Raw genomic sequence first — 233,151 nt, forward strand, 5'->3', positions numbered from 1 at the left:
TTGCACTTGACCACTTGTCTTTCCTGTATTTGGCCAGTGTTTAAGTAGGCATGAAGACTGCAAGTGTGAGTAGAACTTTTGTTTGCCCAATGGGACACACTTATAGTGTTGCAAATATGCAAATGTTTACAGTGCTTTATTTTGATTTTCAATACTTTGCATTTTAAAATAAACTTCTTAATGTCTGTTTAGTCCCCCCTATGCAACATCTTACGATTTCACGGCACGCGTTATCCCAAACCTAATGCACGATAGGACATGCTTAGTCAAGTCAAGTCAAATTTATTTATATAGCGCTTTTTACAATACAGATTGTATCAAAGCAGCTTCACAGTGATAACACGAAAATAACACAACACAAATCAATAATATATTGTTGAATATTAAATGTCCCCAACTAAGCAAGCCAAAAGCCAAGGCAACAGTGGCAAGGAACCAAAACTCCATCAGGTGATTGAATGGAGAAAAAAACCTTGGGAGAACCCAGGCTCAGTCGGGGCCCAGTTCTCCTCTGGCCAACGAACCGTGATTACAAAACAAATTGGATCGAAACATTAAGAGAATTTGTCCATTTCCATCTGTTTGTAAGTCGAATTAATCGCGCCGGTTTGGAGACGAGATGTTGAGGATCAGTGCCGATGGCTGTGTCGATGAGGCCGGCACTTGAGGATGAGTCGGGATGGGTCCAGGGCAGGCGCAGGTCCACCATAGAGGGTCCCTTAGGATAAACAGAAACTAATATTAGCGTAGACGCCATCCTTCTTTTGATTAACAAGTACATCAGGATTTACGGGACGTGCTGATCTAAACTATGCAGCCTAATTTTGAATTTAAGTCTATAGTGTGTTATTAGCCTCGAATACTGATTCTGAGTAGTGTTTTGTTTCGTGTGCTTTGAGGGCACTGCGCTTTTTGATGGGACAGTCTTATACACTTGCTTCCTGTTGCATGCACGTGTTCTCAAGTGGCGAAGACCCCAAGTGTGGGTTTTCGGACAGGCCCAAAGGGTCCATCGTATGATTGGATTGTCGGTAGGTACGAATTGGGCCCAAAATCGTCCTGTTTATCTTGTGTGTGGGTGCCTTAAGTCACCGTACAACTTGTTTTTGTCATTTTTTGAATTCCATTTCACTGTCCTTAACTTGATTGCGTTTTTGAGATGACGCTAATAGCTGCTGACGTATCGAAAATCCACCAGGGAGGATGCCATCTGCGGCTTTCTGTCTCTCAAGAAATAATTTGTGCAGCTTGTGTTTACTTGGATGAGTAATATACATGTGCCAGAACTGTAATCCGCGAAACACCGGTATGCAAGTTGCTCATTTATTTCCAAGTATAGCGCCATCTGACATGTTCTTAATGACACTGAGGATGTCCTGCGGGAGCAGCCTGAGATTAAGATGATTATGTTATTGCTCATTAGTTTCATTTGAGACACACAAGAAAAGTATGAAAATGATCCATTGTAAATGGTGGATGAGTATGAGAAGATCATCTTTGTTGACTCATCTCTAATTATTGAGAATATTTCAGAGACTTTGTTAAGCTGCGAAACAAAATGTCCAGGATGTCGATGCAATTCTGGCCATCTGGGTAAAGGCAGGCCATGGAAACCATGAGCAATGGAGGAAATTTTAACAGGCCCGAGACGACTGGTTTGGAATAAACACAGACTTCAATCCTCAAAGTCTCCTAGGACAGAAGGATTCATTCAGGGACATTCTTTCCTATAATATAATATAATGTAGTTTATATAATGTGATTGAAGTAATAGGGATTTTAAAGGGGTATTTTTAGTTTGGGTGAAGATTACTAGGGGAGCTGCAGAAAGGAGAAGAGGAGAAAGGAACAGAAGATGAAAGGAGAAGAGTATGATGGAGGAGAGGATGGGCAGGGTAAAACTGGATTACACCCTTGCACAGAGAAAGAGAGGGATTATCCAGCCTCTGAAAGAGGAGAAGAGTCAGCGGATTACGCAGATAACGAAGAGGAGTGGTGAAGGGATTACGCCGATGAGAGCTGGATTCTACAATAATCCCTTCAGAAAAAACAACATTTTATCGACTGCCAAACACACTAGCGCTGATTGTTGTTAATATATTCCTCCATAACCTCATCCACTCATTGCCTGAAATTCATTTGCCATTAGATCATAATGCAGTTCTAATCTCACTTTACAGTAAAATTCTTGTCTTGTTTTCCAGTCGACATTTAATATAAACGGTGCTTCATTCACTATCTCTCCGTGCGCCTCTATCTAGTGTCAGCCCCCCCCTCCTTTCTTGTTAAGAGTGAGCCAGATCTAATTTAAGAGATCGTGGTTATATAAGGCAGATGGTCAGGAGGTCAGCTGTGTGTGTGTGTCTGTCAGAGACAAAAAGAAAGAAAAGAGGCTGCATGCTTTTGAATGAAAAAATACAATTCAAGACTGCAGGAAGGTAAGGAAGAGACAGGAAGATACATCTAAACAGAAGAATAATGAAAAGGGAGCGGAAACGTCCGTATATTTACCCCGAGGGAGGTGTGTTTTGACAACGCTGCACAAACACTGCTGGAAAGATTGATTTTTCTCATGCTGTAAAAGTAAAACACAATGCATAAAGGAGGCAAAGTCTGAGGAATAAACATGGTTCATGATAGGGACATCATGCAATATAAAGGGCCATAAATGTATATATAAAAAAAACGCAGAAGAGAGATTATAGACTGAAAGAAAGCAGAGGATAGAAGGAGTGGCCGCGCAGGAGGGGGTGACAAAGCTTTCTTTCAGCTTCCGTGTTTCCGCTGTTCCACTAACCTACTTACCATAATCTCTTCTCTCCTCATTTCATAATGGAGACTCCCTGGTTACATCATATTCCTTCTATCTTCCGCACACTTTCGCACGTCCTGTTATTACATCCCCCACATTATTGCCATTATTAGATTTGGCTTCCTGAAGTAAAGTCAGTCTCCCTTCCTTCAACATGTTGCTCTCGGTCAACCTCAACTCGTCTACAAGATGTTCACAATTTTTTTTTTTTTTTTTGATAGCATTCTTTGAGATGTAAGAAGGGTTTTATGCCATTCAAAAATATTTGCCCAGCACCCACCAGTGATCATGTAGCCTATAAGAGCTCCCAAATGTGCATTATGGGTTACATCATGCATTTACCCATCAGATGAGTTTTTATTTCAGTATACAGTCTGTATTTAAAAGCTTGTGTATACATGTGTCATAATTAGGACTGTCAAACAATTAATCGCGATTAATCGCATCCAAAATAAAATTTTGTATATATGTATATATTGTATATATAAATAAAATATATGTGGGTGCACTGTGTATAATTATTTCATATATAAATACACATACATGCTTGTATAGATTTATATATAATTTATATTATATTTAGATATTTTATATATGAATAATATTTTTTTCTTAAAGTCCCCATGAACCGGAAGTTGCAAACGATTTTTCTCCAGTGCTGTGACGTATTTCCAAGTGAAACGGAATGGGCTATATGCACGCATAAGTTCCGCATTTGACGTAAGGATGCTCGTCCATTTCCGGTTGTGTAGATTAAAGCGGAGGAAAACCGGAGAAAACGGGATTATGGCAGAGTCTTCAATATTTACTGTCCTCCCGTCTTTGAAACGAAACGTACATACGTTTAGATGTAATTTTATATATAGTTATGTTTATTTAATATAATTTTAAAAAGAAGCATAAACACAACGAGGGTTGTCTGTTTTATCTGTTTTTGTGACTAACGTTTCATTAGTATAACCATGGAGTATAAAATTCAATATAAATTCTCGGTATTGCATTGGACTCTATGATCGGCGGAAGTTATCGAGCATCCCTAATGCTTCACCGGAAATAACGCCGTGCATAGAGCCCATTGAACAGAGGGCAGGGTTTTACTCTAGGGCTCCTCATCTCCATCTCTCGCTCATAGCAAACTAACGGTTTGAGGGGAGTGGTTAAGCGTTTCCCCACCCAAACTGTGAAACCTACGTCATCAGAAAAAGAAACCGTTCCAGACCGGAAGTAACTTTTCAGATTTTGATTAAAGATTACTAAGGTAAAACATTTTTTTAATATATATTCACTTGCACGGATTAATTGTTCACCACAAGACTAGTAATATGCGCTAGCAAAGTAAATAGGTTCAATTTTGATTTCACTGGGACTTTAAATATACATGCATATGTGTGTATTTATATATACAAAATAATTATACACAGTGCACCCACATATTATGTAAACACAAACTTTTATTTTGGATGCGATTAATCGTTTGACAGCCCTAGTCATAATGTCCATGGTTCTTTCCCTTTTGTCAGCATTAAACGCTGCATATGATTAAATGAAGAGAAAAAGAGCCATTTTAATTATTAACATCAAAAATTGACCTATAAAACTTTAAAACTTAAACATCTCTGCTCAACGTTTATACTTCTATACCATTTAATGAAAATATGATTTGGCAAAACTTATGACACTGAGTTCTTCCTTGGATTATTTTCTTTGGTTTGTTGTATTCTTATACATATATGCTTAAAGAATAATTGATTTTGAGGTGTTGTGGCTTGGATTTCAGTTGGCTGTAATTTAGGCAACCATTTAACTAACCTGGAGTTAAAATTCATACACAACTGCAAAATATCCAACTAACCATGGAAATTTGTGAAAAATATAGCCTAGTAAAATCTCACTAGATAACCCCCCAGGAACCATAATTGTAGCATACAGATCTCTCCCTTTTTTAAGAAAAACACTCACTAAAATAACTATGTTGGACTGGTCTGTTTTAAACCAATAAAAAGCTATCTTTCTCTGACCTAATTTTGAATTATTTGACTATTTATTACAATTGTGTTGAAAGCCGGAGTATAGCAGTCAAGTAAAGCACGTTTGCTTCTGTGAGGAAGGAAAAGAATGCTGTGATTTTTTTTTTTCTTCAGTAGGCGCTATGCTGAAATTGCTAAATATTGCAGCCGCAGGAACCGCGAGCCCGCGAGAGATTCCCACGATACTGTTGTGACACACTGCCACACTTTCCCACGCGCGCTCGAGCTCTGGCACACGGATCCTCCTTAAAGCGCGTGCCCGAGTGCGGGAGCGCGCTTCGCTGCCTGGGGGCACTAGGCGGGCCAGTGGAGCGAGATCATGTGAGAGTCCACGCGCCGAAAGTAGCACAGACGCAGAGAGAGGGAAAGAGTAGAGGGCATCATTTTATCACATAGCCGACAGTGCGCGCATTTACGCAGGGGGAAAAAGCATGAAGCGGAATTTACTTTGAACTACCAGATGAGAAGAACAAGTAGGCTGTGCAATAACTTATTAGGTTAAGTTGTTTTTGTTTTTTTACAACTGCTCTGTTTTGGAGTTTTCAATTTTTCACCTGAGTTTTACTTTCGGCGCTGTTCAAATGTGCTGGAGTTATATTATCATTCGCAGATAATATATCATCAAAATGAGAGGTAAGTTAAAGCAAATGCATTTATAGAAACAATATAAAATTGTTTAATGATAGGAAAAAACTGTCACTTTGACAGATGTGATTGTGTTGCTTAGGTGTTGCACGAACTGCGCAAAGTCCTAACGAAAGTAAGGCACGCGCAAGCGCGCAAAAATATCGCTCAGATAATTTGAAAGTTGCAATTGGTGGTTGTTTGTAACATGTTTCTTCACTACTTTGATTGTTTCTCGCCACTCAAACCGAATATAACCAGTACACGGAAATCATAAACTTTGCATAGCTCTGTTTGGTTTCTTCGCTTGCAAGCGTGAGAGTGAAGCGATGAACGTCATGTTGGAAACGTCTCTCTGTGTTGCCATGTCCGCTTTTTAAAAACCTCTGTGGGATTGTTTTACTTCTTTTCGTTTCATAATTATGGTCAGTTAATATTTTGTCATTTTTGACAGAATAGTCGCGCATAGGCTAAATTTGTAACCGCCTAGGCTACTTTTGCTGAAGGGATGTGCATGAAAGAGATATCATATTTAATAAGTTAGATGGTATGTGAAATATTTTGATTATTATTAAAGGGTTATATTTATTGAAATTACGTAATTTGTAGTAACAAACATAGACTTGAGTAGCTAATTAATGCCTTTTGGTTTCAGCTATTGTAAATAAGTAATTCTCTTTTCTACATTATTTGCATATTTTGAGTTTAAAAAGCAAGCTGCTTTTTATTATGTTTTATTATACCTGGTTGCTTGTTTTTCCTGCTAGATTTGGCAACAATCGTCTCAATGTAGTTACTGTTACCTGCCGCTAAGCGCACCTCATTATGTAAGAATTAAACAACGTGTTTGAAAATGCTTAAAAATATAATAATCATTAGGTGCTTACTGCTGTTATTTGAACTGCATGCTTACTTATTGGAAAGTTGAAATACTGAATTATAGTTGTGCGTAAAGTTGATAGCCTATATGTCTTTGGTCACGTAGGCTATAAGCTCTTAACCGCCATGTTGAACTTGGAGCTCCGCTGAATGTTTGTGTCTTTATCGTGAAAAGGCTTATCAGTAAGTTCAGGGGAGATCTCTGCATGTCAGTGTGTGATTGTGAGCTGTTGGGGCACAGGGAATGGGGGTGTATCTGCTGTGTGTTGTTGTTTTTCAGTCTCAGCATGGCCGCCGGTCTGATTGTCTTTCTGCTCCAATGACCTACTTCTGTCATTGATGATTACACATCATATTACATCACTGATAGATCAGGGCGCGAATTGGTCAGTTTTAATATCTGTTAACTTTTTTCCATATTGGCATCTTAACCTTTACCCAGTGCTGCATCTCGGGATGCCAAACAGTATGATGGCAAACTGTTTACTAAACCTGAAATGCTGAATGAAGGAAACAGCGCCTGCGCTGGTGCGAATGCGTAACAATAAGGGCTCAGTCAAGTTTAGTTGCGTGTGCTTTGATATATTAGCTAACTTTAATAGATTGTAATAGTGTATTTTTTATATCCTAGTAATATTCTGTAATTAGTTATGTTTATGTATTGACACTGGGATGTACAGACTTTTGTTAGTTGAAATTCCCAAAATGTGCTGAATGGAAAATAAGTAGAATTGACAAAATGTGCAGAGATGTAGCAAAATGAAATTAAATGGCTATTATTTATTCAGTATGTTTCTTTTGACTTTATCCATGATCCAGAGGAAAGACACTCTTCTATATGCAGAGTGCTGTAACTTTTAAGCCACCATGGCTTTGAAGACTTAGGCAATGAGCCTTCTATAAATGAATTCTGAGCAGCTTAATGCAGTGGCACTTTGACACCTACCCATGGACTTTCCATTTATTTAAACCACAACTTAAGCCCAGGCAATAGGAGAATGTGACCAGCCACTTGATCTACAGTATAAGGGATTAAAATCTCCTTTTGCTAGAAAAAGTCAAGATTTTTATTTTTAGAATGGAGAGAAACAATAAGTGCATTATAATTGTTACACACCTTATGGTTTTTTAGTTTACATGTATTTAAAATAAAAATGTATTTTTTTGTCATGACTCATGGCTCATTAGTGATAATGACCAACCAATTTTCATCTTAATATTTTCATACACATTTTTCTAAAAAATCCTATTTTATTTTTGAATGAGGCTTGTATTGTTTCCTAATCCCATCAGGCATCAAGATAATTAATGCCCATCAAGAGTCACCTTACACTCCCTATCAGCTCCTGTTTTTCAACTTGGTATTGTTACTTATACCAACGAATTACTCAATCCCTCTGTGCATATTTAAAGAGTCTTGTGGTGTCATTCCACAATCTCAATTTACTTTGTATAGGTAGGTCACTTTTAAGTGATGTGTGGGAGAGGAAAAATCATGACTGCTGACCACAAAACTGCTGTGAAATCTCACATGTGTATAAGTGAATGCAAATGGGACCCTGTTTGCATGTGATCAGAGCAAACTTGCTGGTGGGGACGCAGAGCAGGCTCCAAAATGCACTAGTCTGCACACAAATCTCACACAGGTTAGGTTAGTTAAGCACTCTTATGCAAATGCAAAGTGCAAGGTAAACGGGACCTTTAGACGTTGCCGAACAAAGTTGTTTGATTATTTGAGATAAAAGGGCAAAGTCTCTGCATTTGTCTTGGGTTTTTCCCAGCATCACGCAGTAATACTGCTGACTGGTGTTCGATGGACTGACATACTGACTAAGTGACATAGAGTGGCCAAAAGAGAGGAGATAAGAAGAGCTAGATTACTAACCCCATCTTGCCCTGATAAACATAGCACTCTAATAAATCTCCTCTTAATTAGTTTTTCGTCAATCTGACCGCATTTCTCCTCCAGCTTGTATAGCAGTCCTAAACAAACAAGAGCTGTTTGATTATACTTTTCATTTAACTAAGTGTTTATGGGTGATTGGCTTGATACTGTATGTTATGAATAATTGTGACAACCTTTCGTTTGTCTTTTATACATATAGGCTATGACTAAGGTTCCTGACTGTATTATGAAAACAACAGGCAGGCATCTTTTTTGTGATTGTGAAATATTTAGTTACTGATAAATTTATTTTGATTTTCATTAATAAATTGGCCAGAATTATTGATATTATGGCAAAAAGCCACTTCATATTTCAGCCATACTTCCTTTGTAGTCAGTTCAGTGCGCTTTTACCTGTCATTTTACTATGCGACTCACAATATGAGAGGTTTTGTTTTGCAGTGTGTGTGTAAAAACACACCTGACGCATAGCATGGGAAAACTCAATAGGCTAGGTAAAACTTAAAAGGCTTGATAAGTTCAACCTCCAGTAACCATGCACAGAAGCCATAGCTTAAAAATAGTTTTATGTGAGTGCTCCGAGACAGCTGGGACTGTGCTCAAATTCTTGACGGCCTGCCACATGTTGAGGGCAAGTGTAAGTTACAGGGCCCTTAATGAGTGTACTGTAGATATTTCAAGTGTGCAAAAGTCATAAATCAAGCCCATGCCATTACATAAAATGCGCCTCTTGATCTTACGTCTCCGATTAAAAAGTTTAATCAGAGTTGTTTTTAGTGGCTGTTTTTGAAAATGACTGTTTTTCCTGATAATATGATGGTCTTTGATTTTGTGGTTCCACCTTAAACATGCCAAGAGGGGTAAAAAAAAAGGAAAAACAAAAAATGTAATCAGATTACAGCGCTTGCGAGGCTACCGCACAAGCGCCTCCCTCGGCTCAGTAGGAAAGTGTGTCAGTAGAACAGCTAAGCCACATAGCCTGACCATGCTACGCAGGTGAGTGGCATGTGAGCGGGCGAGTCAGAATCAAAGCTACTCTGTCACGAGCCAATGGGAACGTGGGAGGGGCGGGAGGGAGGAATGCTCGTCACTGCGTTGCTAGGGTGATCTCCTCTGAATGGGTGTGTTCGTGGAATGTTGCCAGACAGCAGTTATATAACAAAGGGAGGGTGGGGGCCAGGGGCTCAGAATGGGGTAGAAGGAAAGAGAGCGAACGAAAAAGAATGAATATGTTCCATTTAATAATTTCACTGGCATATTACATTATGGAATAAACTTTATTTTTCTCCTCAATGTTTGAAAATGACTTGAAGAGATTGTGTTTATCAACTTAGCTTCTGGAAATGTCAGGCAGACGTGTCTCTCCTTCTCTCTCTCTTTTTTCCCCACACTCGACCTCCATTGCTCCCACATGTGACGCACGCATCAGCTAGCATTCGGCCCGAAGTGTGAGTCCTCATGTCATTATCCCTGGATGGCCGGTTCTCTCTTTGTCACAACACATTAGCCGTTACCTAAGATATTGCGTCATTGCGTAAAACGTATTACTGACATTTCCTACATCAAGTTCACCTGAGAGGACAGTGTTCCCTGGAAATAACCTTTATTGGATGGGATCCATCCTGAATCATTTGACTCGTCTGCAATACGTGCTTGTTGTTAACCATAGGTCCCTGCAGATAAATGCTATCGACCTGCTATTCTGGGATGGCGCTTCTACTTAGATAAACAGTATAATGAAAAGACCAGCTTGTTTTAATGGGATGTAGAGGACTTACTTGTGCACATTTTGTTGTGTATATACTCAGTTTTGTTTGGTTCTAAAGCACTCTTTGCACTCAAAGGCGCTATTCATGAACCTGCACCTGTTTATAATTCCCACACAGAGCATCACAATCCGCTTAATTCCTGCACAACTATGCCAAGCAGAGAGCAAGCTTTGTTAATAAATCTGTTTTTGATTCCGTGGTGCAAGGACTTGTGTTATTATTTCATCCTGAGTGGGTTAAAACCTTGAGTCTTTGAATATGTGCTGTAGCGCTTGACCCCGCTCATTGTGCGTTAGCTGTTCATTATTATTATTGAAAGAATATGACACTAGCAAAGTTTCCACGTCACTGTGAGAGTCAAACCAGACCTCCGGGCTTTGTGTCGGCCTATATTTCTTTTTTAATGCTATTGAACGATTGCTCAAAGATCAATGTGTCAAACAAAGAACGCTGCTGTAGCTCTCTGTAGATCTGTTATGTAGATAGTGGCTGGGTTTCAATGCTTTGAGCCAGGACTCTTCTATAGGCTGTGTGCAGGATAACTCTAGCTAATGTTTCAACCACTTCTCCCTCTCTTAGCTCAAATCGAAGTAATCCCCTGCAAGATTTGCGGGGACAAGTCATCGGGCATCCACTATGGGGTGATCACTTGTGAAGGCTGCAAGGTAAGTGAGCATCCTTTGAGACATCTTTCCTTTTGCTCAATAAGGCTTAAAGGATTAGTTCACCCAAAAACAACGATTCTATCATATTTACTCAGCCTCATGTCATTCAAAATGTGTCTTTCTTCTGCGCGACACAAATGATGATATTTTAAAGATTTTTGTCCATACAGTGATTGTCATAAGGACCTAAAGTAACTTTCATATGGACATAAAACAGACATTTTTAGAAATATCGTGTTCAACGGAAGAAAAAACTTTTGGATGAGACCTACATATCTTTCGTGTTTGTTTAAAAGTTTCTGTTGATCGGTTTTCCATGAAATATTCCCATTGCTTGAGGGAAAAATAACAATAAACAGTGTGTATACAAGACTTATTAAAATCTTGTAGAGGACCTTGTAGTTACACCCTGATGACGTCTTCATACTGTTCCCTGAAACGGTAAACAATACAACCTCTTTATCTGATTGGCTTTTTGACCAGTCAGAAATCTCAATCAGCTTGTATCCTTGATCAAAGGACACGTAGTGTGTGCCAGAGCTGATCTACTGTTTCAGACTCTCTGCACAAAAGTCTTTGCCAAATCTGAATTGAATCCCATTATTCAACCATGTTTTTTAACCACCAGGGCACATGGCATTAATAAATGATCATACAACTGCACTGGTAGCCGAGTCCATACAGAAAGTCCTTGAGATTTTACTATGCTTTGAAAAGAACGAGGTTTTAGAGTTAATTTGTAACCCTGATTTTATCCTTGAAATTTAATCCTTAATTGATTTACAAACATGGAGAAAATGGAAATGCAGCCTCTTGACTTCAGTTTTCTTCTTTTTTTCCCTCACTTTTTCATTCATAAAGGGCTTCTTCCGCCGAAGTCAGCAGAACAATGCGATATACTCCTGCTCGAGGCAGAGGAACTGTCTTATTGACCGAACCAATCGCAACCGTTGCCAGCACTGCCGCCTGCAGAAGTGTCTGGCACTGGGCATGAGCCGCGATGGTGAGTCTAATCTAAATTAAGGGAGTTTTCACTGGACTCAGAGTCTCCTTGAGTCCTATAAAACACAGATGTGGTCTCAGTGTGAATGTCATGACTTCGTATAGCCAATGGCAACTGGCTATATTTGGTATAATGTTTGGCCCGTTTTGTCAGTTCTTATCAACAATCAAATCTAACGCTGTCTTTGTTTCAACACCCTCTTTTTTTTCCTCTGCAGCGGTGAAGTTTGGCCGCATGTCAAAAAAGCAGCGTGACAGCCTCTACGCCGAGGTTCAGAAGCACCAGCAGTCCCAGGAGCGGGCAGGGGTTCTGAGCAATGGTGGACCCGGCCACGCTGGTGATGAGGCTGGGGAGAACGGGATCAGCCATGGCCGGGCTTACAGCCGGGGCTCCAGCACCACTCTTAGCGACCTGGATGACATAACCACGCTACCAGACGGTCTCCTGTTGGATCTGCCGCTCACACCGGAGGAAGCCGCCGACTACTGCAGCCTAGAGCTGCTGGGGGGAAGCGGTGGGAGCAGTTCGTCCTCCCAGAGTTCTCCTGAGCCCAGCAGACATGAGTTTAGTGACGTGACACACATCAAACACGAGTACCAGACCCTGCACGAGTCGGGACTCTTCACTCGCTCATTACTTAACCCACCTGAAGGCTGTTCATTGATGGAAATTGGTTAGTACACAGTGATATTAGGACTTTTATTTTAATTTGAACTACGGTTCAAAATTTTAGGATCATTAAGATTTTTTTATATAACTTGAAAGAAGGCTACCTTTGTTATCATAAATGCGGTTAAATCAGTAACACTGAGAACTATTTTTACAATTTATTACAAAGCTGAATTTTCAGCAGCCATTACTCCTTGATCCTTCATTAATCTTTCTAATATGCTGATTTGGTGCTGAATAAACATTTCTTATTATCAATGATGAAATAAGTAGTCGCTAGTATTTTTCTGGTAACATTATAAAAAGAAATTGAAATTATATCTAATACTATTTCTTTTGTAAAAAAAAAAAAAAAAAAAAAAAGAAGAATAAACTACTATAAAAACAAAATTAGTTGAAAATCAATCCATTTTAAATACTGAAAATGTAACATTTTTAAATATTTACTGTATATTATATAAATCTATCCCCTGACTGATGTTACTTACATAGTGACATAGTGGAGTAAAAGTACGATATTTGATTTTTCGTTATCCAGAAAAATAAAATAAAGTTGTTACTGTCCACCTCTGTATATAACTTGTAAATGGGGAAGTTACAATAGAGTGTACATTTTATTTTGAATTAAATAAATGTGATGAAATATATATATATATATATATATATATATATGATTATGATAAAATAAGATAAGTATGGGAAGTTTTGAGATTTTAATTTAAAAACCTAAAAAAATTTTTTTATTTTGGACATAAAATTATGCAGGATCATTCCTTTAGGAGTTTTTAAAGCCACAAAACACTCAGTATAAAAGCTTAGTATGCTGAGTGAATACAAAGCAAAATGTATAATAGTTTTTAATATTAACTTGTTAATGAGTATGTACATTTAAATATCCAATGTTGACTGATACTGATAAATTCAGTAAATATCACTAATATCTGCCAATATATCATATATCCCTATATGCTTTCCATAGTTAACAAACATTTTAAAGATGTTGTGCATGGTTAAATTGTATAAATGTATGTTTCCTTTAGAACGGATTACACAGAATGTGGTTAAATCCCACATCGAGACAAGTCAGTACAGCTCAGAAGAACTGAAGAGATTGGCTTGGACCCTCTATACACATGAGGAGATACGCGTCTACCAAAACAAGGTATGTCAACTGCCAATGAGATGCATCACATCTCTAATACCATGGGGTGTAACAGAAAGTTTTAAGATGTGTACATTGTGATCCTAGCAATTACCCAACCTCAAATTCCACGTAAATGAATTCCACAGAATACAATAATTTTTTTTAGCAGCCTAATTAAAAGTGGATTAAAAACCATGTCAAATGCTCATCATTATTGCGATCAGAATGTGGGTGGAAGTGTCTAACATGTATTTCTTTATCCAAGTCCACAGAGATGTTGTGGCAGCAGTGTGCTGTGCACATCACGAACGCCATCCAGTATGTGGTGGAGTTTGCCAAGCGTATCTCTGGATTCATGGACTTGTGTCAAAATGACCAGATTATCCTTCTAAAAGCAGGTCAGCATCAACTCTGTGCAAGACCGCAACCAAATCCACATTAGTGAAAACCTGCACTAAATACTCTTTAAGTGCCAAGTTTATATCTCTAGTTAAATCTTTTAATTCAGCATATTTATAGTATAATAGTTTGAGTTTAGACCATATGTATTCATAGTTTCTCATCTGTGTTCTGACAATGGCTCTTTGTTGTTTTCTCTCACCCTTTCTTCCCGTTTGTGTCCTCCCTTTGTGCATTGTGTGGTGTGCGTTTTACCCCATTTGTTATTTAAATGAAAACAAAAAACACTTTTTTTCTCTCTCTCTCTCTTTAAAACAACCATCATGCCATTCGATTGAATGTTGACATCACTATTTATCTGTGAAAATGATGACTGTTTTAATGAATCCTCAATTTGAAACCATTTTGTAATTTGTGCAATTAAAATCCCAATTGTTTTTTGTTTTCCTTTGTGTACGTGTGGAGCATTCTTTTGCCTCTCTCTTGCCTCTGCCTCCCTCTTTCCTGCCTTTCCTTTGTCCATCTTTTATGTGGCGCTGACCATCCAGGCTGCTTGGACGTGCTGTTGATCCGAATGTGTCGGGCCTACAACCCAATCAACAACACGCTGTTGTTCGATGGAAAATTCACGAGCCCGCAGCTATTTAAAGCGCTCGGTGAGTCTCCTCCCTAAACCTTTCACATAATTTAGCACCCTGTAGCATTGTAAAGGGCATTTTGGGTACTTGTGTGCAATTAACCTGAGCAATGGTACACCAAGTGCTGTTTAATCATATAATCAAGTCACGATTACTCTTTATTTTGACCTAAAGAAACATGGAATATACATTAAGTCAATTTCCATGTCAAGTTAGTTGGTTTACCTTTTCCTTTCTTTGTTGGGCCAATTACAATGTAATGATTTTTCTCTACGATTCTCTGTTGTTACTTTTGCTCTATTATTTATATATCGTATGTATTTTTCCTGTCTGTAGGCTGTGATGATCTGGTGAGTGCTGTGTTTGAGATGGCTAAAACCCTGAGCCGGCTACAGCTGTCTGAAGAGGAGATGGCTCTGTTTACCGCCACTGTGCTTCTGTCTCCAGGTAGTTTTGCTATAACATTCGTTTAAAGTAATCTTTAAGTTTTATTAGTCTTTACAGACATTTGAGTTTACTCCTCCACTAATTTATTTCATAGACCGACCTTGGTTGACAGATGCCCAGAAGGTGAAGAAACTTCAGGAGAAGGTCTATGTTGCGTTGCAACACTGGCTTCATAAAAGTGGTGCCAATGAGGACAAACTGTCTAAGGTACTGGGAAGAAATCCAAAGATTGAATGGAAAAGCAAGTTCATACTCTCACAGCTATTAAATGTGAGAAAATCAGGATATTCAAAATAAACATACAGTATGCCGTTAATAAATATAGCCATGCTTGTTAAATTTGACATTCTAACTGTTTTATATTATGTGTGAATTCTGAAAACTGATCAAAACCTTCTGAATTGACTGCAGAAGATTTGAACTACAAGAATTCACCTTCGCAAACGTCTTGTTTGGAATACTTTATAAATCAAATCAAGATGGGACATTTAACTAAAGTCAGTTGCATTCTTTTATGGTGAAATTTAATTCAGATTTAAATTATATTTTATACAAATGAGACTGACAGCCAAGCAAATTACCCAATAACTTGTCACACACATACCGTTCAAAGGTTTGAGGTCCGTAAGAATTTTTTTTTTTTTGAAAATGAAATTGATAAAAAAAAAAAAATTAAATGCATTTGAAATGATACTATTTTAAGTGTTCTATTTCAAATAAATGCTGTTCAAATAAATATAACAAAACATTTTTTACATTGACAATAAGATATGTTTTCTGAAGGATCATGTGATACTGAAGCCTGGAGTAATGGCACTGGAATTTCAAGTATTTATTACATTTTATAATATATTAAAACAGAAAACAGTTACTTTAAACTGTTTACTATTTTTTCAATAAAGTAAATGCAACCTTGGTGAGCATTAAAGAGCGTAATAGAAAAAAAATCATACCAACCCTAAACTTTTTGAACGGTACTATATAAAATTCATTAAAGTCCCTAATTCACCAAAAAAACACCAAAAAAAACCATTTACATTACAATATTACATATTTAATCTTTCAAATTAAATAAAAATATACAAAAAATATTTATTTGAGTCATCTGAAAGCCCTTTATTTTATTTTTACTTTTGTACCAACGAAGTTATGTAGGAAAATGTTATAACTGTCTTCTTTTTCAATTGATTCAACAGATGGTGTCCAAGTTACCCATGATGAAGTCCATTAGCAACCTCCATATTGATAAGCTGGAGTTTTTCCGCCTCCTTCACCCAGAAACGGCCTACAACTTCCCTGCTCTCTACAGAGAGGTTTTCTGCAGCGAGATCACTTTCCCAGACTCCACTGAGGGCTAACGTTCATTAAAGTGTCAAATTGGCTCTGATGAGAGAGAGAGAGAGAGAGAGAGAGAGAGACAGAGAGGGAGAGAAACATCAAGAAAGACAGGGAATGGAAATAGAAGGTAGATGTGTTTGAGAAAAACCAGCAACATACTGACAATCTTGCACATTACACTTTAGGTCTCCATCTGTATCCTCCCTCCTGATGGAGTGCTTCACTCCACTATTTGAACAGGACCCAGATTTCTTATGAGACACTTTTAAACGACAGCAGTCATTTAAGGTGCTAGTTTCCATTACTCATGTTACCGACATATAATGACTCAAACAGAGTACATGATACATGAAAGTGTACTCGATTAAACCTGGAGCCTAGATCTCCCTTAAAAATGAAGTGCTTGAAAAGTGGATATTTCCCTGGACCATTTTCCAAGTACTCTTAGGATAAGAACTATGAATGTAACCCAACTGACAAGTGGCAAAGCCTCAGGATTAAGACAGAATGTATTATGTATTCCTGCCCCATATGTAAAACAAGCTCTTGAGACTTGGTTACTGTAGAGAAACAGTTTTGAATCCGTGAGAAACTGTTTGATGGGACCAATGCATACACACCTGAGGTCGTAAACGCCACATGAGCACCTTCACGTTCACAGACTCAACACTAATGTGCAGCGCACACGTGCATGTGGTGTGTTGTCTTTTGAGCTCTTTATTTTTGCATATAAATTTAAAAGATGCAACTAAACTAACAAAAACCTCATCCTTAATACCCTTTCCCACACAAATGCCACTTGGATAAAGATATTAGATGATATTTTGATATCCTCATTTGATCAGAAACCACCTGTATGTAGAACGATAGATGTATTTGAGAATATATTTATAAACAGAGCCTGTAGATAGCGTATGTAGGCAGAGGACTAACTAAATCGAAAGTTGCACCTTGGAGTGAATGTTCTCAAGCCCCTTCAAAGACTTTCCAACCATACCTGTGGAATTCTGGGGCTGGAGTTGGAATTGGCATGAAAGGCGGACAGCACTTAAATACTCCACAAAAAAAGGACTTTGCAGGAGCGGGACTTTGCTGTCGCCCCACATTAGATGGCAGAAAGACAATGGCACTATGAGGGAGACTTTCTGAAGTCAGATTCTCCATGTGAGCGTGTGGCAAACCACTCAAACGGAGAACGCAAAGAACATTGAAGTAAGCTGCTGGAAGGAACCATATATTTTCAGAGACAACGGACAACCTGAGCTTGCCGTCAATCGCCAGGACACCGCGGAAATGACGAAATTCAGACTTTTTCTGTTTCAGCTGTGAGGAAAAGTGGATTTACAGGCCATACCTCATGCTTTGCATTGTGTCTGATGTGCGGATCAGTGTTCTGTTGTTGTGTGATTTGTTTTGTTTTTCCCCTTTATCCTTTGTGTTCACATATAGTACAACTATTGGTTGACAGAGTCATCAGCTACCCCCCTGAGTTAGGGAATACTATGGTTAGTTTGTGTTCCAAAACTTTGCAGTTCAATTCAAAGGACAAAAAAAAGTATGCTATCTGTCGGCGCAGTTTAATAGCAGCCTCCATTCTTCTGAGTCAAGAAGACAAGATTGGTCTCTCAGGGGAGATTTAGGAGTGGTCCAGAAAGCAGAATACCAACTGAAGCTCCAAGAAGGGCTTTTCAAAACCCCTCAGTGTCCAGTTCTAGCTTTCGTGAGATTACAGGGTATGAAATATCTTTCGATGGATTGATAAGTTTCCTGACAATTAAACTTAACAAGCTTGCCTAATGTTTCATGTTTGCACTGCTGGAACAGTGCCTAGCTGTAGATTTTATATAGTTGGTATAAAACACATTTTCTGGGTGCTTAATACAGTATCGTAATGTCTGCCCGTGCAATAATCAGTCTTTCCATTTTTAGTATTGACGGCCCTCACAAGCCAAGGATCTCCTTGGATTTCATAAGCACTCCAGATCATTTAACACCTCCTCGCTAAGTTCTGTCAAAGTTTTCTTTATTTTTTTACTCTTTTCTAGTATTAACTGACTTTAATTGACGTGTGAAGGCGGGGAAAGATTGTAACAAGGTGCAATTACTTTGTAAAAACCATTTCGATTTTTGTGGAGTGTAACTCGCAGCCCTGCAAACTGCCACAAGCGTCCGCCCCGTCCTTGAGGGTAGTTCTGGAAGTGTGCGTTTACATCTACACTCAGTCACTCAGGGAGATAGCTGGGTTCTCTGTCCTAAAATGTCTTCTTCAGTTAGCCTAGCAAGACACCTTGCACCAAATAGAAGACCTTAAACCTTGATCACTGTGTACGGTAACTTTTCTTGTGAATGTTAATTGCAGAAGTATCAAAGACTTTTACCCCTGTCTTATATCAGTGCTATTGGAGATCTTTCTCAGTTTGAATTGGTTAAAAAAAAAGAATAGGATCAAAGCTATATTAAGGATGAATACAATCTTTGAATCTAGTGTTGTTGTGTTTTATATTTGTTTATTTTTGTGATATTTTCTTTCTTCATTTCGGTAATTTTCTGTAACGTTTTCTCACCCGTCTAGTGTCATCCTTTGTCTTGAAGAATTAAAATCCTATTTTTTTTAAAAGAGCATTTTTAAGCAGGAAGTCCTCCAAAAGAGTCTTTATTCTTTGCCATGATCCTTCTGTGGTTGTTTCAGTTTTAACTTCATTTTTAAGTAAATAAATCATATTATAGATTTTAAGGAATATAATTTTATATGTTATGGGTACAGAGGATAAAACAAACATTAAAGAGTAATTATTGTACAATGAGGATGGATCACATGGATTACAGAATGTAATAAAGGTCTTTTTACTTTATACCGAGTGTTTTGTGGCTTTAAAAACTCCTAAAGGAATGATCCTGCATAATTTTATGTCCGAATTTAAAAAATAAATTAGTTTTTTTAATCATATATATATATATATATATATATATATATATATGATTAAATTAGTTTTTTATATATACATATATTTCATCAAATGTATTTAATTCAAAATAAAATGTACTCTATATTGTAACTTCCCCATTTAGACAGTGGTGGACAGTAACAAAGTACATTTGCTGCATTTACAGTATACTGATCTTCAGTACACTTTTTGAGTATCTGTTCTTTACTTATTATTTTTCTCTGGATTTTTCTCTGGAAAAATCAAATGTCATACTTTTTACTCCTCTATGTTTCTGTCAAGGTCCTTGAGTAAGTAACATCAGTCAGGGGATGATTTTGGTTGCAGGGGTTGCATTTTGGTTGGAAATGAAAGTCAGGTTGACGTCAGGACCCGACTGATGTTAGTTTCTGATTCTGACATCAACCTGATTTTCACTTTCAATCACAATACAACCTCTTTCCAACATTGGAGATTAACATCAATCTGGCGTCTGACATCAACCTGATTTTCATTTTCAACGTTGGGTTTGGTCTTGTTAGTGTGAATTTTCTGTCATTGTTTTGGAGCACACTTTTATAGATAACAGTAAGGCTAAAATATTATACTAAAAGCCAAAAAACTTTAAATAGGGCACTATTTAAAAGAACAGTGGGTGTCCGAAACGAAACCATTGTGGACATTATTAAGTAAATTTATTTAATCTCACATTCAATCCCACTACTCCAACTGTGTTCTAACTTCTAGAAATACATTTTATATTGATTTGAAGGTAGGTATGGCAGGCATAGATTCAGAGGCATAAGGTACTGTAATTATTACATACAACAATGCAACAATAATAAAACAATGCATTGACATTTACTTTTTACTTTTGATACTTACGTACTTTTAAAAATGAGTAGGCCTACTTCTGTACTTTTACTTGAGTATATAAAAGTATTTAAAAAGTTTTGAGAAAAGTCATGATCCTTTAGAAATAATTCTAATATACTATATTTGATACTCAAAAATTATTATCAATGTTGAAAACAGTTGTGTGCAATTTGTTTCAGGATTCTTTGATGAATAGAAAGTTATATGTCATCTGTTTGAAATAGACTCTTTTGTGTGTAATTATGTTAATTATGTCTTAACTGAACCTTTTGATCAAATCGTTGCATCCTTGCTGAATAAAAGTCTTGATTTATTTCAATAATGATGAAAATTCAGCTTTGCCTCACAGGAATAAATAACATTTTTAAATATATTCAAATAGAAAACAGTTATTTTAAATCGTGATATTACTGTTTTTTTTGTATTTTTAATCAAATAAAAGCAATCTTGGTGAGCATAAGAGATCTTTTAAAAACATTAAAAATCATTTCAGCATAGTATTTAATAATAAACTATCAGCCTTTTTGTAGAACTTCACTAAAATAGACATCTGGCTCCATCATCTGGTCAATCAAGAAGCACTGTGGTATTGAGTTGTGGGTGCAGTACATGTCGTGAGCGGTAGAAGGCGCTGCGGTTCCTTTTCCAGTCTCTTCTCCGCTTGCGCTAGGAATGTGCTTGCGTTGCGCAGGAAACCGCTAGTTTCTCAAGAAATGCGGTGGATGGACTATTACCCGTATTAAAGTCACATTTTAGTAGAAAGCCACCAGAAGAACGTTTAATATCACAACTTGATAAAAAAAAAACTTTCCCAACACCAGCCTTCTGGAATATTTGTTTTGTGTGGAGTGGGTGTCGTTTATCTGAGGAGTTTTATATTTCACTCATCGACCGTTGACTTTTATCACACTGTTGTGTCAGTATTAAACCTACTTTACAAGTATTTTCTTCGTCGAGAAAAGGGGATTACGCCTTGAAGATGTCCGTGGCGGGCTTAAAGAAGCAGTTTTACAAAGCCAGCCAGGTTTGCGAGTTACTTTTTTCTGTTGTTTTCTTCCATTGAACCGCAGTGTTGTGCCTGATAGCTTAGCATGCTAACGCTGCGCTAAACTTCTGCCCGCTATTCTGCATTTTAAAAGTGTTTAGTGTGTTTTTCTCCTTGTTGTATTTGTCTGTTTCTTAATATTTACAAAGATAAATCGTGCTATTGTTAAATGTCATGCCTTTTGTAGAGTTAGAAACTGCTTGCTTTATGTTTTATGGTCGGTTTTGTCCTAACTTACAGTCATTGCCATATTTAATATTTTGCCAGCTTTCATAAATAGTCATTGTCACTTTGGACGCTTTCAGATCTAATCAGAGGTTGCAATGTGTTAAAATATGCAGAAGAGTGTCTGTTTTCTTAGCTTGGTATTGCAATACAACGCCCCCGTCCTTAATATATCAGTCCGTTTGCCACGTTTACTGTTGTTAAATGAACGAGTTTGCACTGGGCTTATGCTTATGATATACTGATGAAACAGGGTAATTTAAAATATGTACATGTATATGCTAATTCTGCGTAGAAGTACGCCAAAAATATACTGCAGCATCAGGCTTACCAAAGATTACCACTGTCCCCTTTATTAGCATCTGTTGGACAATCACGTCTTCTATGGGTGTTGTGTTTGTAGCCCTCTTGTTTTTATGGTTCAAACTTTATGCTGGCAATATGTAATTGGAAAGTTTGACACTGTCACACTGCCCTTGATTTTACAAATGGGAAAATAGTCGACCATGTAACTTGTCCGCTGCATGTGATTGAACTAGCACCATTTGGGTCATTCCTAACGTATGTTAAGCTATTTTAAAAATGTAATATGCATATACAAAATATTGAATATTTGAATATACAATGAAATTATTTATATAAAACAAAAGTGTTTTGTAAGGTTTCAGAACTGTTTTGGTCAAGCTTGGGTACTTCAGGTAATTTACTCAATGACAAGACAATTAGCAGACTGAAAATTTAGACATTTTGAGAATTCCTGACAGAATGAAAATAACAAGCAACATTAACCAGTCTTTGTAATTTTGTCAAACAGGATTGAGTGTTTTATACGTTGAAACAAAGCTTTTCTACAAAACATCTTAGTCAATCACACATGGCATATTTTTTGCTCTTGTTTGTGCTGATATTTGTTCCTTTTTTATTTTTATTAATTGGATATCATTCTAACTGGATGAAAAGTGAAAATGAGAACAGAAAACTAGGCTATAAAAGAATTATAAAATAAAACACTACTAACAAGAACATGTGTTTTGTTTGATACAATTTGATTATAGGAAGGAAAAAATGAAGAAACACTTCTGAAATATTTTTTATTCATTTTTCGCATGTTAGACGTTCACAGTATCAGCTTGATCAAAGTAGAGAAATGACTTAAAATTCTCCTCTATTTTTGTATAAATATTATGTGATATGATATGGTAAAAGAAAACTGAGTAACTAACTAATATGGTGTCCATCCAATATATAAATACTTATAATGGGAGCATGAAAGTGAGCGGCATAACAGCAAAAACTCAAAATATAACTGGCCAGAAAAGCTTTACTAAAGCTTGTCCATCTAGTTCGGCTAGATATTGTCTTGTTATAATGTTGGGACTGGCAAAATGAAACAGAACTTGAGCGCGGGCTCACAGCAGGCAGTGTGTTGGCTTTTTAATGTGCCAAAAGTCTCACTTTGACCCTGTGAAGACAATCAAATGTGTTGTTAGGAAAACCTCTCACTGATTTTGGCTGCTCTTCTGGCGGTGTTGTGAGGAGGTTCTTTGTCTGTGGTTTATGGTGTAATTAACTCAAGACTTTTTTTTCTTAATTAATTTGTTAGTTTCTCTTTGCCAGTGGTTGTGTTTTCCTTAGGGCACATGGTCACAGATGTAGGGGAAGCAGCGTATGTATGTCTTGTCACTGTTCGCTGATCTCAGCAGGAAAGGACAATCGGTTGGCCAATTTCCTGTCAGGAACATGCTCAGATCCCCAGTGAGGGGTCTACATGAGTGGAGGAGTGCAGCAGGGCAGAGGAAAACAGCCAGTGTTTGGGCCGGAGAACAGTATGAATCATTCAACACTAAGGGGGGGTTGGAGTGCTCTCGCCTGCTCTTCTTGGCTTTTTTTATTGGACTGCAGTCAGTGCTGCAGAGAACTCATGCCAGCATTCCACAGTAATCAATACTTGACATAGGCCGGACACCCTGCCAAAAGACAAACTCTTAACCAGTCACACCCTCCGACCAGCCTTCCTCTAGGTGTGCTGTCCATAGAACTGTTTGAGCTACTTTGACATTGTCTTTTTAATGTGCACTAGGGCTGCATGATATTGGAAAAAAAACTGACATTGCAATATTCTCTTTTTCTGCTATAGATTGCGATTTGAAAACAATTTCACCAGATGATTTGAATAGCTTTATTTGTAAATAATTAATAATTCTAGGATGATTGGGGGGATTTTGTAGGGTAGTGCATTTGCATAGGAAACATTAAACAAATTACAAGCATAGTTAATAGAACAAAGATACAAATGAAATAAACAGTGCTTTGTTTTTCGGGTATATCTAACTGTATTCAGGTACAAACATTGATTATTTAAGTGTAAAATAACACTGCATAGTCTTCACTGTATAAATTAAATATAATTAATTAGTACAATTTATTTTTGTTAAAGCTACAAAAGGGGTTTTCTGTTTTGTTTTTTGATTAACATTGATGACATAAAAAGCTGCGGGTATATTCGGGTTAACATAAATGCGCGGGTTAAAATATAATAATATGGTTAAACTTTGCAATTAATCTGCGAATCACATGCATTACGAACAAGGGTCAGCTGGCCCGAATCACAGATCAACTACCATTCCCTATACTTGACATTTCACATCCTGTGATGTGAGTGATTATCGCGGATGGTTCACTTCAAAGCTAAAGCGTTATGTTGTGCAGCCTTAATGTAACACACCAGGGAATGTTTTGCATTCTGCAGTAAAATTGTACACTATACAATTGTAAGAATAATAATGGCTGATGATGTGATAGATAGGGCTCGTTACTGGTTCTTGAATAATATTTTTCTGACATCTATTTATTGAATTTCGTTTTAACAAGATTAAATATCACTGAATAATAAAAAAAAAAAAAAACATTTGGTTTTATTTTTTTCAGTTTGTTTACTTTTTTTTACAGACTCAATGACTCATATAGGCCACTGGGGCCAGAATATATGCGTAAAGAGGCAAAAAAAAGGCAAAAGTAGCCTAATAATCATGAATGTGACACATTTTAATTGTTTATTAATAAACTAGTGTTTCTGAGTTAGTGTTAACTACAAAGATGAAGTTGACGTTGCTGACTAGTATAGTGAACGCGCTCACGCCTAAAGAAATGCACCTTTCATTTGGATTACATAATCATAGGGCTACAACGATTCAAATTACTCACGGTTCGATTTGTATCATGGTTTCGGTACAATTCTGTTTGTGCTATGTTCAGGGAAAAAATGACTTCCGGTCAAATAAAAATAAAGAAAAACTACACAAATTAATACAATAGAGCAAAATAAACAGTGCTTTTCAGATGATTTAGGTACGCAGAGGTTCACGCTCGGCTCTATGATTGGGTGTCATCAGTTATGACGTGTCCTTCCCTGATTCGTCAGCCACCCATCACATGACCTGTCCCTGGAAGAAAACATACTAAAACATCCTGGACTACGTAATGTTAGTGAGTGCATCGTTTTTAATCTTTGCAGAGGTAGCTAACATTACTTTCTTCTTCTTCAAATCTGAGGAATAGTCAATCCGTTTCCTGTTTACACCGGCACACGCAATCACGCATGCCCAGTGTTGGTGAATGCTCACGTGATCCGCATTTTCAGTCGTTTTAATGTGGACGGAGATCAATTCTAATACGCAGATAAAATACTGGTGTGGACGGGGCCTAAGAAAATCCCCGCTCCTCCGTGAGCGATACGAGACCGGTGCGTCTTGTCCTGCTTGCCACAGTAAACATAATGAATGGCGACTGTAGAATGCAAAAGCCGAATCCCGGACATTTTGGGGGATCTCGAAAAACATCTTCGGGCTGACTCATCGCAGAGACTCACTAGTAGCCTAGACTTGTTGTTTAACGACTGCGCTCTGTTACGGGTAGGCGTGGCCTCCTAGGGCAGCGAAGCAAGTGCATTCTGGGAGTTGTTGTCATTCATCCACATAAGCCAAAAATAGATTTTCTGAGTCTAGAAAGCTCAAAATTCACATTATTATTTATTTCACATTTCTTCTACATAAATGACCCATTTTAGAGACACATTCATCTTTCCTGAGGTGAAGTATCCCTTTAATATTTGTTTTGTTGTGTGAGGATTGTGCAATGAGGGACTGTTCTGAAATTCCTGCATGGTTTCTGTAGAAGTTGACTCACAGTCATGCGTTCTCCTATTGATTAGACTCGCATGCACCACATTATCTATGGAGTGTGGACCTGGTTTCAGTCTGTGCCTGCTGGGTCTGCTTCGGCTATGTGGACAGCTGTTTGTGTGTGCATATTTGTGTCAAAGTTAGCAGTTGTTTGCATTCTTTATCAACAGTGTGTGAGAGAGCTGAGCCTCTGTATTATCTTTTTACCTGGTGATAAAGCCTCTTTCAGTCGTATATAACGGTAGACCGATATTGTTATTTTTTTATGGCCAATGTCGATATCTTCGAGAGCAGGGTGGCCGATACAAAGCCGATATTTTTATATATACTTTATATTTTTTTAATCAATATTTAATAAATTAGTAATAAATTAGAAAACGTCCTTAAAATAATCATGCTTATACTGCAATAATAAGAAAAAGTAAGAATAAGTGAAAAAAATAAGAAAAAGTGCACACTGGTAATCATATTTTTTTCAAATAAAGACAAGGGAACGCTTATTTTACATACAGCACACAGTGAAAATGTTAAGAATATGACACAGTGGGACACTGGATATGGCACAGCATATTTTAGAATGAAAGATTTAAAGTTTTTTGATCGCGTCTTTTGTGAAGCTGATCTTTTGTTCGTTCGCATTCACTCATTTCGTACAGACCGACCTTCACTCGCAGTAACACGTTTATAGGTATGCAGGCTACAAATGCACAAGATATCACAGCTGGATTTGATTAAATCTCCAAGGTTTATGAAATGAAATGTTTCTTATGTTCAGAGATTTGTTTAAATGATGTAGATGTGCATTTGCTGAATGTTGACGGTAAATTGTTTTAGCCTGATTATTTGCTTCTCTTCTGTTATAAATAATATAAAAGCAATGCTTTACTTTTTCACATACCATTGAAAAATGCCATATATCAGCCTTGGCGTTGGCGATATATCGGTCAACCACTAGACATAATCCTGTCGCCAGCGGACTGAGGTGTACAGTTTCATTGCGGGAGTGTCCGATTTAGATCATTAAAGAACATCTTCTGTTTTTAAATAGAAAGGTGGAACTGATAATATTGCCTTCATTTAGCTTAAATGTTATATTGATGGGAACTTGAACACGTCAGTCTTTATCTGTTGCCTTAATCTAAACCGTATCATGTTTTCCACCTAGTTTATGGCGTTAGCTCTACCCTGTGTCTCTCAACATATTGGAGACATTTGGACGCACCCATTGACATGTCACAAAACACTGGTTAATTATTTATTATGTTCCTGTTCTGCCAAACAAACTGAATTGCACAAATATGCAAACATCCTTGGAGATAGTGAAAGGTCACTGCAAGCAGACGCCTCCATGTCAAACCCAGCTGTACAGTGTAATGGACTGTTCTTGTGCTGATGTCTTTGGCTTAAAATAACTCTGCTATTCATCTTGATGGTGTTGGTGGTGTTAGTACTGGGAGTTTTTTTTAATAAGACATCAATCTGCATATGTACATTATACAAACAATTTACAAATATTACAGGCTTTATAGGGCTTACATTAAATGATGTGAAAGCAACAATTTATTAACTTCTAAAGGCCCTGTGTGTTATATCTATTTAATGCTTTTGTCTGCAACAATAATGCCATGCCTTTGAACTATCTTAATTTGGTGGCTTTAGTCAACTAATATTTTGCATTGTGATTATTAGTCATTGTTAATTCAATAGACTGTCCTATCCGACCTGTCATGCTTGCACCAGTTTTTGCACAGAAAGACGGCATGCTAGATACCGTACAGATCGGCGCTTGCGCTGTAAAAGGCCTTGATTGATGTCCTAGTTTAAAATGTTTTAATTCCATTGCAAATTTTATTGGGTTTTTAACCTCTACTGCTAGCAAGGGTTGTCTTAAAGAGATGTCTGCTGTAATCTATACTGCAGATGTTGCAAGAAACTGACAAACTTGGTTAGGCTGTAGAAAATGCTTGGAGTATAGTACAGCCATAGAAATAGCAAAAAACAAACTTCTCAGCATGGCATGTTACATCCATAAAATGACATGTGTTTGTGATTAATGTTCATATGACGTAATATTACAAACATCCATTGCTTTCCATGTTGAAATTCCTCCAGTTATGGTCAAGAAAAGCTATTTAACAAACAACATTTTAGTGTGGACTGAAATGTAACATGTGGTCTTGTTTCAACAGTTGCACTGTCTCTGGTACTTTGTTGCATGTTCAGGACATAAAGAGTGAGTGGATCAGCATGTGTTACCAAGTCCTGAGAATAACAACTGTTGTGGCAGACACAGGTTCACACAGAGCTGTTTTGTTTTGATGTAGGCAAGTAATGCATGATATGCTACATAACATTCGCAATGATTTTCTGAGAATAAACAGGATAATAAATATGGAGCTATTTAAAGTGTTAAGAATGAAAGCTATGGAAGTACAGAGGGAAAAATGATCCCTCCCAAGTGAGCACAAGAGAAATTAGTTGCAGGGAGGGCTAATTGGATTTACATGTGTGTACTGACACATTTTCCTTCAGTTTCTCAGAGACCTGTTTTATTGGTTGGGCAAAATTTGAATACATTTAAGGGATCGTTCACCCAAAAATGAAAATTAGCCCATGATTTACTCACCCTGAAGCCATTCTAGGTGTATATGTCATTCTTTAAGACGAATACAATCAGAGTTATATTAAAAAATGTCCTGGCTCTTCCAAGCTGTATAATGGGTATATTTTTTTGGAAGTCCATCAAAGCACATCCATCCATGATAAAAGTGCTCCACGTGGTTCTGGCATAGTTCTGACTGAAATAACTAGCTTCTGGCAGACGGGCACATGCCAGTCGACAAGAGTAAGACTTGATGACGTAGGATGTAGGAGTAGCGTAAGTTTTGACGCCTAAAAAGTTATTAATTCCAATTGATTAAATATTTAAAATAGACTGCAGCAATTAACATTTTACCAGAACCTCTTTAGTAAATTCCACGTTTTTGTTTTTTAGTTGTCTGTTCATCGTGATCTATATTTAAAGAAAAATTGTGTATTCTCAATTTACCCAAAATCAATCGAGTTCTAATCTTACTATAGTCGTACTGGTTTAAAAGGGACTCTCTCTGTTTTTGTTAGATGGTGAGTGAGAAGGTTGGTGGTGCTGAGGGAACTAAACTGGACGAGGAGTTCAAGGACCTGGAGAGAGTAAGTAGAGAGAATTTTCAAACACCGCTGCCAATAGTCTTTCGAAAAACATTGATTTCAACATTTAAAATGATTCAAAGGCTTGACCTCTGTCCCACACATCCATCAATGAGATTTTCTACACCTCCTGTGTTTTTGTGGAAAGTCTCTTTTATTTTCAAAGTGAAAGTGGTGTGGCTGTAGTGGTCCATGATTGTATGTTTTTATAATTGTTTGACATATTTATTCACTGCAGTGTCTTTGGCTAAAATCTTATTTTAATAATCCAATCCTTTAAACTTGAGTGATGTCATCAGAGGTCTCCTTAAAATATTGCTCAATGGTATACATTTAACTTTGTTCTAACACTAAACTCTGATTTCAGATATTCTGCGTTGGTTGTTGTGTTTTGCTTGTAGTGTTGTGTGTGTGTATAGGTGTTCTCTGTGCAGTGATCTCCCCTCTGTGTTTCTGTAGAAAGTAGATGTGACAAATAAAGCTGTGGTAGAAGTCATCTCTAAAACATCAGAGTACCTGCAGCCCAATCCAGGTAAGACCAAAGACATCCCTGGAGCTTTTATTTAGCACACTGCTTTTTTTTTTCTGACAAAACCCGCACACAATTGATCATGATTGTAAAACGTTTCTCTGTCTTTTCCATTATATTTCTCTTTCTCTGTTGTTGCCACTGTTCTTGTCTTTCTGTCTCGCACAGCATCTCGTGCAAAGCTGTCTATGTTAAACACTATGTCTAAGATCAGAGGGCAGGTGAAGAGCCCTGGTTATCCACAGGCCGAGGGGCTGCTGGGAGAATGCATGGCAAAGTTTGGCAGGGAACTCGGAGAGGAAACAAACTTTGGTGGGTTTACAAAAGGAGTGCAGCTTTTAAAAAGTTCCCAGATATCATTTGCTGTTCTCCAGCTAACCACATGCACAAAACAACCATATTTGTGTCTGTAGGAGGTGCTTTATTTGATGTTGGTGAAAGTATGAAGAGGCTAGCAGAGGTGAAGGATTCTTTGGACATTGATGTTAAACAGAATTTTATCGACCCTTTACAAACCCTGTGTGACAAGGACCTAAGAGAGATACAGGTTTGCTTTCACTCTCTGTCTCACATATGAATAGATATACCTACAATATATAACTGAAAATGTTTTCATGTGATACTCACACTCTCAGAATGAAATTTGCAATAATTTTAACTTTAGGGGGGAACAACAGCTTGTCAATGGAGCAGTAACCCTGAAAGGATCATAGTTGTACCTTGAGGGTACATATTGTCTAATGGCGCTTTTACACTACACAGTACCAGCTCGACTCGGCTCGGCTCTCCTTTGTTTGGTTTTCCACTGTGTAAAAGTTTTTTTTGTATCACCTCCGGCGAGGTTCTGAGCGAGCTAAGATGAGCAGAGCCGGTACTAAAATGTGCCGTGAAAACAAACCCGACTGCTGATTGGTCAGAGAGAATTGTCACCATTCACTGTGTCATCATTGCACGTGCCAGATGGAGTATCCAGAATATACCCGGCCAGAGATGGTTATTAAACCTACTACTATTATTATGGTAACTCGCAAGAAAATGCCATGGTCATACGAGGAGGTGCAGACTTTCCTTTATTTGGTTGCCAAAGACAGGATCCAGCGAGAGCTTGATAGGGCAACGAGGAACGAAAGGCATAGCTATGACGACCGGATACTATTGGTGGCGGTACGGTCTGCAATGGAAAACGGAGCGAAAATCAAGGCGACTCGAGTCGAGCTGGTACTGGTGAAGCGCCTTAAGGTAATAATATGCACCTTTTACTGGTAGATAAGGTACAACGTTGTCCCTGCCCCAGTGACAAGCTGTTGTACCCCTAAAGGTTCAATTTTGGCAAATTTTCTGACTTGTGCTAGACTACTTACAAGAAATAAAGATCTGCACATTAATTACATTTATGAGGAACTGTAGAGTAAATATAAAGTCTTCTTCAAGAAGCGAAAGGAGGGTTTTAGAGTTTTCTTTTCTATGTTTTAATATGGCCTGGTTCCACACTAGTTATATTGAAAGTGTTTCCATCTTTCTCAGCACCATTTGAAAAAACTTGAAGGACGCAGGCTGGATTTTGACTATAAGAAGAAACGTCAGGGGAAAATTCCAGATGAAGAGGTCAGGCAGGCGCTGGAGAAGTTTCATGAATCTAAGGAGGTGGCTGAGATCAGCATGTACAACCTTCTGGAAACTGATGTAAGGATTTACCATCTGACAGCTTGTTGCTTCATTTAGTGTGTTTTTGGGCTTTTGGGTGTCCTGGGGATTGTTCTAATCCTATTAGCAGCACTGAATAATTCAGTGTTTTTTTCTGGAACACCTCGCCATACTGATTTTATACTAACTCAACTGTCTCTCTTAAGCAATTTTTTTCTTTGAATTAAGACTGACACTTTAGAATTAGCGGTATCGAATAAAATGTCCTGTCCTTTTTTGACTCCAGCCCATCAGTGGGGTGGGGTCATGACAGGTAATCCTGTAAAGCTGCCAAAACGATAAAAATCCTCCTGCATCTTGTATCTAATGTTTAAGAGGGATGTCAGAGCGCCATCTGTTGGTTCAATATTACAATAACTTTAGAAGGGAAATAAACATTTGCCAGTGGAGTCTATGGAAAGACTATATTAAACTCATCAGATGTAAAGTAATACACTGAAGATACTGTATGGTACAGTTTTAAATGATAGTAAACGTTTAGTGTGAACTGCTAGCAGAGCTCCCAGTCTAAATTCAGCTGTCCCGTGTGAACTCAAGGCCTCTGGAATTACTCATTAACTATTTGTGACTAATTTGTTAATGAAGTTTGTTGTGGTTGCCCAGTGTGACCATAAGCATGGATGTGCATAAGTAACAAATAAATAGATATATGAAGAGTTCAGATGCAAAAACCTCTAAATGCCATTTGAAATTTTCTTCTTAAATGATGATTTTTATCAAACTTGTATATTTAAGTTCAGTAATTTCACTTAAATAACAATTAATAGGTAATTATTATTGCCATTTAAGTGAAATCACTGAACTTAAATATACAAACTTGATAAAAATGATCATTAAAGAAGAAAATTTCAAATGGCACTTAAAGGTTTTTGCATCTGAACTCTTCATATATTTTATGCATGTGTGCTCCTGTGCAGATTGAGCAGGTGAGCCAGCTGTCGTCACTGGTGGAGTCTCAGCTGCAGTACCACAGACAGGCTGTTCAAATCCTGGATGAACTTTCTGACAAACTCAGAGACAGGTGTGTATGTGAGCACATGTGTCCTCCTTTCAGAGCATGTGTGGTTGTTCTTGATTCTGTTCAAAGAGGCAATATATGACTCCTGTTTAACCGCCCAGGATGAAAGATGCTCAGTCACGTCCTCGTAAAGAGTATATGCCCAAGCCCAAGCCTGTAATTGATTTTGGAGACCCCAGCGAACAGTCGAACGGTGGCTTCACCCCATCATCTGCCCCACCCATGCGCAATACAGGTAAGACCAGACATTTTACCTGCATTACGTAGCCAGAATCACTTGAGGTATTGAGCTATTCTTAAATGAGGGTAGATGATCTTCATTACATTGAGGAAATGCTTTGGGCTAGTGAGAGAAAGGCACATTGTGCTTTGTGCGCTCGGTGCCCCGTGGCAGGGTGTGATGAGACCGCCTGTGCGTATATCGGGATAGACAGGCCAAATGGACAGCTGTCAGCTGCTCTCTTCGTCAGCCAGTGACCCTGTTCTGTGTTCTCTTCCCATTGCGTCATCAGAGCCATACCACCAGTCTGGCAGAATATCCACATGGAAACCCAGATTGCGTGAGTCAGATAGTGTGTGATTCTGTATGTTTGCATGGGAAAGTGTATGTGTTCATGTGTGTTTGTGGTGGAAATGTGCAAAACTGCACATTTTCTAGCGAGTCTTCTCTAATTAATAAATAATACGATTTTTTTTCAGTTAGATTTCCTTATCTAATTGTAAGAAGCACAACAGAATAGGAATGTTTGGAGGAAGTTAACATTTTTAATAGTTAAGACGTGGCACAACTACAAAAAGGTAAAAAAAAACAGCAAGTGGCAAGCAAATATACTATAACAAAATTTCCTTGTGTAATACCACTATCGGCGATGATAAGTCCCCTCTAATTTACTTACATCGATTATTTACATTGTCTGAAACATGCAAAGTTCAGATCTCCCATTAGTTGATAGTTTTATTACCCTGACATGTGTAATAATGTGTGCTTGACAGGAAAGAGGTGTGTATGTGTGTAAGAGAAGACTGTACAAGTGTCTGTGTGCGCATTGTATGTTGGCCTCAAGCACAGAGTGCTGCTCCACCTAACAGAGTGAGCCCCTGCTACAGACTGAAACTGGAGGTCTCCTGTCACATGACCACAGACCCAGGCTTTGCCAACCCGACCCCTCACTAACACAAAGCATCTTGTTGTCCTAACCCAGGCGGTTGTAGTGGGATTTAAACTGTGTGTTAAACTAACACGTATATCGGCACTGCTCACTGAGGGCTTGACTTTGGTTTGACAGACTGGACTGGGAAATGAGAACTTTCTTAATTTACTGAAGCAGTGTTAATTTAGTAGTATTTATGAATATTTTTAATTAACTGCTGTTTTCTGGTCAATGTTTATTTTAATTTTAGTTTGTTTTAATAATGTTGTTATGTGCTTTTATCATTTTTATTAGTATTTGCTTTAATTTTAGCTTCAGTTTTATTGCGGTTTTAGTTATTATTTATCACATTTGTTACTTCAACTTGCCAAGGCTAACTGTTGGTATAAAAACTGTTTCAAGTTTTCATCAATCTAATATTTATATTTTATTTTTATTTCATCTTTAATTCAATTACCGAAACAAATCCTGCTATAAAGTATGAAAGTGTTTAAAATGTTTATTTTTTAAACATTTTATTTGTTCTTTAATGCTTTGTTTACTTTTTTAAAAAACAATTAAAATATACATTAAAATATATCACTTTTTAAGCAATTATTATGAGAAGATTTCTCATTTTTATGAAATACTAAGTCATAATTACGAGAAACTTTCTCACTATAGTGAGATACTAAGTCATAATTACGAGAAAGTTTCTCATTATTATGACTTCCAGAATTATATTTTCGGAAGCGGGCTTCCATATTATCACTCTATACTTTGTCTTCTGTTTTTGTCTAGAATGTCAGATTACTGCTGTAAACTAATATCCCTCATTCCCCAAATCCCTCCTTAATATCCCATTGTCATTAAATCTCTCCATCTGTCCTCTCAGCAGCGGAGCAGCCGTGCTGTAAAGCGCTCTATGACTTTGATCCGGAGAACGAAGGCGAGCTGGGCTTCCATGAGGGTGACATCATCAATCTGACCAATCAGATCGATGAAAACTGGTATGAAGGCATGCTGCGTGGCCAATCCGGATTCTTCCCTCTCAACTACGTGGAGGTGATCGTTCCTCTGCCACACTAAGTGACCTATGTCACGGGAAAGAGGGGAGGAGAGAGAGAAAGAGCAATAAAAAAGTGAAAGGGAGAAAGCTGGAGGGAAGTGAGGTAGGGAGAAAGGAGCCAGTTGAAATCATCTTGGTCTTCATCCTCACCACATTGTTGCCGTTGATCCAAATGTACCTGTACTCTGGCACTTTTACACATTGATTTATTTTTGAAGGAGGGAACTTTGGGAAACCTTTCACATTCCAGGACTGACTGACTGGCCGGTTGACTGACGTACGGATGGTATGACTTGGTCCTTAAGCTAACAATTCAGACACTCTAACTCGCTTCGTCGTCTAAGTCTTTTAATAATGTTTCATACTGTTTGTGCTGCATTAACGTAAAAGAAATGAATGCAGATCACTTACAAATTCTCAACTGTTGGATTGTGAAAAGTTGCATTTTGACTCGACTGGTCCCATTACCGCCCCCTGCTGGTCAGGCTGCGACATTGACCTGCCTCAGATAAAGGAGAAACCGCCTTGTATCTGTGACGGACACATTAGCACTGGGGCTGTGTGTGAAATGTCCCAATGTGCAGTAATCCTGAGCCACAGACCTGTTGAGAATTAGTCCTTTTCTATGCTCCATAAACATAGCTTTTCGTCATCTAATATTTTTCATGTATATTTTTTAACAAGATAAAAGAAATTAACCGCTCAATTGCACCTTGGATCTCGTCATAAATGTGAGCTAAAACACTTAATAGATGCGTTTAGTCAGGTGGAGAGGGTTTTACTGCACTACAACCGTTTATAAAGTATGAAACACTACGCTTCCCATTTTACAATTTTTAACCCAGAGGGCGGCGAATAAATAATTTGCGCACTGTTTTCTGAAGGAAACACAGCCAAATAGTTATTTAGATGGTAATGTCTTCTTCTGGCAGCCTGAATTATAGAGTCTTCCTCTCTCTTTCTCCTCTTTTGAAGTCAGTTTACGGTATTCTGTACATCTGATGCTGCTGGCAGTGTCCCATTATTTCAGGTGTGTATATCTGGGTGTTTAGGGTGGATGTTGGCTCATAAACCCCGTATTAAATTTAATTTACACAGAATTTCTTTATTAACAAATACTTCTTTCCATCTTCAGAAATGAAGGGATGGTGCTACATCTCTTTCTCTTCCCATCACTTTTAAAGTATTATTATAGCTTTAAAAGTGGTTGAAGGTCTAGTTTATCTATTTTACTCTTAGGATGTTTTTTTTTTTTTTCTTTTCAAATACTGCACTCCATAAAAGCATGGACCTACACACCATCTTGGTGGTTCTGAACATCACCAACATCTGTCCCTCCACCCTGACTCCATGTCCTGTCTGCACAGAGCACCTCTGTGACCTTTTCCTCCCAGTGTCTGTTTACATGTTTGTTTTGCTCACCGTAACAGACTGTTGTAGATGTGCTGAATCAGACAGGCTACGGCGACCGTTTCAATGTGAAAAAAAAAGGGCTTTAGTGCCTTTTCGATGGCATGAATCAATCTAGAACACCAAACAAAATATTAATTATTATGATTTTAGATCTAATATGTAGTTTTTATGTCTGTCCTCTTTCATTATTTACGAAGGGCTTGTTGGTTTCAGTATTTGGCATGAGCTGTGACCAGATGTACAAGCATGAGTACAAATGTGCCTTTGCAACACTACAAGTTTAAGAAAACAGCAAGTGGGTTATTTCTGTCTAATGGAATGAGGGTACCAGAATGATTTCATGAAAAAAAAAAATAATTCTGGTCCTACTCTTTTTAGTATTATATTGTTTTTTTTATATACATACAAAACCATCAACCTTTTTTATTAATAATTTTTGCATGTTAGCTTAATAGCAGGCTGATGTATGTTTTAGTTTTAAAGTCTCCTCTTGTACGTCTCAGATTTAACTCCATTATATTGTTATTTTTAAGTATTCCGAACTCTAAATATTTGTATCTTATTGTGTCCACTCGTCTTTAAGTAAATAAATTCAATTGAAAGTACTTAATCTGTTTCACTTGTATATGAACCGTTTCTTTAATTATACGGTAAGAAAAACATGACGTATGTCAGAAGGAAATGGAATCGGCACATTTCATTTGTTCCAGTGTATATTTTAAGGTATTCAGCAGGTAAAAGGCATTGTTCCCATATTGTGTAGTCAACATGGCACAAATACTAACCACACAAACAGATAAATACTAGTCAAAAGAAAGGGAGAGAAAGAACTCAATTAACCATTTGCTCTTTCCTAACTACCCACCAGACATTCCTAGCACACAGGAAGACAAGTTTCACAGCACAGATATGGCAGAAACGCATAAACCACGGCCAGTGATACAGACCTAATAGTCCTAAAGGCAACAGTTTGGACGGAAGCATATATGATATATCCTCCATGAAGGCATTTCATATACAGTACAGACGGTAATGCACAGGGCAAGAGGTCCCAGGTCAACAGTTCTACAGCTTAACACAAATGCACGGACATAAACCGCTCTGGTCACTGAGTGTTGCGCAGTTGGTTGTACACGTGCTCCAGGATCTGTGCATACGCCTGGTCTTTGGGTGCGTGGCCACACAGAGACGCCTGAGAATGAGAAAACAAGCGTTTCTTTAAAAATCGCTAGTCAGACATATAATCATGCTTTGCTGTGAGATTATTGTTAATGGCACTAAATTATGCAAATTATAATGTTTTAAAGGTACTATTTTGGATGTTAAAATTGCCTTCCGTTCTAGCATAAAATGCAAAGACAACTTGAAACATTCATAGTTTGATTTCTCTTAAAAGTGTACACTGTTATGTCTGTGTGCATGCACTTTAAAAGTTTTATTTCAGTCAGATTAAAGCAATAATTTATGTTTAAAGTGTCATGAAAAAAACGTTTAGTCTGACTGAAATCATACCAGTCTAATTTCTGTGCTTTTAAAGCTTAACTGTTTTGAGTATCCCGACCAGTCCGACACTGGCTCATCCAATTATGTGAAATTGCATTATATTGAATTATGTGAAATTGAATTATATTTGCAATCCTGACACTAGTAGCACCTAATAATCTTAATGGTGTAATTGTAAATCATGAAATTGATAATTGATTGTATTTTGTTTGGTGTATGTAGAAGGGAGAGAAATTATGACTGACCTTGATTTTGTCAAGTATAGAGGTATTAGGACTCCACATCTGACTGAACTGCACCAGGTCAGGAGCAGACCGATAAAACTCAACCAACAGCATCTACACAGAAAGATATAAAAATAAGAGACGAATAGATCTTAGCTTATCAAAAGACTTTCTACAGGATGGAGTTTAGACATTGGTTTAATCTAATCTAGAACTGCAGGAAAAGACAAGCAGTGAGTGATTCGCTTCAAAAAGATTACTTCTGAAGCATACTGAACTGTAGAAGGGAATAAAATTCCTGTTTTCCCAAGATGGATGTTGATGCTTAAATATAACATGCTAGTTGTAATCATACCATCTCATTGAGCACGTCTGTAGTGAGGAAGTTGTCTTGCACGTATGTGACCTCTACTGCCACTGGGATGCCGTAATCATTGGGTCGTTGCTAAATGGAAGGGGGAAATTAGATTGAGCAATAACACTTTACAGTGTCCTTGTTACGCTACATGTAGTTCCTATAGTAATTACTATAAATTGTGTATAATTACATGCAACTAACCCTTAACCTCACTCTAATCTTAACCCTTTAGTAAGTACATGTAGTTCATTTTATTACTCAGTACTTAAATATATAATTACACTGTAACAATAAGTGTAACACTTTATTTTAAGGTGTCTGTGTTACAGTGCAATTATACATTAAAGTACTGAGTAATAATAATCAACGATATTTAATTACTATAGGGTTAAGATAGGATTAGGTTTTGGTTGAGGGTTAATTGCATGTACAGTAATCATGCATAATGTACTGTTATTACTATGGTGAATACATATCTAACAAAGACACTAAAATAAAGTGTTCCCAAATAAAGTGTGATCGAGTAAACTACTAGTTTAGCAAACAATTATTAGCAAATGTTTAAGAACAGTTACCTCAGGAGGGGGAACTACCCAGAATGGTGTGATGGTGGAGGCCACGCCTTGGTTGCCGTGATAATAGGGTCCTGTGAGTGATGAGACCAAGGAAAGAAAAGACTTATCACAGATCATTTAACAAGACGGTTTGTGTTGCATAGTGATCGTCTGTTAAAGCCATCACGCACCACAGATAACCCCCAGACAGGGCTGGAAACCGTTACTGCTGCCTTGTAGGCGGAGCTGGTGATCCATCTGCGAATCGATGTCCTGTAGAGAGGGAAGGGCGGGGCCTCGGGGGTGACTGTGATACCATCCCACCAATGACAGCCCGCGCATGAAGAGATTTTGACAAATCTGCAAAGTTCAAACAAAACGAAAAGGTAAATTGCAGGAGACTATGGTACATTTCTGTTTTTACAGCCATCACAGTAGTTTTGCAGACTAACCTCTTCTTCGACTGCTGGAGCAGCGTCTTTATCAGCCAAACGTGTACGGCATGGGAACGCCCGCAAGACCGTAAGCACTGATGATGATGATGATGATGAAATGTCAATTTTGAGTGTTTCTAATCTCCAATTTACTATTACAGTAGTTATAAAAATGTTTACACTTACATTGTGTGTTAGTATCCCATCGGCCTCCTAAATATCCCACCACCTCACTTGTGGTCAGGTGACAGTGGAAATCCTAAGAATAAAGGTGGGTAAGTGTTAAATATTGCCTTCAACTGTTAAAAATAATTTTCATGCCATCAGTATTGATTTGATTTCAGAAATCAAAAATCCATGAGCACTTTATACCATCAGTAGCAGAACATTGCTGGAAACGGCTACATTAAAAGGCTGGAAGCGGTTGATCGCAGAAAAGGCGGAGAGCTCTACAAGAGTGTGTGGATCCCTTTGAAGACAAACACAGGAACATTCAGGTACACTGCCAGTCAAAAGTTTGGGGTCAGTAGGTATTTTTAATGTTTTTGAAGAAAGTGTCTTATGCTCCATTTATTTGATCAAAAATAGTAAAAAATTTAATATTGTGGAATATTATTACGATTTAATATAAATATTTTCTTTTGAAATATAATTTATTCCTGTGATTGCAAAAGCTGAATTTTCAGCATCATTCATCAGTCTTCAGTGTCACATGATCCTTCAGAAATCATTCTAATTTGCGGATTTGCTGCTCATGAAACATTTCTTATTATTATCAATGTTGATAATGGTTGTGCTGCTTAATATTTTTGTGGAAACTAACTCTCATAAATATAAAGTTCCATATTAAAACATTCATTTAATTGTTTTATTTAAAATATAAAAGTCTGTCATTTCCGACATTTAATGCTGAATTAATTTCTTTCAACAACAAAAATTCGTATTGACCCTACAATTTTTAACGGTAGTGTTTCTTAGAGAGCATAATTTCCATAATGCACTACAGTTTGATCTTTCATCAGTGTTTTTCCGCCTCAAAACTTAGAACTAAACACACCGGAAGCGTGGGGACCTCGGGCAGGTAAATTGAGATGCAGTAAATGTCATCATTAAATTGTCATATTACATTCTTTTACAGCAATAAATGAATATAACAGTTATACTTCAGGACATAATATGTGGTTCAAATATATTTCATCATATAATAATTACCTTGTAGCATCTCTGGTGCCAAGAGTGCAATACCTAATTGGAACTCTCTCTCTTTCCCTCCTCTGCATCAGGCTAATGTCTGGGGGGAACATGAAATAACTTCTGCTTACTAAGCTGTAACTTTAAACAGATCAAGTCATCACCTCTCAGGTGCCATGTTTTTATGAGGAATCAGGGCAGTTGGGTTTTTTCTATGTAATGTTTAGGTAGATAACATCATACCGTGCAGCTCAGGTTTGGACTTTTTATTCTTGTCCTCTACTGGCATGGCCGTTTTCCCTTCCTCTTCGTCATCATCTCCCATCTCATCATCCTCTCCTTCACTTATCAAGCTCTGAGGTAAACAAATCAAATCACACATGAACCGCTGGTTGCACAGTAATTGTTCATCATTTATCCCTTTTTAAATTCTTGTTTACTATTGTTTACATGGTACAAGCTCTTAATAAATGTCCCTCCATTGCTCACCATGTCGGCACTGGGTTGGTATTTGTGCAGCCAGGTGGTTTTGTATTGGACCAGTTTCTGTCCACGATACCGCACCGAAGCCCAGCCGCAGCCAGACTTCTTGGCCGGGTTCACCAGGCGTTTGCAGTGTGTTGCCCAGGCGCTTGGAGAGTTAAAGATCTGCCCGGTCTCCACCCAACGGATCTTCCCATCATTCAACAGATCCCCAACAAACTTTTTACCCTAAGGAGACATAGACAGAGTAATTGCACCTGACCAGAGAAGTATTAAAGGGATAGTTCACTCAAAAATGAAAAATTCTGAAAAAAAAACCTAAAAAACCCAAAAATCCTGTCATTATTTTCACCATTCAGTTTCATAATATGGAATAAAAGAAAGGAGCTTACTAGGACATTCTGCTAGATTATTTTTAATCTTGTAGATGCCACAGACTTTTTTTATACACTTTTCCATGTTTTGACAGGTCTGGAAGGGTGAATAAATGCAACCGTTTTCATTTATTGGTGAACTATATCTTTAACGATAAAAGGTTTAAGTGGTATTAGCCCTTATGATGAAGTTTCTGGACAGTACCAGGTAGTGTATGGACAGAACGCCATCTCCAGGCTCCACAAGACCATCCTTTAAGAGGACTCTTAGTGTGATGCCTCTCCTGGTCAGGAGGGAACCCCTCCCTGAGGAAGCCCTCAGGTCAGCATCTTCAGCCCCACTCAACTCCTCATCCTCTTCATCTGCTCCTTCTTCTACAACCTGAGGAGAGGAGGGTGGCTCTGAGCCTGAGGATAAACAACAGACAGAAATAAGGAATTAATACAGGCAGAAATACGCCGAGCATCATTATTAATTGGTTGGAATTATATAAACCCTGGCAAAGGGAATTGATATCTGATATTAAAAGAAAATTCACAAGCAAATTTATATTTTATTTACAAAATTACATTAGAATGTCCTCAGATCAAGTTAAAACAGTTTTCAAACATAATCTCACGAACTTGTACATTGTAAAATCAGACTGTCCTTCAAACAAAGTATTTGCTTGGGACTCTGAACTCTCATGTGGAGGGGGAAAAAATGCTTTTTATTGTGGGACAAAAAAAAAATGTCAGGACAGCGAATCTCACATCAGGGAATCAGCGACTGTCCGCTGCCATCTCCATCTGATAAGCTTTTTTCCCCCAGAAATTAAAACAAAACCGCTCTGATAATTTGTCGAGAAACGGTTCGTCCTTCGCGTGTTTTGTTCTCGCTCCTTTCCGCAACCCCGCGGCCTAGTAATTATTAATTTCACCCGCTTATTAAAAATCACTATTTTTTTTAATTCTCACCCATTTCGTGATAATCGTCGGAAAACGCTTTGAAACTGCTCCACAGACTGATGTGACGTCTTTCTTTCCGCCACTTCAGTTTGGCGGTGTTAATATAACACTTCTGTACGGACACTCGCCACCAGGCTGTTATTCAAAAACATAAAATGAAGGCTTGTGTGTGTGCCTGTGTCTGCAGTGTGTGGTTTCCTTGTGTAGTGTTGCTTTAATGTCAATTCCCCTCCCCTTTCTCCTTCCTAGCCGTCCTTGTCATTTACTCTCCTTTATAAATTAGCGGTGTTTGTGGTCGTAGACTCTCCAGCACGGGCGAACGGATGTGGTTTGCATAGCTGCTACAACGGAAGACATATTCGCGGAAATCTTACAAGTAAATTGGCGATTGTTTGCCATTTTGTGGTAATATTAGTTTAGATACAGTTTCTAATGGCCCTGGACCACGGTCAAATGAGCAGTCGACTGGGACCCAGCCGTGGACAGCTGGTTTGTTTGGGCAATATGCGTGTATAATATAGGGTTTACGGTAATGAATGAAACGTAATGTCGCTGATAAATATTCTTTACCGCTAGATGTCACCAAAGAACGCCGTATTATTCCAGTGCATATGAAAAATAGAAAACGTTTTCAACCGAATCCTGAAGTGTTTAAGACAACGATATTTTTTTTAATCTGACCTCAAACTGCATCTGATACAAGCACACATTCCCCACAGGTATAATTAATTTTAAAAACTCTAATCATAATCTCTTAGAAACGAAGAGTTTTTCTCTTTGAAACGTACGGTAATGGCACTCTAGTCTACGTACATTACACATGTACCTATTGACACTGTGGGCATGGCAAAGATTTTTTAAATCGTAATATGAAACCTTTTTTGCATAGTATTTATATTTCGGTTATTTCCTCGTAAGGTTTCGTTTACTTGTCTGGGGTGATGGTTTTGTCTGCAGGTGACCTTACGTTGTTCTCAATGGGCGGGACTTTCGTGCCCGAGCGAACTTGACTCACCTGGTTCCAAGGGGGTGGGAGATATGACAGCATGTAGAACTCTTCAGATAGTCATATTTTACTTCCAGTCCACAGGGTTTCTGTTCGTCTCTAACTTTTTATGAAGCTTTAGCAACTGAACTCTATGATGTAGGCTATTTTACCGTATAATAAGGCATTAAACGTTCAGGTGGACTGTGAAGCGCCTTCTATCAAACACCTGAATTGTTTTATAAGAAGTTTGTTGTTGGCGGGAGAGTAACTTGTGAAGTTATGGCATCAGCAAATCGCCATAGACGAGTAAGATCTCAGCTGCCAACATGTTATTACGAAGGCTTTCTGGAAAAGAAAACCATCAAAGACAAGGTGAGTGTAAAAGGCTTACATGCGCATGTGGTTATATATTATATATACATATACCCCCGTCAAACCAAAAAATTATGAAAAACAACCAGATATATTTATACTAGTGGGTGCAGGACACTATAGTTCATTTATGTAAGTGAGGATAGCAAAATAAAGTAATCTGTGACATACTATTCCCCCAAAATTCCTCATACAGTGAAATTCTTCATACCAGTAAAAATGGTTAAAAAATATGGGACCAAAAATTATTCAGACACTTTGACTTGACCATGTTTTGCCTAAGTGTTTTTGTTTTAATTGCTAATGATTTTACACCACAGAGTGAACAAAATTAAGAATTTCTTAAAAATTGCTTGACCTAAATTGGTATTATCTAATTGTGTGCATATTTTCATAGCTGAGAGCTATTCAACCTAATTCATTTGTGAGGCAGTCTAACATTTAGTCTAACAACCTTGTGGACCATCTTCTTATCATGACCATTGGTTACTGTCTTTTATTGTCAAACATTTGTAGTTTTAGTGTAAATCTTTAATCAGCTTGTCACTCAGTTTTTCATCCTTTCATCCAAAGGTTCATCCTGCTCTAAATGGCACAGTTATTTAAATTTGTTCATGACTAAACTAGAACATATGTTTGATGTCTTTAACTGCTTATTTTGAAATTCATTACAATGTATTTACATTGCAAGTTAATAGCAAAGACATCTAATATAAAGTGACCAGTAATCATCAAGAGAGGAGAAGTTGTTTTATCTGGTCCTCGAAATAGCGTCACACAAGTGTCTGTTGCAGCATGGGAACTGTTTTCCTACAAATGTGGAAATGTCAACAAAAACTGGTCTGGTGGCATGCTTGCATGCAGATCAAACACTACTGATAAAGGATTTGCATCGTAAAGATGGTTTTAGTAAAGGCTTTTTTGTTTGTTTTTGTGAGATTTTTTTATTTTTTTTTACAAATTGGATCTTAGCTTATATCCTGCTGATAGAGCTCATCACATTTGTAAAGATGTGTCTTCTTTTAGTTAATGATTTATTAAAGGTCAGCACAGACCTAAATGTTTTGCATTATGAAGTTCACTTTGATGACAGACATTCTTGATAGTTTGGGATTATAAAAGAAGATATATAAAGACTGGAACCGGTTCAAATAAAATATAAGCTCGCCTTGGGTCAAGTCTTGTTTCTGTAGTGTTCTTTCTGAACTAAATAAAGTTCTGTTGTTTTCTACATTCCTTTCATTTGTACAAACCAATTCAGTCTTTCCACAAGTATGTATTTAATGAATAAACTCTTGATAATTTGTCAACTTTAACTAAAATAATAATCAACATAAACCATTGTCAATAATTCCAAATATATTCAGTTTATTAAAACGCTATGTAAACACAATTTGAGACCACATAGAAAATCTGGGATTCACAATCTAATTTAAACCTATAAATACATAAAAACGTTATGGTGTCAAATTAATAAGAAATATTTATGATTGTTCAGTAGTTATTTCAGTAAAAAAATTGTTTTATTATTTAGAAACTATTTATTTTCAGTAAATATTTCCTTTTATTTTCAGATGGGTCGCAAACTCTGGACCAGCTTGTGTGGAAATGCACTCTTTTTCTACAATAATACCAAAGACAGTGTGGTAAGTGTTTTTACAATCTGCCTTTTAAGTTTGCTTTTTGACTACTAGAAAATCATTTTGAGATGTGTGTACATTTTGTAACATATGTATATTTGCATAAATGTATTCAAATGCAAGTTTGCAGTCCTGAAGGCTGTTTTTTTGCATAGAGAATAGATTATTTGTGCATAAACGTTTTGCTTGTGCTTGTGAATGCAGTATATAGAGAAGCTGGAGCTCTCTGATCTCAACTCCGTGTCAGATGACTCCTGTCATGACCGAAACCTGAACGCCGCTGGATTCACTCTGCACATGAAAAAGGAAGACATCAAGATGATTGTAGGTGATTGATAATTGTCAAGATGACACCATTTTCCTTTTTCATCATGTCATTTAAGTGATGGCACACTGCACATATCGACAAAACTTATCTTCCTTTGATTTTACTGCATTACACTTACAGCTGGTTAACCTTGAGTTATTTAGAACTATTTATACATGCCCAATGTCATGCAGTTTCCTCCTTTTTCTTTGTTTTCTCAGGCACCCAGCCTTGAGGCGCGAGAACTGTGGAAAGGCTACATGCTCTCAGTTTCTAGGGTCAGTTGTGCTTTTGAAAAATAAAAGAATCTTTAGTATACAATGGTGTCTAAAAAACTCAGACCACATCATATAATAGAAAGTTTTAGAAGAGAGTTTTAATATATTTTTTACTTTCATGGAGGTCTGTTTGCCAGATAAACCCACTTTGCAAAAGGGAACTTATGTAATAGCTTTGTTTTATTCACCTACAAAGCCAATAATTGGGTGGTGATTTCTTCTCAACTTATCCCTTTTTTCTTGATCTCCAAGATTAAGGTTTGCCAAACCAGAGAGTTTATCACTTGCATTCTTCTATGTGATGAACTGTCAGTATCTCTCAGTATGACTTTGTTTGTCAGGGCACTGATCAGAGACCAAGGATCACGGACATTTTAAGGGCTGTCTCAATCGTAAAATCATTCAGGTGCCCTGAAATGTTCACACCCTAAAAAGTTCCACAAAGCAAACCCAGGGAAGCATCGATGCTCACAGAAATTCTGACCCAACTCGCGTCATGGCATGCGAAAGATATTTTAAAAGACAAAATGTTATTATGTTTTAGCATGAACACACATTGCTATACAGGTAATGAACATAATCTAGTGTAGGAAACCCAGGAGACTTGGATTTATCTTCAACTGGATTCTTTATTGAGAATGTGCTGCTTTGTTTCTAAAGTCATCAAGTCCAACTAAGGCAGTGCACATTGTAGTTTACATAAATTTTAGAGGCAGTTCTTAGAAATGGAGCTGAACCAAAGTGTGCAAATTAAGTATACAGTTATAGCAACCCACCTCAGACTCTAGAGTTTCACCAGTCCTAATCCAATCAGCATAATATTCAAAGAATGGGATCGGGGTTTCAAGAGCCATTAAAGACAAAAGGTGAGAGTTTCCGCTATCTGGCTCATTTGATTTAAAATAAGAGAACAGGACTGGCAGAAACCTCCTGCTATGAACTTTGCTTAACAGAATCATTCATCTGATATCATCATCTTAACCTTAAATGCTAAATGTACCTCACCTTAGTCTTTCAGCAGATCTTAAACATATTTTTAAATTTGGAATCCCATTCTAGCTAAAATTCACAATTCATTTACGGCTTACATGTTGCAGGGATATGTAACAAAGTATTTATCGTAATGTAGGCTACTTTTAAATTACAGAAGCATGTCAGAAAGAAATATCTGCTGCTGTTGTTCATAAATGCCAGTAGACTTAGGAATATAGAGCGATCAGTGTACCAATGTGTAGTGAGTCAGGGTCCTTACCCTTACTGGATTCATGTACGCGATAAACTGATTCACAATAGGGAGCTGAATGAAATGTACCCATAAACAGTCAGATAAATACCGAACAACAATTCTCGCTGTTTCTGTCCTTCAGCTGTCTGTGCCAGCTCTGAACCTTCTGCCTGGTCAGATTCACATGATGAAGGAAATAATTGACAAAGAGACAAAGAGGCAGCGGCTTCTTTCAGCGCCACCACCATCCCAGGACTCTGACCCATATGTTCACGTAGTGCCAGACATGCCTTCGTAAGTTAAAACCACTTGCTTTATTAGCGTTAATGTAATGTTAAAGATTAAAGGTGATGTGTGTAATATCTTTTGTTTAGTATACTTTCTCCTGTCCCAGCTTAATAAGCAGAGGCATCAAACCCAAACTCACACCATTGGTTGACCAACCCAACACAGTGTTAGCACAACCAGTTAACTGCTAACTGTTAAGATGGGGAGAGTGTTTGGGGAAACACAAGTAGGAAAAACGCTCACAGGAAATTACACACTTCACTTTTAATAATGTATTGTTCTGTAAGTGACCACATTTACATTCATTTGAAAATGTAACATTTTCCATTTCCTTTTGCCATTCAAAGGGTTGGCACACTCTACTTTTTGTTCCATTGACTTCCATTCATACACATTTGCGTGGTATGACGTTATATTTGTACTTCGTGGGTTTATTTTTATGAATGTGTTGAATTTATTTTTTAAAAAGACATTCCAGTTTGAAGTCATATTACCTCTGTTGCAGTGTTCAACGAAATTGTGCATGTTCAAAGTCTAGTGTGACCTTGGCTTTAGAGAAAGCGGTTAAAAATGCACCTGGGTTGCAAAACGTGGCTTATATTATGGTCATTTTAAACGCATTTTTACGCAGACTGTGCTACTAAAGTAACAGAAAACAGCTTACTGGTGGCACGCCATGTAGGAGGGCTTGCGTGTACATGTGAAAAATTGCGTGTACACGCTTTTGTGTCTTAAAATAACCATGAAATGAAATTTTTTAATGAAATACGTCAGTATTTGTTATAAATGATTTATCTGTGCACATCTTTCGTTTAAATTCACATGCCCTCATAATCTTTAATTCAATAGGGAAAAAAGATGATCGCAACTTCTGTTTTATGCCATTTTTAAAGAGAACTTTTCTTGCAATTTCTGGTGTGCTTGTGAACATAGTGACTGAATGAATTAACATAGTCATGCATGTTATTTAATATTACAATGATGCTTTGTGCAGCTGTTATCATAATGTCACTCGTGTCGAAGCTGAAATCTTATTGGAAAGGAACTCTGCACAGGGAAACCTACTGCTGCGGCCGGGTCAAGATGGGATGTCTTTTGCTCTCACCACTCGCCAAGATATTAACAAGTAAAACACACACTCTCATCTGTACTCAGTACAGAACCATGTTGAGTCTATTTCCTGGACAGACAGCTTGTAAATGCATTATCAGAGATTGCTTTATTTCCTTCATTTATTGTTATCTTTATCTTCCTCAGTCTGATTCAAAAGTGTTGTACCTTGCACTTTGATCTGATGAATAAAATGTGTTACACAATAGTCGGAATGTTCTGGGAAGATCTGCTTGAATAAAAATGAATATAGCTGTATAGTTAAAGTAGTAGTTCACTTTAAAAAAAACTTGTGCTGATAATTTACTCACCCCCATGTCATCCAAGATGAGGTTTTTGATAAAAACATTCCAGCATTTTTCTCCATATAATGCACTTCACTGGGCACCAATCGGTTCAAGGTCCAAAAGACAGTTTCAGTGCAAAAATGAACAAATCTTTTTCCGAGTCATTTCGTTTGTTGAATGAACTAAATGACACGAAAAAAGATTTGTTCATTTTGATAAACAAGTTCGAACTGGAGAGTCACGAACGTGTGTCACAGAACAGACCAAGGCGACCATTTGAGCTTATAAAACTTAAACTTTGTTGTTTATTTTTTTAAATGAGCGATCGTTTCGCTTGATAAGACCCTTATTCATCAATTGGAATCGTTTAAAGCCCTGTAGTTTGCACTGAAACTGTCTTTTGGACCTTGAACCGTTTGGTTCCCATTAAAGTCCATTATATGGAGAAAAGTCCTGGAATGTTTTCATCAAAAACCTTAATTTCTTTTCGACTGAAGAAAGAATGACACTGATATCTTGGATGATATCGGGGTGAGTAAATTATCAGCAAAAGTTTTTTTAAAGTGAACTACTCATTTAAGAATGAATATTCTAAAGAGTCGACTCTTGCGCCCAACAGACCAGTATTTAAACATTACCGCGTGTCTCGGAGGCCTGAAGGAGGATTCATCATTGCCCTTGAGACTCCTGTAAGTAATACTTTGTTCTTTCATTTTCAAATCGCTTTAGATTAAAAGCCTGTGATCAATAAAAGATTGTGTTCACAAAATGCACAATAAAAGCTTGAGTCTAATAGGAACACTCTCCAGAATATCTAAGGATTCGTTTAACCATCTGCAAACTTGTAATTTTGTGTGAACTACGAGCTCTTGCGAGAGGCTTAAGGTGTGATTGCTTTGAAAAGAAAGAGGAAGTTCTGATAAGAAAATGTTTTATTGGTCAGTGTTGGGAGATCAGTACAGCTGAGGTGTTATACATTAAACACTTCTTGGCATTTACCACAGAGCTTTAGATATGTTAGATAATTTGTGTTGTGAGCAGCCCTAGTCTCAAAAATATATCTTTTTTTTTTCTTCCTGGAAAACACCCTAGAATATTTCCTTCTTGTTCATTTTAAGTTTTTGATCTGAAGAAAGAAAATGTGCACTGATGTGTCAGACAATGTGATTTTGTTCACAAACACACAGATCACCTGTGCCACCCTGCATGATGTCGTCACCTACGTGGTGGATAAGGCCGATGGAGTTTTGGTGCCTCTTGTGATAGAGGAACACTATGAGAAAAATTTCGGTAAGATACTATTTGTGTTTTTTGGAAAATATTTCAGAAAAATCTTGTTTGTCCGCCAGACTGAAATACTTGTTGGTATGAATCATCAATCTAGAAAATGTTTACAACACAATGAAAGATGAATGACATGTTCAGTAGTTGACAAAACAGACTTAATACATCACCATGTCATAGAAATTTGTGGAAGGCGCTTAAAGAATGATTGACTGAGATGCTCTTTTTGAAAAAGTTTTACTTTTAGTATAAAAATATTAGACATGGGTTTCCGGTCTGGCATGATTTTGCCAAGACATTGGCAAAACATTCCTGTCCATAAACAGTCCCAACCCTATCCCTACCCATAACATATCCCTAAAATCAGATGTAAAATGAGAGGTGAATTATTATAAGAATGGTGTGTAGACGATGGGTTTCCAGTTGGCTAACAAAAAAATCGACTATATTATTTGAACTACACATTCAGGTCAGATTGCTGTTTGAAAATCCAAAAATGGATTGGACAATATATATATTGTGCACTAGAATTACAGATTTATTTGTTCTTTTGCAGTTTCTAAATGTTTGCTTTTTTGCTCGTTCTTTTCGGTTTTGTTTTATTTGTCTAGCCATGTTTAGACTAAACGTATATCTTCCTTACATAAAGCAAAAGTGTTTTAAGACTTCTTTTTTTTCATGAAAAAACACAAGGCTAAACCTAGTACCATTGATGCATGGCAATGTTTTGGTCCATAACACAGTGAATCACACTGATGCCGGAGCCGAAACTCTGAAAATCGTCTGGTTGAGAACTAGTTTGTTCTGTAATGTGAACTAATCATTCCATTCATACCATTCTGTTCTAGTTAAAACTGGTGGTCCTCCTCTCTGTTTCTGACTTAATGACAGCTAGCATTGTTTGTATTGATTGACAATTGAGAAACATTCTCCACAGAGCAGGGCAGGCAACTGAGTTTTACAGCAAATAGTAATATATTACTTTACCACAAAGAAAGCAGTCTGTACTATTTTTTTTCTCCCTCAGTAATTGTTAAGCCCAATGAAGAAAATGGTGAGATAAGTGAACATTGTCTCAGGAATGCCCCTTTGCCTACTCCTCCGCTCCCTCCCCCGAAACCAGGTGATACATCTTTGGCATCATCTTAAAGCACACATACCAATTGTAAAACATATTGTATTGGGTTTAATGAATGTCTAACTTCAAGTGACAGCTCTGTTATTAGAAAACATGAAATGTAATAGAAAAAGAAATGCATCTTGATATGTATGTTTAGGCACAAGGAATCTCAGGCCCAATTCAGAATCATACATGCATGAAAACGAATACCTCAATTGTTCAGGTGAGTCATTCTACAAGTGTTTTGCTGTTTTTTAGCTTGCTTCAGTGTTTTTCAGTTGATTTACTTAGACTCACTGTTTCAAATTGTGTGTCTAAAGCATGTTGTTGATCCTGTTGAGTGTTTTTTCAGAAATTGGAGAGTATGAGGAGGCTCAGGACAGATGTATGAGAAGTCTTCCCCTACCACATCCTCCAGGTGAGACGAATAACCATTCCAATTTTCTATTCCAGCATTTCCTCTTTCTTCTTAATAGTTGCCTTTTTGTTATGCAATATATAATGTCACTTTAAATGTCTAGGGTCAGTAAGATATAAAAGTCAGTGCTTTTATTCAGCAAGGATGCATTCAATTGAGCAAAAGTGATAGTAAAGGGTTTTTTTGTTATAAAAAATATATATATATTACATAAATGCTGTGTTTTTTATAACTTTTTGTTCATCAAAGAATAAAAAAAAATCTCCACAAAAATAATGGGAAACAAATTCTCATTATCGATACGTTTCTTGAGCACCAAATCACAAGAATAAATTACATTTTAAAATATAAAATAGAAATGTTAAATTGTAATAATATTTCACTATATTACTTATAAAATGCTACATTGGCGGGCATAATAGAGACTTCCAGATATCATTCTGATGATTGTTTTAGCAGGGCGGTGTTTGCTGCATCAGATTTCGATGCTCGTAGACCTAAATGCTAATTCAGATGTGTTCAATATCAATTATTTTTGAGAGATGGGTTGTCCAGCCTGATATAGTGATATTTTTTCATCAGAGACCATGAAGGGATAGATTTTGCCTATTACATTTTGTCCGAGCAAGTTTGACGCGTCTTTGTGCAAATACGAGGCATTTGGTCCAAATTAACATCCCAGCGCTGTCATCACAGTCCAAGTGTTATGCTGGATCTTTGGATTTTGTTACCAATTATCTCAAGGAAAACCATTATAATGTGTTCTGCTTTGATGTAGATGGTCAAAGAAAAGCTTTGGTACCTCCTGGCTACGGTAAAACACCTTCCCGAAGCAACAGTATGTCAGGCTTGCCTGAGAAACTCTCCAGGCGTGAGCTTAGTGTTGACTTAAGTAAGAACACATCTTTTTAGCCCTTGTTTCACTCTAAATATTTTACTTTTAAATCAAAGCATCTAATATTTGTGTTGTTTTTTTTTTACTATGGTTTTGTTTTTAACAGATGAGCTCCAGGATGCTTTTAGGAGACGAGGTCTCCAGGAATAATTTTAATCTCAATAAGAGAGATAATGATGAAGATAATAGTAATGGTTTCATTGTTGAACGAGGATGAATTCCTTAGTATTAAGCCAGCAGATGTATGGATATAGAACTTTACTCACCAGAACGCTGTGTCTGTGAGATTTGTCCAGTTGGCTGGATCAACAAAAAGGCCCATGAATCAAGTTTTCTTTATTGATTCTTTCAGCATTAAGATCTATTAGTTCTTTTACAATAATTTATTTTACCAACATATCGATCATTGTGTGCCACATTGTGACTTTGTAGCTGCTGATTGTAAATCACTACTGTTGTTTGTGTGGTCAAACTCAATTTGCAAGTTTATCTCTCTGACATACTGTTGATTTATCACAATTTCAGAGATTAGTCAGTAATGCTTTCTTTTACAGTCCTGTTACCCATGTACATACTATGTATCTATTATATTAGTAATTACTGGGTAATAACTTGGTACTAACCCTGAACCTACCCCTAACCCATGTACTTGCCTACTTTCTAGGTAAGTACACTGTAAGTACGCGCAAGTACTGTACTGTAAAAGGAAGCGTTACTGATTATTCATGTGAAAAGTCACAAATAAATGTTTTGTCTTGAATGCCTATGTATTAGCTGGTCTATGTCTCGTTTCTCTGCTTCTGATATAAAAAAAATATCAGGCTTGCTAAAATAAGGGTTGTTGGTGATATGATGAATTATACTCTGACTTTACTATGTGAGGAAGTTGCGGGTCTTCTTTCTCCAGATAGAGAAACGGATCAAACGAATGTTGTCTTTCTGTTCCTGTTAAAACATGACATGTTTTATTCTATGTATTTTTAGAACAATACAATGATCACGGAAAAAAAAAAGTACACTGTGTCATACTTTTTTCCTTGTGCGGATGTGCAAGACAAGAATGTTTGGCATTTGTTTTATTGACGTAACGGGTATAGTGTTATAGTGTGACTTGACAATTTGACTTTCTTTAGACAGAAATGTTTCAAATGTTCAGATGTTTGATTAAAAGCATTGCAGATTATATCACATTAGCTTACTCACCCTCGTGTTGCGTCAAAACTGAATGACTGGCTTTCTTTTGAGGTTGCTCTTTTCAATGCAATTACAACATGGAGCTTTCTGGCTTTACAAATCATTTGAAACCAGCATGAGTGGGATATTCATTTGATAGCTTTGTGTGATTAACAGGCTGAAATTTAATTTGTCTTTAAATTAAAAAAAAATCCAAGATCTCTTTGGAGAATTAATTAAAGTAGCAGCGATGTCCAATTCATGAATGAATCATAATTTTGAATCGGCTCTTGTCAATGAATTGGAAAATCATGATTTAGACTAATTTTGTTCCGGAGTTTAAATGTACCAATGATCCATTTCCAGTGGTTTGAATTAACCGTTCACTTAAAGGTGCAGTAAGTGCCACAAAACACAGTAGCCAATCGGCAGTAGGGGGCGTGTCCACTCACGATGGGGGAGGAGAAAGAGGGAGAGTAACATTGGGTTTGCTGTGTTTCACAAAACCAAGATATACTGTTGTTGTAATGTTAGATATAATAACCACGTTAAAAAATAAATACAACTTCACAATGTGTGAATTGCATTTACACACTGCCTCCAAAACTTATCCGTAATAATAAAAATTCTGATCGGATTACATTTTCTGCATTTTTCGCATCAGTAGCAAGCATTTTGACGGGCGTTTTGACAATTCAGACTCACAGCCACCGTACAGGATCAACTGGTTCACTGAAATTGATTGTCTTCTTTTTGTAGCTTTTCTTTTTGTCTTTATGTAGCTCCAGTATCGCTAGCAAAGCATTAAACTGAGCCACTGACATCCTGAAGTAAACTCTGAATCGCTCGGGACAATCCCGCAGCTCCTTGTCCTTGATAAGTAGGTGGAACTCTCCTTCCTCTTTGGGCATGGACCCAAAAATTTCGTTTTCTCATTTTAAAGAAGAGAGAGGACAACAAAATCATCCTCACTGCTTGAATCAATTTAGTATTTTTTTGTGAAAATCTTTTGTTGTTGGTTTTTTTCGCAACGGTTTAATACGCATCATTCTCAGTGTGCAAGGTTTCTGTGCGTGACCAATTTTTAGGATGATAAATATGAAAAAACATGAAAATTTCGGGTTCATTATGCAAGGACCTTAACAACGATCTCTTGCTTGTATATACTCTTGTGTGCGGAGCAATGAAGGGAAGGGTGTGTTTGTTTAGGTTGAAATTGCTTACTGCACCTTTAAGGGGAATATTGACTTGACTTTACTATCAAAACAAAGTCATATAGGTTTGGAACAACTTAAGGATGAGTAAATGATGGAATTTTTATTTTTGGGTGAACTATCCCTTTTAAGAGGACCGCAATATGGCACAAAAAAAAAATCAGTCTCTGTAATATGTAATTGCAGCAGGCATACGGAAAAGTAAATTCTGGTAAATATTTGGATCAAGAACACTGAAAATGTACCTTTTTCGGGTGACAGATCATTAACATAGACACAAATGGTTAGTTAAACCTGCCTCCTTCCTCAGATGCTGGAACTGCTGAATTAATACATTCTATAAAAGGCATTTGACGATTTAGCTTAAGATTATTGTGCTACTCTGATACTAAGTGTAAGTTTAAAAAGGTTTGTTTACGGAAGCAGCTACTGTAGCAGAATTCGAGGCATATCATTTAAGACATTCAGTGTGTGAATATAATACAGTTTCATCTGAGATTTCAGACATGCTGCTGTTGCATTGAAATAACTGTTCAAATGTGGTTCAAATACTGTGGTTGGGATGCTAAAATCAATACAACGTTTGGCCCTAGTGATATACACATGAAAGCTCATTGAGTGTTGAACAAGAGTAATACCCCATCATGTCTTAATTCAGGACACTGAAAGGCACAGAATCCAGACCAGTGAGCTAAAAGGAATGAGGAAGGCAAACTAGAGCAGCTCTCCCCCTGGGCTGGCATGACATAGTGATGATAGGAAGAGCCTCCAGGCTTGTTGCGCCAGTGTTGTGTCAGGGTTAGCCAGGTGTTCTCCAACCCTGTGCACACATGTAGCAGTTCTAGATGTTTATCAATGAAGTATGATCTAGGTAAGGCTGGCATTAGAGCTGCTAGTATTGCTGTTTCTCTTCTGACCGCTCAACACGATACTGGGTACCTGAAGGCCCGTCTGCACTGAGAAACTCCCATTCCACACCTGTAGGGGGTGAAAGAGAGCATGAGGCTGATGTGTTTTTGTAGTCGCAAAAAATCGTATCACTGTGTATACAAGTGCTGAGGAGTCTTCCTGAGCTTAAATTCAGATAATGGTGACGGGTGTTTCATTTACGACATGTGCTGCAAGCAGTAGACCAATCACGACAGACTCGGCCATCTTGACATCCTTGCAGAATCCTTTATTTTTTTTACAGTCTATGTTTCAGACACTGTGAGAAAAGAGGTGATGCTGCAATGTATATTTTGAGAAAATGTAAGTGTCTTTTGACTTTGGATGCATGTAAACCTATGGCAGACGTAACCTTTAAAATAGCATAATTGTGGCACTATAAAATCACTGCATAAAGCAATGCTCTTGCAACCATACATATGCAGTCAAACGTGTTATGACTTGTATTTTTTTCTGCGCATCTTGTATCATGACCTGGCATTTTTATGATGAAGTGTCAAGTTAAAAATAGACCTCTTCTTTCTGTTCCGTTCCGCTCAATCAAGATGTGTTGAATGCAAGAATGCATCTTACGTAAAGGACTCTGAAACACATCTGATTGGCTTAATTATACAAGGCTCATACAGTCTGAGTAGCTGACAAGACTGTGTTCAAAATATCCCTAATTTATGAGTGATTTGTTTGTAAAATACAAAATGAGCCACAGTATATTGTATCTTACCATAAAGGCTGGTATTACAGGCTGCTGGAACTTGGTTCTGAAGGTATGAAGGAGAGTTTTGGTTCTGGAGTTGTAAAAAGACAATGTGCCTGAAATAGATGAGGTAAAACAAGAACAAACTAGTTAGTAGTTACTAATTAGTGGTCGACTGAATGGTTAATTCCAATAACTCAAAGAGCGATGACCAATGGAAGATATAAATTACGTAATGTGATAATTGATAAATATATATTAGCTGTAATTTAAAGATAGAAAATAACAAAAAAAACAAATGTTTTGATATATTATTAAATACATTAGGAAGAACCAATTTAAAAATGAAATAATATAAAAAATAAACAGATTTATACTTTATATGAAAACTTATTGATTCTGTAATCACATTTGTGTATTTTTCACAAATAAAGAAATTTAGACAAAAAAAAAAAAAAAAAAGAAGTAAACACTGTAGCCAAGAGTGCACTCAGTAATCTATTAAGTCTGTCTGGGAGTCATATTTTCTCAAATGAAGACCAGGTAATGCTAATTTACATACACTATAGATTAGAACATTAATATTGGCATAGTGACCAAATGATATAGTGCCAACATAGTTTGAAATCAGGGATTTAAAGTTTGTCACTCATAAACGTCCAGTGATAGCACTCCTGTCTACACAAATTTGTATAAAAGTCCTGGCGCTGTCAAAATAAAAGTCCCGCTTCCAACACTTATCAGCCAAAACATGTATTTAAAAAATTCAAAATATCAACCAAAGCTGATATATCGCTTGACCACTATATAAAATAAACAATAAGTGACTGCTAAAAGTAGCTGTTTATCACATTGCAAACATGGTCAATTTGTTTTCACCATAGCTACCAAGTTAGCTTCAGAGCTAACAACATGCAAACTGTGACACTATCCCTCAATGTCATATTTGTAGCTTAACTCACCCTCTTCGTAGTTGCAGTAAATGCCGATACGGTCCGGAATGGGGCAGTCCAGTGTTCTGGCTTTATTGTTGTGCTTGGCTGTGAAGCTCTGCTGAAGCCAGTTGTTCAGGTGGATGCACCAGGAGGCATTACTCTTCCCCAGCTGATCAAATCGACCTAGAGACCGCAAAGCGATCCCCACTGCAAACGCCTTACTCTCCTTATCAAACCGTACCTCCCAGTAATGCTGCCCGGCATCGATCATGGTGTCTCCTGAACATTGGAGAAGAAATTGGGGAGTTTTTGAATATACACTCCGAGTCGAGAGTTCTTCAATGTCTTGTAGTTCTTCTGTGTAATATGTTTGTGCTGACTCACCCAGAACAGTGTAAGACTCTGCTGTGAAGCGGTCTCGGCCCACTCTAGCAGATGGAGCTCTTTTGGGGGACATCATGGCTGTCCTGAGGGAGAAGACGAATTATGAGATGGGACAGGCATGACAGTTTAACTGGCTTATGGCTGGGCAAAGGGTGGCATACAAACATTTCAGCAAATGACAGCTTGTTTTCTGACTATACAAGTCATGAGAAGCAATAACCAAACAAATGCATTTAATGGCAACAGCTGTTCAGTGGAACTGCCCTCAATGTACAGCACATTTTAACTGTGAGAAGATATGTAGGTGTGAATCTGACCTTGCAGGAGAATGCATGGGAGAGTTGGTCCGGTTCTTTTCTTTACGGATGTCCTGGACCTTCCCACCACTGCTGTCCCATTCCACGCTGAGGTCCTCCACCTTCAGGTTCTGATGGGATGAACCTGCGTCAAGTTTAAAGACGAATGCTGGAAGCAAACAAGAAGAAGCAATAAAGGTAAGAGGTTAGGGGCAACAGTGCAAAAATTATATAATTAAAATTCTAATTACATTATATACCAATTAATTAACATTCTCATACATACAATTTCAGAAAATACATTATAGACCATTTTGCAAGATGTAAACAACACTGGTCCAGAAACACTTCCTGTTTCAGTTTGTAACTGTTTTCTTTATTTCACAGGTAAAGAAAACATCTTAAAGATTTTTAACTTTTTGATTCAGTTTTATATGTTCTGTTGGTTGTATTTTATCCCAGCTTTTATGTAGTGTTAAAAAACTGAAACAGGAAGTGCTTCTGGACCAGCGTTGTTTACATCTTGCAAAATGGTCTATAATGCACTGAACAGGCATTCGTGTATAGGGGGCATAATTACTTCCATATATCATTATTGTTATTGTAAACTTAATTACACTAAAGTAACGTTAAATTGACAGCCCTAAATTTTATTTCACAAAGAGGCAGACGTTCTACATTTGTGGTCTTTAAATCAGTCTTTGACAAACTGTTTTAGTAGGGGTAGTGCTTTGTAACCACTGTAAGACTCTTTTCTGTGAGGAGAAGAAACTTCATGCCTCATTACCTCATTAGTGTGTATGTGTGTAAGTGCAGCTTACCATGTGTTTCCAGAGAAACTGGCTCTGAGAATTCACCCGCCACAGCCTTATTGCACGCCTTCACTCTAAAGGTCATGTAACGCGTGTCAAAACGAAGGCCTGAAAAACAAATGACATCACTGTCTTCATCAAAATCTGCTCAAGAAAAGATCACATCCAAAACAAACATCAGCACTTACCTGTGAGTGTGTACTCAGTTTCTTTTATCCCTTCCATCACCATCCAGGGATAGTCTTCTCGAGCCCGAGGGGGACCTTCATGATTGGTTCTCCGATACTCCAGGATGTAGTGGTCGATTTTGGAGTCAGCTTCAGGTAAGGTCCACACCACTGTGACTGTGTTATCAAACACCTGGCATTCTGCCACGAGAATTTCTGGTGTGGCAGGCACTAAATTGAGAGGAACAGAGATATCTGACCCTGGAGTCTTTTGTTCAGAGGTACTAGCCAAAGCCTAACATTTTCTATATATATCTTATTCTTGTCATATTCTTGACATTACACCAGATATATTGACACAGGGTTGCCAAGTTCATGGTTTTCCTGCCAAAGTTCTGCAGGTTAATTTTTTCCCCACAAGTTTAAGGTTTGACATAATGCATAAATTGTATTTGGCTGAAATGCTTGTTTTTAAATATTTTACATTCTACCAATGATAAAACTGTACTAGATGATGATATTTTTGAGGGTGGGGCCTTTGAGTTTCTTAAAGTCAGTTTTACTACTAAACTGTACTTGGCTATATAGTGATTTTCAAGTTGAAATTGTGTATTACACATGTTAAACATGTATTAAGGGTATGAGAGCACCATACACTGAGTTTTCATCTTTGGATAGGGTCATAGGGCTAGTTTTTGGCTATTTTTGATTGGCCTTTGGGCTGGTTTTGTCCTGCAATCCTGCTAATAAAACTGTTTACAAGCGAAAGTAGGCTGAAATCTAGGTGTGTCGACTAGCCTTTTCTTAAATTGTTTATGACATTTTCTCATTTATACTACACTGACCTGGAAGAAATGTGATGGCCTTTAGCATGTTTCTTTCCTGAGTGAAGTCCACCATCATGTGATTCATACTGTCGCTGGCCTTTGCTTTCAGGGACAGCCGAAACGCTGGAGCCATAGTCACACTGCAGACACACAAACCCACAATAAACACTTAGAGTCAGTCTACAAGGACAATAAAACAAACTCCTGACAGACTGAGAACAGGAACAAGGGAATTTCATGAAGGAAATGTCAATGAGGGCACAATAAAACACTCCATGGCATGCATATACACAGGCACACACCCTGGGAGACAGACGAAATGAGAACTAATAAAAATGACTATAATTTGCTAAATCTATTTATATGAAAATGAGTTAATAATAAAATGAGTGAACATGAAGATATTTGTTTGAAGATGTGCTAGACTGTGGGCATTGAACTCAATAAAAGATCCAAGTATGGACATTTGTACAGTACCTATCCTTTATGTCTTTGGCCGCCTGCAGCAGAGAGGAAAGAGAAAAAAGAAAGGGACAGAGAGAGATAGGGAGCAAGAGAACTGAGTCTCATTGAGTCTCAACAACACACAATGCATCAGTCATACGAGCACGTGTTAGCAAGAAAAGCCAGCAGCATCTGATACAATTTGCCACTTTGTTAGAAAAAGCAACACAAGTGTCAAACGGTTGTAAACACACAATCAAATAATCGTTCTAAATGCTCTGACAATGTAAATATTTGAGGACATACTGTAAGTCCTAAGAGCAGTTGTGTAAATATAACTATATTAAAATATATATCAAAAAAAGACAATGGATTGAAACACCATAAAATAGATGAGTTGTAAAGGTGTAAACATTCCAAGTGGGCGTTACCCGAGTGAAGCTGTCATTCCCGGATGAGCAGAGCGTCTGATTGGCTAATTCCAGCAGCTCCTCTGAGCTCTCTAGGGCTTTGGTGCATGCGCTCAGCTGGCTCTGAAAAAACAATCAGAGAAATCAGAATATCACTGGACAAATACATAATCCAGAATGATTTACACAACTCCACGCAACTTTAGAGACCAGATAAGCTTTTGGTCTTATCAAACTGATTTATCTCTAGCAGTATGCTAAATTGCTGTAGCGTTCTTGTATTTTGCATACTGCTGTTATTCTTGGAAGTGGAGGCTTAACCTTATTTGCACTTGATTTGAATGCTTTTCTACATTGCTACTTTGCTCCAGTTTGTTTGCTACCTGTTCAAGCATTTGTCATTTAGGCAAAAATGGCATTTTGAAATATATTAAAAATTTAAACAGTTATTTTAAATTGTAATAATATTTTACAATATTATTATTTTACTTTATTTTTGATCAAATAAATGCCTTCGTGAGTGTAAGTGAAAAAATCGTACAGACCCCAAACTTTTGAACAGTGGTATTCAAAAAACAACAACAACAACAAAAAAAAAAACGTTATTGTCTTGATCATAGGGATTCATATATGACAAAATACTGATTAGAATTCTTCAGTAGGTAAAATGTACTTTGACCTCTGTCATTGCACTCTTTATTTATTTGCTACGTTTAATGGTGAAGAATGTGTGTCGTAAAATGCTTTGTTTCAGATGTACACGTACACAAGGATGGATTATACGCACACACACAGAGTCACAGACACTGTAATCCTCAAGGATTTCTTATTATCCTTCTCTTAACATGACACTTCTAAGTCATGCACAAGTTACAGAGCCATCTCACTCTGCCTTTTACTGATTATATCTGATCACTCAGACTAGAAAATATAAAACATTTGAATAAACTTAGGTTGAATTTGTTAATCTGTATTTTGTCTAGGGATCATTTCAGGGAGCTGAGCTCAGCCAGCGCTCTCACCTGTAGCTCATATGTGCGGCTGGCTCTTTCCTGCTTGATGCGTGTCACCATGCCCTCTTTCAATTCTTCCAGGACAGCATGCAGAGAACTAAACTCTGACTCCAGATCCTCCTGCGCTCGGTTTGAGTTTGCCTGAAAATGCAGAGTTAAAGTTGCATTGATTTGTCTTTATTGCTTGAAACTGTATTGCTGATTTTTTGAAATGTGTCTTGGTAAACACTGTTTTTGGGCCATCTTAAAGCTGACAAAGACATTTCCTGATTCATCAAACAGTTCACTAACTAAATGTGAGTAAAAAGAGAAGGCTTACTATGGTGATTACCTCTAGGTTCTCTAGATTCTGCTTTAGACAACAGATGAAGTTCTGAATTTCTTCATTCTTCTGGGCCAACGTAGTGATAATCTTTCTCAGTGACTCCTGAAACATGCATAAAATACCAAAACATAATCAAACCAATAATAGACTGACAATGACTACTGCATGTGTACAGTCTCACAAAGAAGATAACGCAAAAGGTTTTTACATATGTTCATTGTTATAGTCCTATTAGATTGTATCATTGCTTTGAATTGTAGCAGAATTCACTTATGTTTGGACAATTTTACACCTTTAATTAAATAGTATATACTAATATATAACCACTTTTATTAGTATGCATGCCTGTTTTGTTTTTTTTAGTTGGTGGAACTGATGGTTGGTCATGTGACAGTAAAATGGTAGCACTCATTAGGGAGGACCTCAGAACTCCTTTATTTAGACTGATGGCTGGAGTCATTTTAATATTTCTCAAAAGTGCTATTTATTTATTTTGTACAACAACAAAAAAATCTATTTAGTTAGCAAAAAATTACTGACTGCACCTTTAACACAATTTGTTTAATGTAATTCAGCTAATACTTTCCTATCGATGACATAATTTCATTGTCTATTTTTGTGTTGCTTTGGGACACGAGTAGAGACTTGTAAGACTCGTTAGACAGAGGAAGGAGAATGAGCTGATATTACTGTAAATTACTATATTACTCATGCAGGGTTGATCAGAAATGTCATTTTTCATTCTCGTCTCCTCCAGGCTACTTGCATTGGATTAAGTCGCTGATGATGAGCCACGCAGAAGCGGCTTTATATCCGGGGCGCCTCCCTGAAGCCTGAAGCTTCTAACAATACAGGCCGGTTTGGTGTTTCCCTGCACCAAAATTTGTTTTGGCTTGTGTTTTTTTTATGTATCACTGCAAAGAAATGCTATTTCCTCCCTTAAGAACATTTCCTCTAATAAATATTTAAAAACAATCTCGTTTCTCGTTACAGAGCTGGGAGAACCAGGGCGGTTTCTGGGGATTCAGACTGACAATGTTGTTGATCAACATTTTGGAGAAATCGTCATCCCTGCATCATGGATTTAAAACAATGTAGAAATCCTAACGATGTGAAGGTGTTACTTCCAAAAGGCTGTCTTTACAAGGACACATTTCCACGTACACAATGGGCGGAGGACATTTGGAAGTGAAGCTACGAGCTAACGGTATTTCGTCTTTAGTATCTCTTTTATAACGCAGCATCTTATTGTTTTTCATCTGACGCGTATCAGTGATCATTTCTCCATAACAACGGTTTCTGCTTACCTTCTGGTCGTCCATGCTGTCAGCATGCAGCACCTGTTTCAGATATTCTCAGGATATTTATCCCAGGGCGTCCGCTATAGCGCTCCTCCGCTGGTACTGATGTTGCTATGGAGCATTGCATCCCTCAACGACTCATTAGCGGTATAGAGAGTTCTGCGCAAGACGCACAACATGGATTCTGGGTAATGTAGTTTTCCTAATACAACACAGCCCATGACATGTGACATTTTGAAAAATATAATATTTTTATATATTAAAAATATTATAAACTGATTTCTCATGTTGAATATACACTAGCCTATATCTGTCAAAAGTTAACAAGTACAAAAAAAAAAAGCCTACGATTTTATAAATGTTTTTGAAGGCTGCATTTATTTGATCAAAGTACAGTAAAAACAGTACTATTGTGAATTATCATTACAGTTTAAAATAACTGTTTTCAATTTTGATATATGTTAAAATATAATTAATTATTCTCCAGTCTTCAATGTCCATGATCCTTCAGAAATCATTCTAATATGCACTTCAAGTATTTTTGGCGCTAAATAATAATTAATAATAGTTCTTATTATTATCATGTTGAAAACATACATTATTTTAAGGATTTTATGATGAATAAATAGTACAAACAGCATTTGTTTGAGCTAGAAATGTTATATATTTGATGCATAATATGCCTATGGACTTTTTTTTTAATCAACTTTAAGATTAGAATTTTTAACATGCAATTTTGTATATATGTGTATATAACTTATCAGTGACTGAGTCACTTTTTTTTAAAGTACAAATCCATAGTCTTTCAGTTAATATAAGATCATCAAATGTGCATGCATAATAATTATAAAAGCAATGCAGTTTAGAATGGAGAACAGCATTTTACTTTGCAGTAAATATCATGCCAACCACCCCTAGATCATTGAAGCTTTGGGACTGTGCTGCTGCATTTCTATTGTTCCTGCTGTTCTGCAGCCAAACAAAAATGACCGTATCTGATGATTCCGTATTTATGCAATACTCCATTAAATCATCTTGGTGTAGCAATTATTTTAAGTGCCTAAAGCTGTTGGATCGGCGGGACATCCAGTCGAGCACCTGTTTGATCTCTGTACACTGAAAATGGATGAATAGAAAATTAATAAAAGAGAGCTCCTGTTTGTGTTGCTAACCACATGATCTTTTATCCACTGTATCAGGGAGATGAGACATCTTTGAGATGTTCAATAGAAAGGTAACCATAGATACAGTTGAATGGGTGCCTCTGCAGTAACCACATGGATTGCTGAATTGGAGCTACAGGTTATAACAATGGTCAGATGTGTACGAGGTGATCAGTAGTGGTATCCACAGGGTTCACTGAATCGAAAGGGTTTTATCTCATTGACGGTGCAGACGAGGTCATGCATGCGTTTTGCTCTTCGTTCCTCCAGCACGAGCCTGCGTGAGCGCTCTCGAGCTGCCTGCTGTTCTGCACTTTTCTCTGTACGCTTTCGTCTCAACCATCTATTGTCCAAAAGAACAAGAGGGAAATGCTTGCACGTTAGTTTCAAATACGATTCTCCCTCTCTTTTCTGATTTTTAGAAGAGCAATATGGTTCTGAACTCACTGCCTGAAGGCCTTCTCACTCTCTTCTCGACTGTGCAGGCAAAAGCCGCTCTCCTTTTCCAGTCTCTTCATCTCTTCAACCTGTTTTTCTTTGAACTGCTGTTCCTGTTTCTTCTGGAGCCACTGTTTAAAGGCCTCCTCTGGGTCACCAGAATCCCTCTACCAGAACAACAAAAACAGTAAAAGTGACAATCTTTGGTTAGCATAACATTATTTTTTGTAATATTATATTATAATATTTTATTATTTTTATATATTTATATATAAACATTATCTTACATTTATATATATTAGGGCTGTCAAACGATTAATCGCGATCAATCGCATCCGAAATAAAAGTTTGTGTTTACATAATATATGTGGGTGCACAGTGTATAATTATTTTGTATATATATAAATATACACACAATGCATGTATATTTAAAAGAAATATATTATTTATATATAAAATATTTATATTTATATATAATATAAATTATATATTAATCTATATACAGTATATACATGAAAATATTTCTTAAATATATACAAGCATGTGTGTGTATTTATATATATAAAATAATTATACACTGTGCACCCACATATATTATGTAAACACAAACTTTAATTTTGGAAGCGATTAATCGCGATTAATCATTTGACAGCCCTAATATATATATATATATATATATATATATATATATGCAAAATAATGTTTATATATAAATATATAAAATAATTAAATATTATAATATATTTTTTATAAATAATGTTATATATACTGTATATATATATATATATATATATATATATATATATATATATATATATATAATAAACATTTTATGTGTCTGTGTCTGTCAATATTTTTTTTTAATTTTTTTGGAAAAAATAATCAATACAGTATATGCCTACTGTGTGTATGTATATATATATATATATATATATATATATATATATATCCAAAAAAAGGTTTTAAGCCAGTTATTTATATCTTTCACTGTGTGTGTCTGTCAGTAGGAAATATCAGTCCAAACATTCTTTTTGCCATTAATTGTAATAATCCAGTGATATTTTTGTAAGCACAAGGAGTCTGACAACAGCTGGTATGATCCACATGGAGATCTGGGGCCCGTTTCAGAAAGGAGGTTAAGTGAAAACTCTGAGTATGTTAACCCTGAAATGAGGGAAACTCTGGGTTTTCCGTTTCAGAAAGGTGGGTACATCAAACCCGAGAAAGCAGAGTAAGTCAAGCCCGTTTCTGAAAGAGAGGTAACTTATACTCAGAGTCAGTTACCATGGTAACTTACTCTGTGAACCTAACCTGGTCGGGAGCAGGTTTTCTTCAGTAAACTCAGAGTTTCTTGCGGTCTCCTCCCCTTTTTTAAAGAGGAAGTGCTGTTTAAACACTAACAATAAAATGTATTTACACATTCTTTAAGGAATATATATTGTTTGTCCATGTTTTAATTGACTAAATCTGTTTTGCAGCAATTTGCCAAAAAGTAAAAGGATTAAAACGTTTGCTAAACTTTTATTTGATTACCACCATTTTTTATAATATATTTCTATTAAATCATTAAAAAAATGGAATAAAAAACATTTAATAGAACTCAATTGTTTTTCAAACATAATTTAATAAGTTATTAATGATAAAAATAAGACGTTAATCTTATTCATAATCAATTATTGAAGTTAGTTGATTACATATGTTTTATTGAACAAATGTTTAATTTATTTAACTCATTTTCATTTTAACTGATGATAATAATAAGAACCGTAATTTAATAATGCTGTTTATATATTTAATAATTGTTTAATACCATAAACCGTGATATTTTCTGAGACGGTTCTTATACTGTGAAACTCTCATACCCCACATGGGGGAGTCCCGCACCCCACCCCCACTGTTAAACAAGTTACTCAGCAACTTTTACTGTTTTAAATTAACTACTTTTTACTTTTTAGATTTTTAGACTGGTATTTTTACTTAAGTAAAAATGTATCAAAGTAATTGTAGACTACTTTAGGTTGAATAACATTCTTCCAGTTTCACCTCTGATATTATAACAGTTACTCTAAAATAGTTATGAATTATTAACAACAAATGACATCTTCAGCGGTGTAGTTAGATTAATGTAATAATTACTATCTCTAGAAAGTATTGGTCTACATATTACTAAATCCTATATCAACCTCAACCACTTGATTAACACAAGGAGGAGAGACAAGAAACTGCACTTTTAATGCTCTCAAATTAACAATATACAATTGCATGAATTATTCTTGAATTGATCAAAGTGTGTAGAGGGAGAAGGTTACATAAAACATATAACTTTTAAAAATGTATGTTAAATGCACTATTGTTTTATACTGAATTAGTATATAGTTTATGCAGTAGCTTCTTTAATGTAATTGCATCATATTTTATTTTAAATTACAGAAGAATTAAGAGTAACCCCCTTAATTAAATTACAATATTTAGATCACTTGTTAATTAATTACACCTAACACCTCTTTTTGTCTGGCGCTGTTGCCATGGTGACTCATAATATCTGCGCTCCATTGATAATGGCTTTTTATAGTTGTGGTGCACGCGCTTAACTCAGAGTCGGTCAACTCAGAGTTGATTGAACTAACTCATTTCAGCTGTTCTGTAACCGAAAACTCAGAGTTTCCCATCTCAGGGTAAGTCAACTCAGAGTTCAAGCTTTAACTCAGAGTTGGTTGAGCCTCCTTATTGAAACGGGCCCCTGATCTCACCATCAGAGTCCATCTGTGATTACATGAAGATGCTTTAGGAAATCTACCTGAAAAAACTATGTGCAAGTGTAACTAGGACAAAAAGTTAAATCTATATATGATATTATTTTTGAAAGCATGCTGACTTTACAGCATTTTTACACAAATGTCTAAACTTTTCACAGTATTGTAGCTTTGCAGGTAGGTTTCCTCAAGCATAATAGACATTGCCACAGTTCTCCTGTTTTTTTTTTCTGCTTAAATGTCCTCCTAGTGGACATACCATGCAGCTCATCCTTTCCATTTCCTGGGCTTTCTGAATTCTCCTTTCGTCCAGCAGCTGCTCTCGTTTCCTCATAAGCCACGATTGGAAGGCTATCTCGTTCTCCTGACGTTTCTGTTCCTCTTCCTCTTTTTTCTTCAACTCATCCTGAAGAAGCAAAGAGGAGGGAGAAGTCTAAAAAAAACATTAAACCTGCTTGAACGAAGCTGTCAAATAGAAACTGAAATCAGATTTTATAACACATTCAGACAGAAACTGTTTTTAATTCCACCTCTTTGGATTGCCTCTCCCTCCGCTGCTGAAGTTTGGCCAGTAATTCTTTCTGCTGTGGTGACAGGGTGAAGGTGGCATGTGAAGAAGCTCCATTTGCAGACTGGACCCTGCGCTTGGTGCCCTCGACCCATGCTCCCCTTTGGGACATTCTGGCTGAACTGGGTCTATTTCTGTGCTTTGGTGGAGGTTTGGGGATGTACAAAGACTCAGTTCCAGGGGGAAAAGATGAGGTAGAATTCTGTCTCAGAGAGGACACAGGACTCTTACTGAGATGGAGATCAAGCTCATTTTGCCGTGAAGACGCTCGCTGACTGTCGCTGTGAGAAACCGGCAATGGAGGAAGCAATCCTTGACTTTCCATCTCCTTTATACTCACCAGATCAAACTTTCCATCTTTTTCAACCAAAACCCGTCCTTCTTTCGCTCCCTCGTTGTGCTCATCCTCAGGGTCTCCTATGTCTCTTCCCTCTCCCTGAGAGATCGTCAGCCTCTGCATTTGTCCGGACACCTCTCCAACTTCCTCTAAGTGCTCATAGGAGGCGCTGTTGTTCTCTTGAGTGTCAAAATCCAGCGCAGGCACCACCAGGTCAACCAGAGTGTCTTTAAACTGCAGCCGTCTGCGGCGGCTCTGGTCTGGAGGATCCTGGTCCTGGAGTTGTTTGTTAGCCTCTTGAATCTTTTCCAAAATGTATTTCTTCTCCTCATCGAGGTCTTCGTCGCTTTGTAAATGTGGAGAGGTTATAAGGTCATCCCTGTCGGGATCTAACGCACCTTCTAATGGCTCCATAGGTGTTGGCCACCTTTCATCTGCTTCGTCATCATCCATTTCCCTGTGTTTGTGCACATCCTTTCTTTCTTTAGGTTCATCTTCTTCAAGCTCTTTGTCGATCTGAGCTTCAACGTCATCATCATCAGGATCCTTTGTTGTGGAAAATAATGCGTTCAGTTTGAGCAAAACAAAATAAGAAAAACGGCATTGTGCAAGTTAAGGAGAGCATGATCTCTGAAGAATCAGATACATAGAGCGTATGTGTTGAATAATGGAACACCATGAGACATAGTTCTCTGGGTGAGTGAAAGTGTGTATGGATCTGTGTCAGTGGGGTGGATTTCACACACACAGGTACAGCGTCTGTGTAATGGAATACCACACACTATTCCAGAGAACTGTCTCCAAGTTATGAACCTGTTTCTGACATCATTTTGCAGTGACTCACTTACCTGTTCCTCACCCTTGCTCTCCTCGCTGATAAGCCAGTCCAGGTCTTTCTCAAAGTCATCCTCATACTCATCCAGACTGTTTTTGACCGCCGAAACACTCATGCTCTCTTTGCTTTCTCACTAAGACACAGCAAATGAAACATGGATCACAATAGAGATTAAAAAAAAAATCTTTTAGAGTAAATAAATACTTATATTATTTGAAATTTGTCATGAATGTTAGTAAATAGTTTATTGATCATTCTTAATTCTAAGTTTATTTTAGTTACATTAAAGTATACAGATTAATATCTAAACATAAAATTACATAGATGACATACAGAAACACATGTTTCACTTAAACGTACAACACACTTGGTGTGTTTTTTGACATGGACATAAAATCCACAAGCAATAAGGCTTTAAATTAAAGTGTTTCAGAAAGAGCAACGCATTGAATCTGACCCATTATTCTCACTGAAATAAAATATTAAAATACTTAAACTTTTATTTCACCAGGTAAAAGTTAAAAGATACATCATGCAGATGCACTGGGACACATTATCAGTGATGAATCCTGGGTTCATTGGGTGTTTCGGGTCTTTCAATGTCAGACACCCTCGCCCAGGCGACCCGGCCGGAGATGATCAGACCCCGGCCTGTGTCCCAGCAGCATTTGTCCATGGTTCTGCCCTCTTAAGGAGCACATAATTCTCACTGAAATAAAATGAAATATTTAAAAAACTTCTTTTATTTCAGCTAGTTACCAAAGCAACATTTCTCATTTGTATTCAGTCTTCCTTTTTTTCATATTTTATTCATTTTTATTTGTATTCCTTGATGTACTAAAGTAACTAAAACTAAAATTGAAAAAATAGGCCTATAAATATAATTATTTTTTAACTAGTAAAAATGACTAAAACGCAACAAAATTTCTAAAACTTTAACTACACTGGTCCACATACAGTTACAATTCTAAATTGTTGTTATTCAAGCTTTATTTTTATTTTTTTTAATTACGACTTTACAGATCAGATGCTATTTTATGTTTAAAGGGGGATTTATATTTGTAAATGCCAGAGAAATGTTACTAAATGCACCACAATGCCAAAATGATTCATGTTAAACCTGCGTGATAAAAACTATTTTATATGTGCATTAAGGCTAATAATAACACCAAACCTGGTGGTCGTCTCGTCTCAGTGCATGATAGGTTTGATCAATCCGGCTGCTTTTAAAATGTGTTTATTATTTTCCCGCGCCTAAAAATGAATACAGCCTACCTTCAAAACTTCTGTATTGTGTTGCCTCGCGTTGAGTGCAAAAATAATGAATGGTAATTCATTAGCCGCCCTATATATTCCAGAGAGCTGGTCTCTACGCGCACCTGTACATTGGAGAGCAGCTCTAATCCTCTGCTGGCCTCAGCCTCAAAGTAGCATGTAACAGGTGTTGCCATAGAGACACACAACACGGCCTGTCGTGGGTGCCCACGCATGCGCAGACTCTTTGTAAATGTAGATGGTAGAGCCAGCCAGATTTTATCTGTGATACAGTTGGTGGAAAAATAAGTAAAACAAAGGATAGTTTGGTTTGTTTGGCTAAATCTTCATGAATAAACAAATTTATGTACATAAACTCTCTACTTATTTTACCTTTTTTAAATTTATTGTCTATTTGTATACTTTATATGCTTTGGCAATATTCTACTTTTTAACAACCATGCCAATTCAAACATCACTGTCTTGCAAAAATCTTGTCAACAACATTGGCACAAAGGCAACAATTATTGCACGTTATTTTTTTATTATTATTAGTAGTAGTATTTATAAAAGGACAGAGCAGGGGGGTTCAAATGTCTGTGGGAAAGTCTAGAGGAAAACGGAAAATAAATAATAATAAACAAATAAGTTCATACAAAACGTGATTAAAAAGTTATTAGATAGATTGAAATAGATTAAAACGATTCATATGAATAAAAAAATTGATTAAAATTACATAAACAAAACAATTAAAATACATATAACAATACATTACTACAGTGAGTAGAACACAATATATAATAATGTAACTAATTTTGGATTTATAATATTATTTTTAAAGTGTACTATATATTATGAGAGATGCGCACAACACAGGGCTGATCTATTTGGGTGTCCGTGGCATCCAAAAGATTGGAAACCCCTGGGATAGAGTGTGGATTATAACCATAGACTGTAAAAAAATTATAACTTGGAGGGTTTGGCTCTTGCGTTTTTTACATTTTTAAAAGACCACCTTTTTATAGTCTCGGAAGTACGTATCATGTTTTAGCTTTTGTGTCACATCTATGGTATATGTAGTCCGTATTGAATCGAATGAAGTACTATTTATATGTGGAAAAACTCAATTTCCCATAATACACTTCGGTTCGTAATTCGTATCCAAAAATCAAGACACGCCTCCGTTAGTACTAGTAGAACTGTTGAAGAAGCTACGTGCAAAATCGCATATAGTTACTTTACACCTATTTATGATCCTGTTATCAACTAACAGCTCGTGGACAGATACAGTTGGTCTCGCTCAGTAGACAAAATGACTTCTGTAGCTTTGTACACAATAAACAACTCAGCGAGATCAATAGCAAGACTGTGTCGAGCGTCCCGTTCTGCGCATGGTACTGCTGATTTCTTCGGAGCGCGTTACTCTACCCTCCGTAAATGTGCCTTTCTTCCGGGAGGGAAATGGACATTCATAAGAGCAGGAATGAGACCGATGTCTCAAGCATCGGCGGGGAGAGTCTCACTCGGGCGGTACGGTAAAGGTGTATTTCTGGCTGCTGGGGCAGCAGCTGTTACTGGGGTTCTGGCGGCAGGTGTAAGTCACTTTCAGCGGGCAGAAATGGCAACGAAGATATCCAAGGTTGAAGAAGTGGAGGGAGACATGCGGGAAAGATGCAAGTCGTTCATGTCTCCACCAGTCACTGACATCAAGGTCTTAGAGCAGAGGAAAGACGCGATGTCTACGAGAATGGAGATGCTCATCATGGAGACGCAGGCTGCGTTCTGTAAAGCCCTTGAGGAGGTGGATGGAGGAACGTTCAAGGTGGACAGCTGGACCAGAAAAGAAGGTTGGCTCGTTTTTGCTGCCCTACTTCACTAATATTATACCTTTAAATAATATTAAAATATAATGAATTTCTATGTGTGTTACATTTTAAAAAGTAAATGTAAGTGTAAATGTGTGAATGAAACTTTAAAATATGTATCATAACATAAGCAAGCCTTCGATAAAGTAGAGCAAACATTATGGTCCAAAGTACTGATTTATGTTTAGGTCAAAAGGTAAAGTATATGGAGGCCCCTTTTTGCGAGATAAGAACTTAAGAAAAAAGCATGGTTTGGTAAATCGTATTTATGACATAATTATGATCTAAAAATACATTTTATCTCATAATTATTATTTTATCTCATTTCGACTTGAAATCACAATTTCGACTTTTTTTGTCAGAATTATAGCCTTTTATCTTGTAACCCCCCCCCCCCTCCTCCCCCCAATTTCAATGTTTTATCTAATAAATTTTACTTTGTATCTTATGACTTTGTATCTTTTTATCATATGACTTGTATTTTGTCCCAGGTGACGCACTATACACTTATACAAGATGTAGGCCTACTCTTCTGTCTAGAGTATGAATGTTATAGTTATTTTGTTATCCAATAAAGTCAGAAATGGACTTAATAGTTCATGATATGCCTTTACAAATGATCCTTTTATAAAGGCATATCAAGGCATACGGATTGGTTCCATATCAGGTTTGCCAATAAATGGCCATATATCTTGTGGCAAATTTAGTTTTAACTGATTCTAATTATTTAGTTTCATTGTGCCAAAAATGTGTGCTTTATTATTATATAATAATAGATAGATAGATAATAATCTGCTATAAAAATAATTGTTCCATAGATCAGTGATTCTCAACCAAGGGTTGAAAAGATTTAGATTTAGCTTTATTAAACCTATAACATTGAAACATTAATAAATTAATTATTAGCTAGAAGCTTCATGCTTGTATTTCACTGTAACACATCATGTTTGTCTTGTGTCTGATAAAGGTGGAGGGGGCATTAGCTGTGTGTTGCAAGATGGGAAGGTTTTTGAGAAAGCGGGTGTGAACGTGTCCGTGGTGTTTGGGAATCTCACCGAGGAGGCCGCCAAACAAATGCGCAGCCGTGGAAAAGTTCTGAAAGGGAAAGATGGTGAGAGACTGACTTCCCATTTCGAGGTGAATGCAGAGTGTGACTGAAGGAACCAGTTCCTTAAATCTTCAGTTCCTCTTCTAGTTTTTCTTTTTGAACTCAGTTTGAACTGCCAAGGCTTTTACTGTGATGATTTGTCATTCTTCATGGGATTGAGAAGATGTGACATGATCCGTTTTTACCGTTTAGCATTATCTCTGTGTTCCAGGGAAGTTGCCGTTCTGTGCAATGGGTGTGAGTTCTGTCATACACCCCAAAAACCCCCACATTCCCACAGTGCACTTCAACTACAGATACTTTGAGATTGAGGAAGCAGATGGTGAGTGTTTAGCGAAGTCATTTGAGGCTGCGTGAGGAGAGATGTTGTTATCTGTGTCCACCACCCATCTCGCTCTCCCTCCTTCTCTCAGGCACAAAGCAGTGGTGGTTTGGTGGAGGAACGGATCTCACTCCTATTTACATTGATTTGGAAGATGCCGCCCATTTCCACAAGACTTTGAAGCAAGCATGTGACAAGCACAATCCTAAATTTTACCCAGACTTCAAAAAGTGGTAGGAATCTCATTACTATTCTGTCTGTGTGAATTGGGTGTGTTCCAGCTGTTATGGGTGTGTGTGTGTGTGTGTGTTAGTATGCACGTGGTGTATGAGTGTTCTATCTTCTGGGTGGATTTGAACTGTTCAGCAAAGATAAGATTTCCCGTTATTTGAAGCAGCCACTGTATTGTGTGAGTCAACACTTTAGTGTTGTAACATCCTCTTTCTTTCTTTCTTTCTTTCTTTCTTTCTTCCTTTTTTTCTTTCTTTCTTCATGACAGAGTAGTTCTTAATTTCTGTTCTTTTTTTTATTTAATTTCATTTGTAATTAAATAGATTTTCTTCCTAAACACTTGGCTAGCATCATTAAAATAATTAAAATTTGTTTTTGTTTTCTACTGAAGGTGCGACAACTATTTCTACATCCGTCACCGAGGAGAGACGAGAGGCATTGGCGGGATCTTTTTTGATGATTTGGATTCGCCCAATCAGGAGGAGGCTTTTAATTTTGTGAAGAGCTGTGCTAAAACCGTGGTGCCCTGTTACTTGCCCATAGTATACAAACATCTAAATGACTCCTTTACTCCGGAGGAGAAGGGCTGGCAGCAAGTCAGGAGAGGCAGGTTAGTTCAAGGGAAAAGTCTGTACTGTTTATGGAATTTCTTTTTTATATACACTACTGTTTATGTATCAATCTTTTCAACACTGAGGAATATGAACATGTTTCTTGAGCATCAAATCAGCATAATAGAATGATTTCTGTAAGATCGTGTGACACTGAAGACTGGAGTAATGATGCTGAAAATTTAGCTTTGCCATCACAGGAATCAATTACATTTTAAAATATATTAACAACAAAAATGTATTAATTATAATCTTTTGTATTTTTGATCAAATGAACGTAGCCTTGATAAGAGACTTCTTTCAAAAACATTTTGCTGACCCGAAACGTTGTATATGAATATATATTTTGATTAAAAGTATAATATTGAAGAACCATTTTATAACCCATAACATACAGAACTATATTAAAAATTATATTTACAATTGAATTTTTATTATACAATATAATATATACACAACACAACATATTTATTAAAATAGAAGTTATTTTGGCTTTTTATTCAATTCAGCAAATTCTTGCTCTTATTGTCAATATTATAAATATTTATTTAATAATATTTTTAATTAATAATAAAGATATTAATAATATTTGATAATTATTAATATAAATATTTTTTTATAGTAGTATGGTAATATAAGATAGTTATGAGACTTAATTGAAGTGTCTAAGAGTATGTCATATTGATATAAATGTTCAGCAGGTAACCAAACTCTCTTTGTGTTTCTTAGATATGTGGAATTTAATTTAGTGTATGACAGAGGGGTGAAATTTGGCCTGGCCACACCTGGGTCACGCATCGAGAGCATCCTGATGTCCCTACCGCTTACTGCAAGGTATGAGCAAACTGTGTCTATCAAACCAGCTACTGCCTTTTCCATAGAAGATCCTCTCAAGCTTTTTTTAAAGTTATTTTTGTGAACTTTGTTTACTTGCATATTTTAAAGGGATAGTTCACCCAGAATGAAAATTCTGTCATCATTTAGTCACCCTCAGGTTGTTCCAAACCTGTATGAGTTTCTCATAAAAGAGGATATCTTGAAGAATGTTGGTAACCAGTTTAGGGTAGCCATTAAATTCCATATTTTCATTATATTTCATATTTATTTTCCTACTATGGAAATCAATGTCAAAACCAAACTCATACAGGTTTTGAACTACCTGAGGGCGATGACAGAATTTACATTTCTGGGTGAATTATCCCTTTAAATGTTTTTTTTAAAAAAAAGCTTTTTTCCCTGAGGTCAACTTATACCAGGATCTCCACACCAAAACAGATGTCATTTTTGATTTTTAATAATTTTTGTAATTTTCTGATGGTCTATTGTAATTATTATCTATTGTTTGACATTAAAAACTCAAATGTTTCATTTCAGGTGGGAGTACATGCATGAGCCCACAAAAGGCACTAAGGAAGCAGAGATACTGGAGGTGTTACGAAACCCCAAAGAATGGATATGATTGAGAGGAAGATTCATTCGTCCACTCACCAATATTGGTTGGGAATTGTGAAAATGGAGGGTGGGTTTGTCTCTAGATACCAAACATCAGCAACCTCTAGATATTAAGATAGAACAACAACATTCAGTCAAATAGACTATGGCAGGACACATTTGACTTATTGGCTCTTTGCTGACTGACTGCTACACTGCACGATTCCTGGCTTGGCTGTAATGAACTCTCTATCAATGCCATTGGCTGTATGGATTCACTGGAGAGGCAGTGTTTACTCCTGTGACAGTGTTACTTAGTTACAGCTTTGTTTCTGCTTGCACTGCTTTAATTATCACTACTGGTGTATTCAAAACTGTTAATGACCTTGGTATGCTGTTTTTGAATGGACGTGTCAGCCCTCGAATGTCTAAATGGTCATGTTTAACCTGTGCTGATGCAACCGCCATGCCATAATTGCTTTTCTGCAAGTCCAAGTCCATTTTTGTGTCCTGTCATGCACTAACAGATCTCTATTCCACCACTGGCCTTTTTGTTTTTACACAAATTAAACTTATAATAAGAAATATTCTCAGGACATTGTAATGTTGCTATTCTGTGTATTAAAAAAAGTTTTTAAAATTGTTTTTAAATGTGGTTTAATTTGATATACATTTAAATAAAGTATAAGTTATTTAGTAAAGGTGTTCATCTATCTATCTATCTAAAAATTACAGGAACGTCTGTTTAAGAGCCAATTAGCGCTCTTACCATAAATCGGAATCAGTCTTTGGTTCCTAGATGTGATCCGGAAGCAGACAGTTTTTGACCACACACAAACACATATTCACGCGCACACGCCGATGCCGGTACAAAGTTAAATAGGTTACAGGTGCAATGAAGTTTGTCTGGATATGGCGATATGATGGAAATAAACCGAACTCATGGTTTAACTACAAAGATGACTTGGACTTTCTTTCGTTTAACTTTAAAGGTGAAAGTGCGTCAACTACTCGATTCCTGGGAAAGCATCTCAGGGGCTTAAAGTTTGAGCTTGGCCTCTACATCTAAAGTCAAAAACTTTTGCTTGGTGGAGTTTAAAGACGCGTTTGGAGAATCAGAGGAAGCGCTTTTCCATATCGTTGGTGGTGGCGGCGGCGACGAGGAAAGGGACGGTGAATGCGAGGAATGTTTCACCGGCTGCGGCTCGTCTGGTAATCAGCTGATCAGGACGGCGAGGAGGGGACCGCTTTGCTACAGTCAACGCTCATCGGCTGCATAGCGCGCCAGAGAGGATCGATACTTCCAGCGAAGTTGTGGAGCTGTATTCGACTGAAATAGGCCTAACGTTACATCAGCTGTTCATCTGACGAGGTAAGGACGGTAGCGCTACCACCGTGTTTAAATGGCCATCTAACAGACTATTAGCCTAGTTGTGTGCACACATGCGTAATCCCAATGCATTGGTCGCTGAAATGGACGAACAATAAGTTTTGCTTCGGTTTATTGTAATCTATTAAATGTCAGACTATTAAACATGTCGGTTGTGGACACGGACAGAGCGCCAGTTGAGCGTGCGTTATCTGCTGGAAAGCGGACAGTATGGCCAGCAGAAGGCAGCAAGAGTGTTGTCTTTTCAGTTAATTACAATTGTAAATTACAAGCTGGTAGAAAATCAAAGCTAAATATGGCTTGTGATTTAAGAAAAATGTTGCAAGGTTTAATAGAAACTGGTAAACATTCAGATGTGCAAAATGCTTTTGAAGGTTGCAATGCATTGTATGATGAAATAAGATGCATGCATGAGTCGCATGCGGTTACTATGGAGCGAAGTATGTGCCTAAACCTCACACACAAACAAAACGTGTTTTACTCACACCCAATGATTCACAAACAAACTCAGTGTGGTTTGTAAATACAAAACATCACTCACAAACTAATGCATATTGTTCTGCAAATAAAAAACGAAATACGTTTCTATGTATATGTAAAACATACTGTATTTGTTTGATAGGTACGTTTTTTATTTGCAGAACAATATGCATTAGTTTGTGAGTGATGTTTTGTATTTACAAACCACACTGAGTTTGTTTGTGAATCATTGGGTGTGAGTAAAACACGTTTTGTTTGTGTGTGAGGTTTAGGCACATACTTCGCTCCATAGTTTCCCTCACTCTCTCAGCCCTTCTGCGGGCTTACTGCCATAGGTATCATAGGAAGTACTGCCTCATCCAAAGGCAGGTCGGGGATATGCAGCTCAAGGTGGTATACACCAAAACAGCTCATTTTTAAACAGGCCCCAAAAATGACATTTTTGTGGGGTATTTTGAGCTGAAACTTCACAAATACATTCTGGGGACACCTGAGACCAATATTACATCTTGTAAAAAGGGGCATAATAGGTGCCCTTTAAGCTATTTTCAGGATTCTTTGATAAATTGTCAATTCAAAAGAACAACATTAATTTTAAGTAAAAAAAAATCTTTTGTAACAATGTAAAATATTTTACTATCCCTACTGTGACTAGAAGTAAACATTTTAAACAATAGTTCACAGAGCAGTTGATGAACAAAGTCAGAGGACTGAGGGCCACATTTCTTTTTATTACAAATAAAAAGTCAAGCTCAATCATTACAAAAAATTAAACACATTTATATATACATTTTTTTTTCTATTTTTATCTATCTCTGAGTAAGGCTTAAGCAATAAACACCACCACAGTCACTCCTAACTACCACAGAAATATCAGCCTGCAAATATACAGCAACTCCAGCCAAACTTGCAACATCATCAGACTGTATTTCAAGTGACAGTAGTCTTATTTCATAACATTTTTAAAAACAAACAATTTTAGGCAAAGTGAGACTGTTTTAATTTTCACGAAGATTTCTTGAGTTAATGCTGGTGATGTATTTTATTGCATATTTATGTAAGCCGAGCATGTCGTTGATGAACAGAAAATATAAACCGTAGAAATCCAACAGCCTTGCCACATTTTTCCATTAATATTCCTTTACACATTAAATAATATTCCTTTACTAAGAGCAATCGGTGCCCTGAAAAAAGTGCATTCACTCATAGCTACTGAACAGATACAAAAGCATTAACTGTTTTCCATTATATTTCCCCTTCCCCAACACCCACAGTTTCCTGATATTTAATACTGAACGTTTCCTTGTCAAGTTTTTCCTTTTAATTTTAGGGGACGGTTTGTTCCCTAATTTGATCCTAATCTTAAATTCTCTTGGTTTTTCTTTAGTGTAGCTGGGGCCTGAGTAGAAAACAAGAGTATGAAACCAAGAAAGAACTGAAAAGTGTCTGCTTGCTGTTAAACACAGACAAGCCCAACCTGAAAGCTAGCGTCAAATTTCCATATTTGTTTAACAGTCTGAAACTTTTCACCAGGCAGGCAAAATCAGTAACACATTACTTGAATCCTTTATATGTAATGCATTATTTATAAAAGCATATTTAATGCATATTAATTATGCCTTTTTAAGCATAATGGTCTCATGACTGAGTGCAACCACAACCATAATACATGATCTATTCATTGTTACAAATGTAAAAAATAATGTATTAAAACATGGCAAACCCCATTTTAGATGTAACAAAGAACCTGCAAATATAATGCATTTTAACTTTAACAATTATTTATGAAAATATACAATGCATTAAAATGTACATCATGAAACCCTTTATAATGTATTATACATAAAGGTTTCAGGTGAAGTGTTACCAAAAAAAATCATTCGTCATGGAGAAAAGTTTTTCTTTGTAGTGGACCCTATTTATAGTGGGAAACATCTGCTGCTAGTCCTCACGTTGTTAATTATAAACCAAAACTATAGTGTGAAAGGCTTGAAATCGTTTCAAATAATCTAGTCAAGTGCGTAATCAGCCTTCGTCCAGTAAAAAGCTTGGTCAATAACTGTTAGAGGTTAGAGAAACAAAACAAAGTTATGTACTCTAAAACAAATCTAAGAAAGTCTGCACACAGCTCACAACAAACAAAAAGCATGGTTCTTGTTCCTTAATAATCACTTCCACTGTGGAACATTTTTCTTGCTTGTTCAGTTCTAGTATTCCCAGCTTGGGATGCTAAATATGCCTGCTTAATCCTTGGCCACAATAAATTTCACAAGGCTGTGACCATGTAAACTGCTCCAAAAATATGGAGAAAAAGAGAGCACTGTTGCATAGACCATTTAGTTAACATGTCTTTCCATGGAACTTAATGTGGCTTAACTGCAATGACAAAACTCAAACCACACTTGTACAATACAATAGCTCAGTATTGTATTTTCCTACAGCAAATGTGTGTCAAAACTTCACACACGCTGACAACTCTGGCTCATTCAGAATGCTGATGCTACACAAATTCAGGATTTGTGGAAATTATGCTTGAAACAGCATTGCTGATAACATTGACCAAACATTGTTAATTGGTTATCCATTCAGCTGAACAGTTACCAACATGATGTTAACTAAATCTAACACAGTGTTTAAAACCTCAACTAGAAATGTTTCATTGATATGTAATGAATGTTTTCAGAGATAGCCCAAGCTAAAATTGTTATCTCTGAAGGTTACAATGAACCTTAAATTATAGCATGTCAGTAAACATTAAAGTGTACAACTTCCTGAAAATATTGTGCTTTTTTTTTTTTTCACTGAATCTTACAATTTAGTATTATAGTTCTAAATGGTCCAATAAGAGGCCACAACTGAAGAAAAAACATGTTGAGCTCATTTCTTAGTAAATCATACTAGGAAGAATGTGTGTGAGTATTTCATTGTCATTAGATTTGGGCTTGGGTCAAGATTCCAGCCGTCATGAGTTCTGAAATCATTTCTGAAATGAAAGAAATCTGCAGCAGTGTGTGTTCACGACTCACTGCTCCTAATGTGTGTGCACTAACTTGGATGGGTTAAATGCAGAGGAAAAATTCAGACTATGGGTTACCATACTTGGCCTTCACATCACATTTTTTTAAAGCAGTTTAGCTTTAGTTTTGTTAGTGCTGGAATTGAAAATAAAGCCTGTCATGGAATAGTGAAGTTGTAAAAAAATATACAGTATTGGTGCCTGGAAGATGCATTACTTTCCCTGGGAGATGACAACGGTGCTACTGTGGTTACTGATGATGTCTTCATATTGTGGTGGAGGCTCTGTTTCAATCTGTATATCTGTATGGCCCACAGCTTCCTCATATGAAGGGGGTGGGTCACCCCGACTGCCCCGCCCAGGTGTGAGGTCAGCGCCTGGGTAGGCGGGGCTACTGTGGGCGCTGATCTCGGAGTGAGGACTGATGTCAGGATGGTAGTCCCGACCCCACTGGTCCATTGACACCACAGATAGGGTTGTGTCTCTTTGTGGACGCCCAATGGCAGGGCTTTGCTGGGATCTTTTGCGTGAGTGACATCTCCAAACTGTGATAGAAACTGCAGCAATGAGCAGCAAAACCAGCAGCAGTGGTAAGATCAAGTACAGGGAATGAACGCCACCAGCGATGGACTCAAGGCCTCCAGGCCTAGGGCTGCTCTCACGCTGGTACTCCTCCCAGAATCGCCTCTGCAAGGGTCACAAGGTAAAAGAAACACAAAACAAAAAGTCTGCAATTAATCGAAACAAAACTGATGATTGAAATAAAATTGTGATTTAATTAAATACAGATAAGTGCACTTTTACATGCTCCTGGATCACGGTCCAGTTTTTTCAGTGTCTTAGTTCACAGTAAATGCTGCTTCATGCAAACTCATCTCTGCCTGTGCTGTGAGATTGGGTCACTTGATTTTAAAGTTGTACTTTAAAATAATTAATATAATATTTTATTTTTTTGTTATTTAATTTTTTAATGTAATTTAGATCTAAATAAAAATATCAATAATCGAAATAATTATAATAATACATCTAAATAATGATATTACGCATTACATTATTATCATCATATAGTGATTTTTATATTTAAAAAAAAAACAAAAAAAAAAACACCACCACATTTTTGGGCCAAACTGTGCATGCCGCAAACATGTAGGTGTTTTTTTTTTTGTTTTTTTTGCATTTAAATTGTTAGAAAAATTGCAATAAAACCTTTTTCAGACTGTAATGATGCCTTTTAAAGGTAATTTTCTTAATTCTGTTTTTTATATTTTCAATTTAAAAATAATTATTATGTACATTTATAACACTATACTGCATTGCCTTTGCATCAAATAAAAAAAAAAACTACTTAAAGCTGCTGTGAGGGTGTTTCTAATACAGCAGCTTTGAGTGACGGTAAAGTTGAAGTCTTTCTCTTTTCTGACTGCTGTTATCAATCGATCTCAATTTTTTACTCTTTTTGAAAGTTTTGAAAAACTATTGTGGGGTTTTCCTTTTGTTATTTGAGCAAATGGGAACACAGAAAAAAAAATTAATGTAATCTCTCATTTACCACTTTAGAAGTTCCCCCAACTACTACGACTATAGCTTCAAAGAAACCCATGAGTGTGAAAATTAGATTAGAAAATAGATTATGCCATCACATATTCAGCTTATCATTGTTCTGTCATTTTGAATATACAGTGTAAACTCCTGCAACAACACACACCCCAAACATCCTTAATCTGACTAACACATCATTAGTCATCCCAAGAAAATGTGAACCCAGCGAGGCTTTCCTGTCGATAATGCTCACTTCCTGATTAGAGGAAATGACACAGAGCGGAATGATTTAAGAAGTAGTGTTCAAGTTCATGCAACAACAACAAAAATAAAAGGAGCACAAATCTACCCCAAACTCACAGTTTTCTCATCATTCTCAAATGCCTCCCTGGCTTCTTCATAATTGCAGATTTCCTCCCTGCATTCCCGCTGGATGTTCCCTTGTTTCATCTCCTCCAAGAAGAAGTTAGCTCTCGGGAGCCTCCGCAACACCGAGTGTGCGGCATCTGCTGGCAGGAACACTGGTGGAAATACAAACAATAAGCGTACAGCACAGAAACAAGGAGGGGGGCTAACAAAGTCATTTCTTTGAAATGCCAGTTCCTCCCTGGCACAGGAAGTTTGAAAAAGAGTAGCCCACTGTTTCTCACCATTGAGAGTGGGAGAAATAAACAGATGCTATATTGTGAGCCATACATATCAGATTAGTCATGGATTAAATATTAGAGGCGCTATGTAGGCTGAGACCCCAATTGATAATCTGTAATTAATACTAATTGGACATATGTCCTTTACTTGACATCCATTATCACTAGCAGGCTCAGCATACAGACCCATTACATATCTTAGCAACGTTAAGAAAAACAAAAGAGCATCCTTGAGAATATCACATAGTCTCGGGCCAAAAAAGACTAAAAGGACTCACCAGCTCCCATGATTCCTGCAGCTTGTTAGAGAGGGAAACTGTGGACCTTGAGAATGACAGAACAGACACCCAGATTTAGTCAACGACCACGCATTTATATCACTTGTGCTTATGCATGTTTAGTATCTCAAAATAAAAACAACAGGAACATTCAAGATTAATTTTGACATAAAACACTAAACACTACGTCAAGTTACAATAAACAGCAACAAAACAAACAAATATGTAAAAAAAAAAAACATAAATCATTCTGTAACATTATGTCTCAATAAGGACTGTTAGCTTACTAGCATGCATAGGACACACTTAACCAATGGCACATGAATAAAAACGGGTACGTTTTGACAAGCAAGACTGTTCTTTCACTATATCGAAACGTAAATTTGCCGCCTCGAGGCATTAAAAACATGACAAGTAACGTAACGTTATACAGGATTGTGTCGCTAATTCAGCCTGATATCGACTGAAGCTTGTCGACACGGTTTTCAACATAAAAAACACACATATTAATCTAACCATCGACGCGTCCGAACCTATGTCTTTTGTATGTAATATACAGAACAAGCTGCGACTTTAAATTAGATTAATAAAATATGTACAAACTGTGTTTACCCGTTCCACCCAAACGTGTAAGGCTTAGTCCCAATGTCCTGATTTTGCGCATGCGCAGACCGAATGAACTGAACAGAGCCATGGCTCTGAGAATGATGAACATAAAAAGCAGCTGACGCGGGTTTCGGGGCGTGAGGAGTAATTACAGAACAAGATTATTTCTTTTGACTGATATACGAGACATGAAGAAATTAGTAATGATTATATCAGCTTTCACAGAGGCTTGTTAGAAAAGAAAAGTGAATTTGAATGCATGAATTGAGTAGCCTAGCTTCATTTTAATTGGTTGTGGTGAAACATTTTATTGCTGTTGCTTTTTGACTCATTGCTTGTTACTTCTCCATATTATTCTCTTAAAAATATTTAATATGAATATTTTATAATTTTTTTGTGTGGTTTATTGGCAAGACAAAATCTTACTAGGAAAGTGTTGGCAGCTTTGTAGAATGGAAAATTGTGTCATGTAAAAAATATTAAATAACAACTGTACAAATAAACAATAGTAATGAATAAAATGGAATATGTAATATTCAAACAAAATAAATGTAAGAATGAATGTTAATTTAAGAAGTTAAGATACATAAGATAAATATAATTAGGCCAAATGTGTTAATGTACATAAGTTCAGTGATGGAGACACAAGCTGTGTGCCAATTCAAAGGCAGCATCCTTTTTAAATGGGACGATTTTAGCCTACACGAGAGGACTGCTCTTGTCGCCTAGCAACTATGACGGCTGTCATAGATGACTGACAGTAACGTTTAAATTGGACTTTTTTGAAAGTTATTCAGAAACTGTCTGAATATGTTCACAATGCAATGTTATGTGTAGTCTACAATAAGTGACTAGGCTCACAGTGCGGCTGGTAAAATGGGCTCAGTCTTCCAGCCATACAAACCTTCATGAAGTTCTAGAAGATGAAAAATATTGTAACGTTATATTTTTTTACTATGGAAGTCAGCGGGTGCCCTCTGTTGTCTGGTTGCCAACATTCTTCTAAATATTTTATTTTGTGTTCAACAGAAGAAAAAAACTCGTACATGCTTGGAACAACTTGAGTGTGAGTAGGCTATATTAATTCATGACTCATTTTTTTATATTTTGGTGAACTATCCCTTTAACCAGTTCTGAATGGACTGTTCGAAAGAATCGATTCGCTGAAAAATGTCAGACTTCCGGTCACTGCCTTCTCTCAGACACACCTTATTTATTTTTCGTGCTCTCTCAAACACGCACATTAAGCAATGTGTCTTTTTTAAAGCTATTGAAACAACAAAAAAAGATAGTTTATCAACAACTAATTTAGAGCATAAATTAAATTAAACTCTGACGGCTGTAGGGTAACTTACTTGCCACATAGACCTACTTGAGCGTTGGATTGCATGTAATGGATGTAATATTTGCATGTAATCTATATGCTATCCAAACGTTTTGTTGGAAAGGGAAAACATTTAGCCTACATTTAATCAAAATATGTATAAAGAAACCACATAATAAAAAAAATGTTTTTAGAATTACTAAATAAAACAAAGATTATTGACACATTATGAAACACATTTTACAAGAAAAGTGTCCATTCAAAGTGCCAGTGAATTGTTGACGCAAAAACTGCACGGGCCGTTTAATTTCGGGTTGTAAACGAATCGTTCAGACGAGGCACGTGTCAGTCCTAGGCACTAGGACCCTGCTGCAGGTGCAGCCGAGATTTTTCAATAATGTGCAGTGCAGTCGCGTTCACAGGAGCGCGAGGGCAGCTGCTCCACAATCTTCAAAACACTGATCGCGAATACTGATCCAAAGACATCATCATCTTGGCTTCTCCGCGACGCAGCGCAACATCACTCCTCATCGCCGCGCACAGCCGACATGGCCTCATCCGTGAGCGGAGCGGAGGAAGTGCCCGTGTCGGCGTTGACGCCCCTGAAGTTGGTGGGTCTGGTGTGTATTTTCCTCGCGCTGTGCCTGGATGTCGGGGCCGTGCTGAGTCCGGCGTGGGTCACCGCGGATGACCAGTACCACCTGTCCTTGTGGGAATCTTGCTGGAAGCTCGCTGCCTCCGCGACCTGGCGGTGCAGCAGCACGCTGGGGACCGGTGAGTGAGACGCGCTACTTTTGCAACTTTGCAATAGACATTGTTCAGAGAGGATGAGCTGCATATACATAATTTAAGATGCAGAAAAAAGAAAAAAAAACCGTGTTCAGTCTTTTTAACTTTAGTGAGCTCTGCATCATGACCCCGGAGGCTCATCTTTGATTTATGAGACAACAAAAGGGACTCGTCGCTCCCTCGCGCATCATTATCACTCATTGTTCAGCCCAAGCTAAACCAGCTTTTATAAAATACAGAGAAAATAGAAAAAGTTTAGAAAAGATTTTTTAAATCTCTTCTTAGCCAGTTTAAAACAGATACGACTAGTCGTTTTAATGTTTACTCCTTTAAAAGCATTAAATAAATACTTGCATCTATTTCAGCTTAGCCTATTCGTATTTAACACAAGCATCTATTCCAGTTGTTCCTCGTTACATTTTTGTCTCAATTGCTGTTTTCTTACATTACAGTTCAATTAAAACTCTTTTAAGTACCAGGACAAATTGTAATAAATAGTCAGAGATTAATAGTTGTTTTCTAATAGTTGCTACTATGTAATGAATAAGAAGGAAGTTTAAATAGATAGTCACTGTTTAATTATTTAGTAATTAAAAATAGGTCTTCTTTTAAAACAGCTTGAGTATTGAACTAATGTTTTTTTAGGGGGAAACAACCTTGAATTCGTCCTGTTTTATCAAAAAAGACTCCAGCCTGCAAGCCAGGATTAATTAAGACAATGTTTGTGAAGAATGCTTCATTAATTAATTGATATTGATCCTTAACATTTAATAGCACACTGCATTTTATTCACAGCTTGTTTGGTGGAAAGGCTTTTGGACGATGTGGGAATGTGTGATGGAATCGGTTGTCCAGCTGGGGTTTCATTCTGCTTTTGTTGTATACAAAATGAGCCTTTGTTAACGTCTCCTCACCGGCCAAGGAGTGAGGTTAAGTTTGAGAGGAGAGCTCCCTAGAGGCCCTAATGTGGACAGATTAGTTACCAAGGAAACAAGTGCCGCATTCTAGAAATGTCATTTTGCACTGAAAAAGAAACTTCCCTTCTGGCATGCGTGAAGGTTTGTTCGTGAATAAACTGCAGTTTGGGGGCAGTTCCTCCATATCAATTTCATATGTTAGTGTAGAGTTACTCAGTGCCACATTTTATTTTTTTCATAGCATAGTTGCGGAAAAGCAAAAAGCAGTTAAGATGATATTTTAGGTCTCTGGCTCTGGACCCTGTCCCGTCATTTTTTTCAAAAAGCACAGTTTGACTCGATCCATATAAAGTCATAAAGCCCCAGTCAAAATACCAAAGGAGTGGCCTGGGTGAATGGCTTTCCTCTGCAGCGCATTATTGATTTTGTGCTTTCTGTAATCAGTCACTCCATTTCCTCTGTGTTTTCTCTGTGTCATGCACTGTGCATTAAACTAAATCTCATTAGCTGTGCAATTACCGGCTGACTCCACAGTCTTCTATGAACCAGCATATCTGCTTCCTAACCTTTCATTGAGTCCAGCGCATCATTTTTTTAGTTTATCTCTGTCAATTTAACAACATAGATATGTTAACATATACTAACTCCCTTTTACATGCACATATGCGCCAGAAATCCGAGGTTGTGAAAGCTCTCGGGGAGAGATAATCGCAAACAACAGGAATGTGGCGAAAGTGTGTGAGTCTTTTTGTGCGGATGTCATGCTCGACTGAAGAAGAGGCAGCGGTTCGATAGAGGCGCGCACTATACACCAATTTCTCTCCCTGTCGGCGAATGGCGAGGAATGTGGAGACTTTGTGTCTTATTGACGGAATTCAGTTTCTCATCTATGACTTTGGACTTACCCTCATCACGGTATCAGATTGAAAGAACTTGCCAAGGGGCACTTGGTTGCTGAAAAACAGATTATAGTAATGAATGTTTTGATTTTTATCTGGTATCCTCATTTCCATCTGTAGTCCTGCAGGGGGTTTTGGATAAGCTCTACTCTGCCGGAGACCTCTCAGACGTAGACCTCAAGTCGAAAAAAAGTCATTTTTTCTCAGATGGGGGAAGGACACTCTTGTTGAGGATTCCCAGGCTTTTGGTGGCCATCCAGAGAGGTCGGAGGTCGAGTTTTGTTTTTATATAGAAGCAAAGATCAGCAGCTCTGTTTTCATACATCTCTCTCCAACTTCCTGCGGTGACAGATATATGTATTACACATTATGCCAAATCATAAACCGTATTTAGTAAAAGGGTTTGTTTATGTTCGAAACTATAGTACGGTGGAATGGAGCTGAAGTAGCCCAGAGCCTCTCAACCTGAATGTTTTGACATGATTTAGTGCTAGAGATGATTATTTTCCGGCAGAGAAAATTATAGATCATTTCCCCAAGCTGATGAAAATGTTTCTATTTACAGATATCACTGTGTAATAACAAAACCCTGTGAGAGGATCCAGTGCTTTTATGGTTTCATTGAAACAAACAAGCCATTGAGGTCTTATGAAATGTTGCCTTTCTCAGGTTCAGTAATTGAGTCATTTTTATCACTTGATAACTAAACGAAAACATCATAATAGTCTTTGTTTTAAAGTGTGTGTGTATATGTACTTGTATGTTATGCTTGTGTATATTATAATTACAAATAAGTTTGTGAAGAATTGTTGAGAAGTTAAGAGAAATTGCTGAAATGATATACTACACACACACACACACACACACACACGCATATATATATATATATATATATATATATATATAAGGCCAAACGATTAATTGCATCCAAAATAAAAGTTTGTGTTTACATAATATATGTCGGTGCACTGTGTATAATTATTTTAGATATAAATACACAAACATGCTTGTATATATTTAAATATTTTCATGTATATACTGTATATAGATTTATGTATAATTTATATTATATATATTATATATATTTTTTTCTTAAATATATATATATATATGCATGTGTGTGTATATTTATATATATATATATACAAAATAATTATACACAGTGCACCCACATATATCATGTAAACAAACTTTTATTTTGAATGCGATTAATTGTTTGACAGCTCTAATATATATATATAGGCCTATATATATATATATATATATATATATATATATATATATATATATGAAGAGTTCAGATGCAAAAGCCTCTAAATGCCATTTGAAATTTTCTTCTTTAATGATGATTTTTATCAAACTTGTATATTTAAGTTCAGTAATTTCACTTAAATAACAATTAATAGGTAATTATCATTGCCATTTAAGTGAAATTACTGAACTTAAATATACAAGCTTGATCAAAATTATCATTCTAGATGAAAATTTCAAATGGCACTTAGAGGCTTTTGCATCTGAACTCTTCATATATACAGTATATGTCTCTGTGTGTGTGTGTGTATACAGTATGTAATTTCAACAATTTCTCTAACTTCTCAAAACAATTCTTCACAAATGTATTTGTAATCATAACACATTAATAATCAATATATATGGCAGAGTCAGAATGCAATAGTGTGCTGTTGTTGGCCTCTTTTATAAAGTAAAATAAGATGTCAGGTTTTAGGAATTTCAAACCTAAGACATCATACGTTTTGCATAATTTAATAGTAATGGTTGCTGTAATGTTCTTGTTTTCCTTGTGTAGCAGTGCAAACACTATGACTATGATTTTATTTATGATGCATAGTGTTCCACTAGATTGTTTGCTTGCACTTGAATAATAGAAAATTATTTTTCTGTATTTTTTTGTAAGGTAGCACTGATAAAACATACTTCTTTTTTTAACAGTTGTTTTCTCCATTCCCCATATTGAAAAACTAACAAAGCATGCTGTAATTAAAAAAAATATTTTAAGTGAGCCTTTCTATAGGTTACATTGATATGCTAGTAGGTGACTTTATGAGTCATTGAACCATTCATTCACCCGATTTGTTCAAAAACATTCATGATTGAAAACAAATGTCTTTTTGAGCGAATCATTTAATCGTCCACTCAATCAATTTGTCTACTGATTTATTCATAATTCAAAACAATTGACTGCCTTTATGAATGAGTTGTTGAATTATTCACTCAGCCAACTCATCAACACTGCTGCATTCGAAACTGCATACTCCCCTACTAATGTATATACAGTAGGCGAAAAAAAGTATGTGACAAAAGATGCATGTCCCAATTCACAGTACTCATAAAAGAGTAGGCAAAAAGTACTCAGATGACCTAGTTCTTCCGGTGAGATTCTCAAGTGTGCATGCGATGCAGCAACTGTCTTTATGAGCGAGTCATTTAATCACTCTCTCAACCGATTTGTTCAGATTCATTCATAATTCAAAACAAGTGACTGTCCTTACAAGTGAGTCTTAGAATCATTTGCTTAACTGATTCATACAAAAACACCAAATCATTCACAAACACCATTACTATGCGTTGCTTGAGAGACGCATTCTAATGTGGCTTTGTTTGGATTTATCTTAGTTGATGGAGCAGAAATGAAAAGTAATTGTCTCTAAAATGTAAATTACTTTCTACTAACTAATTTGAACATTTTTCATATTGACTTATAATTAATGACTATTTGAAGAAGAAGAAAAAACCTCCCTCAGCCCACGTAACTAAAGAAACTTTGCAAGTCACTCCTCAGAGATTATCTACTTATAATGGGTTTTCCTTTTGCCTAACTAATGAGATTCCTCAGTTGTCCTAAAGTGCATGTGAGATTCCCCACATTTACTCTCATGTCGTCAGATATGGAAGCAGGCATACTGTTTTAGGCACCTCCTCTCTGACTCTTTCTCCTTGCCCCCTCCCTCACTCCTGCGTTCCATGGAGGATTCAGCGCTATTTCTGGGCCCTACTCTAGCTGAGTGTCTCGGAGTGCTTGAATGAAAAGCAGAAACAAGATGGGCTGAAGGAGAGAAAAAAGGAGGGAGGAATACATTATGTGATGCCCCATTTAGCCCACCAGAATTGTCGATAAGCTCTCTGCTGCCCGCAGAGGTTCATTCTTTCAGTTACGCAAACCCAAGATGTAAGCGTTCCAAGTGAGCCATTCTGTAGGCATGTGTGTATTGACTTGTCAGCGTGTTTAGAGGCTCTGTAAAAAGAAGTTTAAAGGGCCATTCACACAAAACACAGTTTTTTTCTATGTAAACATGAGCCACTTATGTCATTCTAAGACTGTTAGTCACCGTTTTCCATGCAATTACATTGTGAAGACTGAAACGAAAAGAAAAAAAAACACTATAAGAGTGGTTGATATTTCAAGTCTTGTGAAGCCATTCATTATCTTTCTTTGAGAAACATACCAAATTGTTCGCATTTTTAATTTCTTTAAAATAAAGTTTCTTTAGCGTTTAAACGAGGTGTATATCCCTTGATAATTTACTTTCATTGGATATAATGTGTTTATATAATATGAATATAATGCATGCAATGTAATGCGATATGAAACTGATCTACTATTTGTGTTTTTATGTAATGATTTATTGCAGACTGGCAGATTGCCACATTGGCTTTGTTGTTGGGTGGAGCTTTCCTTATCCTCCTTTCCTTCCTGGTGGCCCTGGTGTCTGTCTGCATTCGCTCCAGAAGACGTTTCTACCGACCGGTCGCAGTTATGCTCTTTGCTGCAGGTGAAATAAACACACACACACTTATGTTTAAGACATTAACAAGTTGGCTTCCCATTTCTGTTTTCCACGCACATTAAATTAGGGTTTATGTATTATGAATTTAAAATGTGTTGTCGACTCTAAGAAGCAATTTCTGCAGCTAATGGACCAGGAAACAGCAAATACATTTTAGCATCCAAACAGTTTTTTTTCCAAGCCACAGCACACAGCTGCCTCAGTAATCAGTTGTTCGCGATATGAATGCGTCACAGGGAAAAGTTGTACGGTACATCTAAAACAGACATTTTCACATGTCTTTTAAGAAGATATTTACATGGCTTTGAAGTTGGTTCTTGCTCACTTTGTAGAGGAACTTATCAAGGAATAAAGCCCATTGAGGATTTAGAAGACTTTTGATGTTCTTAAGCTACTTTTGTCTCTTTGATAATTGCAAATTTCATTGCCAGTGCTCCTCTGTTTCTCACAGTGGTCCTACAGGCCTGCTGTCTGGTGCTGTATCCTATCAAGTTCATCGAGACTATCAGTTTGAGAATATATCACGAGTTTAACTGGGGCTACGGTCTGGCCTGGGGAGCCACCATCTTCTCCTTCGGAGGAGCCATTCTCTACTGCCTGAACCCTAAGAACTACGAAGATTACTACTAAACATGCTACAACACCCACAATGCACTTCAATGTACTCTTCACTGTTGTGATAGCAGCTCATGCACTGAACTTTTGTTCGGAACCTGCTCTTGTCGCAAACACACAGACCCTCAAAATGCAGAGCAATGCCGAGCTGTTAGATACGTACATGCAGTCTCTTTTTCCTCAGATTAGTCTATCATTCAATTAAACCTCTTCATCAAACTTCTTTTCCCATCTGTCTCCTCGTACTATTCTAACCCTTCTGATCGTCACATGAGCATCTGACATTCCTGTCAACCTATGTTCACAGGAATACTGCCAGTCTGTGATGTAATCAGTGGAGAAACCTCCATCTGTGGTGGGATTTGAAACAAGGCAGACAGAAAATTAAACTGCCATGATAGGCACATTCATTTTGAGACTTGAAAGATAGACGGTTTTAAAGGCTTGGAATGCATCCAAAAACATAAAATCATGCAATTTGCAAAAAAAGAAAGATGTTAGTACAGTAAAGTACTAATCAGCCAGTATCAGTATAATATAGGTATACTTTATATAATATCAGTATAGTATAAGTATAATGATAAAATGGTCACATTAGCAAAATCTTGAGGAGTCACTTTCAAAATAGGCAAATTTTACCTGGAAAATTTGAACCCATTGCAAAATCTGCATGGGGAAATATTTTGCCTCAAGCAAAATTCCTGATCGCATCCTAAATGACTGTTTCAAACATGAAAATTTGCTATACAATTCTAGACTTTAGCTTACCTCAAGGGCATCCAAGATGTAGGTGTCTTTGTTTCCACAGCATTTTCAATTTTGACATTTTTTGGTCAAATCGTTAGGGGGTCCACCTCAAAGAGCATGCACAGAGAAGTCAAAATTAAACATGATTTAATGACTTGTGAATGTAAGTACACACTGATGGCCTAAGCCACGAAACGAGCAGTTTGTGTGAGAAAATGGACAGTATTTATATCGTTTTTACCTCTTGTTAACAGCCGTTGAACTGATCTGAATCAGATGTCCAACTGAACTCAACTGAACCAGAGGCTGAACCGTCTCTCCAGACGTTACGCCAGAAGTGATCTCTCGCGCGTCTACGTCACGCATTGTTTACACGGAGATTTCTGAAGTTTTACCTTTCACTAAACATATTTAGATATATCAAAATCGTATTGCGATTTCCCGTATATCTAAATATGTCTACTGAAAGGTAAAACTTCTGAAATCTCCGTGTGCGTGACATAGACGCGCAGGAGATCACTTCCGGCGTAATGTCTGGAGACGGTTCAGTTAGAATCATAGACAGTAGGTTAGAATATGAGAACAATTAAATAGTATAATGTTACACACTCCAGTACAGTAGGTGGCGGTATGCACTTAAAAGTTGGTTGCAATCCGCCATTTTTCAAGAGAAGAAGAAGAGACGGTTCAGTTGGACATCTGATTCAGATCAGTTCGACGGCTGCACTCTATGCAAGATCTGTACCTTAATATAACAGCTTCAAAGTCGTTTCGGTGGTTAACAAAGTCATAGTAGGGCGAATCATCCTGGTAGGAAAGCTTGGGGGACGCCGCCGGAAAAACCAGCCATGCAAGTTTGAGAGCGGCGCCCCTGACACAGCTCGCGAGAATCACGAAATGCTTTACGGCAACGACGTCACACACATCAACGTTAAGCTACTTGCGCGCATCCAAGAAAACTCGGTCAGAAATGTCCAGAAAAAGGGAAAGAGGATCGGACCGTGCTAGAAACCGGACACGAGTCCACTCGGTCGGGCTTTCACTCGTTGGCGCGAGCTTAAAAGCAGCACTGATTGTGCTGACCTGCCAATCTTGTGATGGACTTGTAAGTAAATCTCTTATTTGTAAACTTGTTTGCGTTCTTCTATGTTGTATGTTGCTGCGCTAGCTTGTAGTTTGTCATTTTTTACGGTGCTGTTCATTCATCCGTTGTTGATAATTAGACCAGTTAAAAAAATTCCCACACGTCTAGCTAGCTTTCGTTTACAAAAGCTGTAAGCAGACTTCATAACAAACAGTTGTTTCTCTTAGTTTTGTTGTTTTTTTTCTCTCGTTATGTTTTATTGCCGGGGTTGCCACACGACTGAGCTAGTTTGCTAGCTGAACTCAGCTAGCAAACTGTGTTGTGATGTGTATCACGTAACGTTACTAGTCCTGTGTTTGGTTTTAAGGCGTAAGTTACTGTCTGTTATAAACTTTATCAGACTAACAGTGCACTTCCCGACTGTAATTTTTCTTCAAATTGTGTTGATTATTAATCAATTAAATCTCGATGTTTATTCCTGCGATTATCATGAGAACATAGTAGTCAATATCTCACATAATTATTAGGACATATATAAGCCTAGAGGTTGTAAATAGTGTAATTGTTGAACACAATTTGCTAACTATTTTGTCAATCATGTCTAATGAAATCATAACGGCCAATGTTATGAAATAATGCGACGTACATTTATTGATGTCATCTGGCATTTTGTAATACATTAAAATCAAATTAAACACAAATGAAATAATACATTAGTCCTACACTATTAGGCTATTTACTTGTGATTTAGCAGAAATCATGTAAAAACGTTTTAAGCCAGTATGCGATAGGCAACTTTATTATTATAAAGTAGTCTAACTTGACAGTAGTTCAGTAGGTATGCAGTAACAGGGGAATAACGGTTATTTACGACAGTGCAAGTACATCACAGCGGCTCTAGAGGTCACTGTTTTACAAAAAAAAAAAAAAAATCAGAGAGTGCATAGTGTGGCTTTAACAAGAGGTAAAATAAAAATTATATAAATACTGTTCGTTTTCTCACACAAACCGCTCATTTCGTGTCTTAGGCCATCAATGTGTACTTACATTTACGAGTCATTAAATCATTTAATTTCGACTTCTCTGTGAATGCTCTTTGAGGTGGACCCCCAAAAACTGCATTATATGACTGACAGACAACACCGGTTAGACCGAAAAATGTCAAAATTGAAAATACTGTGGAAACAAAGACACCTACATCTTGGATGCCCTGGAGGTAAGCTAAAACATTTCAAAAATTAATTTCAATGTTAACTATCCCTTTAAGCACAGATCATGTACATAGCACATGAATTATCATCAAGCGGTTACTTTGTGCACATCTGAAAAATATTTCTACATATCTCACCGTCAGTTTATAAGGGATTTGGTAGAAGATACTTTGCATTGTAGAAAACCTAGGTCTTGTGGTCTAACCAAGCCTTGCAAATAGACTAGTTTTTGACTGGTATCTGAAGAGTGATTATTAGTCTTCTTTTGCACAAGTATCCATACCGGTAGTTAAAGAATTATTTCTTAGCACTGTCAGTCTGTTGTGCGCATGTTGATGTTTGAATGAGGGGGCATGTATCATTTGAGTGCGTGTTTGAGTGATTGCATGCTTTCTTTCAGGATTTTTGAGTCCTGAATGCAGTTGTGACATACTGTACTAATTTATATATACTAACCGAATAAACGGATAAAAAGAAAAATGGGGTATGTTTCATGGTTTGCAGCCGAGATATCTCGACATCAGCATATAGTAACGTAGAATCAGATCCTTTATTTAGTACAGCAACTGGAGGCATTTGCACAAGAAATCAACATCTTAAACACCAAATACAGTGTGGCATAATATGCATAAAAGTACCAGGTATAGGTTCATATGCAGGTCTTGTAGTGTTCTTCATTCATGAGAAGAGCTCATAGTGAGCACATACAGTGTAAAGTCTACATTAAAATTATTCAGCCCCTGTTTATCTCAATTCATTGAACGTTTTGTAAGAGAAGCCCTGTGCACAGGATTGTTTGGGCTTTTTCGTGTAAACTCAGCAGTCTTATTCTGCTTGGAATGGTAAACCACACCTCAGCAACATCTAGCAAGCTATGCCCTCTCTTAAACCACACCTTCTCGGTCCACTCCAGTGCAAATTGATCGATCAATCAATCCCCTTTGCTTGTCTCTGCTGTCAAGTCACCCTTCTTCCTCTTTTAAAGCAACGTTCAGTAGAAAAAAGTAAATACAAGTGCAGGAAGCTCCTCAAGTGGTAACAGGGTGGGTCTGATTGGATAATATTTCACTAGAGTAGTTGTCTCTTCTTCCGTGGGGAACGGCTCAGTTATTGCTGGGTGAAGCTGAGGGCACAAGGGACAGTAATCGTCAAATGATAGGCGGGACTTGAACGTTGCATGACGGAACAGAAGATTAGCAGTAGGAGTGAGGTTCATGGCCTGTCGGGAAGGGTCGCAGAGAAGCCTGCTCAAGTGTTGCGTGGCATCTCGCACTGTTCGCAGCGGTGCAATGCTGGATGGTTAAGAAAAGTGCAGCTTTCACAGTTCCACTGAGCGCCCTCAAAATCCTCGTCCCTCTGCACGACCGGAGGCTTAACTAATCAGGGGAGACAAAACATTATGAAACAGCATACAAGCACTTATTTATTGCTGCTGTGAGCTAAATTTAAGGCCTTGAGAAAGCATTCTGCCACACCCACTGACAATTTGGGCCACTGGCCCCGCATAGCAACAAAAGGGTGATGAAAATAGAACGAGGGTGCAAGAAACACTATATCATAACAAGCAATCTAATAGCCTCCACTCTACTGGTGTAGTCAGAGGTCAGGACAAATCTGACAGGATATTCAGAGAGCAAAGGGCTAATTTTAACTCAAGGGAGGTTAGTTTACAAATTCCATGAGATATTTTAGTGAAAAACCTATCTAGGATATTAGGGATGTGCCCGAAGCTGAATACTATGTTCGGAAAGGAAATGACGCGTTCTACAGAGCCCCTGAAGTAGGCTTTCTCAAATCCAGCCCTGGGGGGCCACCGTCCTGCAGTGTTTAGCTAAAACCATGATCGAACTCACTTACCTGCAATTTTTCTAGCAACTGCAGATCTTGACTAGATTGTTCAGGTGTGTTTGATTAGGATTGGGACTAAACTCTGCAGGGCAGTCGCCCTCCAGGACTGGATTTGAGGAATGGTGGGGAAAGAAATTAGATTGGAGGAAAAAATATATTTCAATTCAATGCTTTTGCATTCTCTCGCAATTAATTGGGTAATTATATAGTATATAATTTACAGGCATCAGGGAGCCACAATCAATATGCGGGGTTATTGTTTTGGAGTTATTTCATAATACCTGTTTTTAATAGTTTCTTTACTTGTTTTTATGCAAGAATAATCAGAAAATAAATGAAAGACATACAAAAGTTTTATGTAGCTTCCGCCAAATCCCGCTAAACACACTAAGTTTGATGATCAAATTACATGAATTTATTTTCTCATTAATAGTGTCATCATAGAAACATAATTCTGAGTTAAAGACATAAGCATTTCAGATTCGCTTTAAAAGTATTTTTCACTATACGTTCTTGATACCAAATACATTAACAAATATTAGCAAACTTAACCTTATTGTAAAGAAAAACCACAAAATAAAATAATGAAATGTTTAAAAATATGCAACATCCAAAAAATAAATTGATGCAGAATTGGTTGAATTCCCACCTCTTGGAGGTACAACAGGGCCAGGTTGAATATTATCATAAAAGTTGTTCATGGTTCTCACGTCAAACTTGCCTAAAGAAAAAGAGAGATATGGATAAAGCAAAGGTTATCAGCACAATTTCAAGTTGAGTGCAATCACATGAAACATGCACTTGCATATACTATATACTTGCAGTGCAAGTGTTCATTTCATATCGAATGTCATAAAGATGACTACATTCATGCTATTTTTACCTCTAGACTGCAGCAGGTCTGTCTCCTTCAAGGTGCAATCAATGTCAATCTGAAGCTGTCTGTTTTGTGACCGAATTCTGGTCATATCCTCGGGCTAGCAAAAGCACACACAAAGTACACATTTTTCATATTAACCGCACACATAAAAGCAATTTATAGTGGTCACACACACTTTACTGAAGCCTGTTAAACTCCAAAGAACGAGATGCCGCTTGTACTGAATGCATACATTACATTATGTACAGCAGTTTAACCCATGAAAAAAAAGATTCATTCATTTCTTCGAAGCATGCAGAATGAGCAAGAACTGAATGAGTGATTCATTTCCACCTCATCGTATTTGCACGTTCTGCATGTAGATTCTAGGTATGTATGCTTTTATGCAACGCTCATTTAGAGAATTTGATGAGGATTCATTCATCTTTTATTAGCAATGTGAAACATGTGGGTGTGTTCGTTCAGCACCTTTTCAAAAAGATGCATTCACATGCTCTAAAAGCCTGTTTTTTGTCCCTTACCCGAGGGATCAGGCTAGTGCTGTTCACCCGTCTGAAGCGTCTCTGCAGGGCGTCAAATTCCATTTCATTTACTTCCGCCTTCAACTGCTCCAGTTTCTGACGCTCCAGCTTGAGCTCTTTCATCAGACGCTCCATCCGAGCACGCTGGTGCAAGAGCAGCGCTAAGGAGACGAACAGCATTAGACAAGGCTACAAGACTGAACAACACGTCACTTCCCCACATACTCATGATAAACAGATGCAAAACCAGCTTATTCTGGACAGAAACTGACCACTTTTACAGGAAAGAGTTTTCAATGACTCCACAACTTTCAGAGATTTGATGTTACAAACCTCCTAATATCCAGTAGTTAGTTCTTCCTTTAAAAACTAAATATATTTTATATATATATTACTTTGTTTCTTAGCATAGTTAAAGGGGTCATGAACTGAATTTTTCTTTAAATGTTATGTTCTATGAGGTCCACTTATGACGTTATCAAGATAAAATAATAATAATAATAATTTAGATTCTATTTTCTATCCTGTCATTGACCCTCTCTTTCAAACACTATGTTTTGATAGTTGTACCGCATTCAAGACTTGGAAGTATGCTATGATTGGGCAATTGTTCAAAAATATCTCGCTACAACATTTGCCAACGTGAAATATTACACACGCTTTATAAGTCTTGGTTATGAGTAAAATACTTGAAGTTACCACAAATATAACTGACAAATTATCAATTATTATTTATGGCGTTTCATGTAAACGGAATTATGACTGACTGACTGAATGTACCATTGTTTGTCGCACTGTCGTTCATACAGCAATTAATCGTTCATCCTTTCATAAAGTGAAAACGTATGCATTGCCATTTGCGGTGTCGTGTTTTAAATATTGTTGTAATATTTTACAGGTGACAAAAGAGAAGATGTCACTCACTGAAACTTTAATTCAGGATTACAGCGAATGCCTTTGACCAAACCAATAACTAAAAGCAACATACTCTACGTGCTGTCTTCCATATCAGATAATCCAACGCATTAACCCTATAAATTCCGAAGCAAAGGAAAGAACAGCAAATCACAACCATTACAGTTTGATTGCGGCGCTACAGTATAAATACTTAGTACATATCAAATAATCTGTAAAAGACAAAGCAATAGTGACACACATGGTACAAACATTGTTACTCACACAGTGTGTTGCGACATTGCAGTTGGATAGTCGTCACTGCATCATCTTTTATTTCAGTCTCTCTGAATGGTGTCTTGTTTAAAAACGGATCCGAGGTAAAATAAAGCAAACAAACGAACAGTTTCTTACTGACGTGATCTGAATTTCTAAAACTTCGTTAAAAATAAAATTTGTCCATGCTTTCTTATTGTTAGGATCACAAGGAAGGCAAAGCCAAGATGTATGTTGTCACCAAGTAAAACATGTTCCTGGATCAACATTCAAAGCAACCAATCAGATTTGAGGGAAGTTTACAGTTTATATCAACCAGGGTTAGGTTTCTACCTCAGTTTTATTCATCCTATCACTTCCCTCTGACTTAGGGAAAGGTTAAGGGTAGGGATAGGACTACATTTTCAGTCAGGAATGTTGTTCCAGGAACAAAATATGTTGACCCAGGAACACGTCTTACTAAAAATCATGGTGACCATGCAAAGACCGTTTTCCACAACTTCCACTGCAAAACGCCTTAATCCTCAGAGCCAGAGGCCTCTTTATCATTTTGTTGCTGGAGTGAATAATCCTGTTTTTGCGTCTCTCTCATATTTACTACTATATGCAAATCGGTGGGGCTAAAAAAGCAATGATGTAGGCGTTGATTTTCTCCTCTTTTGTTGCACTATGACGAAATATAACAAAATCCGAAACTAATCATTTTACCATCTTGGATTCTATAAAATATGTTTCTGTACTAGAGAGGAAGATTTGAATTCTGAAAGTTACAGGATACGTTTTTATAGTTCAATGAACTCATTTGTCAAAAGATCAAGGAAAATTTGATTTCTCAATTCATGACCCCTTTAAAATGTGTTCCTCGACTCCTTAAAAGAGCCTGCCATAAACACATCGCCCTAAATGAAGGAAAAAAATAATTTATTATATTTAATTTATATTTACATACATACACACACGGACTAACTTTTTCAGGTTTGGGGATAGTAATATTTTTTAAAAGAAATCTTAAGCTCACCAAGGCTGCATTTGATCGATCAAAAATACAAAAAACAGTAGTAGTAGTATAGCTTTTTTAATGCCATGTAGGCATCTGATGCTATCTCTTAATGGCAAAAACAGTGTTTCAAAAATACAATAGAAATAAAAACCAAACAAAACAGCTTTTAGTATTATACAAGATGTTTTGCATTAATGTTTGATAAATATTCTAAAACCTTTTCTAATAAAATCTCACTAAACAAGTCCTTAACTGAGCTTTTTACATAAAAATGTTGTCTAATTGCATTGAAAGTGGGATAGTCCAATAAAATAAGGGGGTCCTGCCATTAAGCAAAAATGCATAAGTCAATAGTATGACCATGCGATATTAGTAAAAGTGCTGCTGGGGGTTTTGGGATGGATTTTATGCAATTTGTTGTTTGTATACGTTTCCCATTAATGATTGACAGTAGGTCAAAGGTCTGAATGAGGAATTTCACATTTTACGAAAGAACAGTAATATTGTGATATATTACAATTAAAAACAACTATTTTCTGTTTTAATATTTTAAAGTGTAATGTATTCCTGTGAATTACAGTTTTACATGATCCTTCAGAGATCTATTTGAAATTCTGATTTGGTGCTCAAGAAACATTTCTTATTATAAACGTATAGTTCTGATTAATATATTTGATAGAAAATTCAAAAGAACGGCATTTATTTGAAATGGAAACTTTTGTAAGATTATAAAATGTCTTTACTGTCACTTTTTATCAATTGAATGCATCCTTGCATAAAAATATTCCTTTTCTTCCTCAACATTTTATATTTTTAAAACTGTAATAATATTTATATGCATACCTTGAGTATATGCATAGTCATCCGAACCGGAGCTTGATCGTCTAGGCATGCGGTTGATCTGGCTGGAGATGTTCCCTGGCAGCGCAGAAATGGGCAGGATCGGAGGAGGGGCTCCATGGCGCTCGCCCTGGTCCACTATGTTGAGGAGGGATTCGGTCTCAACCGGTGGAGAGCTTGATGAACGCTGTGCTTGCCCAGGAGACACTTTGATCTTGATGAAGGCAGAGGTGGCGGGTTGAGGAGAGGATGTGGGCCGGGGCCTTGCCACACCCTGGTGGACATAAATTCCTTGATGAATAGAGGCTCCGGACATATTGATGGCCCGGGATGGGGAGCTCGGGGAAGGGCTGGTGGCCATATAGAGCGTTCCCTGTGGAGCATGTACAGGGGAGTTGCTCCGTGGTCGTTGTCCCTCCAATGTGATCTCTATCTGGTTCTTCATAGGGCCTTTGGAGGATATAAAAGGTCTGTGGGAAACAGGCGCCGGCTGCTGGTAGGACAGCCCAGGGAGGGTGGGGGGACTTATGGGAAGAAACACCTGGTGCGGCTGCTGGACCTGATGTTGGGGAGAGCTGTATGGAGACTGGTACGTCGGAGTAGCATAAGGAGACTGCTGGTATATGGAAGTCCCGGATGTGGACCAGGGAGCAGGCTGAGGACTTTGAGACGGTGAGGGACGCATATAGACGGTGTTCCCACTGTTACAATAGACACCAGGGGGGATTTGCAGTGCTTGTGGGGCAGAGGGTATGTTCTGGGAGAGGGTGACCGTTATGGGAGTCATGTAACGTGAGACGGGGTGGAATGTGGGAGACATGCCCTGGATGCTGGGCGGAGGGGTGGGGATGCGTCCTTGATCGTTCATGTAGAAGGGATTCAAGACGGGTGATGGCGCCATGGTGGCAGGTGCAGAGAGGGGCTCAGGGAAACCACTTCGAGGATGCTCGATGTGCCCGTCGCTGGAACTGTGGACCAAAGCTCGGCCGCCTGCATAGTTTTTAGCTCCCTCGGGAGGAGGGCAACCCACGTTAATACGCAGCATGTGGTTCCGGTTTAAGTGCAAATCGTCTGGACTGTGGTACTCCTCATACAGGTATCTATTACTCTCCAGAGCCAGCAGATGGCAGCAGAGGTCCAGGTTATTGTTGTTCTGAAGAGGAAATGGAAGACAGTGAGGTAAACATTTTTGCACCTGACACCACTTTGACAAAGTCAGTAAACGGCATTCAGCCAGAATGACACGGCAACAATTATCACTGATAAATCTTTATGCTCATTGCACTTCATTAGCTTTAGGTGTACTGTACATACATTACCGTTGAAAAGTTTGGGGCCAGTAAATTTTTTTTTTAATTCAGCATGGACACATTAAATTAAAACAACAGTAAAGATATTTATAACGGTAAAAAAGATTACATTTTCTTAGATTTTCTATAGTTTTGGATTATTTTCAAATAAATGCTGTTCTTTTGATAAAAGGTATCACAGTTTCCTAAAAATATTAACCAGTGCAATTGTTTTCAAAAATCATAAGAAAATGTTTCTTGAGCACCAAATCAGCATATTAGAATGATTTATGAAGGCTAGAGTAATGGCTGATGAAAATTCAGCTTTGCCATAAAAGGAATAAATTCCATTTTGAAATATATTAAAATTGTGACTTTAAAATTATGGAACAAATATTATTAAAATTTACTGTTTTTGCTGTATTATTTTACAACATTCAAACAATAAATGTGTTGCAGTTAAGTTGTGTGCAGATTAATACTGGTTGAAAAATATATATATGAACATCACAGGATGATGATACCTCCATATATCATGTCATATAGCCTACTTCAACCATGCCTATCAATATATCAATAAAACAGCTTGTGGTCAAAAGCCATTTGGTGTCCATAGCTTGTTAGTTAGCAAGAAAGAAAATAGAGAATAGAACTCAAATCTAAATATATTTCAGTGTAGCTATTGTTAACTAGAATTAGAAATTAAAAACAAAAAATTGCTTTAGATAAACTGAAATTAAAAATATTGCCATGGCAGTTAATTGAAATGAATTGAAGTTCGAAAATTGACTAAAACTGAAATAAAACTAAAACTAAACAGAAATATTTTTAAAAACATAATAAAAAAATGACAAATTCCTGAAACTTAATTTAAATGTAAACTGAAAATATAAAAATAAAAGCTAAATAATAAATACTATCATTGTATATTAATAACACTGATATATTGTTAACATATATGCACCACATTGGTAATACATTAAATAACAAGTTACGTACAAATATAATGTATATTTGAATAGATCGAATTGTCAAAAAATAAAAAGCCTAAAAATTTTTGTCCTCAAAATTAAGTTTAATAGAGCCACCAATTAAATAATTATATAAATCAACTGTTTAGATTACAAACATAATGATTATATATTATTATTTCATTCAAATGGGTTTCTGGGTCAAAATGACTCAAAATTCAAAGAGCAGGCCATGTATAGACCATTTTGCAAGATGTAAACAACACTGGTCCAGAAGCACTTCTTGTTTCAGTTTTTTAACACTACATAAAATCTGGGATAAAATACAACCAACAGAACATATAAAACTGAATCAAAAAGTTAAACAATTATCTTTAAGATGTTTTCTTTACATGTGACAAAGAAAACAGTTACAAACTGAAACAGGAAGTGTTTCTGGACCAGTGTTGTTTACATCTTGCAACCCCCCCCCCCCCCCATTTCCATCCCGTTTCTATTGTGGCATCTGGTTCTCACCTTAAGAAGGCACTGAGACACTACCTTCTCTGGAATCTCTGGGAAGCGCTGCTTAAGGTCCTGCAGTATGTGATAATCCAACTGAGACCCTCCCTGCGCCATCCTGAGCCCAAAGAGAGAGTCACTGAGTCCGCAGCCAGGAGCGCAGCACCTGCTCTCCTCTCATCCCCTGACAACACACATGATCACATCACATCAGAGCCACAGATCGGATCAGATACCATTATTGGACAAACTGATTAATCCAGGTGTGCCTACCCTCAGTAGTCACGGCAACAATAATCAGACACACCTGAATTAATCAAGTTCGGCCAATAATTGCAGACAGGAAACAAGGAGCTGGCTTAAGTTCAGGAAGTAGTGCAGCTGTGCATAACACCAATTGGACATCTGATTCAGATCAGTGTTAACAAGAGGTAAAAAAACTATATAAATACTGTTCGTTTTCTCACACAATCCGCTCGTTTCGTGTCTTAGGCAATCAATGTGTACTTACATTTACGAGTCATTAAATCATGTTTAATTTGGACTTCTCTGTGCATACTCTTTGAGGTGAACCGAGGGAGGACTCCCTTTACGTCCAGTGTATGACTGACAGACAACAACGGTTTGACCAAAAAAATGTCAAAATTGAAAATGCTGTGGAAACAAAGAAACCTACATCTTGGATGCCCTTGAGGTAAGCTAAAACATATCAAAAATTAACTTCAAGGTGAACTCCCTTTAAAAGGTACAATGAACTTCCATTTAGGCCTCACTCAGACTCTCGACTGCCAGTGTGAACATGTCGCTCAACTGGACAAGAACAGAGCTTTTATACTTTTATTCATGTTAACCCCAATTTATCACAACAAAACATGCTTATTTGGTACATCGCTGGTGATTCAAACGTAAATTAAAAGCTAAAAGGCTTATGAAGCTAAGTTACTCTTGTGTGTCGCGCCGTTTTAGAATAGCTTGTTGTGTTTAGTCACCTCACCAACGACAACGACCTGAAATCCGAGACATGAACAGAGTTTCACATGTACAACCCTCTTCCGCTCGACCTCCACACACAGACACACACACACACACACACACACACACACACACACACACGACAGGTGTAACTAACCGCCATGGGCATAATTGCAGCACTGTTCACACCTTATTAAACTGAACACAAGCTCATTTAAATGAGGTGCAAATCTGAAATTAGTCCCAAATAGAAACACCAAGTACATAAACAATATATTTTAATGCGACAGCAGTTAAGTCACCAGTAAAAAATAAAATAGAACACCAACATTTAAGATTATATTAAAGACAACAACTTCATGAAAAACAGAAACCAACAAAACAATTCATGAACATCATAACACGAACCACGCGCAGGTTGATTTCAGCACTGCCTCCTGCTAGCTTAGCTAACCCATCTAATCATCCATTTAAAGGACAATCTGTCACCAAAAGTAACGATTATTACAGTCAAGCAGTGACAGTTCTGTCGGTTACCTGTGTCTGGCACCTCTTGGTCGCTGTGAAATTACGACAAGCCACCAAATCCGTTTAAGTGCTACAACTCAACGCTATTTTTGCATCACGACAAAGATAGAAAGCTTCAATTAATGGGATAAACTCAGACAAGAGCGTCTCATTATAAAACAAAAGTTTCCGCATTATTCTTCTTTAGTGTATATATATAAAATCACGATTTACATTATATTCTCACTTGCACGCAACTTACTTATCACCGGGATGAGAAAGGCAAAAGGAACACAAACAGTGGTTGTTCATTAACCGTTAGCTTTAGCATAGCCGCTAGCCGTCAAGTGTTTAGCCGCAGCTATGGAAAAAGACGGAAACGCAGCGCGCGCCGCTCCCGCGTGCTTATCTGACTGACGTTAAATTAATCCTGCGCGCGATACCTGCCAAAAGCTTGCTGACATCGTAAAAACCCAAGCAGGAATTTATACGAACACTTGCTGTCAGTTTCGGTGCAGTACAAACGACGGCTGGCTGCTCACCGCTCTGATAACAGTATATGTGCGACAACATACCGTGCGCCGGAGCCTTACGGCCATTGATTGACCATCCAAGCAAGGCGTTTCACATGGGGTGTGTCACAGGACTGCAGAAGTGATAGGAAATATAACAACGATTCACCGAGTTGATACAGGAAACTCGGCGGTTAGCACAAGCACAGTCGTAACAAAATTGTCGTCTTCACTTACGCCTATTTCTCTTCCTCTGTCGTTCCGGTTGGAGGTTTCTCATGTAACGTCATATGGCACATCCATGCCCTCTGTCGGGCTGGGGAAATAGAAAAGACCAGCTTTACTTGCAGTACAAAAATAGCTTTTTTTGTACTGCAAAAATTTCATTACTGTGTGTGAAGAAGATGAACCTGTGGAAACTTACAATATTGTCGTGGAGATACTCTTAAACCATGCAAAACTCAACAAATGAAATAGTCAAACTCAGACTATATATATATATATATATATATATATATGAAGAGTTCAGATGCAAAAGCCTCTAAGTGCCATTTGAAATTTTCTTCTAGAATGATAATTTTTATCAAGCTTGTATATTTAAGTTCAGTGATTTCACTTAAATGGCAATGATAATTACCTATTAATTGTTATTTAAGTGAAATTACTGAACTTAAATATACAAGTTTGATAAAAATCATCTTTAAAGAAGAACATTTCAAATGGCATTTAGAGGCTTTTGCATCTGAACTCTTCATATATATATATATGTGTGTGTGTATATATATATATATATATATATATATGTGTGTGTGTGTATTATGTATTTTGAAAATATATATTTTTAAAGTGCATATTTGTTGAGCAGCCTATAATATGTTATAGGCCTCACATCAGGATTTTTGAGGAGGTAAAACCCTCCATTTTATTCAGAGGCCCAACCTGAGCAAAAATATGCACTTTGGTGCAATTTCTGATATTTATACGACCAAAAGGTAGGATAAAATTCTCAGTGAGATCTCTAGTAGATTATTTACATAAAATGCATATAAATATCACTTGTCACTTTGTCTCCCAAAAATATTTCCTTTACATGATCGTTATTGAAATGCTTAATGGTCAAAGCGTTGTATTTTTTTTTAATTATTTTTTTTTATTTGGGGGGGGGGGGGGGTGCAACACAATGATAATTGAGGGATGCAAATGAACATTCCTCAAAAGCCTGCCGTTTCATTTGATAATAGCAGTTTAACATGATATTTTTTTCGAAAAAAATAATATATGGATAATCAAGTAAAATAAGTTCATTCAGTCGAGCTAAATTTTAATTTTAAAATATTGCTAACAATATAAAAGTTATTCTTATGTTTACTTTATAAAAATCAGTAAAGATTTCACAGTAAAGATATTTCTGTTACTATGTTAAATGTACATTTAATATTGTTTAATAATAAAGATCAACGCAAAGGTTGATTCATTGAATTTCCTATGTTCACCACATGAGGGAGTCATTTACTGCAGCTCAGCTACAAATATGATTTAGTGTCTAATAATAAACAGCTCTAAACCTTCCCTCTGGATAGACCGAAGGCAACTTATTTATGCACTAATTGCTATTTAACTGATATTAATAGTCCATGCGCATGACATTCTAAAAAATACACTGAAAAACAACACTTTACTATCCCATTAGGTAATGATATTAGTGCATACGTGAACGAACAATGAGCAATACATTTGTAACAGTATTTATTATTCATTGGGTTAAATAATATTCATTTTAGTTCATGTTCGGTCCATTGAATAATATTAACAGATAGCATTTGATCTTAATAATGTATTAGTAAATGTAGAAATTAACATGAACTTAGGTTAATATTAGTTTCATTGTTAGTTCATGTTAATAATGTTAACAATTGGAACATTATTGCAAAGTCATACCAAGAAAAATCACTGAATTAATTTGACCAAAATCAAAGAGGACATGGAGGGCTCTTTTCCACAAGCCAAGACTAATTGTATGTAAGATTAACAAGCTTATAGGGGCCAAGATCAGGACAAAAGGTACAGAGATCCAGACCAAGCCCATATTTATGAGGTCTTGTGGGTTTGTCTCAAGAGCACACAGTCAAGACTCCAGTTATTGCTAAATACACAGTGGAATAAACTACATGTCATATTTCTATTTGGGTTCTCTGACACAGATCAGGATTTTAGATCATAGCAAAGTTATTTGAGATTGATAAGTCAACATTTTCTCTGAGCTCCTGGGCAGGCGGCCAGTTCTCACTTGCCACAAGCCTTAATTTAGCTTGCCTCTGTAGCCTACCTGATAGTGGAGACGTAAGAGATACAGAGAGGAAATACAGGAAATGGATATGTTAATTTTCCTTGAAAAAATACTATACTTGAATCCTTTAACATCAATAATGTATTCATTTTTATCTACAGCTAAAAATAAGAAGATTATAATCAGTATAAGATGATTGTTTCAGGGTAATTAAAGTGTCTTGGTGTGTTTTGAATAACACAAATCACTTTTGTGTGATAAATTAACAAATAACTATAGACCCATGTTGTGATACAGGGTTGGAAACATTGCTTGAGTGAATTGTTATGTTGCATATTTCAGCAACTGTGAAGTGCTTCAAGTGATACCATTTCTCTTTCAAACCAACTGTATAATTTCCATCCTGCCCAGTGTCCTGCTGTGATCTGCACCTGTTCTTATAGCAGAGTAAATGCCCAGTTAGGCCAACAGCTGACTTGTTGAGAGAGGGAGCGAGGCAGGCAAGAAAACAGACAAAGAGCAGAAGAAATGCATCCAAACGACATTTCACATCACTTTTTTTTTTCGTGCTGACCAACCAATAAACCTGACATTAGACTTTGGGTGTTTTTCTTTATAATCCATTAAGTCAAGCAAAAGAGCAACACGATGATGCACATAATTTGTCCATCCAGTTTATTAGTCTCTAAAAATACCCAGGGTATTTATGGGAGTCATTTTTCCACATTAAAGCCAGTATTACATACAAATTCACCCTATTTCTTTTCTAAATGCATCTTCTTGATCTTTTTGTGAATGATTCGTCTATCAAAATGACATATCTTCTGGTTAAATGACATTTTCTCTGGACTCTGGTGATGTATGCCAGACTTCTCCAATCATTTCTCACCTAAACCCCGCCCCCTTTCTTACAGACTCGCATTAAGATCAGCAAACGGACAGACATTTTTACTAGGATGTACGTCACAAAATGGAAGTAAGATCTGTCCCCACTTCCTTTTCATTGTGACTTTAAACATTGTCTTGCTACAACAAAAATATATCATTTTTTCGTTTCACTAAAAGACAAGGAACGGCTAAACGCTCCGCTCCTGTACAGAGAAGGCCTTCTGTAGCACTGTTCAACACACTTGGAGCAATGAGCTATTTAAATCGCCTCTATTCCAGTATTTAACAAGCCTTTTCTCCATCTTAATGTCTTAATTGTTGTGAATTTCATCTGAACAAACAGTACCAAAATAGACAATATATAAAAAATGATGTGAATGAATGAAAATAATAAAATAAATGAATAGCAATGAGAGAAGCAGTGAGTTTTAGCAAGCTAGCTGTCTCTATTGCTCTGATCTCTGCCCACAGGTGGGACGCTATTTCGGGCTGTCCCTTGTTTTCTCTGCTGGTCTTCCTGTTGGACATTGCACTTAAGCCTTTGAATTGAAGAAAATATCCTTTTAGATAGACTTTTAGAGGTTTGTAACAGTATTTAAAAAGGTTCATCTTTATCAAATGTAGCCAGAACTATAAGGTGTGCTCATGCATGACTCTGCAAACATATAAGCGTCCTCCTAAAGCTTTTGGATGCTACTCAAAGCTGCTGGTTAAACCCTTTTAACTCAGAGTATGAATCTTCCAGTATGGTGTTGCAGTCTAGAGAGAGAGAGAGAGAGAGAGAGAGAGAGAGAGAGAGAGAGAGAGAGAGAGAGAGAGATACATGCTGGGTATGAGCTCAAGTTACAGATGGCAGTGCTGTCCTTCAGGCTTAGGGGGGTTTCCAGCTCATTTGGGATATACTTGCTCAAAGAATCATTTAATAACATCAAAATGGACAATATTTAGCATCTAAAAATGTACACACACACAAAAACTTCCTGTTCATACTGCATCCAAAGTGTGTTCACTATATTATATTTATCTACTTTCTATTATGTTTGTTATACACTAACTGTAATGTTACTTGAATTCGAGTGATCCATTGAGATATCTGGGTTATCACACACCTCTGTGACTGTGATAAGTGGGTCAGAACTGACTGGACAAACCACAGACCCTCAAGATAAAGCCTACTGGCTCCAACAGCCAACAATAGCTTTCCATGTAAACACGCTGATGCTTGCGTGGAAAATATGAATGAAAACAAACATGAGATGCTTTATATAAAATGTCTGAACAAAACCCATCTTCAATGTGGATGATTGTAACTGCAAAGGAAAAGAACGCTATATGTTGAAAAAGTGAAGGTAAATAATGTAAAATTCAAATTTTCTTTGCAATGGTAATTGAAAAGGTGAATTACATGCATTATTCCAGTAGTAAATATTTTTTTTTAAAGTGTGTAGCCTATTTATAATTTACGTTTTATATTCACAAAAGTAGGCCTACCTCCATGGTGTATAACATTTAAATACTTATTTATTTAAATGTAAAAAAAGTATACAAATTTAACATAGGCTACAATAGGGGTGGTTATGTTACATTTTATTTAGGCTTATAGCATCATTTTAATGTAATTTTACTGTCTTTGGAAAGAACATTATTTCATCACGTGACCTAATTTAACAACACTTGCAAAATTATACAAAGTGTACATTAGTAAAATATACACACAAAAAACGGATCAATGTATTAAAGTTAAACGCTGAAATGCTAAACTGTTTAGCAGCTTTTAAAATGATTGAATAAACAAATGACTAATAGCTTACAGCTAAATTGTGTCGTTAGCTAAATGAATAGCCTATAACGATCATAGTGACAAAACAATTATAAATTCGTGTAAAAGAGCCTCAGACTGGAAGATAAGGAGACATATGTGAAGCGACAGCTGAGGCCGTCAGCCGGTGGCGCGTGTGGAATGCGGTAGATGGAGAGGGGCACGGGTATTTTTATGGATAGCGCCCACCGATAACCGACTGCGCTCATTTGACTCTCAGTCGCACGGGAAGAGAAGACTAAACCTGTGCGTGGGGATTTAGATTTGACTTTAGCATTAGCCACCGTGAACTACAAAAAACAAACAAACAAACAAAAAATCTTATGAAAAACAAAGGGAGATTATCACTCTAAAGAAGGTAAGATATTTTTAAGTTATCGTTTAAATGAATAATTTAATAAAGTAGGCCTATGTGGAGGACAAATTCCAACTGGCAAGTCCACAAGCGGATGAGGGCCTGATCTTTGCACTCATTGAGAAGAATACAGTTGACTCCTTCGAAAGGACTATTTTTATTTCATTAGATCATTTCAAATTAATCTAAAGGGTCAAGGTTATAAACAGAAAAACAACTGTAAAAGATAAAGATCTTTATCTTTACTCATTATCTCTGAGAATTGTTTGCCAGAGGATAAAGATAGCCTACATGTATTCAAGTATTAATATTTAGTGTTATTGAATATTTAGTGTTTAGCTAAATGCTATAGATAAACAATCTATAATCTATAAATAGGCTATACAACATTTTAGAAAACATTTATTCTCAGCATGCAGCTCGGAAACCTTCCTTAAATGTAAAGAATCAAACTACTAATAAATATAGCAGTCTATCAGTCAGTGTTTGTTATCATATTTTTGTGAGCAATGGATTTAAGATTAAAGTCATTAAGATTAGTGCACAGCATAAATTCATTTTTTTTTAAACATGAATTTGAAATGTGGCAGGAATAAATGCTTTCAAATGGTGACATGTTTGGGGGCCATATTGTCTTTGTCATCTTCTAAAAGTGAGGTGTGATCAGTTGTGAGTTCACCAAAACACCAGTTGTGAGGTGTTGTGTCAATTATGAATAGGAAAGGAGAGTGACTATGGATTGAAATTTAGATCTTTACAGGTATATAATATTACACACCGTCCCGAGTCATTCGTAAAATTGTGTTTGTGCTGCATGGGTTATAATGTTGCTGTTTTGTGGGATTATTTGGATTAAGGATGTCAGATGTAGAACATGGGAACAGCACAGATACAATTTAAAAATGCACAGTATAAACACACTCACAAATACGTACATATTATTTTTCCAAACTTGCTTTGTACTTTCATACTGTAGGAGACGCAACATTTTCTATAAAGAAACATCTAGAACTTAGTCATTTAGTCAGGGGTCTCATGTGTGCCATCCTGGGTGCTGACCTCTTCTTAGACTCGTATCTCCAGGTAAAAATAGCCTCAATCACATGGCTGAACCCAGAATGGGGGATAAAATTAGGGCCTGCAAGGCTCCTGGTGGAGGTCCCACACACATTCAGCTCATCTGTTCATTTGTAGACCACCAACTAACACTTCCAAGACATTTCTTTACCTTTTTTAAAGAAAACATCAATTCTTAAATTAAAAATAATATGCAGTGTGTAATATTCACATTTATTTGTATAGCGCTTTACCCAATACATATAATTTCAAAACAGCTTTACAGAAAATGCATTTGTCTACATTACAATTTATATAGTATAGCTGATTGTCAATGTAAAAAGTCTGCAGTTTTAAAGATCAAAGTGCATGACAAATAAAGTTGTCTCCTAAAAGAAATCGATTTTGAACAGCTGAAACGACTTGTTAGCAATTCCAGTCTCACTTCCTGATACATACCTATGTAACAATGTAACAAATTTGGATAATGCCAGCTAATTGGTTGCCTTATCTTATTTTTTCTTTTTCCGCATTTTTTCTCAGAGCAAATCATCGCGCAAACAGTTTGCAGCACTATAGTTTCTGTCTGACGTCCATATTCGTGTGTTGTGTTCTTCGTCTTCTTTGCCGGGTATTGGCGCGTGTGCTGTTTCGCGTCATTTCCGGTTCGTTTTATCACGTGTCTTTTCATGACAAAATGTGGTTTGTTGACAAGATAGAATCGTTGGCTGACAGAGTTGTTGTCAACTCGTGTAGTGTGTTACCTTTGTAACCTCACGTTGTGTCGTGTGAACAGCTCAACAATTTGAACACTCCTGATTTCACAGAGAGCATGTCATGTTGTGAACCGCACAGTTCAGCCCGACGTTTTAAAATCATATAGTGTGAACTAGGCTTTAGATAGCCCATCAAACCTATGTGGGCCCCACATGGCTGTGCTGGCTTGGTCCCTTAAAAAGTAACTAATTGTGTAACTTCGTTAACTCACCTGGGCTGGGCTTGTTTTTTTTAACAACAAAAAAAGTTCTATTTTGGAGCAAATGTAAAAGCCCTTTCACATCAAAACTGAAATAATTAGCCTGAGGCAGCTCAAACAAACCTTTCAGCTGTGCTGCCATTCTGGATGGCAGAAGAAAATGATGCAGGCTCCACTAATAAAAACAAATGCTCACATTTAGTCTAGAACTATAATAATAATAAATGTTATGTTTACACGCAACAATTCTACACTTACTTCTGATTTTTCTAAACATGGGGAAAAGAGAGATGTCAGTCAATAAATGGAAAAAAAATAACTTGGATTACTTATTTGAAATGTAAATTTAAAGGTAATGTGTTAACTAAAAACGTACAAAAGTAATTTGATTAACTTTAGTTACTTGTAATGGATTAACTTCAACAATGTTCTACATATCATTGCCTAAAAAACATTGAAGAAGCCTCTGGAGCTGAAATTCAGATATGGTAATCTCAACAGACTTTTCTGTCTGACCAATCAGAGCAGGTTCACGGAAAGGAGGGGTTTAGAGATACAATATTCAAACAAACTGTTCAGACTGTGAGAAATGAGGTGATGTGCAACATATATGATCAGAAAATGTTTTTTGGCCTTGGATGCATGTAAATCTACTTTAAAAGACCTCCAAAAGAAAATTAGGAACCTTTAAAATAGCAGTTTTGTGGTCATTATGTCTTTCTCCTAATGTCAGCTTCATCTGGCGTATCTTGCAACAGGCCCTGTCCCGGTGTGTTTGAGAAACAGCAACATGACTGAAGTGATGAACATGGCGGATGTGTCAACAGACATGACGCATATAAACAACACGGAAAATTTGAACGATCTTGCTGATGCTAATGATACAGAGAACACAATCAATGAAAACCATAAAGAGGAAACACATGACATGAGTTGCATGACTGAAGAGGTGGAAATGAACAGTGCTGCAGACGAACCAAAGGAGACCGAGTTACCAGAGAAGGAAGAGCCCAAACAGGAGACCAAGACCACCAGCAGGGCGAGAAAACGAGAGAGGGTGCCAAAATCGAATGAGGAAAACGTGGAGAATGACAAAGAGGCTGATGCAACACATAATACAGATACGACAAATTTTTCAGATGTGGCACTAAAACAAGAGGTATAGTATGATGGAGCTATAATAATATGCTTAAATGAATGAATATTTTCAAAAATACAAGTAAAATGAAATACAAAATTGTAATAATTAACACACGCATATATACAGTTTTGCTCATAAGTTTGCATACCTCTAGTAGAATATTCAAGATGTTAATAGGTATCATAAAAATTGCAGGTTGAACATTTTATTATTTTTAAAGACTTTTTTTTTTCATTTAGCACTTCTCTTTAGAAGCTGAATGAGACGTTTCTCTGAAGACAACATTAGTACAATTTATTTCGGTCATCCAATTCAGCCCACCAGTGTATATTAATGCATATTCTGTAAGGGGTATGAGCAGAACTGTGTGTAGCCTATATATTTTTATTTAAAAAACAAACAACAATACAATTAGGCCTATTCATAATTATGGAAATAGATATCAGCTGTAATTATAATTAATATGCTAATTTATAAAATGGAAAAATTACCGACTACAATATTTGTAATAGTATAATCATTACTCGAAAATGTTATAAAAAATGGAAATTAACTAATTTTCCATCCCTCTTTTACTAACAATCTCTCATACCTCGTTTTTCTTTCTTCTGAAGAAACTGCTTAAAACATCTAAGCCTGTACAGAGAAGTTATGTTCCCAAGGTGGGGAAAGAAGATGTGAAGAATAAGTTTGAGGCCATGCAGAAAGCTAGAGAAGAGAGAAACCAAAAGAGAAGTCAGGAAGAGCAAAAGAAACGCAGAGAACAGTACGTTAAAGAGAGAGAGTACAGTCGCAGGAAGCAAATGGTCAGTAGAGAAACCTGCCCATCAGCACATCACTTCATCCACTGACTGCACTGCCTCATCTCTTTGACACTAACAATGCTTATTAGAAGATTCTGTCTTGAGGTTAATGAAGATGCTGCTTGTTGGGTATTCACTGTTTGCATAAGATTAGGCATGCATCAGGTATTTAAAAGGATATGCACAAACCTTCTTACAAAAAAAAAAGCTTTTAATCAGTAAAACACCCCAGTATCTGTGATGCCTGCTTGCTGCATGCACACTCTACTGATCCCCTGCCCATGTCACAATGGACGGCCCAATCAGCATCCGCCCCTGTAGGTCATATGTGCCTGTCTTACAAGGATTAAGGTCTGCTTGGCTTGCTATGACCAGCATGGTTTCTGATCCTGGATAAAACGCCTAACCCAACAACAACTGTCGGATCCTCCACAGATAAAAGAACTCCTCGCCTCTAGCGATGAAGAGGAAGAGGTGAAGCCGACGAAGATAGAAAAAACATATGTTCCCAAAATTACAGGTAGGGTGAAATGAGACAAATGTAGGGATTTGTATTTTTGATTTTTTTTTTTTGGACTGAACCAAAGTAATCATTGTAACAGCGCTTTAATCCCATAATAGACGCCAACTGTCGGCTTTCTGTCCATTCACAGGCAGTGTGAAGGGGAAGTTTGCAGAGATGGAGAAACAGAGGCAGGAGGAGGAGAGGAAAAGAACAGAGGAGGAGAGAAAAAAGCGAGCTGCACAGGAGGCCTTAGAGAAGGCCAAGATTCAGAAGGAGCTGGCCAAGAAAGCCGAGGAGGTGAGTCAGTGTGTCATGAGAACAGGCTGTGGCGGCAGGCACCAGGGAGATGCCTTTAATGCGACTTGGCAGTCGGCTGCTTTGTCAGGTCTACTATTAGAAAATCTCCGGCAAAGTATCTGTAATCACTCAGGTAATCCTCTGATATAATCTAAACATCTATTTTAAAGCCTAGCAATATATGTGAGTGAAATCAAATCATGGAATGGATTGATATAGAACAATGTGTTGCATTGCAATAGTAACAGGCAAAGTAAGACATTCTTTTACCAACCAAAGGTAAATACTATTATTAATACAGTGGATTCATATATGTCTAATTAAATAATTATAATGATTTTAATGCAAAAATATACATCTAATTATACATATTTTTATTGTTTAAATATATATTCAATTTAAATAATGCGTTTTATATACTGTATTCCATGTCTATCTATCTAGATTTTTAACATATACTTAAATTGAAATAATATTTCACAATATGAGTGTACTGTCTTGTCAAATAAATGCAGCCTAGTTAGCAAAAAAAAAAAAAAAAAAATCTTTGTGACCCAAAATTTTGAGCAGTAGTTTATAATATGAAAATTGCACAATGATATGTGTGCAATATGGCCAAATGGCCCACTGTCAATTACAAAGGCATGTCAGTTCATACAACATGGCACTGGGTGTTAAATTTAGGAAAATGCCACACTTTCTGGAGCCAGAGTTAACAAGCATGGTCAACATGTGACTGGCAACTGTTTCCCACAGCACTTGCAGGCCGTGCTCTCTGACTGAATTAGCAGTCCCATATCTCTGTCTAGTATGACACAAATGAAGGCAACTGTGCCAGAAGATTTTTTTTGTTGTTGTTGCTGTCAGGCCTTATCTGAAACCTGTCTGGATGCTTGTCCATGACTGCAGAAATGTTGCAGGTCAAAGCATAAAAAAAAAACATTGTGTTATTAATTTTGATTATACTTCACTTTTGTTTCTGATTTAAAAAAAACATTTCATCACACTCTTATAATTCTGATGTTAAAACTGCTATTTAATCTTTGGGAAACTTCTTCATCACAGGAAGGTGATGACAGTATTTTGGTTCGAGTAGTGCCTGCAAAATCACAGAAACAACCAGGAAGGATCAAGATCAATTTTGAGGACATGGAGAAGAGCCGAGAAGAGAAACTAAAGAAGCGAACTGAGGAGGAGAAGAAGAAGAGATACGATGAGAACCGGCAGTCCTTCAGGGAGGCCAAGCGTCGCTCTATGGTTGAGCAGGTGAAGATTCTGCTTTTAATGATCAATATAATCTGTAAAAGAAAAAAAAGTTTCATTAACTTTGGATATTTATATATATTTTTTTTTTCTTTATAAAAGTTGGACGATGAAGAGTTTCATCCCAAAGAGAAGGAGCAGATGACCCCTGGTAAACTGCGTCTGACCTTTGAAGAACAGGAGAAAGAGCGACAGGAGCAGCAGAGAAAACAGGCAGAGGAAGAAGCCCGACGCAGACTGGAGGAAGAAAAAAAAGCTTTTGAAGAGGCCAAGCTGGGAATGGTGGGTATATATTTTTTTTAATAACCATTAGATATAATCTTTCGCATATAAAATATACAGTGGACAATTAAAGCGACGATTTAAGCGACAATTAAAAATGCATACATACAGTATTTGCAGTATATAACAAAAAACATGGCATTTAAAAATCATAGCACATGTACACTTTTCAATTAAAACATTATGTTTGTTAGATTTCAAAATTAAGACAAAACATTCTAGGTAATGTTCTAGTTGTAAAATTTTGTGCAACATATTTCTAGTAGTTACAGTAATATAATGAGCTACACAGGTGAATATTCTGTGTGTGCATCCTGCATCCATGAAAATATTTTGTATGACATTTTTAAGTGCCCAAAAGTGTCCAAACATGAGTAATATGAGTGATAATGTACTGTTTCTCACAGGCCCTCGATGACGAGAACACTGAGGATACACAAGGAGAGAAGGAAGAATTCAGACCTGGTAAACTTCGACTCAGCTTTGAAGAGTTGGAAAGACAAAGACTGGAAGAGGAACATAAGCGAGTGGAGGAAGAAAGGAAAAGACGCATCAAAGAAGAAAGAGAGGCCTTTGCCGAGGCCAGAAAGAGCATGGTCAGTATGTGTGCTTGAAAAAGTTTGTTTGTTTTTTAGCTGCACTATGGTAACCATGAAATTCTTTGATAGTAGTGATAGTTTATTAGGCTAGTAGTTTATACAGTATATATATATATATATAACCTTCTGATACTTTGTTAGGGAGCCCTACACAATAATACTCATAAAATGCTCACTATTATTACAAAAGGTCATAGAAAATGTGTATGACTTATCTGTCTTGAACTAAAACGCCTACAATCTAAAATCAGACAGAGATAAGGGTTTTGACTTGGCACAGTTGGACATGTAAGCTGGATGCCAGATCAAACTTTAAATGTTGACTAACTCCTTTTCCCCAAACCTAATCTATTCACTATTTCACTTGCAGGTTGTAAATAGTGACGATGACATCCTTCTGGCCATGATAAACTCAGATGGGGCCAAACCCGGGAAGCTGGCCATCAGCTTTGAGGATCTGGAAAGACAAAGACAAGAGGAGGAGCAGAAAAAGAAAGAAGAGGAGGCCAAGCGACGCCTGGAAGAGGAGAAAAAACTTTTCGCAGAAGCTCGCAAGAACATGGTAGGACCATGCATGGGATGTAACATACTGTATTTGCACATGTACAGTGCGTTCGCATGCACTAATTGATATGACCAACAAAAGGACAAATTAAACAACAACAAAAAGTCCATTAGTGTGCTATATACAGAGAGCTATATAACTGCTGTACTGGTTATTAATAACATAGCATGAACATACTTTATGCTGCATGTTAATTGTAGTGCAATCTACTCATTATATTTATATCATCTGAGCACATTTTGTCAGTCAGCTAACAACTGTTAACCAGTGTCCATTTCAATACATCGACCGACTTTAGGTCTCTAATACAATCTAAATCAATTAATTCACTTGCAAATATAAACACAACACATGTCAATGTGCTCAAATGGTATATCTGCTGCAATGCTTGTCTGTTATGCTTTTCAAATTGTGTCTTTAAGAGCCCTGGACTGGATCACGATAATTTGACTGGATATGGAGTTAAAGAAGTAAGAAACTTTTTTAAACAGAAACCGCTATCCTGCTAAAGAGAAGCATTGGCACAATGATTGATTACAAAATAAAATAAAAAATCTGCTAGAAAACAAGAAATAAAATAATGTACCTAGTGAGGGCAAAACATTCCAATAAAGCTATAGACAAAATAAACAATTATATTCAAGAAAACTTTTGATCAGAAAACAATGTCAGGATTCAGAGAAGGGACGCAGAATGAGCGTTAAAAAAAGTCAAGAGAAACAAACAAAAAAGGATAGAGAGAACTACAGTAGAATAAAAATAAATAAAGACTAGAACTAGACTAAAAACACAGGAACAAAGAAAAACTAGAATTTAACAAAAAGTAAACCAAACAAGGAAACCTAAATTTAGCACTGACTGACAATATCTGTGAGAACTGCATTCACACAACGAACCAGCAAAGACATGAGGGAAAAGAGACACAATATAAAGGGAACAGCACATGAGGATCATGAGAAAACAATGAAGCAAACTAGGATTAGACAAGGACTAAACAATTGTTTAAGGGGGTGTGGTAATGGGAAACAAGGAGGCGGAACAAGAGCAGCACATGGCAAACACAAACAAAGACAAAGCCATGTGCTTGACACACAATACAAACATATAGAGACATGAAACCAAGATAACACAGACAAGGCAGCCAGGGCAGAACCCATAACCCATTTCAAATGAGTGTTTTCCCTCCCCTTGAGTTTACAATATTAGTGAAGAGGATGTTTAATGTTAATGTCCTTTTGGGCTAGGGAAGACATCTGGCCTTGTTTTTATAAAACAATGAACTGTTGTATATCAAAAGATTAAAAAGTCAAAATTTGATTCCTCATGATATGACACATTTTTTAATTTTTTTATTTTTAAGTTTTAAGTACTAGTGCAAAACAGAATTATGGGGTCCAGATCTTCACACTGTTCAAACATGACTGTCACAAACTGTGATAATTTTAGCTCTTTTTACACTGTTTTGATGTTTTAACTGATTTTGTCAATTAATAACAAGGTTGTGCGCCATTTATAATTTAATTGAAACGGACAGACAGATTAGGGAGGAAGGACACTTAATTTCCTAGAATGCATTACCTATTCCAATTCAACTGTAGTGGGATTTGGATTAAATTCGAAGAAAAACAGTGGCTGCATCCGAAATCACATACTTCCGTACTATATTCTGAAGTATACGAGATTCTGAAGTGTGCATACGATGGACACTTTACTATCCCATGAGGTCACGGGAAAGGATTTGTGAATGTGAATCGATGTAACTCACGCTGGTATAGGTCACATGATAATAACATGACAGATTGGCGAATGTAGTCCGATTAGATTCATACAACATACTATATAGAACATTTTTAGAGGTCATGAAGTAATTACTTAATCAAAATACTGTAAGTCCTATTCAAGAGAGTATGCAATTTCAGATGCAGCCACTCATTACTAGCACAAGATGTATAAAAATATATGTCCATAAGCAATTGAATATCAGTTGAGCTGTGTATCTCATTCTTGTGACAGGTGCAGGATGATGATGGAGCTCTAGTGCGGACAGAGTCACAGGAAGCAATGCACCCAGGGAAACTAGAAATCAACTTTGAGGAGATGCTGAAGATGAAAGAGGAGGCAGAGCGGAAGCGCAAGGCGGAGGCCAGGCGCCACAAAATGGAGATGGAGAAGAAAGAGTTTGAACAGTTGCGACAAGAGATGAGCGAGGTCAGCTCCACATGCTAGTGAAATGATCATCAAATTTACAATTTCATAACATGTTTGCTTATTAACATATGTTTTGTGGGTTTGATTTAGGATGAGATCAATGAAAGCTCTGAGGTGGTGAGCACCGAGTACGAGGAGCTAACAAAGCTGAAGCGGACTGGCTCCATCCACGCCAAAAGCCTGAAATCCAAGTTCGAAAAGATCAAGCAGCTCACAGAGGAGGAGATTCAGAAGAAGATCGATGAGGAACGAGCAAGAAGGAAGGAAATTGACGAGAAAATCAAGGAGAGAGAGGCAGAGCGCTGCCAGGAGGTGAAAGAACGAGGCAATTTCTCATGTTTCATTCCAGCTAAAGAACTTTGAAGTGAAGAATTTTGCTCATTTCTTTCACAGGATGAAGATGAGGACAAAACAACTCCAATTAAACCAGAAGACATCCCGTTCAGACAGAAAGTGGACATGCGAGCACGGTTCGAGCAAATGGCAAAGACCAGAGAAGAAGAGCAGAGGAAGAAGATCGAAGAGCAGAAATTGCTAAGGATGCAATTTGAACAACAGGAAATTGATGCTGCTCTCCAAAAAGTAAACCTCTCCTGGGCTGCTTTGTTTCAGAACTAAATGGCGGACATGCCTGGATCTGATGTCAACACTAATGCATGACAGAGCTGCATGTGTGTGATTTCTGTTGTTGTTTTTCGAGTGTGAAACACTTTGTCATGTGTCTTGTCAGAAAAGGGAAGAAGAGGAGGAGGAAGAGGGTAGCATCATTAACGGCTCTGCCGCCTACGAGGATGAAGAGGATCACGCCAGGTCAGGCGCTCCGTGGTTCAAAAAGCCCCTGAAGAACCAGTCGGTGGTTGACGCAGAGCCTGTGCGTTTCACAGTGAAGATCACGGGAGAACCCAAACCAGAGGTCACCTGGTGGTTTGAGGGTGAGCTGCTGCCGGACTCTGAAGACTATCAATACATCGAGAGAGGCGAGACCTACTGCCTGTACCTGCCAGAAACGTTCCCCGAGGACGAAGGAGAGTACATGTGCAAAGCCGTCAACAGCCGAGGCACTGCCGCCAGCACCTGCATTCTCACGATTGAAAGTAAGCCGCCTCCTGTCACTGCTAACCGCCTGCATGCTGAGATTTTCTTATGGCGTCACTAAACTCAAACGGATCGCATGCTCCACTTCCACACGGTTATTCTTCCTCTCGCTAATCAAACTGTGTCTCCCTGTCTTTCTCTTTCCAGCTGAGGACTACTGATGCTCTCCTTCTCTGGAACTTTCCCAGACTTTTCTTTTTTTCTTTTATAAAAGTTCATTTCTCACGGTAGGGCCAAAAACCGAGGAGGAAGGAGTGGTATTATTTTTTCTTCCATTCCTCCTGAAGATATGCTCAATGATGAAGTGCAATCTGTTGTTTACATTAGATGCTGCACTCACAGTTAACAAAACTCCATATCTGGGATGAATTTGTGCCAAAACACAGATACCGTTCCCATGATCTTTTAGAATAAATACATAGCATACACTGTTGCTGAAAAAAGAAATCTAGTTAATTAAATATATTTTAGTTTAACATATACCCACTATGACACTGAGGAAGGATTTCATACCCATGTCACAGAATGAATGAGACGTTACTTGAGAGTTTGATTCAGTATCTGTAAAGGGGACAGTGGTTGCATTTTCTTTGTTAAAGGGATAGTTCACTTTGACATTAATTTTTGGTAAGTTTTAGCTTACCTCGAGGGCATCCAAGATGTAGGTGTCTTTGTTTCCGCAGTAGTTTCAATTTTGATATTTTTAGGTCAAACCGTTCTTGTCTGTCAGTCATATAATACAGGAAGTGATCTGCCGCACGGTTGCGAAAAAAAATCAATGTTGTCTGTTGATATTTCGAAATTGTCTTGCATTGCGATTTCCTGTATATCTAAATAGGTTTAGATCTTCACAGTGAAGGGTAACACTTCCAAAATTTCTGTGTAAACAATGAGTGACATACACACGCGAGAGATCACTTCCGGCGCTTGCGCAGACAGAAGCGCCCACGCTCTCAGATCACTTGGACGTGGCTGTTACAAGAGGTAAAAACGATATAATACTGTTCGTTTACTCACACAAACCGCTCGTTTCGTGTTTTAGGCCATCAATTCGTACTTACATTTACGAGTCATTAAATCATGTTTAATTTGGACTTCTCTGTGCATAGTCTTTGAGGTGGTGACCATAGACCTCCATTATATGACTGATCGACACGAACAGTTTGACCTAAATATATCAAAACACATCTGGGATGCCCTCGAGGTAACATAAAACATACCAAAGATTAATTTCAAAGTGAACTATCCCTTTATATTCCTGTAAGCACCCCTGTTCAGGCTCAGATGTTTCTTTTTTTCCACTTATTTCCCATGTTCTCATGGAGCTTTCATATCCCCAGATGTTTCTATGTTAAAGTGTAGTGAGTAAATGAAATGTATAAACAGTGTATGTAGGTTAGCAAGAGGCGATTTTAAGTTTTAGGCAGAGTAATTGTGTAATGTATAAAAATTATAATAAAATTAATGAAACGTATTGTTGGCTGATTTCATAAATTTTATTTACATTTTAGGAGACATGGCCAGGTGGATTTATCTGATTACACTTTGATATAGAAAAAAATGCTAGATTGCCTGTAAATATGCCATTCTTTGGTTTAATGCAAATGATGAAACCTTTCCTAATTTGAATTTGAATGTATAACTAAATGGAATTGAAATTCAACAAAAATCATACTGTTGTCAAGACAGGTGCAAAGAAATATTTTAGAAAATATATTTAAAAAAAAATTGTTAAATATCTTGAAGGCCGTACAAGCCTAAATGACAGAATAACAGACAAAATAGACAATAGAATAGAAATAGAAATAGGAAAGCTCTAGTTCAAGTGCCATTTTGCAATTAACAAAGATTATTATGAAAAGTGTCACTGGGAAATAATTTTGCCTTTCTCATAACAGACCACTCTTCTCCTCAACCAGCTCAAATATGGATAAATATTTGATTTTGTCAATGAACAAGACTTAATTACTCGTTCTGCTAGACATATTCGGTGTATTTTTCATAAATCAACTTCAGACCATCTGACAGACACAACTCTTCTTTTTAGAGAGCTATTCTGATAATATAGCTAGCAGTAGACAACAGAAAAATTGTGGTTTATAATTCAAAAGTATTCATAGAACAGTACAACAGTAGCTAATCTTCTACATACCTGTCTCAGAGCTGAAAACTTTCCAAACTTACCGCAAAAGATTCTGTGCAATCTTAAAAGTTTCAAAAAATAATTCCTAAGTTTGCATACTGTATCAAAGTAATACATGTTGCATCCGCAAGGAGTCGCAGCTGTGTCATTAATCCGCGCACGCAGAACAGCACGCATGCTCTATCAACGACGTTTTAGGGTAACTATAGCAACAAGGCGAAAAGCTAGACCGCTAGCTAGCAAGTATCGTCAACTATTCTTACCTAATTTATCCCCCCAAACAAACAACTAACCATTAAAATAGCTTGCTGAAAATGCACTAACGATGTGTAAATGAAACCATGTCGTTTGTCGACCAACAATATTTGAGGTGTTTGAAGTTTGGGTCTGTTTACACCGAAGAAGCCAACTTGCTATCTCAGTCCCATATTTATAACTGCTGTGTTATTGTGATCCATGATGGGCAAAGATGTAGAGGAGGTGTCTGCGTCTCTAGTACGGGAATATCTCAGTCGAAAGGTGGGTGATAGATTATTTTCTTTCAACTGATTCAGAAATGTAAACATGGTACTTTGACACAAAAGCTAACGTTAAGTATCCTAAAACGTTAACGTCACCTCTCAAACTAAGCAGCAGGATTTAAGAGATTTTTAAAAAAACATATTTACCTGATGTGATGTAAGTTACATACTGTATGTTTAAAGTGTTTTAAATTTAGCTTTCCTGAAGGAATAATGAAATGTACTTTTCAGGGCCTGAAGAAAACAATAGCGTGCATGGATGCAGAGCTTCCACGGACTAATTCGAGCGTTAATAACAGATCAGATCTGCGAAGAATACTTCACCTTGAGGGCCTTTACAAACAAAATAAGGTATCAAAGTAAAAAAAAACAAACACACATATGTATATGTCATATTAAGAATGTTGGAAAAGCAGAGAGGCCATAAAACAATTTGTATTTAGGCTGAAGAACATCCCTTTAAGTCTATGTTGGAGATTATTGTGAAAGTTAGAATGAGTGAAGGTGACAAAACCAAAATACACCACCATGGAGACAATGAAGCACATCCACTGGAACAAACCATGTCCATAAACACGAGTGTTAAGAGAGAACCAGATTGTATGGAAAGTCTGTTGTGTGACAGTCCAAGGTATTTCTTTATTGATTTAGTTTACAAAAATCCTTATATACATTTGTTTGAGACTTTCAAGATCTGTTGACAGCAAAAAACATCCACCATTTTCACAGGTTCTCTTCTCAAACACCTTCTGAAAAGACACTAAAAAAGAGGTTTGCTGTTCACCCTGAGAGTGAGAGAAGTGTATACTTTTTGCCGTCCAGCCATGATCTCCTAACAGTGTCGAAAGAGGGATTTCTTTCTGAGAAAAAGATCCTAGACTCTGAAAGCCAGAAAAACAGAAGCAGCAGGATAAGACGAGGCATCATGGCGGGTCCCATTGCTAGCTCTTTGCAGGTAATGAATGCTGATTCATTAAAGGCATAGTTCACCCAGAAATTAAAAGTCTTCATGTGGTTGCACATGTGGTAAGACTTTCGTTCATCTTCGGAACACAAATGAAGATCTTTTTGATGAAATCTGAGAGATTTCTGTCCCTCTGTTGACAGCAATGCAACAGTTTGGCACTTCAAAAAGTTCATAAAGAGATCGTAAAGCTAATCTATATGAATTGAGCGGTTAAGTACAAATCTGAAGAGACTTGATCGCTTTATGTGATGAACAGATTGATTTGGGCTTTTATTCACATAAAACTAAAGTCTTATGGGTTTGGAACGACATGAGGGTGAGTAATTGATTAAATCATTTTTATTTTTGGGTGAACCATCTCTTTAAACTAAAAGGAATTTATTGAAAATTAAAATAAAGTGTTTAATACTGTTACATATTTATTTTAGTAATTTTACTAAGATTCTACGTTACTCCTCCATTACAGCATTGCATTTACAAGGATTTCATTTTCCGTAGGAGAGTAACAAAAGACGTCCAGCCCGAAAAGTACCTTCATCTCTTACGGCAACAACAGAGGATTGTAGAGAATCAGCAAACTGGACAAATGGCCTCAACACTACGAATACAAACCCACCAGCCTCTCTCGAAGGGGAAAGCAGCATGCTTTCTAATTTCCATAAAGGAATCATAGACCACAATGGGTATAAGAAAATGCCGGAAGTCAAGCATCGCTTGTGAGTTTGTTTCAGTCATTCGGGGAAAAAAAAACCTCTTACATATTTTTGTCTCGTTTTCCAGTACAAATATCTAAGCATTCTTAAATCAAGATACATTTACTTAATAAGCAAAATGACTTAATATTATAATATTCTATTTTTATATAATATTTTTATAAGAATGACTATTATATTAATTCTTGTTTTCTGAAAAATCTATCAGAATTAAGTGAGTTTATGCTTAAAATTAAAAGCCAACGGGTTAAGAAAGATAACCTTAATTCAAAGTGAATACAGGATTGTTTTGCTTATTTATTTATTTATTTATTTTTTGTTTAAAGCAAAAATTCACTTCATTTTGATTGGTTTCTGAAAAATGTATGTCATTTTGCTCCTCAGGAACCTTAAATGTATGTTTTAAATATTTGGACTGGAAAACAATATACGGATAAAAAAATACTGAGCTAGAATATTGAAAGTGCGGTTACCTGTGTCTGAGAAACCTACTCAAAATATTTTATGTTGACCTTTATTGATTTAAAAATGTCAAAATCGTTTTATTTTTGAAGGGCTAAAATATTTGCCATTTGAATCCCAGAAACATAGAGAGGACCATACATAGTGAGGTGAAAGGTTGGAACGGTTCTAGGGGCCGACAGTTCCAGGGAGATCCACAACCTTTTCTTAATGATATTTTTAAAAAGGGGCCCCAGAACTTCTAGCCGCAGCCTTGAACGTATACATGATTATTCTGAATAAAATCTATTATGCATTAGACAATATGGCTCTAAGAAGCTCCCATTTAGGACTGTAAAAAGAGACTGTTGATATTTATTCACAGCTGCAATATGTCAAGTGTGATTATTAACTATTGTTGTTTCCTTTCCAGAAAGAATTTGGCACCCGACCCAAAACTGGATGGACTCCATGTGTTGGAAATGGTTTTGGGTAGTGCACCTCAAATCTTCAGCAGATTACATTTTGTATCATAGCCAAGTCAACCGCAGAATACACTAGCTTGTATTGTTGTATTGCTTTAATATGAAGTGTATGTTGTCCTCATTAAATATTTGCATATCTGTTCACTTTAAATATTTGTTTTCCTAATAACTCTACATTTTACACCCTACAACCCCACTCAAATTTGCTTTAAATCAATCTGTCATTAAAAATTCCATTGTTTTGAAATTTATTTTCAATTTTACAGACGACATAGAGAATGAAGAGAGCTTATGTGATGTTCCTAGAACATCCATGCCAGAACTTAGTTTAGTCAAGACACCCATGGACCAGATGACGGCCACTGTAAGCACGTTAACATTTATCTTCCTGGAACCATAATCTATGTGATATCAGTCCAGTCTGATATGATATCGCTGTTTTTATGTCTACTTTAGGCTCTGAAGGAGATCATCTTTGGTTCTCCCATGGCTTGCTTCACTGAGGAGTGGAAACAACAGAACTTTACCTTTTCAGATACTCCAGGTTTGAAGTATGGGATTGTACAAAACAAGGTACAGTACTTAAGACAACCTCATGATTTATTGTTTTGATCTGTAAAGCTTTGCGTCATGAGATGTTCTGGGATTGTTTAATCAGGGAGGACCCTGTGGTGTCCTTGCAGCAGTTCAGGCTTGTGTTCTACAGAAGCTTCTGTTTGAAGAATCGAGCAGTGACTCATTGGATGAGTGGGTATCATGCATCAGTCATATTTTTTTTTTTTCAAATCATTTCTGTTAAAATATCAGATATTATTTTTTTTTAACTTTATTATTTTAAATCCATTCAACCATTTTTCCTTTGGATTTTTTTATTTATTTATATCAGTGAATATTTTGGTTATAAATGATAAAATTTGTATTTCACGGATGTCTTAATCAGTTGTCTTAAACTTGATTTTTTAAATGTCACCAGGAGACTGGAGGTATCAAACGTTTTGAGGACAAAATGTCTATCTCGGGCTTTGGCTGACATACTATGGAGAGCTGGGAATATGAAGAGAGCCACAGTTGCAATGTAAGTGTCACACATTTAGAATTATCACTTACATTTACTAGTTTTCATTTCTCAACTTTAAAGTATCTGCCCCCACAGAAACACAGGAAGAAGTCTTTTCATCCCGATCGGACGTTACAAATCAGACGGTATTCTGGAGATGGTAAGTTGATATTTTGTCCCTTGAATTACCTCCTAATTACTTCTTTTGACGACCAAATATAATTCTGTTAATGTTTTTTTTTACATATATTCCACATAGATAACATACGTCACTGTTGAGACGTTGGATGATCTTACTTTAGTTCTTGAGAAGCATGTTAGACAGGTAAGTCTGTGATGAAATGCCTTATGATGAATCCTGTATACCTGTATGTTTTTTCTAAAAATAAATGTAAATATTAATTATTATTTACATTATTGTTATATATTTTATTATTTATAATATGTATAATAATAGTTGTTTATAATATTGATGTAGAACATTGTTATTATATATGTATTATTTATATTTTATATTATTATTATTGTTTATTATTATTTATAAATAAGCAAGGTTTGTATGTGAGCACATCCATTGATATTCTTGAAGCATTTTAAGGCAAATATCACCTATTTAATAGCTCCTTGCTTCCTTTTAGTTTGAGTCTGGTCCCTTTGGCTGTATTCTACTTACCATCTCTGCAATACTTTGCAGAACTCCTGCAACGTAAGTTTCCACCTCTTTAACTCAGTACAGACTGTTTCTGTTCATATATTCACTGAGCTAATCAATGTGTTCTTTGTGTTTTAGTATACAAAGTGATATGGATGTGCCCACCTCCACCCTCATTGGAGCTCATGGCTATTGCACACAGGTTTGTTGTTTTAACACTTTACAGTCCTAATCTAAACACCCAATACTTAAAAGATAGCAAATTTTTACTCTTACCAAAAATAATGTATTGCTGTCACCAATTGTGTTGGTTGATTTTAGCTCCAGTGTAAACAGTGTTCTGATATGATTAAGTCATTACATCTTATTTCCTTTTCATTTTTTTAAGGAATTGGTCAATCTTTTGCTTTGTGGACGGGCAGTTTCAAACGTCTTTGATGATGAAATGAAGCTCGATTCTGGAAATGGAAATTTTACACTTCTTAAGGGAATCAAAGCACGTTGTAACATTGGGCTGCTGTCTTTATTTGAGCACTATAATATATGTAAGGTAAGAAGGCTTGAAATACTCTAAAATATCCTTAGATATTATATCCAAATGTGTTATATCCCAATTTCTCTCTTTTTAAAGGTTGGATCTCACCTGAAAACTCCCAAGTTTCCAATTTGGGTAGTGTGCAGCGAGAGCCATTTCAGTGTGCTCTTTTGTCCCTCTGAAGACCTGGCAACCGATCACTGCAAAGAGGAAGAGTTTGACTTGTACTATTATGATGGGCTGGCCAACCAGCAGGAACCAATTAGATTAACAGTCTGTAAGTCTTTTCCTTTGGGTCATTGCTTTTCTGGACACACACACATAAAAACAAACACTGGTTGTATTATGCATAGTATTTGAGAACAACAAAATAAACACAAGCTTTCTTCAAAATTAGTGTTTATGATAAGTCAGTTTTAAAAGGTCTTCTGTATTCTATGTCTGGACAGATTCAGAGTCTTGTGCCACAGAGTCTGCTCAGAGTGACAACACAGACAGTGATCTCATTCCTCCACTGGAGCTTTGCATCAGGACCAAGTAAGTCTCTTATTTCATCAGTCCTTTTTTTTAATAATATGTCCTTTTGATACTTTGAAATGCAAACATGTGGCGATGTGAATGCTTTAAATATGTTTTACAGATGGCGAAATGCAGTGGTCAGCTGGAATGATACAGATCCCATTCTTTGATATTGCACGCAAAAAGAGATTTTTCGTTGTTCGCCCTGTGTGACCCCCGGTATGATTTTATCTGGTGTAAATTTTCATTAGGTTTTATCTTTAAAAATGCATGCGTTCAGTATTTGTTTTGTCTTTTATGGTGAGCTTTTTTGCTGCCATTCTTAATATCCTTAATATTATTTTCATCATTCTGCTGCTTTTTTCTGTTTTACGATGCTGTATGTGAATACAGAAGTATAAACACAGATGTATATTATAAGACAAATGCCTTACTCCAGGGGTATAGATCAACACATTATATATATTGTCAATCAATTTATATAAAACATTGCTTGTTTGCTGCCCCCTCCCCAATTGAAACCAAGATCTATGCCCCTGTTCTCTCTTGCTCTTATAAAATTGTTTGCAATTACTTTATCTCTCACAATGTCACATTGACAGTATAACATTAAGAACTGTCATTACTTTTTCTGATTCAAATCATGATTAAATTAACTGTAATAGAGAATATGGCTTGTGATGTGTAAATACTTGTCATTGCTCACTGATAGTTTATCCAAATATGAAAATTCTGACATCATTTAATTACTTTACCTTAATTTCCGTCTGTGGAACACAAAAGAACATATTTTGAAAAAGGGGGGGCTTCGTGACTGGAACTAAATAAAGTGTTGCTGAAGCATAAAAACCTCTCATAATAGACCCCCAAAATAAAGTCAAGACTTTTAAAAAAAGAGCATAATAGGTCTCATTTAGGAGCTATATTTGTTCTGTTTACTCTCTGCATGTTTGGTCATTTATTATTAACATGGAACTTCTGGTGTAGAATTTCTGTCCTCTATAGTAAGGGTATCTTGTGTATACTCGGTTGTTATTTAGGAGTATAATTCTTCATACAGAAAAGCAGCTGTCTTCCAATTTTACCATTTTATGGAATGATCGCAGCCCTGTAGCATCTAACTGGACTGAACAATATTAATTTGTGCATTATGCATGACAAAGCACAGGCTATAACATTCATTAGCTGATACTGCTATAATTCACGTTACAAGATGTTTGCTTGATCATTAATCATATTTGTCAATACAAAAACAATCAATTTCTTCATGGTTCCCTAGGAATGCAACACAGAGGTTTATTTGAAAACATGTAAAAACATATTGAAGCAGTTGATGAACCACATGGAGTTATTGCATACACTGAAGGCCAAAATAATTAAGCCTTTTTCCAGTAAAGACTTCATATGGTACACACTAAAAGCTCAAAACTATCACCTTTTCCACCAAAATGCCTTGTGATTAGTGCTACTTTTGGCTGAACTTCTTTAGCCACTGCCAGTGCCAAAGCCCTGGAGAGAACTGTTAGCCAGAGTATCTCTGATCTTTGCTCTGCCTGAGACCACAATTGTGGAACTGACCTGAACCCCAGCACTCACTCTGGGTCTCATAGTTGGATTGGGTGTGGGATTGAGGTTAAAGAAAATGGCTGACCTATAAACTGATTTTGTGAGTTTTGATGCTGTATCCCTGGAATTTGAGATAGGCCAATACTTAGCATAGTAGAACTCTTGGACTGATAACACTAATGTAAACATGAAAATATTACATTGATTTTCCACCAATCAAGCATATTGCAACACAAGGATCTCAGATCTAATAAACAAACATTTGATAGGAAGTAGCCTATTTCCTGGCAAAAGTTTATAATACTTTTAAAACATCTGACTCTGATCACTAACTCATTTACTTTGATCTGTCTTTTCCTTCATCACAGCTAAATTGCATCACTCCATGCCAAAAATTGCTGTGGAACATATTATAACTTTTCATCACACAGCTGAAAGTGAACTGAAATAAGTGTAAATATCATATTCCATTTTTTGAAATTTCCATATTCCGAAAGAAATTGATAAACAGCCATGTTTGAAGGACCAATTAAAGAAAAGGACACTAGTCCTTCACTAACTGACAGCCAAACCTAAAGGTACAATGTGTAAGGTTTTTGTAATAAAATATCCAAACATCACTTGCACAGTGTGATATATTTCCTGCAGTTGTGTACTAACAATATCCCAAAAGTTCCCAAAGATTTTTAATTTCAAAGAAATTCCAATTTTAAATAATGGCTCGTCCCTGGTCATCAGGGCCGTATTAACAATTTCCTGTGCCCTGGGCATCAAGACTCAATGTGGCCTCAGCATAAAGTGCATTCAAGAGACAGAACAGATGCACAAATGTTAAACATAACTTTTAACAATGAATCTTTTACAGAACTTGGTGGCTACAGAGTAATCATTAAATGTTTCAATAAAGCCAATCAATTATCTTTTGACTGCAACAGAATAATAAAGCAGACAGCTAACTGGAAATTATTTCAAAAATGCCAAAATGTGAGCAAAGGTAAACCATTGGTTACTCTGTTGCATAGTCAAGATCATGCTTATATTAGGCCTACTACATTATATATTAGGCTACACAACTACTGTATATTAGGCCATCTTATGTCAATGCACTGTTATATATTCTTATTTTCCTCATTTCAAGACTGAACTCATACAAACTTTTGAATTATTATCAATTAATGATCATCATTGAGTGAAAGGTGGAGGACAGAGTTTATAACGTGATCTAACATATATTATATATTATGTAATTCTAATATTTGACGGTGCCCAGGGCCCCTTAGATGTCCTGTGCCCCTGGGCATGAGACAAGTTGCCCTAATGGTTATTCCGGCCCTGTTGGTCATTGTCGCCTGTCTGTCAATGACGTAATATCCGTGTTATTCCTGGTTTCTGGTTGGACTGCCATAGTTACAAACCATGTCGACAGATGTGGACAACTGTTACGTCTAGGGGCACGCTCACGCGGTTGTTGTTTCGGTCAAACATTATGGACCATGGCAAGCAGACTTTGGGACAAAAGGAGAAATGAAATGAGGACCAATATCAGCGTGGCGGTTTCGAGATACCCAGAGCTCCACGTCCGCGACTAACTTCGACTTGACAGAGTACGCTCTTGCATGTAGCCTACTTTATTAAACAGGTGAGCAAATGTACATAAAACGAATCAGCGTTAGCTCTACATGATGAAATGTTAGAATATGATCAGTATGTTATGCTAATGTTGATCTATCTTACTGCTAGTCTCATACAACAAACAAACAAACTAACACATAGAGTAACGTTACCATTATAACTTTCAACCTCTATGCTTTCAAAACAGACCGCCATTACGCCTATTTTCTCGCGTACCCCCTGGGGCTGCGCGTACCAGTTTGGGAATCCCTGTGTAGACCAAGTGAAACAGCGCTGTGTTACATCACACGTAATTAGGCACGTGCGAGTAGTTGGGTAGCCTATGAAATGTCCTTGTGACGCTGATATCTGTCTCTTATTAGCAATCGCGACCTGCTTCATACCACAGTCATGGTAAAAACGTCAATGTTTTCACTCATCCATAAACATTATTAGATACGGATACATCAGCATGACGACAAGTTCCATAATTCCGCGAATGCTTCATCAACCTACCCTTGTTATTGTAAGAGGTTAGTGACCCCTAGCGGCGAAAAATTCGGAGTGTATCTGTGTGTACAGTTCTCAAACTGTCCTCGGGGTGCCTCTGTTTTGCTATGATGAATCCAATTTTAATCACAAAAATGCTTGTATGAAAGGTAATTGTAATATTTCTGAAAATAAGCATTCTTTTGAAAGTGTTTTGTACTATTTAATATTATTTTTGTGTGAATTAATGACAGTAAAGCTCTCTTTTTTACTTTTGTGCTCAACTGAAACATGGCCTACTAACATCTCAGACAACGGTCCTGATGTTATCATACACGAGTCTCTCATCCGAAGCTCCCAATCATTTTATAGGGCCATCTGGTGTTTTATTTTTAGGGCCCCGATAATGGAACAATTTCCACCCACACACGGTGATGTCATAAATACAGAAAGTATCGGTCATTAACCCAGCATAGGGATATATTTCTCAATAGACATCATTTAGATACGGAAAAGAATCTAGTTAGTTGTTGTGCTGCTCTGACGTTGCTTCCTGTCAGTGGCGGACTCATTTTTATGCGTTCTGTTTTTATCAATTTTTTCATCAAATTGTTATTTAAATGTAGTGTTTTAGAAGGCATATGTATTATTTAGTATTAAGAGTTTGCTCCCAAATGTGCCTCCTCAGTTGCCATAAAGTCTTCCTATATGAAGAATAGGCTACTGACATCACCTGTCTCATTTCATTCATGCCAGTGTATCACAAGCCAACAGGCGCACAAAATGAGTGGAGGTGGTGAAAGATTCCCTTGTGACGTGCCAGGAAGGAGGACAAGAAAATCTGGAAACCTGATAAATAACTCATGTCTCGAGGAGAAAATCATTTTTTGCTATAGTCACGTGGATGCATTTTGGGGCCAATAAAACCCGAGGCTCTTATTGAACATCAAAAAGAGTTGAAATGCTAATGCCATAGAATGGCAACCCGAGTTGAGTAAGTCCTGAATTAATTAAGAGATAAACTGTCTGTATGATCTTCCACTTCACATGTCAAAGTGTTTGTCTGGGTGGTATTGGTTTGCATGTCAGTTCATATTCATGTTGTGTATTTTTTCTTAAGTTGGTTGGTGTTAGTCATAAACTGGCAAAGACAAAGCTTACCCCTGCCCCCCTCAGTTGACGTATGAACCATAAATCGTTAGATCGCACAAAATAGATCAAGGGTCTTTCAGAAAGAGATGTGTGGGTTTAAAGAGAATATGGAATATAGCTATAAATAACCGGACAAGGCCCCTCAGGATCGTCTAATGGGATTAAAATGTTTACTTTGCAGAGTGTTGCCTCAGAGGCAAAATGATGGTTTATGTCATGTTTCATTTTAGTACAAGCATCCTTTCATCATCCTTTTTCCTGAAGAATCTTTTTTTTTGTTGCCAGACTAGTTCTCTTATTATTATTGTTATTATTATTATTATTGAGAATGCAATAGTTGTTAGACCACAACAGTTCAGGTTGGGTTTTTTTCAGTCTTTGAGCTGAGAAATATGTTTTTTTTTTCATAACCCATGCTAGTATTTACCAAGGCTCACCAAAAATACAGTAAACAGTAATATAATTTTATTAGTAATTTAATAAATGTAATAGTAATTTGTTGTGCTTCTTAACCTGTTAACTGTCACCCCCCTTTTTTTGAATAGACATGAAAACGCACATTTCGAACTTAAATGGTTGTAATTCAAGAATGCTTTGGAATATAGACATATGATTGGTCTTGTTTTAAAGAAGACATTTGGCAGATTTTTGTAGAAGTGAAATAAATTAAGAAAGTGAAACAGAAAAAAAGTTATAGAGGTTTGAGTTTATGGAAATGTACAATGCAAAAATATTAATTATTCATATTTTACATAAAATATATATTTTCAAAACCTGGGCTACTCTAAAACGGCAGAAAAATCAAAGCCAAAAATCTGAACAAGTTGTGTTTCAAATTTTAGGTTGATATCTCAAAAAATGAGCTTTCAGTAAGATTTTGTTTGAGCGCAGTACCAAACTTTTTCACTAGGGCACAATCAGACTCCATTACTGCCCATATAAGGGCGCCTGCATTTCCATTCGTGTTTTGAGTGATATGAACCATTATTTTCACAATTTTCATACAATTTCTGAAGTAGAGATCCTATTTAGAAGTAGTATGGGAAGTTTGGCAGATTTTGATATGAATTGAACCTCTAAGAAACGCATACAAAGAACATGCATGTAAGTCATAGCTAGCTGCCACGTCACAAATGGTGAATTTATTATTTTTTTCTCTGATATTTCAAACTTTTCAGACCTTTTTTTTCCAAAATAATTGAATGGATTCTATCTTTTGAACTTTTGGCATGAAAACAAACTGAGGTATCTACCATTTTTTCATGATTTTTCATGTTTACTGCTATTTTAAAATAAAGGTCTGAACACGCCTTATGAGTATGAAAATATTCTTGTTTTATATTGATAAATTATGGCTCCTCTGTAATATATTTTGAAAATCAGTCACCAAATATGGAAACTAGAGATTGTAAGCTTTCAAATGATATATAGTTTGTCAATATTATTTAAGGTATTTACTAAGATATTATTGTTTTAAAAATATAGTGGCAAACGTCCCACCTGTGGGACGGTGACAGTTAAGTGGTTAAAAAACCCAGATACAATTTTTATAGAACAATAGAACAGCATTTATTTGATATAGATTTTTTTGTAACAATGCAAAAGTCTAATGTCACTTTTGATCAATTCAATGCATCCTTGCTGAATAAAAGTACGAATTTGTGGGGGAAAAAAGAAAAAGGGTTGATGGCATTCATCATTGTAAAAAAACATTTGATATCAAACTAGCAAAAATTTCATTGTATAAATTCAGCTTGATATAAATTTTAGCCCCACCCCTTTTCTTCGGTGCGATCGTTGGTTGGTGTCTTCCATTTTTAATTCCACAGCATAAAGGTAAGATCTTACGGATTTATGAATGTATCTCGTTTTAAAACCTCCCCGGTCTGCAGAAATCTGTTATAAAATCCGCTTCACACTTCTCGTGATAACTTAGTTAACTCTACAATCTCCAGCTTATTAGGCCTACTCTTCGATAGGCTACAGAGCTAACATTACCTGAAAACGGAAATTCAAACACAAAATACCGGTACTAAAAAAGGCTTCACGCTTCTTTTCTTGCGGTTGGATAATCTTTATAACACAGAAAGAAGTAGCCTTATACAGCTAACGTTTTAGCTTGACTTCCTGAACTTGACAATAAACATTTTTTTGAAGATAAATTTTTCACTTATCATTTGTTGAAAAAATATATAATAAAAGTTGCCTATTTCATTTTAAAAGGCCAATTTTAGTCCGCACATTCATTGTCTATTTGTGGAAACTGCTTAGTGCACATACTGAACATGCTACCCTTTGCATAGGTAAATGCACTTGTGCAGAACTGCCATATTTTGAATATAATAAATAAATAAAAATATTTTAGTCGGTGCTTGAATCACACAATTAATGCATGTGCGATTTAGAAGAATAGATTTACTTAACACAAAAATGAATCTTTGAAGTCAGTAGGTCTGGGTCTTGCTTTTAATAGACACATCCACATCATCTCTCTGGTGAGTCACTGAGGATGCGGTCATGAGAATCATAACCAGGGAAACTATTGGACAAAGTCTCTCCAATCCATCACTTCATGAATGGAGCCGGGGCTCTTCGGTTCAATGATGTAGAACTCTTGAATAAGGGAATGACCTGCCTTTGTTAGACTTATCTCCGGGCATTGGGCAGCTTGCCGGTAACCGGAGGATTGTGTGTTTGGGTTTAATTGTGTTAGCACCCTCCCACATATCCTCCCCTGTGCATCTTCTGTCTAGTCCCTTAATCTCTGCTGTTTGTCTCTGTGATAAGTGATATCCCGTTTCGATCACGGTAGATTGTTTATGCCCACCTGATGAGAAGAAGGCTCTGCGGTGGCCCGATGGACCCCACCTTATTTATAGCGCTGGAATCTGATTAGACTGTTTGTGAAAGCCCAAGATACCTGTCATTTTGACTCCATAATCATCTCATTCTGAAGTGATGCATTGATGCTTTCAGACAGAGTCTTAATTAAGATGCAAGCCATCAATGAGCGAGGGGTGCAGATATATTTTCAGTGAATTGTTTGTTGCCAGACATTGAGAGTTAAATGTCTGAGGATTTATGTTCCCCTGGACCAGTAAAGCCAACAGCTAGCCTATTTCATAGAAGGCTCTAAAAACCACTTGAATCATGTCGCATGAGATAACAGTGATGAATGGTGAAGAAACATTATTTCCTGATATTACTTTCCCAGAGTTTCACTGTAGAGCACTGGAGCGAGAATCGCCTCTTCTTTACAGAAAGCCAATGGCGTCAGGCAATTTTTGGTTTATCGAGAAAATTTAAAAGGGGTCATATCATGAAGAATCAAACAATTATTGATCTTTTGATTGCAATTTAAAAACATTCATAACTCAATCTGTTGTGAAAATGACAATGTATTATCACCAAGCTGTAAACTTCTACTGATACTCATTGAACACTGTTACTCTTTTTACCCATTTATGTAATTCTAAGAATCAGAGAAAGAGTGGAAAATATATAAGTGGACCTTGGGGAACAGAAATGATATGGTGCATGATATGATATGACCCTTGTTAAACAGACTAGAGACGTGCATCAAAGAAAAATATATATGTCTGATAAGCAAGATTCTGTGAGACATTTACTAATTAAGTTTTCAGAGACATTCTGGCGTGAGAACTTGTAGCACTGTGAGTTCTGGGGTAGCTTTCAAATGGATGCTTCAGTATGTTTATGTCACACTCTAAACAACAATTAAACTCCGCTCAGGGCCACATTTCATGTTTGTGTTAATAACCATTCAGATCAGATGAGGTAAATATTTGATTACGATGGAGATAGAGATAAAGCCACAGTTTTAGTTGATCTCAAAAGAATCTAATTTGCATCGTTTTAGCAAAACCCACAGAAGAGGATGTCAAAATGTTTGTCATCCCTAATACAAAAACAGGATCTCCAAGAGAGAATAGTCTTTGTTTATTTGCTCATTTAAAGCTAAGTCCACTCTGGTTTTGGAGGGTTTTTTTTATGTGTAATCTATACTCTACTGCTAACACGCACACACTTCAGAGATGTTTTATCTGCATAGCTGCTGAAAACAAACATATATGCTCCTTTAATCCAAGGCAAAATAAAGACAAGCAGCTTTTGAAATAGTTTTGCTAAACTATTTCAGAACCATAACTCCCTATCTTTTTCTGAAAAGGGGGAGTGCAATCAAAATGCTTGGCAGCATATTAATATAAAATGTATAGATTAAAATGTGAGCAATTGAGTCAAACAAGACAGACTTGCCTCACTGTTGTTGGAATATTGTGACAGATTTATGAAACAGAATAAATGGATTGTCAGCTATTATGAAATCTGCTCAATTTCGGGAATATTCACCAATAGCAGCTAAAAGAGACCAAAAACATCTTTTCATGCTCACACATAATTTTTTATCTGCCATGGGAATGCTTTAGAGAAATATATAATGAGATCATTTTAATTCATAAAAAGAAAAAAAAACAAACAAGAAAAACAATAGTTGTGCTTGAATGTTTTAATTCGTTCAAAGCATCAGTGCAATTTTACCATTGTTATCAAACAAACAATGTGTTTTCATATTTTGAAATAATTCATAATTTGAATTTCTATAAGTGCCAATGGTAGATATCATGAAAATGACAGCATGGTAAGAAACTTTCATATACGCCTACACGAATATTTTTTTATAAGTGTAATGGATGAAATATTTTTAGATTTGCATTAGAAACAATACATTTGGGACACATATATTTAAGAGTAATAATGGCTTAATGAGATACATATTCAAATTTCCTCTTGTAATTAGGACAGAATATTTACAGGTCATTTAAATAAATAATTGGCTGCGATGATAAATAATACTTTCCTTAAAACTCATAATATAAAAAGCAAAGCTGTTAAAAAAAACTAAATTTTTAAAGCATTTAACAAACATAAATTATGTTAAAAAGCAAAAAAATATTTTATTATTATTATTATTAATTATATTGTGGAAATGGAAATGACAGAAAATAAAAACAACGACAGTTAATTGCAATGATTTGAAGGCACTTCCTTGGAAAAAATATTTACTCCAACATCTCTGGAGTTTCTTCTTTTATATCCTCAGGACCTGTGGCACATAAAGAATTATGTGTCAAATAAGCTTACTTTTGATTTAAATCAATACTTTTAAAATACAGTCACAGTTAGAAAGCTGTTTGAAGAAGACAGCACACGAAACTAAGTTCCAGCAACTCAACCTGTCATACACAGAAACAATGAACTTCAGACTTGAATGCATTACTCTCCACTTGAATGGACATCACTTATTCACATCATAAAAGACAATTTAACCGTTTCTAATTGATTTAAAGGAAAACCAGTCTGAGCAAGAGTAATCATAACCTAATAAAACACCGTAATTCACCAGCCACATCATTTGACATTCAGACTGGTAATGGATTCTTTCACCTTTCACTAACAGGTTCTTTAAAAGTCTCATTCCACAGCTGTCATGCTGCCGATGATGTCGCAGAACAGACTGATTCTAGCGTCACAGCTTGGTCTTCAACTATTTTGAATGTGTTTCTAAGAATTAAATGAATAATGTTTGACTCTTTTACACACAAGCTCTGACTGACTGTCAAGATTGTGATTTCATCGTTTTATTATACAATCTAATATACAATTATTAAATGGTACAATCTACCAGGAAAAAATGCATTAAGCAATTGGAACACAAGACAGAAAACATCTGCTAGATCTAAGTGCACAGCTTTTTATCAATACAGAGCAAATCAGTTTCTTTAAGTCATTACTTAATTGCCAGAAGATCACTCTACTGTTTTAACCCAATTTTGGGTCAAATATGGACAAACCCAGCCATTGGTTTACATTTTTAAATTACATTTTTAACCCAATGTTTGAGTTTGTCCATATTTTTTTTCTTTGTGTATGCGTTGGTTCACAAAGTGGTTGGTTCGACTAGAAAATGCTTGTTACAAAGCACCAGATGGCCATGATTAAACTGACATTACATCTTACTCAATATTTCTTCTAAAGTTTCAGTTAAAGAAGCATGCGAGACGTTCCCAACAGAAACTGGGAGCAGGCTTGACTATCACGTTGCAGTTGTCTTATATATGTTATATGCATGGATATAATTATGAAATTTTCATAATGCTATTATATATTATATTACTTTTACATAAATGTTTTTAAAATGCATGATAATGTCAAAGCTATATAGATTGAATGAAGAAATTTAACAGATTTCAGTTCTTGGAACCATAAGCATTCCTCAAAAAAAGAAGAACATTCCACAAACAGCTAAATACGTTGTACTTACATGCAGTTTCTATGATTGTGTGCAAAGGGGACTCATAGCTAGCCTTGTTAGCAATCGTGCACATCTTTTATAATCTGTTGGGGACAAGAAAAAGAAAACAAGAAATTTTTACTTCCAGAACATTAAACAGGCTTTATGTTAGGCTACAGGCTAGCAGTGAGAACAAAAGCGTCACTTCCTGGAAAATTGCTGCAAATTATTTGTGCTAAAAATGATAGTTGCTGCAATCGTGGGGAACCCACTATGGCTCTTTTGTCCAACTGAATCAGAATGAGCTTTTTTGCTAACTCATTCAAGGAATTTATTTTGATGACAGAATCTTCTATCTACAGAATGTACAGGTGTTATACAAATGCAGGGGAATATGAATACGAGGTATTGTATTCTAATTAAATTTAAGTATGACTATGTGTATTGCACATGTTTATTGCCCATTATTTATTGCATTTAACTGCCCATGAGCTAAATGGCCCAAGGAAAGAAACTTTTCTTGTGCCTGGCTCTGTAGCACCAAAAAGACGGCAACAGTGCAAAGAGGAAATGGGTGTGAGGGGTCAAGAGTGATTTTGCCAGCAAGTTCAAGTTCAAGGATGGATGAGTACAGTTCTTTGAATAGTAGGGAGGGGTAGACAGATGATCCTCCCAGCAGTTCGGACTATCCGCTGTAGTCTTCTGAGGTCTGATTTGGTAGCCGAGACGAACCAGACAGTTACAGAAGTGCAGAGCACAGACTATGACTGTGTTGGATTGATGGTGTTGAAAGCCAATCCGAAGGATCTTCAAATAAAAAGTCCCTACTCTGTGGGATGTAGTAGAGTGCCATGTTGACTGCATCATCCACAGATAGACCTGTTTGTCCAAAAAGCAAACTGCAGGGGGTCCAGCTAGGTTCCAGGGATGTCCTTCAGGTGGGCCAGCACCAGTCCTTTAAATGACTTCATGCTGGTGAAATGTTTCTGGAAGACTCGGTATACATCCTCTTCATAGATCGTAAGTGCAGAACGGAGGGAGAGGGGTTGCTGAAGGTGTTGATGAATCCATGGAGAGAAGGTCAGAACAGGTGTGGGGTGTATAAGACTGGGTTTTTCAAACTTGCAACAAAACTAATTTAGGTCATCAACGAGTTGGTGATTCAACACAGTGCTCAGGGATGGTCTGGTATTTTGTGATGTCTTTCAAGCCTGATGTAGGTTTGTTGGCTGAAAACGGGTTAGTAGTTTCTCTTAGCCACTCTGATCTCCTTTGTCAGAAGTACTGTACATCATAAATGAGTTTGGTCTCATGAGCGTGCAGATGAAATGCAATAAAAGCCCCGTTCACACTACAAGCGACAAAGCGACACAATACCATTAACTTTTCCTTCCAAAATGTTTGTAGAAAACTTATTTGTTGTCTTACATCCGAGAATGTCACTCACAAACATTACTAGGCAACCAGTAGTGGGAACGCCCTCCAGCGCAGCCTCTGGCGACCTGCAGCGACAAAGTCACTTGTAGTGTGAACGGGGCTAAACACTGCCATGTTATCTTGCATTCGGATGCCTGGTGTTTGGAAACGCAATCATGAGGCACTTCTGGGAGGGTCATTATACCAAATTTTTCTGTTGACAGACTTTAGCTTAGGCATTTCAGAATGATCAAGCCAACATTTGAGATGCTTGCTGTCCAATGAAATTGCTCCACTGATTAGTCCAGTTATCCAATCACATCCACCGTTGACGCAAAGACGAAAGTTCTTTTGTTATGCATCGAGGGATTTATTCAGTAAATGTGTTTGTATATGTGTCTTCTTACCGAATAATACAATTACCCTCCTAATTTGAGCGCTTTTTAGAATCTTTGTGCATCTTGGAGTTCTGGCGGGGTTTTTTTATGCGATATCCCAAAATGCATATAAAAATAGATGGATGGAACTATAGCTAGTGACACTCTGGCTTGTGCTGTGACATACGCCTTATTCACGGCAGCGCCATCTTTGATTTTTAATGAGAATGAAAGCGAGGCTGTGAGGGATAGTCATGCATCTCTTCAATGGGCTGTACTGTTATTTAATGTGGTTTCGGATTGTTCTGCTCATGAAACACTGAAAAAATATCTTTCCAAAAAAATTTCAGTTGACAAAAAACTCCCGACAATGTAAGCTGTGGAAAATTGTAAGTATCTAGCAGTTTTATTCAGCTTTTTACAGCGGATGCCATTGGAAACACGGTAAGTCTATCCCTCACAGCCTCACTTTCATACCTGTCATGGCGCTGCTCTGAATAAGGTGTATGAAGCAAACGTCACCACTTTAAACGCACTGATGAAATTCAATTTTAAGTGGGGCTCTCATACCATCACGGGATGACGTATATAGTATATGAACATGGCTAAGGGTTAGATGGATCCCTGTAAATAGCTTTATCTCTGCCCCAGTAATGTACTTGATGGCCTAAAATGACTGTGTGGGTTCAAGCACCACATGCTTCCATCCTTAATGGTGTTTGTGAAGTCTGAACATCCCATTGCTGTCCTGTTCCAAACACTGTTGCCGTCATTTTCTCTCAAGGTACAGCCACGTTTCCCTCGTTCTTTAAAAGTGACATTTCAAAACAGAACTCAAACACTATAAGTATGTTAAAAAAGTATATGGCATTAATGGCTTTAGATTTATTGTTTCCGTACAAGAATACTTGATGATGTTTTATTATATGAACTTGTGAATACTATTTCAAGTTTACTACAGTTTAGGAAGCATTTAAGTCATAAAAATTGTTTTTGAAGGCAGAATCTCTGATTTCGCTGTGAATTATTACCGTATGCTTTTTGCCATTCCCAGTGTTCCTCATGGTTGCCAAGTGCTCTAATACAGCTGGTCGGTTATGCATGAATAAAGCTAACCGTACCAAACAACATCTCATTGTTATAAATATGCTGCACTTTTTTATTACTACTTGCAATAATTCATAGATCCTTTTGTAGAAAAGAAATATCCACAATATCTAAGGCTGAATTTCACAACCCTTCTTTCTCTATGGAGAAACACAGAGGAGGGTCATGGAGCAAGTTCACAAAACATCTCTGGCCTCTAACGCATGTTTTAACTTAAAACAATTTAAAAAAAAAACAAAAAAAAAAACACTTAAACAACCAATGTCTAGGGGAAATATGGCAACTATTGTGACCCAGAATATAAATTTGATCATCACTTTGGGCAACTAGTTTGTCTCTTTTTTGTGAAATATAAAATTTAGTTCAGTTAAAGAATGAGAGATTTGATTAGTTTTGACATTTCTGCTCTCTATACAGAGTAACACGATGGATGGACCATTAGATAAGCATTATTTATTGGAAAAATCTAAATCTCTCCTGAACGCCTCTAAGTCCATGAGGACTAAGGGTGGAGGAGCATTTTCGTTGCGGTGTAACGCCCTGTCAAAACATTTCGTTTTACTTAAGAGAAATAGAAACATAGGCAGCATTTCTATAGTCTCAATGAAACACAAGCTCATACATATACAATGAAAAGAATTTGCTGTAGAAAATATTCAAACTGCAAGTAACAATGAATTAAACATGACATTTTAAATAGAAAAACTTACTCCAATTATCTTTCTTTTATTTACTACTTTTACATTGTATACAGCACAATACAACATAATTCATAAAGTTCTTGGAAACATGTCATGTATTTAACCCAAAATGAAGATTCTGTTATCATTTACTCGTGCTCATATCATTCCAAACCTGTATGCATTTCTTTCTTCTGCAGAATACAACATTTTGAAGAATGGTGTTGGGGTCCAAACAACATTGGACCCCATTTACTATGGACAAAGAAATATTTGTGTGTGTGTTTTTTAGCAGTAATCATCCAGGTTTAAAATGGCATGAGCGTAAATGATGACATTTTTTAATATTAAAGATATACGTACATGTCGGTCTGGAACAATCCCTGGTGTTGTGATAAATTCTATGGAAATGTGTCCTGCATTCAGATGGAAACTTGACTGGTCCTGCTTGGAAAAAAAAGATTTCAATCATCATAGGTTTTTGTGGATTAGATATTCTGGTGAACGAAATCGTTCGGCTTTTAATTTCTTCTACTACTTAATGTCTACTCAAGCATTACGCCTAAATCTCTCGAAATCCTAACAAAGAGGGTGGTAAAGTAAAGGTTCTTTAAGTGGGTCACTTTTTTGTACAGAACCCAGAAGGAGAATTAGTTCATGCTAACGCTTGACATGCCATCATAAGGGCAGAGACTTAGTGATTCTGATTCTGGCAAAGCCGTTACAAAGTTTTATTGTATAAGCTTCCGGATAACAGATTTTAACACTGATTGTAGATGAATAATAACAAAGATTCTGCAATGAATAATCATCTTAAATGTGCTTTTTCTGAAAAAAAAAAATTGGCAGGAGAATGAAATGTATTTCACAACCCAGAGGCTGTAGAAACTATTTACCTCAGTTAACCTACTGCAGGCGTAACTTATTTGACTAGCTTTATGTTTTATAAGGAAAACTGCATTCTTAATGAGACATTTAAAAACAGGCCTATAATGAGAATAAAGAAAGAGGTGAAAATAAAATGGCAAGTGAACAGAAGCATTATTTCACCATTATCATTTTAAACAGTAGTACGCTACATTGTTGTCACATGACCCAGCTACATTTGTCAATGTATCAAGTTGCATGCAAGTCAACAATTAGTTATTATCGTGGACATTTTTGCAATCCAATTTTGTTAAAATAGCTTAAACTTTTGACTGTCCGTTCAAATGATGAGTCAAGAAAGAGATTGGTTTTAGTGCACTGCATTGTGGGATACAATATTTCACAAAGTAAGTAAACATGTGGCCAAGGTAGCGGGTCATATGACAAGGTAAATCCACATACTGTGCATGCACCGTACTATATACACTGCAGAAACGCTAAGAGTATTATATAAGTATGCTATTCTGAACAGAGCTCACACATTTCAACCTCATCAACGGGACTGCATGAAACATTTTGTACTAAAAAAGATGAAATATATTGAAATGGGTTTTTGTTTACCTGTAAAATGTTCTATAAATTTGTCTTTCATGCTGATGTCTCTTGGGACAATATCTGAAACAAACCGATAGACAAAAAGACAGTGTTAGTGTTTCACCCCTGTTCTTTAAACTCATAAAATGCTAGATATTATTTAGCAATTTGACCATTTTGAACCGAACTGAATTAAGCAATTGATACTTCGGGTTAAACTGAAGCAGTTTGAGAAACATAGAAGCTGTTCTTGCATGTAGCTTGATTTGGAGACATTTTATGCATGAAAATAAGAAAAAGCACTGTATTTTTGTGAAGTAGTTAGAGTAAAATTTGCCACTGTACATGGAGAAATCCTCCACAACAATTTGTCTCCTCCAAATGAAACTTTACCTATTTCTTTTCTTTAAAAGAAATCCTATAATTAGTTGTTTCATTAATTTAATATATATATTTTAACTTTACAGTTGTAATTTTAAAGTCTGTTTTATAGGTTTAACAAAGCAAAATGTACATTTTCCATGTCCTAGCTTGGACAATACTTAAGTATCCCTTTGGGTAAGTGTTAAATGAGTTAAACAACTCAAAGTCTCTGCCAACTAACATAAATTGCTGATATAAAGGCTATAAAAACACTGCTGTTGTATTAACAGATGTGATTCAGTGTATTTAGTCTGGGAATTATTATGTCATCAACTTGCGTCCAGCTCAGTCACTGAATACAATCTCTAGCACATGGCTTGAAGTCATTGTACAAGACTGTTACCTTAGCTAAGCAAAGAGATATCACACTGACATCAATTATTAGTGAATTTAATAAAGACATTCTTATGAACCATTTGTCTTATTAATGACCTCCCCAAAACGTTTGCAAAACTGAAAACTTTAATTTACAAAAAGTCTTGTAAATACTATTAATATAATCAGTCATATCTCAAACTCCTAAAAGCTTGTAGTGTACAAATGTGCAACAACCTTTTGGAAACTTTCCCCTCTTAAGATGATGATGTAACTAATTACAGTCATATACGTCATTTGTTTGTCTGTGGTCACTACATGCTTGATATAATAAAGATGGACAGTCCCATTCAAAATATACAATAAATCCCAGATTGATAATCCAGCACTCAGTAAATCAGCTTGAGGCTTGGGGTCCTTTCTAATTATGTACAATCTGTGGCCCGCCCGACCCTGGGATACTTGTCCCCACGTGTAGTCTACCACTTCCAGCCTATTGGAGTAAGGAGATTATTGCATGCAAAATTGTAATGCCTATCAATGTCAGGTCCACAAATCCATGCAGCAGCTAATTTTAACCTGTCTCAGAACATAGGATAACCAAGACTGCATTATGAATGAGTTACTCTTTCATTCAAAATACAGCAGTTTTCTACATTTATGACACCTACAGATTCTTCTTTTGTGGCCTGAGGGTCATGCTTTTCCCATTTTTAATAAGACAATCATGGCGATGATGCATTATCAAACACCTATTAATATAATTACGGGTCCATACGCATGTTGTCGCACCTGAGTCTTAAGATGACTAACTATGCTGATGGGCTGTTCTATTCAGAAGGCTACGGTGCAGTTTGGATTATACAAAAGTCCCATGATATCAGCATCAACGCACAATTTAAATCGAACGTGTTTTCACTGGATTAAAATCAGTCTCATTGAAAAACTTTAAAGGCAGTAAACTCAATCAAAGTTCATCAGATCAGCAATAGCAGATGTTTATGGGTGTAATTCTTTCTTGGGGACACGACTTTTGTGTAACAACGCACGTCAATCATTTTTAATTTTTTATGACTAAGACATTTAAATAGACAACTCTGAATCAACCCAACCAGAAAACTGTCACTGTAAAAATGACATTTTGTTTTATAGTCAAACTAAGAATTTGTTTTATAGTCAAACTAAGAGTTAAGTAAGTGAAGAAACTACATAATAGCACAATACAGAAACAAGATAATCTATTTGAGTATAATTATCAATTCTCAAGGGTCTCAGAAATGCTAAAATGACTCTAAACACATCACAAAACTGCTCAGCTACTATAACGTCATGACATGGAACATTCAGTTGCTGTAAATATAATGATCTACGAAATGATCATGATATTTAGTCCAGGCTTCACAGCACAAATGGTAACACTCTTTTGGCAATTGAGTAATATTATTACAGCATGGACAGCTTCCATTACAAAAAATTTAAGTCATTTTAATTGGGTTCAATGAAAGATTTCAAAGGTGTCAAATTAAGTCATAAATATATATAACTGCATGAGGCAAAATTTAGGCAGACAAAATAGTCTTACGTGGCTGAAATCAGGTTTTTATCCACAAAATGCAGGTCATCAGCACAGTTTTCTAATGGCACACATGATTTCTCAAGCTTTTACACTTGTCTTTGAATAGTCCTTAGATCTTCACCGATGATTTGAGCATTATGTGATCTGTCTAATAAGACCATGAACATTCATGTTTTACCCTCTGCAGATCAAAAGAGTGTCCCTTAATCCAATTTCATATCATTTTAACTGAATTTTTCACAATGACCCCACAGGTTATATGTTTCTGTCACTGCAATGTAAGACAAGATAGTTATGAAAATGAACAGCTGTCCATGCATTATGCGATTAAAGCATTAAAAGTGCAATTGATATGCAGGCAAAAACTCACACTAACAGGAAGTAGTTAATGCCCAGGATTACATTTGTACCATCACCGGATCTCAAATCAGCTTACCTATTGGTCTGCTGTTGTCTAGCTTGGACAAATGTGCAGTCTTTTCACGTGAGGAAAACTTAACATCTTGAGAGACAGAGTAGAGGCCACTGGTGATGCGTCTGGACGCGGGCTTGTCCCTGATCACTTGCAGGATTAGATTAAGAAGAGTTTTCCTTTCCGTCTCCTTTACCTCCTTGCTGTCCATGCACTGGCTGGAGGTGATGAGCAAAAGAATCATACTCAACAATATGTGCCATCTCTTCTCAGCCCGCATGGCTTTCCAGCCTGATAAACGAACAAAACAAGCGAACATAGTCATTATATCCTCGTCCCAAAAGTTATAACTTACGTGCGTAAAACACGCATTCAGACGGCAAAGCAGTGGCGCAGTGGTCCTGCGTTTACGCAGTAGATTCGAGTCCGAACTATTAATCACGACCTGCAACACTACTTAGGCTACTGTAAATAAAGCCTCGATAATTTAATAAAACTCCCCTAAGTTTTTTTTTTTTAAATAAAACGCCGACTAAATGTACATGAAATTGAACTATTTTGCACTGTATAGCATGTTTAAACTTTGAAATCAGAGAAACAATTCAATTCACTTTACTATAATCATTTACACTCACATAAGCAAAATAAATAGCAACTTACGCGATTATAGCCTATTGGTAGGTGCTTGTACCTCTAATGATGCGGACGCAAAGTTGTCAGAGAAAAATATATCCTCCAACAGTTCCTGCTGTCTCGTGTCTTTCTTGAGAACATGCGTCTTGTTTTTATACGTCAAGTGCGAAGCTTCTTGAATGTAATACAATCGATTTCGGGTGGGTGGCAAATGTAGACATCTTTAGGTTTTTTTTTTTTTTTTCTTCAACTCGTGGTCAGTTCCTCTGACATTCGCCCCTCCTTTAGTTTTAAATTCATCACAGAAGTTCAGATAACTATAAAAAGTGTCTCAAAACTCCTCTCTGAGGTTTATTAAAAGAATCATAGCTGGCAGAGAGCTGGACGCGTAAATGTCGGAGATATCCATCGCGCCACGTCCCCCAGGGAAATGATGGGGAACTTCAAGTATCCATATATCCAAATATACTCGCTTAAATGTAGCTGAGCTCTGAAATTAACGCCTGGATGTTTTTGTTCATGGATGGCCGGGTCTTGTGACTGCACTAAGCGCGCTATCCTGGTAAGCCCTGCTTGTTTCCACCTCCCAACACTTTAGTTTGCACTTGGCTTTGTGCTGCTTACACGCTTAACGCATACATTCTAGGGTTCTTAACTTGTGTATCTCTACAAGTAAACGCAATCAATAGTCTAATTGCAATGATGTTTAGCATGCAGCCAGAATATTTTATGAATTATTGTCTCAATCTGTTCCCATGCCTTAGTCGAACCTTGGTTATTTCTTTAAGCTTCTTAATATTTCTCTGTAGCCAGCCCCCCATCCTCATGGGGGAAGGTCCTGCAGGGGTCATGTCCTGGAAATCTGGCCACCCTTCAAGTTTGATACAGTGTGTGTTGGTAATGGTGTGTCATGGTATAACATTTTCGGGGGAATGAACTGCTAAATTAAGCTTGGCTTATATTAATTGCAAAATGTATAAATAATAAGAGATAGAATTTAATTTCTTAAATGTTGACTCACTTCTCATTTACATAAAAGAGAAGGCAATGCATACAATGCACATAAACATAAATCAAATGTAAGTGTTTACAAAAAACAACAACCAAACAAATAGACACTAAGAAGCTGTTGTAATATAGCCTTTAAAATTAGAATTGGTGCCATTAATGATCTATCCAGGGGATCCCTATTGAAAACACCTTCTCGGTTTGATTTATTCCTACAAAGTCAAAAGGCACAATTTCACACAGCTCTTGCTGCTCTTACAGGGATGTCACTGAACCTGCTCCTCATATGAGAATTTGAAGGAAATGGCATTTTCCTCTCTTGTCATCAAGATGGCTTCATGCTGACATTAGGAACTTAAGAAAAAATGATTTTCAGTAACTTGATGTCACTTTTGCACGAGTAGCCTACATTTTAAGCTATGCTTTACGTTTAAAGTAACCATTTAACTTTAGGCTACAGATTAAAGTGGAACACGTAATCAGTGCCATGATAGCCTACCCTTTAACCTAATACCAAAAACATGATTATTGGAATGCGGTACTTACCACCACCATTGGATCGTTCTTATAGGCTACACTAAATACATACATACACTGTGTTGGAAAGAAGGATTGTCCAATGTTTGTATGCAGTGTATTTAACCTGTACCCAACCTGTCAGATAAAAAAGGCCATGAATAAGAACGAATACAAAGATCATCACTGAGTGATAACATAACATCAGATTAGCCTACTGGCGGAAAATTTGAATCAGCAGCAGACGCGCATGTAAGATGCTTCACCTCATGATGACACACTTGTGATTGGCTGAATGTTAAAGTAACTAATACCAGAGAACACGTGGAATGTGTTTCAAAAAAAGTGAAGAATCACCGTTATCTAAAGGTTGGGTCTGCTACGCCCCAGATAATACTATGCCTTCTGCCTCATGAGTCATGAACTCTCCTCGCCGACTATAAAAAATAATTGGTCGCCGGCTATAAAAATTGTGTTTGGCGCCATCAAATGGTGTGTTCTTAAACTACATGTAGGCCTTAAATTAAAGCATCAAGTAAATAGTTTTTTATTTTTTTGTAATAAAGATGATTCTTGAATTTAACTATATATATATATATATATATATATATATATATATATATATATTATTATTATTATTATTATTATTATTAGTGTTTTTTAAGGGTATTAATGCCTCGCGAACTCTCCTCGACGGCTGTAAAAAAAAATTGTGTTTGGCGCCATCAATCGGTGTGTTCTTAAACTACACCTATCGCCTCAAAAGCTTTAAATAGTTTTGCTTAAAGCATTTTATCTTTCGTAATAAAGATGATAATTGAATTTAACTCTGTAGGCTATATATTAAATACTGATTTAAATCGACGAATTTTCCAACCTGCCTGCACACAAGCCATTCGTAGGTGTTTAATTATTATTATTATTATTATTATTTTTTTTTTTTGTAAGGTCGTGTTTCCCAAATCGTCTCGTTCGCATTTGGGGCTATGTAACTAAATTAGTTTGTGCTAATTCTACTGTTATTTTTTTTTTTGGTCCCACCTCTTGTTCTCCAATTGAATGCAGAAATCTATGACGTTTACATTTTTACCTTCAAGAACCCTTTGGCATTTGGACAGTTTTGTCTTGTTTGGTGCAGTTGATGTTTCGATTTATTATGGTCAACGACGGTAATAAATGATAGATTTGCACGATTATATTATATTATATTATATTATATTATATTATATTATATTAAAGGGAATGGAATAAATATGAATACAACAAACTATACAAATTATATTTTATCTGATCATATTTATTTGTTTATTTCTAATTTTATGTAAATGCCAACATCATCATGTGTACAGGAATGATGCCTGTTGGTTAAACAAAACCATGAGTAAAACGTTGAGGTAATTCATACTCGTTGGACATTTGATCTTCTTCCGTTCTGCAAGCGTTACCGTAGAAACAAGTTGACAACAACTTGAGAAGTTGACAATCAGCTAAGTTAGACGTGCACACGAATGTCTGCTGTAGAAATGTGTCTATTTCAAGTTTCACTTTACTTGTTTTCGGAAGTGTTGTTCTAGCTGTTAACTTCATCTTTAATTTAAAAAAATGACGTTTTAACTTGCTACAGACAGACATGAACATCTTGCGTTTCGAAGGAACCGTTTAGCGAGTTTTATCAGACGATGTCGCACAGGTTTGTTGGCTAAAGTCATAGTTGGCTAAACGTGCTTTCAAATGTGATTTCAGGGAAATATTGTCTCAAAAAATGAAATTGTCCCAGTCTTGCTATGAATTTAGCACTATATTTTGGAAAGTCTCTGTCAGTAATTCTTAATATTTTTAATCATAAATATTATGTTGTTTTATCTAAGTTTAAGATTATGTTTAATTTTATTAAATGATTTAATACCTTATTACCTTGTTCACAACAATCCAATGAGTAAGACACAGTTTACCTCCAGCAGCACACACAATAAACTCTGGTCTGAAGCTCATGAGGAGCTCAGCTGTTTGCTGGACCAAGAACTCCCAGACGAACCTCTCCGCCCTGAGAGAGACAGAGTGGTGTTCTTCCAAAGGATTGCCACCTTGTACGTCCGCTATACTCAGATCTTCAGGAAGCTAGACGAGGCCTATGACCAAAGTGTTCACCCCCAAAAGAGGCGTGCGATTAGGCTGGTGCTGGAGGGTGTGATGGGTCGTGTTCTGGAGCTCAAGAACGAAATGGTGGAAAAGGAATTTTCAGAGTACCACTATATGGACGACATCATTCAAGACCTGAAATTAACCCCTGTGAGTTTGACTAGTGTGTAACTTATGCTATAAACAACTTTAGAAGTGTATTTAATGGATAAATAATCATTTCAGTCTCACATTTGTCAAAGGAGGACCTTGAGATTCCAATTCCCAGGTATTTCATTCACGAGCGAAACAAAGTGCTGCAGGACAGAGAAAGATTGTTTGCTGCTACATTAAACCAAATGGATGTTAGAGAAAAGACAGTAGTAAGTTAAATTGCTTGTTTCATCATTAATGAAAATAACTGGATTGTTTCATTTCTCTAACATGACTTCTCTTGCCTCTCCCAGGGTAATGTATTGCGTATGTTGACTCTGGAGAGGGCCATTAAAGTCATCCAAGTGGCTGAAAGAGCACGGCAAGGCCGACTGAGGGCAAAATTCATGAGGGAGATCCATAAAGACTCTGAGAGACAGAAGAAAGCTGATGAACAAGGGTCAGTAAGCACTGACCAGGCTGCAGTTTGTATCCAGAAGGTAGAATATTGTGTCAACACAAAATAGTTTTTTTAGTTAATATATAACTATTAGAAATGCAGTACATAAGTTAAAAACTCTATTTAGGTGTGGAGAGGCTTCATGCAAAGGAAAATGACAAAAAGGCGACGTGAAGAGGAAATGATATTTCTTGGAATGGTAAGATATTGTGTATCTTACTGTTCGATATTTGGAGTCGATTAGATTTTTAAATATTTTTGAAAGAAGTCTCTTATGCTCACCTAGGCTATATTTATTGGATCAGAAATACAGTAAAAAGAGTAATATTGTGAAAATATATCTACAATTTAAAACTGTTATCTATTTTAATATTTTTTAGAATGTAATTTATTCTTGCAAGCAGTTTCTTCTGATCCTTAAGAAATCATTCTAATATGCTGACTTAGTGCTCAAAAATAACTTATTATTATTAATAATTAACAATAACTTATTAACAATGTTGAAAAAAGCTGTGTTGCTTAAAGGCATAGTTCACCCAAAAATGAAAAATATTTCTATTTACTCGCCCTCAAGTTTTTCCAAACCGGCATGAGTTTCTTTCTTCTTCTGAACACAAAAGAAGATATTTTGAAGAATGTGGGTAACCAAACAGTTGATGGACCCCCTTGATTTCTATAGTAAGGGGAAAAAAACTATGGAAGTCAATGGGCATGGACATTCTTCAATATATATATATTTTTTGTTCATCAGAGCATAGAAATTCATACAGATTTTTTTCAACTTGAGTTTAAGTACATGATGACATTATCATTTTGTGGAAACCGTGATATAATTTTTTCATTAATAGATGAATAGAACAGCATTTATTTGAAATAGATTTTTTTGTAACAATTTAAAAGTTTTATATGGTCACTTTTGATTAATTCAATGTGTCCTTACTGAATAAAAGTAATCATTTATTTTTTTTTAAATCTTATCGACCCCATGTTTTTTAATAGTTCTGTGTAAAATGCAAAGCACATTAACAAAGGTATGTGCTTTGTATTGATATTCATAAATAAAGTTTCATTGTGATTCTACAGCTTGACTACATGTTGAGTACTGTATGCCACCAGTAGATGGAACTCTAATACTGTTTCATGTGATTCTATGGCTGTGTAATCTTCAGGCCATGGATCCAAATCTATCCTATCCATCCCAAAACGAGCTGACTGCCCAAAACAACAAGGCCAACTGGCACATCACGCAAGAAGAACATGAGGATGACTATCAGAAGTCCATCGAATCTGTTATCTATCAGCTCAGGGAAGTGGAAGGCCCAGAAATGAAGGAGACCATGAAAGATCAGATCAGACAGTGGTTCATAGAGTGCCGGTGAGTAGGATCTCTTTCCAATGTTTGCACACAATCATGAATCGCCATAAAATCATATAGGTTTTATGCCGAACATCACATGAACAAACACATCTCATTGCATCCGCTTGTCGGAGGAAGTATTAATAGCAGTATGAACTGACAGCGATATCTTTGGACTTTTAAGGTAATCAGCTAACCTATCTAGTTTTTTTGTTTTTTTTTGTTGACGTTTTAGTGAGAAGAAGAAAAATAAAAAAAACTTTTAGATATCAATCTGCATATGTGATGGACATTGGTTATGTTCATCTATGGTTGCTCCTTTGAAGTCATCTTGAGTAAAACAGCTCTATATTTAACAAAGCTCATTCAACCGCAAGCGATGCAACCTGGTTTACAGAATATTGAAGTTTGTAGCGTATAACACCCATTACCTTAGGGTTTTACTGAGCATCTTTTAACAATATTTAACATGAGTACTTGTGAATAGTGATGCAACAGGCTCATTTCCTGACTACCCAGAGGAGGAGGATGGAGGTTCAGCTCTTATATTCGCAGAAAAAACACCTGAGGAGGTAAACATCTTCACATAATTAGTACATGTCAATATATGTTCATCTTTGACCAAATACTATGTATAGAAAAGGCTCAGAATAATAACAATTTTCTAGGATGTTCTTTATCCATGCTGTTTAGTATTCTTATGAGTATGATCAATTGAATTTGGAAAACACAGTATGAAGTGTTTGTCATGTTTTCATTGACAAAATCTGTCATGTCCATGTCTGGATTGAAGCTGGCTGAAGAACTGGCAGCAAAGGAGGAGGATGATGCCAACAAAAAGCCAATGGGCAAGGAGGAGATAAAAGAAAAAGGAAAGAAAGGGAATGTCGAAGACGAGGTAAGAATTGAGCAGAGGACTTAAAGTGACGGAAAACACTGAAAAGAACATCACTGAAGGCAGTATGAGTACCAAGTATGACTACTGTACTTCTCATTGCGTGTAGTTTTCCTTATATTTTACATGGATTGTCACAGGAGGAAGAGCCTGGACTGAAGATGCTACCATCTGCCTTTCTGGCAGATCTTAAGAGGGAATGCAAGACATTTTCTGGCAAGGAAAATTGAAGAATGAAACATTTATGTATACTGTATATACAACATATCAGTGTCAAGAGAGAGGGAGTGACTGTCTCATCTGATCTGCAGAGGTTTGGAAAAACAGAAACGAGTCCAAGAACTTTAGTCAAAGGCACGAGCTGGAGCTCATAAAAGAAGAGAAGAGAAAAGAGATTGAAGTGGAAATAAGAAAACAGGTGACTGATGGTTCATTAAATGTCTTATAGCTTGTAAAAGATGACTACTGGTGTTGAACTGCTCTGTTTTCATTGGCTGCCGTTTTTCTTTTTAAAGTTTCCTTATGATCATACATTTAAGGCCACATGTTCCTCACAATTATTGTCATTTTTATTAACGTTAATCCTAGCTTTTAGAGACGTTGGTTTTTGTTGTTTGTTCAGGTGGATGAACTGATGAGACAGGAGCTGGCTAATTGGAAGCTGGCTGTGGATAAAGAAAAAAGCGGAAAGGGCAAGGGTGCTGCAAAAGTACAGTAAACCCATTCTGTTTACATGGATTTATCGAACATCAGAGAGATTGCCTGGATGTCTTATGTTACACATTGTAAATGAAGAAACTGAAAATGATGTTGCCTCTGCTTGCAACTCAGGTATTATACTGTCTTTATGTATATTTTGTTTCTGACTTCTTAGAAAAAGAAGGCAACAAAAGGTGGAAAGAAGAAGAAGAAGGACAAAGACCTTACAGCCGATAGGTTTTTTTAGTTATTGTTTTAGTTGTTTGTAATTTTGCTTTTGGGAGTTTGGAATTCTCAACCATTAAAGGAATAGTTCATGCCTTTAATTACTACACGCCACCAAACATTTGAATGTGTATATTGAACTCTATGTTAATCTAACTCTTTTTTCTAACTCTAATCTAATTTTTTTTTTTTTTAGGACCACCGAGTCACTGTTTGAAGAGCTGGTTGAACAAGAATTGCTGAAAAAGGCAGACAATGTTAAACTAAAAGATTATCTTGGTAATGTTTCAGTTTATGGTAAAAAAAAAAGAAAAAAAAAGAAATAAACATTTCTTCTGTAATGCTTTGGCCATTTCAAAAGTTTAAATGGGTTCATAAATTGATAAAGGCCTATATGTATATATAATTTACTAATCATTCTCACAACCATTATAACACATCTGCTCTCATTAAAGGTGACTATAGCTACCTTGGCACAACTCTACGACAGTCTGATATTGAGCCTATGCCGTCATTATCTGATGTTCGGCAAGTTGTAGCCCTTTATGCTGTTTTACCATTAGGTGAGTCAATACATCACTCTGGATGTACATATTTTTACTTCAGAAATGGCACTTTAACATACAGAACATACATACAAACTTTTTCATGTGTTGGCTATATATTGCCAGCTAAAAAAGCAAAATCATTTCCTTGTTCTATACTAGGTTCCCAAGCAGTTCATGAGAAGGCTCCCCTGGTAAAGAGCATCTTGCTAGTAGGGCCATCAGGGGTGGGTAAGAAAATGTTGGTCCATGCAATTTGCCAGGAGACAGGGGCCAATCTGTTCGACCTTTCACCTTTAAACGTTGCCGGAAAATATCCTGGCAAGAGTGGATTGCAGATGATGCTGCATCTGGTTTTTAAGGTAAAGTTTAGTTTGATAGTGGCCTAAATTTGTGAAACTGACCTGCTAAGTATTGCTATTTTGATGTACTCTGTATTCGGTGCAGGTTGCCAGACTGATGCAGCCCTCTGTAATATGGATTGGAGATGCTGAAAAGATGTTTTACAAAAAAGTACCAAAAGATGAGAAGGAGGTAAAGAGTGTAACCTACTTGTGATCTGTTTAGTGGTGAAATGAAAATTAATGAGATGTTTTAATTCTGCATAAACAGTTAGATCCAAAGCGTCTGAAGAAAGATTTGCTCAAAATCCTCAAGTCCATCAAAGGAGAAGATTGCGTATTGATCGTAGGTACGACAAATGATCCACACAGTGCAGACCTGAAATCCTTGTGCAAATTCTACAATAAGATCATCCTCATACCACGACCGGACTATGCATCAAGGTTTGGTAAGCTAATTTTCTAGACTTTTGTCAGCAAATAGAAAATCATTAAGTGGTGAGGCTTTATATATTATGAGATGTGTTTTTTTCACCATTAAGCTAATGGTGTAGTTGAGGAATTGTGTGGTATATGGATACAAAAGTACTTTATATCTCCAAAAACACAGCATTAATGAATAGATGAGAAGTAAACAAAAAATATATTATTTGTATGATTAAAAATTTATATTTTGCACAATTACTCAATCAATATTTGGGGTCATATGGACCCCGAAGCCCAGAAGTGTAAACAGGAAACGAAGACCTTTTGAAGGTTAAGAAACATTTCTTATTTTTTATCAATGTTGAAAGCAGTTGTGCTGCTTAATATTTTTATGGAACTCATGATACATTTTTTCAGGATTCTGAATATAATGCATCTCAATTTTATGCACCCTTGCTGAATAAAAGTAATAATTTCTTTACAAAACAAATCTTGCTGACCTTAAAGTGTATATCTAAATAATAGTGTATACAATAAGAAAAATTTCCAATCATACATCTGCGTATTTTCACAGTTATGTGGAAAGAGCTGATAAAAAAGAATGGAGGAGAATTGACCAGCGTCCTGGATCGCAGTTCTCTGGCAAAGATTTCCGATGGCTACACGCAGGGTCACATAGTGCAGGTGGTACGTAGCATCTTGACTAAACGGCGCATTCAGCAGTTGCCTAAACGTCCACTAACTGCTTCAGAGTTTGTGGCACCACTTGCTAGAATTGACCCAGTGTTTCAGGAAGAAGAAGAGGCGCTAAAAGTAAGTACAATCTCTAGCGGGCATGGCTTCCCACTGCACATTGAAGTTGATAGTGAACTTGGCGATAACCTGAGAGGGAAAAGACCCTCATGATATTCACTTTATATCTAGTCTTCACTTTTTTTCATCTTCACAGAACTGGTATGCCAAGACTCCCCTTGGAAAGAAGAGAATTAAAGCTGCCTTAGGGAAAGAGGGTGATGAAGAGCCACCAAAAACAGGAGGCAAAGGTGGCAAGAAGAAAGGAAAAAAGTAACAAGAAGAGTTAACATGATCAACCACAGTAGGAGACTCCCTGCTTTGACCAATAAATGTATTGATTTGCTCATGCCATCATTATCTTATGATAATATGCATATTTTTGTTCAGTTGTTAATTAAAATCCAAATTGAGGGTGTGGCACAAAACAATTTGTGGGTCTATAAATATACAGATACCATCTCCATTTAAGAGCATAAACCACAGTGAAAAACATGATCTGAGTATCACATCGTATCTGCACTTTCACTCAACAAACTGGGATATAGCCTGCACATTTTTTTTAATAACTTTCAAGAAAGCCTCATAAGCAGAAGTAATGATGATACTTTAATCTGATATAAAAATTATAGATATAATGGCAGCTAAAATGGGGATCTCAGGATAAATTTAGGTACAATAATTGGAAGAGTAAAATTCGTATTCTGGAATGGCCAATGTCTCTGCAAACCTTTAAATGGCTCTCATTTTGATGGTCCACTGCTTCAGTAGTTAAAACACAATCTGCTCTGAAAAATTATATCTGAAGGGATAATACCCTACTGTTCAAACGTTTGGGGTCGCGAGTCTCTTATGCTCACCAAGGCTGCGTTTATTTAAATTTTAAAAATTAAAAGTACAGTGAAAATAGTATTATGAAATAACACAATTTAAAATAACCAATTTCTATTGTTTATTTCCTGTGGTTTCAGGAGCCCTTACTCTAGTCCCCAGTGTCACATGATCCTACATATCCTAATAATTAGCTGATATGATACCCAAGAAGCAGTTTAATATTTAGTGGAAAACGTGATACATTTTGTCAGGATCCTGTGATGAATAGAATGTTCAGAAAGAACAGAATTTATTTGAAATAGAATGTGTTTGTAACATTATAAAATTACTTTTCAATGTAATGCATCCTTGCTAAAGTACAAAAAACAAACACACTTACTTTTGAAAGGTAGTGCACAAACCTATACATCTAAATTCATGTATTGAGTAAATATTCAAGCTGCAATTTGCTGGCAAGACCTCCGCAAGTGCACCATTCTGCTAAAAATGTATTTGTGATTAAAAAAAAAAAATTAATTGAAGCTAACAAGAATATTCTTATACCCTGCATAAGAATTCTTCCCGTGTCTGCTGTGGGATGTTGGGGTCCATACATAGAGGTGAAAAGACAGTATGTGCTTTAGATGTGTCAAGGACAACTAATGGGAGAAGGGGATTTTGTAGCCCCAGTTAGACATGTGGATCTGTGATTGGTCTGGGCTGAAACTGAGACAGCCCCCAGACTAGGGTTTAAAGGATTATCTCAGATCAACAAATGGACAGGCACTCTATCAAAGAAACACATCTCCGTGCTGGTAAACATGTGGATCTGCATATTTCATCAAAGTAGAACTTATGTGATTTCACAAAGTTAGAAATGAGGTTTTGGTGCTTCATTTTACTTATGATTTTGATGCAAAGCAGGAACAAGCTGCACAATAGCATCAACGTCATTGACATCCTGAAGGTCATGCTGTTTTCGCTCTTTCTAAACTCGAGTGCCAACTGTGTCATGGGTTTGGATGGATTCTATGAATTGAATTTAGCCAAATCTCTCTTTTTTTTTAATTTTTTTTTTGCATGATTGAAAAACACTGTTGAAAATGATTTATTGATTCTATAAACATTTATTAATTCAAATGATATGTTCAAATTGAACTGCTAAGAATTATAATAATGGAGTGCAACACAATATAGTGTGAGCACTGAGCAGTGAGGTCACTTCGAGTTGATTTATGGCTGTTGATAAATCTGTTGTCAGCAGGGTGGAGAGAGACAAAACCAAAGGACATGTGAAACTAGCAGAGATGGGCTCCAAACAAGGACCTGTGAGCTTAGGTGAAGTGTTCAGCTGTTTCGTCAAGTTCTAATTTCTCCTAACACATCCTCACATGGTTCTGGTTCCTTAACAAATAACTATTTATACGGTGTCTTCAGTCCATCAGTGATATCACATCCCTGTCACTTTGAGTTGAGACCACTTGTACACATGCATGGTGGATGTCTGCAACTCATTTGACAGACTTTGCACCTGCAACAGGCTTTCAGGTTGATTAAATGGAAATAGGTAAAAGTTAAGTTTTGAAAGTGAGGTGCATAATTTCTTTCGTCGCCAAATGACAGAAGACAGTTTTCTAACTCTTCCTCCGGTTGAAAGAAACAGGTAGTTCCTCACCCAAACTCATGCCATGGTTGAGGTAATTATTATGTCCAGCCATTTGGAGTATCATATCAATTCTGTTTGATGCTGCTATTAACATAAAAATGTCACTATAAATATCATCTCTCAAGATAACTCAGGACAAGTATGTCTGCTGACAGATGTTCAAATTTGATAATGTGATGTGCTTAATAGACAAAAAAAATGTTTGAAGTCAAATGATTCTTCAATTTTCAATTGAGAATAAGCATGTTGAGACTTCTTTAGTTGTCAGAATGAATCCTGTTTGTTTCGCATGAGAGCTTAAATGCCTCTTACCAAATCTGGACAGTCTTGCAGTATAGACATTCAGATCTAACAAGTGATTTCACAGCTGAATGACAGGATCTTTTAATCTACTGTGACCTTTCCAACTCAGTTGTATTGGCATCTCTCAGAGAAATATGATTTATGAACTCAGGAACCTATGCTACTGTGAATAACTTCAAGTCAGCACAACATTAATAATATTCATTCTCTGGGAATCAATTTTGAATCAAGCCTGAGAATTTGTTAAGAGATACATAGTCAATTAAGTCAATTAATAAATAGGTTAATGAACCTGTGAAAGGTATGGTTGGTTTGCTGTGTATGAAAACAATGCTAGTAGGCAGGACTTGCACCATGTAGCCAAGATGTTTCTATCTTTGTGTATAATGACGCACAGCTATTTTGGAGATATGTCAGCTGTTTGGTATTAGCCTTTGGGAAAGCTGGAAAAAAAGAAAAACACTTTCAGCTGCTTGTCTGCCAAGGGAAACTGGATAGCACACTGACCTGGGTATCTTTGGTCAAAGTTTGGAGGATAATCTTGAAGGAATTTATGCAAACTACAGAAAATCATAGGGCGGACTTTGATGTTTTCTGGTATCTCTGTCATTAGTTGCAAATATTATGGCTTTAAGGGTCTTTTATGGACTTTAATGTGAGGAAAATGCCAAATTCAGCTAATGGTGAGTCGAATGGAAGATCCATTTATTCTTCTAAATGTCTGGTCTGTATGAATGTTTTTCTCATGACTGATTTCAAATTGTTGTTTAAATACCCAGTTTTCTGGTGCATGATCTTCTACAACAATAACAACAAAAGATTTGATGAAGTCTAATCTAATGTCTCCAGTTTTATAAGTTGCCAATTTTTGTATTTGACTATAGTTTGATTAATTCAAAAAAGCTATGAAATTCATTATTTATTTCATGTTTTTAATCTCAAGGATGCAAGGATGGTGTCATATTTCAAAGCATTATATAGCCTACACTTGAGGCAAACTATTAATTGAGCAATTGTGACATGCTGCAACAACTGGGAGAGGCGTTTGTTTGTAATGTGTAAGAAGTGTGCAGGGAGTTAGTCTGTCTTTGTTTGATTTAGACAAACTTCAGTTGTATCGGCACACTTGGACATAAGTTCTTCTCCAAATAAACTAGACTGGCAGAGACATCAGTGCATGCCAACTAATTAGGCCTACACGGAGTGTAAGAGCATATAATTTCTGTCAGTTTCATATTTCAAGCCATGGTTGTATTCACTACTAAGATCTGCTTTGTGTTACCGAAGTGTTTTAGACATAAAATTAGACATGAATATTTAGTTAATTAAGTACAAAATGAATATATGTAGGCTATACATAAATTATGAAAATTCAGAAATAGCAACAACAATAAGCATATTTATTTTTCAGTCTTGTTGTCAATGAGTAGCCTAACAAAGGACAATTTTTTTTGTGCAACTGGAGTAGTAAACTTGAAGTTACTGGTCATTCCTAGAGGCTTGTAAGAGTAGCCTTCAAGGTGTCATGGCATGTAAGAGTAATTTCTCAATTATGTATTTTGAGTATTTTTCATATCGTCATGATATATTTTATACTAGCAGCAGTGTACTCAGTAGTCCCTAAGTGACACATTCGCGGGACTCTGAGCCTGAGACATTAACGTGCGTTTCGGCGCGAACACGATCAAAGGAAATATAGAAAACATGAGCACGCGTGCTCGCGAGATACATAGTTTCCCCCGCAAATGTCACTTGTTTAGGGGCTCTGTTGTTGCAGTATTTGTTAAAAAAAAAGAAAGATAATTTCTTTATTTTTGTCTAAAGTGAATAGGATTCAGTTGGTGAAAGGGCTAGAGGATGTGACGGTGTGTGAGAAAGAAGTCTGTACATTTGAGGTGGTCCTCAGCCATGCGTACGTCCAGGGTGAATGGACCAGGAATGGACTCCCACTTAAGTCCAGGCCTGTGTGTCGAATTGCTATGCAGGGGAAAAAACACACACTCACCCTGACGCGGGTTACGGTTTCTGACATGGGCTTCATCAGCTTCAAGGCTGAAGGAATCGAAAGCTCAGCTATGCTGACAGTCACAGGTAGGCTAACACCAATACGCATTCTGTCTTTAACCCTGTAAAGTCTGACATATGAAATACAAATAATCAGACTTTTTTTTTAATGGAACAGTATTGAACCCTTAGAATATAGGCCTATATGTACAAACCATTTTATATATACGTATATATATATACATATACAGTATATTCTCCACTGTACATGTATAGCCATGTGCCATGTACAGTGGAGAAAATAATTATTTGATCCCCTGATGATTAAGTTTGCCCACTTACAAATAAATAAATAAACGGTTTATCATTTTTATGGTAGGTTTATTTTAATGGATAAATCAACCAAAAACTATGACATATCATAAAGCTTATTTTTGATTAGCATTTGATTGAGTGAAATAAGTATTTGATCCCCTACCAACCAACAAGCAAGAATTTTGCCTCCCATAGATAGGTTATGTGCCCATGTGGAACACATATTAGTCCTGTCACTTTGAGAAAGTACACCTAATGTCAGCTTGTTATGTGCATAAAAGAAACCTGTCCACATAATCTGTATCTTCCATTCCAACCTCTCCACTACCATGGGCAAGACCAAAGAGCTGTCAAAGGACGTCAGGGACCAGATTGTAGACCTGCAGAAGGCTGGAATGGGCTACAAGACCGTCAGCAAGAAGCTTGGTGAGAAGAAGAAAACTGTTGGTGCCATTTTTTGGAAATTGAAGAAATGCAAAATAACCATCAATCGCCCTTGGTCTGGAGCTCCATGCAAGAACTCGCCTCATGGGTTAAGGATGATCATGAGAAAGGTGAGGGATCAGCCCAGAACTACACAGGAGGAGCTTGTTAATGATCTCAAGGCACTTGGGACCACAGTCATCAAGCAAACCATTGGTAACACACGATGATGCAATAGATTAAAATACTGCAGTGCCCACAAGGTCCCTCTGCTCTAGAAGGCACATGTATAGGCCCATCTGAAGTTTGCCAATAACATCTAATCATTCAGAGAAGGCTTGGGAGAAAATGCTGTGGTCAGATGAGACCAAAATTGAGCTCTTTTGCATCAACTCAACTCGTTGTGTTCTGAGGAAGAGAAATGCCGACGTCACCATATTGAGGGGCTGGACGGGGCCATGTACTGTAAAATCTTGGACGAGATCCTCCTTCCTTCAGCCAGAACACTGAAGATGGGACGTGGATGGGTCTTCTAGCATCACAATGACCCAAAACATACCGCCAAGGGAATAAAGGAGTGGCTCAAGAAGAAGCACATTAGAAGAAGCCAGTCTCCACACCTTAAGCCCATTGAAAATATGTGGGGTGAGCTGAAACTTTGAGTTGCAAAGCGACAGCCAAGAAACCTTTAGGATTTAGAGAGGATCTGTAAAGAGGAATGGACCAAAATCCCTCCTGAGATGTGTGCAAACCTGGTGATGTGTGCAAACCTATCCTTTAAAATAACCCTACCATAAAAATGATAGACCTTTCATTTCTTTTTAAGTGGGCAAACTTACTTTTTTGATCATGTTAATTCAAAGGCCATAGATATTTGCATATAAAATATGATACATTAGGCTTTAGAGGGTTAATGCAGTATTAAGTCATTTCTCTGTGTGATAGTTGTAATGCCTCAGATCTCAAATTATTTGGATTACGGTATGTACATTTACAGTAGAGAAGTGTTTTTTGTCATTTTAAATGTTACCTAACAAGCTGCCTGTGATAGCAGTTTGCTACTATCCTGTTTCCTTTCTCTAAGCCAGGGATATAAAGATTGTGAAGGATCTTCAGAATGCCAGTGTGACCGAGAAGGAGAGTGTGACATTTATCTGTGAGGTCAACTGGGAAGATGTGGATGGGAAGTGGTACAAGGATGACAGCCGGTTGCGAGCTGGGGACAATGTTAAAATAAGATGTGAGGGTATGTGTGAGAGGTTTACTGACCATTTGAATTATATGGTGGATGTCATTATGTTCATAACAGGGTCATTCTCAAAATATGCTAACAAACATTTCACGTGACTTCTATGAAAAGCATAATCCTTAAATTGAACCCAGTGTTTATTAAATTACAGTTTTATCATATTTATTTGTTCATTTAAATTAAGCATTAATTCACTGTATAGCAAGTTTGCAAATACGCAAAACAAAATAAGTGAATAGTACACAATAGTTCCATTGATGTTTTTAATGTTAACTCGTATTTAGAAAATTCAAAAAGTGGTGTACCTGTATGTAGCTGTGCACCAAGTTTAAAAAATAATTCATTAATTTATTTAATTTAAATGAGTTATTTAGGTGTTAAATAATAATAAAAATAATAAAAAATTGAATTACGCCGGAAAATGACAATTTTTTGAGAATACCCAAAAAGGTCTTTAATTGAAAATGATAATATATTGTTTTAGAATGTAATTTTCAGCACCTCTTTCAAATTTGATCAAATCTTACAAACAGGTCAAATACACTCCCTGAGCTATAAATCAGTCAAACCAGAAGATGCTGGTGAAATCAGATTCACTGCCGAGAGGGTCTCTTCAACAGCAACGCTACAAGTTAAAGGTAAAAATGAGAGCATCGCATTTGATCCGTTTTCTTCAATTGTCTTTGAATTTACCAAGGATGATCATTGCAGAGCTTCCAGTTAATTTTTTGAAGCCCCTGAGGGTGAAGATTGCCATGTACAAACACCGTGCCTTGCTGGAGTGTCAGGTCTCCCGTAACAATGCTGTGGTTAAATGGTACAGGAGAAACCGTGAAATTGTGCCAAATGGCAAGTACCAAACTATCAGTGAAGGTGTGTACAGACAGCTCATCATAGATGATGTGGGCTCCTCAGATGAAGACACTTTTATCTGTGATGCTTTTGATGAGAGAACTTCCTGCCAACTGTTTGTAGAGGGTGAGAAGTCATTTTTTAAATACAGTTTACTAATCCAGTTTCAATATTAACAGATTCATTCTTAGTCTACTTTTATTCATTTAGTCAGTTCGTCTATCCTTTTAAAATGTAAGCTAAGACTTTTATGCACGGGATATTTAATCTATTCTTACAGAGCAGGCCATCAGCATTTTGAAAGGACTCAGTTCTGTGGAGGTCATGGAGCCTAAAGAGGCTCGTTTTAAAGTGGAAACCAGTATTAAATTAGAGAGGGCACCAAAATGGACCCTGAATGGGCAGATGCTATGCCCCTGTCCAGAAATCAGGATTGAGAGGGAAGGAACCTCAAACAGACTTATTTTCACCCAAACTGACAGCAGCATGTGTGGCATTGTGCAGTTCACCTCGGGGAAGAGCAAGTCAGAAGCTCAACTCACAGTTACAGGTAATTATCTGGTCAATCTCAAATATTCACAGTAGGGATACACAATAAATTGTGTTATCGGACAAGGCTTTTTTTAAAATTATTGGTATCAGAGTATTGGTTATTTAATTGTGTAAGCTCACGTCCACTATTTTTGCATTTAGGCTGCGTTTGCATAGCCTGGCTGCGCCCTCCTACGCACTTCCGCTCAATTTCATTAGAAACTAGAGAACTAGAGTCTGGTTGAACCAGGCTAGCGTTTGCACTGGCTCCTTACTAAAATTTGACACACATCGGAAATTTGTTGCTCGTGTATACACAAAAAATCATTCCTGTATGCATGTTGTAACATGTTGTAAAAGGACGTCTTTGACACTCTTCACCAAGCGTTTACACATACACACAGGAGCGTTTGAAAGCAGGCGTCTATCAGCAGATTTTTTAGAGATCCGCTGACAGACGCATGTTTTCAAATGCTACCGTGTGTATCTTTGTAAGCTCTCGGTGAAGAGTGTCTATTTACAACATGTTTTTGAAGCGTTGATCATTGTAGCCAATCAGAGACATATGTTGAGCTTATGAACACAATGGCCAATCAGAGGTGTTTAAGAATCCGTTCAACAGCGCTCAAAATGATAGCGGGAAATGCTTGTATAGTGACATTTGTCAAATTTTTGTACTGACTTGGTACCGAAGTTGGTACTTTTGAATTAATTTAAACTAGTCATTTATTTTAATATAACCCATTTATCATTAATTGGCCATAACAAAAAAAAAAACTGCTTATCTTATCATGAATTTCATATCAGTGCATCCCTAGTCTTGCAATGGAGCCGCAAACTTCTCATACTTTTGAAAATCCAACGATTAGTTGATCCTGGTAAGCGCTTATTGTCATAGTTTTAAACACAATGGCTTTCTTATTCCACAAGGGGTTTTGGCGTCAATGAATTTGTTTCCACACAAACCGTTAAAGAACGTGACACATGCGTCTTCTGGACATCCGGTAGAATTCAACCAATCAGATCGCGACTTTGAAACTCCTGAAGTTTTTCCCGAAAAGTGTGCCACATGCATCAGATATTCAGCCAATGGTCCATGGGCATGATGTCTGAGGCTGAGAAATCAGAGCATGAGCCATGCATTTGTATTATATGGCTTGTGAATAACGTGGCTTATGAATTCTTGCTTTCTTACACTTTCCTAATAGAGCGACCTTTGATCGTCAAACAGCCTATTTCAGATGTGGAGGTGAAGGAGAATGGGTCAGTTACTCTCAGCTGTGAGTTCTGTCCATCCCCCAGAGTAGTGCGCTGGTTCAAGGGTAGAACCCCCCTGTTTGCCTCCAATAAGTACACAATGAAGCGAGAAAAGAACCGGGTTGAGATGACCATCCTGGGTGTGAAAGTTGCAGATTCAGGAGAGTATCGCTGTCTGGCTGGTGGCTCGGAGACAAAAGGAAGAATCAGTGTGGAAGGTACCTGCTTTTAGCTCCAGTACAATTTTTAAACACATCATCAAAATAAGAAACAATCTGCACTCCCTGATATTAGAATTAGAAATCATTCTTTATTTTCTTGCAGTTAAAAGGTTGAAGATCATAAGGCATCTGGAGCAAGTAGAGACTGAGGAAGATGGCTCTGCTGTATTCAGTTGTGAACTGAGTCACGAGTCACCCAGTGTCCAGTGGCTTCTCAATGACAGAGTACTGTACACCAACCACATAAACAAAGTCCAGAATTCTGGAAAAGTGTACAGTCTGATTCTAAAGCGACTCGCTCCTCAAGAGAGCCGTGTTACATTCAAAACCTTTGATATCAGCGAGTCTGCGTTCCTCAGGGTCAGAGGTAAGGTTTTCAGTTATCGTGGGACTAAGAAAACAGGATTTTTTAATAACCTGGAGTCCAACTCCTCTAACTTCAAAACAGAGACATGTACAAGAATTTACAACAGATATCGGATATATAATTGTTTCTGCCCAGCACATTCTTAAAGGAATAGCTATTAATTATGGAAGAGATTTAACCCTTTAAGAGCACTATTTCTTTCAATTTACGAGTTCATGCATAAAATTAGTTGTACTTTATTATAAGAAATAGACATTGTTACAACTCATTTCAGGCCACACAAACAAACTCTGTATACTAAAATAACCTTTCAAATACAGTGGTTTATAAAATGTATGTACTGTCCAACCAGCATATCATGGAGCCCCTAAAAAAGGGACATGGTGAAGGAAAAAATATGAGATGGACATAAAAAATAAAAAACATGAGATGGGAGGAAAAATTATGTCAATGCTTTTGAATTCTGTGGCAAAAGTTTTGCATTCCCTGAGAAACTTTGCCTTTGCGGGTGAATGCAAAATTTCTCAGGGGAACGCAAAACATTTGCCACAGAATTCAAAAGCATTGACATAATTTTTCCTCCCATCTCATGTTTTTTTCTATCACTACAGTATGTCCCTTTAGGAGTTCTGACCCTCCTCTTTTATTATGATTTTTTTTTCTAATTCAAACAGTTTCTAAAGCAGACATTTTCAGTCTGTCTTTCTGTACATTATGAACTTGTGATGCCTAAATTCACTTTAGCATGCAAAATTGAGTGTTCATTTTCTTTGGTATAGATTTTTAATATCGGCCATTTATGTGTGTCTCTTAGAAAAGCCAGCAGTATTCCTCAGGTCACTGGAGGATGTAGCAGGTGAGGAGCGTGGAGAAGTTCTTCTGCAGTGTGAGGTTTCCAAGCCATCTGTAACTTCTGTCTGGAGGAAAGATGGTGAAATTCTGACCGTCAATGAGAAGTATGAGATTCTCCATTTAGGAAAGTCATTGACTCTTAGAATTCGCAAGCTGACAAAGGACGATGGAGCGGAGTACAGTTGTGATATTGGCTGCAGCCAAACTAAAGCGAAAGTCATAGTTCGTGGTAGGTTTCATGATCTCCAATTGAATCTTTTTGAAATAATTAACAAAAAAATACATTTTATTTAAACTGAGGGTCTTTTTTCAGACCTGCGCATTACCATTACCAAACGCATACGGACAACAACTGTGCTGGAAGGGGAAGACTGCAGTTTTGAGTGTGTCCTGTCCCATGATATAATCGATGAAGCATTGTGGATCTTGAATGGCAAACTGATTGTCAGCAATGGACGGATCATAGTCACTAACCAGGGGCGCAAATACTCAATGAGCATTCAGGAAGTTAATATATCTGATGCCGGAGAAGTGGTCTTTACCATCAAAGATCTCAGTTGCAGGACTATGTTGTTTGTCAAAGGTGATCATTTAAATTCGCAAATAATGCAAGTTTCCAAGTTCAGCATTGCTTACTCTCTGTCTCTTCTGTTTTCGCAGAGAAGCCTGTGAGAGTGTTTAGGGATATGCTAAATGTTAAAGCGACACCCGGTGAAGATCCAGAGCTCAGCTGTGAGATCACCAAACCTGATGCAACAGTTAAATGGCTGAAAAATGGGCGAATAATTAGAGTTAGCCCAAAATATGAAATGACCCAAAAGGATTATTTGGTGAAGCTCATCATCCATAATGCAGCCATAATGGACTCAGGAGAGTACTGCTGTGAGGCTGATGGGATTGCTACAAGGGCCAGATTAGATGTCAGAGGTAAATACTTCCTTATTCACTATTATAAATTTGAGTTGAACAACTTTTTAATTTTTTCCCAGTGCAACTGCTCTTTCAGTGATTGACCGATCAAGTTCATTTCATTCTGCTGAATGTCATTTACACCGTTACTCTCTCTTTTGTTCTAATGCATTTAGACTTGCAACAAACATTTGCGAAGGAACTGAAGGATTTGCGTGCCGAGGAAAAGGGCACAGTGATCATGGAGTGTGAAACCAGGAGGCCCGCCACTACCGTGAACTGGTTAAAAGGCTTGATGGTGCTCAGCTCGGGACAAAAGTACATGATGAAGAAAAAGGATGTTGTCCTCACTCTGACCATCTTCAGTCTGGAGAAGAGTGACAGTGCCATCTACACCTGTGACGTTGGGACAATGCAGAGCAGGGCATTACTTACAGTGCAAGGTAGCCAAACAACAAATGGTTTTATAATTATAAACCTTTTAAAAAGGGAATGTGAGATGGTTTACTAGAATAAAGTGTTTGAACACTATTTTATAGTCACTTTATGAATTGTAAACTAAAAGTTGTTATGCATCTATTGGATTTTATATGAATCTGGCTCAGGTCAAAAAGTGGTCATTGTGGATGAGCTAGAAGATAAAGAGTGTCTAGAAGGAGATACCATCGTCTTTAAGTGTCGGATCTGCCCAAGTGACTATACTGACGTTAAATGGTACCTGGATGAGACCTTGCTCTATACTAATGATCTTAACGAGATCGCGATGATGCCTGGTGGCTACCACACTCTTACCTTTAAACAGCTTGCACGTAAAGACACCGGCACCATCTCCTTCGAGGCTGGGGACAAAAGATCATATGCATCACTATTAGTCAGAGGTAACTATTATAAATCATGACACTTGACAAGATGCATGTAGCATATAATCTTGAAATAGCGGATTGCCGTTAATAATGCTCATAAGAATGCCTTTTGAGATGAAACTAGTCAATATGTCTTTTACTACTTTGATATTATAAAAAGATCATGATACATAGATTTTTTTATACATAATGTTAAAATAAAATATATATTTTGAGCTTTCGAACAAAAAAGGAGTTTTAAAGAGGCTTACGTGTAAACTTTTGTTGTCTTTGTTGTCTATCATAAAATAAAAAATGTGAAACATAAGAAAATACTGTGCAGATCAGAATAATGTACAACATAAATAAACTGAAATATGTCTTTGTAATAAACCTCTTTTAATAACAGAGAGACGCCCCACGATAACTAAAGCATTGGAGGACACAGAAGCAATTGAAGGAGGAAGTTTGGTGCTGTTATGCAAGACCTCAAAGCCATGCCATATTGTTTGGTACAAAGATGGCTGTTTAATCTGGAATTCCTCAAAGTACTTAGTTAGTCGATCTGGAAATGAGGCCAGGCTGGCCATCCGTGATGTGAAAGACAGTGACGCAGGGGTGTATGAGTGCGATGCAGGATCGGTTAGCAGTAAAGCCACTTTGACTGTTAAAGGTATTTCTTTCCACATTCTCATTCTACCATTTGGGAGGTTTTAGTTTGACTACTTTTTCTAAAATTACATCATCTTTATGTTTGTTTCACATTAGTTATCCCTGCTGAGTTTACAAAAACTCTTCAGAACCAGGAGGTCAAAGAGGGAGAGAGTGTGACGCTGACGTGTGAATTCTCTATACCCGGCGTCCAGTTTGTCTGGCGTAAAGGACCTGAGACACTAAAATATAGTGATAAGTACCACATGAGGCAGAGGAAATCTTGCATTTCTCTTACAATACACAATCTGATGCCGGAAGACTCTGGGAATTACACGTGCATTTGCAGAGACCAAAAAACTATGGCTACTGTTACAGTTAATGGTACTGATTTTTATGAAAATGAATTCAAAACATTTGTCTTTGATTTGTTGCTTCACTTTTACCATTCTCTCTTTTCCAGCGGTTCCTATATCATTTGTTAAAGAGCTCAAGAACCAAGAGACAGAAGAGGGTAAAAATGTGACATTACGCTGTGAGCTTTCTAAAGCTGGAATCCCTGTGGAATGGTTGAAAGGTGAACAAACTCTCTGTCCTGGCGAGAAGTATCAGATGAGACACATCGTCACCATACTGGAGCTGGTAATCAGAAGTCCAGTGCCTGAGGACAGTGGAACGTACATCTGTGTGTGTAAAGATCAAAAGACCAAAGCTATTATCAAAATACGAAGTAAGACAAGATGTTGAATAAAGACTTTGCTTCTCCAATGATCTGAATTCTGAAAATGGAGCTTATACAGTACATTCTTTAATATTTCCTTAGCTCAACCCATCACGTTCAAACAGAAGTTAAGAAATCAAATAGCTGAGGAGGGAAACAGCATAATCTTACATTGTGAGATATCCAAACAAGACATCCCTGTTGAGTGGAGAAAGGGGAACAACCTGCTCAAGTCCGGAGAGAAGTACAAGATCAGGCAGAGAGGCTGCATACTAGAGCTGAAGATTTTCAATTTGACACAAGAGGACAGTGGAGTCTATAGCTGCACAAGTGAAACTGCCCAGACATCAGCCAACATTACTGTTAGTGGTAAGCTACTTCAAAAGTCATCATGCAAAATAAGGATTTTTTTTTAAATACTTGCCCAGTCAGGCCAGTGGTTCTGTTACTTGACCTGCCAATTTTGCCATTAAATGCCACTAAAACAAAATAGTGATTATTTAACGATGCTTTTTTTATATTTGCTAAAATATATGTAGAAATATATAAATCTTATGTATAAATATTTATATTTATTAAGTATTCTTTACAAAAATGTTCACCAATTCATTTTTTATTAAAACTCTAAAAACATTGAAATGGTTTATTAACATTATACATACATAATAATATAGAACATATATAAAAAGATTGTGTAAGCTATTAAAAAGCTGTGTATAAGAGTGATTTTATATGTGTGTGTACATGTATGTGCAGTATGTGTGTGTATAAATACTTATATTTATTATGTACAATTTTGAAACAAGCAAGAACTTATACAGGTTTAATCATGTCACTTTCCCCAAAAACTTTTCCCCCCAAAACTTTGTTAAAAATCTATTTTATCCAGCTATATAAAATAACAATTATAATTGAATAACAATAAAATAATAATAATAAATAATTATAATAATAATTATAAAATAACTAATAATTTGCTAGGAATAAAAATGGTTGTCAAAATCAATTAATGTATTATTTATTTATTTATTTACTTGTAGTGGTAACTCAGCATTGGTTTGGACAAGTGACTGCAGTCAGCTGGCCTGAAACTGTCTCACACTTAATGTTGAATGCTAGTTTACAACAAATTTAGCCTGTTCGTTTGCCAAAGTAAATAATGATGTACTTATTTGTTTCTTTTTGTTCTTTAGGTCAACCTGTCACTTTCAAAGAGAAGCTGAAAAACCTGGTAGCCGAGGAAGGGAAGACGATAAAATTGCATTGTGAGCTTTCCAGAACCGGTGTCCCAGTAGAATGGTGGAATGGAGACGAGCTGCTCCAGCCTGGAGAGAAGTATAAGATGAAAGAACGAGACACATCAGTTGAGCTGATCATCTGTGAGGCCGTACCTGAAGACAGTGGAGTCTACAGATGTGTTTGTGGAGACCAAAAGACCAAAGCTACAATCAAAATTGTTGGTAAGGTTTTGTTTCATTGAGTTTTTGTAATTGATAGCAAATTTATCTTATTATAAAACATATGTTGGCTGCTCAGGTGCTCCAGCTACTTTTAAACAACAACTTACGAACCAAGAAGCTCTTGAAGGGGAATCTATAACCTTACACTGTGAGCTCTCCAAAGTTGGAGTACCTGTGCAATGGTGGAAAGGAGATAAACCGCTCCTTCCAGGGCCACGGTACCAAATGACGCTGGATGGAAGGACAGCTGAGTTGGAAATAACTAATATTTTCTCTGAAGACGCTGGAATATATAGCTGTGTGACTGGAGGCCAAAAGACCACAGCTGAAGTGAAAGTCAAAGGTAAGGTCTAAAGAATGTTAAAAATATATACAATACCACTTTAAATTGATTTAATAGGAAAGATGTATTAAATTGATCAAAAGTGGCAGTAAAGACATTTGTAATATTACATAAGATTTCTGTTCTTTTGAACTTTCTATTCATCAGAGACTCCTGATTTTTTTATAACAATTAACCAGTTGCGTAGGTTTGATTTTAAAATTGGTGGGGACGGGAAGGTTTGATCGGGAAGTTTTGATCCAAATTATTGCTAGGGATATCAGTGTCACTGGATATTGGTAGGGACACGTCCCTAGCGTCCCTACTAAATTCTACGCCCCTGCGATTAACACAAAAATATTAAGCAGCAGAAATGTTTTAAAAATTGATATTAATAAGAAATGTTTCTTGAGCACCAAATCAGCATGTAAGAATGGTTTCTGAAGGATCATGTGACACTGAAGACTGGAGTAATAGCTTAAAATTGAGTGTAGTTTGGTACAGGTGTCAGAACAGTGTCTGCAGCAGATCTGTGTGTGTGACAGAGGAATTCCTGCTGTTTTGACTCCAACACACACACACACACAAAAAATGTATTTTCAGCAAAAGTTTTTTTTTTTTAAAGTGAACTACTCCTTTAAGAGATACATTTATATAAACCCCAATTCGGTATTTGTATATTTCTTCCTATATTTTGCGCATATACTTTGTTCCTGGTACAGTATTTTCTCTGATGGCTTGTCTGATTTCTCTTCATGTCAGTCTTCAGCACCAAAATGGTTGCAATTTCAAACCTTGTTAAAGCTTTTTTGAAAATGTTTTATCTTTAACTAAATTAATTATTTTGAACACAAATCTAACAGACTTTTGAACGATACATAGGCCTACTGTGATTTCTGCTTGTGAGGTAATGGTTTATATTAAAAGACCAAAAATGTCAATATTTTCTCAGCTCTTCCGATAACATTCAGTAGAGAGCTTCAGGACCAGGTGTCTATAGAGGGTGAGAGTGCAGTATTTACCTGTGAGCTTTCAAAGCCTGGTGCTCCAGTCGAATGGAGGAAAGGTAGAGTAATTCTGAAAGCTGGAGCCAAATATCACATGAAACTGGAGGGACGATTAACCAAACTGGTGATAAATAATCTTGTTGAGGATGATGCAGGAAATTACACCTGCAAAACCAAAGATTCACAATCAACAGCCAAATTGATGGTTCAAGGTAATATTCAAATTATTGCTGAATTTTTGACACTGTGGATTTCATATGCATTTCATTTTCATGACCATGTGATTTTTTTTCTCCTAGCACTGTGTGATCAAGTTCTTCCATTTCATTTAAAATGGCCATTTACTCCACAGCTACTATTGACCCTAGTCAGGTTATGCGATATTGGATTTAACAAGGATGAAATCGAGGTTGTGAGGGATAGACTTACAGTCTTTACTTTGGCAGGCACTATATAAAGGCACTAGATCACGTCATTTTCAAAAGTTTCAAAACTGTTATTCAAAGGGAGTTCTTGTCTTCTGAATTTTTTTTTCGGAAAGACTTTTGGTCAACTGAACAATCAGCTTGTTGAACGCACTGTATTTCTAAGTTCTAACCCTCACAGCCTTATTTTTATTCCTGTCTAAAATTAAATTTGGCGCTACCCTGATTAAGGTCTATAGCATGCTGTCATGTCGTTACACAAGCCCACTACATAGGTTTAATTAATCTGTCAACAGTGATATAAATCACTGTTTGGATTTTCATTACATGATCTTTAAATTCATACCCTCTAATTACACTCCATATTTGGCATCAGAGGAGTCTTGAAATGACAAATCCCTTGATATATTATTGGTTGATAAAAACTATAACGTTGAAATGCAGCTTTTGTCTAGATTTTGCCCAATTCATTACAACTTGGGCAGGTTATGAAGAGCTATAGCGTGTTTGTGTACATAATACATAAAATATACCTCAATTCATTTAGATGATAGTTGAACACAAATTTGCTGTAGTTATTAAAGTTGTTTGAGCACAAAAAGTGTCTACTGGTAAGTTTTTGGTAACACTTGGGTGGGAAGACACAACATTCACACTTTTGAAGAGCCTATAACTTTCAGAAAACCAGATTTTTTCAATTCTTGGCTTTCTGAAGGACTCCCGGCTACCTTTAAAATAACTCTGAAGAACCAGGAAGCTCAGGAGGGGAACAGTGTCACTTTGCACTGTGAACTTTCTAAGCCAGGAGTTCGAGTAGAGTGGTGGAAAGGAGAAGAAATGCTCAAGACTGGAGAAAAATATCAATTGAGACTCAAAGAAGCAAAAGCTGAACTGCTAATAAGGAAGGCACAACCAGAAGACAGTGGAGTTTATCGATGTGTATGTGAAGATCAAAAGACCGAAGCCACCATCAAAGTTAATGGTATGAATGAGTTCCAGGAAGTTTTCAAATTCAAGTTCCTGTAATTGAGCATTAGCCAATTTTTGATAGAAATAATCTAGGAAAAGATTTGATCAAAAACATGATCAGATATGCAACATCTGCTTTGTATAGCTCTCCCCATCACTTTCAAACAAGAACTTACGAATCATGAGGGTGAAGAAGGGAACAACGTCACCTTGCGCTGTGAACTCTCAAAGGCCAGCGCTGATGTGGAGTGGTTGAAGGGAGAAGAAGTACTTAAGCCTGGAGAAAAGTACCAGATGAGACAGATTGCAACTAAAATGGAGCTTGTTATCAGGAAAGCCATACCTGAAGACAGTGGAGTCTACTTTTGTGTGTGCCCTGATCAGACATCCAAAGCAACGGTTAAAATCAATGGTACGAAACTCAATCATACGATTTAGCAAATTTTGACAAATATTCTCCTTAGGTGACACAAATATATTTATGATTTCTTAGCTTTCCCAATCACGTTCAAACAAAACTTGAGAAATCAAGAAGTGGTGGAGGGCAACACTGTTGCTTTGCGTTGCGAGCTTTCCAAACCGGGCGCCGCTGTGAAATGGTGGAGGGGTGAAGAGATGCTGCGAGTTGGAGAAAAGTACCAGATGAGGGTCGAGGGAAGGATTGCTGAACTACTTATCAAGAATGTCAACTTTGAAGATGTCAGCTCCTACAGCTGCACTACGGGACAGGAAAAGACAACAGCAGAAGTAAAAGTCAAGGGTACGCTCTACTACTGCAAGATCAGATATTGTTATACTTTAGGAAAAGCTTTCCTCTTTCAAATCATTCTCAAACTTAACTTGAACACATTTCTCATGGTTTCCATAGCTCTACCCGTCACTTTCAAACAAGAACTCCAAAACGAAGTAACTAAAGAAGGTGGACAAGCTGTGTTAAGGTGTGAGCTCTCTAAACCCTGCACTCAAGTAGACTGGAGAAAAGGAAGAATTATTCTCAAACCCAATGACAAGTATGAAATAAAGCAAGAGGGAACATTCACCAAACTGGTCATACATAATGTTGAAGCAAGTGATGCTGGGAGCTATTCATGCAAAACCAAGGATTCTGAGACAACTGCTGAGTTAACCGTTAAGGGTAAGGCATGCAGACTTTTTGCAGAGGCGGCTTGGCACATTTTGGTCTTTTTGGCTTGCTAGTCATGTAAAACAAAGGATTCTGAGACAACTGTTGAGCAAACCCATAAAGGTCAGGCATGCAGACATTTTGCAGAGGCGGCTTGGCACATTTTGGGCTTTTTTGGCTTGCTGTTTTTATTTTATTGCTTCTTGTGCTATTGGGCTTCTGCTTCACTGTGCTTTGAGGGCCTGCATGGTTGTGTTGTGAAATAATCAGGCATATCTCATTTGGTTGACGTTTCCAGTTCCACCTATCACTTTTAAAGTCAAGTTGAAAAATCAGGAAGTTGAAGAAGAAAATACACTTGTATTACACTGTGAGCTCTCAAAAGCTGGATGTCCTGTTGAATGGAGAAAAGGGGAAGAGCTTCTCAGATCTGGGTATAAGTATCAAATCAGGGAATGTGATGTTACAAGAGAACTGATCATCATGAAAGCCTTGCCTGAAGACAGTGGAATCTACAGATGCATTTGTGGGGAGCAGAATACCAAGTCGACAGTCAGAGTGTTCGGTATGTTTTGAAAGAAAATGTAGCTTATTTTGTCGCTTACGCTCACAATGAGCTAACATGCTAATGTGCTACTCTTCAGCCACGCCAGTAACGTTCAAACAAAACCTGAAGAACCAAGAGGCTCCTGAGGGAGGTGTTGTTATTCTGCACTGCGAGTTGTCCAAGGCTGGGGTACCAGTAACATGGTTGAGAGGGGACGAGGAGCTCAGCAATGGAACTAAATACAAGATCAAGCAGGAGGGATTGGTTGCCGAATTACACATTAAAAATGTCCGTCCTGTGGATGTTGGGGAATATAGCTGTATTGTTGGAGACCAGAAGACATCAGCTGAAGTTAATGTTAGGGGTAGGTCCAATGCAGCTTTAATGGCCTTCTCATTGGGTTTACACTAGGTAACATTGTGTCTTTACCCAATATCTTGACAACATTTTAACAGTGCTGTAAACAATCTATGATACCCAGGGCTGAAAATGAGGGGGTGCGGGGTCATGGGGCATTCAAACTGGTCAGTAGCCTCAAGATAGCTATAAATTTAAAATATAGTCAAATAGTAATGAAATATAATGAAATAGTATTTCAAATTGAACTAATATTTCACTATATTACTGTTTTCAGTTTTTACCGTATTTTTGGTAAATGCAGCCTCGGTGAGCCTAAGAGACTTCTTCAAAAACATGTTAAATCTTACTGACCAAATGTTTAAATAGTAATATATGTGTATTTCCATTTGAATAGAATCTGGTCAAATAAAACTCTCCTAGAATGATAAAATCCCTTTTTCCGTAATTAGGGTCCCCCAACTGAACCTCTGCCATTTCCATGACTGTTGATTCCCTCATGATCCTTTCACAATCCCTGTATGAGACCCCTTCATGAATCACAGCATCATACACGCATAGTGTCATTTCATATCATAAACTCTACTAGTTAGCATACACAATTTCTAATTTTCGAAATACTCCAAATACTTTTGAGTTGTTGTTGAGTTAATACTTCTCCTCACACCTCTCACAGCTGCTGCTTCTGTGTTCTTTGAGAAAGAGCTTGAGAGTCAAGAAGCAATAGAAGGGGAATCTGTCCTGTTTAGTTGTTTACTCTCTAGCGACAATGCCCCCGTGACCTGGAGAAAAGATGCAAATCAGATCACACAGGGTGGGCGATATACCCTCCACCGTAAAGGTGCCACTCAGGAGCTCGAAATCAGGAAACTGAGAATGGAGGACGCTGGCGAGTACACGTGCAGCGTCAGAGGCAAGAAGACGTCTACAACCCTCAGAGTGATAGGTAAAGTACAATAAATCATAACAAGCCTACATAAATTCAACAATAAAATTCAGCTTTTAAACACAGTGAATTTCAAGGACTCCTGTGCATTCCTTTATTCGGTAAATGTTACATTTACAGAGCGTGTGAGGATTGTGAAAGGACTGCGTGACTTGACGGTTACTGCAGGCGAGAGCGCGCGCTTTGTGTGTGAACTTTCACACGAGAACATCCTTGACAGGGTATGGTGGCTTGGTTCCAATGTACTGCAGGAGAACGAGATGAACCAGATGAGTATCTGTGGCAAAGAACACCAGCTGGTGCTCACTATGACCACACCTGAAGAGTCAGGTGTTGTGTCCTTTGTGGTGGGAAATGAAAAGACTTCTGCTCATCTCCGTGTAAACAGCAAACCTAAAGGTGAGTGTAAGGATACAATTTCTTTTTTCTAAGACATTTAATTTTAATACAGTATTGATATAGAAAAGTATACCAAATTACCAATTAGTTGATTTAACTTCACACTCTAAAGTGCATTCTCTCTTTATAGTTTTCATTGAAGAAAACCTGAAGGACATGACCATTTTTGAGGGAGATTCTGCCACCCTGTGCTGCGTGACTTCTGACTCCAGCACACTTGTAACCTGGAAACGAAATAATGTAACCCTGCTCCCCGGGGAAAAGTATGAACCTCTGAAACATGGGAAACGCAATATTCTTCTAATTCACAAAGTCAGAAAAGAGGATGCTGGAATTTACATGTGCGATACAGGAGACATGCAGAGTAGTGCTACTCTTACAGTCAAAGGTAAGGAACTGCTTGAAAGACATTTGGTCTAACTATAAAGACTTGAAAATTATAACTATATATATATATATTTTTTTTTTATTATTATTATTATTTATTTTTTTACGTGATGTATTACCATTTTTATGTATCATCCAACATTAACAATAATTTATTATCATTATTATATTTATTATTAATATTAATTGTAATAATAATATGTGATACATTTAACTGTATTCAAAAATAATTAATTGATCAATTTTAGTATGTGTTGTCATATTTTTAAAATGTGATTTATCAAAATATTTATTTTTTAATTAATACATTGATAGTTCCTGAGGCTAGCTAGACCCTCCCTCCTCCTCCTCATCTTGTCCCCTCCCCATGTAGTTTTACTGATACTTCATTCAAGGTGTAATGTCACCAATTTAGACATTACCAGAAAAACATGATAAAACGTTTTGTCACCTGAGGTTATAACTAGCTCCCATACAAGTATAGAAAGATAACGTTAGCTTCGCGTTTCCCAGTGAGCATAAACAATGGCTCCATTGTAAAAAAATTTAGTCAAAGTTGCCACTAGGGTATGAATGAACATTCAAATTCATAAACAATTGGTGAAAACAATCATTCACTCAAACTGTCACCCTACTGTGAGTTTGCTTGATCGTTTACAATAGAGATCGATAGCTAGCTGCTAGAAACATACGTTTTATTCACCAAAGTTATTGCTGACTCCATTGTTCTATAATTACATCCTTGTGTTTGTTAGCCGTTTTGTTACAGTGTGTTCAGGGGACAGGCAGCTAGTGGATAGTGAGGAGATGTTTGCTGTATGTGACAAAAAATGTTGTGGCCTAAAAAATGCGTGACATCACTTAGAGCACCTTTAAGGGTTCTTTGCTTGATTTCAGAGCGTCCTTTGTTTTTCTGTGGGGAGCTCCAAAACCAAGAAGCAGAAGAGGGTGAGACTGCTTTCTTGTGCTGTGAGCTGTCTCAACCTGCAGTTGCAGTTGAGTGGAAGAAGGGAGCAGTTCTGCTTAGACCGGGTAACAAATATGAGATTAAACAGGATGGATGTGAGCTACAGCTACAGATCAATGACCTCACAAGTCAGGACAGTGGGGCCTACAGGTGTTGTGCCGATGGCATTGAGACAAGGGCCAGTATTACTGTGAAAGGTATGAACCAAAATAATTGCTTGTCTATATATATTGTATTTGATTGTATTGTAACTAAAAGTCAGTAAATTAATGAAAATATTCAGTGGCACTTTATAAGATCCATTCATTAAATACAAGCATTTCTTTTGCTTAATGAACATTGTTTTACCACTGTTTCTTCTCCTCTGATACCACAGAGCGCCCTCTGTTTTTCTGTGAAGAGCTTCAAAACCAAGAATTAGAGGAAGGTGAAACAGCTTTCTTGAGCTGTGAGCTTTCTAAACCTGGAGTATCAATACAGTGGAAGAAGGGGGCAATGCTCCTGAAGAATGGAAAGAAGTATGCAATGATCCAAGAGGGCAATGAAGTACAACTTCAGATCCATGACCTCACAAGTCAAGACAGTGGCATCTACAGATGCTGTGCTGGCAATCTAGAAACACGGTCTAATATTATTGTCAAAGGTAGGTTTGTACAGTATAACATGCCAGAACAGTTATGGTTTATATTTAAATGTATCCGTATCAGTTGATATTGAATATTTGATTGTTTGTACTGTAATGTTTTATTTGTATAAGATTGCAAACATAAAAACACATCAAATATATCTTAGTAATGTCTTTACATGAGGAAGTTAATGAAAAAGTCTATGTATGGGTGTGTGTGTGCGTCTTGGGGGAGCTTCGCTTCGGCCACCTCGAGTTCCTTTCTTGTCGTGGAGGGGGTGTTGAACGATACAAATCTGTTTGAGGCTCACACCTTCGAATTTATGGTTGTTTGTTTTTCTCTCGCATATGCCACAAATATGTCAATTAAAGCAATTAGGTGCCGGCTCTCTGGCACCCTACTTGTGAGTTACCGGCCGAAGACAGGGGTTTGAACGGTTTCCAAGTGTTGGAATGCATGAGTCGCCTTGACGCTGTCCAGATACACTACATGAAAATGATTATTGGTTTGTTGGTATCAATCAAAATTTTAATATCAATGCATCCTTAAAGGTTTACAACAGAGTGTTTATACAGTACAATGATAATCTGGGTTTTTAGGCGTCATTATGCTGTATGTTTACTAAAAGACAAAACGAAACAATTTACTCTCCCTTTTCAGATCAACCTCTTTTCTTCTGTGAGGAACTCCATAACCAGGAGGCAGAGGAGGGTGAGATAGCCTTCCTTTGCTGTCAGCTGTCTAAACCTGGAGTTGAAGTGCAGTGGAAGAAGGGAGCAATACGACTGAGACCAGGAAACAAATATGTGATGAAACAAGATGGCTGCAAAGCACATCTGCAGATCCATGACCTTACACGTCAGGATAGTGGCACTTACAAGTGCTGCTCTGGAAGCCTGGTTACTACAGCATCAGTTACAGTCAAAGGTGAGAGCAGTGACATTAGAGGGTCATACTAAGGGTTTGTGTGTATTTCTCTTTTTTTGACTTGCTGACTTGTATTTTTACACTGACTGAATGTCATCAGGTCTTTGATCAAAACTCATGAATGCATTCAAGTGACCGTTCATGGACAAAAAGCACAATAATTAAATATGTATTCAAAAAATAAAAACAAAATGAAATGCTTATTTATTTGCTTATTTATTTTCAATTTATTTTTTAGAACAACCTTTGTACTTCATCAAGATGCTTGAGTGTCAAGAAGCAGAGGAGGGGGAAACTGCCTTTCTTTGCTGCGAGCTTTCAAAACCTGGGGCTGCCGTAAACTGGAAGAAGGGATCTGTACTGCTAAAGCCTGGAAGAAAGTATGAAATAAAGCAGAATGGTGGTGAACTGCAACTTCAGATCCATGAGCTCACAAGCCAAGACAGTGGTGTCTACACATGCTGTGTTGGTAGTCTATTGACCTCAGCATCCCTGGATGTGAAAGGTATATATTTATTCAATGTAGATGAGTTGCTAGAATACACATTAATAAACATTAACATACTTATTTTCTGCATCCAGAACAACCTCTGTATTTCTGCGAGGAGCTCCAAAGACAAGAAATAGAAGAAGGTGAGACTGCCATTCTGAGCTGTGAGATCTCTAAAACTGGAGTGGACGTGCAGTGGAAGAAGGGAATGCTGTTGCTTCTACCAGGAAACAAATATGAGACTAAGCAAGATGGCTGTAAATTACAGCTTCTTATACATGAGTTGAACAGTCAGGACAGTGGCATCTACAAATGTTGTGCTGGTAGCTTGGTGACCACAGCTTCTCTTGACGTGAAAGGTGTGTATTTTTATGGAATGCAGTTGTTAAAATTTCAGTTGGACATTATTGAGATATTTTTATTTTCCTCTCACCAGAGCATCCATTGTTCTTCTCTGAGGAGCTCCAAAACCAAGAAGCAGAGGAGGGTAAGACAGCCATATTGCGCTGTGAGCTCTCTAAACCTGGAGTTTCAGTGCAGTGGAAGAAGGGAGCAGTGATACTCAAGCCTAGTAAAAAATATGAGATAAAACAAGATGGCCATCAACTACAGCTTCAGATCCATGAGTTAACAGCTCAGGACAGCGGGACTTACAAATGTTGTGCTGGAAGACTGGTCACAACTGCTTCCCTTGTGATAAAAGGTAAGTCAGTGGTTCTTAACCAGTGGGCTGGGCTCACTAGGGGGCCTCAACAAACCTCTATGGGGCCCTCAATTTGACTTAAAAGGATTTAAAATAAGACTAAACGAGTATTAAAATAAGCTAAACATGAAAATAAAGATAGTATTTGGTTGTTTTTATAACAAATACACATCTTTGTAGTTATGACAAGTTTAACTTAAACTATAAAGTGTAACTGCCATTTTTGTACATTTTGATTATAATTAATTAATTAATCTTATCATGTGTTAATTTGTTTTATGATGAACATGTAAAAGCATGTATGAATTCCCTCTCCAGAACTGCCATTGTTCTTCTCTGAGGAGCTCCAAAACCAAGAAGCAGAGGAGGACAAGATAGCAATATTGCACTGTGTGCTCTCTAAACCTGGAGTTTCTGTTCAGTGGAAGAAAGGAACCGTGCTTTTGAAGCCTAGCAAAAAATATGAGATTAAACAGGATGGCCATCAACTACAGCTTCAGATCCATGAGTTAACAGCCCAGGACAGCGGGACTTACAAATGTTGTGCTGGAAGCCTGGTCACAACTGCTTCCCTTGTGATAAAAGGTAAGTCAGTGGTTCTTAACCAGGGGGCTGGACTCACTAGGGGGCCTCAACAAACCTCTATGGGGCCCTCAATTTGACTTAAAATGATTTAAAATAAGACTAAACAAGTATTAAAATAAGCTAAACATGAAAATCAAGATAGTATTATGTTGTTTTTATAACAAATATACATCTTTGTAGTTGTACTTTGCCATGCTTAACTTAAACTTAAACTTGATCGTGAGAATTAATTAATTGACTTAAGGATTAATTATTTAATATTATCATGTGTTAATTTGTTTTTTGATGTACATGTAAAAGCATATATGATTTTGCTTTCCCTCTCCAGAAAAGCCATTGTTCTTCTCTGAGGAGCTCCAAAACCAAGAAGCAGAGGAGGGCAGGACAGCCATATTGCGCTGTGAGCTCTCTAAACCTGGAGTTTCAGTGCAGTGGAAGAAGGGAGCAGTGATACTCAAGCCTAGTAAAAAATATGAGATAAAACAGGATGGCCATCAACTGCAGCTTCAGATCCATGAGTTAACAGCTCAGGACAGCGGACCCTACAAATGTTGTGCTGGAAGCCTGGTCACAACTGGTTCTCTTGAGGTAAAAGGTAAGTCATTTTTTCAAATGGCATTTTCCCACATTTTGAACTTTAACAAACGAATGACATTGGAAATAATTAATTAATCTGTTCATGTGTGCATTTATTTTTGTGGGGTTTTATTGTTGAACATGTAAAGACATGCATATTTTTGTTTTCCCTCTCCAGAACTGCCATTGTTCTTCTCCGAGGAGCTCCAAAACCAAGAAGCAGAGGAGGACAAGATAGCAATATTGCACTGTGTGCTCTCTAAACCTGGAGTTTCTGTTCAGTGGAAGAAAGGAACCGTGCTTTTGAAGCCTAGCAAAAAATATGAGATTAAACAGGATGGCCATCAACTACAACTTCAGATCCATGAGTTAACAGCTCAGGACAGCGGGACTTACAAATGTTGTGCTGGAAGCCTGGTCACAACTGCTTCCCTTGTGATAAAAGGTAAGTCAGTGGTTCTTAACCAGGGGGCTGGGGCTCACTAGGGGGCCTCAACAAACCTCTATGGGGCCCTCAATTTGACTTAAAATGATTTAAAATAAGACTAAACAAGTATTAAAATAAGCTAAACATGAAAATCAAGATAGTATTTGGTTGTTTTTATAACAAATATACATCTTTGTAGTTATGCCAAGCCTAACTTAAACTTAAATAAAGTGTAACTGACATTTTTCTACATTTTGATCGTAAGAATTAATTAATTGACTTAAGAATTAATTAATTAATCTTATCATGTGTTATTTTTTTTTTTTGATGAACATGTTAAAGCATTTTGTTTACCCTCTCCAGAAAAGCCATTGTTCTTCTCTGAGGAGCTCCAAAAGCAAGAAGCAGAGGAGGGCAGGACAGCCATATTGCGCTGTGAGCTCTCTAAACCTGGAGTTTCAGTGCAGTGGAAGAAGGGAGCAGTGATACTCAAGCCTAGTAAAAAATATGAGATAAAACAGGATGGCCATCAACTACAGCTTCAGATCCATGAGCTAACAGCTCAGGACAGCGGGACTTACAAATGTTGTGCTGGGAGCCTGGTGACTACTTGCTCTTTTACAGTGAAAGGTACAGAATGTGTTTTAGAGAAACTTCTGAATCACCTTATACTCTTTCCATGTACCATTCTGACAAGATTGCTTGCCATTGAACCTGGGTGTTCTGATAATTCATTAAGAATACTTTTTGTGAATAAAACCACAAATTTTAAAAACATTAAATGTATTTTATTTCCCCACATCCAGAGCAACCTATATTTTTCTGCAAGAACCTCCAAAGCCTTGAAGCTGAGGAAGGTAAAGTGACTGCCCTGACCTGTGAGCTCTCTAAACCTGGAGTTGCAGTGCAGTGGAAGAAGGGAACAGCATTGCTGAAACCTGGAAACAAGTATGAGATGAAACAAGATGGTTGTCTTCTGCAGCTTCAAATATATGACCTGAAAATTGGAGACAGTGGCTCTTATAAATGTTGTGCTGGTAACATTGTCACGAATGCTTCTCTTGAAGTGAAGGGTAAGGGAATTAATTTAAATGTCGTTTGAATAGAGGAATCAATTCATTGATCTGTTCATGTGTACTTTTTTCTGTTTAGCTTGTAAAGACATAAGCATTTTTGTTTTCCCTCACCAGAACATCCATTGATCTTCTCTGAGGAGCTCCAAAACCAAGAAGCAGAGGAGGGTAAGACAGTCATATTGCGCTGTGAGCTCTCTAAACCTGGAGTTTCAGTGCAGTGGAAGAAGGGAGCAGTGATACTCAAGCCTAGTAAAAAATATGAGATTAAACAGGATGGCCATCAACTACAGCTTCAGATCCATGAGTTAACAGCTCAGGACAGCGGGACTTACAAATGTTGTGCTGGGAACCTGGTGACTAATGGTTCAATTACAGTGAAAGGTACAGTACAGAGATTATTTTAGTGCAACATCTTCCGTTTCTTATGTTTTGTCCATGTAGAACTTCTTTCATACATGAAGAACTTTATTTTTACTTCTGCATGTAGAGCAACCAATATACTTCTGCAAGGGACTTCAAAGTCTTGAAGCTGAGGAAGGTGAAACCGCGTTCTTGACCTGTGAGCTCTCTAAACCCGGAGTTCCTGTGCAGTGGAAAAAGGGAGCAGTGTTGCTGAAACCAGGAAACAAGTATGAGATTAAACAAGATGGCTCTGAATTACACCTTCAGATCCATGATTTAAAATGTCAGGACAGTGGTGTCTACAAATGCTGTGCTGCTAGGATGGAGACAACAGCTTCTCTTGTTATAAAAGGTACATTTATTCCTATATTTTAAAAATAAGTTAGTAATTAAATATAATACAAAAACAAAAATAAATAAGTAATGTTGCATTTCCATTATTTACATCAGAAGCTTCCTCTAAAAGTAAAGACATCCCCCAAGCCCCACTAAGATCAAAAGGGCAAAAAATTATGGAAGAAACACACATTGGTCTAGTGCATAAGAAACAGGCTGAGGTCATTGAGGAATCAGACATCTCTATCTTGGAGGCATCAGAGGTTCATTTCCAGGATCTGTGTGAGAAACTGACAGGTGACCAGGACGTCAAGAGGGAATCATTGGTGAGACAAAAGGCAAAAGATGCGAGTTCCAAAATGGTTACCGTGTCTAGTTGCACCATGGAAGAACCTACAATGACTTCTCTTACAACCAATGAAGAACAAAGAAAAAAAGTGGTGGACACTGGATCCAAAGAGGTTACTAATGTTTCTGTGGACCAGAACAATGAAAAAATCTCAGGGCAAGTTCAGAAGAAAACTTCAAACATAGATACAAATAATAAGAGCAAGGAACCACCCAGAAATGTTCCCCAGCCTCCACCACGGTCAAAGAATAAGGCTTCACACCAAGACCAGTACAGTGTTTTTGAAGCAAACAACCAGAGTGTTAAAGATCCAACTGTTGACAAGAAGGGGAAGAAACAAGATGTAGAAGAAGAAGTTGTAATGGAACCCACTGTGGAGACCAAAATAGCATCAAAACATGCTGTCCTAGCACCATCTTTCACTAAGGAGAAGGTTTCCCAGCCACATGTTGAAATCAAAAGGCAACCATATGTTTTGGAAGCAACGAATCGAGATATGGGCATAAAAGAAACTGTGGATACCACTTTAAAGATATCAGATTATGGCTTAGATACACCAGTCTTCAAAGAGTTAACAGCCAAACACGTTGAAGCATCTCAAGAACAACCATACAATTTAGAGGTGTGTTTCAAATTGGAATCGAGTGTAAATAAGGAATCGAAGAAAGAGCTAAGTGTGGACACCATATCTAAGGCATCAGAAGTGGATGAATATCCTGTCAAAGTGAATGAAAAGAAGGAACCAAAAAATAAATCATTGGATGAAAATGAAATGCACAAGAAGAAAAATGTCCAGTCTGAAATGGGACCGGAAATTGAAAAGGTTCAGTCCAAGGATGGACATCAAGGAAAAATAACAAAGAATGTTAAAGAAAATGCACCAAGCATTACCATTACAGGCCAGAAACCCAAAGAGCAAATAAGTCTTGTACAGAAAACCACAACATTGACCATTAGGGATGTGCAGAGGGATTCACTAGAAGGTGAAACAGATTTATCACACATTGATAGAGGAGATTTGAAAAATGTAAAGCAGGTTGTGGATGAACATAATGGAAAAGTACCAAAGAATGCTACAGAAAAAACTACAAAAACTGCCATTGCAAGCCAAAAATTCGAAAAAGAAATTATTTCTGCAGAGAAAGCTACAACAATGTCTGTTAGAGATGCGCTGAGAGATTCACATGTAGGTAAACCAAATTTACCAGACATTGATAGAGGAGATCTGAAAAATATTAAGCAGGTTGTGGATGAACATCATGGAAAAGTACCAAAGAATGCTACAGAAATAGCTACAAAAACTGCCACTGCAAGCCAAAAAGTCAAAGAAGAAATTATTTCTGTAGAGAAAGCTACAACAATGTCTGTTAGAGATGCGCAGAGAGATTCACAGGTTGGTGAACCGAATTTACCAGACATTGATAGTGGAAATCTGAAAAATGCCAAGCAGGTTGTGGATGAACATCATGGAAAAGCACCAAAGCATGTTACAGGAAAAGCAACAAATATTGCTATTAAAAGCCCGAAATTCAAAGAAGAAATAATTCGTGCAGAGAAAGCTACAACAGTGTCCTTTAGGGATGTGTCACCGAAAGTTGAACCGAACTTACCACACATAGATAATGGAGATCAGAAAAATGTCAAGCAGGTCAATATTGAAGTAGATGTTTCTGGGGAATCTGTAATTCAACCTGAGGAGGCGATGCTAGAGCAGATCACAAGTGTGGATAATGGCAAACAGTGTTCTCGAGTTGAGCACGATAATGTTGATATAGATTTTGAGGATGAGCCCGAGATACGTGAGGCTGCTATTAAGATACAAGCTGCTTTCAAAGGTTACAAAACTAGGAAAGACATGCGTCTAGTCTTCAAAGAAGTGTTCAAGAACCAGACTCTTGATCTTGGTGGCACAGCATTCCTGGAGTGTGTTGTGGAAGGTAAAATCGACACTATGCGCTGGCTTAAAGATGGAATAGATCTTAGGCCTGGGAAAAGGTACAAAATCACCCAAAATGCAGATGGTAGGTGTTTTCTGGAAATTTTCAGGGTTACAGACAAAGATGCTGGAATCTACACATGTGAAGTTGCAAACAAGTTTGGAGCAATTAGTTACAATGGGAATGTGATGGTGGGTAAACCTCAGAATCCATCACAAACAAGTCAGACTGCACGAACACCAGACACAGAAATTGTCTCTGAGAAAGAGATTTCTCCAGTCCTAAACACTGAAGAGGAGTCGTTGAGACTCGTCTATGATCTACCGGCAGATGACACCTACAGCAAGATCAAGGAGAAAAGGAGAAGTCTAATTTCAGTCAGCTCCAGTGAGTTGTGTTTATTATTCTAGATAATAGTAGCAATAGTAGGGCTGAGACCAATAAAAGTATAATTATTTAGTATTATGTTATGATAGATAACCGATTAATGGCAGCTATAAGTAAATACTACAAGTAAATTAAGGCATTACAACATTATAATTTACAGTATGAAACATTTATATCAGATTTGTTAAAAAAGTTTTTCTTAAAGATTAACTAAGTAGTGTACTCTTAACATAAATACAGAGGAATATAGCTAATATTGACCGAAGCTGATAAAATCTTTAATATTTGCAGATAACTGATATATTTACTGTATACATCAATAGTACTGTAGCTGAGCTTGTTTCTTGTAATTCTGTCCCCTCTCTAGTATCCTGTTACTCAGATTATGACACAGCCCCTGATGTTGAGACTGAATACCAATCTGGGTAAGTTTAACATTGTAAATCCCTTTCAAGGACTCTTAATTATAAAGAAAGATGGCAGCATAGAATAATTTTTCCTTTTCTGTACTATGGGATGATACTTTGCAATGTATTTAAATGAATGTTTTCAAACAGGGGAAAAGAGGCAGAGAAGTCAAAAAATAAGGTTTCAACTAAGATTTCTGAAGAGGAAAAAAGTGCTAGTTTACATCCTCAAAAGACTTCAGACCAGCTGAAAGGGAAAGGTCAGTTCTCTTGGTGCTGCAAGGTATTTGGTAAAGTCCAGAGATAATGAAATACTATGCACTCAAGAGCATACTGTATTGTTGCGTTTGTATTTGGTATAGGTTGCGATTTACAGAGTCACACACCATCTCCCAAACGCCTACATTCATACAAGTCCTCTGCAAATACTGAGTCATTCTCTGAGTCAGATGGAGATGATGCCAGAGGAGAGGTATTAGCCTCTTAATTATAAACTAACAATAATAGTAATAAAAAAATGCATTTATAGGCACTTTTTGTGCATGTTGTAGCTCATATTGGTTTAGGAACAAGTGGAAAGTAAACAGAACAAACAAACACTGATGTAGAGTACTTTCTACAGATATTTGATATTTATGTGGCCAAAACCAATTGTCATCCGCTGGGAGGAAACAAAGAAGCTTTTGTACTAAAGGAAGGCCAATTTGTGGAGGTCCTGGACTCAGCCCATCCCGTGAGGTGGCTTGTCCGTACAAAGCCAACCAAGATTACACCATCCCGTCAGGGCTGGGTATCCCCGGCGTACCTCGAAAAGAAGACAAAGGTGAGTGAATGTTTGTGTGAATAGTTTAAATAGCAATGAATTGGTGTAAAAGGTTGTTACATTTATTTTAATTATCTTTTGATTTTTTTTTTTTTCAAAGGAAATATTTTCAGTGGCACATGAAGCAGAAAAGGGAGAATCCCCTGAGAAAGGCAAAACAATGTTAACAAAGGATGAGCATGGCTTGATTCAAAGGTAAACTGAACTGAATAGAATACACAAAGACAAAGTTCTAGAATGTGACCGGGGCAACCTGAAGTTCATCAGACACCTCTATAGAGAATATTGCAACAGTGTGAATTTGAGAATGTGCAGTGCTGGTATTATTTATATACATGTTTGTTATATATTTTGAATTATATTTTACTATTATAATTCATATATCTTTATTATTTATATATTTTCAGTTTTTTTAATTTCCATTGAAGTTTTAGTAATTTTATGTGCTTTGTCATTTTTCTTAGTTTATTATATTTATTTTTTTTTTTCTAGTAATTTTAGTACTTCAACTTAAAACTTTTTTTCAGTTAGTTGCAAAAGCAACACCTCTAATATTTGTTAAACTATTTTAAGTTTAGGTTTTTGTCAATTGTATTTATTTTGTAGCCTCATTTGAATGACTGAAAATGATTTTTAATATTTTTTGTTTAACAATAACAACACTGGAAAGCATGCACAGATCAATGTATTTATTGTATATTCTATTAGCAGGTTTTGTGAAAAGACTTGACTATATCTCTATTTTATTTTTGATTTCTAGTCGTTTGATCAAGGGACTCCTTGATGGCGAGACCAGTTTTGTGCAGGAGATGATCTTCTTTGTGGACCACTTTTTGCAGAACCTGGAGACGAGCTTTCAAGTTCCTCTCACCATCCTCAGTCAAAAAGAGTACATATTCCGTAATATCAGGGATATTGCAAATTTCCATGAATGGTGAAGACATCTCGTTTTTAGATAATATAATAAAATTACATTACATTACATTATATTCATTAACATTGTGGGTTAACTTATTTGTCCCACTGTTCCTCCATCACAGTTGTATTCTCCCCAAGCTGGAGATGTGCTTCTCAGATGATGATGTAGCCCAGTGTTTTGTCAGTTATGCACCAGACTTTGAGATGTATCTCCAGTTCATTACAGGCCTTCCCCAAGCTGAGGCCTGCATCTCAGACAAAAACACACAGCATTTTTTCAAGGCAAGGGGAAATTCTGTTTTCATTCTGGCAGAAAGTGCTCATTGTTTTAAATGATGTAAAGTAAATAAACAACCATTCTTCTTCTACTGTGTTCCAGCATTATGCAAACACAGAGTTGGCACATTTGGATACCCAGGTTTTTGATGTTAGCACATATTTGCAGAAACCCATGGAAAGAATTCAGACATACAAGAATGTACTTAAGGTGCGAGAGCCTTATCATTTTCTTTCATACACCTTATATATATATATATATTCTACAACCGTTTTGAAAATAAGTTGGTAATCAGTGGTAAACATTAATACTGTTAAATATTATTACAATTTGTTTTTTAAAATTTTTATATAATTTGTTCCTTTGATGGCAAAGCTGAATTTTCATCATCATTACTCCAGTCTTCAGTGTCACATGATCCTTCATAAATCATTCTAATATGCTGATTTGCCGCAAAGAGAAGTAAATATATTTATATGAAATAGAAATCTTTTGTAACATTATAAATGTTACTGTTAATTTAAAGTGTCCTTTCTGAATAAAAATATCTATTTCTATCCCCAAAAGAAATTCTTACTGACCCCAAATATTTGAATGGTAGTGTGTATAAACACAGCAAAAAGATCAGCCATAATTATCGCTTTCAACACAGCATATAGTTCTCTTCCATTTTTGTATTTTTAGGAGCTTATCAGGAACAAAGCAAAGAGCGAACAGAACTGTTGCCTGTTAGAGGATGCCTTTGCCATGGTTTCCAGCTTGCCTTGGCGTGCCGAGAACTTGCATCATCTGTCCATGATTGAGAATTACCCGGCACCTCTCAAGGGGCTCGGAGAACCCATTAGACAGGTACTGCCTCATCATATTTGGAACCTCTTTGTTTGCAAGATGACAAGATGACAGGTGTGAGTAAGAATTGGAAGGTGTCATTCTGCTAATGATAGTGTTATGTGTGTTTTTTTTTTTTTTTTAGGGCCATTTTACAGTATGGGAGGAGATTCCTGAGGTCAAAGTCTCTCAGAGAGGACATCACCGCCACGTCTTTCTATTTAAAGATTGTATTGTATTCTGCAAGCCAAAGAGAGAACTTGCCACATACACCGAGGCCTACATATTCAAGAATAAAATGAAGGTTTAATCTGCTATACATTTACAAGTACAGCATTTTAGTAGAGAAGACATTTTACAGTCTATTCTACATGCTATCCCAGTGAAAACAGCTAAATTTCAAGTTTACCTTGCAATTGAAGACTCATGTAAAGTACACTGCATATGTAATATCTTGTATAGCATGGCAGCGCTAATCACGGCAGTCCATTTCACATCCATTCCAAATACATTTGCTTTCTTCACAGTTGAGTGATATTGATGTAAAGGATACAGTGGAAGGAGATGACAGGTCATTTGGTCTTTGGCACGAGCACCGGGGAATGCTGAGAAAAATTATCTTGCAAGCTCGATCAATCATCCTCCGCCTCTCTTGGCTCAAAGATCTGAGAGACCTGCAGCAGCGCAGCAAACAGCCCGCTTGGAGTAAGTTTGGACACAGGAGAGCACACATATGAATAAATCGGTTTTGACCTCTTGAAATGATTGCATCCACACCTCTTTTTTTATATTTGCAGGTGCCCCGTGCTTTGAGCAACATCTTACTAACTATCCAGCAAAGCTTGGACAAACTGTAAAACTGGTCTGCAAGGTCACTGGCACACCAAAACCACTAATAAAGTGGTATAAAGGTAAATGATACTATGTATGTGTGAATAAATGGGCAGTTTAAAATTTAATTAAAAATGGATTCTGCTGATGACGTGCTTTCCTCAGATGGTCATCCTGTGAAGGATGACGAACATCACATTACATCAGAAGGACAGTTGGGTGCTTGCTATCTTGTACTGACTGGTGTCACCGTGGTGGACTCAGGTCAATACATGTGTTATGCAACCAATCCTGCTGGGAACGCAAGCACTCTGGCTAATATCATGATTGATGGTATGTGATGTTGAGAAATGGTTGTTATTGCCATGCTTTTCTAGTTTTTGCATGTATTTACATTCATCTTGCATATGCGCTACTGTTAAAAAGTTTGGGATCAGTTTGTTTTTGTTTTTAAAGAAATTAATATTTTTAGTCAGCTGGGATGCAGTATTTGATCAAAAGTGAGAGCAAAGACTTTTTCATTGTGTTTTTTGAACTTTTAAACTGCTATTCATTTGACTGTTTCCACAAAAATATTAAGCAGCAAAAAAGCTTTCAACATTAATAATAATAAGACATGTTTCTTGAGCACCAAATCAGCATATTAGAATGATTTCTGAAGGATCATGTGACTCTGTAAGACTGAAGTAATGAGGCTGAAAATTCAGCTTTGCCATTACAGGAATAGATTATATTTAAAAAATATATATTAACCCTAAATCTGTATTCTGGACAAATGGAAAACAACTGGGCAAAACAGTTTAGATTTATTTTTTTAAAAATACTTCCCTTGATCTGAGCGGTACAAGACTTGGCTACTTTTCCTAAGTTTGCCTCCTGAACACACACTATTTTTTTGACTCAATTCTACAATGTTAAGTGGGTGAAAAAAACTCAATACTTAATCTTGCATTTGGGTCAAAAATGGGCACCCATAGAAATGAATGGGAAAAACTGTAATTTAGAGCATTCTAGAATAAGCCAAAATAAGACACCAGGTGACAGGAAATCACTTCATCTTTAGGTTTTAGCTCTAAGAACTTATTGGAATGATATTTTAATGTAGTTAAAAAAAAAATAAAAAAATAAAACATAAAAATAAGCATAATTTACATAGAAAATAGTGGTACTTTTTGAAGTAAATAAATACAAAAATACCCCTAAAATAAAAAAAAACACCATAAATGGATTGAAAAAACTTTATCGAAGACAGTGATTTAACATTTATAATAAATAAAAATTAGGATCACACCTGAGTGCTCTGTGCCCACATTTGTCCACAATTACAGGATTAAGGGCTATAAAGTGAATACGGTTTGAGGGCTACAATAAAAAAGTTATATGAACATGTAATAATATTTCACAATATTACTGTTTTTATCATATTTTGATCAAATAAATGCAGCCTTGGTGGGCATAAGAGACTTCTATCAAAAATATGAATAAATCTTTCTGACCCCAAAACATTTCAGAAAAGAATTTGTCACCAAAAACTTAATAAAAAGTATGTTGTTTTGTTTCACAAAGTGCCTCCAAGTTTCACAACAAGACTACAGAACTCAGTGCTTGTGAAGGGACAAGATATGCAGTTCAAGTGCTCCACACAATCTGCTCCTTTACCATCCATAAGGTAAAACTGGTTTCATCCACTCAAATGAATGTAATGACGTATATGGTTATAAAAGAGCCTACACAATTCATATGTACAGGTGGTTTAAGGATGGCGTTCAACTTGAAAACACCAGGAAACATCTGATTCAATCTGATGTCCAGACAGGAATTCTCACTCTCACCATAAAGACAGCAGAAGAGGCAGATCTGGGTCAATACCAGTGTGAGGTACCAGAGCCTTTTACTACTTTTCAATTACTTATTCGTCGTGTCATATATGAATCCCAATACTCTTTTTTTTGTATTTATGATACAGCTACTGAATGAAGTGGGCAGTGCCAAGTGTAAAGCTGAACTCTGCCCTCCAGCACCATTAGCTGTGACGGTCAGCACCCAAAAACAATCACAAACCACCCCAGCTCCAGGTAGGACGAAGGAGAAGGTGAACAGCAATTACTATTTAAGGCAGAGAGTGCGTGCATTCACCCACTAAAAACTAGTGGGCACCAGGAGGCTTTGAATGAGCACATACTGTACCACAGTCACTTTCAACTGCTCTCGTTCCCACCCATTCCTCATGTTTCGTCACTGAAACTCCAGATCTTCTAAATGTCCATTTCACTCTAACAACTAGCTCTGTAGAATGGAATCGTATGTAAAATCATATGTTTAATGATGCTGTGCCGTTTCCCATATTCAATATCTTCTTGGTCTAGAACAAACATTTCATGGGTTCACTCAAACTATCAAAAACATCATCGGCCATTGTCATAGAGGCATATCCATTGTATTGTGTCATTGGAAACATCTACTTACATTATAATATAACATTTTTAGTGTACATATACACTACTATTTAAAAGTTTGAGGTTGGTAAGAATTTTTTTAATGTTTTTGAATTATCTTTGTTATCTCAACAAGGTTATATTTATTTGGTCAAAAATAAAGCAAAAACGGTATTATTTTTAAATAGTATTACAATTACTCCAGGCTTCAGTGTCACGTGATTCTGCAAAAATCATACCAAAATGCTAATTTGGTGCTCAAGAAATTTTATTATTATTATTTTTGTCTAATAATCTTAATATTTCTTATAATTAATGTTTAAAATGGTTTTGCTGCTTAATACTTTTGTGGAAAGAGTGCTTCTTTTTTCAGGATTCATTGATGAGTACAAAGTACAAAGAACAATTTATTACAAATATTAAATTAAGTCAACAGTCAAGACATTTACATTTGTCCATGCTGAACAAAAGGATTAATTTCTTTTTATATACAGTATATAAATAAAACCATAAAAACAAGTGTTACTAACCCCAAACTTTGAACAGTATGGTTTGTTTAATTTTAGTTGTCTTTAATTCATTTGAGTTTAAAAGAAACTGCATGCTACTTCATATATCATACATTTGAATGAATTCTTCACTATATCATACCTATGTGGTCATATGTTTTCATTTATGCCACATAGGCTACGTACTTTAAGTGGTTCATAAGCAGGTTTTGAACACTGGTCCGTCTCATGCATTTCCATATCCTGCTTAACACCACACTTTCCATCCCATTTCCTCTTTAGTTACAGAGCAGGAGACTAAAGATCTGATCAAAATCATCATGTAAGTGTCTTCACAAAGATGCCCCAACATGTTGCATGTATGGTCCTCTCCCTTTCTCCTTTCTCTCTGTCTCTGTTCTTCTCCTTGTCCATTCCTCAAATCTCTTTATATACATGTTCTCACGGTTTCCTCGTCATTGCATGCTCCGCTAACATGCCATGTCCATCTTCAAAGCTGGTTATGTGCTATGCCTCAAGCCTTGCTTCAGATACGGCCAAGTGGCCCTTTTGCACTTCCTGTGAGGCAATGTGACTGTCTATACATGTGATCTGTAACTTAAAACACTGGTTGGGAAAGGCTGTTTTTATACCTGCCATATTCACGGTAAGTGATTTTGTTATTTCACTATTGGGTTTAGAGAAGAAATGCAAACAAATATCCCTTTACATTCCTTGTTTGAACCTGACTGTTCCACCACAGATTTTAGTGATTAATTATAGAATTATTTTAGGTTGCATTAATAAGTTGCATTATTAATAAAAGAACCGTTGTATTATTGATAAAACTGCAGTTTTGTTTTATTATTTATTTACTTGTATTACTCATTTCTTATTCTTATCAGTTAAACATTGCAGTTTTTTTTTAGGATTCTTTAATCAATAGAGCAGCGTTTATTTGAAATACTGTGGAAATACATTTAACATTGTAACATTAAGACAACATATGTCTTAAATGTAACCTTTGATCAATGCTTCCTTGCTGAATAATAGTATTAATTTCTTTAAAAAAAAAAAAAACACATTGACTCCAAACCTTTGAATGTTAGTGGATGTAAAATCAAATCAAAAAGTTTGACTTACTCAATTGTTTTCAAATAGAGTCCCAATCAGAAGGTTGGTCCAGTTCCTTTGTGAAGAACCTGTTTCATATACTCTTTCAGCCTGGATACCCTGAACTGTGAGTTTGCATACAGCCTGTGTTGTCTGTGGGCTGTAAACATTGCTTAAAGAACCATAGTGTACAGCATGTATGCAGTATCCTTAAACTATACATAAAGGCAGTGAAATTCAGGTGAATTTATAATTTTGTTTTATTGTCTTGTGGTTTAAAATGTGTGCTTTTGAAGACCTGCTGCTGGCGATGAAGATAAACACGCTCTTGAAGAACAGGATGATGTGGAGAGGCAGGTCCAGGGAGCACAGTTAGAGGGACCCATGGACCTTGAGGAACACTTTTACTCAAAAACAGAGGAGCTGCTGACAGGTAAATACTGTATGCGGTTTTTTAAACAATTTGTGTGAAAAATTATCACCAGAGAAATTTGTCAATCCATCATTTATTTTCATAGAGCCTCCAGCTGTGCAAGTGGCCATTGAAAACCTGACAGTCCGGCCTGGTCAGGCTGTGACGTTCTCTGCGATTATTACTGGCCAACCCACCCCAGACATTCAATGGTTTAAGGTATTATAAGAACTAAATAGTAACAATGCATACTGATATACTTATATTGGGATGGAAACACAATAAACCTTAACTTGTATTTACTGCAGTAGAATCCACATATTTGGTTTTCTGCAGGATGACAAGGAAATCTCATCCAATGAGTACACAGAAATAGTCCAAAGTAGTGCACGTTGCTCTCTCACTTTGCTGGATGCTCAAACAGAGGATTGTGGCACCTATACGTGCATAGCTAGCAACAGTGTAGGACAAGCATCTTGCCAAGCTAAACTCTGTGTCGATACAGGTGAGTTGTAGAGATTTAAATCTTATTTATATGTTTCCGTACTGAAATGAAATTTAAATTTCTTTTTCAGGTCTAGATGAAATCGAGGAGGAGAAAGAAGTGGAATTTGGAAAAAGACGGAAACTACATTCTGTATATGAAGTTTATGAAGAAATAGGAAGGTAATATCCTCAATCAAGGTGTTAAAAGCTCACTGATTTATAATGAATACCAACTCAATCTTGAATTGAGGTTCATGTAATCTAACATTACTTTTTTTTGTCAAATCTTATGGTTAATGTATATTTTGATTTGTTTTATGACATTCACTACAGAACTTATTAACATTTATCTGTTTTTTTTTTTTTGTGGATAACTAGGGGCACATTTGGAGTGGTTAAAAAAGTAACACATAGGGCGACTGGCGAATATTTTGCTGCCAAGTTCCTTCCACTCAGAAGCAGCACACGAACCAGAGCGTTCCAGGAGAGAGACCTGCTGTCCCGTCTAGCTCACCGCAGACTCGCATGCCTCCTGGACTTTTTCTCCACAAGACGCACCCTGGTGTTGGTTTTAGAATTGTAGGATTCAAGTTTTCGTACTTTTGTTAAATTAGTCAATAATTATCATTTTGCTTTTTATAAATCATTAATCGAATATGTTGAATATTTAGCATTCTTTTTTCCCTCCCACAGATGTTCTACACAGGGGCTACTAGATCATTTGTTTTTAAAGGGATTGGTTACAGAGAGGGAGGTAATATTGATAATTCATTGAATTTCAGTCACACTTTCACACAGAAATAAAGCAAAAGTTCTAATGATCATTAATTGTTTTTAGGTTCAGTTATATATTCAGCAGGTTCTGGAGGGCATTGGATACATACACAGTATGAACATTCTACACCTTGATATCAAAGTAAGTTATTAAGTGGCATTCATTTAAAATTGTATATATTACATTCAATTTCACTGATGGTTTGCCAAAAGCTTTTACAGTCACCGACAGTCCTTTTCTAAAATTGGACTAATTGGTGTCTATGGTAAAGAGTCAACATCTTCTGACCTGGTCGTCCTTCTTAAATTCTGTGTAACTTTTAAAAAAATCTTTTCTCTTCAGACAGACAATATCCTAATGGTGTCCCCTGATAGAGAAGACATCAAAATCTGTGACTTTGGATTCTGCCAGGAAATTGACAACTCCAGACATCAGTACAGTGTGTTTGGGACACCAGAATTTGTTGCTCCAGAAATTGTCCACCAAGAACCTGTGACAATAGCCACTGATATCTGGTATACAATTTTGGGGCTTGTTGCAAATTGTAATTAACCAAATTTGTCATGTTCAGAAATTCAGTTCTGTCTTTTACTTATTGGTGAATGATATTTGATTTGTTTCAGGTCTCTTGGTGTTGTTACTTACTTATGGTAAGTGCATTGAAGGCATGAAGCCAGCATATATTTTCCATTTAGGTTTGCTGCAATTTTATGTGGCTATAAAAGAAAAGAAAAAAAAAATATATGTATGTATTGGTAGAAAATAATGTTGTTGTTTTTTTTTTTTTTTTTGGGAAGCTTAACATGCCACTGTCCTTTCTTCGGGGAGAACGACCGTGCCACACTGATGAAGGTTGCTGAGGGTTTGCTGTACTGGGACACTCCTGAGATCACAAGCAGAAGTGTGGAGGCACAGGACTTCCTACATAGGGTTCTACAGCCCGACCCAGAGTAAGATCTGTTTACATTGGTGTATTTGTTTTTGTGAGCAGCAGTTGATAAAGTTATTTTGTTCCACCTTCACAGAGTGAGACCATCTGCATCTGAATGTTTGAGTCACGAGTGGTTTCAGGTAGGTGGTTTCATATATATATCTATACCATCAGATACCATCAGTTTATAAACCAAATTATTTTAATTACCAAATTATAAATGTAATTATTTTTAGGGCTATTATGAAGATGAAGAACCAGAGGACATAAATACTAAAAATCTAAAATCTTTTATTTCAAGAAGAAAATGGCAGGTATGATTTTAAATCTGATTGTCCAGGAAAATGTTCTTCTTTCATGTCTTCCTACTCTTACCCATGCTTGTTTCCATTTCTTTCAGAGTTCTTTAACATGCCTCGGCTCGGTTCTGACTCTGAGACCGATCCCAGAGTTATTGGAGGCTCCTCTGCGTGATGTTTCGATTACAGCTGCAAAGGAGTCCCTGGAGCCCAGCAGCACCTCGCTAAGTAGTGGATCCTCTTCAGATTATGATGAGGCTGATGCCTGGGACTTCTTCCAGCAGGCGAGCCAAGAGGATGAAGATGATTTGGAAGAAGAGGATGAATATGACCCCTACGCTCATGTGTCAAAGACACCCACAATTTTAAAACAGGATGAGGAAGATGTGCTTATTGGTAAGGACCGAGTTCACAGTAGCCCGCTGGTGATTCCCATGAACTTACCATCACCAGAGCCGATAAGCTTGGAGAAAAGGGACAGTAGCCCCTCTCTTCACCTCTCTGAGGGAGATGAACAATTGGCTGGTGAGCTTCCCATACCACGTCATAGCCTCATCAAGAGCACTTTTTACTGCAGCTCCGAGCAGCTCTCACCCATATCTGCTCGTCACATGACACTGCGGGATAAAATCCAAGCTAAAAAGCAAGAGCGTGGCCGGAAACCCCTCCGCGCCAGTCTCTCTGGTAGGTTGAACGAGCCCCTAATAGAGTATGTAGAAGATTCCCCAGACTTAGAAGCTAATCGTAACCAAAGAAGAGGATCAATGCATTCGTCTATCCTCAAGTCCAGCTCGTTTGATAGTGGAGTGAGTGCTGCCCATCCAAACATACACACCCAGAGAAGAAGCAGATCATTAGATGTGTGCATGCAACGCTCTCCAGCTTCAATCATGCAGGGAGAAAACAAGCCTGATGTCGAAGTTAGCCAGAAGCCGGACGCCACTGACGAAGAGGAGGCCAAAACTGAAGAAGTCCAAGTGAGAAGGACACTCCTCCGTCGCTCTGCGTTTTTGTCGAAAAAGGGCCCCGTTGTTATGAGGAAGGTGAGAGCGCAGGTCCATGAGCTCGAAGAAGGACATCAGCCAGTCTTGAAAAGTTCAAGTGAGGATGACGTACAAGTGCAGATCGTGGAAACAGAAGCAGCACATTTAGGTGATGAGGAGAGCGTGGATGGCTCACAGTTATCATCGCTAGCATGCTCGCTTGACCACGGTTCAGAGGCATCTAGCAGGGTAGGCTCATATGAAGAACTCTCTCACAAACAGCAACACGGAGAGATCTTGATCGCTGGATCCTCTGGAAAAACATCTCCGTGCTCTCTTCTACAGGACTCTGAGGATGATGACATGGAGAGCGTTCTGAGATCTCTTCGGCAAGACATCCCGCAAGCCCCGCCAAGACGGCGCACCAACAGTTCAAGCTCTGGATTAAATGAGATGCGACATAAGAGCGGCATTCCTCTGAGAAGAAGCTCCTCTGCAGTTCCTGTCCAGGCTGTGGTTGCAGGCGAAGAAAGCAAAGAGGTGCTCCAAAGATATGCCTCAGCCCCAGCTCTACAAGACAAGCCCCCGAGTGGGAAATCTCCCAAGCCTGGATTCATGAAGATCTTCCGCAAGCACTCGTGGGCTAGCCATTCTTCTCCTCAGCTAGAAGGCTTGGAAAAGAAACAGGCAGAAGGAGCATCCACACGGCCCAAGACCCCTCTTCTAACCCTGAGGAAGAAGATGAGATCTTCAGCATCTAGCATTACGAAACTGTTCACCCGACAGTGCAGCATGGATGATGTAGAGAAGAAGAAAGGCGGTAGGCTACTTTTAATGCTTTAACACTTATAATATCGAATAGCAGATACTTCACCGTACAGTTGTCAAAAAATCAACTCTTTCTAGCAGGACCAATTGTGAAGAACCCTTCGCCTGTCATGCCAGAGAATTTGACTCACCCTGGCCCAGTTCCTGCTGCCACTTCATCGGAGAGTTCTCAAAAGAAGTCCAAATTGTTCTCGCTGAAAATACCGATATTTAAGAAAACCAAAGGTATGTTTGTTGGGCTAATCTGCATTTAATAATTTATTGTGTATCATTAATTTCAACAAACACAATGTAAAAAAAAAGACTTTTACATATAATTATGACACAGTACATACACTACTATTTTAAAGTTTAAGGTTTGGGGTAAAGTTTTTGAAAGAAACAGTATTGGAGAGCATAAGCAACTTATATAATTTATTCCTGTGATGGCAAAGCTGAATTACTCCACTCTTCAGTGTCACATGATCCTTTATTTATTTTTTAGTTTTTTTTTAAAGACTGACTTCAAAAGTTTGAATGTTAGTGTATTTTATAAAGCTGTTTAAAGTTTTCAATTGTTTTTTAATATTCTACCAGAAGTTCCAGTCAAACCATCCAGGCCAGATGTCATTCAGCTAGCAGTGGGTGGAGCTCTTGTGTTCTGGAAACCTGCGCCGTCCAAAGACCTTGTCAAGTATTGTATTCAGTATAGTGTAAATGGTAAGAATACATCTTAAAGACTCCGTAAAAGAGATTAAAATCAAACTCATCCTGTATTATGAGCATTTTTATTGTATTCCAGCATGTTTTTTTTTTAAATCCTCCTAAATAATTTATTCTCCTTTATATTAGGTGGGGAGTGGAGAACATTGTCAGAGAATGTCACAGACAGCTGTTTCACTGCTAATACCCTTCCCAGAGGACCGGGATATATATTCAGAGTGTCATTTAACACCAAGACAGGGTTGGCACCATTCAGTGACCCTTCACCACCTGCTTTTATGGCCACTCCTTATGAAGGTACAACATTCCGAAAATAATTCTTTGTTGTATCCAAAGTAATGATTTATTACCACACCCTAAATGAGATCTCTGTAAATGTCCTGTTTCTGGGTCACTCACACACTTTGAATTGAACCGTCAACCTTAGTGTTTGTAAATTAACATCTTTAAATATAATGCAATCTCTCTATTATATGAAATGGAATGTGCATTATAACAGATTAATATTAGACTGTTTACTTAAGAAATTAAAATCAAGGTGTCATAATACTTTTATTTTGTTTTTGCAGAGTCTCACAATCCTCTCATTCAGATGGAATCTATTGGGTCAAAGGTCACTGTACCTGGGGGTCTTGGCACTGAGAAGTCTTATAAATTCCTGTCTGAAATCAACAGGTACTGTACTTGACTGCATATTCCCCCCCCCCCCCCCTAACTAGTAGGATGTACATTCATTATAAAAAATAACCATATAATAAGAAATAAGTTTTTTTTTGTTATTTTAGCTAATTTTCATGCTTTATTTCAAGACATCTTGAAGCCCCCTTGGAAGTTTTTAAAGGCCTCCTGGTTGAGAACCACTAGATCACATTGACCCACCAAACACTTCCAAATTTGTTGTTGGGTTTAATTAGATCAGTGTGTTTTAACCCTGTTGGTTTTTGATCGGACAGTATTTTTAAACTGCAAAACTATTATTAACTTTGATTGCCTTTATTTACAATCCTGACATGACTTTGATGCCAAAGACAGTGACAAAAAGTAATAAATAAACACAATCAATATTGTTTCATTTGACAGAGGCCGTTTCAGTGTGGTAACACAGTGTGAGGATAGTCGCAGCTCTCAGATGTTGGCAGCTAAGATAACCCACTACAGACCAGAACAGAGGCAACTGGTTTTGAGGGAATATCAACTGCTTCGCCGGCTGAGTCACCCTCGGATCGTCCAGCTGCAGTCGGCCATCCTCACCCCCACCTGCCTCGTGCTTATAGAGGAGCTGTGCTCAGGGCGAGAGCTTCTTTATAACCTTGCAGAAAGGTGAGGAATAATACTCTTTTAAGTGTTCTTGTCAAATATATCACCACATTTAAAGATACTAGTGAAAATCAGTATATAAATAAATGACCTTACCACTATACATATAAATGACCTTACATTTTACTCTTGATGGTATACAGGAATCTATATTCAGAAACGCATGTGACAGACCTACTAGAGCAGATTCTGAGCGCTGTGGATTACCTGCACAGCCGACGCATTGTACACCTGGACCTAAAGTCAGACAACATGCTTGTGACAGGCCGAAATGTAGTGAAGATTGTTGATTTGGGCTCCGCTCAGCCCTTCACTCCAGGACAGGCGCTGAACATCGAACACATCAAAGAAACGACAGATAATAAAGGTAAGTCTGTTTCACATCACTTCAAAACTTTGCTTTGATTCAATCATTATACACTACCATTTAAAGGTTCAGGGTCGGGAAGATTTTTAAATGTTTTTGAAAGTAGTTTCTTCTCTCACCAAGGCTGCATTCATATGATCACTTATACAGTAAAAACTGTAATATTATTAGTCAAATATTATTACAGTTCCAAATAACTATTTTCTATTCTAATATATTTTAAAATGTAATTTATTCCTGTGATGGCAAAGCTGAATTTCCAGCATCATTACTTCAGTGTTCAGTGTAACATGACCCTTCAGGAATCATTCTAAAATGCTAATTTTCCGCACAAGAAACATTTCTTATTATGATCATCATTGTTGAAAACAGTTGTACTTGCTTAATATTTTTGTGATAAATACATTTCAGGATTCTCTGATGAATAGAACATTCAAAAGAACAGCATTTCTTTGAAATAGATATTTTAGCATGATAAAAGTCTTTACTCTTACTTTTGATCAATTTAATGCATCCTTGCTGAATAAAAGTACTAATTTTATTTTCTTTCTCTTTGAAAAAATCTTACTACCCTCAAACTTTAAAGTGGTAATGTATCTGTGTTATACATTTGCTCAGCTTCTTGGCATCTTTATAGAAAAAAAAGTATCTAAAAGTAGTCAAGTATCTTATCAAAAACCAATTTAGTTTATGAAAAAAATATTTTCTGTTCTGTTTGTTAGTTTATATTGTCCTTCCTAAAGCTCCTGAAATCTTAGATGGACAAGGAGTTGGACCCGAAACAGATATCTGGGCTGTTGGTGTTTTGGCTTTTATAATGTAAGTACTTTCATTCAGTAAAACTGTAACCGTATAAGGAAGAGTGTGACATGGCCATTAGGGCATCCTTATTGTTCAGCCATTGTCAACTGATTTCCTCAATGTTTTTTAACTTTCCCCTTGTAGGTTGAGTGCAGACAGTCCCTTTCATGCTGATATAAATTGGGAGAGGGATCGAAACATCAAAAAAGGAAAGATCCAGTTCAGTCGTTGTTACCCAGGTCTCTCAGAGGGAGCCATCAACTTCATGAAGAACACCATGAGCAACAAAGCCTGGTAAAATTCATAGACTGCTTATTTTTTATATCCAAAGTATTATTATATTTATGACTTCCCATAGACATACAGTAAGAAAAACAGTTGTTAAATATATCCTGTTTCTAAACTTCAAGCAAATTAATGTCAGATTAAATATGGAAATTACACTATAGTCTGTTTCACACTGAATCAGTTAGTATGTGGACGTACTGTAGGCAGTTTTTCATGTGGCTCCATGTTTCATCAGGGCAAGACCAACAGCTGCAGAGTCCCTCCAAAACCCCTGGATTCAAGGAGACCGTCCTCCCTCCAAACACAGCGACTCTGTGGTCTGTTTTTCTACAGACAAGCTGCAGGCCTATCTCAGGGAAAGAGAGCTCAAGCGAGACCACGTCCGCACAAAAATTAAACTGCCCTTCTTGTAATTCAAGGGAAAGAACATATTTGGAGGCATGAAAGTGATGTGTGAAACTGTGAAATGCTTTTAGTTTTTTTTTTTCAATTCTATTTCAATTTTATTTCTTTAGAGACAATTTTTCAACTGGTGTAATCCGCATGACAGTTCTTCAATTATTGCTTTGTAATCAATCAAACAGTGACACATTACTTAAACACTATTTTACAATAGTGGAAATATACGCATATTATCTATATATCTATATATCTATCTATATAGCTGTCTAGTCAATGAATGAAAGATGTAGATCTGGTTATCACTGTTATTACAGTATATTGTTTTCTTTGTTTTTTGATGTTAATAAAATGATATGCCACCACGCCATCAGGGATAACATTCTTGTATGATGTATGTGGTTAAATGCTGTATTTTATCAATCACTTAAGAGATTTTTCTCATTTTTATGCAAATCTTACTCTTTGTTTGTGGATTTTATTGGTAAATTAAAACAAGTTTATTTTGTAAGAGTGGTAAAAATAATTTGGGGTTGCTGTTGTTGCCTCTTTGCAGTGTCTAGAATGGTTTCACATAATTCTATTATATTCTCAAAAATGCCATGCTCCTAAAATAAATGTTTTATAAAACGTGTTATTTTGTAGTTTGGATTTTATGAACAGTCTTGTAGATGCACCACATCGCTTAGTCCGATAGGAGGCGATCATTTACACCACTGTGTCGTGAAGCACAGAGCAGTCCACACCGTCGAAGAGGAGATCTGCATCCGCCAGTAGATGCAGCATTTCAGCTAACACTGTCACGCAAATAAAGACCGCACACACATTGTAGAAACCCAGGCTGCCTTTTATTTTTCTCAGGTAAGATTAAACGTTACTTCTATTACCCTCATTGTTCGTAAATGCTGTTCTGAGAGTACTATTTGAGCTCAATGGGGTTCCCGCCTCTCTAAGCTCATTGATTCCGAGATTCGAGTTAGCGATCAGGCTCAGTTTATAAGCTATAATTTATTTCTCTATCTGACGTTACTAGCTCACACAGACCCAGCAAACAAGTTCTAACATTTAACCCTGATGTGTTGTCTGTGTTTTATGTTGTTATCATGATCGTTGTCAGATGTACTGCTGCCAGTGGTTCTTTTTCAGTTCTCATAACAAAGAGATGTGTCTTATTTGTCTGCTTTCAAAAGCAAACCAACCATTTCAGAGTATACGTATTTTATATGTGCTTCTCTTTGCTAATCATTCTGTCTAAACTATTAGTCCTTCACCATGGCTACCGGTGCTGACGTGAGGGATATTCTGGAGCTGACAGGAGGAGACAATGATCCAGGACCCATCAGCAAGAAGGACTTCATCAACTCAGACAAGGTAACCTGGCACAGAGAAACAACAACACCAGCGAACTTTTGAATTCATATAGATGGATGTGTCTGTGACATGTGTCTTGGCTATGTATTGAGACAATTCTCATTCTTTTTATCTCTGTAGAAAAAAGCCAAGAAAGTAACAGAGACATTAACCTTCAAGAGACCAGAAGGAATGCATAGAGAAGTTTATGCCTTGCTGTATTCAGACAAAAAGTAAGATTGCTGCTGTCTTGGCTCAACCTTTTCACCTCACTGTTGTATTGCCCATTATTTGAGAGTTTATTTGCATTGCCCTCTAAAAAATTGATTTCCATGAGAAGAAGCAGATTCTGTTGCTGTACATCATTTATAGTTTGATCTTGTTGACTAACATGTTATATTATATCAATTGTACAACAGGGTTTTTATGAGTTTATAGCTGTCATAATCTTCAAAATGCAAATTAAAAATCAAATACATTTATTTTCGAGAAGTAGGCTAAATATACTTCACTTAACTCTACAATTCAAAAGTTCTAATGTTTTTATTTTATTTTAAGTCTATTATGGTCACCAAGGCTGCATCTATTTGATCGAAAATGCATAAAAATGGTACTGCTATTGTAACGTAATATAATTTAAAATAACTGTTTTTATTTTAATATATTTACATTTTATTGTATTCCTTTGACAAAGCTCAATTGTCAGCAATGCATCATTACTCCAGTCTTCAGTGTCACATGACCCTTCAGAAATCATTCTAATACGCTGATTTTCTGAAGAATTTGCTCAAGAATAATTTCTTATTAATGTTGAAAACTGGTTTGGTTATGCTGCTTAATATTTTGTGCAAATTGTGACACATTTTTCAGGGTTGTTTGATGAATAGAATGTTCAAAAGAACAGCATGGGCTCTATGCACGGCGGTATTTCCGGTGAAGAATTAGGGATGCTCGATAACTTCCGCAGATCGTTGAGTCCAATGCAATACCGAGAATTTATATTGAATTTTATACTCCATGGTTATACTAAAGAAACGTTAGTCACAAAAACAGATAAAACAGACACCCCTCGTTGTGTTTATGCTTCTTTTTAAAATTATATTAAATAAATATAACTATATATAAAATTACATCTAAACGTATGTACGTTTCATTTCAAAGACTGGAGGACAGTAAATTTTGAAGACTCTGCCATAATCCCGTTTTCCTCGGTTTTCCTCCGCTTTAATCTCCACAACCGGAAATGGACGAGCATCCTTGCGTCAAATGCGGAATTTATGCGTGCATATAGCCCATTGAGTTAGAAATCTGGTTACACTTTTTGTTTAGGTGTCTAACTGATATGTACTTGCATCAAAAATACCTACAATGTACTTATTGTGTTCATGTTGTATTACGAAACACTTTATGAGGTGGGATACGGTTAAGGACCAAAATCTTGTTAATTTTGATCATGCATCCTTACTGAAAAAAATAAAGTTAAAGATTCCAAGCTTTTTAACAGTAGTGTATGTGTATATATATAATCTTGAGTTTCAAATAAAAATATGTTACTAAAAAAAAATTAAATGTATTTAGTTTTGTCTACTGGTCCGACTAGGTTGTCATAAAAATCCTTATTGTTGAGCCCTGTATTAAAAATCCTTATAGCTGAGCCCTGTATGCTGCACATGGATGCTGATATTAATAAATTGAAACATGACAACATATCATTAACGTTTTCTTTTTTTTCAGTCGGGATGCCCCTCCCCTGTTACCGAGTGATACTACGCAAGGCTACCGGACCGTGAAAGCGAAACTGGGCTGTAAGAAAGTGCGGCCCTGGAAGTGGATGCCCTTTTCTAATCCAGCCAGAAAAGATGGAGCCATCTTCCATCACTGGAGACGAGCAGCAGAAGAGGGAAAGGACTACCCGTTTGCTCGCTTCAACAAGGTTAGAAAAACAGAAGATTGTTAAAATGATATTAGTAGAGGAAAGAGAGAAGAGATTGTGTTATATTCTTGTTTTGAAATTCCTCTCCTTGCATGTTATTGAAAATATTATCCTGTTCATAGACTGTGCAGGTGCCCGTGTACTCTGAGCAGGAGTATCAGATGTATCTTCATGACGACGGATGGACGAAAGCTGAAACGGATCACCTGTTTGACTTGTGTAAACGTTTCGACCTGAGGTTTATTGTCATCCATGATCGCTATGATCACCAACAGTACAGAGTAAATTCCTCCTCATGATTCTCATAAAAAAGTAATTTTACCACATTACGTTTTGCTTTCTTCTAATCCCATTTCTTCCCTGATTTCAATGTAATTGTAGAAGCGCTCTGCGGAGGATCTTAAAGAGCGTTATTACAGCATTTGTGGCAAACTAACAAAAGTTCGGGCTGGAACAGGAACTGAGCCCAAGATCTACATCTTTGATGCTGGTCATGAGAGACGCAGGAAAGAGCAGCTCGAGAGACTTTTCAACCGCACTCCAGAACAGGTGAGACTGCTCATCTTTTTTACAATCTGCATATTACAGTTATTACAACAGTGACGTATTAGGGTTAGTTTTAAAGAGGACCTATGAAGATTTTTTGCATTCTTCTTTAGTAAGTAATGTCACTGATATAGACTTTTACTATGCTTAAACAGCAAGCACCGTTTCTGAACTGCCTGAAACGCCTTGATTGTATTTTTAAGTTTTCTTCCAAGAATGTGCACGCCACAATATTCCTCATTTATGTAATTTTCACTCAAGGCATGGCATATGCAAAATAGAGGAGTGGATCCTGGTTGAGTTGCGTTAGTACTGTGTTGAAACTGAGTTATGGAAAGGGTGTGACATTTCCAAAACACGCTCAAAGCAGTTGACCAATCACAACACAGTGGTCCAACCAACCTATCAAAGCATATTGCTCTTTTGGAAGGAGGAGCTTCATAGAGACAGATCGATATTGACAGACCGGGAGGTGCTGCCTGCAACAATGTAAAATTGAACATTCAAACATGAAACCTAGTAGACTCCTAAAACAAAATCAAAAAGATACCGTGAAAGGGTATAAATGGTCTCTTTAACTCTTTCCCCACCAGCATAACAAAACAAAGTTGCCAGCCAGTGCCTGGATTTTTTTACAATCATTTAAAAAAAATGTATGGCCCCCAGAATATTTTTTGTATGAATATCTGAACATGCAATATATCTAAATAATAAATAGACCCAGACCACTTGCCCACTTGAATGTGGGCAAGATTCATAAAAAAAGCAACGTTTTGAACAAGAAGCTGAGAAAATCGAGATGGAATAGATCGCTTGTTTTGATTGTGGATTAGATTAAGCTTTATCTCATTTAGAATATGTACTTCATGAATATGTACTTTTGTCCTTCGTTTAGGTGGCAGAAGAGGAATACCTGATCCAGGAGTTGAGGAAGATTGAGACACGCAAGAAGGAGCGTGAGAAGAAGGCCCAGGACCTCCAGAAGCTCATTACAGCCGCTGACACGAACACAGAGATGCGCAGAGCTGAACGCAAAGCCACCAAGAAGAAGCTTCCTCAGAAACGAGAGATGGAAAAGCCTGTAATTTTCTCTTTATATACCATTCACACTGTCTGAATTCAAAGTTAACCTATCAGCGATAATAATAATTGTTTGATAGTGATGGCGATGTTAGTGATGGCGCAGTGGATAAGACGCATGTCTTTGGTGTGAGAGACCCAGGTTCGAATCCACTGCGAGACACCAATGTGTCCCTGAGCAAGACACTTAACCCCTAGTTGCTCCAGAGGCGTGCGACCTCTGACATATATAGCAATTGTAAGTCGCTTTGTATAAAAGCGTCAGATAAATTAATAAATGTAAAAGAAAGTGCAAAATTAGGATGATCGCTGTGATTTTTTTTTTTTTGTGCGTGAGTGTGCATTTGTTTTAATTATATATTTTTTGAATCTGAAAATTAAAAAAAAAAATGCTATCACGTTCTCCTCTAATGCCCTCTCATTTGTCCAATGGCAGGCTGTTCCGGAAACTGCAGGCATCAAATTCCCAGACTTCAAATCTGCTGGTGTTTCACTACGGAGCCAGAGAGTAAGTTCAACTTGCACGCTTCGACAAAACTGACCCCTGATCCGTTTCTTAATATACGATCTATGCAGAATATTATGATACATCCCTCCTCTCCACAGGAGCCTGTGGCGTTTAACTTCTCTCTCATTAGCCAGGAGTTGATTGATTCACACAGTCATAGGTAGACTAATCTACCCACTAGAAGGCATTCCTCTTAAAGAGTAATGAAGGGAGGTTGCTCTATATAAAACGCATTAAGGATGGTACTGGGGTAGTATATGACTCAGATGTGGCTGGTCATCTGTTAGTCAGACTCGGGTGCATAAACATGTTTTGATCTGCCCTCTCTGAAGTGCATTTCAGGGGTATTATGAATGAAAGATGACCCCATTTTTATTCCATTGCTCCCACACCATGTAGCCATCTGAGATTAAAGGTGTTAATGTTCCATCTAGACTGAATTCCAAATACCTCATGGATTCAGACATGAGTACACAAGCACAACTTAAGTTTACTTGAGGTTTATTTGTAGTTGTAGTATATTTTGTTAACTAATGGATTTGTGTGTCTAGATGAAGCTGCCCAGCTCAGTTGGACAGAAGAAAATAAAAGCAATTGAACAGATCCTGACAGAGCAAGGAGTGGGTAAGTAACGTTTTAAGTTGGATTACTTCTGAGCTCCTACATACCATATCATTTCTATAGTTGAAAAATCGGTTCTGATTCATAAGCTATTAATTCAGTTTTGATTTTAATTCTATTCTAATTCATTTGTGCAAATATCAGTTGTAATGTAAATTTTACTTGCATATTAATTAAAATTCTTGCAATTGTATTTCTTGGAAAAAAAATGATTATAACTATGTATAAAGGTATTTTAAATAATAAACTACCATTAAATAGGATAGAAATTTAATTTGAGACTGAGATTTTGAGATTAATTTGGGATTTATTAATTCATGAATAATGTGCATTGTATGAACTATGAACAGATTATTTGTTACAGATTACACTGGTTGTGCTGTATGTTTTTGATTCACCAAAAAGAACTGCTTTGAAAGAGTAATTGGATTCTGACAACATTCCTTGTGGTATATCTTATTCTGGGTTCGTACAGTCATGAAAAAACCTGGAAAGTCGTGGAACTCTAAAAAAAAAAAAAGCAAATTAAACCTAGAAAGTTTTGGAAAATTAGTTTCTCAAATATCTGTATAATTGAATTGATAATGCTGGTTAAATGACAATATTTGGCATTCGGGCATTCAATCATGTGATGCTATGTTCTCTGCGTGGAGTAATGGCTGGGACAGTCACAGCTTGTACTTATTATTAAAACAAATAGCAAGCAAACAAATTAAAATAGTCAATAATAGTCATTCATTTTAGTTAAAGGGAACTACAACTTTTAAGCCCCAGGAGGGTAGTAAAGACATCATTAAAGTAATACATGTGACTCCAGTGGCCTCAACCTAATAAAGCAATGCAAGTACTTAGTTTGCGCAAAAAACAAACAAACATAATTTACCACTTTATTTAGAAAATATTTATCCCGAACATGTTTTTATTTTGGGTGAACTAACCCTTTAAGATGTGCTAAAATAAATTTGAACATGGATTTTTATTTTATTTATAAAAAAAAATCAGTCCATTATTTCACAGTACCATACCTCATTTATCTCATTACAATCAATTTGAACTAAGGTGAAATATGACTTATTTTGCCATAGTGCTGAAAACACTAGCATTGAGTGAACGATTGATCTTGAGATTTAAAAAATCTATTTTGGGATTGTTAAAATGAATCTTAATTACAGTTCAGTTTAGAAAGTCTTGTAACATACCTCTTCTCGTTCCACGGCAGACCTCAACCCTATGCCCACAGAGGAGATCGTGCACATGTTTAATGAACTCCGCAGCGACCTGGTCCTGGTTTACGAGTTGAAGCAGGCCTACAGTAACTGTGAGTACGAACAGCAGATGCTGCGGCACCGCTATGATGCACTTCTAAAAGCAGGGGGCGCCGTCACACCACAGAGCGAGAGCGGTGGAGTCGCTGACAGTCAATCCTGGCTTGGTGCTGATGACATCAAAACTGAAGCCAAAGAGCAGATTATTGATGTGGTTGGAGCTCCACTCACTCCAAATTCGGTGAGTTTTAAAAAAAAATGTCTATCTGTAAATTGCCATGAGTTAATTAATGGTGGGGGGTGGTGATGGCGCAGTGGATAAGACACATGCCCTTGGTCTAAGAGACCCGGGTTCAAATCCACTGTGAGACACCAATGTGTCCCTGAGCAAGACACTTTGTTGCTCCAGAGGCGTGCGACCTCTGACATATATAGCTATTGTAAGTCGCTTTGGATAAAAGCGTCAGCTAAATCAATAAATGTAAATATAATGGATGGCTTGGTAATTTATGATTGGCCTAGTAAAAGACCACGAAAAAACTAGGCCATGACAAGACAACACAGAAAAACTATCATGAACAAAGAATATTTCATGAATTCTTATTATAATCCTGATAACTGGAAATTTCCAATATTATAATGCTATATAATCAGATCATTAGTTAATATGCATTCAGATATTTAGAAATATCATGACATTTCTTCATGTATTTATAGCTTTGATTGTACTGCTGAGCTATTGATTTAAAAAAAAAAAAATTGACAAGAATTTTTCAATGAATCTTTCACAAAATTCCACTTTTGGCAGCATAATTATTTGAATATGGTTTTCTTCATGCTCCTCTTTGTACAGCGCAAACGCAGAGAATCTGCTTCGAGTTCCTCATCTATCAAGAAGGTGAAGAAACCGTGACATAAATGACTCTGTAAACTCGATTGGACATTTTTGGAAGAGGAGAGAGAGGTGTCTGGAGCTCTCTTAAGTGATTGCCTGTTTTGGTTGGGGTCAGAGGCTGAGTTTGTGGTTGTAGGTCATCCGTTATCTGCTCTTTTGATGACCACTCTCTGGCTCTCTTTGTTAATGTATTCAGCACAATGACTACCCTCCTTGTCCGCCACCCCTTCAATCCCACCTGCTTCCCTCCTCTCTTCATTCTCCAGACCAAACCTGTACCATGACACAGACCACCCTTGACAACCTATTCCATTATACCACCTCCTCTGTCCAAGCAGGCAGCCCAAACCCAGATGAACTGTAAATTGGCAGAGAGAGCTAATCGGCACATGACAAGACGGAAGCAAGTAGAGGGAGAAAAAAAGAATGTCTGCTTGTCTGTCTCTGAAATGAACGTATGCTGGACAGATGGTATGAGCCTGGATCCTGTTGTGGAATTCATTGGACATTATTGCGTTTGTTTTTGGCGGCTTCTTGAAATGGCAGGCTCTGGAAAAATGGTTCAATTTTTGGAGGTGTCGCTGTCTAACTGCTATCTTTACGTCTGACATTCTGATGTGCTGTTTTTCACCTGCAATCCTGTGTTTTCTCGGAAGAGTTGTAGACAGTCTCAACCATCTCAAATAGATGCTCTTGTGCATTGAGCTCATTACCTATAAAATGTCATTGTTTAATAAATGTTTTTTACCCAAGTGTTTTCCAAGTGTAATGAAAGGAAATCATTGGTAATGATTTGGTAATGTTGGTATTTCACCACTGATTATCATAGGAGTTAGAAACTCTTGTGACCATGATTCAATGTTGTCTAATCAAATTTAGGTTAGGGACTGGTTTCGAATTTTAAAAACACGCAAACTCAAATTTTTTTAGCGTCATTTGATTTGACTAAGATAATGAAGCTGACAGCATTAACTAACTAAACACATCCGTGCGCTGAGCTGTTCCGTGAGATTCTGCTATTTTGCTCCGCATTTGTGAAGCACTCGGTGCGTTTTAAATTAGCTGTCAAACGCGCGCATCAATAACGTGAACACAGCGCGTGCTCTGCCGCTCGTCATCGCCACTTCATGAATTCACCTCGATAAAGACATCTCCAGTAAATTCATTACAGTATTGAACATGACAGGAAATATTTATAATTTACATGTCAACTCTGCATAACCCGTGATAAATTTATGCCAGGCAGTAAAGAGCTGTAGTGAGCCTCTCAACTGAGGGAGTAACATCGGACTGAAAGGTTTCCATTTTATTGATATTAAGGCTATTGTTATTTATTTTAGAAGGCATTTTAATTTTAGAAGTTAACTTGTTTATCTCTATTTTATTCGAATATATTCTTGTTTGTAACTGAGTTAATGGATTGTTAACGTTTCTGTTGTTCATCAGGAAAAAAAAAGCTCTGAAAGTGATTCCAAACATATTGTTCCTCTGTGGCGTTATCGTTATAGACCATTTTGCTAGATGTAAACAACACTGGTCCGGAAACACTTCCTGTTTCAGTTTGTAATGTTTTCTTTATTTCACAGGTAAAGAAAACATCTTAAAGATGTTTAACTTTTTGATTCAGTTTTACATGTTCAGTTGGTTGTATTTTATCCCAGCTTTTGTTTAGTGTTAAAAAACTGAAACAGGAAGTGCTTCTGGACCAGTGTTGTTTACATCTTGCAAAAGTAGAAAGCCTTTTACTCCATAAAAGCAATGTGATTTTTATACATCAGTTCAATACTCAAGAAGAGTAAAAAGTGTAACAAAATTAAGTCAGTTATATATATATATACACTCACCGGCCACTTTATTAGGTACCCCATGCTAGTAACGGGTTGGACCCCCTTTTGCCTTCAGAACTGCCTCAATTCTTCGTGGCATAGATTCAACAAGGTGCTGGAAGCATTCCTCAGGGAGTTTGGTCCATATTGACATGATGGCATCACACAGTTGCCGCAGATTTGTCGGCTGCACATCCATGATGCGAATCTCCCGTTCCACCACATCCCAAAGATGCTCTATTGGATTGAGATCTGGTGACTGTGGAGGCCATTTGAGTACAGCGAACTCATTGTCATGTTCAAGAAACCAGTCTGAGATGATTCCAGCTTTATGACATGGCGCATTATCCTGCTGAAAGTAGCCATCAGAAGTTGGGTACATTGTGGTCATAAAGGGATGGACATGGTCAGCAACAATACTCAGGTAGGCTGTGGCGTTGCAACGATGCTCAATTGTATCAAGGGGCCCAAAGAGTGCCAAGAAAATATTCCCCACACCATGACACCACCACCACCAGCCTGAACCATTGATACAAGGCAGGATGGATCCATGCTTTCATGTTGTAGACGCCAAATTCTGACCCTACCATCCGAATGTGGCAGCAGAAATCGAGACTCATCAGACCAGGCAACGTTTTTCCAATCTTCTATTGTCCAATTTCGATGAGCTTGTGCAAATTGTAGCCTCAGTTTCCTGTTCTTAGCTGAAAGGAGTGGCACCCGGTGTGGTCTTCTGCTGCTGTAGCCCATCTGCCTCAAAGTTCGACGTACTGTGCGTTCAGAGATGCTCTTCTGCCCACCTTGGTTGTAACGGGTGGTTATTTGAGTCACTGTTGCCCTTCTATCAGCTCGAACCAGTCTGGCCATTCTCCTCTGACCTCTGGCATCAACAAGGCATTTCCGCCCACAGAACTGCCGCTCACTGGATGTTTTTTCTTTTTCGGACCATTCTCTGTAAACCCTAGAGATGGTTGTGCGTGAAAATCCCAGTAGATTAGCAGTTTCTGAAATACTCAGACCAGCCCTTCTGGCACCAACAATCATGCCACGTTCAAAGTCACTCAAATCACCTTTCTTCCCCATACTGATGCTCGGTTTGAACTGCAGGAGATTGTCTTGACCATGTCTACATGCCTAAATGCACCGAGTTGCCGCCATGTGATTGGCTGCTTAGAAATTAAGTGTTAACGAGCAGTTGGACAGGTGTACCTAATAAAGTGGCCGGTGAGTGTATATATATATATATATATATATATATACTGTATATATTTAGTCTCTCTCAATGAAAATAGTTTCTAAAGAAGCCTACCCAGATAGCAACACAGTCTGGGCCGAGTTTGGCTGAGTCTGGCTTACATTCTGGCTTAATTCTGGCACTGTTTTTTTCCACACTTTTCACCAGGAGTTGGACGTTACCAAGCTACGCACAGACATAGTAACTGGATTTGGTAATGTGTTTTTATATTATAATTATTTTACAAGGTCACTAAATATAATTTTTAAATATAAGGTAAGTGGAAGTGTCCATGGAATTAATCCCTTTATCTTTCTGGTCTGACTGTAGATAAAGCAGCTTCAATGGGATCTAGGGAAAGCTAGCAGCTGTGATCTGTTGAGAGGAGAGAAAGTGAAAAACAGTGGTAAAATTGATTCTTGGTGTCTATATTTCATGTTGGAAATTGGCTCGTAAATCCCGACGTATGATCTATGGTGGCCATCCTTGGGAGAAAAAAAAACAGTAAGTGTGTAATTTCTCCCTTGACAGAACACAGCCGAAAGACTATCCCTCTTTTCCACTCTCTCTCTTCCACTAGGTTTCTTTTCATGACTTTGTGATGGCTCCATCTCATTACAGCAAATCCATTCATCAAACATGTTACTGAGCAAATCTCCTTCCAAAATTTTGTATGGACATTTGTGTCATTCTCAAATGAGGATGAAGGTCATGCGAGCAGTCTCATGTCTTTTCCCTTACGCTTTTTCTTGTTTATTTTTGTCTGGAAAGCCGGGTCAACAGCTTAATGTGTCTTTCGGAGGATCATTCCATTGCTACAAATGTAAAAATGTAAATGGCTGAGCATTCCTCCTCAGTGGGACACCCGACGTAAGAGGTAAAAGGCATCGGGCAGAACCCTGGCGGAGTGGTTTATTATCCCGACGAAGAAGTGATGGTGTGAAACGAGAGCTCTTTATCAGAGGCACTGGAGTGGAGGAGAGCTTTTTAATCATGGCCTAAGAGGGGTGAAGGGTTTTTATCATAATTGAAGTCTTTCCAGGGCTAATTGTGGCTATATGTCATTGTCTGAGAGCACGCCTATAGAAGCAGATGTGCTAGGGATATGATGGAGACGAGTTAGTCAAGAAAAAGATGACTTGAGGTCTGTCATCGAGGGAGCGAGGGTTCATACGGTTTTTATCACTCTATCAAAATGCATAGATCTCCATCACAGTCGGATGATGATAATGAGCTCTCATTGAACTCCAAAGTACATGTTCTGATAGGGTGAAACTCATTTAGAAATCATTGTTTGATCGCTAAATTAATATAATTTTTTTTTTAATATCAACATAGGGGAATTCATCTCCAAGAAAGACAATGGAATGCTTTATTTGAGTTTCTCAGTGGACCTTGCTGAATGAAGCGATAGTGGGCGTCAGGGAAAGGTTAGTGTAGCTCATTTCAGCTTCTTTTTACCTATTAGATGAGGTTGCTGTCCTAATCACCTGTTATTAGTCATGCTCTCGGCCAGTTTTAACCACCCCAGTCTGCTTTGCACAATGTTTCCATACCATGGCCCTAAGACAGTTAGAAACGAATGTGATTAAATGGGGGCACACTGTGTCTCTGGAGAAAACGTGTTCGCTCAGGACGACTTGGCATGAGGGGATAACAACTGTGGACAGACAAAATGCACTTTCCTAGAATGTCATGCAGAAATGTTTAGATTTTTTGTTGTTGAAAGGATATTTTTAATCAGAAACGGCACATTAAATTGATCAAAAGTCACTGTCAAGACATGTATAATGTTACAATAGTTTTCTGTTTTAATATAAACGCTATTCATTTGAGCTTATAAGTATCATGGGGAAAAAAGGTATCACCTTTTTCATTAAAAAAATATTAAACCCTAGGCTACAACATTGATAATAAGAAGAAATGTTTCTTGAGCACTGCATTAAATTGATTTCTGAAGGATCATGTGACGTGGAGTAACTAATGACTGCTGAAAATTCAGTTTTGCCATCAAAGGAATGAAATACATTTTAAAATGCATGAAAATAGAAAATGCAGCCTTAATTGGTGAGCATAAGAGATCCATTTAAAAAAAAACATTTTAAAATCTCTCCAACCCCAAACTTATGAACCATAGTCTGTTGTATTATATATATTAGGGATGCAATTTTTTTCTATCAGATATTTATATTGGGTCATTTATTTAAATACAATATTTATTTATTCAATTGTACATGCCCATTTCCCCTTTTTAGGGGGAAATATTTATATTTTCCTTAAACTACACTCATTTCAATTTAATCTTAAAACACTAATCATTTCATAACATGTACATGTAATCTTCAGAGAATCTCAAAATTAATGTCCATTTTATAATATACATTAATGCTGTTATGCAAATTCACTCATAGTATTAACCTTCTTTAAGGTAACAGAATTTTATCAACAGAAAAAATACAACTATTAGTGCATCCCTATGTAAAGAAAAGCCTTAACCATTAGAAAGTATTAACAGTATAAATGAAATGCTTTTGAAGTGACATTGACAAGCTTTTACTCAGACTGTTAAGTAAAACATTGTTTAGTTCATTGAGAGAAAGCTGTTTCTGTCCCATCTAGCAGGCAAGCCAATGAACCAGATGGCTGTGAGCAAGACGGAGAGTAGTTATTCTGCTCCATCCCTCTGACCAGCACTGCCTCAATTATCAGACTGACGTTTCATTAGCTCCTGCAGCTGATGCCACAGCGGAGGAGCACTGAGGTGTGGTGAGAAGAAGTGAAGGTAAAATCGACTCATGCTAGTTGCTAACCTATCGGCTGCTAATTTTAAGAACCGTTATTATTAAATCCAGAAAACGTCTGAGCCAGGGTCGCGTTTGCCGTCAAAGTGTGTGGAAATTTAGCTGGAGGTTGAAACAGGCTTTGCATGTGTACACTGAGAGGTTATCGCAGGGCTAAGCCTAAGGAAAGTGGCAGATTTAAAGGATTCAACCCCAAGATTCTGTTGAGCTATCACGGATGACAGGCCTCTTCCTCTGCTGTCAATTTCAGCGAGAGATTAAACCCAAGAAAAAAAGCTTGGGCCATAAAGTATGCAAGACTTTGGTATCTCTTGTCAAGACTTTGTCATATCTCTGAAACATCATTTGAATTTCATTTTCAAATTCAATGATATTAATTGCTTTTCCGTCTGTTCTTAAAAACAGATGTTGTTGTTGGTTTAACCTTAGGTGAGCGAGGCTGACTTATCAGTTCACTTAAGGCGCTAAAGTGTAATCTTCAGTCCTTCCTTATGTGAGAGGATCAATATGTTCAGCTGGAATCCTGAGCTGAGGGGTTAATTACAGCTCAGGGTGCTTGGAGAAAGAAAAGATGCAATGGGAATGCACGTGAGTTGGTTGGATTCATTCAGTGTGTGCATGTTTCGGATAAGATTGTGTTTCTTTAACAGTCAACAATGCAAACCTTACATGTTAAATTAGATGTAGTCTTAAGATTCTTTGGGATAGCGTATTAGCATGCTTCTCATATAACATCATAAACCCATGGAAGCCTATTTCTGCCACAAAAATAAATCATGCTTCGGTAAATCATAATTATGACCAAATAAAGTCAAAATTATGACATTAGGGCTAAGCTAAGCTGAGATTTACTTGTCATAATTATTTCTTTATTTCTACATTTTAATCATAATTATGACTTTTTATCTAATAGTTTTTTTTTTTTCATTATGACTTTGATTTTCTTGCGTGGCAGAAATGGGCTTTCAGGGAAACCTCATATCACCATCTTTATACTTTAACATTTACAGCCCATTATCAAGCGATTACAAAAATGATTACAAAATAAGTATATAATTTGCAATTTTCATATTTTTGAATATTTGACTTGTAGTGAATGAGGGCAGAGAGGAGAATTAGAGCTTTCAGAAAGGCTCATAAAGTCTTATTAAGACAGATCTGGAATTAGTTTAATGATGTCTAATAGAGGGCGCAATCACACATTTAATGCAAAGATCCCTTTTGGCACAGTGCATAGAAATGAGTCAATTACGTATTCATTAGAAGCTCAGGCAGACTGTAAGTGCAGCGTGAACTGCATGAAGTGTTTGTCTTGATAGCTTAAAAAGCTACTAATAAAAAACTTTAAACTGGCTAAGTGCACAGTATCAAAGGCTGGGTGTGTTCAGGAAATTAGAGATATTTTACCCCCCCAAAAAAGTTCTGTCATCATTTGCTCACCCTGTGACGATTTTTTCTGAACAAAACAACACAAAAGAAGATTTTCTGAAGTATTTGTTTTGGACCCCATTGTATGTATTTTTTTTAATATGTAATTTTGTGTTCCACAGGGAAAAAAAAAAAGAAATGCCTACCGGATTGGAATAACATAAGGGTGAGTAAAAAACTTTATTTTTTTTCAGTGAACTAACCCTTCAATACACTTACAAACTGAATTTAGCATATTTCTTTAATATTTATTCTAACAGTCCTGTCTGTGGTGAGCAACAGGGCCAACAAATAGACCCGTTTTTTTTTTTAAGAGTGTTTTAAAAGAGCTTTCAGGTCAGCTTCTCTTTTCTCATTCTTTGTCACTTTTTCTATTTCTTTGTCACTGCCCCCTCCCCTGCCTTCTCGCGCTGTCACCCTTTACGTTGTCCGTCGGCGGTGCACACAATTACAGGCTCTGATTGCTATCAGCCAAGGTTGGGGGGCTTACAAATTAGGGGATAAATAGGATTTCCTACATGCTGGATGGCAAAGGCCAGGGAATGGTAATGAAAAACTATACATCACAATCAGCGCGACAATCCTATTCATACAGCCAGGCATTACATTCACTCTTCATAATAATAGCCAAATGACAGTCACAGCCGTAAGGAGAAAGCAGCGAGAAGCTCCCCACATCCATACCCCATAAGCATCTCCCATCTGAACAACATCCGTGCCCAGGCTTTATTGTTATGCCGTGGTGTGATGCCATTTGCACGCTGTTTGAGAGAATTTAATTTATTTCTTCATTGTCATCTCCCATGAGTTTATGGGAGGGCTTTTTCTGTGTTTTTCTGAGACTGGCTTGTGGTTTATTGAAATATAGCTGGGTTTTTATGCAGGACTGTTAAAAAAATGTATCTGTCTTCTCAGGAGAGGAATTTTGCTCTATGGCTATTTTAGGTAAAAGTCTATTTCATTTATAAACATGTTGAGTGCTTGTTTGTCAAACAGATGCATGCTGATACCCAGAAACACATAAAGTATGACATAGTATTGAAAAGGTTAACTTTTTACACTGTTCTACACATCTCCTATGGCTTATTTTAAGCTTCAATTTGCATTGCAGAGCCCTAAAACTTGGCAAACAGAGAGAGGAAAGTTAACCATTCTTGTTTCTCTATCACTCTGGCTGAGGGACAGACATTCTCGAGTAGATGAAGACTCATTTACTTCCACAATCAGTTGCAGCAGAGCCAATCTGTCCCACGAAACACACGCACACACTCATTCCCGCGCACAGAGGTTGTCAGACTGCTGCAGGACTGAATCCACAGACCCACTCAGACCACAATTACTTGCGCTATAATGAGAAACTCGAGTCTGCCCACTTCAGTATCAGACTGCCACTAGGAGGAGATGGAGTCAATTAGAATGCATTGCACTGACAATGCAAACTCATTCACTTAGCCTGCCTATTGACAACCTATCATGACATTCCGCAGAGAGGATGTTGCAGTAATTGGCTCTATTTTTATTTTTGGTAGTCAGTGGTCTAAGGAGCATCACAAAATGTTTTCTGCTCAGGACAACTCAAACTTGGTGTAGTGTCTCTTGACTTTAGTAAAGTTTTGCTTCGCTGAGCCGCCCTGAATCTGTTTTAGCTGCCTGATTTAGAGTTTTACAATTACATTACAGTAATCTATCTGGATTAATATACCCTTTTTCTTCTTCTAGAAACTAGGAGAGCAATATATTAAAATGATTACAGAAAATTATTAAAAATCTCATTAATCCAGAAGTTTCAATAATTGAATGTTCTTTAGTGTTTAGACTTTTAATTACCTATTCATAGATTTTTCTAGTCGTTCTTGAAGTTAATTTTTAAAAACAAACTCACCTCCCAAATATAGCAGTTTATACCTGATAAAATATTTAAATATTTATAGACTTGAAAGTAAACACCCACTGCTGTGAGTGGATAACAGTTTTGCTTATTATAATGCGTTTCGATCCAGTTTGTCATCACGAGATTGGCAGGCCTATGTTATTTAGCTATGCGTGTAATGCGTGAAACGGCGGGCGGGGCCAAACCGGCCGTGTTGAAGTAGGCGTTGATCTTTTTCTGCGGGGGTGGTGTTTTATCCTCTTTGACGTCATAGTTCCCCACTTTGAAAACGAGTCGTTTGCTGAGCCTGGTGTCAATAAAAGCTTTTATTGGACAAACAAGGACGTTTTCAGGTCTGAAACTTAGAGGATATTCTTATAATATGATGACCTCTTAGATGTCAAAAGCTCAAGGAAAATTTGATTTCTCATTTCATCACCCCTTTGCTTTGTCATATTATAAGACATATTGCTGCCTTCCTTGGAAGTGTGCTGAGGATGGGCCCTGGTGCCCTGGTTGAGAACCACATGGGTTTTCCCACATAGCTGAAAGTATGGCTTTCCTATCTTGTTCTCTCTAACTAATCCAGTTTTCTACTTGAGGAATACAAGATTCATTGATTTGCTTTTTGGGAATCATCTGATTATGAGATGATAAAACAATTGCACCTAGGGCCTCTTTAGCTTCTGGCAGCATCAAGAGAGATCAATCACATTTTATCAAATTCTCAGAGAGATAAAGGGCATGTACACACATAGCACATATTCACACACACTTATAATTTATCACCAAGGTGACAAGCAACCCGACAGCATTTCGATCAATACCGCGAAGAGTAATCTGCGATAGAATGACGTGGGACAATGGCCTGCACTTCCCCTTGTGTAGCCACAATAGACTGGCTGAGGAATCTGTGCCACCAACACACTGAGATATCTGATGGCATGAGACACAGTGAGGTGACTGAGATAAAGGGAAGATAGCAAACACTTCCCCTGTCGGGATTTTTAATCTAGGGCAACAGAGGGATTTCATGAAAGCCATTATCACCACTACAGATAAAAGTGCTTATCTGACTCTTTGCATTTGTGCACAGTGCGTGTATGCGTAAAACAGATTTGTTTTACTAGTCAAAGCCATTCGAAATCTCATATTCAGGGCAAGAACATCATAGCTGATATTTCAAGCAGTGTTAATAGGGCTGGATAGTAAAAAAAAAAAAAAATTATGATTAATCACAGTTTTCATTTGAATGATCCTGATATTGATTGTTAAAATACCAAGATCGATCTTTTGCTCTATTTTTAGTGGCTGCCAGAAAATGTATTTGTATGGCGCTAGAAATCATATTTTATAAGAATAGTGAATCGTGAGCTCAAAGTGTGAATGTGATGCAATAATAAAAAAAAAGCGTGTACCATGAAATGTTTTTCTATTAAGTTGTACTTGTAAGCAATGTGACCAGTGTAGTCCTATTCACAAACAAGTGAATCTTATGAACAGGTTATTTTTAGTGAATCAAAAACATTTGTTCCCAAACCGAATCACTCGGAGCTGGTTGTTTTAATCAACTCATACACACACACATTTAGGGCTACACATATGTGTGTGTGTGCGTGTGTATTTTGTTCGTAAGAAACACATTGTATCTGAGAAATACCCATATGAATCAAATCGAGAGCTTTTGAATCTAAATTGCATAGAATTTTAGAAATATGTATGGTACCTGACAATAATATTTATGGACTAACTACTTAATATTAATTAAAATGTTTGGTTGTGCATTTTTAATACAAGGAGTACGGGTCTTGTTCTTTATCAGACCAGCATACTGTCAATACATCTCAGTGAATCATTATTCCATCACCAGTGGGCAGAGAGACTGCATGCTTGTGTGTAATGGACTGTGGGAAGGGCCAGAGATGAGACTTCTTTCTTGGGGTATGTAGGCTCATAGTCTTCATCATATTGTCCCAACAGAGAACTGACTCATCCATCAGTTCCCGTCCTGCTCATCCATCACAAACCACCAACATGCAAGCACAAACACACACACTCACACACACCTGGCTTGCTTCTAAAAAACACAGGAAGCTGGGATTGCTTAATGTCACAGTCGCTCACTTTCACACTCTCATTCATGTGTGGTGAGACGGATGCAATCGTTATAACTCGTTCTCCTCAAACTGAAATGGGATGTAAACATACTCCCCTCACTTGTGAGGTCAGGATGCAGCCAGTGGATTGTTCAAGAAAGTTTTACAATGCTCTTGGCCAGCGTCACCTCGGCTGCCCTACGCAGCCACAAATCGATCCACCAAAACAGTCCACTGAAGAGATGAGCGAACTGGCTAATTCACTATCGATCTGGACATGGAGCGATACTTCTCTCTCTTCAGTTGTTATGGAGTATCCGTTATGGTTCAGTTCTTGAACCAGGGCAGAAAAAGAGATGGAGACAGTACGTTGTATCCCACATAGTAGCTCCTGCTCTCAGAGTGTTTTTTGGAATCAACTCTTCGGTTCACACTTGAGCTCAGTATTTTTGCTTGCAATAGTATTCAACTGTTAAAAAAGTTGGGGTCAGTGACAGTAAAGACATTTATAATGTTACAAATTTATTTCATATAAATTCCTGAGCACATAATTGGGATGATCTGAAGGATCATGTGACACTGAAGACTATGGAATCACTGCTAAAAATTCAGCTTTGCCATTAACAAAATTTCATTTTAAAATATATTAAAATAAAAAAAAGTCATTTTTAATGTAAAAAACAATATTACTGTTTTTAGTGTATTTTTGACCACATAAATACAGATATTGGGAACATAATAGACCTTTCAAAAATATTTAAAAATCATTGTATATATAAAGATGTATATGTATATATAAAGTCCAACACAGTCTCGTGGTATTTTTACGCAAAAATTGTTTTTTGCGTGCATATGCTACGGGCCGAAAACCCCTTGAGTAGGTTTAGGGGTGAGGGTGAGGGGAGTTTGTGCATATTATACGCCATGATGTGCTATAACTATAACTAATAAACTATTTTTGGCGTATAAATGGCACGAGAAATGACATTCGTGTCATAGATAAGAACTTTCATGAGATCGGGCTCTAATGTCTGTATGTATAATTCGCCTTGTCTCTCTCTCTCTCTACACACACACACACATATATATATATATATATATATATATATATATATATATACAGTATATATATATATATGTGTGTGTGTGTGTGTGTGTGTGTATTTAAATATTTTTAAAATGACTTTTTATATGGTTCTGATCCTCTTTTATAAGACAAGCTGAATAAGTAAAAGCTGAATGTTAACAAGCCGTTGTTAATCTTCTCTCTTTTTGTGTTCCACAGACGAAACACAGTGAAACACTTTGTAATGACATTAGGGTGAGTAAACAATGACAGAATTGAAATTGTGTGAACTGTCCATTTAAGTCCTTATTCAAGTTTGCTCCTAGAATATGGGTCAACAGAATAATACAGATGTATTCCAGTTATATCAACATATGATCCATCGTAACAACCCTTTCTGTGTGAGCTAATGACTTCCTGTCTAAAACAATTAGAACTGTGTTGTCCTTTGCTGCCAGATAATATCCTGACAAACCTCAACACACGTCTTAACACTCTAGAGGTGAGGATCAACATCATCTGCCGCTGGAGGCCTATTAAAGATAGAGGTAACATTCTTCAGGGATTGCCTCCATTGCCACCTTTAGTCCCAAAGGATTATTTAATCGCTCTGTCAACAATGCTTTTGAGAGACACAGGATTACTGCAATTCAGCTCATGATATTTTGCTCGAGTTCTTTGAAAGCTTATGTTGGTGAAATGGGTAACGTGTCACGTTCATTTTCAGTGTGTAAACATAAGCTCTCTCCTCCATCCCTCACTCTGTTTCTGCATTTGTCTTTGCATCTCACCTCCGCCCTTCTTTCTTCTGTGTCACCTCTATCACAGTCTAATTGGAATTCTGTCACTAGGTAAATGCTTTGTGACCAGTTAGTGACAGGTGAGTCGTCCCGCCATGAGAATCCGGGAGACAATCACCGTCACCTGGACAGCATAGAGCGGGACAGAGGCGTTAGAGCCAGAGGGAGGCCATGCTCGGCACTGACCTGACACCTCCATCAGGACAGTAAGAGCCAGTTTGGAATGCCAGTGTGCCTGTAACTGACTATGTGACTGACTGACTGGATTCATACTAACCTTATCCCTACTCATTTCCCTTGCCAATTAAATGGAGGAGATGTGATGCCTCGCTGCCTCTCACTGCCCTCCCCCTCATCCGCTGCCTATCTTGGACACAGGTAACAGGAGACACTATGGCCCTCTCTGTTCTGGATTTCTTGGTGCCCGTTATGACTTGCATTACACCCACAGGGCAGAAAGAGGAATCATTTCTTTTTTAACAGTAGCAGGAAAAAGTTGCAGAGGGGTTTTAATGGCATTCCGGTCAAACTAAATTTAAATTTGATTAATTTAAATATGCTTAACTTTACTAAGTATTCGTTTTATCAATGGAAAATCAAATGTAGTTGCTTTGCAATTTAATAGTATTATTTAGAACAAAGTTTTTTAACATTTTTTTAAAATTAATTTTAATTAAATACATTAATCCTAAATTCAAGTTCACCTTTTTGGGATGACTCAGTTTAGTTTGATGGAAATTTGTTATACAATTAATGCATAAATCTTATAAAATATAGAATATTAAGCTATTTTTAAAATAAAATTAAGCTGTGATTAAAGAGAGAAAATTAGGGAAATTAGAGAAAACAAGGATTAACTAATTTATCCAATAATGGGAACTGAACCCAGGTTGTTTTTCTTATAGACTATACAGTACCTCCAGCCCAATTAAACTCATAGTTCTAATAGTGCAGAAGAACATGAGGAAAATTTGGTAAGTGTGTCTTCTTTCAGTTTCTAATATATAATATTAGTTGTGCAAAGTTGTATATTAATGAAGATTTAAATGTCATAATTACATTTGATATGCTACATGATTTTACATGTGTGCTTTTCAACACCTGGTTGTCTTGATGCCTACCTTAAAGGAGTAGTTCACTTTTTTAAAAAAAACCTTTGCTGATAATTTACTCACCCCCATGTCATCCAAGATATCCATGTCTTTCTTTTTTCAGTCCAAAAGTGACTCTCCTGTTCGAACTCGTTCATCAAAATGAACAAATCTTTTTTCGAGTCGTTTGGTTCATTCAATGAACGAAATTAACGAATTGACTCGTAAAAAAGATTTGTTCATTTTGATGAACGAGTTCGAACAGGAGAGTCACACAGAACAGAGCAAGGCGAGCATTTGAGCTTATAAAACTTAAACTTTATTTATTTATTTTTTTTAGGACAGATCGTTTCGCTTGATAAGACCCTTATTTATCATCTGGAATCGTTTAAAGCCCTTTCAACAGTTTGCAGTTTGCACTGAAATGGTCTTTTGGACATTGAACCGTTTGATGCCCAGTAAAGGGCATTATAAGGAGAAAAATCCTGGAATGTTTTCATCAAAAACTTTAATTTCTTTTCGGCTGAAGAAAGAAAGACATGGGCATCTTGGATGACATGGGGGTGAGTAAATTATCAGCAAAAGTTTTTTGAAAAGTGAACTACTCCTTTAAAACCTAAGTTTTGCATGATCTTCACACAAGAACAGGTCAGTATGGCGTGCGCCACAAGGTTCCTGACAGTTCTCATTTTTAACCCCCTCCCTTCTTTCACATTGCCTTAAGGTTCAAAGTTTGCCTCTACTAATTCATAGTGACGTGGGATGAGGCTGTCCTTGCCAGGCATTGGCAAAGGCCACGGGCCTCATCATAAAAGTGAAGTGATGTGCCACAGCAGCTTGTATGTGCTAACATGCAGATGTCCTTAGTACTGTGGTAATTAGGCAGGAATAGCTCCCCCTTAGGTGCTGCGTGCTCCCACTTAACATTTTACACAAGCCTGAAAAAGAGCAGCAGACATCAGTCTGCTACATTAGTCACACACAAAGAGAGGAAAGGTTAAAAATGGCTGCGCTGTACCGCACCACCAGTCTTTCTATACATGAATTAAACATGCTGCTCACTTATCAGAGTGGACTGCCAAAGATATTTGCACACTAAGAAGATAATGCACATGCCATTGTTTTGTGCATGGCTGAATGAACCGTATAATTCGCCTTGTCTGTTTTCATGTAGTTCAAATATTTTGGGTCTGTTGGATTCAAATCTTTTAGATCACCTCACATCGGATCTTCCTGCCTCCTGCAACGCTGTTGTCTTCCACTGACTCTCCTCTCGGCCTGTTTCGCTGATAACCTGCCACCTACCGCCTGTAACGTTGTCGTCAATGAAAACAGATGCGACACCATGCAGGCAGGAAATCAAAGCTGAGAGGTAGCAAGTTGCAGTTCAGAGGCCTTTTCTGCTTTAACCTCTCTCTCTCTCTCTTTCTCTCTCCCTCTCCCTCTCTCTCTCTCTCTCTCTCTCTCTCTCTCTCTCTCTCTCTCTCTCTCTCTCTCTCTCTCTCTCTCAGGAATTTAGAGGTTGGCAGAATATAATTTACCACAGGTATGTATGGATGTAACTGGATGCAATCTATATAGTGATGATCCCATGATCTCTCTAAAACGGTGCATTCAAGACTGTGCCCTTGTATTTTTTTTTATGTGTACATGTGCAATTCCTCTTTATTGTACCATGTGTGATTTTAAGTGAGAAGCACAACTGAGCAAAGCAGAAATCAAGTTGACAAACAGTAAGAACTTGTATACTAGTCTTTTATTGTAGTTTAGTAATTGAGTTTTAAACTGGAGTCTGGGAAGGGGTGTTATAGGGGTCTGCAGAAAATACATTTTCTGAAAAAAATTTTGCTTTTACAAAATTAATTTTAACAATATTTTGATTTTATATTAATATTAGGGCTGGGCAACAATTAATCGCCTCCAAAATAAAAGTTTGTGTTTAAATAATAAATGTGTATGTAGTATAATTGTTTTGTATATATAAATACACACACATGCATGTATTGTATATATTTAAAAAATATTTGCATGTATATATGTTATATATATTTATACATAATTAATATTAAGTATAAATATAAATAATTTTTATATTAATAACACATTTTTCTTAAATATATGCATGCATGTGTGTGTATTTATATATACAAAATAATTATACACGCTACACACACATATATTATTTAAACACAAGCTTTTATTTTGGATGCGATTAATCGCAATTAATCGTTGCTCAGCCCTAATTAATATTATTATATATTTATTATAATATTGTATATTAATATTATAATATTTTATATTATGTGTATTTACAATGTGTATTTTAACATTGTTTAAAAAATGTGAGATTAATTAAGATTACTTAATCCTATATTGGCAGCCACAGCAACAGTTTTAAAAACTTGGTTTGGCAAAATTCTCTGTAAAACTGCTTTGAAATAATATTTGTGAAAAGTGACACATAATTAAGCATTTAATTGAAAATGTTTTCTTTTAGTTTTAAACATCTAACAGAACTCTAATAGTGGGTAGAAAAAAAAGATATGCCACAAATTTAAAGACCGCCTGTGGTGAAAATCAAGTTAAAGTTGTTTATACTGTATGTCTGTGGTCTTTTTAATATGCTTTAAAGCAAATATGCATATAATATTTAAATAATTTGCTTTGAATTTAATGTACAATGAGACAAAAACAACATGTCTTTATCACAAAAATATTTTTTTACACATATTATGAATGGATCTGTGTATGTGAGGATGTATATAACTACCTTTATAATTAAGGCAGGGATTCTTGCAAGGGGGGATCATCTTATTTGGAGGTCCTTGGTATCACCACGTTAAGGTAAGAGGAGGATGAGGCCGATTAAACTCCTCCATATGGAAGGTTAAGGAGACATGCATATTAATGACAGTGATGTGGCACATGATCAATGCCTTTTAATTGCTTTTCCTGGTTTGTGGGACAAAG

General features: G+C 37.1%; 16 protein-coding genes and 1 long non-coding RNA gene across 28 annotated transcripts; 11 read left to right on the top strand and 6 right to left on the bottom strand.

Moving 5' to 3' along the window:
- The first annotated feature begins 5,144 nt into the window (after window positions 1-5,144).
- rorca (RAR-related orphan receptor C a) lies at window positions 5,145-19,172 on the top strand. Of its 2 annotated transcripts, none has more exons than XM_039676944.2 (10): window positions 5,145-5,472; window positions 10,597-10,682; window positions 11,544-11,685; window positions 11,903-12,358; window positions 13,395-13,516; window positions 13,764-13,896; window positions 14,446-14,553; window positions 14,872-14,982; window positions 15,077-15,189; window positions 16,179-19,172. In XM_039676944.2, exons 1-10 carry the CDS (start codon window positions 5,466-5,468, stop codon window positions 16,338-16,340), a joined length of 1,440 nt encoding a protein of 479 aa, XP_039532878.2. In that variant the 5' UTR covers window positions 5,145-5,465; the 3' UTR covers window positions 16,341-19,172. The 2 variants fall into 2 exon arrangements, with proteins under 2 accessions (XP_039532878.2, XP_088975862.1); XM_089119736.1 differs by lacking the exon at window positions 5,145-5,472 and adding an exon at window positions 6,246-6,290.
- Window positions 19,173-20,777: 1,605 nt separating this feature from the next.
- sh3gl1b (SH3-domain GRB2-like 1b) lies at window positions 20,778-36,225 on the top strand. Of its 4 annotated transcripts, none has more exons than XM_039676897.2 (10): window positions 20,778-21,144; window positions 28,692-28,760; window positions 29,217-29,289; window positions 29,455-29,598; window positions 29,700-29,833; window positions 30,811-30,969; window positions 31,908-32,011; window positions 32,110-32,243; window positions 32,521-32,568; window positions 34,034-36,225. In XM_039676897.2, the coding sequence occupies exons 1-10, from the start codon at window positions 21,100-21,102 to the stop codon at window positions 34,225-34,227; spliced, it is 1,104 nt and encodes a 367-aa protein (XP_039532831.1). In that variant the 5' UTR covers window positions 20,778-21,099; the 3' UTR covers window positions 34,228-36,225. The 4 variants fall into 4 exon arrangements, with proteins under 4 accessions (XP_039532831.1, XP_039532840.1, XP_039532857.1 ...); XM_039676906.2 differs by having other exon boundaries at window positions 34,037-36,225; XM_039676923.2 differs by lacking the exon at window positions 32,521-32,568 and having other exon boundaries at window positions 20,779-21,144; window positions 34,037-36,225.
- Window positions 34,997-41,839, bottom strand: mpnd (MPN domain containing). The gene is made up of 13 exons (XM_039676869.2): window positions 41,699-41,839; window positions 40,947-41,149; window positions 40,374-40,595; window positions 40,128-40,239; window positions 39,906-39,984; window positions 39,066-39,162; window positions 38,880-38,952; window positions 38,712-38,788; window positions 38,451-38,619; window positions 38,281-38,351; window positions 37,703-37,792; window positions 37,369-37,461; window positions 34,997-36,812 (listed from the first exon to the last, which is right to left on the bottom strand). The coding sequence occupies exons 1-13, from the start codon at window positions 41,700-41,702 to the stop codon at window positions 36,726-36,728; spliced, it is 1,377 nt and encodes a 458-aa protein (XP_039532803.2). The 5' UTR covers window positions 41,703-41,839; the 3' UTR covers window positions 34,997-36,725.
- A 1,084-nt stretch (window positions 41,840-42,923) lies between these two features.
- On the top strand, window positions 42,924-52,671 carry stap2b (signal transducing adaptor family member 2b). Its single transcript, XM_039676884.2, has 13 exons — window positions 42,924-43,049; window positions 44,624-44,695; window positions 44,894-45,013; window positions 45,218-45,274; window positions 46,642-46,793; window positions 47,782-47,913; window positions 48,804-48,873; window positions 49,372-49,474; window positions 50,496-50,591; window positions 50,746-50,811; window positions 50,941-51,006; window positions 51,785-51,898; window positions 52,008-52,671. The coding sequence occupies exons 1-13, from the start codon at window positions 42,957-42,959 to the stop codon at window positions 52,049-52,051; spliced, it is 1,185 nt and encodes a 394-aa protein (XP_039532818.2). The 5' UTR covers window positions 42,924-42,956; the 3' UTR covers window positions 52,052-52,671.
- A 1,699-nt stretch (window positions 52,672-54,370) lies between these two features.
- Window positions 54,371-62,979, bottom strand: fsd1 (fibronectin type III and SPRY domain containing 1). Of its 2 annotated transcripts, none has more exons than XM_039676857.2 (13): window positions 62,851-62,979; window positions 61,550-61,645; window positions 61,228-61,359; window positions 60,227-60,328; window positions 59,829-59,851; window positions 59,370-59,491; window positions 58,546-58,755; window positions 58,367-58,465; window positions 57,567-57,714; window positions 57,250-57,332; window positions 56,893-57,144; window positions 55,958-56,046; window positions 54,371-55,266 (listed from the first exon to the last, which is right to left on the bottom strand). In XM_039676857.2, the coding sequence occupies exons 1-13, from the start codon at window positions 62,863-62,865 to the stop codon at window positions 55,156-55,158; spliced, it is 1,482 nt and encodes a 493-aa protein (XP_039532791.1). In that variant the 5' UTR covers window positions 62,866-62,979; the 3' UTR covers window positions 54,371-55,155. The 2 variants fall into 2 exon arrangements, with proteins under 2 accessions (XP_039532791.1, XP_039532785.1); XM_039676851.2 differs by having other exon boundaries at window positions 61,538-61,645.
- Window positions 61,413-63,010, top strand: LOC148973739 (uncharacterized). The gene is made up of 3 exons (XR_016146536.1): window positions 61,413-61,514; window positions 62,301-62,750; window positions 62,874-63,010. It is a non-coding gene; the product is annotated as an uncharacterized LOC148973739 (long non-coding RNA).
- A 627-nt stretch (window positions 63,011-63,637) lies between these two features.
- On the bottom strand, window positions 63,638-70,442 carry ccdc181 (coiled-coil domain containing 181). Of its 3 annotated transcripts, none has more exons than XM_039676797.2 (6): window positions 70,214-70,442; window positions 68,952-69,071; window positions 67,729-68,649; window positions 67,458-67,604; window positions 64,455-64,612; window positions 63,638-64,350 (listed from the first exon to the last, which is right to left on the bottom strand). In XM_039676797.2, the coding sequence occupies exons 2-6, from the start codon at window positions 69,051-69,053 to the stop codon at window positions 64,179-64,181; spliced, it is 1,500 nt and encodes a 499-aa protein (XP_039532731.2). In that variant the 5' UTR covers window positions 69,054-69,071; window positions 70,214-70,442; the 3' UTR covers window positions 63,638-64,178. The 3 variants fall into 3 exon arrangements, with proteins under 3 accessions (XP_039532731.2, XP_039532714.2, XP_039532724.2); XM_039676780.2 differs by having other exon boundaries at window positions 67,458-67,631; XM_039676790.2 differs by lacking the exon at window positions 70,214-70,442 and having other exon boundaries at window positions 67,458-67,631; window positions 68,952-69,162.
- A 902-nt stretch (window positions 70,443-71,344) lies between these two features.
- cpox (coproporphyrinogen oxidase) lies at window positions 71,345-76,405 on the top strand. Its single transcript, XM_039676811.2, has 7 exons — window positions 71,345-72,039; window positions 73,025-73,168; window positions 73,377-73,487; window positions 73,579-73,720; window positions 74,110-74,328; window positions 75,059-75,163; window positions 75,704-76,405. The coding sequence occupies exons 1-7, from the start codon at window positions 71,505-71,507 to the stop codon at window positions 75,786-75,788; spliced, it is 1,341 nt and encodes a 446-aa protein (XP_039532745.2). The 5' UTR covers window positions 71,345-71,504; the 3' UTR covers window positions 75,789-76,405.
- A 1,936-nt stretch (window positions 76,406-78,341) lies between these two features.
- On the bottom strand, window positions 78,342-83,833 carry prrg1 (proline rich Gla (G-carboxyglutamic acid) 1). Its single transcript, XM_039676824.2, has 4 exons — window positions 83,723-83,833; window positions 83,111-83,156; window positions 82,546-82,706; window positions 78,342-81,333 (listed from the first exon to the last, which is right to left on the bottom strand). The coding sequence occupies exons 2-4, from the start codon at window positions 83,118-83,120 to the stop codon at window positions 80,860-80,862; spliced, it is 645 nt and encodes a 214-aa protein (XP_039532758.1). The 5' UTR covers window positions 83,121-83,156; window positions 83,723-83,833; the 3' UTR covers window positions 78,342-80,859.
- A 1,473-nt stretch (window positions 83,834-85,306) lies between these two features.
- tmem47 (transmembrane protein 47) lies at window positions 85,307-92,289 on the top strand. Its single transcript, XM_039676837.2, has 3 exons — window positions 85,307-85,814; window positions 91,296-91,436; window positions 91,903-92,289. Exons 1-3 carry the CDS (start codon window positions 85,589-85,591, stop codon window positions 92,079-92,081), a joined length of 546 nt encoding a protein of 181 aa, XP_039532771.1. The 5' UTR covers window positions 85,307-85,588; the 3' UTR covers window positions 92,082-92,289.
- A 3,350-nt stretch (window positions 92,290-95,639) lies between these two features.
- On the bottom strand, window positions 95,640-106,450 carry tab3 (TGF-beta activated kinase 1 (MAP3K7) binding protein 3). Of its 2 annotated transcripts, none has more exons than XM_089119738.1 (7): window positions 106,357-106,450; window positions 104,144-104,312; window positions 101,371-102,520; window positions 98,358-98,518; window positions 97,840-97,933; window positions 97,606-97,677; window positions 95,640-96,484 (listed from the first exon to the last, which is right to left on the bottom strand). In XM_089119738.1, exons 2-7 carry the CDS (start codon window positions 104,243-104,245, stop codon window positions 96,357-96,359), a joined length of 1,707 nt encoding a protein of 568 aa, XP_088975864.1. In that variant the 5' UTR covers window positions 104,246-104,312; window positions 106,357-106,450; the 3' UTR covers window positions 95,640-96,356. The 2 variants fall into 2 exon arrangements, with proteins under 2 accessions (XP_088975864.1, XP_088975863.1); XM_089119737.1 differs by having other exon boundaries at window positions 106,183-106,363.
- A 4,813-nt stretch (window positions 106,451-111,263) lies between these two features.
- nexn (nexilin (F actin binding protein)) lies at window positions 111,264-123,732 on the top strand. The gene is given in 16 exon segments (XM_039676725.2): window positions 111,264-111,471; window positions 114,259-114,659; window positions 115,256-115,447; window positions 115,880-115,964; window positions 116,098-116,246; window positions 117,312-117,512; window positions 117,612-117,791; window positions 118,199-118,387; window positions 118,761-118,952; window positions 119,378-119,425; window positions 120,969-121,163; window positions 121,254-121,475; window positions 121,557-121,745; window positions 121,894-122,301; window positions 122,303-122,382; window positions 122,384-123,732. Coding segments are annotated over 15 exon segments (2,805 nt in total). The 5' UTR covers window positions 111,264-111,471; window positions 114,259-114,290; the 3' UTR covers window positions 122,490-123,732.
- Window positions 123,733-124,578: 846 nt separating this feature from the next.
- Window positions 124,579-132,477, top strand: mindy4 (MINDY lysine 48 deubiquitinase 4). Its single transcript, XM_039676712.2, has 18 exons — window positions 124,579-124,920; window positions 125,154-125,273; window positions 125,366-125,553; window positions 125,652-125,877; window positions 126,388-126,605; window positions 127,477-127,535; window positions 127,795-127,892; window positions 127,985-128,101; window positions 128,187-128,275; window positions 128,502-128,603; window positions 128,682-128,745; window positions 128,845-128,910; window positions 129,224-129,291; window positions 129,376-129,439; window positions 129,626-129,787; window positions 129,869-130,049; window positions 130,222-130,309; window positions 130,413-132,477. Exons 1-18 carry the CDS (start codon window positions 124,858-124,860, stop codon window positions 130,459-130,461), a joined length of 2,022 nt encoding a protein of 673 aa, XP_039532646.2. The 5' UTR covers window positions 124,579-124,857; the 3' UTR covers window positions 130,462-132,477.
- Window positions 132,478-139,640: 7,163 nt separating this feature from the next.
- On the bottom strand, window positions 139,641-150,063 carry alkal1 (ALK and LTK ligand 1). Of its 3 annotated transcripts, none has more exons than XM_039676699.2 (6): window positions 149,850-150,063; window positions 149,214-149,480; window positions 146,491-146,544; window positions 145,366-145,446; window positions 141,453-141,526; window positions 139,641-140,234 (listed from the first exon to the last, which is right to left on the bottom strand). In XM_039676699.2, the coding sequence occupies exons 2-5, from the start codon at window positions 149,467-149,469 to the stop codon at window positions 141,462-141,464; spliced, it is 456 nt and encodes a 151-aa protein (XP_039532633.1). In that variant the 5' UTR covers window positions 149,470-149,480; window positions 149,850-150,063; the 3' UTR covers window positions 139,641-140,234; window positions 141,453-141,461. The 3 variants fall into 3 exon arrangements, with proteins under 3 accessions (XP_039532633.1, XP_039532597.1, XP_088975313.1); XM_039676663.2 differs by having other exon boundaries at window positions 145,366-145,449; XM_089119187.1 differs by lacking the exon at window positions 149,850-150,063 and having other exon boundaries at window positions 145,366-145,449; window positions 149,214-149,619.
- Window positions 150,064-152,808: 2,745 nt separating this feature from the next.
- LOC120482373 (dynein regulatory complex subunit 11) lies at window positions 152,809-159,773 on the top strand. 2 transcript variants are annotated; one of them, XM_039676651.2, is made up of 19 exons: window positions 152,809-153,036; window positions 153,308-153,635; window positions 153,728-153,847; window positions 153,932-154,117; window positions 154,205-154,276; window positions 155,247-155,452; window positions 155,922-156,006; window positions 156,228-156,332; window positions 156,470-156,545; window positions 156,641-156,747; window positions 156,952-157,038; window positions 157,204-157,265; window positions 157,450-157,532; window positions 157,709-157,816; window positions 157,961-158,160; window positions 158,246-158,332; window positions 158,411-158,588; window positions 159,140-159,378; window positions 159,515-159,773. In XM_039676651.2, exons 1-19 carry the CDS (start codon window positions 153,026-153,028, stop codon window positions 159,632-159,634), a joined length of 2,460 nt encoding a protein of 819 aa, XP_039532585.2. In that variant the 5' UTR covers window positions 152,809-153,025; the 3' UTR covers window positions 159,635-159,773. The 2 variants fall into 2 exon arrangements, with proteins under 2 accessions (XP_039532585.2, XP_088975865.1); XM_089119739.1 differs by having other exon boundaries at window positions 159,140-159,252.
- A 2,773-nt stretch (window positions 159,774-162,546) lies between these two features.
- obscna (obscurin, cytoskeletal calmodulin and titin-interacting RhoGEF a) lies at window positions 162,547-208,371 on the top strand. Its single transcript, XM_089119740.1, has 81 exons — window positions 162,547-162,822; window positions 163,964-164,230; window positions 165,966-166,127; window positions 166,664-166,768; window positions 166,842-167,108; window positions 167,263-167,532; window positions 168,722-168,988; window positions 169,095-169,358; window positions 170,173-170,439; window positions 170,524-170,793; window positions 170,871-171,137; window positions 171,296-171,562; window positions 171,725-171,997; window positions 172,371-172,634; window positions 172,730-172,996; window positions 173,076-173,342; window positions 173,436-173,702; window positions 174,527-174,793; window positions 174,870-175,136; window positions 176,068-176,334; window positions 177,263-177,529; window positions 177,662-177,928; window positions 178,010-178,276; window positions 178,385-178,651; window positions 178,938-179,204; window positions 179,284-179,550; window positions 180,220-180,489; window positions 180,610-180,888; window positions 181,019-181,276; window positions 182,173-182,439; window positions 182,619-182,885; window positions 183,529-183,795; window positions 184,034-184,300; window positions 184,378-184,644; window positions 184,722-184,988; window positions 185,902-186,168; window positions 186,328-186,594; window positions 187,383-187,649; window positions 187,767-188,033; window positions 188,140-188,406; window positions 188,505-189,775; window positions 189,983-191,063; window positions 191,431-191,488; window positions 191,621-191,730; window positions 191,833-191,942; window positions 192,093-192,293; window positions 192,394-192,488; window positions 193,054-193,227; window positions 193,334-193,493; window positions 193,591-193,698; window positions 194,173-194,337; window positions 194,462-194,620; window positions 194,844-195,021; window positions 195,114-195,227; window positions 195,313-195,480; window positions 196,714-196,816; window positions 196,896-197,025; window positions 197,114-197,222; window positions 199,232-199,310; window positions 199,480-199,616; window positions 199,702-199,814; window positions 199,932-200,100; window positions 200,171-200,261; window positions 200,460-200,660; window positions 200,775-200,835; window positions 200,920-200,997; window positions 201,199-201,371; window positions 201,480-201,506; window positions 201,654-201,806; window positions 201,882-201,927; window positions 202,024-202,101; window positions 202,188-203,889; window positions 203,979-204,122; window positions 204,474-204,596; window positions 204,729-204,896; window positions 205,169-205,274; window positions 205,680-205,919; window positions 206,060-206,283; window positions 207,006-207,102; window positions 207,229-207,378; window positions 207,608-208,371. The coding sequence occupies exons 1-81, from the start codon at window positions 162,783-162,785 to the stop codon at window positions 207,783-207,785; spliced, it is 19,230 nt and encodes a 6,409-aa protein (XP_088975866.1). The 5' UTR covers window positions 162,547-162,782; the 3' UTR covers window positions 207,786-208,371.
- A 100-nt stretch (window positions 208,372-208,471) lies between these two features.
- On the top strand, window positions 208,472-216,721 carry dmap1 (DNA methyltransferase 1 associated protein 1). The gene is made up of 11 exons (XM_039676629.2): window positions 208,472-208,632; window positions 209,035-209,142; window positions 209,263-209,354; window positions 210,856-211,054; window positions 211,177-211,335; window positions 211,436-211,603; window positions 212,496-212,681; window positions 213,117-213,188; window positions 213,740-213,812; window positions 215,029-215,315; window positions 215,928-216,721. The coding sequence occupies exons 2-11, from the start codon at window positions 209,044-209,046 to the stop codon at window positions 215,985-215,987; spliced, it is 1,395 nt and encodes a 464-aa protein (XP_039532563.1). The 5' UTR covers window positions 208,472-208,632; window positions 209,035-209,043; the 3' UTR covers window positions 215,988-216,721.
- The last annotated feature ends 16,430 nt before the right edge of the window (window positions 216,722-233,151 follow it).

This window comes from Pimephales promelas, chromosome 14 (assembly GCF_988280905.1).
Source record: "Pimephales promelas chromosome 14, fPimPro1.hap1.1, whole genome shotgun sequence".
Lineage (NCBI taxonomy): Eukaryota > Metazoa > Chordata > Actinopteri > Cypriniformes > Leuciscidae > Pimephales > Pimephales promelas.

Bases quoted from the DNA above. Each gene is read 5' to 3' on its own strand.
- rorca (XM_039676944.2), top strand. The intron at 10,683-11,543 runs GTAAGTGAGCAT...TCATTCATAAAG, and splicing joins TCACTTGTGAAGGCTGCAAG to GGCTTCTTCCGCCGAAGTCA. The intron at 12,359-13,394 runs GTTAGTACACAG...TGTTTCCTTTAG, and splicing joins CTGTTCATTGATGGAAATTG to AACGGATTACACAGAATGTG.
- sh3gl1b (XM_039676897.2), top strand. From the start codon at position 21,100: ATGTCCGTGGCGGGCTTAAAGAAGCAGTTTTACAAAGCCAGCCAG. The intron at 29,290-29,454 runs GTAAGACCAAAG...TGTCTCGCACAG, and splicing joins GTACCTGCAGCCCAATCCAG to CATCTCGTGCAAAGCTGTCT. The intron at 32,569-34,033 runs GTGAGTCAGATA...CTGTCCTCTCAG, and splicing joins CACATGGAAACCCAGATTGC to CAGCGGAGCAGCCGTGCTGT.
- mpnd (XM_039676869.2), bottom strand. The intron at 39,163-39,905 runs GTAATTATTATA...TTGTCTTCAAAG, and splicing joins GGCACCAGAGATGCTACAAG to GGATCCACACACTCTTGTAG. The intron at 37,793-38,280 runs GTAACTGTTCTT...CCTTCCATTTAG, and splicing joins GGGTAGTTCCCCCTCCTGAG to CAACGACCCAATGATTACGG.
- stap2b (XM_039676884.2), top strand. From the start codon at position 42,957: ATGGCATCAGCAAATCGCCATAGACGAGTAAGATCTCAGCTGCCAACA. The intron at 46,794-47,781 runs GTAAGTTAAAAC...TGCTTTGTGCAG, and splicing joins GTAGTGCCAGACATGCCTTC to CTGTTATCATAATGTCACTC. The intron at 47,914-48,803 runs GTAAAACACACA...TGCGCCCAACAG, and splicing joins ACTCGCCAAGATATTAACAA to ACCAGTATTTAAACATTACC.
- fsd1 (XM_039676851.2), bottom strand. The intron at 59,852-60,226 runs GTAACGCCCACT...TCTCTGCTGCAG, and splicing joins GGAATGACAGCTTCACTCGG to GCGGCCAAAGACATAAAGGA. The intron at 58,466-58,545 runs GTAAGTGCTGAT...TTTGTTTTTCAG, and splicing joins AACTGAGTACACACTCACAG to GCCTTCGTTTTGACACGCGT.
- ccdc181 (XM_039676780.2), bottom strand. From the start codon at position 69,053: ATGAGTGTTTCGGCGGTCAAAAACAGTCTGGATGAGTATGAGGATGAC. The intron at 68,650-68,951 runs GTAAGTGAGTCA...TCCACAACAAAG, and splicing joins AGAGCAAGGGTGAGGAACAG to GATCCTGATGATGATGACGT. The intron at 64,351-64,454 runs GTGAGTTCAGAA...TTTGGACAATAG, and splicing joins AGTGAGAAGGCCTTCAGGCA to ATGGTTGAGACGAAAGCGTA.
- cpox (XM_039676811.2), top strand. From the start codon at position 71,505: ATGACTTCTGTAGCTTTGTACACAATAAACAACTCAGCGAGATCAATA. The intron at 73,169-73,376 runs GTGAGAGACTGA...TCTGTGTTCCAG, and splicing joins AGTTCTGAAAGGGAAAGATG to GGAAGTTGCCGTTCTGTGCA. The intron at 73,721-74,109 runs GTAGGAATCTCA...TTTCTACTGAAG, and splicing joins TACCCAGACTTCAAAAAGTG to GTGCGACAACTATTTCTACA.
- prrg1 (XM_039676824.2), bottom strand. The intron at 81,334-82,545 runs GTGAGTTTGGGG...TGACCCTTGCAG, and splicing joins TTGAGAATGATGAGAAAACT to AGGCGATTCTGGGAGGAGTA.
- tmem47 (XM_039676837.2), top strand. From the start codon at position 85,589: ATGGCCTCATCCGTGAGCGGAGCGGAGGAAGTGCCCGTGTCGGCGTTG. The intron at 85,815-91,295 runs GTGAGTGAGACG...GATTTATTGCAG, and splicing joins CAGCAGCACGCTGGGGACCG to ACTGGCAGATTGCCACATTG. The intron at 91,437-91,902 runs GTGAAATAAACA...TGTTTCTCACAG, and splicing joins AGTTATGCTCTTTGCTGCAG to TGGTCCTACAGGCCTGCTGT.
- tab3 (XM_089119738.1), bottom strand. From the start codon at position 104,245: ATGGCGCAGGGAGGGTCTCAGTTGGATTATCACATACTGCAGGACCTT. The intron at 102,521-104,143 runs GTGAGAACCAGA...TTTCCTCTTCAG, and splicing joins TGTCTCAGTGCCTTCTTAAG to AACAACAATAACCTGGACCT. The intron at 96,485-97,605 runs GTGGGAATTCAA...TCCCCTGATTAG, and splicing joins CCCTGTTGTACCTCCAAGAG to TTAAGCCTCCGGTCGTGCAG.
- mindy4 (XM_039676712.2), top strand. From the start codon at position 124,858: ATGATGGGCAAAGATGTAGAGGAGGTGTCTGCGTCTCTAGTACGGGAA. The intron at 128,102-128,186 runs GTACAGTACTTA...TTGTTTAATCAG, and splicing joins ATGGGATTGTACAAAACAAG to GGAGGACCCTGTGGTGTCCT. The intron at 128,911-129,223 runs GTAAGTCTGTGA...GCTTCCTTTTAG, and splicing joins TTGAGAAGCATGTTAGACAG to TTTGAGTCTGGTCCCTTTGG.
- alkal1 (XM_089119187.1), bottom strand. From the start codon at position 149,514: ATGACTATGTTCGCTTGTTTTGTTCGTTTATCAGGCTGGAAAGCCATG. The intron at 146,545-149,213 runs GTAAGCTGATTT...GGTTTGTTTCAG, and splicing joins AGACAACAGCAGACCAATAG to ATATTGTCCCAAGAGACATC. The intron at 145,450-146,490 runs GTAAACAAAAAC...TTTTTTTCCAAG, and splicing joins ATTTATAGAACATTTTACAG to CAGGACCAGTCAAGTTTCCA.
- LOC120482373 (XM_039676651.2), top strand. The intron at 156,333-156,469 runs GTAAGAATTGAG...GGATTGTCACAG, and splicing joins AAGGGAATGTCGAAGACGAG to GAGGAAGAGCCTGGACTGAA. The intron at 159,379-159,514 runs GTAAGTACAATC...TCATCTTCACAG, and splicing joins AAGAAGAAGAGGCGCTAAAA to AACTGGTATGCCAAGACTCC.
- obscna (XM_089119740.1), top strand. From the start codon at position 162,783: ATGGACTTTAATGTGAGGAAAATGCCAAATTCAGCTAATG. The intron at 193,228-193,333 runs GTGAAGACATCT...CCTCCATCACAG, and splicing joins ATTGCAAATTTCCATGAATG to TTGTATTCTCCCCAAGCTGG. The intron at 200,262-200,459 runs GTAATATCCTCA...GTGGATAACTAG, and splicing joins GTTTATGAAGAAATAGGAAG to GGGCACATTTGGAGTGGTTA.
- dmap1 (XM_039676629.2), top strand. From the start codon at position 209,044: ATGGCTACCGGTGCTGACGTGAGGGATATTCTGGAGCTGACAGGAGGA. The intron at 213,189-213,739 runs GTAAGTTCAACT...TTGTGTGTCTAG, and splicing joins TTTCACTACGGAGCCAGAGA to ATGAAGCTGCCCAGCTCAGT. The intron at 215,316-215,927 runs GTGAGTTTTAAA...CTCTTTGTACAG, and splicing joins CTCCACTCACTCCAAATTCG to CGCAAACGCAGAGAATCTGC.